The 288,358-nt window shown below is 40.1% G+C and overlaps 1 protein-coding gene across 4 annotated transcripts; it reads right to left on the bottom strand.

The window, feature by feature from the left end:
* Positions 1-35,619: 35,619 nt before the first annotated feature.
* Positions 35,620-186,122, bottom strand: PDGFD (platelet derived growth factor D). 4 transcript variants are annotated; one of them, XM_040056488.2, is made up of 8 exons: positions 185,639-186,122; positions 95,519-95,705; positions 91,343-91,523; positions 90,632-90,673; positions 65,696-65,755; positions 60,218-60,419; positions 49,619-49,833; positions 35,620-39,106 (listed from the first exon to the last, which is right to left on the bottom strand). In XM_040056488.2, exons 1-8 carry the CDS (start codon positions 185,766-185,768, stop codon positions 38,972-38,974), a joined length of 1,152 nt encoding a protein of 383 aa, XP_039912422.1. In that variant the 5' UTR covers positions 185,769-186,122; the 3' UTR covers positions 35,620-38,971. The 4 variants fall into 4 exon arrangements, with proteins under 4 accessions (XP_039912422.1, XP_039912421.1, XP_039912424.1 ...); XM_040056487.2 differs by having other exon boundaries at positions 95,519-95,723; positions 185,639-185,875; XM_040056490.1 differs by lacking the exon at positions 90,632-90,673 and having other exon boundaries at positions 95,519-95,723.
* Positions 186,123-288,358: the final 102,236 nt, after the last annotated feature.

Here is a 288,358-nt window from a genome sequence, read left to right on the forward strand (position 1 = left end):
AAAGAGAAAGAAGTCCTGTGTTCCCTGATGTTGTGGTCTAACCCCTGCCAGCAACTAATCCCACAGAGCTGCTTGCTCACTGCCTCCAGAGGGATGGGGGAGAGAATCAGAAAGACAAGTGTGAGGAAACTCCTGAGTTGAGATTAAAGACAGTGTAATAGGTAAAGCAAAAGCTGTTCATGCGAACAAAGCAAAACAAGGAATTAGTTCATTCCTTCCTTTGGTGAGGCAGGTGTTCAGCCAGCCCCAGGAAAGCAGGGCTCCATCACACATAACAGTTTTTGGGAAGAAAAACTCCATCTCTCTGAATGTGTCCCCCTTGCTTCTTGTCCCCCACCTCAATATGCTGAGCATGATGCCATTAAGGTCTGGAATGTCCTTTGGATCAGTTGGAGTCAGCTGTCCTGGCTGTGTCCCCTCCCAGCTCCTTGTGCACCCTCAGCCTCCTCACTGGTTGGGTGGGATGAGGAGCAGAAAAGCCTTGGCTCTGTGCAAACCCTGCTCAGCAGTAATGAAAACATCCCTGTGTTACCAGCGCTGTTTGCAGCACAAATCCAAAACACAGCCCCAGAGCAGGCGCTAGGAAGAGCATTAACTCTGTCCCAGGTTAAACCAATACCTGATGTAATTTTTGATGGATTAATGCCTGGGAGAGGTAAAGTGGCACCTGCCTTCGTTTGATCATTCATATTCATTTGAACTGATATGCATTTTTCTTCTTTCATTTTGTCTTATATTTTACTGGTCTGGGACAAGCTTTTTGCTCTCCTATAATTGGTACGATACATCTTCATAGATAACAACTCACTTTATCATTTCAAGCCAGTTAAGCCTCCCTGCAGACTTCCACCAGAGTCCTCCAGATTCTACAGTGCTTTTTCTGCCTCTGCAGCTGCTGGCAGCCTCTGAGCTCAACTTCTGGTTCATGGGTTTCCAATGCTTCTCAGAAAGTGCAAACACTCCCTTAGCACAGGAACGGCTTCATGCAATCGTGGGTGACCATGAACTGTAAGCGTGGAGCTGGTGGGATGACTGCTTTGAGCAAAAAGGGTTGAAATATTTCCCTTATTTACTACTCCATGTCTTTTGCAAGCTGAAGTGAAAATAAACCTGAACCAAATCCCACTGCGGTTGGTGAAAAAAAATTCCTGCCTCTTTCAGGGGGTTCTGGAAACAGGCCCTGAAACCTACACCCCCTCAGGATACCTATGTTGAACAGCTTTGCACCTCAAGTTATCCTACTGACTTCAGGCAAGTATTTAGAGGCTTTGCTGCATCAATTGGGAGCTCACAGAGACCATGCTTCAGAGGTTGTGTATCAACAGAGCAATGACAGCTCAAAATGCAGCAAAGTAATGGAAAAAGCAAGAGCTCTGTTCCTTAACAGGAATGATTCCACAGAATCAAAATGAGCCAGTGTAAGTTTGCGAGTGGATTTAATGGAAGTTTTGCCAAACCTAGCACATGTTTTGCAAAGGACTGATTTCACAAAAAGCGAATGTTTTGATTTATCTTTTTTTTATTATTTTCTTTTTGTTTTTGTTTGTTTGTTTTTGTTTTTTTTTTCCTCTCTAATATAAATTAAAATATTGATGGCAGTATTTTTCACTCTGGACTGTTACCTGTATTCTCTCAAGTGTGAAAAACAGTGCTGTGGGAGTTACTGTACCCAGAGTCTGGGACACTTCTTGGGACTCAAAGGACCTGGATCATTCTACAACTTTGTCATGGACATTGTAGATGGTCTGTGTCAGCTACTGCATCTCATTTCCTCATTTATAAAATATGGATTGCACTGCCTCTCTGTTTTAGAGAATGTTGTCAGGAAAGTGCCTTCTGATGATTATGAGACACCTGATAGTGATTGAAAGCACACAGGTATATGAAATCTACTGAGAGGCACACTGACAAAAATAGATGGGGATAATCTGATTCCAGAGAATTGTTTTCTGCTGAATTACACGGTAGCAATTCTGTTACTACACACACCACCCCAGCACAAGAATACATACATTGTGCACATCTTTTATGGGAATCCTTCTGAATGTATATGAGGTCCCAACAAACAAGGGAAAGTATGTCAGGGTATTCTCCATGCAGTCTGTGTCATTACTCACTGGCAGGAAGTAAGCCAGCTAAGCATTTCCCCAGCTTGTCAGCTTTCTGGGAAGCTGAAGCCAGACCCTCTTGCTGGGCAGGACTGCCAGTTGAAGGCTTGTCTTTCTTGAACTGAGGAGCCCAGAGCTGGACACAGCTCTCCAGATGTGCCTCCCCAGGGCAGAGCAGAGGGGCAGGATCACCTCCCCTGACCTGCTGGCACTGCTCCTCCTAATGCACCCCAGGGCCCCTCTGGCCTTCTTGGCCACGAGGGCACTGCTGGCCCATGGACAGCTTCTTGTCCACCAGGACCCACAGGTCCTTCTCTGCAGAGCTGCTTTCCAGCAGGTCACCCTAGACTGTGCTGGTGCCTGGGGTTACCCTTCTCCAGGTTCAGGACCCTGCATTTGCCTTTGGGTATCAGTCCCTGCTCCCAGTTCCATATCATCAGCAGACTTGCTGGGGGTGCACTCTGTCCCCACATCCAGGTCACTGATTAATAAGTTGAACAGCTTGTTCAGTTTGGGCAAAGCTGTGCAACCCATTGACCATATATAATGTATTTCTGATTGCACATTTTATTACTATATAAGTCTGTTAAAATGCTCTAGCATGGAGGCACAGGAACTTAAATAAATATTAGAATGCTGTGAAAAAACTACTTGTATTTTAAGCAATAAGATCCTCATGCTGTAGGGCTCTTTTATGTATCATTCAACAAAAGAGATAAGGAACATTTATCCTTATCGATTTAAAATGAACTACAACTTAAAATTAAAAAAGTAAAATTTAAAATAATATTAAAATTTAAGTAGGCTGAAAAACAATGGCTGTTACCCTTCCTCGCCTAAGCCAAATATCGTCCTTTTTTGAAGTCCAGATGCCAATTATAAATTGTCTAGTGCAATGCAAGTTCCTGCTGCAGGAACATTGCCTTGCCCAAGTGTTTTATTCAGTGTATCAAACAACATGTTAATATCTTATTTAAATGCCAGTGCACCCAGTAATTTTATGATATTGTGATTTAATTTACTCCCTTATTAAACTGAGAAAACTAAGGCATGAGAAGAATATTTTTTAAAAGGGCAGAGAAGGTGAGATTTGAATGTAAATGTAACTCCCTCAATGATTTGGGGCTGGAAGAAAGTACACATCCCATAATTCATATTCTCTTTCAGAAAGATAAGCATAAAATATGGTTTACTTAAAAAAGGTAACAACTGGACATCTCATGTAGACAACATGGAGTGAGAGAAAACCTCTGGCTTGCTCTAAGGAACTTGTTCAGGAAAATTAGTTATTGAGGTCCTAAAGAGAACTGAACAAAGCTAAATAACTTGGAATTAAGAAAAAAGGATAAGAAAATTTATAAAAATGATGTAATGTGCACCCCAAGACAATCAAGATAACAATCCAACTTCTCCTGAAGAAAGGGAGGAAGACACATCTGCTCCCAGCCCTTCTCCATGCAAAGACCCCAGGATACTGACACCCCCAAAGAGTGATTGTCAGCATTAGTACCCAGAACAGCATGGACAGGGTGAGAACAACACCAAAGAAAAGGAGGACACACTAAGAAGGCTTTTCTATATAAAATATTTTAAAGATACTGCAGTTTTTCTATATTAATTTGGGTTAATGTACAGTGTGGAGAGACAGATGTGATGGGTAGATTGTGACATAAATAGGAAAGTGGCTGGACACATCCAGAGGGTGGTGATCAATGACTCAGAGTCTCAATGGACTTCAGTGACCAGTGGTGTCCGTCAGGGCTCCATACTGGGACCAGTGTTATTTAATATCGTTATTAATGACACAGATTAAGGGATTGAGTGCACCCTTAGCAGGTTTTGAGAGGACACCAGGCTGGCTGGTGCTGTTGACACACCTGAAGGACAGGATTGCCACCCAGAGGGAACAAGGCAGACTTGAGAAGTGGGTCCATGGCAATCTCATGATTCTTCTTTATTAAACAAAGTGCAAGGCGCTGCACCTGGGTCAGGGCATCCCCCAGTATCAACAGAGGCTGGGAAAAGATGGAGAGCAGCCCTGCTGAGAAGGACTTGGGGGTGCTGGTGGGTGAGAGGCTGGACAGGAGCTGTCAGTGTGCACTCACAGCCCAGAGAGCCAAACGTGTCCTGGGCTGCATCCAATGGTGGGCAGCAGGGCCAGGGAGGGGATTCTGCCCCTCTGCTCTGCTCTGCTCAGACCCCAGCTGCAGTGCTGCAGCCAGCCCTGGGCTCCCAGCACAGGAGGGACATGGACCTGTTGGAGAAAGTCAAGAAGAGGCCACAAAAATTAACAGAGGGATGGAGCAGCTCTCATATGAGGAAAACCAATAGAATTGGGATTGTTCAGCCTGGAAAAGAGAAGACTCTTGGTGACCTAATTGCAGCCTCTGAGAACCTGGAGGGAGCCTACAGGAAAGACAGAGAGATGTTGTTTGCAAGGGCATGTAGTAACAGGACAGGACAAGGGTGAATGGCTTAAAACTGAAAGAGTAAGTTTAGATTATATACGAGAAAAAGACTTTTCATAATTTTTCTTTACATTATAAATAATGTACCCAAGTTTCTTAAAATAACCTAGCTGTTCAGCAAAGCAACTAAAGTTCCTCAGACCACGGGGAGCCTATTCCTTTCTATATGACTGATTCACACATTGTAATAATTCTTCTTTGCAAGGCTATGATGTGTTTTATTTCTCACTCACAGTATTATATACTATAAGCTTTGGAGTACAGCATTTCAGTTTAAGTAAAACTTTTTTCACTGAATCACTTGCAATAAAGTTTTTTTTCAGTGACTAAATTATGATTCTGCAAGCAGCTTCCTGTTCTATTTTATTTTTATAAAAATATAACTTCCTATTAAAAGGAGCCTAAAAGGATAAAAAATTAATGGTTTACTTAGGAGTTCAGCCACATCAAAATTGATTCATTTTTGACAACTTGTTCCTGAGCTGTTAGTTTGGCTGTTTAGAGGGCTCAGGCACAGGTGAAGTTTTTCAGGTACTTCATATTTGTCCTATGTGATAAAACATGATACCACAGGAAATACATGTACTCTGTTGCGGCATTTTTACGAAGAAACCAACTTAAGCCTGAGACCACATTTTAGGAAATAAGTACTGAAGTGACTTTCTTAGATGGGTATTTTCAAACTCAGATTTTTTTTTTTTTTCTTTTTTCTTTTTTCTTTTTTCTTTTTTTCAAATCAACATTTTGGTGACTGAAAATAGGACTAAGTTTTTAAAAGAACTTAAACACCACAAAGATTTAAAGTGAAGCATTTGACTCTCTGTAATTGTGTAGCCTGTGGTAAATCATATAATCATATAAAAGTGCTAGGTTATGTAGCATGAATCTGGTCCCCACACCTAGAGAAGCCCTCAGAATCAGTGTGGGGAACCCCAGTTATGTCCCAAGTGACTGCTTTTTGGGCATCAAAGGAGGGTCATTCCCTACCATGAAGGACCCTAAGGCACAGAGACAAGTAGACTCCCCACGTCCCCATCACTGACATGATGCTCAATTCACTCCTCTGAGATGTTCTGGGGAGCCTCAGGCCCTGGGCTGGAGCACCTCATCACCATAAGCCAAAGGAAGAGCTGCCATCATCCCACTGACAAAGGGGTCACCGTCAGGGATGTGAGGATCACCAGTGAGGGGGAGGGAAAGGATATTTTAGGATTGCTGGGATTTATGGGATGTTTTGTGAAGGATGGGGGAAAGGCGGACCAAGGTGTTTTGGAGAGAGGTGAGTGGGAAAACAGTAGAACAAGGGGATGCAATGTACAAGTATGGGCTGGTCAGTGCACCTGCCTGTCTGTTCCCTGTGTGTGACCAGTATAGTCCATCCTGGACTCTGACTAAACCCCACTTCTAGGGATTTTTCCAGGCAAACAGCCCTGCCCTCTGTGCAGGGGGGTCTTAGTGACAGCCCCTGGACTGAAACTAGGGGCTGAAGGTCCCTGTCTCTCTGGTGAGAAAGAGACTCGTGTCGTGGCAGCCGCAGAGGCTCACATGTCCAAGTGCCAGCAGCTGGGGAAACTGGGAACCCAGGGCAACTCCTGAAATAGCTGAGTGTCTGAGCCCAGCTGCTGAAGGAATTCACCTTGCAGGATCACATTTCCCAGCACAGGACCTTCTGCCTGAACTGACAAACAAACAATGAGGCCATCCGTGTGTTTTGCGTCTTTTGGAGAGCTATATTCTCTGTTACCCTGTGTGCCCAGATAGGTGTATATATTCATATGAGGTATATATGTGTTGTAGATGCACATGTGCCTTCTGGGGACACCAGTGCACCACTGATGGCTGGATCTGGGGCTATGGAGATGTGGCAGCCTTGCCTCTGTCAGGATGCAAGATTTAGCAATCTCCTAACATCACGTGTAGCTTCACCTTCCTGTAAGTGCCAGTAGCAAGGCAGTCCTCTGTTCTCTAACGTGCAATCAAAGCTCAAATTAAAGAATTTATCCTTAAACAACTTCTACTTGGAACAAAAATCTGGTGTTCAAAGGACTCAAAACAATCTATATTCTGTGATTGTGTGGTCTCTGAGCTCAGGTGAGATGTGAGGCCAGGAAGTTCAGGTGAATAAGGAAATTATCTGGTTTCCAGAAATGGGAGTGCAGAGCCAATCTCAATGAAATCACTTGAAAACTGAGGTAGTGACTGAACCATGAGGAGGTTATGGCTATTGGAGTCTCGTCTTTTTTTACAAATTTAAAAACTATGTTGTGTTAATTTCCTTATCTGTGCTGAGATTTTGTTTCATGAGTCAGTGCAAATAATTGTCTCGAGAATTACAGTAATTGCTGGGAAACAATGCTGAAATCCTAGACAGTGACTCTTGGGTCAAAGCAGTTTTGACATATATCAAAGTTTTTTTTTTTTTTTTTTTTTTTCTGTCCTGTACCCAAGCTGTGCAGATGTGACAACTTCCTCTATACCGGACAATAGGGAATGATTTCTTGGGACTGAAAACACCAGAATTAGCCAATGACAAATTTTCAGTGTTTTTTTTCCTTGACATGAAAGGGTAATTTTCTGTTTAATATTCCTATCCGTGTCTTGTTGCCTGAATGGCAACAACGTTACCGACATGTGAGATGGATCGCTGTGATGGACTGCTTGAGCAGCAGGGCCAGTGTGGGGAGAATACCAACAACCTAGACAGAGAAGGAAATCAAATTAAGCAGGAGCCAGCAGGTGGCTGGGATGCACATTGATAAGAAATGTTTGTCTAACACCAAAGAGAAGCTCTAGAGGGTAATTTTATAGGCACATTTTATGCATTGTTTGGTGCTTGTTTGAAGACTTGCCACATCTCTTTCCCAGTGAAGCCAGGCTGCAGAAAAACACAGTTGAATGTGGGATTTGGCCCATGGATTCTGGTTTAATTTGCAATTGGTGTCTAATGGGCAGTGGATATTCAGTGATGTAATAATAAGTATTCAAATGAAAAGGCAAGTGATTTCTTGTTTCTCAGGGTCTCACAATGCAGTGGGGTGTATCACTGTCTTTACAATCCTCAGGTTTCTTGTAAGGCTCAAGGATAATTTTTGTCCCCCATATCAAGAAAATCCTGACCCTACAGCATCTCTTTGACATTCCATATTCGTAATTATTTCTCTGTATCTCTCATAGGCACTATTTTTCAAACTTAAAACAATATGCTTAGACATGCAATTTGATTATTCTGTTGTGGTTTGCTTATTTAATTACAGAGCTCAGAGAAATCCAAACCCATGAAACCTTTGTTCTTCCTTCTAAACTATGAACTGAAGAAAGGTGAAGGGGCTGGTTGATAGACTCTTTTGAAGACAAGGGTCATGTAAGTATATATTCTTATTGGTAAATAGGATGTTGATCATGTGAAAGGGACTTGGACTTTCCATGCAGTTCATCCCACAAGCTGTTTGGACAAGCCAAAAAATAGAAAAGCTGTGGGAGCTGTGGGTCTTTTGTGCACCTAATGAACTTACCACATAGTGGTGCAATACTGCAATGTTCAGAGACTCACAAGCATAGGCAAGGGAATGCACAGGAGCCAAGGACCCTTACACAGACATCATATATTATAATATGGACTCTGACATTTAAAACTTAAAGCAATTTATTACCACCCTGAAAGGTTTTTGATGCACTGCCTTTAAGAAAAAATGCTTTGCTGCAGAGCACAGCCGTGCTTATCCAACCTTGTCCTGACTTCCTAGAATCTGTACGTCCCATGGGAGCAGATCCACCAAAGCTTTCTCTGCTCTGGCAGTGTGGTGGTGTCAGCTACCTGAGACTAAAAACAATATACAGGTTGCAGCACCTAAGGGCCTTGGGTATTAGCATTCAGACAGAGCTGTGTTACAGGATAGGGGTTTGGGTCCAAAATGTCATTCACAGAAAAGGAAAAAGAATACATCTGTCTCAGTCTTTGTTTTTAGGGGTTTTTCTTCAAAGGGGCACATGAGCTGAATTTCAGCAATGTTTTCCCGCATGATGACTCCTCATGAATGACAGATCTTTGAGCTTAGAAGGTTAATACAGGTTATTAAAAGTGGCACACGGTTGATCTCCCCAATCCCCACCCTGCGACTGCACTAACTCTGCTGAGTATTGCTGACTGCTGCAACTTGTGTGGGTTCATGCTCATGGCTGCATTTTTTTTTGGGGGGGGTGCATATGTAGTTCACCAAGGGCACAATGGTAGGTTAATTCTGCACCTTTTTCAGTTTGGGGAGTTTCCACGATATTCTCAGTATTTCAGGTGAGGAGGGTTGCTCTTTGTGGGCACCACCAGTCCATCCAGCCCCACTGTGCTGCCTCCAGCCCCATGGTTTGGCCTCCCACAGGCAGCAGCAGGGGTAATGGGTGCTGCTGGCACCAACAAGGCCTTTGCAGTTGAGCTTGCACTGCCACAGCTGAACTCACAGCTGGTTAAGAGCGGGATGATTTGTGCAAATGCAGATTGTGCTATTCTTGGGTTTAGATCACCTTTTATAGAGAGGCAGGGACTGCTACACACCAGTGGCTGATGGGAAGAAGCTTGTGTAGTCACAAAATCTTATCTCATGGTATTGACATTGCCACGATGGGCACTCTCAGATTCATTATTAGATGATGGTAAACGACCCTCAGAGACAGAGAGACTGCACAGTGACAGTGATTTAGTGTCTGGGTGTCCAGATGCACAGAGCTTGCTGAAATCAATACCTGTTAGTTATCTGACCAGATCTGAAGATCTGGGCCGATGGACTCTAAAGCCTCATCAGCTCAGCAAGCACAGCTTTTGCTTTGAAAAACAAGGACAGAGGCTCCTGCTGAGCATCTAATAATGCCTCATTATGCCAGCTGATTTTACATAAGAGGTGCTCAGACCATCTGCAGATGGAGAGCAGCACAAATACTTCAGGAGCTGCCTAGAAAACTCAGTGTTGGTGTTCAGTCCATTGGATGCTGCTGTTTCACATCGATGCTGCTTATGCTTCTTCTTGTTGCAGCAGTGATAAACTGTCAGGCTTATCAGCAAGCTCTTGTCAAAGGTGGGACTTGCATGTGTATTCAGAAATCTCTTTTATCAGTCCTACTCTAGAGTTATCTATCAGCACAAATTTTAATCACTGCTATCTCAAGAGGAAATGCTATACTGCAATTAATGGCTCAAATAATTGTGCTCAGTATGCGATCTGGCTGACAGTCACAGCTCCTGTTAACTATATGATCGCTGCTGTGGCGTGTACTGGAAAATCATGCTATTACCGTTCCAAGATAATCAGCATTAACTCTGTGAATTCGAGGCTGAGCCGGGCAGAGTCGCACAGACCGGAGTTACTCTCTGTAACATACTGCATTGCAGCAAGACAGCTAATAACAGTGCAGCAAAGCACATTAGCTGTCAAGCAATACACTACGCTGTGGAGAACAGACTGACACCGTGTCATATTTTGTAATCATGCATACACTGGGGGATTTTTTTAGGACCTGAGGTGAATTTCTAACAGGGATGCTGGTATAATGAGTGCTCAAATGCTCATTTCTTTCACTTCTGTTATTTGCAAAATATTATCACTCTGCTCTTTGTAGATGTTGGTGAGATAATTTCCTATCTGTTAGAGTGCACTGTTTGTCTGATGGCACATCCCGCTGAGGACAGAGAATGATGTGATGAGCCTGTTGCAGGAGTTATACCCTGGTTTAAAGCAAAAATCCAACAGCAAGAGTTGTAGAGCCACAACATTTTAGTATAATTATACGTTTTCTGTGAGGATTTTTTAATTATACGAAACAGAGATGGGCCCTTGTTTTCCAGTAAATATGAGCTGTTTCTCTAGAACAAATGGAAATTTCACTGTATAGCTGTCATTGCTGTAATGATTGTCACTGTTTTGTCTCGTAACTGAGGATGCTTGTAGCAGAGAAAGTATGAGAGCTAGACCAACTCCCATGAGTAAAAAATACAGACCGCACTACATTCTCCCAGGTCTTTGTAGGAAATATGGGAAACCCCTGTTAATTCAGCTGTCCTGGACTTCCCCACTGGCCACTGCATAGTAAGGGTCATGGTGGAAAGGAAAGCCAAGTCTGATGGGTGCTCAAGTACCTGTGCAGACTCGAGCACAGTAATCACACTTTGCACAGTAATCCCACTTTGCAACACCTTTCAGACTGTGAGGTGACTTGCACATGTACTTTTTTTTGGTACCATTTCCTCACACAAAAATGTGTGCCAGTCCCAAGAACTGGAAGTTTTTTCCTCCCTAGGGCATGTCATTGCAGCCCTAGGGAGGAAAGGGGTGGTTAATAAATCTCTCTCAGAAAAATATCCCTTAGCCTGTCCTTTACAATCTGCCCTGTGAAATCATCCTTCTATTTTCTACACATCCAAGTCATCTAGAAAGGCAGTGGTTGCTAAGATTAAGTAAAAGTGAACCATTGCTTTACTGTATAGTTTTACACTAAGACATATTTAGTGTTAATTGGGAGAAAAATCTGCTAGTCTTCTATGCATACATGGAGGAAAATGTTCCAAATACCTTCAGAAACAGAAGATGCAATTTAATAAGTGGGAAGTGAATCAAGTGGAAGACTTTTGCAAGTTTGATTTCATTATGACAAATAAATAAAACAGCTTTCAGAATTTTCACTGAAATACTGAAACTGCTTTTAGAGAGCTCACATAAACCTCACAGGGATCCAAAGTAAGAATCAGAAAATTTTACCGTGAACACAGTAGCCAAGATTTAGCAAATTCACAAGGATATATTTAAAAATCCACCCTCATTTATTGTATACAAAAATAGCTATGCAGAAAACTGAAGAAAGGGAAGCATCTTGCTCCATTATATATACCAATAAATGTTTACATTATATGCATACACAAATTATATATATGAAATTTTAATGCAAACATAAAGACAACAGAGAAAAGGAAGAGAGAATAGCTGCCTGTCTGGCTTCTAAATTTCTGATGAATCTGAAGTGTGTTATTGTGGAGAGGAATTTAACTGGTCTATAGTCTACATGGGTTTTTAAACTTTGTCATTAAACAAATGAAGAATCATGCATAGAATGCTGCTGTCTTAAAAAGTGATTTATATGAATAGAATATTTTAATAATAAAACAAAACAAAAATGCAAACAACTGTTTAATGACCTTGAAGAGATAAATACAGGAAACTCCAGGTTTATAGACAGGTTTTTGAGAAAAAACATGAGGAGTGCATGATAATTGTTTGCCCAAATTTATAACCTTAATTTTTTTCAAAAATTAGGATTATTTTTTTAATTTTGAAAAGGCAGATTTCTCTTTGCATCTTTGCATTCATAACTTCTATGAACATAATAATATTTTTATTAAGGTGATTCCTGAAGCTGATTAGTCTTTATCAAACACATTTTAGGTTATGGGTAATTTTTGAGTGGCTCTCTGCACTATTTCTTCAACTGTGTGACATTTTTAAGCCATCATGATGCTTATGTTGCTACTGAAGAAGACAGAAGCTGAAATTAGTTCTGTACAAGGAATCCATGCAAATTATTTATGCCTGCCAAGAATAAATTGATCACGATTTCCCCAGCAGTGTCGCTCAAAGTATGATCAAGGAGACTTGTTTTTTTATGCTACTGCTGTTATTTGCATCTTTGCAATGGGCTTCTGTAGCATCTATGAATATTTTATCTCTAATTACTTAATTTTCTTAACAAGGCAACCTAATCAAAATGTATTCTGCTCCATGTTCAGGGAATTAATCTTTCAGGATCTCTCTTGCTGACCAGTTAAAAAATCTCCTGTAAAGTATATATGAGAGTAAATTAACTAAAAAATATGGAGATTAACAAACCACCCATTATTTAAGAGTATTGATTTCCTAAAGTGTTGAGTTGTAGAGCTCTATGCTCCTTATTTTAGCCACAGAGTTGAGACATAAACTTTAGAGAATTAAGGATTTTTAGAGGGGCTAAGATTTTAGTTAGAGATAAGCTTTGCTGAAATTAACTAAAGCAGATAGGTAGGCTTTGCTGAAATTAAAAGTTAGTAATTAACTAAGAGAAGTTGAGTTTGGGATCACTCTTCCATATTAGAATAACTGATTACTTGTCAACTTTGTTCGGTTAGCTGGGTTTATAATGAAGAATATTGAAACTGATGAATAGCTTTTAGGAACACAAGACAATTGTAGGCCTCCTCTGCCCAGAAACTCATTGAATGGTCATGAAGACATGAAGTGGGAGTCCTACCAAGGGTTCATTTATCACATTTGCATTGAAAAGGTAGAAAGGTCAGAGCGAGGAAGACTTCTTTACTTCCTCATTTTGGTGACCCCTCCTCATGAAAAGGACCACCGACCCATTTCAAGGAACAAACTACGCATGCTTAATAGCCTTTGAGCTAATTACCATACGAAGTGGGGAATGGGATGTACCAGGGTTATGAACATGCATTTGTATTTTGAGTATTCAATGCTTTTGTAAATAAAAGGACTCTGTAATCACCTGTAAATTGCGGTGTGAATTTGGGAGCTATCCCGCACACTGTCCGGTGCCGTAATAAACATACACTTTCTAACTTTAAACTGTTAGAGAGTTTTTGTCCGTCACAGTTGGGTATCGATACTAGATCAATACCCATATTTTCTTTAATAAGTCAGAGTGAGGTTTTTTTAATTATCTTTCTTTTAACAATTCTTAAGATTTAGGTTTGGAGAAGAAACAATATGGCTCAGCTAGGAAACATCACTTTCCTACCAGAAGCCTTGAATATTTTATCACCAAGTAGTTAACAAAATGAAAAGTACTGAGAAAATATTCTCTTTCCTTAAAGTCATGTGGGCAAAATAATAGCATTTAAAAGTATTTTCTGCAGAGGATAAAAGGCTTCTGGGCTAGCTAGCTGCTAGTAGAGCTTTTTGTGCTGTTTTAGGGTCAGTTTTGGCTCAGACTTAAGCTAATGTTGATCTCGACTGGGACATGAAAGACCGTGATGGTCTGAGAATAGTTTGGCTCCATCTCCTCTGTAATATCCCATCAGATAACTGTAGACAACATGACCTGTTATCCAGTGTCCCGGTTTGAAAAGACAGATGTCTGCTAGGGAGAGACAGGCCTCTCTAGGAATGAGGAATTCAAATCCTTCCCTCCGTGTTATTATAATTTGGAAGATTAAAAAAAAACTTTTCAGTCAGAGCTATGGGGAAAGGAATAACAGTCCTTTACTAGTAAATATAACAGAACAGACAAACAACAACAGCAATTATAACAATAGTAGAACAGAACCAAGAACCCCGAGGGCACACGGTGGAAGCTCCGGCGCTGATGGCTGGAAGCCGGGCACGGTGGACTGTCCTCCGCAGGCACGGGGTGTCCTCGGCAGGCAGAGGTGGCAGTGCCGGAGAAGCCGCAGTGGCGGGACCCGGGCTCACCCAAAATCCAGCAGGACAGCGAAGAAAACTCCTAATTCCTGGGCGCTCCAACAGATGATAGAATTCCCAGGACCAGACTCCTCCTTTAGCCATGGACTCCAGGCAGCTACCAGTCGCCTGACTGTTCTCCCCGGCAAACCGAGAGCAGTGATCCTTCCACCCTCTGCTCCAGGGAGCTTTTTTCCCTCCCCCAAAACTAAGTGATCAACTTCCTTTGTCCGGGGTGAGCACCCTTTAACTATCAGTATTTAGTCTCCTAGCAACTTATGGGGGGGGGGGAAATTCTACAGAAAACTTAACCCTCAACATCCAGAAAAGACCCAGTCTCTTTTCCAGGGTGAAAAATGGCAGCTCACTCAGCTTCTCCCAGTATGACAGACACCCCATAAAAAACATAAACCAGCTTTATTTCCTGTCACCACCAAGAGTTGCACTTCCCAGAGCTTAGTTAGATGCCATCCATTGGTGTGGTAGTTCTAACAATTGGCTGAAGAAGTGAAGGAATTTTGTGCTCAGCATCAATTTTTCTCCACTGTCATAGGCTTGAAAAGTAATAATTTCAGCAAATTCAAGATTCTTAGCACATCACTGTTTGAAAAAAATGCAATTTAATGCACTGATTTTGGAAATGGTCATGGCTCTCTTATGGTCATAGAGAAAGAAAGTGTGGGTTTGAGTCACTTGGCCATTCTTGTGAATTATGAATTGCTTGTGTTCTTGTTTACACAGACCACTGTTAAGGTTCACATTCCACCTGCTCTGATTTGAAAGAGGGACTGAATAGTTATCTACAACAGAGACAATGCATGCCCCCTACCTACTTCTGCAAGTTGCTTTCCTGGGCACAGGTAAAAGAAAGCATCCACAGATCACTTTGTTCCATTTTCAGTAAAAGAGTGTTAATCATTATGAACTAATGTGATTTTAATGGGAATGCCGTAAGTATCCCAATGCAAATTCTATTTTAATGTAGCCATTAATTGTGGTATAATTTCACCCAATGAGATAGATTGCAATGCAATATTCAACGCAATATGCAATATGACAGCTGGTTCACTGAAATGATGCTACCTTTGATGCAGAGCTGTGATACTGGCAGGATCTCCCTACATAAGCCCTGAAAACAGAGTGTGGGTCAGGTGGCTGGAAGGGAGCATGTACGGACCAAATTTGATTCACTACTCTGGTTTCTTACATAGTAATTAAGCCAACTGAAGGAATTAAAAGCAGGCTACTAGAGGATGACGGTCCAATATTTGTGATGGAGAAACCTAGCTTCTAAATAATTTAAGACAAGAATTCCTAATGCTCACAAGGAAAAGGACTTCTGTCTCCCCTGACCAGCATGACTTATTCCTTTGCACACATTTACCTCTACTGGCACTTTCCCATTATGTAGTATTTCCAAGAAGCATAGACAGAAGAACAGACCTTCCCATCTCACAAAGGGGAGAAATCCCCTCTGTAGTGCTGCTGAAAGAAATAGCCATCTTTCCAGTGAGCTGGGACACTAATAAGGGTACATAGCTCTCAGTACCTGCATCAACAGCTGAGAAATAGGTGTTTGGAGAGGTGTCTTGAGGCTGACATGCTCTGTCCCACACTTCTATGACCACCTTATACTGAAATGGTCTTCTCACTCCTCTCCAACTCATGTGAGGTCATAGAACAGCAGTGACCTTCAAAGAGAAGAGAGAAAGGGGTATTAACTCTTCACAGCTACTAATATAGATGCAGATGGTTGTCCTGATTTTGAGCAAGTCTTCTCTATCAATGGGGAAGGGAAAGGCTGATGTTCAGGTCACTGAACACAAGCAGGAGCCAGGCTCCTTCCCAGACACATTCTGTCCTGTCAGCTGGAATTTGACTTGCCTTCTCGCCTTCTTGTGTAATACCCCCAGTTCTGCTAGTACTGTGGTGTTGTGGGGTTTTTTTGGTTTTTTTTTGTTTTTGTTTTTTTTGTGAACTAATGGCATATTCTGGGAAGGGAAACAAGAAGAAGGAATTCAAACCCTCAAAGCCTGAGAAGGAAAAAAAAAAATCCCAAACTTCTTCTTTTTCCTATGCAGCAGTCTGATTGATAAGTAGTCTTCCAAAGTAGACTTCTGAGGAGATTTTAAGTGGTCAAAGGCGCTACCTCTATACACAAAGGTGTAGAGAAAGGGTTTAAAGGTAGGTTGTAAATAAATTGATGCTGCCTCATTGTAAAAATATGAGTAACCTTTCTCCAAGGTGAGCAAGAGTCTTTTTTACTCTAGGACTTCTCTGGCAGGAAAAATAATTGGTATAAATTGGTTATAAATAAAAATAGGTCAGAATTTACAAGAAATTTCTTGAACTTCTAAAGACTGAATGTTTGGAAGACTCGTCCAAAGCTCCTCCAACTGAGGAAAGAAAGTCAACACTCTATAAAGCAGATTTTGTTAAAGATAATGAGGAGAAACTTTTAATTTGGCTGACTGTAACATCAAGAGACTGGACTGAGTGAATCAGGAAGATTTTTTTGGTTTATATTCTTACAGCTATCATCTTAGCAAGTGCCTTTGGGGGAAGACTTGGCAGCTTACATGAGAAGATTATGAGGGAATTGTTATATTTCATCCAGACAATTTTGTCTCTTGTTTCTGCAATTTCATTTCCACTTTTCATCCAAAGTGATACCTGTGATCAGGTTTTGTTTTTCTTGTTTTCAATCAGGATGAACAGAGGCAATAAACACCTGAGATAATCCCACAGCTGTTAGCAATTGGATTTTTTTTTTTTTTTTTCTTCTTTAGGAAAGCCTTACAGCTAGTGAATTGGAAACAGAAATTAATTTGGAAGTCAACAGTTTCCTGACTGATGCACATTCCTGTTTTCTAGATGAGACTCCTGTCCCCCAGAGCAATGGGAACTACACGCAACTCATAAAAAACTTGAGCCTTCGCTTGTGGCTCTTTGCTGCAAAATGTTTTCGGAGAAAATTCACTCTGCAGCATATATCTCAATTACACGTTTATTCCAATTGTTAGATGCATTGTCAGGAGGATAATAAGGATAGTGGGGACAGGGAAGATTTATCTGACTAGGAAAAATCACATTGTGTTCAGACTCCCTGTAAAGCTTCCATTGACTCTGCTGCCGGCACAGATTAGTGAAATGCAAAAATGTTAAACACAAAACTAGCACTTCCCATTTAAATGGTTCAAATAATTAGCAGTTCTGAGCCTTTTCACTTACATCTTTTTAACAGCTGGCATACTCCTTTTTGAAAATATATATCTACATGGATTTGTCTGCCCCTTTGACACTTCTGAATTCAAAGTCTTTTACTGGGCAGTCAATAACTTTGGATAAATCTCTTACCCAGTGCAACATCTTCAGAAGAATAATAAAGGCCTTCAGTCACTGCTTCTTCACAAAATTAAAGAAGCCACATTTCATATGTAAATTAATTTATTCATTTATATCAGTCATATAACTCTACCTACAGGGTTTTACATTGTGTGGTAGCATGAATATAATAAATTACTTTCTGATTCTCTTTCAATCAGATTTCTTTCCAGTGACAATAGAGAGACCCTGAAGGCATTCAGTCCCATTTTGACTTCTGTACTTAATAGTCTATAGAAAGTTGCCAATGTTTGCTCTCAGATGTGAGGCAATGCACCCTTTCAGACAGCCTGGCATTCAGAACAGGATGGGAAGGAAGTGAAGGAAGGATGGGTCTCCAAAGTGTATTACAGTCTACTGGGTTTTCATGGACAGGTTTTGGAACTGGGAGGGACTACAGGAGCAGGTTCTGTGAGAAGCTGCCAGAAGCTTCCCCCATATCTGAGAGAGCCAATGCCAGCTGGCTCCAAGATGGACATATGGCCACTGGCCAAGGCCAAGCCAATTAGCAATGATGTAGTGCCTTTGGAATAACAGATCTAAGAAGGAAATAAAGTTATTGCACGGATGTAATTGTGTCCAGAAGAGAGAGGAGTGAGAATATGTGAGAAGAGGAGCCCAGGTCAGTGTAGAAGGAGGGACAAGAGGTGGTTCAGTCACTGGAGCTGAGATTCCCCTGCAGGCCCTGGTGTAGACCATGGTGCTGTGCCCCTGTTTCCCCGTGGAAATGCATGATGGAGCAGAGATCCACCTGCAGCCCCTAGAGGAACCCCACACTGGAGCAGGTGGATGCCCAGAAGAATGCTATATGGGAAGCCCAGACTGGAGAAGGCTCCTGGCAGGACTTGTGTTCCATAGAGAGAGAAGCACACACGGGAGCAGGTTTGCCGGCAGGATTCCTGATCCTATGGGGGGACCCAGGTTGGAGCACCCTGTTCCTGATGACTTTGCCCTGCGGAAGGGACCCACGCAGGAGTAGTTCATGGAGAACTGTAGCCTGTGAGAAGGGCTCATATTGGAGAAGATCATAGTGGGCTTTCTCCTGAGGGGGAAATCCCTCACTGGAGCAGGGTAAGGAATCCTCCCCTGAGGAGGAAGCAGTAGGGGAAACACCGTGATATGAACTGACCATAAACCCTATTCTCGTCTCCCTGTGCCACGGGGTGGGGGGAGAGGAGATAGAGAAATGTGAATTAAGTGAAGCCCAGGAAGGAGGAAAGGGTAATAGAAAGGGTTTTTTTTTAAAATAGTTTTACTTCTCATTATTTTACTCTGATTTTTATTAGTAATTTTCCTAAGTCAAGTCTGTTTAACCCGTGACAGTAACTGGTGAGTGATCTCTCCCTGTTCTTGTTTTAAGCCATGAGAATTTTATTATAATTTTTTTCTCTCCTGTCCAGTATCAGAGGTGAGTGATAGGGAAACTTTGGTGGGCACCGGGTGTCTAGTCAGGGTCAGCTCCCCATAAGCAGTAATCATGTTCTCAGCTCTATTTCAGATCCAAAGGGTTATACTTCAAGACAGGGATGGTACAGGAGTAATTTTTTTCTGTGTGTTCTTGGGTGTTTCATTATTTTGTGCATGAGCAGCACTTTCTCTGCATTGGTTTGTATAGTGCCATATAAAATTTTCCTCCTTCTGCCTTCTTGTCTATCTGTATGATACTTGAGGTTTGCAGTAGAAGAGGCTCAGAATTTCAAAGATATGTGGAGAAAATAGTGATGGAGAAGAGGTGCATGCTGTGTATAAATTGTCAGCCTAAGAGCAAGTACTGCTTCAGACAAGGTGGGACACTGACAAAACAAACAAACAAACAAACAAACAAACAAACAAACAAACAAACAAACAAACAAAAAAAGGACTCTAAAATATTCTTTAAAAAAGGGAAAACAAATGTGACCGTGCTGGAAGCCTATCCACCAAGCAGGTCAACTTCCTTTTCTTGTTTGCATAAGCCCACTTTCCCCAAAAAGTAACAGCAGCAGGATTAATGAGAACAGTATATACTTTGGCTGTACCATGCAATGACTGCAGATCCAGCACTAAGTGCAGTGGTATTTTTTTATTAGCTTTGATTTATGTCTTGCCTCCTGCCAGACTCTTTCGAGTCTGATACTTGACTTTAGAGAATTGCCCCCATGAATTTGCAGGGACCGCGTTGCTTTATCTGTTTTGAAATTGCAGGTAACTTTAGGGTGTAAAATGGAAGACATTAATTGGTAATTGTAATGACCACATGGCTGAAGTCCAACCCTGTAAAAGTTGCTGCCTTCAAATCCTCTGACCTTGGTATCACTGTGTGCTCCCAGGCAAAAGGTCTTTACACTGGTAGCTGTGGAAAATCAATTTCAATCCCCTAAAGATGTCTGTTGCTAAATGTCACTGAGAGTTAGAAGCTGTTTTTTAACTGGCTGAAGTTTTGAAGAGAAATATTAAAAAGCAAACACTGGTGTGGGGACTCTATACAGGTTCAGGTGTTTGGGTTGATGCTTCAAGTGTGATTTTTAATTTTTGATATCCCTATCTGAAGAGATTTCATTTCAGTGTACACTGTTGTCTTTACCTCTCCTAAGTCTTTAATGTTTTTCCATCCATAGAGCTGTATGTGTTGTGGGTTCTCATTCCAGGCAATGAAACTGAGTGGGACTGACATTCACATTATTTTGGTCCAATAAATTCTCTGTGAATAATTGGCAAAACAAAAGACCTGAATTCATGAGAATATCTTCTTCTATTTATTTTAACCAAATCAAACTCAGAACCAAAACATCTTAGGAAAAAGACCCCACAAGGATTAATTAGTACAAGTGAACAACTAGAATGTGCAAATGTATCTGTGTACCACTGTATCTGTGTTTGTGCTTTCTGCTGGGTATAATAGGCAGCTATTGAGTTAATTTTTTATGTCTTTGTTGGTTTCTTGATGACTGATATTTCAGAAAAATAAATAATTAAATAAATAAAACAAAGAAAACCCAAAAACAACCAAAGGAAGAAAAATAATACAGGTGATTAAACCTAGAATCAATAATGAAAGTTCCCAAAGTCTCTGGACAACTAAATCCATATATTTCCTCAGTGTCTTTGGCAACTCCTGAAACCCTCTTCTCTCTGGAGCATGGGCATAATAAGAGCTATTTTTCTAATTCATTGTGAGTTTGAGGCTTTCATAATAGATTTTTTTTAATGTCTTATCTGTTGCTACTCTGTTTTTTTAAACACTCAAAACTGCTGAACAATGTATTGAAAAAAAATAACTATGCTTTTCTTCTATTTTTCTGTGGTTATTTAATTTCTCCTTCAACTTCTGAGTTGCACACCAACAAATTATAACCCTGCCCAGATAATCCTGTATTTTCCTTTTCTTCCCAAATTTGTAGTATTACAATTATTCATTTGAATGACTGTTATTTATAATCACTGGTGTCAGTCTTGAATACACAGATTGCAGGGTTAAAGGAAAATAGTGGTTAAAATGTAGTTGTGCTCTCCAGGATTTTCATAAATCCTTTTCAGTGTATTTGATGAAAAATACTTGAAGGAAGTACCCTAAGACCCTGAAAATTGTTTTATATGAGATATTGCAATTTTATGTTTTATCAGCAGTATCAAATTATTGCTGGCATCAACTATCTGCCATAACTGACATTTAAACAAACTTCACTGAAATGATAGTCTAGCCATGCTGCCACTGTGCTTTCTCAGAAATACAATTATTTTTTTTTTTTTACTAATAGGGTGGGATGTAGTCTTCAAAATACAGGTTTCAAGCTGCCTTTCCAGAAGGGTTTGGGACTCTGTGGACCTTGTTTCACATCTGCTGGTCCCAGCTGGGTGTCTCAGATATCACAGAGCATCTGAGAAATGTGTTTCTGACTATCAGTGTTCAGGCAACTGGTCTCTGCTCACTATGTGTCTTGTCTAGCAGCTGATCTGCCCTGGGGGAAGTAAGGTAGAGAAAGAGAATACAAATTATTTGCCATTTCCATATGTGGTACAGTTCTAAAAGGCCTTGAAGTTACTTAAGTAATTCCTGAAAATTAAGTCTTCAGTCATACCTTTCCTATGCATTAGGACTATGTGGAAGTCTTGGGGAGTCGTTTAAATGGTTGGGAGGAAGTCCTGGAGTCTTCTCCTCCAGCCTCTTGCTCAAAGCAGGATTGTTGCTAACACTAGGTGATGGTGAGGTGGCTTTAGTGAGATGAGCCTTGAAAGCCTCCAAGGATGGAGGTTTGAAAGATTCTCTGGGCAGCCTGTGCCAGGGCTGCACTACTGCAAAAAAATTTTTCCTCACGTCCATGCAGAATGTCTCAGGCCAGGAACTGTGCCTGTTGGTCCTTCTTACACCATCTTATACCAAAATGAGTTTCATACTTCTGCTTCTCTAAGTCTCCTCAAGCAGCCACTGACAACTTTTAGCTTTTTCCTAATTCTCCTCTTCACCAGATCAAACAAATGCATTTTCTCAGCCTTTCCCTATGGGGCACGAGCTCAAGGTTTCCTCACTGTCTTGTATTTTCTCCAGTCTTTCAATATTTTTTTCTTGAACTAGGGGGACTAAATCTCGACCTGGGATTCCTGGTGTTGCCTCATCAGTGGTAAATGTGAGGGAACACCACCTTCTCTTCAGCTGATGAAAATCACCCTATAATGTATCTCAGGATGCAGTTTGCACTATTTGCACTGAGAGCACACAGCTGGCTGTTGTTCAGCCGTATGTCAACAGTAATTGTCCTTTGATCGCTGCTGCCACTCAGTTGGTCATCTCCCAGATTGTATTGGTGGACAGAGTTAGTCAACCTGGGCACAGAGACTTTTGTTTCTCCCTACTGAAGTCTGTGATTTCTGCTGGCAAGATCTCAGGGTCCTTTAGGACCGAGACTTTATAATGCACTGTCTTCACAGTTCCTTCCTTTTTTTTTTTTTTTTCCCTCCCATGTATTGTCATTTAAAGGTATTTAAAGGTTTTACTTTTCCATATACAGGACAATGATGAAGGCGTTAAACAAGACTTATTTTATTCTGGCCTTTGGGTATCATGTTTACAGTCTTGCAGAGAATTCACAACTGTTATCTGGTTTATGCTATTTCCCAGTCAATACTTTGTTGTTTGTTCACGTGTATCAGATTACACTGGCACTGCATATTCTTAAACTCAATAGACCTCTTAAATTAAAACAGACAGTTAAAGTCCAAGTGCTGGGAACATATGCTTCCTGCAGAAAACAAAGACAGCTGGGTGTACTCAGTAACTTTGAAAGAGCAGAGAAAAAACTAGTTTAAATATGGAATTAGGTACTAAATTTTTGTGATTAAATGTTGTATTATTCGTGAAATTTATGGCTTGTACAATGTCCAGAAAATGCACTAATTTCTAGTCAGATACTTAACAGATGTCTAAGGTAGGAGCTGTATTTCATTACTAAATTCAGTAAAGGAAGAGAAGAAGATAGGAACAGAGAAGCACAGCTTCAGCCACACACAACTTTGTCCAGCGGGTACTTCATCCCACCTCAGAGGCACCTTTGGGATTCATCTCACCTGTTGTTACAGGTATACAGTGCAGATACTTAGCATGCTGTTAAAATTTCTGGAGGGAAATTAGCATTTTCAGGGCATTATTCTTCTGACTAAATGTAGAAGTCCACCTTAGGTTATCTGTTTCTCTCTCTTGGGTGTATATGGGACATTCTTATTGTTGATTTACTTGTGAATGCTTATGTTATGGACATCTTCACCTGGTCAACTGACTATAGAAAGATCTCATGGTTTACAGAAATTCCAAACTTCCATGCCTAAATGTAATTTGAATAAAATTCAAATCCTTCTTTATGTTCTGCAATGAAATGAAAGCTGTCTCTTACTGATTTCTGTGAACTCAGATCAATTGAAGTTCATCCGCTGCTGTCAAATATCTCATCTAAATGCTTTGTAGCAACTTAGATTCATCTTTGCTGTACTAATTTCTGTTCTACATTTTGGTCACAGTAAGAATGGGAATGGCTCCAAATATATCCTTTCTCCTGTACAGCCATGATGACAGGATACCTCTGGAAATTATCAAAAGATATCCTAGAAAGACGTGGTTTATTCAAACTCCAAAACAAAGTGATCTAATAGTAGCTGAAATCGTAGGTGGCAAGAAGAAAAATATTTGATAAAATCAGAGAGGAAAGAATCAGGAGGAACATCTAGAGGAATGACAGAACTTAATAAAATTCAGCATCCAAATAGAAAATTAAATTACCCTTGTTTTTACTCAGTTAGGCAAGACTGACTCCATCACAGTGAATAAGCCACTTACATAGCTGTCATTTCAGTATTAGAACATATGCATGAGATTTTAATTCCTTGTAATTGTACACAAATGGCTAGAGACCTTGAATCACTAATATTAACAGGATTGAAAATACCTGCTGTTATTGCCATGTGGGAAGAACAGTGCTCTGTCCATAGAAATAATACAGTGCAACACCGTTAGTAATATTAGGTAACTACTAGTATCACAGGATCACAGAATCATAGAATTGGAAGGGGCCTTTGGGATCATTGAGTCCAGCTCCTGGCTCTGCACAGGACACCTCAAGAGTCACACCACGTGCCTGAGAACATTCTCCAAATGCTCCTTGAACTCTGTCAGGCTGGTGCTGTGACCACTTCCCTGAGGACCCTGGTCCAGTGCTCAGCCACCCTCTGGATGAAAAGTCTTTTCCTGTTATCCAACCTAAACCTTGCTCAGCTCATCTTCATGCTGTTTCCTTGGGTCCTTACTCTTTTCTCAGCTATTTCCTGTTACTTGGGATCTGCTACTCAGAAAAACTTGCTTCTGCTTGATGTGGAACTTCTTTGCAATCCTCAGCAATGTGTTCTAGTATAGAAGTGCCCTGATATAAGCCTGAGAGCACACAGAAGCCTTTTTGTGTTATGGAACCACAACTTTGGACTTCAGTGGGGAAGCAGGATCCTGCACAAGACAATGCCAGACACTACCTAGAAATCATTATTTGTTTGAAATAAAACTTTTTTCTACTGTTTCATATTCTGTTACATGCAATTCCTAGTCTGGGAATTGGACGGTTTCCCAGTTGATTTCAGTGGGAATTTTTCTAGTGAAAAAAGAGGTAGTTTATGTAGTGTTGCATGTGATAAAATTCCTTAATGAAATCATGCTTTTATTGGCTATAAAACACATCCCTCCTGGTGTAGTAAAGTTCTGTAGGTTCTATGGAAAGTGCTGGTATGCTCTGCTCAGATAGTATTTCTTCTCTGGCAAGGTGATGAATCTTGCTTCAAAACCCAAAGTGGTAACGTATGCTTTTGGCAGCTAATAAGGTAGCTGAAGTTTCTACCTCTTTTAAAGACTGTGTAAAACTTACAGTGTATTTGTTCTCATTGCAGAGTTTTAAGAATCATTTGCTGACTGCAGCACAGCATTACTCAAAAAAAATTTTGTTGAAAAATTGGCACTATTTACTGTGCAGTCAGCAGGGGTGGAAGGTAACATTTAATTACTTATTTAAATGCCTACATGTTCTGCTATGAACATTCAAACTAGAAAAAATAACACATTTTATTAATAACACTAATTCCCGGTCTGGTTATTGTTCCTCGTGGCAGGTGGTGTTTCTAGGATCACAAAGCTGTAATCAAAAGGGTATTAAAGTAAGATTGATCCTGTTCAGACTTACTTCATTCAGCTTTCAGGGTTTTTTACAGATTTTCAGAATTTTCTCACTTTGTGCCATTGCAACACCATGCAAAGGCATAATTTTCTGTAGTTACAGCTCTCTCCACAGGCATTGGATTTTTTTTTTTTTTAATTTTTGTGTTTCCCTCTCCTTCCTTCCTTCCTTCCTTCCTTCCTTCCTTCCTTCCTTCCTTCCTTCCTTCCTTCCTTCCTTCCTTCCTTCCTTCCTTCCTTCCTTCCTTCCTTCCTTCCTTCCTTCCTCCTTCCTTCCTTCCTTCCTTCCTTCCTTCCTTCCTTCCTTCCTTCCTTCCTTCCTTCTCCTTCCTTCCTTCCTTCCTTCCTTCCTTCCTTCCTTCCTTCCTTCCTTCCTTCCTTCCTTCCTTCCTTCCTTCCTTCCTTCCTTCCTTCCTTCCTTCCTTCCTTCCTTCCTTCCTTCCCTCTTTAAATGGTAACCAGTAAACTTGAGTTTAACTAGCTAAAATAATTAATTATTAAAATAACCTAATTTATGATAAAGAATTTATTTCCAACTGCAAAAATACAAAGCTGAATAAGCTCCACACTAGGCTGTGAGGGAACAAGGTGATACTGCAGTGGAGATCAAGAAGAAGAAGAAGCTAAAGACCACTAGAATGATATCAAAGCTACTGGAACTTATATTTTTTGGATGAAGTACAAACCATCCTAAGTCATAGTGAAAACATTAACAAACCCCATCGCCTTCAAGAAATTAACTTATGCATGCATACAAGCTTTGCTGAAATTACATTGTGAATAAACCTCTTTGAGATTCAGAGATTGAAGCTGTACCTTCTAGACAGGCTCAGATCCATAAAATCAAACCAGAATTAACAACACACAAAGTAACTTGTTTTCCAGCTTATGATGAATTTTCTTCTCAGCTTCCAGGTTTGGAACCCTTATACTCCTCTGGCACTTCTCTTTTTCTTAAAGGCTTACCATAAACCCAAACTGTTTATAACTGTAGGAAACTGATGTTTCATATATTCTGTATATAAATACTTCTACCTCATTGCAGAACAATTCTTGTAAGCAGTCTTTCTTGATAATTCTGTTTTTTGTCTCAAAAACTGCACAGGTAATTATTTTTAAACTCACTTATGTTATTTACTATCTATAATTTAAAAAATAAAGTTTTGAGAAATAAACTGCAGCACAAATTTGTTTTAGTGTTTAGAATCTGTCTCTGTTTACTAGATCAAAACAAAATTAATCCAGTCTTTCCCTACAGTATGAAAGCAGCACTAAATTAAATGGTATCTTCTCTATCATTCTGCCAGTGCTGCTAAGAAATACAGCACTACAAATAAGATGCCACAGTACCTATCTTGCACTTTAATTCCTGCAAGGCTTCTGTCATTTGTTTCTCTGCAATCTAGGATTTCTTTAGCAGAGTAAGAAACACAGAGAAGATTTTTGGGAGAGCAAAAGCAATAATTTATAGCATGCTCCTTGACCCATTCCTCAACTAATAAGACCAGTTATACCCTCTGTGATACCTGAATGTCATGGGGAGATAATCATCAGAACTTTGGGTTGTTGCACAGTTCCCACCAGGCTTACTGCACCACAGTTTCTCAGTCTAATATCTCTTCTCAAATTCATTTTGTTTATCCTGTCCATATTATTCTGCTGAATTATTTCTTTGGGCTTTTTACTAATGCATCACACACTTCAGTGGGCCCAACACAGAGTAAATGAACACATTAGGTATCTACAAAAATTCTGAATTTTGGAGGTGATTTTCAATATCCAGTTTGTCTTTAATGTGACTGGGAATTTATAATCAGCTATGCTAAACAGCTAGTAGATAAATATTTTTATTTTTCTGGAACCAGAATCAGCATATCTATGTCCCTTAAAAAATAGTCCTGTGAAAACTAGCTTTCTGTCATTACATCTGCAATATCTATAGTTTCCTTGAGTATTTAGGAGTTCAGCTTCTTCTGGCAGGTTTTATTGGCGCCCACTGCTCAGGAATGAGTGCTGGCCGATGTTGATGAGGTTTGACTGAGCAATGCTGCTGCAGGGACAGTAGGTGCAATCAGAGCTTGCAAATCCCCAGCTGTGCACAGGTTGGAAAGGAACCTGTTTTAAAAATTGGCTGTTTTTCTCAGAAAAAATGGTTTTAGGTGGGATTTTATCTTCAACGACTCAGGAAAGCCTCTACAGAAAATAAGTATTTGTGAAGAAGGTATCTACATATTCTAAGTTTCACTATTTTTTCAAATAATATCACACATCAAGAAATCTGGGGAAACTGAAACCCTGAGTTGTGTTTATTTTTGGATGTGTGCTCCTCAAATGTTTTTCTAGCTTGTGGTGGTGCCACTTTGTTGCATGTAAATGAATACTCAGCACAAGCTGGAACCTATGGCTCAAGTGAAGCATGGCTGTTCTGATTTGCACAGACAGGTTTGCCTTGTAATTTCACCAAAATAACTTTCTTGCAGCTAAGATCTAATGTAAAATAATTAGCAGGACTTCCACAGAAAGTATAACTGTTTCTTTGTGAAACAGAATCAGTTAACTTTCAAATCCAGGGGGAGAAAAACTGACATGGACATGGGGTTAAAATGAAATCTTCCTTCTGCACATTACCTGATATGGAGGTACCTGAAATACCTGGAGCAAACTGGTTGTGTAGGAGTAGAAATAATAGAAATACCAAGCTGTGAGTTGTAAGCATGTACCCCAGCTATGCTTGGGAGATTAGGGACTGGCATTTCACTGTAGAACTACCTCTTGTTGTAATGATCCACACCACGAATGGCATGATATATGACATTGTAAGCCTGAATAGAATTAGTACTCCACAAGCGTGATAAATCCATCTGCTATCCTTCCCAAAGGAAAGAGGAATTTCTATAGCTTCCTCTGCCTCACACAATCCATATCAGCTGAATTCCAAACAACGGTTGGGCAGGGTAGGTTTCCCAGCCACTTGTACATTCTCTCGTAATAATTCTTCTCGGGGAACTCAGTCTTCCTGTTATTAGTCCGAATGTACTTTATAATTGCCCATTGATTCACTCTGTCCTAACTGTTCAGAATTAAGAGACAGTTCAGACTTAATAGACAGGAAGTTTCTGTTTTCTGCAGGTTTTATGGCTATTTTGTTACATTGCATCCTGCCATTCAGTCACCACTGGAAAGAACAGAGAGCATTGTTTGCCGATAGATACGGGAGAGGACTTTGCAGTGATCTATCATTTATTTTTAGTTTCAACAGATTTTAGTGTGAAATAATGGATGATGTAATCATCACAGACAGTTTAGCTGGCAAACACCACCTTGGACTAGGCAGTGTGAATAAACAGCATTGTATTAGTAATTTTCTTCAACAAGGAAAATTACTTATTTGCAATGCAATAGTGTGCTTCTGCTTGAATTTACCTCACTCTCTACAGAGCATGCCAACATATCTGCATCTAGTCTTATAAATGCCACCTCAAGACCATATTTAACAAATGTAACTATTTAACATCATATTCCAGTTCAGGCCTGTGTAGCAATATTAGAAGGAAGAGGTGGGGAATGGTTACACAGTCAAGTAGGAACATTTAATCTAGATGACCTTTATTCAAAGCACAGGGAGAGGTGTGTTTTGTTACCAGTGAAAACTTAGTCCAATTACTCAGCTTTCCATCTACAAATGTATCTACTGGGACCAGCCTTCAACCTTCACAAAGGACTCCTTAACCCTCTATATTACCTTGCATGAGCTGCTCTTCCCATGCCCCACCAGTCCCTATTTCTTATGCTAATAAGAAATATTAGTACCACCTGCTAATTAGCCACATGCATTAGGAACTGAAGCTGTAGAAGTTGTACTGAAGTGAGCTCTTGGGTGACCTTGACAAGGGAGCGCTTCTTCCTTTCTCTTCTCCTTCCTTGACCTGGTTTAGATATTTGTGCTATGGTCAGGGAAGCTGCCCTGCATGGATCTGATTCTCTCATGTGACTGCCAGAGGATAAAAGGCTAGGCCAGCGATGTATTACCAGACATTTTAACAATGCTAGGTTTCTGGGCCAAAGATTTAGTTAATTATCCTGTGCAAACAACTGATGAGCAGTGTACAATCATGATATCAAATTGAAGCAGAGTCTCGAAGGCCAGACCAATCTTGTTGCTTTTAGATGAAAGAAGGCTCATATTCATCATCCATCCTCAGTGTGCCCTTTCCCACTCCGTCAAGTAGTACATATTGGATAACTTCTTCAAGGTCTCCTCTCTCCGTAGGTTGTGGCCCTATGAACCCTGAGACTAATTACCATCTTAGATGAAAATGATAGTGCTAGAGGGTTTTCTAGGAGTTACAGCTCAAGGTTGCTGCTTGCAAGTGAAATAAGGTAAGGAAGATGTTCATGCTGTCATGCAGCTCACCATTTCCCTAGGATCTTCAGGCTTTGCTGTATCTTGAGACAGTAAGACCTCTCAGGGTTCTTCTAACAGATATCTGAGGTCAACATCAATGCCTGATTCAAAGACCTTGGCTGAGGTATATGTAGCATTTCCTCTTTTGTCGTGCATTGACTTTCTCTGTCAAAGGCACATTTCTTTGATGCTTTGTAGGTTTAAACACCCAAAAGACAAAGCATAGCTGCTGGCAATCTTTCAAGTCTTGTGCAGAAAAGCCAGACTGCGAAATTCACTGAAAGAAATACAGCTTAAGTGTTACAATGAACTAACCAACAACCTTCAGTAGCTGTGCTGAGCAGTCATCTCAGGATTTCCTGTGTGAACAATGGATGCCTGGAAGAGAAGACTGGGAGAAAAATGAGACTGTTTTGCAGAGCACTTGTATCAAAAGCCTTCAGTGATTTTTAAAGAAAGGAAATTTAACTTCAGTATAAGAATATTTCTCTTTGCCTGCTGATGAATTTTTTCTTGGCAGAGGATTTGAAATTTTTCTGCCTATTTTTAAATGTAGAGTTATGTAATAGTCTGTACATTTTATATGAAAAAATATATGCATGGCTATATTTATACATGCGCAGATAAGTTCCCAAGATGCATTTGATCAGAGAATTGTTGCTTTTTTTTTAATTAAACTGAGCAGAAGCAGCTGCTTGGAACAAAATGCAGTTAAAGAAATAACTGTGGAAACTTCCCAAGACCAGAAAAATCACTACAACTTAGGAGTAATTTATCATACACTGTTGTACAGCAAGTTTCTCCATTATTTGATACCTTATCAGGTGCTCTACATGCAGAAAAGTTCGTAAGGTCCTTTGCACCTTTCAAGGCCCACCTAGATAATTTTTTTTCTGGAGCATGCAGCCTCCATAAGTTTTCTCTGAGTTAAAGGCTTTAGAAAGTATTTTAAAATTTCCAGCAATCATCTACAGGCAACCTTTTACCTGTTTTATGCTACATGTAATTGTGTGGCTTACACACATTTTATCACAGAATCACAGAATTTTTAGGTTCGAAGAGACCTTCAAGATCATCGAGTCCAACCCATCTCTAATACCTCAACTAGATCATGACACCAAGTGCCACATCCAGACTTTTTTTTAAACACATCCAGGGATGATGACTCCATTACCTCCCCCGGCAAGCCATTCCAGTGCTTTATCACTCTTTTAGTGAAAAACTTTTTCCTAACATCCAGCCTATATCTCCCTTGTCGCAGCTTGAGACTGTGTCCTCTTGTTCTGTCCATTGTTGCCTGAAGAAAGAGACCAACCCCCAGCTGACCACAGCCACCCTTCAGGAAGTTGTAGAGTGTGATAAAGTCACCTCTGAGTCTCCTTTTCTCCAGGGTAAACAACCTCAGCTCCCTCAGTCATTCTTCATATGGTTTGTGCTCCAAGCCCCTCACCAGCCTCGTTGCCTCCTCTGGACACGCTCAAGCATCTCAACGTCCTTTCTAAACTGAGGGGCCCAGAACTGGACACAATACTCAAGGTGTAGCCTCACACCTTATAAAGAGTAAATATTGTTTGTCAGCCTCCACTTTGATAAGCTAAAAAAATGTCAGGTTGATTCTTTGGTCAAACCAGTTGTCGAATGTTTACTTGCATGTTCCTGAAGGTCAGTGTCACAGGGGATCAGACATTGCAGTTTGTGTAATGTAAATCTGGTTTGGTGTCAGGATGCAGTGGAAAAGGAAGGAGGTGTCAGTGGGAGGAACAGTTCACTTAGCAGATGCCTCAAATACGGTTTATAGGTGGGTTATCACTTTCAGGTCATAGGTGGGTTATTACTTTGCCAACTTGCAGCCACTGTTGATTATTCAGTAAGGTCCTAGATGAATATTCAACATGGTGTTTTGGAAACTAAAAGCAAACTGCTGCCTTTAAACACATCAGCCACAAGAAAACTTTCTCAGCACATACCCACAAATCATTCTAAACATGCTGTGGGTTTTTTAATGTACAGATTTTCTTGTCCATGGGAGCTCTGGTCTATTCAAGGAGTACCCTTTGGTCTCTGTATTTCAATAAACACTTTTGTGAGGGGTAAAGAACAGCAGTTTGATATTTGATGAAAGTTGCATAGCTTCTTAAAATGCTTGTTGGAATTCAGAAAAAATAAAAAGCTCTTGATGCTGGCGACAGCTCATTGCAATCAGCTATGACATTAAAATTAAAGGACTAGTTTTGATTTTCTCCTTGAATTAGCTTTATGTAGAAGGACTTTTCAAGGGATACTTCTATTTTGATTATTAAAATTGCTGACTCATTTGCTCTTGAACATTTCAGGTACGTGGTACCTGCATTTCCCAGTGAAACTCACCCTGCTAGTCAGGGTCTTAATTTGGACCCAAGTGTCTTTATTTTAATTGAAAAAAACAATTAGTCTTCTTCATGCTAGCCTACATGGCTTATCTTCATTTAATAATCAGTTGTGTAATTGGTGCTTAGATACAGTTTAATGGAGAAAATTGCAGCATTTTTCTTACGTGGGGTTATTTGAATACTGAAAGTGCAGCTTCCTATAAATACGATCAGTTCCTTGAGGGCACACAAATCCTTGCCTGACCTTTTGAAATAAATTAGCAACAGAATCCAAGGGTTGGTATTTTGATGTAAAGGTTGCAATGAATGCCATCTGTCGGGTATCTGAACATTTTAATGAAGGCTTCTTACATCAGGTGCTCTACAAGTTCAGGAAGATGCTCTGGGGGCTCTGCTCTGTGCTGCATCTGACCTGTATATTCTGGGAAAGCAGGACAATTTGCTTTTCTGTGCCTTAATGAGAGAATCTATCTGGAAGCTGCAAAATAACTGTCGCCTCCAGTCTTTCCACAATGCATAAAGCATCCCTGTGATGGCTTGCTGAACAGTGTTAGTGGCTCTGGAGTCTGGCAGCCAGATGGAGGCTGGTGCAATCACGCTCCCATGATGGTCCCCCAGCAGTGAACACCCCTCCCTCTGCGGGGTGATGGGGACCTTGTCCTCCTGGCTTGTGGCGATGAGTATCCCACATCCCAGCCTGGAGTGAGGGTGTTGGGTTCTCCATTGTTGTGGTGAGGTGACTGGGGCTCCTTCCCATGCCATGTGTCCTTCTGCTCCTTCTTGTGCACTGGCAGAAGTCTTTAGTCATTTAAGCTAAAAAGTTATTTCCATACCTTGGGGGAAAGAAACTCTCAGGCATGGATGTTTTGCCCTTATCCCCAAACCACCTAAGATACTCTCTCTGGTCCTGGAATTTACCATCCTGGTGGTAATATGGAAATTAACATCCTGTTGGATATATATGGCAGGGAGAAAGGCCTGTTCATCACAGATTGGAGAATCTTCCATGAGCCACAGACCTCAGTGGAGGTCCAAGGGTTTGTCAGTCATTTTTCTCTGTCTCCACACAGTTTGCCAAATTAATGCTTTAATTGTCTTTTACATAAAGTCTGGTAAAAAGAGCTGAATCTCCATCCTTGAAGAAATTCAAAACCCAACTGGACAGGACTAAGCACTGCTGTAGTGTTGTAGATGACCCTGCTTTGAACAGAGGGGATGGACAAGACCACCTCCAGAGGTCCCTTCTCACCTCAGCCATCCCGGGATTCTTCAATAAAATGGTCCCCCATTTGGGGGGAGGGAATCCTCTTTCTTCCCATAATACATGCAAGTGGAAGTAGAGCACTGGCAAACCAAATAATTTTTTTATTCTTTGACAAAAAGTGATGAGAATGGGAGCACATAGAAAGATTTGACAGAATTGCATTGATACGAAGGGTGGTTCTCCAGACCACCTTCATCTCAGAAAGGGTAAACTGACTGCAGACTGAAATGAGAGAGCTCATTTCAGTGTACCCCCTACTTGAGATGATACTCTCCAAACTCAGAACAAAAAGGTTAAGATGTCTGCTCTTATTATTTTTCTAAGGAAATGCAATGAATAAAAGTTAAGGGTTTTTTTCTTAGGTCCCTTTTTGACCCTTTATGTCAAAATATTTGAAAGTACCCAGTCATTTTTATCCTGTTTGCTTTGTACTAGTTCTGAAACTGAAATTCTTTCAAGTGAAGCAGAAATCTTTGTCAGCTTGAAATTGGAGCATCAAATACACTAACTGTTATGACATAACAATTTCCATTTTTATTAAAGCATGTCTGTGCCACAGCAGGTTTCTATAAGCAGTACATAAATGAGGTTTTGAAACTTAGTTTCAAATATCAGGTTATATAAACTCAGTTTTGAAATATAATTTTTTGCTACAAGAATTTCAGACCATCTTAAATCAATTTTAGAAGACAGACTGGACCTAGAATATTTCCCTCTTATTATTCATGGCAGAACATTTTCTGGTTTGTAAATTCCATTTCTAGGAGAAATATTTGGAACTAGATGATCTTGAAGGTCCCTTCCAACCCAAGCCATTCTATGATTATTTGAAAAAAAAATGGAAAGTCAAATTTGGACTTTGAACACTTAAAGCAGATTTTCACAGCCTGTCAATGAATGACCAAATAAACTATGAATGTTATGTATTTCAACATATTTGACCAAGATTATCAAAAAACAAAGTTAAAATTCCTAGAATGAGAGACAGGAACACTGATTTCTATATTTTTATTATGTGCTGCACTGGAGTCCCTGGGAGAATAAGTAAAAATTGGACCTCTGCTGAATTACAGCAGTGTGTATGGGCAATGCACTCCAGACAAGAGCAAGAGAAATCTTAATTGAATTTACAGGCAAGTATTTTTACAGCTGTTAAACATCTTCAAATTAGCTAGAGGAAGATTCTGTGTACTTCAAAAAGCAGAAGATGAATGTTTAAAAACCCCACTACTTTTAGAAAAAGGTGATGATAAATTCCTGAATAACATTGTGAACCATATGTTTTTACACATGAAGGGATGCAGAGCTGCTTTCCAAGTTTCAGATTTATTAAAGCTTTCACTCATACACTTGTTGTAAAGGACAAACTGGTGTTAGCTAGCCATTAGTTAGGGAGGTAGCAATGGTAGCAACTGGTGTAGAAATGCCAGGTGGGAGGAGCTTTATGCCATCCTTGAACATTTTGCAGTTGCTGAATTGCTTGTCTATGAAGTGTATTCGGTGCATTTCCAAAAGGCAAAGAATATCTCCTCTACCCATTAACTATGTCGCTGTTCACTGTATGCAAGAGAAATTATTCCTTTGTTAGAAAATGTCTCTTCTGGTTGCCTTAAAAAAAAAAAAAAAAAAAAAAAAAAAAAAAAAAAAAAAGGAATTAATTTTTTTTTTTTCTCTGAGTAACAAGGACCAAACCAAAGGGGATGAATGTGCTCATCTGAATGTCTGTTTCAGATCAGTAGCATTATTGTCCAGAAAAAATGCTCATACACGAGGACAGACTAAAAATCTGGGTTCCCAGACTACTGTATACTATCTGTATTTCCCTTATCAGACAGGGGATCTAGCTCGTGAATAATCAATTGGGCAAAAATTTCATGTTCTTATTCTGTCCAAGATCCAACGAAGGCCTAAGGCAGCTTGAGCTTAACACCAGAACCTTAAATTAGGAGTAGTTACCAAAGCTTTGAACGTTATTATTTGCCACAACAAGGCACAAGTTGCTTCTGGTAAAGCTGAAGGAAATGCCCAAACTCAGAAGCGCAGCTCAGATTTGCTCAGCTCGAGAGACCTTGGGCTCTTTCAGCTGCCCTGCACACATTGAATGCTTAGCTCTGCCCTTGCTCAGCTGAGATGCTGAGCTTCTGCAGCAGCTTTCTTCCACAGTAAGGAGCAGCTACGGCAAGATAAGTGCAACATCTCTGCTGGAGCCAAGCCAAGCCTGCAGGGGCTGAGATCAGCACCAAATATAGGGGGTTGCCCTGATCCAGCTGTAAGAAATGCTGTGCTGCTGTCACATTGCTGCTGCTCCAAAAGGAAGCTGTCAACTCTGCCAGCTCGGGGGTTCAAACTCAATTATCCCAAAATTGCACTTTGGTCCTTCCCTAATGCTCCTGGGAACTGCTAAAATTCAAAAGGAGACCTTGTGAGTATGGATGGTGTCATGTTGTGGAAATGCCTTTCAGTAAATAACAGGTTTTTCTTCATCCAAATACGAATAATCACTCAGACTGTCTTCTTTCAAAAGCAGTATTTATTTTTTCATCAAGGTAAGACACATTACACACTGCATAAAATAAAAAGTACTGCTAGGAAAGCGGCATTTAACTGAGATTAAAAAAAAATAAAAATACATAGATTGCACTTGAGAAAGTAGGCTCTATCCCAGAAGAATGTAGTAAATAAAAGGCTGATGAGTGATTTGAAATTAGGACTCTTTCTGAATTGCCTCTGAAAATGTATTTATTTGGGGGGATTCAAATTCCACCAATAAAACTGAAACAGATAATTTTTTTAACAGCTTTGCTCTGTAAGTAAAAATAATATGTAAACAATATAATTATACAAAAACAGAAGAGGAAAAAAAAGGATAGAGATACATCTTTGCAATTTCTGCTAATAAATAAATGGAAAAATTTTGCTGATATTTGGGTTCACCAGGGTCACTGCATCTTGGGGCTTGCATTTTGGGGAGTTTTTCTTAGTTCATATGTATGTTATCATCCCCACACTGCCACACGAAGCCCATCCTTGACTCTCCTGCACTGGCTGGGAGCATGGTGTCTGTATGGCAGCAGGAAGCAGTGAATGGTTTCATTAACTAGTAAATGTCCCACTAGTAATACTTTAAACCTTATGACAAGCTTAGCTTATATTTAAGAAGGTAAACCCATCATTAAGCAAGAGGATTTTTTTTTTTTTTTTTTACTTTGCATCTGACTTTTTCTGTTGGATCCTGGCATCCACAGCTGCCTTTATCTAACTCAGCTAAATCCTCAGCTGTTCAGTCTTTAAAAGGAGTATTTGTACTATCTACCTCTGTGTATCCCACTTAGATGTCCAAATGAAATTTCTAATCTTTCTATATAGTCAAAGCAGAGAAAGGACTGGACTAAGGCACACTGTGGGAGGACCTCTCCCAGTTGCCTCTAGGGGTAACTCGGGCTCCCAGACAAGGCTGAATCCCCCCGATCAGGAGGCACAAGCACCCCTCACGACTCGTGGCTCTTGGGGTGGGACTGGGCGAGCAGGCAGCGCTGCGTGGCGCACAGCGGTGCAGCACCGCCTGCTGCCCTGTTTCACTCGGAATTAAAGGACCACTCAGGGCACAAAGCCTTGCAAAACTTGTGTATCCTGCAACCAGTGGTAACTATGAAATCAGAGTGCTTAGGCAGGATTCAGTCAGAGGTACAAAGAGGAGTGCGGTGCCTCAAAAACAACCCGTACTGCCAAGGTCTTGCATGCAGATTTGTTCCAAATTTAGGTAAAACGCATGGAAGGGCTGGGTCAATCTTGCTATTAAGCTAGCGACAGAAAAAGAATGAAATGTTCTTTAAATAGTCCTGAACTACAAAATGAAGGTGGTAATCTCTGGTTACAGGGCTGTTCTTTAAATGTGAATTGCTTTGAAAAATGATGAATCACTTCCCAAGTAAGCATTCAGGAGCATTTTTAAACAGACATCTGGGAGCCAGAGAGGAAAAATTAATATAAATAATAAAAGCCCCACACTTTCTGAATCTCCAAGGTTAAAGTACAGGAAAGAAAGTAATACAACATTTCTAAGGGATCTTTCAGCAAAATTTTGCTAAAATTATAAAAAAGCACTTACAAAACACTTGAGCTGATGAAGAGGGAAAATTATAACATTAGGGTGCTTTTGTAACAAACCTGTGGAGTACTAAAACATACTGAAGGCCTTGTATTTTATAGCACATGCCATTTTCCACTAATTATAATGCATTATTTTCAACCTACTTCACTCTTTCAGAGAGACAGAAAGACAAGAGCCAACACAGACAAAATGATTTGATGCAGCCTATATCTACTACAAAACATAAAACCTCAGCCATTAAATGTGCCACCCTATTCCCTCTGTTACATTCATGATCAAAACTCCAATTCTTTGCAAAACTTAAATCTGCCTGTTTTTTTTTAATTTTTGGAGCAGCACTTGAAAATCCTTAAAGCTAGTTTGGAAGGATTGTTTTCTTTTTTCAGCTAGAGCACTTTTGTAATTGTTTAAAAGGCATACGAAGCTATGCTGTAGCTTTTAAAGTGCTAATTTTATTATGAGGTGGTATTTAGTAATATCCTTCTGGAAGTTAATAAATGATGCACATTTTCCATGACTGACAGACATTACTTAATGAGTTAATATACTTCAGGAAATGCAATAAAAAAAATGAAATTTGCTGTCAACACTTTAACCATGGTGATGCACAGAGCTGGAATGAGACAACTAACCTCAGATAACTAAGATTAATGCATATATGACAAAGTTAAAAAACAAATAAGAAACCCCAAACCAAATAATGATAATTAAATCTCAAACACAGCTTTGTTTCCCAGTAACACAACTGCAAAACAAATCAATATTTTCAACAAACAAGTGCCCTATCTTCATCTCCTCCACAGGAAAGCACGGCCCTCCTCGAACTGCAGCGAGGAGGATCCAAGGGGAGGGCTGTCTCTCCCTTCTTGTGTAGAGGGGGCTCCTCTTGGGCAACTGTGGGGCCACTTGGGGCAAGGGGCAGGAATCCAGACCAGATAGGTAGTGACCAGAATCAGTTCCAGCCCACAGGTATCTGTTTGGGGAGCTGGCAGGAGCCCCCTCTTGCAGAAGCACTTGGGCAATAGCTGCCATGGAGCCACACAGCAAAAGCACCAGCCTCTGCACCTCCTGCCACCCTCAGTGTCCTGGCTTATGCAAAGCATCTACTAAATTCAGCACATGACTTGCTCGAGTACAAACCGCGAGATTTGACTTTCCTGATGTGTAATTTCATGTAATGATGGATTTTACGCATTCTATCTCACTCTGTTGGGCCAGAATGCTGGGAAGCTCCCTCTGAGAGTGGGGAAAACCCTTCTGCACCCCTACAGGCTCAAATTCTCTCTTCATTTATATCCACCATAAAACCCTACCTTACCATGTGGCGAGCTGAGGAGGTAGAAATGGGAGCAGAATTTGAGTGTAGGAACAAGTAAGCGAAAACCAAACACACTGCTATTTCATTGCCAGCTACCACAAATACCTACATACCTGGTATTTAAATTCAGTGGGCACTGTGTGCCTAAGGACTGCAACTGAGCTTTGAAAATCTCAACCCTCAGAATCTAACTACAGATAACCACAATCCTAAATTCTTGGATGCTGATATATAAATGTATGATATATCTGTTTAGTTGCCATGACACTAATCTGCACAGCAATGATTTTTGCTAATTGCAAAGGCAGGCTAGTAGCAAATTTCAAATGATTAGTGAGTAAAGGTCCTCAGAGCAATCCTGCTTGAAAGGAAATGTCCAGTAAGATGCAATTAGTGTGTCTGTTTTCTTCCTTTTCTTTCTTTGTTTTTCCCTCTTTATCGGGGTGGTCTTGAACTGCAGACACAATCACAACGCTCATGGTGATCCAGCTGTATATCCACCAAGGACATGTTGTTCCTGATTCTGCCTCTTCTTCTGGTATGCCCAGCCTCAGGGATGAACTTCAGCACCTGAGAGGATCAACAAAAATGCACTGAATTAGAAAACACTGTTGGAGATCTGAGGATGGGAGTGTTGAGGCCCCAAGGGCACCAAGAGCCCTTAATGGCCCTGACCAGCATTAACTTGGACACATTTTTGTTTTATTTCAGCTTTTTCTTTGCATCCTCCGACATCCTGCTGTATTGTTTGTCACGGAGCTTGGACAGACTGTATTTTTTCCTACATCAGGTATCTTTATATCATGCAGTTTCCTAACCATGACCGAAGTTACTCCTTTGCATGCAAACTATCAAGCATATTTCCTTTAGTTCATTTTTGCAGTCCCATACCTCTTTCAGTTGTCCTTTCCCTCCCCTCCCTGGTATAATATTTCTGCTCTTAAGAACAAGGAACATTTTTTTTGTGCAATTTGAAATTTCTGAAGCACATATCATTAGAATTAGTCCAGAACTTCAATACTTGTGAAAGGCAGAAGGAAATGAAGGAGTTTGCACAAAAGTGTCAGATACCACTCAGTTTTTTGGCTTACCTTAAAAATCTCTGCCTCAACCTAAATGATTTCTGAAGAATTTACTGTGAATAATGTAAAGCAATCAAGAAAACAAAATTACTTCCTAGGGAAGTATACATCGTAATAGATAATTCTGAAAAAATTCTATCTAGGCAAGATGATCTTGAGATCCCTAGGAAGTTGGTTGTAGGTTGTAAAAAACAGCTAGCTTGGCCAAGGGGCTGCTAGATCAGCTGGATTTCTCTTACCTGTTCAAAGACAGAGAGATGTCTGTTAAGTGCATGACCTCCCAAAGCCAGGGGCCAACTGGGAAGTGGGACCTAAAGGTCTGCAACACCTCAACCACTGAAGCACCCACATTTCTGCCCTAATAGATCATACTGATTTATAACTAACAGATCACTCTGTTACTCAACTCTCTCTCACTCTCTCTCTCTCTCTCTTTTTTTTTTTTACAAAGTAGTTTCTGTATTGTGATGTCGTAACAGCATACAAGAGTTTTGGAAATGACAGGGAATAAGAGGCTGTGTGCCAGATCAAGAGAGTACTAGAATTTTCAACAGAATTAGAAAGTCCCAGAAAGTAAATGTGAAACATTTGCCAAAGGACAACCAGAGATGCTGCGCAGGGCAGGTGGGGAAGGGCAGGCAGGTTATCACCTCTCGAGACGAGACCATTTGTTCTGTGACATTAACGTCTTGGGGCTAGAAAAGTCATGAGATATAACACAAGTGATAAGCACTGAACACAGTCTATTATTTTGTTCTTAATTTTCTGATGACATTAATATTTAGTGTATATAATACTCACAGGAAGGACCGTGCCTAAGCAAGGTACAGAAATTCTGCTTTACTGTTTTTGGAAAACAGACTAACTTTGCCCTGTTAAAAATGCAGAAACATGTAATTTTACCTTTTTTTTTTTTTTTTAAAGCAACAAAAGTATAGTATCTTTGAACCGATTTCAAACATTGGCTGCATCCATATATGTAATAAATCCTGATGGACACTAGGACTTGCTGTATCACACTGCCATCCCAAGCACAAAGGAACTAAACCCCATCAAGTTGCTACAATTATTACAGAGCTAAAAATAGACCATGTCTTCAAAGATTTCTTTTTAAGAAAAAGTACTTTTAAAATGAACTACAGATGCTGTCAGTGAACCCACGATAAATTCCTTATTTAAAGATGTCTTCCAGCAAAATATGACAAATCCAGATGACTGGCAGTTTGCAAGATCATGGGTAGGTAGAACTGATTTCTCCAGCTGAGAGAAAATCAAAGTATGCAATGGGATGAGAGCAAAGATGTGGACTGTATTTAAGTTAACAGACCTGACAGTTATCTGACAGCTTGGGGACTTTCCCTGTGTTTTTTATCAAGAAGCATGAGCACAGTACATAGCTTTGTTGATAAGAAAATGAACTGTCAGGCACTTCCTCAGACAAAATAGGAAACCAGTGATTGAACACAGCTGAAATTATCAAATCATAGAATCCTTCAGGTGGGAAAAGACCTCTGAGATCATTGGGTCCAACTGCCATGCCAGCACCACCAAGTCAACCGCTAACTTCTGTCCCCTAATGCCACATCCCACATGCTTTTTTAATATTTCCAGGAAAGGCAACTCTCCCACTTCCCTGGGCAGCCTGTTTCACTGTTAAGACCACCCTTGCAGTGAAGAAAATTTCCCTTATATCCAGTCTAAACCTCCCCGGGTTCAATGTCCTCTTGTTCTGCCACTTATTTGGGAGAAGAGGCCCACCCCACATGGCTACACTCTCCTTTCAGGCACTCAGAGGGAGTGAGGAGGTGCCTCCTGAGCCTCTTTTTCTCCAGTCTGAATACCCTCAGCTGCCTCAGGTGTAAGACTTGTGCTCCTTCCCCAGCTCCGCTGCCCTTCTCTGGACATGCTCCAGCCCCTCAATGTCTTTCTTGCAGGGAGGGGCCCAGAACTGAACACAGGATTTGAGAGGTGGCCTCAGCAGTGCCCAGGACAGGGGGACGGTCACTGCCCTGCTCCTGCTGGCCACACCACGGCTGATCCAGGCCAGGATGCCATCGGCCTTCTTGGCCACCTGGGCGCAGCTGGATCATGTTCAGCTGCTGCTCACCAGCACCCCCAGGTCTTTTTCTGCCAGACATCTTTCCAAGCACTCTGCCACATCTTGTGCCATGCCTGAGGTTGTTGTGACCCAAGTGCAGGGTGCAGCACTTGGCATTTTGAACCTCATACAACTGGTCTCAGATTCAGCCTGTCCAGATCCCTCTCCAGAGCTACTTCAAGAGCTGATCATAGAACTGATATTCAAAGCTCTCTGTCTCACTCCCACTTAATAGTTTTATTTTCATCTAAGTACAAGAGAATTGAAAATAATCTGGAAGTAGGGACATTTCTGGTGACCACAGTAGATGGAAGAAACCCTTTATTCTGCTGTTTGCTGCTGTTTATTTATCATGCCCTTAAAGCTGGGGATCTATTAAATTAATGAGAACAATTCAAATAAATTCTGTTCAGGACAATTTATCACTCATTTTTTCATAGGACCAGTAGCTATAAGAAAATATGGATATGACAGGTCTAGAATGCTCTAAAGGTTGATTTTTTTTTTTTTTTTTTTTTTTTTTTTGGTGGGGATGAAAAAGAACAACCTTGTCATTTTCAAATTAAAGGATCAATGTCTGTCGCTTCTCATCAAATTGCAGTGCCTCAGCTACTCAGATCGTTGCCTCACAAAGAGCATGTAACTACAGTCATGTCCCTCTTATCAAACACTGAATAAATTACAGTCATAAAACTATTAAAATAACTAAAATAAAATCAAGACAGATTATTCTGCTTCTGAGGTGGATTTGGTGCTTAGAGGTAATATGAAAAAAAGTGCAGCAGGGCATTTTCTGTGTAGAGCCCCATAGGAGCACACCAATACACTAGACAGAATTTTACTTTGTAGGTGTGCCTGAGCATCTGAGGAGTTTCAAGGCAAGATGACTGTAGACACTGCGTAACTTTCCTTGCAGGCAGTGATGTAGGAAATATAAAGAAAGTGTGCTTACACATGTTTCCTTGCCAGCTATCTTGCTCATTGATCATGTATTGAATTTGGATGCCAGCTTCTAAAAGCCTCCTTAAATGAGATCAAAATCATGACAAAAACCAGGATCTGGAAGCCGAAGCCAGCACGTGGAATTAGAGCACACTTGTTTAAGGTTGTGCTCTGGAGGCAGCAGGTTTTTTCCCCTATCAGGTCCGTAGCAACAAGATCAGAGGTTGAGGACAGCGGCAGCAATGACTGCCAGGAAGAGGACCCAGCTGGAGATAACCTGTTCATCCTGATCCATATGTGGCATGTCTCCAGTAGAAGCCACAATAAAGCAGCAGCACCAGAGCATGATTCACTTGGAACACCCACCTCTGGTGGGGCTTGCTCTGGGGACTAGGAAAGGAGCCCAAAGCTTGGACTCACAGCGTTAGATGGGTAGAGCCAGATGAGGTGAACCATCCCTTCAGCATTTGCTGATGGTCCAGGCCGGGTATCACTGACCCTCCAAGTCAGGCAACATTTAGCCTGACAGTCCATGATGGCTGATACATGTTTTATTAAAATGCAAAAAGGGATAGTAAGCCCAGTCAAAACCTTAAAAAAAGCTCCCCATAGGCATTTTTGACTTATTATTTACTTATTAGTAATAACAGTAACAATAACAGTAACACTGTTTTTCTAAATTCTTGACAGTATTTTAAGCACCAATAGAAAAATGAAGTCTCACTCAAAAATGGGCTTTTTATTTTTTTCTGATTAGCTGAAGAAAGTTACAGAAAATCAATAGTATGATTATGGCCAATATCTGATTAGCTTCATATTCTTGTGACAGAGGATGGTGAGCAACTCTGAATGCTATTTTAGATAGTGAAATTTGTACTTTGCAAAACTTATTTTAAAATTCTGCTATGCAGCGTTATCTAATCTCCTTCTGCACATCTAAAAATAACACCATTCTAGCATGCAAACCAAATTATATTTGTCTGAGATTCATGAAAGAGGAAGCATCGAGAGTGCAAAACATTCAACACAGATCCAAGTTCTGATAGACATAAAAAAAATCTTACCCCGCAATTTTTGAAAGTTATCTAATCCAAAGGTCATGCACGGTTTAGCTGTGGTCTGAGTATAAGGAGCCAACTATTATGGGAATGTGGTTCATAATTTAGCACAAGGACCTTTACTCTAGTAGGAACATAGCCTAAACCAATGACATAGACCCATTCTCACCAGAGGTAATTACAGGGTATCAGAGACAAGAAAAATGAGCTGGCTTGCTGATCAGGATAGCAGACAAACTGAGGGATTATCACATATAGAGGGGATTATTGTTTATATATTTTTATTTGTATGCATAAGAAACACCTGGTTTTAATACAACAAACATGGGAAAAATTAATTGGCTAAAAACTCAAGTACCTGAAGCATTCAATAAAGCTATGATGTTTTTGACATATGTGACATCAACGAGACCCTCACTTTTGCTGATCTTGTCAGGAATTATGTGTGCATTATGCTACAGCTGTTGTTTTATCACTGACTTGATACAGGTGTTCCTCCTTCACAAACTGCCTCTCTCTCCTGACATGCATTACAGGATGTCTCACTTGCTTAACTTCCAGATGTCAACTCAAGAACTTAATTTTTCCTCTAGTTAAAAACGAACCTTTTTTCTCTCACTTCACTTCTGTACTCTCTCTGCTCATCCTGTGACCTAGCAGTCATTTCTGACTCATTTTGTTTCCTTGTACTTGCATTCCAAATAAATCCCATTGCTGCTTCTTGTACAATATTCCATGAATTAACTCTTTTGTCAGGCTAATTCTATGCCTTTATTACCATAACAACCTTTTATCTCCTTTATACATGTGCTATCAACTCCAGGACATATAACAATCAGACCACGTTCCTTGCACACTGCTTTGATGATTCTAGCTCTTTTTAATCCCTTAGCAAATTCCCTTTGTTGTGTCAGCAGCATTTGGCTCATTATTTGACCAGTTATCTTATGTTTCCCTGTGTAAATACAGGGTGAGAATTATTTTCTTCTCTCTCAAGTGCCTCCTTAAGGGTTGTTTCTCATTTCCCTGAAAAAGAAAAGAGAAAAGCCCCGACAGCACCAAATTGTATTAGTTACATTTCTTAACTCCATTGCAGTAACTTTGTCTTACTGAAGTTCCACTTCTTAATTCTTTATTGTGCTCCCGTGCTCTCTCCTTTGCAATGCTGGGTTCAGTTGAAACTGTTTTTATGCCCCAGCAGCTTGTGCCAAGATACAGAATTGTGTACTCTTGGCTACTCACTGCCTCTTTCAAGGCCACCAAAGGTTATGAAATTGCCACCCTAACACTAATCAAAACCTTCTGTCTGAGAATTAACTGAATGTATGTCCTGCAAAGCCACCAGACAAGCTCCAGTCAACATCAAACTTGAATGGAGGCATAATGCTTCAAAAAGGGGTAGGATGGGGGTAGGGGAAGAAGCACCTTATAGACCTAGGACAATGCATCAGTCTTTACAGGAGAGACAAATAAGTAGATAAAAGTTTGCAATCAGCTGTCATCACTTTTCTTTTTTCCTTATATGCCCCTTAGCTGTGCAGCTCAGCACTGTGTTTGCAGAGGTTTATGCATTCTGACAAATTCTGGTTGCTACCTTAAGAGCACTTATTCCCCACGGAAACTCATTTCACATCTCATCAGTTACAGCTTGGTTTCTTGTTTCTCTGAGGTAAGTGCATGCTGCCCAGACCTGAACTGAGTCCTGGCCTGACTTCCCACACACCTCTGGGCTGAGTAATCTCCAGGTTTAGAGTTGGTGTCTCTTTAAAGATCATCTCCAGGCATTTTTAAGGGAATGAAAGTTAGACAGCAATAAGGCTGAGCTTTGATTAAGGTAAGCTGCATCCATTTCCATGTATTGCTTTGTCTTTCCCTTGCACAGAGCGTTGCAACATAACTCAGTAACACTTAGGGCAGTTTATGCCTGAGAGATGTTTTCAGACACTGCCAGGACTTGGCCTGTTTGGTTTGAAAGGTTTGTGACACTGTGTGGTAAGTCATGAGTATTTGTCCAGAGTATTTGCTCTGCTCCAAAGCAAACCCAGAAGCCATGGAAAACCACAGAACATCACAAGATGCCTGCAAGGAAAAAAAAATAATAACCCACCAGTAAAACTATCTGCTTACCCAAGTTATGACCCCATTAATTTCTGAAAACTGCTGAGTATTTTGGTAAAGTCATGGCAAACTTCCAGGCTATAAAGACGGAAGATCTCATGATAACATCGCCCAGGGCAATAAAGAAAAGCTACTCCTTATTGTGGCCATCTCATGTTCTCATTTTCCCTGCTGTTGCATCACTTCTTACAGTCAGAAATTCTAGAAAAGAGCTGTACATCCCATTCAGGGAACTGGAGCAGCACTCTCAGCTTGGGAAAATTAAAGGCTCCATGTGATAGCTATTAGTCCTGAGAGGCTAGGCTAGGAGAGAGTGCTCAGTGATTACAGTGGGAGGCTTTGAACAGGAACCGAGAGGGAACTAAAAAGCATAAGGTGAAGATAACCTTGAAACCTCTCTGGACTAGAAGCCTCTCTTTCAAGAAACACCCAGGATTTTTAAAGTCCCCACAACTGCCAAAATGCAGCTAGTCCAGAAATCACCACAAAGCCAAAAAGGAGCCTACTGCTTCTGGAAAAAATTGCCTGCCTTTCTCATATGGAAATACTGGGTAGCTCAGAAATGCAAGGGAACTTTTAAGCTCTCCAGAGACATTTTTACTTTTGAGGACAAGCATATCCATGTGCAGGGCACAAAACTCTTGCAGGTTCAGGAGGTCAGTAGATGAAGCTCCAGGATACAAGTTAGGGAAAATCAGCCTGGCAAGAGGAGGAGTGTGGAGTCTGCAGGGCTCAGTTCCAGCTACTTCTAACACCTTCTTTGCTCCACCACCTAATATTTCCTTCTGGTGTCTTCTGTAAATCAAATTAACTGAGACTTGTGTTTGAATCTGGCCTATGTCCTCCTGCAGTAGAAGGCCAAGATTTTAAACTAAATTAATGGTGCTGGACATTTCATAAAGAGTAAAGCTCCATCCTTCGTTTTGTAACTAAAGGCTCTTTGGATAAGGTTAGTGGGTTTCAAATCGGCTTTTAAGAGAGTAAACTGTCTCTATGGCTCTAAAACTGGCACGTAGAGAGGCCTCTCCTCAGTGCCTTTTCCACCTGGTATTTAAGTTAATTAAAGTGTCAAAGGAGAATAAGAATAAAACTGATTAACTGTATGTGGCTAATAATAATAATAAAGTAGAAAACATTTTGGACTAAAATTAATGGACACATCTTTAGTATGTCATACATGACTTTATCTACATGACTTCCGCTCATGTTAATGGGAGACACTTGGCTAAATATCTGCTCAGTGGCCTGTTAATTCATCCCTAAGGGATAAAATGTAAATTTAAACTTACAAAGGCCATTTAATGTTAAAATGAAACACTGTCTTCAATTCATACGGTTTTCAGAGTAGAAATGAGTAGGAAAAAAAATTAGCAGTGATATATTGGTGTGAACGTTGAAGTTCCTGAATTTAGTGATTCATTTGGGGTAGCCATAAGTCATGACATCCTGATGCTGAGCAATACCTGGCTAGTGTGATATTCTGGTGTTCCAGCACTAGCTGTTTCCTAACACCTGAAAAAAGTAAGTGCTTGAAAACATATTTATAATCAGCAATTTTCATTCTATCTACTCTCAGCAGTTGACCTAATTTCTGAAACAGGTGTAACCCAGGATTCCTTAGCTTATATTTGACATCTAGGTCTTTCAGAAGTCTTCTGAATCACGTACAACTCATATTTGTGTTGAAATTCCATACAGATTTAGTGTGAAAAAAACCCCAATTGCTTTTTATAATTTAAAATTAGTTCCCTTCCAGTCTCTCCCTTGTTCTTTTCTTAAGGAAAAGATTATTTAGGAATAATTTTAGTTCTAATTTTCCTTTAGCTAGTATTCATTATTTCCTATCTTACACTGTGTCCTCTCTTTAGAACTTTTTTCCTAAATGAAATGATCCAAAACTTTTGAGACATCTTCCTTACAAATATTTTTGATCTGAATCTTCCCATACATCTCTCATGTTCTATTTATTTTTTCTAGTCCTGCCTTTGTCTTTTTAAGCATCAATCGCCAAAATCTTGTATGTTTCCCACCAGTCTATCCAGACCACACCATTCACTGTATTATTACCCCTCCATCTCCATTCCTGCAGAAGAGTGTCACTTGTCTTTTTCTTATCACTGCACTAAACAAGTGTTTTCCTGAAGCTCTTCACTGTGATTCACTGCTTGACTTTTAGCCCAATTTCCACTCCTCATTTCTTCCTCCTGCCCTCACACCCCCAGTGTAATATGAATAAATAGTTGAGATCACTCATCCTAATGCTTGCTGCTTTTCTAACCTGCATTTATAAGCAGTTACAAAGACATTCTGAAATTCCTCACAATCTTCTCTGCTGTTCAAGTGTGTTATCTCCTGTGCCACCTGTCATTTTTGCCACCTCTCTGTTCACTTCCCTACAGAATGAACACACATGAAATAACAATCTTTGTACTGGGGGTGCTCTCAGATAGCCCCTTCCCATGTACAAAATTGCTTGTCTCTTCCACCTCGTTGCTCTTTGTCTCTTAACCAGCTTCTAATCCATGTCTGATCTTGTCTGGCTGACTGTTTGCTCTCTGCAGGAGGTGCCAGTCCTTTCAGCAGTCTTGTACAATGTTGTGGTGCTGTATAAATATTTATTCATATATAAGGCATTCTGAGTTAATTTTATCAGTTCATAGTCATCTAGGTGCTTTATACCTATTAATTTTTTTTTCCAATTAACTTTTCTACCACTGAGATAAGGTTTTCTGCTCTGTAATTACTGGGGTCATCCCTTGCATCGTGTTTAAAATTAGAGAAAATATTAACTATTCTCCAGTCCTAGCATTTGGAGTATGCTATATTCTGCAGTTATGTGTGAGAAAATACCTCTTACCTTTGGAAAGAGTAACCACACTGCTCATAGTGTGGGCAAGTTCTGACCTTTAACAACCCTCTGCTATTGCAGCCCCAGGGTCTCTGAAAAAAATGCCTTAATGTTAGGAGCCTACATCCCATCCAGCTTTAAAGTCCATAATGTTCATTTTCACTTGGGCCTTAAGCCAAGTGGTAAATCAGGCTCTTACAAGAGTTATGTGTCAGAAGTACTTCAGCATGGCATGTGGCTACCCTACCTTCCAACAACTGAAAGGAAACTAGCAAGTAACTTTCCCAGATATGATCACTTTTGGGAACATTGCTCATATCTTGATCTGAAAATACTGCATTAGAAGCAAGAACACAAAATGCCCTTTCCTTGTTTTTTTCCTCTCTAGATGTGCTCTGAATAGATTAAAATAATGGGCATTAATCCTATGCAAAATTTTTGCCTTCCTTAAAAATTGCTGAGTGAAAAAAAAGCTAAGACTGAATGATATAGCTGCCTCCTGTAAGTAATAAATCTGGAAGGGAAGAGAGTCTACAAGTGACTTTATTTTAATTTCCAAGTGTGAGCATAAATTTAAAGGAAGAGGAAATGAAGTCAAATATCTCAAGCAACCGATGTCTCTGTGTTACTAAAGAGAGTATTTCCAGTGGTATATACATTTACTTTGTATTAGTCCTTGACCGGGAAAAATCGGTACAACATAAGGCTCATTCTTGAAACAAAGTTCACTAGGATGCTGTGGTGACATCCACTCAGAGGTGGCAAAAGTTCTCTACAACCTCTTCTGAGTTAACTTGCTCATAAATACTGCCAACACCCCTTTCTCACACATACATGGTCTATTAACAACCAGCACACACAGTTCTGAGAAAAGACTTGAGAATCCATGGAAGCAGCAAATACCCAAAAGAAGTAACAAAGAAAGAATGAAAATACCTCATGATATTTTTTCACTGTTTTCCCTGACACGCAGGTGCAGGATTTCCAGTTTGGAGTCCCACAGCCACAGTTTCCACCACAGCGCTGGACAAGGAGGCAGCGGGGGAAGAAAACTACATTTGTCAGCTTCAGCTCCTCCCTTAAATTGACAGAGTAGTTCCTTGGAGTGCAGCTGTAACGCTTCACATCATCATTCAACCTGTCCAGGTCAACTGCAATGCAAAAGAAGTTTCATTAGTGAGGTTAGAGTGGGACATTCCTCTGCTTTATGCTGCTCCCCGGGCAGTCAGTAACACAGAGCGATGGGGCGCTTGTTGAAAAATATGTGAACTATAGGAGTGATTTCTGAAGAGATAAACATCAACCTACCAATTTTAAATCATTACAGCTGGCCATCCAGACTGTCATCCTTCTCCCACTGACTGCCGCAGCAGAGATCACACTGACTATAAAGGTGAAGGGAAGGTCTGCAGTAAAATACTGGCCTAAAGGCTGAAGGCTGGTCATTTTATTTTCTTTGTCATGCATCATTAGATCCTTGGGCAAGAGATTCCACCTCTGTTCTTATCTCCTCTGTTTATACCTGGCTTACTTAGATGCTAAGATCTATTTTTTTATTATGGGTAAAACCAAGACCCCTGCTGTGGTCAGCAGAGAAACATTTTTGGAGTGTGATTCATCCCTTCCTTGGCAAAAACATTTAAGACAGCCTGCCTGACTTTCTCCCTCAAGTTGCCTGCCTGTACTGTTTATGAATAGAATTTAGATAATTCATTTTTATATGGAGAAACAAATCAAAGCAGTATTAATTTCATCTGGTAAATGTTACTATAATAGGCATACAAATAAATACAATTAAAATTAATAGACTCATTGAATGCCACTAGATGGTTGATGTTTAAATGCCTAGTATCTGAGATCTGTCATGTAAACAAGTAGTAAAGCCAGCCATAAAAATAACCTATAGACTATCAAATGTGAGTTTAAATGCAGTATCTAGCTTTAGCTTGTGATGCTAAAACAAAACACAAACCTGCTTTTATATTTTCCACAAACGTGACACAGACAAAAGGAACAAATTTTATGAGTTCTATTTCTGTACAAATAGATTTATGTTTTCTTCCTTTTATGTCATCTTCTTTCCTTTGGATTCTGTCCACCAACTAAGTGTTCAAAGCTCAGGAGTCATTCATTCAGGAGTGGAGGACATGTGAACTTGTGTTGAGTTCATCTTCAAACAGTATTTGCTAACAGGAAAGTAGGCATGGCTCGCATGAGAACTGAAGTAACAGCCCAGTGTTTGTGAATATATCAGATTTTCAGGGCATGTTTTACAGGTCAACATAACCTCTGGTTCCGAGAACTCTTATGCTTGTGCTTTAGTACAAATATGTGAAAACTTACAACAAAGACACTTCATACTATCTGTGACTCAGGCCTTGTCAACACCACGAAGATAATTGTGGAAAAAGCTGTTGATTTGTAAATACCATGCACCTTTAAATTTTGACCTGGAGATATTCACAAGGCTGATATGAAAGAGGGAAGGGTACATAAATGTCAGAAGTGCTATTATAGAAAATCATAGCAGATTCACTTTCCTGACAAGGTGTTATCTCAGTCAATGGGAATTTAGCAGATAAATTGCTATTTTATAGAAATTATGATACATTCCCCCATGAAATTTCTGTGGTTCTCTCCAGAGAGCTAGCGTCTCTCCAGAAGAGGTATAGATCATCCTCCTGCTATAAGCACAAAATCAATGGGACTGGTGGTATATTCATGCACTGAGAGAAAAATACACTGTGAGTGTCTTTAGCCAGGACTGGCAAGTCCACGGCATATTGATTTCTTTGTTTTAACAGATGATATTTTCTTCCCCACCGTCATTCTTCAAAGCCACCTCTTCTCACTGCAGGCTTTCAGGCTAATTCTTTCCCCAGGGAAGTGTTTCCCACACCTCTAAACATTCTCATCAGGACCTTTACCATCAGCTTTGCTAAGTGGCAAAGCAAAGCATTATTTGGCTAGTATTCATTTCAGCCAACTGATATGAAAGAAAAGTCTGCTAAAGGAAGAGGAGGGCTAAAAATTTTCTGCCTTCATCACTAATGAGATTGCTTGAGGGGAAAGCCTGGATCATCCACACTGACACTGCAGCAATCCAGTGGAATATCTATGAGACACTAGGATAAACAGAGAGGTCCTATTTTAGTGATGTTGAAAACGTGAAAATAAGTAACCTTAAGCAGAGAAGAAAAGCCTAAATAAACAATTTAAGAGATACACAAGTCATCTTCCATTAAAATTTATTTGGAGGTTAACACCTACACTTTTTTTTATTCTGCTCTACAGAACTGCAGTGCTTGATGGGAATAAGGTGAGGCATGCAGTGTATTCTGTGAACAATGTATACTGTACTCTGGTAGCACCACACTGACACACAAGAAGAGTTCCCATTGCCTAATTAAATCCTAAACTCTAGATCATCGTTTATTGCCCCCTAACAAAAGAACACCTTTTATTCTGAAAAACTTTCTACTGAAAGCTTCAATGTGCATTTTTTTTCCTGTATTTAGATTGTTTTACTGTCTGGAGCTAGTCCATTTCCTCATCCATATAACAATGAGATTTTACAGTACAGTCAGTTTCATGCATCACTTCACTGCTGTGACTAAAATGTAAACGAGCCTTGGTGAGATTGGTGTGAAATCCAGCTGCTTTACTTATCAAGGACTGAAACCACTGGAGTTCTTAATTTAAAACTAAAACTAAAAGATTCTTTAGACTGGATGCAAATAATTCCCAAGTATTATTACAGAATGTCTGCATCAGAGAGCTTAAAAGTAAGGCAAACATAACAGAGGTGCACTGGAGCACTAAACTGGATACTTGGGGCCCAATATTTACCACTTCTTTCCCTCAAATCCTCTGCTTAAAACCACCCTCATTTCACATCGCTCTATGGCATGTGTTTACCCTGAAGCATTCATCAAAATATTCTGTGATTCTGCAATCTTAATCAGAGGTAGGCACTGAAATCAGAGACTGCAGCTAATGCCATGTTTTATTCTGAAAAATGGAGGCCTTAAAGACTGAGGAGAAAACCTCTGCTGCTGGCCACTGATTAATTTTAAAAAGACAGGCAGTCTGCTAGGGTTGCTTTTAACACTTTATCTGTTCCAGATTCACCCATGGTCTTAACATCATCGTAACTGAACATTCCACACTTTTTTCATGCCATCAGTCACAGAGCAGAGCTCAGGTGTAAGGGATGGTAGCCACCTTGCCATGGTATTCCTATACTGCATGTCAAAGCCATCTACAAGCAAGGCAAGCAGGATTCGGGCAGTTGCAGACTGGTCAGCCCATGATAAAATTAAAGGGCAAATCCTTCTTGGAAGCAATGCCCAGGCACATGACAGACAAGTGGATTACTGGGAACATCCAGAATAGATTTAACAAGAACAACCTCAGATCTGTCTTGCTGGATGAGATGACAGCAGCAGAAGCATCTGCTGATTTTTGAGTGATCCGTAGCATCCTTGCAGCTAGATTTCCAAGATATAATGGAATAGGTGGGCTAAAAATTCAGTAGATAACTGGAATATCTGAGAGACTTGAGGAAAATGGTCAGCAGTTCCAAGTACAACTGGTAGCTGGCTAATATTTGTGTTCCCCACAGGGTAACACTGAAGTCAATACTGCTAAAGATCTGTGGGTAAACTAGAGGCACTGTAAAAGCCATCAAAGACATTCAGAGCAGTGCTGTATCTGACTCAAGCTATGGTGTGGCTGAACTTGAGTTGGAAAATTCAAAAAGAAACTGGAGAGGGACTTTTTACAAGGGCAGGTAGTGATAGGACAAGGGGATACTGCTTCACACTGAAAAAAAGTAGATTTAGATTAGATATTAGGAAGAAATTCTTTACTGTGAGGCTGGTGAGACACTGGAAAAGGTTGCCCAGAGAGGCTGTGGATGCCCCAGCCCTGGAAGTGTTCTAGGTTGGATGGGTTTTGAGCAACCTGGTCTGGTGCAAGAAGCCTCTGTCCATGGCAAGGGCATTGTAACCAGATGATCTCTAAGGTACCCTCCAATCCAAATCATTCCGTGATTCTATGATCTCAACAATGTAACAATGAACATTGGGATTAACAACATAATGATACCCTCACAATTATATGGCAATAACAGATGAAATTTAATTTCCTAGTCACATGTTCTATGGTTAAATCATCTAAATGCTCTGACATTGATGAAATAATTCTTCTCCATACCAAATTTTGACTGAACCCTTTGGCTTTTAGACTTCAACACATATGGCTGATGGTTTTGACTGTTCCACTACACACGCTTAATGATATTACAATCAGCAATTCATTAAATATACCTGGAAACTTGGAAGCTATCTAAATCTTCTCAGGGGAGCTAAGAAGATCTTGCAATTTGAATTTACTGCAGATTCACAGCACCAAGACAAACTTGCTCAATACAGCAAATACTATTTTAGAGGAACGAAAGATCAAGATTTCAGGAGGATTATAGCTGTTTTCATGAAACAAAGGGCAAAATATATAGGCCTATTATGGACTGGCAAACCAATTATCAGCTGTGGTACAGGTCAAGTAGCAAAAGCAGGCCAGACTATTGGACACAGCTTGATTGAAATGAATGGAAAAGAACAGCTTATTCCAGTGATAAATAACACGCTATTAGCTTCAGTAGCATTTTAAAAAAGGGTTTAATAAGAAAATCTTTCACTGCAGTGACCAACAATTACATCACGTAACACGTGAGGGAAAATCTCATCTGTCACTGAGAGGGAGAAGGTAGGAGTGTAGATCTGAATTAGACTGTGAAATGAATGAATGTGTGCAGTTTGCATGCAGCAGACAACTTGGTTCCTGACTGAAAAAGGGAATACTTTAAATTATCAGCTATTTAAGAAGGTATTCCATGTACTTGGGATGTTCAACTTTGCCATGAATGAGCAAGCATTCAGCATTTGTGATGTCTGCACTCCCTGCCTGGTGCACTGAAACTTGCTGGCAGCCCTCCCAGAATCTTTCAAGGAAGAGTGCTTGGATGTTTGCAGTAATTTATTGGCCACTGCTTGCAAGCCTCTGAGAAATAACATTAAAATTTGAACTTCTTGCTAGACCATTTTAAGTAATGACAATTAGAAACTATTGTTAAGGGCATGATGAAACTTGCCTGATCTTGGGAACAGATTTGGCAATGAACAGCAGAAACATTCTGTGAAGACCCATGGTCTGACCTCACTACTCCCCTTTCAGAGAGCATTGTGTTATGCCAGCAAGTGTTTATTTATTTAACTTGTAAAGCTGTCACTGCAGACAGATGCTATTGCAAGAATGTCCCACCTGATTAATTTCCTCTGATAGCCAAAGGCTTCTTGTGTACTATTTCCAAAAAAGAAAATGAGCTTAGAGGCAGGGGTAGTCTTGTTAATTACCAGAATGTATGTATCTACCTGTGTTCTTGCTTCCCAGGTTTATCTATGGGAAAACAAAACAAAACAAAACAAAACAAAACAAAACAAAACAAAACAAAACACTCTGTTCCTTTCTAAAGGCAACCCCTTTCTTGGGGTACCAGTCCCATGATATTTGGATTTACTTCTATGATGAGAAACAGTGAACTTGTTCTTTTTCCTTTGTCTTCATTTGTACATGAAGCATTTTGTAGGCGGAGGTCTTTTTTTAATTAAAAGTCCTTATTCAATGGGAGCTAAAAAAATCAGAGACAACAGCAAAACATAAATGCAAACAAGTATGTGGGAAAAGTTAAATAATATTTAACTGACGGTTGGAACTCTTTACAATGGTATCTCTTAGAAGCTCTTCTAATACTATTAATGAGATAAATTCATGCTTTCAGAAATTTAAGCTAGGATAAAGATGCTTCCTTGAAACCATGTCTGATCTCTCCTTGTGACTCTAGAAAAATAAAAACCTGTTTGTGAAGAAGTTGAACACAGTTGTGAAGCATGGATGTTTACTTCTTTACCTATGTTCTTGATATGAACTATATTAAACTACCCAATAGGTAGTGATATTTTTTGGAGATGCTTAATATTTGTAACAACCAAATTACTATGACACTTAGGTCAGCAATATATTACAGCAATGTAAAAAAAATTTTAAAGTATATAGTTTAGCATGACCTGCTTTTTTTTTTTTTTTTTTTTTAAGAGCCTAGGTTGAACATAAAGTTGAAAATGGGTATTTTCAGAGTTTCTAAAATGCAGCAATTGGTAGCAAACCTTTATGAGTATATTTACAACTTCAGAGGTTATTTGAAATATCTATCATATTTTCATGTAGGTGTACACTATAGTTTATAGCTTATACAATGCCTCTCATTTCAGAATTCTGAAAATCTGTATGTGTCTTCCCCTCTTCTGTCCTGTTCTGCCAGTCTGGATTGCACTGCGATTTTACAGTCAGCTCTCACTGGAGTGGTTAACAGCAAACCCTGCTGAACATATATAGAATTAAATTTCAAACTTCATGTGGTTATTAGTGAGACATATTTCATAGCAATATCTCACTTCAATAGTGAGAAATGCAATATAAATTTCAATAACAATGAAATTTTGATTTCAATAGAAAGAAATGCACTTAACTCAATAGAATTGCATCAATATTGTAGAGGTGTGAGACCAGATTTTGTAGACTGAATGGAGTTACCATAAATACAGATTTAATCCACACACTCCTCAACTTTTGGGTACTTGCAAGAGATATCCAGGCAGCAACTGATCTGTATATGCATATATTAATGTGTACAAATACAAAAAAATCATAGAATCCTTAGGCCTGGAAAAAACCTTCAAACATCAAAAATACAACCATAAATCCAGCACTGCCATAATCATCCCTAAACCATATCCCCACATGCCACATCCACACACTTTTTGAACATTTCCTGGGATGGTGACTCCACCACTTTCCCTGGTCAGTCCGTTCCAATGCCTGACAACCTTTTCTGTGAAAATCTTTTCCCTAATATCCAACCTAAACCTCCCCTCTTGCAACTTGAGGCCATTTCATCTTGTCCTGTCACTTGCAGACTTGGGAGAAGAGACCAATGCTAATCTGGCTACATCCTCTTTTCCGGCACCTGTAGAGTGATGAGGTTCCCCCTGAGCCTCCTTTTCTCCAGGCTGAACACCCCCAGCTCCCTCAGCTGCTCCTCACAGCACTTGTGCTCCAGACCTTTCCCAGCTCCGCTGCCCTTCTCTGGACACGCTCCAGCCCCTCAATGTCTTTCTTGCAGTGAGGGGCCCAGAACTGAACACAGGATTTGAGGTGTGGCCTCAGCAGTGCCCAGGGCAGGGGGACGGTCACTGCCCTGCTCCTGCTGGCCACACCACGGCTGATCCAGGCCAGGATGCCATCGGCCTTCTTGGCCACCTGGGCGCAGCCGGATCATGTTCAGCTGCTGCTCACCAGCACCCCCAGGTCCTTTTCCACCAGGCAGTTTTCCAGCCATTGCCTCCAGCCTGTGGCACTGCCTGGGGTTGCTGTGATCCAGGTGCAGGACCCAGCACCGGGCCTTGCTGAACCTCTTACAATTTGCTTTGGTCCACCAATGCAGCAATGATGGGCCGAAGCAAAGATGGAGCTAGAGTCTACTTTGAAAGAATAAAAGGTTCTGGACTCAAATTTTAACATAGGAAAACATATTTAAATGTTGAAAACTACTTTCTGTTTCTTTGTTTGTTTTTGTTCAGAGAGTGGTTCCAGAGAGACTGAGCAGCCTCCATTCTTGGAGGTATTAAAAACCTGACTAGGCATGATCATGAGCAACCTTGAACTGACGACCCTGCCTTGAGGAAGGGCATTTAAGTTCTTGAGGTGTCTTCCCACTTCATCTATTCCCTGATTCTGTGAGTTTCAGCTATGATAAAATACTGTCTTCTTATTTGCCTGACCTTGATATTTGTAGATTATTAATTGACAAATTAAGAAAGCATACCATTTAAATATAATTTATCACCTATCCCTGCTACCAGAATTAATATTCAGCAACGTTGCCTCTTTTAGCTCAATTTTGTGCCAGAGTTTGGTATGGGCAGAAGGCTGGATAGGAGTGAAATTATTAGTGATTAATTTATACCATTTTTATAGTGTGATCTGAAAATGCTGTGAAAGATAGGCAGAGATTACATCAAATTATTCTTACCTGCCTCAGGGGCTGTTCTAACTCAGGATAAAGAAAAAAGCCCCAAGTTGTAAGCTGAAACAGATAGGTATCTGAAATAAATTATGATATAATCTACTGCCCTCTTTGCTGCAAGGTTACCCTAGTGCCTATAAACATTCTTCAGAGATCCACATGGTCTGTGTTTAAAAGACACCAACCATTTCTAATTTTAGAATTTGATGAAGACATTCTTTACTCCTCACATCCTCCAAGAACAAGCCTTCAATCTTGTTAGAAGTTTATGACTAAATAAAAAATCTTAACTGAAATTTTAAAAATATTTCATTGTGGTGAGGTACTTTAGCCCAGAGAGCTGCTATCAGGAAATTTGGCCTTAGTTTGAAAAGAAAAGCAAAACAGTTCTAAAAGTATTTTTCTTTTTCCTGTAACCAAACCACCACCACCAAAAATCCTATTAAAATAAATCAAGTATTAAAACCGTAACTGGAAAAATGTTTAGTTTCTTGCTACACAAGAAACTGAATTTCAATTATAATAAATGGAGAAAATGTTATGCATCTGAATTTTCTGAGCACTACCACATCAGATTGATACCTATAGCCTGCATAATTAGAATCAATAAAGCATCAAATGCTATTTTATATTTATGTACTTATTCAAATATATGGTATACTGGGCCAAATATGATCTGAGAATGAAATTATATCAGGAGAACATGACCAGTACAGGATCCAGGATTCTAATCAGCTTCTTTTAAAAACAGAACATACCCTTCATTTCTTTTTCATACATATTTACTGGTGCCAAATCCAACCTGGATGAATAAAGGACACACAGATCATGTTCCACACACCCCCACAGAGATCAAACTACTTTTTAAAGTGACGCAGTGACACTTACGTGAAGTTTTTCCCCAGCAATTGTCTGTGGTGGTTGTCTGAAATTTCTGAGGTGCCAAAAGGGAGTAAAGGGGTTGAGTTATTGCTAAATGGGTGCTCAGGGCTTTATCACAGATTCCTTTGAAGTGCTGAGCCGAGAAACAAAGAAAGCCAAACTGTCCTGGAAATTGTACACCAGTACTGTGTCTACTAATACACTGTATGTGCCTGAGGTTATTCTCCTTGTCCTCCAAGAACAACAGCCACAGGACAGCCCACAGTCCTACCATTCACCTCTTACTCTCCAGTCAAGGTGGACACATGAATGGCAGATGGCCTCTGCCAGACCCTGGTTCATGCCCAGAAATGACCAGGCTGACCATTTAGCAATATGGTGATTGTATTTCAGGGCCTGGGAACACTTAAAAAAGTTTTCCCTAATACAGATGCAGTCTATAAATCCCTTTTAAGAGCAAAGCCTCATAATTTAGTAACAAGTAAGTTACAAACATGAAATTACAATTCTCTCTCCCTCCTTGGAACATGCTTAAAGTATGGGGGGATGGGATCTGAGATGTGAATAAAAGGTAGATTGCACAAAATTTGAACTGTGATTTGGGAATTATAATTTAAAGTTATAAAGAAGAATGCATGTGAATACACAACTTGAAAACAGATGACAACAAGAGAAATCAAATAAAATTCTTCACTCCAGATCTTCTGTGAAAACTACAGTGATTGTCATCCTGGATAATCCTAAAAGACCTCCTACATCTACACTGCACGTGAAGGGCAATTTCATCAGACCCTTCAATGCATGGTTACCCCAGAGCACAACTGTGTCTTCTCAATAGTGTTTCTTTATCATTATGGCTTTCTACTGCCAGCTAAATGCCCCTTTGCTTTACTATTTGGTAGATGATTTGAACTAAGAGAAGGAAACAAGAAACATAACCCAGAAATGTGTGCTTTGCTCAATTACAGACAAAGATGCTTAACCATCATAATGTTCCCTGCCAACATAATGAAAAACAGTGAGATGTTCACAGCCTAAAAAAAACCCAGCTGCACATACAGGTGTCTGCACCAGATGCTTCCCTAAGCACAATGTGATAAAAGTGATTATTCCTCACTCAACAGAGAACAATCCCTAAGCAGGGTATTTAAAAAAGGATGATAACACGAGTAATTAGGAGCCCCACGCTTTACACACAAAGCAATGCTTAAGAGGGTAAAGCTGAGTACCATCTGTCTTTACATGTGGACCTGTGTTTTCATTTGTAAATTTATCATAAAAAAGGGCAGTTTTCAGTCTGATTTCTCAAGTGAGATTCTACCTGGAAATCGATTAATGATTAAACAACACATCCTGGTTTTAATAGGTGGTACCTTGCCCTCTGACTTCAACAAGAACATGAGCACCAGAATGTAATGCCTGACTCATGGACTTTCCTGTGAGGAGTGAAGGAATATCCTGTCCTTGTCCCAAAACATGCATAAGTATGTCCTAAAGTCTATTCCTACCTTTGGATTTCCTGTCATGGTAGCTCCTGCCTCGATAATGCTGCCCACTGTCTGTGTACAGATTTTCAAGATCTTCTTGCCAGGAGTCCGGATTAAAGTGTTTGAGCAGATCCTCCACCGTGTCAAATGCGGCAATGGTCTGATCCAGTGCTTCCGCCGTGAGCGTAGGGTCAGTCACTGATGGAGAGGGATAGGATACCCCCTAAGAGTGACATACATCTCAGTGTACTTGGCATAAATTACAGCACCACTTTAAACAACTGAAAACAGTTATTGACAAACTTGTTACGTTATTGAGTGAAACAGTTACTTTGGGCCATCTTTTCAAGTCCTTTTCAAGGGCTTACTTATACCTGTGTTTTCGTAAGGAGAAGAGATACCAAGAAAGTCCCAGGCAAATCCCAGAGGAGGTGCAGGGAGCAAAAGCGCTGCCACTGGTGCACGGTCAGTATTTACATGCACTCCTCAAAGGGGATGCTGGTTTGCACATATATGAAGATGTAATAATAATGTTTTTTGAAAGCACTGTGATGGCCATGGCCACAGAAATGGAGATGCCAGTTCTATTGGTTATTTCACATGAGGCAGATCAGAAACCACAGCAGAGAAAGACAAATGCAAAAAGACCACTAGACTATCTTTCTCTGGTCAATTTGGACAACAAATTTGGCACGGTTAGATACTTGGAAAAATGGCCTTTTATTACTCAAAATTAAATGTAGTACAAAACTAATGAATTGACATCGAACTGACCTTTCACCTAAAATACAGCTTACTAAACAAACAGAAAAAATTCAATATTTGGATCTTGGGGGTGCTGGTGGGGAAAGGCTGGACATGACCTGGCAATATGCCTGCAGCCAGGAAAGCTGATCACGTCCTGGGCTGCATCCAAAGCAGCGTGGGCGAGGGAGGGAAATCTGCCCCTGTGCTCTGTAGTGAGACCCCAACTGCAGTGCTGCGTCCATCTCTGGGGTCCCAGCGAGGACATGGACCTGTTGGAGTGAGTCCAGAGGAGGAACATCAAGATGATTAGAGGCATGGAGGAAAGACTAAGAGAATTGGAATCATTCAGCCTAGGGAAGAAAAGGCATCAGGGTGACCTAAGTGTGGCCTTCCAATGCCTGAAGGGAGCCTACAAGAAAGATGAAGAGAAACTTTTTACAAGAGCAGGTATTGATAAGACAAGATGGAATGACTTTAAAATGAAGGAGGGTAGGTCTGGAATAGATTTGAGGAATAATTTCTTCACTGTGAGGGTGGTGAGACAATGGAACAGGTTGCTGAAAGAGTCTGGGGATGCCCCATCCCTGATAGTGTTTGCAGTCAGACTGGAGAGGGCTGTGAGCAGCATGCATGGCATTCCTGCATGAGCAGAATGAAAGGCATTCCTGCCCACTACAAGGGGATTGGAACTAGGTGATCTCTAAGGAACCTTCCAACCCAAGCCATTCTATAATTCTGTGATCTCAGAAATGTAATGAATATCTGGATGACCAACATAGTAGTAACCTCACAATTATATTATAACACCAAATGGAATATTTATTTTTCACCGGTAAGGACCAAGTACCATTCTCTGAGTGTTCCCACTGAACTTCTGGCACAATTTGACTTCAACAGAATGATTGCAGCATTTTCAGTTTTATTGGAGACGACTTGAAACATTTTTAAAGTTCTTAATTTAGAATCACAATATTCTCTATCCTGATGTCACTTTTTCCCTTTTCCAAGCACAAGGCCAAATAGCATGTAAAATACATACAAAAAAACCGGTTAATGCAGATCTCTTACTTTCCAAAGGACTACAATCAATTTTGTCCAACAACAGGCATAGTATAGCACACAAATTGTTTGGTCTTGTAAGTTAAAACATGGAAGAAACCCCTAGAAACCTAAATTCTTTCATGAAAACTCCGCTCGGAAGTAATGCAGTACAAATATGCCAGTTAAAACTAATGGCTTCCCAAAATATTTGTTTTGCCTCATGTCCCACGTAAATGCATATGTTAAACTATTAATCTTTGTGATTAACTTCACTTGCTTGGGTTGTAATGGGAGGGGCAACTCATTTTAGTAAATTCACTTGTTTGCAGGATTGTGTCCTTCAACTCCTCCTATAATGATCTTAAAGTATATATATATCTTTTAAAATAAAACACTTGTCTTTAATGGTAACCTATATCACAAAACTAACAATTCTTGACATTTTTCTGTGTAACGTTTGAAAATATGGAGAGTCTAAATTATTAAAAATCAGGAAGAGAAGAAACAGCAAACATAACAATAGTGCAGTCAAGCAAGCATAGCTGCACTTTATGGCTTACCACACAGCCCAAGAAGTTTCAGTGGGCCCACTTGTGACTGCAATGCCTCTCTAGTGGAGTGCCACGACACAGTGCAGAGGCCTGTAAAAATTCATGCCCCCTTAAAAAGGAAGGCACACTTCAAAGCCTCCCTCCTGCCTTTTACATGGCTTGGAATAGACCATCAGAGAGATGGAAGTCCCAGCAGTTGAAAAGCTCACACCAGCAAAGTGAACACAGCATTGTTATCTAAAGCAATGTTGCAGAAGAGACCATGCTGCAGCCAGTGCCATGTAGTGTGCTAACACAACTGCTGAGGTTACAAAAGGAAAAGACACCTAAATGCTACTTTCTTACTGAGGAGAGCTTGGTGGAGCTCATGGCAGTCCAGCAGGGAAAGATCAGACCCTGACTGCCTTTCAAAAGTGAGAGAGATGATCCAAGGATGCTGAAGAAACAAGAGCATAAAAATCAGGGCACAGGTGTGCAGCTTACTCAGTGCAGGAGTATGTGTTCACATGTTCAACTATACATTTCATTACAGAAGTGGAGGTCAAGCTGTGAATTTTCAGGGCATTTCAAACTCATACAGGCAGCTTAGATTCCCCATTTGCTTTTCATATAAAAGCTCCTACTCAAGAGATTTGTGCAGCCTCATTCAAAAACAGAAGAAAGCTTAACTTTTTCTCAGTGACAGCCAAATCAAGAGGAATTATTTCAACAGCTGAGATAGCCTCCTGGCAGCAGCATCATGTGACAGGCCCAAAAGCAACTTCAAAGCTGCCAACCCAACTGCCTCTCTTTTGTCCTGCCAAGAATGAAGGCGCAGGCTTTAGGGGAGTTTGTGCTCATTGTAATCTGACTTCTGAGATCACATCCAAAGAGGAGGCAAGAGGAAATGTAAGAAGCAATGAGGAGCCAAGATCTTCCACATTATGCACCTCCTTTGCATTTCTTAAAAACACTCAATACATTTTTAATTTACTGGAACACAAAGGTATCTCTTTTTGGTATGTGCTCTTGCCCTTGATTTCTGTTCACTCATTCTTTTCACTTTCCTATCTCTATTGTGAGCGTGACAGGCAATTCAATGTTCATCACAGTTTTTTCTTGGTCATAAAATTGCTTTAAATATAATGGAAACTAACTGTATTAGGAGTTGGATTTTTTTTTTTTTCCCTGAGTTTGCCATGATGGGTTAAAGGCACAAGCATGTTTTTTTTTTCTTAACTTTCTGAGAAAAAACCCAAACAAAAAACTAAACCAAAATATAACTCTGTAATATGACCTCAGGCACGGAAGAAAGAATTTGCTCACTCTAATATTTTCACTCTGAGAGTAGTAATGTGTCTATATCGTAAAATGAGTCTTTGGGTTCCTTGTGGATTTGAGAAAAGAAACTCAGACCTGTCATGCTCCCTGAGCATCAGTAGAATTTTATGCCATCTTGTCCAAGACAGACAGGTCTGAGTTTGTCCTTCTGCCTCTCAAGACCATAACAGAATCTCTGAATCTTTCTCTCCTGAAGAACTTGGATGTCCTCAGACATTTTCCTTGGTTCCTTTGTGAAAAATTGCTCAATCTCCCTACCTTATTTTCTCTGAGGATAAAAAGGACTTGTGGATGCAATGTGCTGGAGAAGCTATATTTTATTAGATAGGGAATGAGATGGGAAAACCAATGAAACCGAGGTTCTGCTTCTGGTTTAGCTGTAGGTTTCCATGTGACCTTGGGCATCAGCTTACTACCTGTAATATTTGTACTGAACTTCCTTAGCTGCAACACATTAAAAACAATTTCTCAGGAAAAAAAAGATGCAAAAACACAAACTTGATTTTTCATTTTTCAATATGGAAAAGATACTGGGTTATTGTTTGGTATGTTGCGCATTTTATGATGTTAAGGATGCTAACTAACATGGCATTTACCATAGGTTTAGTCTCATTTACATATTTACCTGATGAGGGAGCCCTAGGCTTACTTTTTCAAACATCAGCCTACCATATTTTTAAACAAAATATTCCATCACATTGATTTTTTTTTTTTTTTTCCCCAAGCCCACATTAGAATAAAAAAAGAATTTGTGTCTTTCAGTAAAACTGTTGTAGCATCTCCTGCTTGGCACATCCAGTAGATCTCAGCCCTTCTAACATCACTCCTCAAGACTTTCAGCACAGTTGGTCCCAGGCAATCAGTGAATCGTATCATGAAGGGCAAGTGTCATTTGCAAATTCAAGAGTAAACACAAGCGAGATTGGCTTAATATCTTCTAATTTTGGCAGCACAGAGTTTTCTCTCTACTTGCTGCCTTGATTGGACCCTGATCAGTAGAATTTACCCATATTTTATTCACAGCTCCTTCACCAGCTGCTCCTGGCAGCTACTGTAACAAAGGTCCTATCACTGAGCTCTCCTGCATGAATGCTTCAGACACTGGTCTCAAGTCTGCTTTAAGCCCTTACCCCCATCTCATGTGTTCTAAGAGGAGTTAACAAGAACTGTGATGTGGTGCTGAGCAGGCTGCAAAGCACAAAGAAGAGGATTGCCCATGTTATGAATTTTCATGCTACTATGACATTCCCTAGCACTGGGAAATGGCAGAGTGGACAGATTTTTTTGCCAATGACACAAGTCAAATGTAATGAAAAGAAAATTAAATTCTTTTTATTAGATAACTTGGGTTTTTTTTCTTTCTTAATTTTTCTTCCAAGTTGCAATTCACTGCTGAATATGGAGTAACTGTATCTGTATCTGACTTCAGATACAATATTTTATTGGAAACACTTAAAAAATATTCTCAGTATTGACAGTGAAAGGCCAGATCCATTTTCCGGCCAACCTGCTTTACGTATAGTCTTCTATGTAAGTCGAGACATTCCATGATTAAAAATTTTAAGTTTATATCTTGTATTTTCATACTGGCAGGATGAGTTTAAAAGCAAGAAATGTTTCCCAATGGCTGTGTCATGCGTTTACAACAGCTAAGGGCATGTCCTGAATCTTTTATCCCTAAAAACATACTGTTTGGATCCGGTGTCAGCTGGATAAAAACTTTACTCATCCTCTTTCAAAGGTGAATACATGGTTTCTCTGTGCAGATGCCATTTTATTGTGTTGGATTCAAGCCAACCTATCAATCCATCCATGGGCAAAACAGTGAGAAATTACTTACTGAGACAGAGCTTGTGACTGACTCCCAGTTGGTTTCTGAGGCTACATGCTGGAAATCATCCTAAGGGGAGAAACACACAGGAAAAATCACCGTTAAGGCATTATCCTAAATTAACTACAGAATCTAAAAAAATGTTTCAGCATTCAACATCTGTCACTTTTTCTAACCCTTTTTAGTGCAAAAGTCCATTGCCATGTGTCACTCCTCAATAAAGCTACTGCCATTCAGGTTCCTGCCTTTTCAATGTTTATAAACTCCTTGCTAACTTGCTTGGACAAAAATGAGTGAATATTATTGTTATTATTGTTATTATTATTAATATTATTGTTATCATCATAATCAACAATAACAGTAATAATAATACCAATCTGACATATGCTGCTTTGCACAGCAGGACCTAATCTGGTCAAGGACATTAAATTCATCTGCCAACATAAATATTAAACACCATCTCTGTATGTCTACAGTCAGGGCATTAATGCAGTTGCCAAACTGATCTGTTGGAAAGAATGTGAACATCCTACTTCTGGGGTACTACTTGGTCAAGGTGAAAAGCAGGATAACCTAATCCATTGAAAAGTAGTCCTAACATGACTGAACTGTTCTTGGTACTTGTGCTGAACAGCACATGATCATCACTGCACTGTTACGTTACATTAAAAAATCCAGCCGCAGAACATTCCCATTAACTGTGTCATTGGACAGAATGTCTGGGCATTTATGATTAATTTGAGCACATTAATTTGATGGGATTATATAATCTATTTTTGGACATCCATGAAGCCAACATGTAAACTAGTTAGTCATATTTCCATTTACAATCAACTAAACCTGGCATTTCTAGGGTGCAAATCATCTGATCAGTTTTAGAAACTTTACTTGGGATGACAATGCACCCTGAAAATGAATTTTTTTGTCTCCATTGTTACTATAAAGGGAACCTGGGAGGCTGATCTTAGATTCCAATGTCAAAACTGTAGATATTGACACGTGGTCACCTAAATCCCAATTCACCTGCCTGACCAGTGATGAGCAATCACTATGTAAATAATGAAGAGGCCATTTCTTTAATCTTTTGGCAGCTTTACTAATTTCCAGTTGGAATAACTAAACCATGAAAAATGGGGAAAAAAAAGGGAGCATCACAGAATGGTTATTAAACACACACATGCAGTGAATAGCTAATGATCAGAATGAATATGTAGGTAAGAAAAGTGGACTGAAGAGACAGCATAGCAAGATTTTAATTTCTAATAATAGAATTTATAATGAAAAGGTTTAAGGAAGAGGGATCAATGCCTTGGCTCTCATTTTCATACTGACTCAGTATCTGATAAGCTTTTTTTAAGCTGGCAACTTAAAGGGGAAATGGAAAGGAAACCACACACCTGATGTTCACTAGACTTGATCCGGAATTGGATCATACATATATATGCATATATTAAATTATTTCTTAGGAATGGAAAACAGAAAATTGATCTCATAATTTGCTAATTCAACAATAAAATGCTTCTTTAATCAAGAAGGAACAGAGCTGCTTTCAGGTCCAGAATCAATATACTTGTTTTTTTAATGTTTTTCATTTGCTGTAGAAAAATATTTAAATGCCTCAAAAGTCACAAGATTGTTTATTCAATACTGTTACTGTTTCTTCTTCTTCAGTACTTAAGATTAATAGAAATTAAAAAATCCCATCACTAAGTGACCACTGAAGCTGCAGAGCAATTAAAATGTTAATAATTACATGGTCATTTTCTGCTAAGAATACAGAAGAAACACACGGGTGACATTTTCAATGCAGAAATTTTTCTTAAAAACAGTAAAGATATCTGCAAGCTACAATCAGGTCATACACCATTCTGAATATGCCTACCTTGGCTGCATTCTCTACACATTTGGTTGCCCAGTTCTTGACAAGCCACTATTTAAATTAAATAAAAATGTATTTGAAAAGCTCATGAATCCTCTGGTGAAGGCTGCCAGTTGCAAAACTTGGAAATAATTTCCTCTCTGTCATTAGCTTCCATTTAGCACTTCCAGGAAAAAAAGTGGCATTAAGTTCTAAAGCATTATTTTAAAACAGAAACAATTTGCTTCACTGAATGTTTTGAGAAGAGTGTAGTCTTGTGTTCAAAGGCACGGACCACTTGTTTTATCTAAATGCGGATATCAAATCCTTTTCTTTAGTCTGTGATTCTTGGTTCATGCCAGGAGACCCCTCCAAAATCCTGACATAGACACGTGTACCACCTGGCTCTCAAACCTGATGACTGCACATTTCAACTCTGATTATATTCAATCTGCATAAACTATTCACAACTCCATGGCTTTGTTCCACCTCCACCCAAGGCAGCTGCAGTCATTCTTGGCTTCTCAGCGCTTTCAACCTCCACAGTTTGGAGATTATTATTATCTGTGGCTTCTGCTTGCAACTATTTCAAATAATAATATCAAAGTGGTTCTCATCATTACAAAACCCTCTCTTCCTTCTCACTATTGCCCCTAGCAGGAGCTGAAGGACAGATCTATTTTCAGTGCTATCTGTTCAATTTATTCTATCCCGTTCATGTGAATTTGCCTGTGATTGCTTTGGCTGTTGTTGTGCTGTTGTTTCTTCATTACTTAAAACAATATTAAAACTTTTACTTGTAACATTTCAAATACCACCAAAATTCTCGTATGTTTTCTTGCCGAATCTGGAACAACAAAGCGGTAACAATTTGACCTCATCACCCTGACAACAGTGCTTCTATTTTTGTATTTGTGTCATGGTAACATAAAAACTTTACTAAAGACCAGCAAAGCATTGAATTAACTGTTCTACAAGCAGCAAAAATACAGGAGAAACAACAGGACTACCAATCACATTCTGATAGCAACTACACTCAGTGAAGAAAAATGACTTCCAAACATCAACTTCCAAAATTACACCTCAGCAAGATAAATTCTGAGTCAGTCCCCAGAGTTAAATATGTATGGACATTGATATATTGTTCCTGGCTCTGCTTCAGACAAAGAAAAGCTACTCTCTCCTTCGCAGATGGACTTTATAGCCTGTCTCCCACCACTGATTGCCAATAAGTGACAAGGAGTCACAGAGAGTAATTTGTGTTTTACCCAGCACTTTACCAAGTGGAGATCAGGATGCAAAATCACAGCTATTGATATATTGAGACTGCAGAGCCAGACAGCACTGGTTCCTGAGGAAGATGATGTGCAGCCTGAGGGTCCATGACCTGCAGCAGCACAGGCTCTGCTGTGTTGAAGCCATGGGGCTTGGCAGGAACAGAGAGGCATCAGGAAAACACCCGGGATGTAGCTGGGAAGCTCGCCAGCTGGAGAAAAATGTTGTCATGACTCACTTTGTTGTACCACCCATGTGGCAAAACATGCGAGTTCTCTCAGCTATGCTGAATTACTGCCTGGTCCTCAAATTAAAAGCAAGAAGCACTGTGATTCTTCACTTTTTTACTTTGTTTTTCACTGTAGATTAGTCTTTTGTCATCTTGGTGCATGACTACTATGAGGAAGGATGCCTGGGATAGTCAATAACCACCAGAGGATGGGCATAGCCCACTGACAACTCTCTCCAGTGCAAAGAAGCAACCTCATATCTCTGTGTCAGCTTTTCTGTCAATTCTTTTCCTTAATCTGCAGGTTTCTGGGGTGATTGGATTAGATTTGGTAAAAAATTGTTCATCTGACAAAACAACTACAAAGTATTGCTCTTGAAAGTTGAGGCAATGCTCTCCACTTCAGTGACTGGGAAAGGTTCTCAAAGGAGGTGTGATTAAGAACAGTCCAGGCAGCACCCTTGACTGATGATTAGGGCCCACTGGTTCAGTAAGGTCCTCTCCTAAAGGAGCCACCTTCTCTGCTGTGCCCTTCTACTCAGAAGACAAGTGAGGGAGAAATGGTCAAGATGCAGGCATGTTCTTGGGGCAAGTAAGCATGAGAAAGGGGAAGAATGAAGTAAATTGAGAAAAAAATTAAGACAGAGAAGCTGAAGTGTCAAGCTCTGCCTGTAGTCTCCCCATCTGTGGTATTTAGACACCACAACTATAAATGATCCAAAAGAAAAGCAGTTTCTAGAAATTTACAGAAGAATGGACTAAGGGATGCACTGAGACACACAGAAGATCCTGCAGAACCAATCATGGGTGAAATGGACCATGTTCAAAGAGGTCCAGTACAGAAACAAAAAGAAGTTGTGAGCTCTCCCTGCAATGTAAGAATAAGGGATGAAGGACAATGGAAGGTCTGTAAGGAAAAATTAGAGTAAATTGCAACTTGAAGAAAAAAGAGACAAAATTATCCTAACGTTTAGATTAATAAACAGAAACTCAGTGATACCCATTGTTGAACAACAGTCAACGTGTTCAACTGGATTCAGAGATATGTGCAGACAGGTAGCTGATAAGCAGATCAACTTGTATTTGTATATAATATTAAGAAAATAAAATAACCTGTAAATATTTCTCTTTTTTTTCCCTGCCACAAGCAATAGTACCTATATTCTCACTAACGATTGAATTTACAGGTATTACATTTCCTATACAAAGTGACACATAATTCAAGCAAATAAACTCCAAACTCAAAGCATGCTGTATAACAGAAACGGTGTTATATAAGTTAGGGGCAAAAGAAAAATCACAGTTCCATTCAAAAAAAATGCTGTGATACATATTCAAGGTTGTGCACCTCAACTGATTGAATTTCATTTCTTATGTAGTATTTTAGTATACTCTGATTTCTATAGTTATAAGCATATTGATCTACACTTAACAGTATCTTTTTCTTGTACCGTACTTTCATTTTGTCACATTGCTGGGTTTTAATTTAGTATCAGAATGGTATTTATTAACACCTCCTAAGGATGCTGAAAGATACCCACAGCAGGTTACTAGGAAGCCAGAGGCTGGATTTTTCTTACAGTAATGGTCAAACCGCTGCTCTGTTCAGCTCTGGTGAGCAGACATTAAAATAAAAGTTACTGAATTTGGAGAGCGTGCAACAATGATGGTTTGTAATCTGGCAATCATGCCTTGCAATGAAACATTAAGTGCAGGCCAGTGTCTTTTAAGAAGGTTAGATGTGAATTGACCTTGTCTCTCCAGATAATAACTCACACTCTGCTAAAAGAGACTATTACCAACGTCAACAACCTCTCTCATTTGGCAGTGCAAGCATTAACAAATCCAGGTAGCTGCAATGTGAAGGCAGCAATATCCTAACTGGAAGTATGAGCAAATTTGACCACTGATGCCAGCTATTACTGGAACAGCTAAGAAATTAACAAAAGGCTTTAATCATATCAAATTTTCTTTTCGATTTTTGACACAGTCCCATAAAGGCAGGCCATCCATGACAACAGTATTTTAAAGTCAGTAACAAAAGGTCATATAGGCACCAAACTGTCGGATCTCAAATGTAATAGTGTGATTCCTGCCCCTCAAAAAAGACATAAATTGAGTTTCTGAAGCCCAGTTGCCACTACATATCAGTACTTACAACCTTATCAGCTAAGTTAATACTAGTGCAAGGCAACATATAAAATCCCTCTTGATTTTTTTCTGACACACTTACTAGCTATAAATGAACAGGAAACAAGATACTTAAAATTTCAAAAGTTTAAGGTTGACTTAGGTTAACTGCAGTTTGTTACATTTATTTATGAAAAGCTCGTAAAACTGAAGCAGAAGAATATATTTAATAAGTTATGTTTCCTCAATACTCCTCTTCATCCCTCACCCAGTTCTGCAAATAGGCATTGCTGGGTGCATATTGGAAGAATGTTCGAGGCATTGTTTTTTAAATGATCTGTCTAAAAGGTCACATAATACTTGTTCAAATGAGACAGTAGTTATGTCTTTGAAAAATCAGATGTCATCTGACACTATTATGCCTATGAGCATCCTGTTTGCTACTCATATCCACAAGAAAGCGTGCAAGACTTCATCACCATACTGTGCAAATTGTGCATTACCTTCGTTTCTTCCATTTATCACAGAGGCCTGTCCTCGTATCTCCATGTACAAGGGATTTGCTAATAGCTAACCTGCTGCATACTGCAGTCAAGCAGTAGTAAACAAAACACAAATCAACTAACATTCATTGTAAATATTCAGCAATTCCTCCTTTGCTATTTTTAGCTGAATGGTAAATTTTGATTCTGCAATTAAACACCGGGACACAAAACTTGAAAGGCTCTCCCTGGCTGTCTCTTCCAAACCACTCAGACTGGTTGGCTGTTTCCAAGCTAAATTTATCTTTATTGCACTTATGTAAGTACCAGCTTTATCCCTTTCTTCCCCTCCAAAGTTTGCTTCCTGCAGCAATTCTTAGGAGATGTTATATCTCCTCTCAGCATCCATTTTATTACACTAAGCAAGCCAAGCTGTCTTGGCCCTTAGTAAGAAATGTCCTCTTCTCCCCCATTGTCCCTGAACTCAATCCAAGAAAAATGTGGTTGCTCTGTACCATGGAGACCAGAACTGTACAAAGTATTCCAGAAAAGATGCAACCACAGCCTCATTGGTCACATGCCTAGTACACGGAGACATTTTCTTTGCCCCTCTTCAATAACCAGTGATATGCCATATAAGAGCAAATATTTTTGCTATTAATCTCTACATGAGTGACCTCTTTGCTAATTTTTGGGCTGTTCCATTTCACTGCAAATCAATTCTGTGCTGTTCAAGGTCATCCAGTTTGCCTCTCCGATACTCTGATTTTCCCATTCATGAGCAATGCACTTCAGCACTGTGTGTGCTGCAAAAAACTATTAAAATGCTGCTCTGCAGGTTGTACTCTGGTCTGTAAAACATCCTGAAAATAAAACTGACCATAAGATCAACCTTTTAGAAACTCCTATTAGCAAGCTGTCCCCGCCTGGATACTCCATTCTGTCTTACAGAACTCCCTTCTGTCTGTCCTCTGAATGCCACGTGCCACCTTCTCCAGCATGAGGGACTGCTTCCCGCATGACACTGGGTGACATGCTCTTCTGAAGTCCAACTACATTTGCTAGACAGCATTTTCTTCCATTCCAGGCTATCCTGCAGTCTGGAATGATTTATTTAATAAAGAGATGTGGAGTTTATTTTCTGGTTTCCTGCATCCTTAGCCACCTACTTTGCTGACAAGTGCCCTGTAAGCATTCTAGGTCAGACTTACGAGTGTGAAGGTGCTGTGACCACTCTGCTGCCATTGATGCTATAGGCTGCCACTGCATTCACCGTCTCCACATGAGCCCTGGCTCACCTTTCTGCAATCCAAGGATGCAATTCATGTGCATTAAGCTTACACTGCATCTGCTCCTCACTCCCTTTCAATTTCTGTTGTATATAAAGGAGACCTGCTTTTAGAAGTGACTCTTGGTGCCTTATGGTCTGCACTGCCCATCCTTCAGCAGTGACAGTGGAGCGGTCTGAAGGCAATTAGGCTCCTTGCTCACCTTGGGTCTGTGTCTAAGCACACTTGGGCCATGGTGGCATCCCATTTTGCAGGACTTCTTGTTCCCCCTGTGATGCCCCATGCTGGCTCTGCCAGGGCAGTGGGAAGCAAACATCGAGAGGGGTCCTGATCAAGGCGATGCTGCACATCCAAGTGGGAAATTAACTTGAGAGGAGTGATCCCATGAGCCAAAATCTTGCTGTCAGGTCAGCATCTAGTGCCCTTGTGAGGACTTTAGTGAACTTCTGCCATGCTGACTGGCAGGGTTTTGGAAGCAGTCTCCCTGGTAATAGGTGACTCTGCCCTGAGCAAAACTGAAAAGCTGATACTTCACTTGTCTGGTAGTGTCCAGGTGGGCAAAAAATTCTTTCAGAGTTAACAGAAGGCAGTGACAGCTGGTTATTTCAGGTCCTCCTTCTTGGTGTGACTCATACCAAATGGGAATGTACTGAAAGGCCCCAGTACTAGGGATAGAAGGAAAAATATTAATGAGAGAAAACCTCTTAGGAGCAGGCTATTAATTTTCTGACTTCTTTCCACTTGGGTTTCTACACATTTTTAATAGATTTAAATGGTCCATAATCAGATAAAAATAATCATTAACAAATACAGTTTAATTTCATTTAATATTCCAAGTATTCCATTGTTCTACCAAGAGGACCTGCTAAGTGCTCGGACATGCACACTTACATTTTCAGATGTAATTTGAGAGAAACATGGAAGTAATAATAATAATAATAATGAAGACCTCTAATGGAGCTAAGCAAATTTAATTCTAAATCTGAGTTCACAATGTACAAGGGTGCTGGTAAGGGACATTAGCTATCCTAGCAGCAATCCCAGCCTATTGATTTTTTTGTGAAAAAAAATCACCTCTGTCAGAGGATGATGTTTAATTCTGCAGTAAGCATGCAGAAGGAGCATGTGTTATGTTTCACAGATAATGCAAAACAAAGCATTTGTTCACCCTCCTGCTTTGACTGGAAGGCATTGCATTTTCTAGGACAACAAAGAAAGGACTGCTATCCAAGCTTTCTAAGATGTTCAATAATCATAAAAATAGTGAGAAAACCTAATCTTTGAAGAAAAAAAAGAACCATTTTCTCTTAGCTTTCCCACGTTTTTGATGCGATCAAAAGCAGTCAATTTGCTGCACACAGCACAGGATACTGCTTACTGGGGATTTTGTTTAACTTGAGTTTTATCAAACAGCTAAATTAAGGAAAAAAACCAAATTATTCCAACTGAACTTCCAGATCCAGATCTATCAAAACCACCACTGCTGCTAAAGCTAAATACTAATACTTTAGGAGATGTTATGCTTTTCATTTTTCTTATGCATAATTTGACGAATATCAATTTTAAGTGACACTATGTGTAAAGACGAGGCAAAAAACCACCTTACATTTGCTGTCTCTTGCAAACAATCTAACTAAACAGTGTTAGCAGTTTTGGGATCGGCTTACCAAAAAACAGCCTTGAAAATCCTCCTAAACACCAAACTGAGACCATAATCTCAGGACCAGGAGGGTGTTTACTGGGCCACAATTAGTGTGTGACATATTTTATTTGAATTCTGACTAAATATAAGCATAACCAAGTAGACTAAGGATGGCTGGATGGCTGTAAAATTATAACAGGCTAAATTTTTGAAGCGATGAAAATCAAGACAAACAGTTCAATGCAGTTTCATACTAATGACCTGGAAAATGTCACAGAAAATTGAAACTGGCAAAAAAAACACCCCCCAAAACCAAACCAACAACAACAACAAAAACAAACAAAAACAAAAACAAAACAAAAAACAAACAAAACAAACAAACAAACAAAAAAACACAAACAAAAAAACAAAACCAAAACCAACAAAACCCCACCAAACTTGTAAACATCATTTAATGCAAAGAAATATGGTAGGATTACCAGAGGTCAGAAGCAGTGGCAGGTAAGGAAAACAAGCTTTCAATTTAAAGAATGTAAGTAGAGAAAAAGGTACAAGCCATCAACTCGATTTGACGGCACACACAAACTCAGAAAGGAACTAGTGCCAAAAGCCTGGATGGAACAAAGATAAAAAACCATGACAATAATCTGAAATGTGACAGAGCGGCACATCATGGAGGGTGACTTATGCCTGCACACACGGAGGTCTTCCTCAGGGCACAAGGAGATACCTCCCCATACCAAGGGGACACCCACTACCACAAATCACCACCAAGGGGATGCCACATCACCACAAACCACCTCCTCCCAGGGGACCATGGGCACAGGTAGGGCCTCTCCTCACTGGCAGGGATGTGTGAGCATTTGCACATCTTCGCCTTCCCACGGGTGCGGAACAGGGTTATGCTCAGAAAAAAAAGTGATGTTTGTGGGTGCAAGCAGCTCTTCTGGAAACTGAAGATGGGTATTCTCAAGACAAGAGACACAGGTATAACCTACATGGGTGTGATACCAGTATTGATAAAAATTGCAGGAAGTAGCTACATAGCCCATCTATGGAGATGACAAGGTGACACCAAACCCCTGCCATCCTGGCCTTGCAGTGCTGGTCTGTGCAGGCCAAGCTTTTCAGCTGCCCACCTCCATCAGCAATGCAGGCTTATGAGGAGAAAACACTGGGGAGGGCTCTCACATGCTCCAGCAGAAAGACTTTGCTCTGTAGCATAAAAACTCTGAGTCTTTCCTGCACACCAGACAGCATTTTTACAGTACCACACCCACGGACTGTTTAGTTTCTACTGCTGGATTTTAGCACAGCGCTCCTAGCCACCCTATCCATCTCTGTCCTCTTTGTTCAGGAAGACTAGACCTGGACTGCACCAGCAGTAGGTCTGCACCCATGCAACAGTCCGAGTTTCCGCTGCTGGTATTACAAGCGTTGTCTCTGCTTTTAATCTATTCCTTAATGTACCTGCAAAATGTACCTGAACCAGCAGTGAGCCAGCACTGTCAGCACACTAAGTTACTGCTAAGGTGGGAAAACCGAGTGTTTATTTTCACATATTCCTGATGGAGATAGATTATGCGTATAGGGAGCAGAGTGTCCTATTTTCTGCTGCCTTACATTATCTCCTCTGAGTTAGTTTTTTTGCTCTCTCTTCAGAGCTTAATAATGCCATTTTTTCTGTATAGACTCATGCATATGCAAAAAGAGGTGGAAGGCCTGAATCAGAACACGAATGATACATTCAGGTTCTTTCCTAATCATCGGCATAAGATAAGCACATAAGACCTTGTGCACACCATGCCTGCTTAGAGGAGAGGCAGCTCAGAGATAATACACACATGTAAGTACAGTGCACATTTTGAAATAGGATCTCATTTCCAGTCAGGCACAAAAGTTCCGCCTCATCCGTAATAAACAGCAATTGTTTTGTGCTTGGTTTAGGTTCCCACACTAACACAGCATTCCCAATTCCTTCTAGAGAAAGTGAAGTTTTCAGCAGCCTGCTCCTATCACTGCTGGCCTCTTCAGCATGCAACACAAATCACACAGAGCAGTCAGATTACTTGCCCTCATGATGCCCAGGTTCTTTCAAGAATTTTTTTTGTTTGTTTCAAGTTTATTGGCCAGACCTTGGTGTGAGATCAATTTTTGCAGTCCCAAGGTGGGTTTTTTTACCCTGCCCTACAGCAGTGGAAAAATTAGCCTTATACTTTCTAAGCTGTCTTCTCAAGTTTCAGGGGTTTTTTGTTATTTTAATTTTTCTTTCCTCAAAGATAAAATTATTTTTCAAACTTACCCATAAGTCTGCAAACACTGAATCCCAGGGCTCACAAATGCCATTAACTGTGTCACTCATAGTGTTGTCAGGAGTGACAAGAAAATGAAAGAAAAGATGATCTCCATGTCAGAACTTCTGGGCTACATCTACAGTAAGTGGTAAAATGAGGTAGAGATTGATCAGATATGGTGTGAGTTACATCTTCAGACACAACTATTACCCTGTAAAACAGAGTGGCCACAACAAACTGCACAGTGGAAACAGCCTGGGGCCTGTGCTAGCTCCACACTAGCCATGCTAAAAATGTCATGTGTGCAAACAACCTTGTGCCTTTGATTCGACTCACATATATCCCATTGGAAAGTCTCTGCTGATAATTCTAGATACACAGACTTCCTTATTAGAGGGTCTAATCCTGCAGGAACTTGCATTTAGGCTTCATTTATATGGTTGATGGCTGGACAACAACGGGGCCAAGAATCAGGAGCACACAATGAGACAACACAGTGCCTGATTCATTTAATCTGAGGATAAGTTTATTACTGTTTTTCACAAAATATGACCTAAGGAATACATCAGGACACAAACATTGATTGAAAGGAAGCATTTTTATAGCTGCCAAGATAAGAAGTATTTAAAAAAAAAAAAAAAAAAAAAGGAGAGAGAGAGAGAGAGAGAGAGAGAGAGAAGAAAAGGCCTCTTCAGGTTAGGAAAGGGAGACCTGGAAAATAAGTTTTATCTGCCACAAACCACCATTTTTGTACAACTAAGCTATATTCCTGAACAAAAACTATTAAAATGAAAAAAACCCCTGTTGTTACAAGTCACAGAAAAATTGGATGCTATTTGATTCTGCTGAAAATTATCTAAAAATAAGATACACTAATTCCACGAACCTAAAAGCTTCTGTAGCTTTCAGGCTACAGTTGAGTTGCAAAATCTGACCCTGTGTTGTTACAGGATCAGGCCTTCTCTAATTAAGCTCTGACTAGTTATCCAACTAAAAATTGAGGAAAAGAGAACTGTGTTTTTCTTGGTATTACAAGAGATAGAAAATATGATTTTTTTTTTTTTTTTTTTGGCTTGCTATGTATACCCAAAATCAGTTCAACAGGGAAAGAAATCTGTGGGTTGGAGATGTTCGGTTCAGTAGCACAAGGCTCAGCAACATGCAGGGGGTTATTTTATGTAACAGCACCATTTAGCCAAAATTTTTTCAACTAAGATTTAACCTATCAAGTCTAAAAATGACAGGAACCCTGCAACTAATAAAAGATGTGCATGTAAATATACATATGTAGGGGCAAACCAAAAACACTCTGCCATGTCTGTCACTTATTTTATTATGAAGACATGCATGGACTTTATTGAGTGCTCAGGGCAAACCCAAAGGTTGTAAATTTAATAAAGATGTATGCATACGAAACACAAGTCAGATTTACACAGCACCATGATTGTCTTTGGAAATGTGGTGTAGAGTGCGAAGGTTATTGAAGACAGAACCACTGTGCTGAGCAAACAACAACAGCAGCCGGCCAGCAACACAGCTTCCCCAGCAGGGAGGAAGGACCTTCTCTGATGACCTGTGCCTGGGGCTACAGAGTCAGAACTGTTAAAGAACTGTTAAGAATTGTTAAAAGGAAGTGTGGAGATCCCAAGAGCTCCAGCCATCATGCCACCCAGGAAGGAAGGGGGTGGGATGAGAATAGCAACAAGCTTTCTCACACCCATCAGACCAGTGGCTCAGTGGGGTCTGAAGCTGATTTTTGTTCTTTCAACTTCCTGGTTTGGAATCTGGGATTGTTGTTCTCTATTTTGTAGGCATGCAATTCCTTACACTAGGGAGGACCCAGGTAAATCTGGCAGGCACAGGAAAAGTGAGCACCTGAATAAAACAGCATGGCAGACAAACCCCTTTGTTCAGCACTCTTGGTCTGGCCATGCAGCCCACCCTGCTGCCCCAGGGTCCCAGACTAGAACCTGGAACACCACAACCTGCTTCTGTACTGTCTTTTAGAAGTTAATTTTGTGGCATTTTACAATTGATATGCCTATCTTTGAGGTGGGAAGGTCTCAGGCTGTGAGAAGGTGTTAGGGCAGTGGTGGAGCCTGGCCTGGAAGCCAGCACCCTCCTGAGGTCGTGATGCTACATCCAAACCCATGGAAAATGCAACTGCAGGCACAACCATCTTCAATGAGGACATGCAAAAATCACTAATGGTATCATAACCCAACACAAGGAAAATCTGCTGTGGAAAGATGCAACCTCATGTGTTTTTAGATTACAAGCTGGATGGAAGGAGGAGCCTGGGAGCCCAAAGACAGACTGAGCTGACAAAAGAAAACCCATTAAGGGACACATTCCCAGTGTTAGGGCACACAGGCTGGCAACTGTCATGCAGACCTGCCTAAGCAGGGTAACCTGGCAGGTGGCAATGATGCCAAAATTATTTTTGACAACACCACCACCCTGGTGTTAACACAGGTGGTGGTGCCACCTGATGATGGTGAATAACACAGCCATGGTGATGCCTGAACCACCAGATTCAGTTCCATTCACTACCACAGAGACACTGTAAAAAGTTAGGAAAATCTGGGGCAGTTCTGATAAGAACATCAAAAACTCTGAGGGGATTAAATAGCCTGATTTTTTTTTATATAAGATTAAAAGCTAAATATGGACAGCATTGCTTGACTAAGCAAAAAGCAAAGAAGTGTGAAAGCACACTGCAAATATCTGAGGGAGATATACACCCACAACAAAAAGAACAGATTTCTTTATCATAAATCAAGAAGGAATATAATTGCAGGCAACAGTATGGCATTAAAAAGAAAAGAAATTAAAACTTACTATGAAAGAAAAAATGTCTTTGTAACAGTGATTTATTAGTCCATGGTTAAATGCTTTGTATGCACTTGTTATATTTAAAAATTATACTAGATGATCGAGCAATGAATTTACAATATAGAAAATTCTTGCCCTGAAGGAAAGTTGATTGAACGACCTCACATCAAAATTCTAGGTTTATCTACATCAGGCACTACTGGGGAAAAAAAAAAAAAAAAAAAAAAAAAAAAAAGGTGCCTAAATTTAGATTCCGTTATCTTCAAACAATCAGTATCATCTGATCCAGAGATGCAAGTCATTTACAGCAGTTACAGCTGTTGCAACAAACAAGGCAAAGATTTATTATGTAAGCAATTAAACACCCATTATACACAATGCATTGTGTTCCCTGGCTTGCCAAGAACGACAAAAACACATTGAACAGTGCTAAGGTTGAAACAGACCCTGCAACCCGAACTTGGCTAGAACCGTACAAGAGTAGGATTGTGCTGCCAGGCTTTGCAAGGTGCTGACACAGTCAGATAAATAGTATTGGAGGAGTACAGAACATGAAGTTGTGCCTTGGAGCCCCTCTCTACACAAGGCTGTGAAGACACGCAACCCTTGTTTTGATTTAAAAGACAACTTGCAACCAACACCTGCTGTGATGGATTTTCACAAGTTCCTCAGTGAAGCTGGAGGTCTAGCATGTTTCAATGCACCATACCACTCCTGGTATTTGCTTCTGACAGACTTCCAGAGGAAGCAGACTGACTTCCTACTCTTCTCCAACAGAGATGGTACACATAAATTAAACTGTGCACCTTCATCTTTTGTAGAAAATCTAGAGCAGAGGCTACTCAACAGGAACAGGGCCTGGGAAGAACAGGCCATTTCCTCTTCCCTTGTGGCCACAGTAGCAGGTCAGACTAGTGCTGCTGCGTTGAAGAACCAGGAGGAGTTAATTAGCCCCTCTTTGTAGCATTGCAACAGAATGCACCCAATTAAGCTTTTTACAGAATCAAGCATGGCACCTCTTTTCTCCCAACAAATCTGCCATTTCAACTAAATTTTTAGAAAACACCCTCCAGATTTACCAAACCAAAATAAGTTCTTCATATGTTATGATCATTTCACATGCCAACATTCTTCAACTGTTGCTGAAGTGGAAGTAAAGGACAGGATATGGATTTGCAGAGAGAGCATTACATCCTCAAGTCAACAGTCTAAAATAGTCCTGCTTTTCAAACAAATAGCTAATGTGATCGACAGGTTAATGAGTGCTGTTAAAAACGCCTGACAGTGTAAATACACCTCATGTTCATGCATCTTGATGTGCTGCTTAGGGTTAACAGGGGAAAATGCTTGGATTTAACCCTCCTCTTAAGTGCACATACAAAAGAGGATCAGAAGTCTACGAGCAGCACTGATTGGGTGCTTATGGCAGGCTCAGTTCTTTACTGCATTTCCCATCTCTCCTTCTGGTGTCTTCTTAATGGTCATTTCCAATCAGACAAATTAGCTATGGGGCCTTTCTAACAGAAAAATGTCTTCTAACAGAAAGAGCATTAAAGCTGTGACTGGTCTGTCTCCTATACAGTGTCAAAACACTAGGTCCAAGCTACTTGTATTTTCTTGTATTGTACTTGTATTGTACTTGTATTGTACTTGTATTACGGGAAGCAAAGTCAGGGAACAGGGTGGTCTTTGCCCTCCTAGGTTATGCTCATTATGGCACATAAAATGTACCCCTCCATTTCATGCACTATGATTTTTTGTGCTGGATCCATCCTAACTTTCTGCTACCTACACATATTTAACGTTAATTCAAAATATTGCTTTATAGATACCGTGAGAAAGCTGTCCAAAACACCTGGTAAGAATAACATGGATTTTAACACTGGCAAGCTCTAAAATAAGTCTTAAGTATTAAATATTTTTTAAAACTGAGCAATTTACCCAGAGTAGTTTTAATAAAAAATACGTTGAATATCTTCCATCCATTTTCTAATCAAAATTCATTCTAAAGATTTCTAGACTACTAGGAATCATTGATTTGTTTCCCCAAATTAAAACAACTGCATACGATTTTCCCAAGTTTGGGAATGGGTTTAATTTCTTACTTGTCCAATAAAACAATTTTGCTACAGCCAGTATCATGAACTCTGGCTCACTGAAAGTCTACTTTTCATGTACTCTGTACTCCCTGTACTTTTTTTTTTTTTTTTTTTTTTTTTAAACAGAGATTACTTGACTGTAACTGATATTTAAAGAACAAGGAAAAGATTAGCTTTCATATTGAATTTTTTAATGTACCTAGATATAATATGACTAAAATGTGACTATGAACCAGGAAGCAATATGGGCATGTGTCCTAGTTTCAGCTAGGGTAGAATTAATTTCTTCTCAGTAGCTGTTACAGTGCTAATTCAGAAAGAGAATTGTGTTGATAACACACTGATTTAGGTTTTTGCTAAGTGACATTTATCCTGAGTCAAGAACTCTTTTTTTCTCTCCTAGTCTCATGCTGTGCCAGTGAGGAGGCATGCAAAAGAAACTGGGAGGGAGCTGGGACAGTTGACCCAAACTGATCAAAGGGGATATTACACAGCACAGAACATCACTTTTTGTTTACTGTTTGTTATCACCATCATTCAATAATAATGACATTTTACTTTATTTTCAATTATTAAACTGTTCCTATCTCAACAAGTTTTACTTCAAACCTCCTTCCCATTCCACCAGGGTGGCAGGGTGGAGAGAGGAGAGGGCTGAGTGAGTGGCTGTGTGGCGCTTGATTTCCACCTGGGCTCAAACCACAACAGCATAAAAGATAACAGGACAGACAATTTACTGTGAATCTTCACACATTCCCTCACTTTGTCAAATACAGTGGCAAGACAATGGCCAGTTGCTATGATACTGTGGCTCCCTTCATTCAATTAAAATACTGAAGTCGCCATTCTGCCAGTATTACACACTTTCCAACAACAGCAACACTCCTGCGCCCCTCATCTGCTATTCTTACATGCTATGATCTCATTGCTAACATGAATGTGTGTTCCTTGGAATTTGCATTTTCCAATTTGCTTCTGCTGTATTTTGCAAGAAAACATCTTCATACTGAATGAGGCTTTTGGAACTGATTATTTTTGTATAACATAGGTAAGTAACCCTCTTGTACTGCACATGATGATCTTTTCCTGCTGGTATCTTTCGTACCTCTAACTTATCTTGGAAAAGAGGATATTTCCTCTGGGTCACTAATTTCCTCAGGAATTCTTTAAACAGGTCTGCAGGAAATGCACTCCTTCAAAATCTAAAGCTGTCCTAAATTAACAATGCCTCTAAGTCTTGTTAGAATCAATAATTTGAGACAGGATTTGAAAATAACACACGTGTTTATATGGTCCTTTGAAGGTGCAAAGTGCTGCATTTCGTCGTCCTTGGCCATCACCACAAGTTTGGTGAATTTTCACCCAGTGTATAGCACATGTCTGGGGTTAAGATGTAGCATTTTCAGCAGGAATTGGACATTAATAGGACTACTGCTATGTTAAGACAGATCAATGACAACATCCTGCAAAGAAATCACATTTATCTGAGCTGCCAACAAATCAAGGACAGAGAAGAGCAAATGGCCAGTTCTCCCTCATGCTGTTCAAACAACAAAGCTGCCAGGCACACATGCTTGCAGCTGAGAAAACACTGGCATAAAGGTCTATTTTCCTTTCTGATTAAAATAATTGCTTTATCAGTTGAAGTCTGACAGCTTCCAGGAGCTTCTGTGTGTTTATATGGTCCCACTGCTTCTGGTTCTGCTATCTCCCTTGCAAGAAGGTCTGTATTTTTCTGGCCATAACTCAATTCCCCATTCATGTTCCCAGTCGACTCTTTTCACTTCTGAAATATATTCAAACCCAGTCCTCAAGTTCACAGTCAGGTTTTGCCAAAAGAGGCTGATCTAGCAAAATGGTCTTACTTTTGTCTTGCTCTCTACCTAATCCATACCTGCCCTCCCTCCTTTCCTGGACACAGTATTTCTTATTTCAATACGTCCACTTCCTCTTTAAAATCTCCCGTTCATTTTCCTTTTTCCTTCCTAACCATGTCACCATGACTCTTCTGGCTTATGCAAATGCCTCCTTCCCTTCATTACCTTGTTAAAAATGTTCCCTTACTGCCATTGACCCTCTTGAGTCCAATTGAAACTCTGTTCGTGTGACTGAAATGAACAAGTGACATGTGGACAGCTTCCTAGTAAAGACAGAAAGCTCCTTCTTTCATGGTGTGCTCACCAAGGTTTATACTGTTAGTCACAGCCTCTCTGTCCTTTGGTTTTGTCATTTTTCCTTCAAATTTCAAGAATATTTGCTTGTCTGGGGCTTCACCTACCTCTCCTACCATGGCATTTTGGTGTTTCTGCTGCCTTCTCTCTCTCTATGGACTTGACTCTTCTACTATGTGTGTTTGCCTTACCCACAAAAACATTTCTTTCTGAATCTGGACTGTATTTCACAGTCCTGCTTTGTCTTTACTGCTGCCACTGTTCCATTGCCATTGCTGGGTGATCCTGTATCAGTCCTTCCCTCTAGTACTTGTAGCATCCTCTAAAGCCAAGCTGGTAGGTGATTTCCTCTTTTCCCTGAAATCTCTGAATTTCAAATGGCTTTAAAAATTAAGACCCAAAACAGAGAGACTCCTAATGAAGTTTAAGATTTAGAGTTGCATAGAAGAAGGACTGGGACCAATCTTAGTGTCTGAGACAAGAATAAACATGCAAGGGGCATCAGACCTTCAGAAGACTTGCCAAGAGAAGAATTAGGTTAGGACCACAGCCTAGGGAACACTGGGGGACAACGTAGTCTGGGACAACGGACTGGGAAGCACTGGGTCATGTCAGGTTTGACTGCAGCCCTAGCCTCCCTGTGACTCACATGCTGCATTCAGCTGGTGCACCTCAGACTTGAAAACCTCCAAGTTTTCCCACCCTGGAGGAAAAGAGATTGGATGGACAAGACTCCGGATTTAGTCAGTAAAGGCTTGGGGCTTTGGAAGGTGTGACAGGATGCTGAAGGCAGAAAAAGCCCTTGATTTGATGCAAATGTCAGAATGAATCTTTTAATTAGAAATTTTGTCTGTCCCTGTAGCAGTCAGTGCTGCCTGAGAAACTGACCATCCAGCCAAGCCTTCTGAATCCAAGAATATTGCCAAGCTGACTCCTGGTTTTCTGTTCTTTTGGGGATTTTTTTGGTTTGGTTTGTTTTGTGTTTTTTTTTTTTTTTTTTTTTTTTTTTTTTTTTTGGTTTGTTTGTTTGTTTTTTTTTTGTGTGTGTGTGTGTGTGTGTGTGTATCCTTCACTATCTTTTGTTCTGCTTTGAGTGCTGGGAGAACCAGAATGTCTCTGCTTACCACACTGCTTTGCTTTTTCACCATGACATCTTCCTTTCTTCATCAAATCTTGCAGAAGGACAGGTTAGGTCATGTGAATTAAGCAGCACGTTGAGGACTGCTGGATTCTCAGGAACCCTTATTAAACGGAAAGCTTTCCTTCTCCCCATATAAAATTACTCTGAGATATTCCATGCCTCAAGATGCACCACGAAGTAATATCTTTTTAATGTGCTGTCATCTTGTGTTGTTGTTTAAAAATTTTACCATCTTCCAAAGTAAAAAAAAAAAAAAAAAAAAAAGAAAAAAAAAGAAAAAAAAAAGAATAAAGCGCCTAGATAATCTTTTAAATTACCTGTTTATGTGAAGTTGGAGAAGTAGTGTTAAAGATTTTAAGCAAGTCTTATCTAATTAGAACCTAGGACTTAATTACTTCTCTCTTGAAAGATGAACCTCTGGCAGATAATTTTATGAGGAGTATGCCTTGAGCAAAACACAGAAAATAGTTTTCTGTCAGAACTTAAGAAAAGAGAAGTTTTATCATGTAGATTTTTACATGTGTTGCACATGTGTTGTATTATAAAAAGACTTCGCTGTCCAGCATAGACAGGCAATAAAACTGTATTTAGAGAAAGTAGCAGAAGAACTGATAAGAGGTCATGATCAAGTTCTTCTTTCTTCTCTTGTGAATTCTATTTCATGTTCAACTACTTTATTAACCAAGACATGCCACTCTACCCCATTCCTTTCCTTTTGCACTCCCAGCAATTACTGGGATTCCTTCAGTGGATTATCTAATAGCAGGGAAGGTATAGATGCACCATTATCGCTCCTGTTGTCACATGAGATATATTACATGGAGTTGCAGGCAGAATATTTTGTCCTAGATACAGAAATGAATTATCTATCCATTCTGTGAAAGAAGTGACAAGTTAAACCAGAAGTACAGCAGCAGACTCATGCAGCTTCCAGACTGGCTTCAGCTTAGAATTAATCATTCCTTATGATCTTTTTGAATCTGTATTCCCACTGGTGAGTCTTTCTGTGGTCATGTTAACGCTTAAGGGCATTTATTTTCTGACTTGTTTAAAAAAACCCTGAAGCCTGCTGCTGCACTACTTCTGAAGAAAAGTATAGTAAAATACAAGGAAATAGTCACTTAGTTCAGTGATGGCAGTCAGTGCAAGTATCAGGATCAGGTTCTTATTTTTTCCATTTTCATTTTCTGATTGCTCTTCCAATTTTGTTTTTCTTCTGAGCTTAACAGGCAAATATTAAACAGTTTAAGCCTAGAATTTGAGCAAAATTTGACTGGTCAATATTCTTTGCATGGGAAAGTAATTGAATTTTATTGTGGTGTCTTACCCCTGTTTCTGACTAACGCTCTCTTTGATCATAGGAGTGGTGACCTATATACATGCTGTTTAGCAGAAAGCTACTCCCTGTAAAATTCCAAATATGGATCCAAACTCAAAGTTCCTCCCTCCTCCATTCAATTAATTTCTTTATGGCTCCCTCATCCATAAAACTTTATTTTTAAAGAAGCCAAAATTACTTAGGATTTAACACACAGATACATATTTTGATGCATAAGCTTTTCTTGGGACAAATGCTCTTATGTTCTCCTGTTTAATACCGCATGTCCACATGTATATGTGTAGGTATGTAAACAGACGTATGTGTAACCCTACATCTTTATATGTACATATACATATGTTCCTAGGTTTTTGGTAGCCTGTCGCAGTGTCCCTCACGCCCAGCAGGTGCTGACCACAGGCTAGCTCAGTTCTGCACTGCGGCAGCGTGGATCGGTCGGGGTTACGGGCAGGGCGAGTAACCTCCTCCCGGTGGGTTCTTGGTTCCCCACACCAGCGAGTGGACCTGACGGAGTCACGACTGCGGCAACGGAAAAAGGGTCAACTCTCTTTAGGCAGGGTAAAAGGTAGTTTATTAAGGGGAGTCTGGCAAGGAGCTCCGCCTCAGACCACTGCTGCCCAGAGAGAGCCCAGATCAAAGCCTTGCGGCCACTTATTAATGGGGGCGGATCCAGGGGTGGCAACAATGGGTCAGCCAACCAGGGAACATGGGGGTGTAACAGGGGGTGTCAACTTCTGAACCATTAACAAATCACAAGAGGGGAGGAGGGGATTCCCCGGGCACCAGCCTATCACTTGACACCTCTCCTGGATCTTTCCAGAATCCAGGGAAGGGTCCTGAAGTGACAGACAGGGCGACCAAGAGGAGAGAGAGGGGATTGATAGGGACAGGTGCAGGGAGGGAATGATTGGCATAAAACATCTGGTTATATAACTAACTCATGAGGGGGAAACTATTACAGAACACAAGGGTATACAGTGGACTGAACCATTACAAAAATAACTTATAAAACTTACAAAAATAACTTAATAACTCAATAAAACAACTCTTGCACCACTAGAGTAGCCCTTGTTTCCAACAATTATTTTTGTCGAAGTTGCAAAGTATGTATTTCATTTAGAATTAACCAAACAATTAGTAAGGAGACAGGAATTTACTGTTACAAATGTATAACAAATACGTGCCTTTTACAAGAAACTTAAAATAATGTTTGTAATTAGCAAACGGAATCCAACATTTTGTAGCTGTCTCATTAAAATGAAATTAGATGCAGAGTTGGGAATTTAATTCCAAACATTCACCTTTATTGTTGAAACATGATCCTGAATCAGTTTCTAGACTATTTCACTAAGTGTGCATGCAAATGAAGTTATAAAACATGGGATCCAATCTTGTTAACATTCCTTTCCAGGAATGAAAGAATTTCAGCAGGAAACATTGAAAGAACTTCTGAAGGAAAAAGAGAATTATACAAATTTATCTTTCTCTGCTTTCATGGATTTCTACACTTCTTGTTGTGAATGATTATGGATTTAGAGTAAAAAATAATGCAACAAAAAAACCCCAAAATACCAAACAAACAAACACCACCCAAAAATACAAACAAACAAAACCAAACACCATACCAAAACACAAACAAACAAAAACAAACAACCCCACCACCCTAGAATACCTCAGTGCCTTCTATAATACAATTCAGTATTTCTAATGCAACTTAGTCAAGTAAAGCATTAAAAAAAATGGAGAAATAATGGCTTTAAGTGATAATGGTAGGGAAGAATTTCAAACAAATTTGCAATCAGATGAGGCTCATGCCTAATAGCTGTCCAGGTCTTGCTCCAGACCATTTTTGCTCTTGATCTGTGAAGCTTAAAGAAAAAGGCAATTTTTAAAGAGGTTCAAGGGAAGCAATTCTCTATGTGGATACCCAGCGTAAGCCAACAAACTGCACAGCTACAGCTGAGGGCTTTGAATGTGAAGTGTCAAGCGTAGAGGTCAGCCTCCAGCTGTGCACACCTCCTCCTGCCACCAGCACAGGAGGAAGGACTTTTTCCAGAGAGGTTAGGACACTTTTGCTCTTAGGCAACTTGAGGTCAGCAGTGGGACGTGGGACACGCTCAACTCACTGACAAACTCCTGGAGTCAGGTCCACCTTGGAGCTCCCACTCCAGGGATTGCTATAACTTTGTGAGGGAAGATCTGGGACAGGCAGCAGCATGTTGGACCTGTCCTGTGCCTTCAAGACCACCATCACTGCTCCCCATGCAGCCTTCGAAAGACCCTCAGACCCACAGAGGGGAGAGCAGAGGCAGAGATGCCAAGATGCAGAGGATGAGGGAAGAGGAGGAGGAAGAAGGTGGAGGGAGACAGCCTTGGCAAGCAAAAGTTTCTAAATGCTGTAATTAGATGGTCAGACTTTATTTCAAAGATTTTTCTCCCCTGTCCCTTGTCCCTTATCTTATATTGGGACAACTAAATATTCACACGTATCCGTATAGTTTTCAACCTTACACTGTTAAAGACCATCCTTGTATCTTTTTGGTCTAATTTTCCAGAATCCATCTGAGTTCTAATCCCACTGTGCCCTTTCATCCTACATGGGATGTTTACTTTCTATACCTTGTTTCACAAGGGAAAATGTGATACAAGTGATACAAGTCTAATTTATGCCTTCTCTAGAAAAATAATCCCCTTTTGTTCCTCCAAGTGGTACTGAAATGTGAAGTTAATAGAAAAACACAAGTATACAAAGATAGTGAAGGATGTTTCTGCTAAGCTCTGTGGTGTACTTAGTGCTGATCTAAGTAAAAGCTTGATCTTCATCAAATGTAGTGAACTTCACCGATTTCCTTGAAGATTTATAAATGAGAGGCCAAAAAGTCAGGTTGCAAGGCTGCTTGGCTGCATGAGCAACTGTGAGAAATTCATCCAGTCATTCTGGCATGATGCACAGAGGATGGAGCTGATCAATAAATTCCAAATCACTCACTTTATTTTCTTTGGAAAATTGATTATCAGAGTCTGGTATACAAATAAACAACTACCACACAGATCCAAACTCCAAACATAAGAAAAAGCAAGGGAATTAAAAGATTTGGACATATCTTCTGCACCATGTTCCAAGAAAGGCCCCAGGACAAGCCATTTGTTGGAGGTTACGAAGGGAAGGACAAAAGGCAATGTAAAGGTCCTTAATTTCATCTCATGCAAAATACCATATGTTTTTGCATGCTTCATTAATGGTCCCTGGTTTGCTGACTAGAAAACACACATCCAGTCCAGCCTTCAGGGGTCAGCAGTGCTCAGCGTATCTATAAACTTGCACTCTAGGCGACTGTGGGGACTATGGAATAAAGGCTGACTCTACTCAGTATTAATCCTGCAGTTTTAGGTTGGACGGGTTGGAATCTGAAGATCAGCTAAGTACAAATCACCCCTCAGCTCACAAATACCACCAATCACCTGTACAGGGCTCTTCTCTGAAATAAAGTAGCATTTCATTTAGAGGGTGCACTCGGAGATTTTTCTTGTAAATGGATTTGCTAGATTGCAAATTCTCTGTTTACTCTTAGTTTTAAAACAAGATAAATACAGTAGCCTTTTTGGAGCTTTCCAGTGCAGAGAGTCCTGTGTCTTATGACATTCATTTTTGGAAAGCCTAATACTATCTGTATATTCTCCGGAATAAAACTTGCTACATGCAGGAGTTTCTGTGGCTGGGCTGAAATACAAGCAGCATAAAGAAAGGCGGCTGCTTCACTCTCATTTTTATGCCCAGTGGTCTTTCATAAACTATTCTGCCTGAATTTGAGTTTTAGTAGACTATCTTCAAATTAGAGTTCAGGATGTACTTACAATTTAATGCCTTACTCCACTATAAGCCTAACAATTTAAATGCAAGGGAGCAAAATCTTTATAGCTTTGCTCTGTCTTGACAATGTGCTGTTTATGGACTCTTTTTAGCATACACAGGCATACATGCATGCAAAGCCAAGAGGTGGAAGTGAAATTACTCAAACAATGAATCTTTCCTGTTACAACATTATTGCTATACCAGGCTTTCTTATTCTTGTTAAAGGACAGTGGATTGAATAAAAAGGGAACAAGAAGTGTGATGGATAGGAAAATATAATTATGACAGTATAATAAATTATTGCTTACCATTTCCTGAGTGTTTGCAAAATCTGCCTCTTTCGAGCTACACTGCACCAAAAGCATTATAATATTAATCAGGGCAATACAAAGGAATACATATTTGTATCAAAATCTACTTAAGAGTAGAGCATTCCTGCTCCCGAAAAACAAAGCAAAATAAAAACAGAAAAAAGGAGGTTTTTCATCTCATGGAAACAGTACATGACACACTACCAACAATTCTGCATATACAGAGGAATGCTGGTATCTGATTAAAAATACAGTCTGAGGCTTAGTACACTGTCTTGCATGCAGACTTTTATTGCATACAGAATAAACTACTCTTATATCTGAGAATCACAGCCATAACCCCGCAAGGTATTTTTATTTGACCTCAAATGAACAGGACAAAGGGGTTCACAGAGCAGCCATTTCTTTGCTATTTCTACAGCATCTCTCAAGGCAGTGGCAGTGCAGCTTTAGTGTAGTGCAGAAAGTGTTATTGCTTCTGAATCATGTTATTAGAGTAAATATTGAACTGAACTTGACTTTATTTTATATTTAATGACATGATGTCAAAAATACCTTGATCTGCATTAATGCAGTTGCTGGAATAAAATTACTTTCAGTCATGTAGTGTTTTGATCCCATGGTTAGCTACACCACCCAGTCTTCAAGAACTGACGCTCTTTTACACTGCAAGCTGTCTCTTACCCCTATTACCCCTAGGAAACTTACCACAAGAGAGTAACATATCTTGAATCCTGGTTTAGCCACAAAGTAGTCATCAGATTTGAAGGTTATCTTTATGTGATTTGTTCTTGATGTTATTCTTGGAGGTACTTCCTTGTGTCCACACCACCGTCCTCGAATAACTGTGCTGGTCTCTGATACATCTTCCACTTCCACAAAGTCGTACCTGAAAAAGAGTATGAAGAATCAGTTTTGCTGACTTTAGTTACAGAGGGTGCCTGCAAATTGACAGGAGCACAGCTGGAGACATAAAGTGGCAACTGTGCCCCACTCTCTACTCCAAAACATCAGACTAAATATTACAAATGGTGGATAAGTTAGTGTGCCACAAAATACACTAGCTACTGCTTGAGTGCTCAAATGACTGATTTCTGCACTCCTGGAACATGACAGTATTTGCTACTACATTAAAATAGCAATAAGAGGCACTTGCATGTGCTTAGTATACAGTAAGCATACGCATTGCGTTTCATGTGGTGGGTAAATAATTTAGAGACCTGATAAAATATTATTTAAGGCAGGCGGCCCAACCTGAGCAGCTGCAAGCACTTGTGTGCACTTTCTGGTGGTCGCCCAACTCCCTGCAGCAGCAGCAGCCACAGGCGCCCGACTGCTGTGTCAGTCAGAGGGCTAGAGAGGGGCAGCCACTGTGCCAGGAGCAAAGGGAGATGCTGGAGGGACACAGGGCAGTGCATGCTACTGAAAGATGCTTTTTAGGACCTTCCTTGAAGGTGGCACATTGCTCCTGTAGCTGGTTTGGAAAGATTTATGTCTAGTTTTCAATCAGGAAAGCACGATGCCGCTCTGAGTGCTGCAGTGAGGAGTTCATGTGCGTGTGGTCACCAGGCAAAACGCAACAGCACATCTTGTTCTGTGAAAAGTCACATCTTGGCCAGGCACCCATGCCACAGCAGTGGTCCCTGAGCCCAAAGAGGGAGGAGCAGAAGGTACTAAGTCCCAGGGATGAAGGGACACAGTGGCAGCAATCATGGTTCCAGCCTGCGCATTTGCCTGCTTAGGTATAAATGACCATATAAATAAATAAAAAAAAATAAAGTACAGTTATTGAGATGGAGAAAAAAAGGGACAGAGAATAAAGTTCTGCTTTTACTAAATCTCTGACAAAACATGTGTCGATATCTTTGAAGCCAGAATTAGGCCCCACACATTGCTGCCTGTGAGGCAGAGGTGATGACAAGAGGGTGCCATCCTCACAGTACAGTTAAGCCTTAAAACTCTGGAGATCTTTACCAGGAATGTTTCCTATTATCCAAGCATCTGCCCCCTCCAAAGAGGGAGTACAGAACCTTTAAGAGTTTCTTGCTAGCAATGCACTGCTCCCCACCCCCAGGTCTGTGAGCCAAGCATCCTCCTCCTTGCCCAGCTGTGGGAGCTGAGTAGCTCTGTAAATAACAGACCTGCTCTTCTTTTTCTGCTGAGAGCCCACAAGAAGAAAAACCCACAAGTACTATGTGGTTTGACAATATCAGCTCTGCTGCTTTTATATTCACCAACCCCAAATTGCACAGAACAGAAAATAACAGACCCACCATGACCACTTAAATCTGCCCAAACTCTGCTTAAATATTCTTTTTTTTGTAACACACCAAAATTTAGTTCCAGGAAGAGGTAAACTTGTCTCAATATCTCTCCACCATCCCCAGCTCACATTCCCTGGTGGTGATGGTTGTGGTACCCAGCAGAGCTCCCAACTGTCCACCCCTGCCCCCCGGGCAGCAGGAACTGTGATTGCCTATTGCAACACAAGGGGTTGTGGTGTTCAGCAGGAGATAACCTTGTAAGCTTTGGTGAAAGCTGTCCTGACTGGCCTCTCCCCTTTTGGAAGCCAGAAGCCAGACTAAGCAGCAAAACCAGGGAAAATCCATGGACTTTCAAGGATTATATCTGTTTTCAACAGCAGATGCTTTGCTGCAACAATCATGGAAGTAGGAGTATTCTCAGCTGCTTTTCTGCATTCAAGGAGCCTCAGAGGCTGGGTAATTTAATTGCTTTTCAGAATCATCTCTTATCAAGTGCCTGTGGAAATGCTAACTGCACTTCTTTAACATTCTGTAAGACCTTGAATATTTCCTCTCCTTCTTCAGAAGCTCTGAAGAAATATAGCTGTGTTAAAATACACCTTTTCATTCCTCAGCCTGAATGAATTTCAATCAGTTCAGTCTTAATAGTATGCAAATGACAATAATTAGCATTAATGAAAAATTGAAAGAAAACACTAGGAAGTTTCTGGAGCAAAAAGCTTAAGGTCAAAAGCAAATACAAAAGCAAGGTAAAGGTGCAGAGGTCCTGAATTACTTGTCCAGTATGCCCAGCCTCCAAGCATAAGCTCAGCTCTCAGCATTCATTTCAATTAAAACAGTCCTGACTGTCTCTAAAGCAGCACTGCAGGGATTGTCAGGGACTGAAACTGCAGAAAGGATCTAGTTTTGAAAAATATATTGAGCATTAGCAAAAAATCCAACTGCACACAGTATTTAACAGACTTAAAGCCATCATAAGTTGTCTGACCAAAAAAATTCCCCACTCTGGAAGTAATACTACCCAAATAAAGGTCTTCCAGAAACTCTAGGGAAAGCTTTACTGCAGAAAAGGATGTGATATTTCTCCAGATTCTGTAGACACTATGGATGATGGAAGGTCTTTGCTTTTCTCTGAATTCTAAATCAGCTGCTTTGGAAAAAGCAGGCAGACTGTCTTCCAAGATGCTCTCCAAGCACATAATGCCAGTAACAGCTTGACTTTCCCTCAGTGTGCCACCACCTTTAATGGCTTTTGACAGAGAATACTTCATCTTTTTTTCCACAGTAAATTAGCCGTCTGTTTCAAAGTTGCAATGCTTTAAGGTCAGCCACAGTTTATCCACTATGTAAATATTAACAGGCTACTTCTGTGTGTATTAGGCTCTGAATCTGGGAAAGCGTTTGGGGTACTGGGAGGTTACTGTTGTTACTGACTCTGCTGCTGATCTTGGACCAACATCACCAGAGCAGACCTGCCAAGGAGCAGGGAAGGAGAGCCAGATTTAGGCTGCATTCTTTTATTACTACATGGAAAACAAACCTGTAGGAACGGTTCCCTCTATCAGTAATGCAGAAAATGTAACAAAGAAAGATGAAGGAAAAAAAATCCACCCTGTAAAATGCCTGCAGAGATGCCAAACCCTACAAACACAAATTAATTGACAAAGATAAGATGAGCCTGGGTGTGCAGAAACTCTAACAACCAAGTTCTCTGCATAGATAAGGTGTAAGTAGCAACATGATCAGGCAGAGTTGGAGGCTGAGACTTGAGCATTTTCAGTAAGTAGCATCACAGCAATCTGCCTTTTGGAGGGCATGGGAATTCTGAGCCTGCTTTCTCCCACAGAAAAGAGAGCTGAATAAAAGAAATATAAACACATGGATTTATACTGTATTAGGGAATGTTGGCAAGATGCACCTCTGTACTCTGCTAATGCAAAACAAATTTATTCATCTAGGTTAATCAGCCAGATCATCTGAGCTGAAAATCACTTAATCTGCTTAAAAGGGGAACCAAAGCAACTGGGATATAGTAGGGTAGGCATTAATAGATTTATAGATATATCAACATGCATCAACACACTGATGACTGTGGACCTACAGTTAAAAGTTTTAAAAGGAATTGTACCAGTGAAGAGTAAAAATAAAGATAAGCCAGTAACTTGAACATAATTATATTATTCAATGCATTTTTATCTGCCCCTCACACCCCAACATAAACACTTAACTACTCACTCAAACCTCCTAGAGCCCTTCACCTACTGAAAAAGAGGTTTCTTGCCTGGCTGAAATGCAACAGAGGCGATAGAGGACAAAATCCTATTAAAGTAGCACCTACACTGTTAGATAGCTGGATTTGCGCATACAAGTACCTTGGGCTTTAAACACTAAAGAAGGTCTAAAGCCTGACAAAACTGCTTTAGGTCCAGGACAGCTCGGTTTATTTATGAACTCAAACACCAATTTCAGCTGGGAAGGCCCCTTAAAGGTCTGTCCTCCTTGCAAGAACATCCTAGACCCAACCAGAGATACCCTGGTTTTGCTTTGCTTTGCAGCCTCATGCCAGCGAGCTCAAAGTTTGTCTTAAGGAGCCCTTTGCAAACTTTCACTTGTCACCCACCTGCAGATCTCATTTTCAGGTTCCTCCAGCCCAAACTGATTATCAAAAGCCAGCTGGATCCTGGTGCTCTCTGGGGAGTGGAGCCGCCACGTCAGCAGGAGGTTCCTGGGGTAGCTGCTGGGGAAGCGAGGACTGTGGATGCAGCCGTTCCCTGCCACGCTGATGGTCTCTTCTTTTCGGTACAAGTCTGTGAGGTGATTGCTCTCTGTTAGTAGTCACAACTTGTAGAAATTAGTATGTTGTTCCAGTTACAGGAAGGCAAAAAACACAACAGTTTATAACACAGCACAATTATTTGCATTTAAAGTCTATACAAAGTTGGGTCTAGGAGCAGTTATTATTAAATAGGAAGTACAACGTATTTTTTTCTTAATCCAATCCCCTATAAAACAGTAAGAATAACAGAACTCAAGTATATAGACTCTTTATTTTACATGAAATGTATCATTATTTTTACATTTATATTGATTATATAATTTCATTCTCACCACTTTGGTTTTAAAACAGAATTAAACTTTAATAAAAGCTATAAGCTTAAGAACAATGAAGTAAGACAGGCAAAAATAAAAAAGGTAAACAGTCCTGCTTCCCAAATTTTGTGCTCTGGGGAGCAATGTCCTCTAAACAAAAGCAGCAATGAAGGGCTGCAGGAAAGTGAGTATGGGTGAATTTAACTTTCTTTACTGTGCTTAAGTATTCCCTCCCAGAAACACGTGTAAGGTCACATTTTGATTTTATTTATATGGTGTGAACCATTTTCTGCCTATGGTACATTTACTCAAATAGCTACTTCATACTTATACCGATGTAACTGAGGCCAGATCCTGCCCCATCAACCATCTTAGTAACTTCAAGAGAAATAGGCAAGTCTTCACTTAATTAAAATTCCACAACTTTTGCCTGAGCAAATATTCAATTGTTCCTAAAGTTTACTTATCCTGAGGTAAAACCTCTGCTCTGTAAATCCGTGGCTCCAAGAATTACAGACCCTGCGTCAAAACCCAGCTCTCTAAAAGTCAAACTGTCTTCTCAGTTGCACCGCTCACTTGGCACTGCCCAGCTGTTTCTGATACTGGAATTTGGGTCAGTTTGCATCAAAAAATTGCAAACAACCATTCTTCCATGCATTGACAACTTCAGCACGCCAACATTTTGAGGATCAGAAGATTCCAAGGTAACGTGCAGATCATGTCAGGTTCCAGTTCCCAGTCAAGACATGTACCTCTGAGCCCCCACCTGTGGGAGAGCTACCAGTGCTCCTTCCCCACCTGATGTGTGGGGATCTACACGAATTTGGACACTTGTTTTCATGTAAACATCCGAACTCTGTGTCTTTATCTTAAACTGAACATCACTCCATTCTTCTGAACGCCACATCAATCTCCAGTTCCACTGCAAGCAATAGAAATAGAAACCTGGTGCCTTCTCCTGAATCTGGCTACTAAGGAAGAACAAACGGGGGAAAAATATCTCCACCGAGTCACTCTGTGAACACTGGAAATACAGAACCAAAGCAACTAGCCACAGCCATCTGTCACACACACTAATCTAAGTCTTCACCCTCAAAAAAAAAATTTAATGTGTGACTAAAGTTTTCTAAGCTCTTTATATGAAATAAATATACTTATTTTATAAATGCGCATTGAAAAGAGGAATCCAGACAAATGGTACAAACTTCGTGATTAGTACATCTAATTTTCAGGTTGCTTTTCACTGGTTCATGGCAGTAAATACCTCCCTGCATGAAGCTATAAGCAAAGCACGGCTAACAACAGTTCATTGTACTCTCCTGACAGCACAGTAATCCTAGCTTCCAAACAACCTGAAACTCGGAACACAAAAGTCTGTGTTTCTTATGAAACTATCTCCACAGATCTAATTGTGACATCTTTCTAAGATGCTTTCACACTCTGAGCCACCCTTTCTAAGCAAACACAGCTCCACCTCACAAGGTGCAAAACTAGCCAGTTTTGCTTTGTTCTGCTTTGACCAAATAATTTGCATTGGAAAGGTGCCAATTTGGTGAAAATAAAGACCACCCACCTATTAGTCTTGTTGCAATTTTCATCAGGGATATCTCTGCTGAAATCTGTTTTGTATTTGCTTTTATTCTAAAAAAAGGGGAAAAAGGACATCTGTGGGGTTTTTTTTCTCCTGATCTGGAATGAAACAAAATGTCCAGCCAACACTACCGAGTTCTTACTGAAATCCTGAGGACCTTTGGCCTCTGAAAACATCCAGTACACCAAGAGGACAAGATATTTCACAGGACTTTATCCAAAATATCCAAGAAAAGGGATAAAAATAAAACAGATTTGATGATAAATTCTAGTAAAAAACAACCATTCCCTAGGTCAGAACAAAAGTTACTGCAGTAAAACATGGCAAAACTCATCCTGTGCCTGAGAGTCCTTTACTCTTCTTTAGTGTACAGCAAACCATTGCCATTTTCCCTCTGTCACCATGCATTTCACTGTGTGGCTCCATCTGGTTCACAATCCTGAGGGAAAGGTTCCCTTTTCCCAGGCAGTCCTAGCACAGGCTTTACCCTCATGTCATCAGACACTGAAATGAGAGATCTGGGGACAGTATCTCTGAAATATGCTCATACGTATACCCCCAAACAAAACATCTGTGCACACAGCACACCAACTGAGAATGAACACTATCTGCTCTCTTGCACATCAAGATGAGGGTCTGTCATAGCTTCTCATTTAAGTTAAACTCTGAATCTCACAGACTAGAGTGCTCTGCCTGCAAGGCAGTCAGACCTGACCAAGACTAGTGCTGAAATGTCATGGTTGGAACAGCTCTGCAGTATCCAAGTTGTACAGGTACATGGAGCATTAGAGCTGCATGTGTTGTGTAGCTTAAAAATCAAAACACAGTGTTATTTCCATCATGGTAAATGTGGCAATTATAGAGTCATTGTAGAGGAAAGACTAGAAACATGAGGATAAAAGTCTCACTATAGTAAAATAAGGGATATTCAAATATTCCACTCTGAGGAAAAGTGCTCTCCACAAAGGAAGAAAGTACATTTGATGAGAATGGCCATCAATAGTGTTTCTATAGCCCACACGGGATGAAATATAAAGCTATTTAGAGCCTTCACCTGATGCCGGAGCACACTCTTCAGGAGCTCTGAAACAGCCTGATTCCCTCTCACCCTTCTCACCATGCACTAAATTACAGCCTGAAGTGGTGTAGCCAGCACTGTAATCAAACACACTAGAACTTTCTAAGGGCGGATTTTCACTGGGATTTCACAGTGCTAACAGGCTTAGGCGGAACACAGTCAACCCAGACTAGCTCTCAGGAGGCTGGCTCCCCATGCATCATCAAGCATCTGGGAAACAGCTTGAGGAAATGTGAGCAACTTTTGTATCAACAAAGCTATGAGACTAAAATGAGACCCTTCCAAGCAGACAAGCATTGTCCTCATCAGATACACTGGGGGAACTCATGGAAATCACACATTTACCAAGGGGAAAGCCAGGATAAAAAACACTTAATAAAAGATATAGGCAAAGGAAAAGACAGTACATCTTTCAAGGCACTGAACTGTCCCATGTTGCAACACAACATAGTGCAGCATTTCACAGTGTCCTGGATGTCACATTCTAACTGTATTCCATAATGCTTTATGGGAGTAAATAAAACACGACAGTGCATAATGCACTGCCTGTCACATTTACTAAAAAGCATATAAAATCATCTCACAGTGAATAAAAGCAGGTGCTAAGTCATAAGGCAAAAGGACCATTTAGGCCATACACAGAACGAGGATATTCTAGATGGCAGGAGCCACAAACACATCCTTGCACTGGGGGAGAAAAACTGTCTCATAAGGAAGATGAGTGGAAGGAATCTGGAAGACATCCTTTTTGGTGAGGCAATTCCCTGTAGAGAGTCTGAGCTGATTGCAAAGCAGCTTGGTCTGAATTTTATTTATTTGAACTAATCTCTCTTTTTTTTTTTTTTTTTTCTTTTTTTTTTTTTTTTTTTTTTTTTCTTTTTTTTTTTTTTTTTTCCCTCTTAATTCTTTTGCAACCACTAATTTTAAACATAATGTCATACATGGTAGTCCAGCTGTCCAAATTAGAGGAACTCCCATTTAGATGCTCAAGGCAGCTGCATTTTCCAAAGTGCTTCCCTTCCTCCCCCTGCAAGGAGTGCAGCTGGGTGTCAGAGTGGGAAGAGGGAGGTACAGTTCAATACTCAGGAAGATGTGCTTGTCTCAAGACAGTACCCACCATGGGTGTCCAGTACATCCAATGTTTCCTTTTCCCAGCTGGGCCATGCTGCAGGAGCAGCAAGAATCAGAAAGACAAATTTCATCTATGTTTTCTCTGGATGCCTGCACTTCCTTGTGAGCTTTAGCAATGTATCAACACTTCCCTCTTAAAGCTACTCCTCCTAGCCATGACATGCCTATTACTACAGACAAAAGTCTGCTTGTATCATGATCATTCAACAGACAATGAATTCCTTCACTAAAGCAATAGTAACAATAATTAAAAAAAAAAACCCAACCAACCTAAAAGGCAATTTCTAACTGATAATAGCTAATCTGACATCTGTTCTATGATATATCCAGCAAGGAAGAGTCTGTAAGTATCAATTCCTTTAGAAACAAGAAAGAAGAAAATTACTTTGTCTAAGGACCTAACGAACAATATGGACTACTTAGTTCAACTTTCTAAGGTCTCTGGAATTTCAGCTTCACTTCCTAAGGTGTTGTCTTGTGTGCAAGTTTCTGTCTTTCTTCCCCTTGGAGAAGTAGGCCAAACAACTTCGATACAGTGGTAAAAGCTGAAAAAATACCATACTCTGAATGTACTGTGACAAGAAATACACCCTCTGAAATGCCATGGGGTGTAATCTGATGAGCTCATCCTCTGGTACAGCTGAGGACAGAGCTTCTGAGAACCATGGTGAAGTTCACTTTATTACTTGTGAAAGTATTTGTTATTTCAGGAAAGGACCTTGGGATTTTGCACATGGGAGTTTTCCAGATATAACTCTCCTCCCCCATTGCTGTTGTCTTAAAAAAAAAAAAAAAAAAAAAAAAAAGAAAACCAACAGCAGTCAGTGGTTTGCCACCAGCTTTTAAACAAATGAGATAACCTTCAGGGAGAATAATAGCTCTTCAGTTCCTCCAGTTGAAAATTAGCCTGATCTAAATAGCTGAATCCACAGAGAAGCAAAGAGCAGTAAAACACTTTTGAATCCAGACCACAAATCAGTTCATCTCGGGGACAAGGCATGCCAAGCAAGTTGTATTTATGGCAGCCTGTTCAGGCAGCCAGTGGCTTTTTTTTTTCTTCCCCACCCTCCTGCAATAAGCAGAAACTTTGTTATCCATAAGGTTTAAATCAGATGAAAAGATGACAGAGTTCATCGTCAAAATAGTGTATTCCATAGCTAGTCACAGTTTGTTGGGAAGATGTAAAACTGTAAGGTTATTTTCCTTGTTAAAAACGGAATGGGGTTTGATTTTTTTTTTTTTTTTGGTGGGTTTATTTGTTTCAGTGGATATAAACAATAAAATAAATCCTAGACAGTGAACACAACATCACACTTCTGCTCTCTAATGCAGAATATAATACTACATGGTAGTACCAGTCCTAGACATCTCTGTCTTTATAATAACGGAGGCCTAACTCACCTAAGTCAGCTCTGCTCCCATCACGATTCACCAACAGTTCTCCACGAAGGCAAATCAAAGGAGGGAAAGGATTGGGATGGTCAGTGATAAAACAGGTATAGCATAATTCCAGCCAGGCTAAAAGTTGCAAATTGTCTCTTGTAGAGGCACTAAACTGAGAAACAGCTAATCTGGTAGAAAGATATATATGTAGGAGTATATTAAGGCAGTAGATCCATCAGAAAGATCACTTCAAGCTGCTTTCAGCTTTATACAACTTCAATAATCCCATTTATTTCAAGGACACAACAAATTCAGAGTTAAGCGCATACTTAGAGAGTTTGCTGGATCAAGACCCAAAAAAGAGAACAGCATTTTAACACCACTTAACACGTTACTCACCACCCAGCAAATGAGCAATTAAAAAAGTGAACCTATATTCCACAGGAGCTGATGAAAGACTATGAGCTTGGTTGGTTTTCCACTGGACTTCAAAGAAGAAGCTCCAGGTACCTGCTCCTTCTCTAATCAACAGGCCTCTTCTTTTTATCAGGAGCATAAGAAATACCCCAAGCAACATCAGAGTTCAATGTATGACCTGTTCTGTCATGGAGGCAATACCAAAAGATGCTCTGTGTATGTTCAGCTAAATTCAGACCTCACATGCAATTAGCACACTCTAAGTCCCTTTGCTAGAAGAATACATCCATAGAAGATTTACAAAACAAACAAAAAATTGAGCTTTAGTTGAAAGAAACAAAATTAGCCAGTGCACAACACCAGTACAGAAAGTATCAAATAATGAAAACAGTCCCGACATCTAAAATTCAATTCAGAGCCATCATCCATTTGGTAACAGAAGGGTTGCTAGTCTGCCTGAGGTTCTGTGCAGAGCAACACCACTAGTCTTGGTGGTACACAGCCAATCTGTGGTTGAACATGACCTCAGCAAAGACCACTTTTGAGAATATTAATATTAACTGAGCAATTGATAAGGAAGTCCAGGCACATAATTCAAAGAGACAGGCTGTCTCTACGCTCCTCACTATAATAAGCATAATTTTATTTGCATTTGATAATACTATTTTCCCCAGGAAATGGTCACCATCATAACTGCATTTTGCATACAGGACTAAAGAACCAGTCCTGAAATGAAGAACAGGAAGGACTGCATTTTGGGGTTGTGAAGGCTCTACTTTTCTCCACTTTGGTGGAGGCCTTTCTCAGACTTCCACAGATGAATACTGAGAAAACAATTCCTTAATTATTTTTGCAAAGATACCAAACTTGGACGTGTTTGCTTTTAGCAGTGACTTGTATTACTGCTTTTATTTGACTTCTTGATAAGAGATTTTCTTCTACACATGGAAGAAACATCCTGAATGTCTTCTAGTAAAGCAAAAGTGTCTTTAGAAAAATAACATATGTTATGCCAACATATAAAACACTCTGTTAACTGCTAGTTCTTTAATGATGGGCAGTAGTGTTGCAATGCATCTCTGCTGGACTCTTAAATGAACAGCAACCTGAACGCTGTATATTTATGTTTTTGGTTTTTTTTTTCTTGGAATTTCATAATTAAGCATGAAAGAAGGAATTATCAAGAATGTGTAGCTCTAATGATGTGCAGTAAGACTAATGCATATATTCCCATGATCATGAGCATAAAAACACATAAAACCTTGAGAAACCATGAGAAAAAAAAACACAGTGGGAAATGGTTCTCCTGGTGTTGCAGAGCTTAAGGGAAACATAACTGAAGCAGATGTTTGCAGTGAGTGCCAACATCTTTGTAAGAAGGCTGGTACATAAAATTTGTGCAATGCCTTGGACAAGATGGTGCCAGTTAGAGATACAATTGCTTTTAAGCACAAGTATCAACACTGAACATTGGCTCAATGTTTTGCAAAGAAATAGCACATTGTGAACTTAGGCACTCTAAATTTTCCTGCTTAGGCAGAGGCTTCAAGAAAGTAGACCTTTACGGGAAGTTTCCTTCAAATTCTCCTGGTGCAATGAAAACATATTCCTTTTCCATTTTCCCTTCATTATTATTCAGTTTTTTACAACCAAACAAAGACTTTTTGCCTCGTTAGTCTGGCATAGCTCAAATCTTTAAAGAGAATTTGTTTTAAGATACTGTTTTAGAAACTTTCACTCAAGCACTTCTAAGTCTGAACAAGACATGGAATTTTCTTAGAAAAAGAAAAATGTTGATAGGAAGAAAAACAAAATCCAATCAAAAGGGGAAAGTCTTCTCATGTTGAACATATTGTAGCAGATAGACAGGCAGTTACAGAGTGGAGGTCACATGCTGGAACATTAGGCAGTAAAAGGAGATCTGTTCCATAAGACAAATGAAGGCAATTTTCCCTTGTGATATGGTGTTTCCTTACCCTCTATGTCAGTACTGAAGATCCAAAATCCCTGAAAGGGAGTGAAAGGTCCCTTGGAAAGTATGGCAATAGTATTCTAACAGACATCCTTTCCTTGGACTGCAATTGCCATGGGCACGTTTTTTGTCTCTTAGAGTCCATAAATCAACCAACTGCACAAAGATAAAATCTTGTGGGGATATTTCCGTCCCTTTAAGGCAGGTGCACTAAATATCTAATACCATAAAGCTACCTAAATCTTTTTTTAAAAGGGCAGATCTCATTGTATTAAAATATGATTGTTGGTATTCTGTTTCTTTTTTTATATAGTAGCCTAACAGCTAAAAAATGAACTCTATTCTCAAAATCAGGACACAGCTTAATCTCCTCCAAGGAAACAGAAGCCTGTGTTGTGATTCTTCTATTTGTTCAAGAGAATTCAGACTACTTCTGTCTCCTCTCAAGGGACAGATAGGTTCCAGATGCTGCTTCAAAGATGGCTTGTCCATTTTCAAGCAAATGGATGGAGGCAAAATGTAAAAGAAAATCTTGGCACAAGGACCAGGACTCGAAATTTACTCAAAAAAGTAAAGACCCAGAAGCTTTTCTGCTTTCTACTCCAAGGAACTCTGTCATCAGTCTCTGACAGTTCAGACCAGAGCAGAGCATGCCAGAGCCTACTTTTTGTCCTCAGTTTCCCTCAGTTTTCCTCCACTGAAAACCACAGCACTGGTGCAAGGAGAGCAGAAGACATTGAGATTTTTTCCTGGCATGAGGGCAGAACACGAGTAGGACCACAGGGGTGGCTTTACATCATTTAGATAAAACCCATGTTGAGAAATAAAATTCCAAGTCTGGAAAGTAATTTAAGTCATGCATACTGAAAGTACTGAGAACTTTAAGTGCGGGGGATCTTTCCTGTAAGAGCTTAGGATTTTCTCTGGAGGTTTGGCATCAGAATGCTGCAGAGCTGTCATGTGGATAGATACTGCAATTCAACAAAGTTTCCAGGCACATAAAATCCTTGGCTGTGGCCTTCTTTTATTGTTATGAACTTGCACCAAAGGATCATCTAGAGATTTCCTTAGTCCTTCACCTAGGAACCAAACTACACATGGTTGGAGTGCAAGAGAGCTCATTCGCTGCCAACATATAAGGACCACAAGGCTGGGAAGATGATACTGGTGTGTATTAGCACAGCTCACAAGCTCAGGAGCTGCTGTACCACAGGCAGCAACCATCTCTCATACCAATATAGACACATCCTGACCATCGTAAGCCAAAACTGGAAAAGGTGCTTGCTCCAAAGGTTTGATTTACACACCACAGCTTCCCAAGTCCTTTCTGGAAAAACAGCTGTTTGGCTCGATACTAAGAAGTTTTTGGAAACATTCCTTCTAGCCTGTATGAAGGGATGCTGATGAAAAAAAGGAAGAGTCTAACTTATTCTTAGGTTTGTTAATTTAGAAGCACAAGGGATCCTACGTGAGAAGATGAAAATGCACAGAAACCTGTGTGGAGCCAGTGATAACCAGGACTTAGTGCTAAGGCTCCACGGGGAGGAGACATTATGTATCTTTACATTCCGAGCAGGACTGAGGATAGTGTTAGCAAATCAGGATGTAATTAAATAATTCTTCACTTTCATGGACCTTCAATGAACTCCCGCTTTTAAATGGAAAGCTGGAGTTCCCCCTGCAATTGTGCTGGAGACAAAGCCAAACTTCAAAGTCGCCCTTTGACTGCAGATTCAGTGAAATGTTTGACTAAAAAAAGAATTGAGTGGTTACAATAAAAAAATCAGCCAGCTTTGGCTACAGATCTCACCAGCAGGAACACCAAAGGACATATTTCAGTCCTCCAACTTTCAGAAGACACATGAGATGACTTAAAGTTAACCAGCAGACACCATCAACACCCCCTCACATTAAAGCTTCCAGAGAAACATGGTGAACCAACCAAACCCAGTTTGCCCCCACCTAGATAAAATCCTAATTGTGAGGAGAAATGCCTGTAGTTATCATGGCAGAGGAGTTAAGGGAGCAATCTCAGGTTCTGCTTTACACTTACTGACACAGATTGCACAGCAAAAAAGGAGAAATGCACACAGTGGTGGTGTGCATATGCCTGGCAGCTGGTAGGACCAGGATGCATGGCTGAGGCATGAACCAAATAGGTCCCTAAGAGCATGTGGAACACGAGAGACCAACACCAGGCCACCAAGGCTTGCAGACTGCAGGTGAGACCATCTAACACCCATCTGTTTTAGACAGGGAGGTCAAAGGGGACTATTTTACTCCTGTGTCACCCCAGTTCTGTGCTGGTACTGATGTTGCGCATCTGGAAGAACACCATGTGCTGAGGTCCTGTCTGCTGAGGGCACAGCTGTGTGCTGACTGTTAAACACAGCTCTGAGCAGCTGTTCGGCCAAAGAGGAGCCAGATAAGAGGCTTATGCAACTGAGATAAAAAGGGTGAGAAAGACCAATAAATACAGTGCTCTCACATAATTTTGTGAACATCCTGTATCAGAGCAATTGAAGGGAGACAAGGACATACTGCACCATTTCCTGTAAAAACTATTTTGATGCTTGAAATGCATAAGGATTCCTTGGCACCCTTTGGACTACCCAAACAAGTGACTTTTACTCATCTGGCTTTGCATAATTTTTTGGCATCTAGGATTGCAGTCCAGTTAGACAAAAACATCTCTATTTATAAGCAGCAATGGAATATACAATGTTAGAAAAATGGTTTCGTTCATGTGTTTGACACAAGAAAGAAAAAGAAAATCTTGGAAGAACACATATGAAAATTAGATTAATGACAAATTTGATGTCAAATTTGTATTTTTCTGATTTCTATTCATTAGCAAGAATTCCAGAGACCACCTTTTTTGTTGTTCGAACTTCCAACATGTTTCATTTATTCCTGATTTGCTTATCTCAGTTTTTTTTCTATGGAAGCCATGGAAGAACAGCCTGTCAAAGGACAAAATGTTACACCTTTCTTGATTTAGAAACTCCAGAAATCCTGCTTTACAGCAAACACTAGATTACTCAAGAAGAAGGAAAAGCAGCAACCATTTTTGGATTCCCTAGGGTGAAATTTTCTGGGTCTTTTTATAGTTTAGACTGTAAATAAGAAAATACCACAACTATGACCTTAAATATCACCTGGTATAAATTACAATTAAGCAACTGACAGCTCTGGTAATTGACAGCTTCATTGCACGCTACTAAAATCAATTGTGAGCAGTTTAAGTACTCTACATTGCACTACTGTCCTATTATTTGCTGCCCTATGTATGGATTTACTCTATTTAAAGTGGTCAGATTTTGCATTTTCATGGCGCTCATCTCACAACATCTCCATCTTTCTCAGACCTTCACTTCTCATTTGCTACTAAAACAAAGTTCCCACATGGTAAACCTCATGAGCTGTTATGGACACTGACACACTCCTCTCTGCTCACAGCTGCACTGGGCAGATTCAAGGACCAGGGAGGTGCTGGACTTGGCTACAGCAGTAGGGAATGGAGCAGACACCAGCTAAGAGAGGCTGCAGGAGCACTGGTGGAATCACAGCGAGACATTTCACACCATCTCCTTCCTACACAGCAGATTTGCCAACCCAACCCTTGCCCTTTCACTGCATAAAATGAGGGGCAGCGTTTCAGAGCCATGATTCTCACTGCACTCCCCAAGGGCATCACAGGCTATGACCAGGATGGAATATGCAATGGCACAGGCTGCCCATATCAATGTTTTTTTTTTCTCAGTTATCAGTCTGTATGAATTTTTTAAGCTCACACTGACACATGCAAACACTACCAAGATTTGTACAGCAAATATTTGCCAGGGAGAAGGCAATCCTCCCTCTCTCTCCCTCCTTCCCTCCCTCCCACCCTGCCCAGGAGCAGCAGGGTCAGTCCTAGCATGCATTAGCAGAAGGTGGTGGCATTCCCCAAAAAGCAACAGGAAACCCTAAAAACCCATCACAACCCCAGGTTCTCACCAGTTGAGGGTTTGTCTGCTATACAGCTACAAAGCAGAGGCTCAGAATCTTCCCTGAGTCTTTCACCTTCATTAAGGGACTGGAGGTCCCCACCTGCCAGTTCAAGTCTAGCCACATACACATTTACTTGGTTATTTCATTTAAAGCTTTAAATAAAATGCCTTTCTTTTTTGTTCCTACTTTTTAATGGATGCAGAGAACCATTCTGTCAAGAACAAAACAAATGTTCCACTAAACCCATCTCAATGGACAATTTGTTTCTTCTATGCAGCCTTTAAGTAATAAAGAAAGAATAAACATAACATTCTCCTAAGAAATAAAATGAAAACACTCTTAAAATAACCCACTTGTCTAAGGCATACTAAGACATTAATAAACTCAATTCAGACATTTACATAAAAAGCTCACTCACAAAATCCATTTTCATGGAGCAGTAAAACAGCCTGGAACAGACCACCTGCTTGTGTAAATCAGCAGCATGCCTACAGTGATCACAGATATTTACACGAGCTGAGGATCTGACCAGACCCGCAAATGAAAAGAGGAGGAGAAAACTTTAATCTGAGCAGGAGCAGCAGCAGTAAGTGCTCAGTGCAGGGATACACTGAACTCATGAGAAACAGAATTAAATCAGCTCATAGGGAAAATTCAAGGTGTGCCTCTCTGACCTATTAAATAGAGTTGAACAACTTATATATGGGGTTTTTAAATTTATTTGCAGGTTGAATTGGGGAATATTCCTAATTATATCAACATGGACTGATTTGTTTGTTTCAAAGGAAAACATTTTCATTTATTTCAACACGAATATTAATATATAGTTAAATTTTTTGCCATTTCCAAACTATCTTCTGTACATAAACAAAATAGTTGAATTCAGCAAAAATTGTGATTTTTATTCACTCTTTTGACACTTTTAGTGCTGTTAGAATTTGCTGGGATCAGCAAGTCAGGCACCCTTGAAAGTCTCACCCACATGCACTGGGGACTCCCTTGTGATTCAAGAGAAGGTCAGCCCATCAACCAGTGCAAACCAGTATAGTTCACGTGACCCAAATGGAGCTTTCACCCAGGCAACACTGCTCCTGTCATGGTTTTTTCCTTTCCTGGTCACGCCTTTTGAACAAAATTGCCACTACTGCACAGAGCTAAAACACAGATTTTGAAGTAAGAATTTGACAGTGAAATACATGGTTTACCATTTATAAAATCACTCAGATGCTATACCATTTGTGGATTTTTAAAATCTAATGTAATGTCTGCTACTGATATAAACACATAGATACTCTCAGGGCCTTACTTCAAAATTCACCTAAAATCTTGTCAATGCCAGATTCCTGTATATGATACTTGACTTTAGTGTTTTTTTTCTCCCTTTCTTTAATCATCTGAAATATTTCCATATGGCTATAAAAAGACTGCTTTTGAGAAGCAAGTCCTGAAAGAAATGCTAACTAGTTATTAAAAACATAGGGATCCATTACATATGTGCTGAGTTCTTCACATTCTCCAAATACACAATGCTGTTTTGTCAAGATGCCGAATTATCGGTCTTTATGTACTATAACAATTAATGAAGAAATCCAAGACCAGGAGACAGCTCAAAAAAAATAATTTGGAGAAGGTGGTTTCAAAAAAGTCCACTGGCAACACCACTTGGTTAAAAGAAGTATTAAAGGAAAAAACCTCAAGCTAACTACAGGTTTGAAAAGAATAAACTGTGAAAAGAGAAATTTTAAAAACCAGGGATTTATTTTCTTAAATGAGAATGAATAGAATGGATTAACTTCTTTCTCCCCCAAAAAGACAAGACGCATAAACTGCACCAACTGGTGGGAGAGAAAAAAGTTTGGAGAGAATGGCTTTCTACTAGAAAATAACACATGGCTGATTAGGGGGAAGCTAGAATCTTATGTATCTCCTCTCAGAAATTAAGGAGCAAAGACTGTCAAATCACTTGATGTTACCATAAATATCTAAGGCTAGTGGAATGACATGAAAGAAAGTATTAATCTCCAAATTCAACAGTGGCAGATAAGAGAAAGGAGTTTTCTTGGCTGCTGGAAAAGATATGAGACATGTTAGAGCTATAAATTATTAGCATCATGGTAGTAGCAGAAATACTGTTAATACATAGTTACTTCCTGCAGACTAAGGCCAAGGCTCTGTTATGGCAGGTGTTGAAAAATAGAATAGGAAAAAGACTGTAGTCCTAGGAGGGCATGTATTGAATATATATCACCAAAGCAATCTAAATTACCTTGGGATTCAGGCAAAATTTGGAATTCAAGGAGACTGGACACTGGGTTGCTTTATACAGAGAATCAATACATTTGTCATTACTCATATATACTCTAAATTGTAGTTAGATCCAAAAATACCACCTGGGCATCACATTTGTACTACCATCCTGGCAGAATTGTATTTCTTAACTTCACTGTAAAGCTTTCTGTATCTACTCTCTGTATAGATACCTGTGAGAACCACACCTTCTTTACTTTCTGCCTTCTGCCCCAGCCCACCTCCAGGAGATCCCAAAGACAGACTGACTGGATATGAAATACCCCTGATTCTGTGTTTGTAAGAGACACTAGTTATCTTCTGGTAGATCACAAAAGCTTTTCATCAGGCATGCCCTGGAGCACGCATATTGTGACAGAAGTCAAAATGTTGATAGTTTGAATTTCTGTGCATGCAGACTTATACATTCACAGCCCTTTTTTTGAGAATCTGCATACACAGCTAAGACATTTCTGCATGCATGCCTCTGGCGATTTTTTTTGCCCCTAGATGAGTACATCTATGATTAAATTATAATAGTTTCCTACATAGCATTCTTAATGTTTAGACAGATTGATAGAAGAATATATTTTACTCCCATTACTTTAAAAAGCTCTTACTGAAAGTAAACAGTGATTAAAGAAACGATAAACATTGCTTCATTCACAATTAAAGCCACTTCAGCTACTTCTTTCACAAAAACTACAGAAAGAAGTGAGGCAAACATGGCGCTGTTACTCCACAGAATCTGCTCACAGCACAAGTAATTTTTAAGTGCCATCGTATTTTACCAGGAAGGAATGCAATTATCAGAATAGGTCTGGATCTCAGTATGTTTTACTCTCAGACTCACTTCCATTGCCAACAGGAATAAGAGAAACGAAGCAGACAGAAACTGAAAAACTTCAACCACAATTAAGTAGCAATTAGTTATGAAAGGCTCCCTTGTTAAAATATCCTTTATTCTAGATTCTGCTTGATTTTTGCAGAGGACACCCAATGGCTTAACCACATTTTGAACAAAAAAATAGAAGACTGGAGAGAAAAAGCCCCATTTTCCTGCCAAGCAGAATTAAGGGATGATAGTGTTAGTAGATGTTCATGCAGACTCTTTCTGAAGACATGATCTGATTTTTCTTGAAACTGTGCTAGTTTCATCAGTAACAGGACTGGGCTCCAACTTTTCATTCATAATGGATTTTTTTCCTGTGTTTCTTTTCTTCTCATCCCAGCTTCATAGCTGGGAAAGCTGTAAAACATATAAACAGATGGGATTTTGCTACACTAGTTAACATGTTGATCAATCACATCATCTGCTATGTGAGCCATCCTTCTCCTCCCTCCCCTCCTTTTGCAACCACACAGAAAACCCCAGCAGACTGCTTGTATATCATTGGTCATGATGACAGGCAACACATTTCTTCATCTGCTTCCCCCTTTGAATGTAATAAGGTCTAAAGAAGGTTTTCACACCTAACTTAACCACGGATATACAATGCTCAGGAAAAAACGTGGCGCTGGTTTCTGCTGTGCAATGTACATTGCAGGACAGACATGCCACAGCTTCCTGGCTTGGCAGAGGAGCATGCCACAGCTGCCTGGGGACACCTTCAGTGACAAGATGTCTCTCCACCACATGGCTGTTGCTCTTAAAATGCACTCATGGCAGCAACCTGTGGTCCTCAGGATTCAAGGTGTGCCCTGAGCTAGGCACAACATGGTTACACAAATCTCTTCTGCAAAAGCTGCCATGATGGCAATTGTTAGGACAGGAAAAGAACTGGAGATGGAGCACAAAAACCAGGTAAGTGTAACAATGACAAGTGATAGAAGAACATATAAAAAGCAAGTCATATTCACATCCATTACTAATTATATGCCTATCATTATATGCCCAGTAGAAAAATGCTATGTGGTTTGAGGGTAGAAAGTTTGCAAGAAAAATTATTATTTTTAATTAGACTAACTGAATTGGGTTAAAAAAAAAAATCAAAATGCCTTTGGGCACACAGGATTTTCATTGATCCTCTCTTTTTTTGGGTCCTAGTCCCACTGGTGAGGTTTAGAAGTGGATTTTTTGAGGGCTCCCTCCTCATGCCAGACTGGGGAGTGCAGGAAGGGCAGATGGAGTACTGTCTCCAGACCACTGGGACCAGAGCTTTTCTCCTGGAAGTGCACACCTTAAGGATAATGGAGAAGGGCTAAACCACTCCTTAACTTAAACAACAGGCATCCTTAATGCATGCCAATGAGATGTCAGGGCTGGACTTCAGTTTTAATGAAATCCATGAGTAGAATCATACTTATTTTATTACAAGAACTTTTAGCAGTAATTAACACACATAGATTGCAAAGCTCTTCTAGCAGCTGTGATGCTGCTCTCTAAAGATGCTCAAGAAGACATCACACTGCTCCCTGCCTTAGAAACTGCTAATAAAAGCAGGCTTTAATTCTGAAGAGCATTCAGAGCACATGGGGGAGCAAAATCAATTCCTGGTCAAAGAGATCAAGGAAAACAACTCCTTAGCAGAGTAACTGTGTTTTTCAGACTCCTATATGCCCTGTTCAAATACTACTGAAGTCAATACAAAAACTCCCTTGGGAATTTGACAGATTAAAAAAAAACCAAAAAACAAACAAACAAACAAAAAAAAAAAAAAAAAAAAAAAAAAAAAAAACCACACCACCCTGGACCAAAGAACATTTAAAATCCAACCACTATACACCTCATATTCTCTGGACTCAAGCGTTTTAACATGAGAGTCAGATGAAGGTGTACAAGGTCTCTTCAGCTGGTTCACGTCCTAGTGAGAGAATTCTACCAACCATCAAGATTTGACCAGAAATATAGAAATATCACTTCTGTTCAACATTATCTAAAAGAGCTATAGCTTCTAATATTTAAACATCAAATAAACTGAATATATCCCAGCAAAACTATTAATCTTTAAAGGCAGAATAGAGCCAATAATTTCAACACAATGAGAGACCAAAGATTTCTCTGTATCATCTTACTATTGTTCAATAATCTGTGTCCATTCAGGGGTAACAGCACATGCTTAAAATACTGAAGAAAAAGAAATTGCATTCCAGCCATGGCAACAGTATGGATGCAATCAACTCCCGACTATTATTCTTTTGAAGGGAAATGGCTGAAAAATGGGTCTGTATTTATAGTAAAAGCAGTGCAAAAGTAGTTAGAGAAAGATAGGAGGAAAAGCTTCTAATGTTTCCCTTTTAAAGGGACATCTGATCTTGAATATAAAGATTCAATTATTATTTAGAAGGCTGTGTTTTCAACAGACCTTCCATAAACTCATAAAGGAACAATTACATGAATAACTTTTATTTCACAATTTTTTTCATGTTTGTGAATAGTTTACCACTAGAAAGTGGTTGCTAAAAACATATCTAAATCTCAGAATTTCTTTTAAAAAACTCCAAAGTTTTCTCTAAAATATATATATATATATATATATATATATATATATATATATATAGGCAAAGAAATTAAAAAGAAGAGAAGCAGTAGAGAGAATTCATAATATCAAGAATTACCTATTTTGCATAATCATTGTGCACTATGTAAGAAGAAGGACTTGCTCCTCTTCAGAACACATTTTTTTAATGCATACTCATTCATTTCTGCTAGAGAGAAACCACGGGCAATACTATTTTGGTCTTCTTAACTTCATCATCAAAATGTGAAAATCTTCTGCCTACTGAAGTCTTACATATATTTGCATTTTGTGATTGGATTAAAATCATTCAGAGCAGTGTTCTTGTAACAATCAGGCTCTTCTGCAACATATTTTGATTACATTTTCCATGTCTGGATATTGCAATTGCATTAGAGAAAGAGTCTCAGAACTGACTAGGGACCCAAGATCTGAACCTGACGCACTCTCTCCTGCACAGTTTGCTTCATCAAAGTCTTTGCACAATACCAAATTTCCTTTACAATGGGATTAAAATATTTTTGTGACAATCAATTAGCTTTATGGAGCACTAGGATAAATAATTTCCAAAGAGGAAGAATTTCTGCAGAGAAAATCTGGTTGCAACCAAAGCACAGAACAAAATCGTTCCTCTGTGTTTTATATGAGTCACTGATACAAGAACTCCTGAATACTACTGTGAAAAAAAAACTTGATAATGTATGAAGAGAATTATTGTTCATGCCTCTAAGTTGTTCCTAAAGGTGCTAACACATACTACAGTAATACCTAGGTGGGTCTTGGGAGACACACAAGACCACCCTCATTCAGAAAGTCCACAGCTGAAGATAAAGTAAAGTACATGAACAAAGGGAGTAAAATTTGGGATCCCCTTCTTTCAAACCTCACTGAAGAGGTGATTTCAGAGCAGCTGTGAGATAACAGGCAGCAGTTAGCTATCTAATTAATAAATAAATAAACAAACCAATAACCCAACAACACCAAACCCAAATCATTATTTAAATCCATGACCTACAGGTTAAAATCATAGTGTCAGTAAAAAAAGGAAAGAGAAAAATGGGGACAGGGCAAGTATTGATATGTATCCATGAAATAACAAATACATTATTGTCAGAAAAAGAGTACACTGATGACAAAATCTAAGCAGAACATTATGAACACCCATTTTAACTTTGGCAGGATACAGGCTATAGCCCACAGTCAAAATGCATTAGATTAGAAACAATGGTTCTGCAACCAGCAGAATGAATGAAGATTGGTTTCCCACTGTCTCTCTCTTGCTTGCTCAACTTCTGAGTTGAATTATACTAAGACATTCTGTTATGTTTGCCTTTCTCGTTATTAATTTTACCTCATAGCATTTGGCAGCATTCTAAAGGCTACTCTGGCAAAGAGGTCCCAAAGATGCTACGGTTGCAGCACTTCACTGATCTCTTCAAGGTCATGCAGTAAAACACTGGCAGAATGGGTAGAATAAGCTGACATGAACAGCAAGCACCGGACCTTTAATGGCTCATGGTGAGCATTTTCCAAGGCCCGTCCCACTCCCAGTTTCAGACTGACTGTCTCAGTAAGAGGGATCAGAGAGATCTGTGGGAACCAGATGATGCCAAAGTTGCCCTTTATTAACCTCAAATGAGAAGATGAGAGATCAAGAGTTAATTGACAAAATGCTGCATTGGATTTTGCGTGGCCAGGTTTCGGTAGCAGGGGCTACAGGGTGAGAGGCTTCCAGTTGCTTCCCCCATGTCCAGAACCAATCTCTGGCAGCCACAAGACAGATGTGCTGCTGGACAAGGCTGGGGCAATTAGAAATGGTGGTAACACATCCACAAGAAGGTTTTGAAGAAGAAGAAAATATAAATTATGGTTCAGATGTAATTGTGGCCGGAGAAAAGCAGAGTGAACACATGTGAGAGGAACAACCTGGCAGACACATATACCTGTGGTAACTGATACCTGCACATGGGAAAGTGAAATGACACTTGGCTGCTTACAGGGCAGTATTAACAGCTCAACACACAGGAGTCTCCCAGCTCGATTCCAGCAGTAGGATGTTCATGAATCTGATTTCTCCTAGATGCCTCCAGGGATAATGAGCAAAACTAATTAAAACTATGCCAAAAAAGTAATGGCATTCTTTCTCCACTAAATTCAGGTATGAATTTAGTTCTCCAAATGCTGTGTCAATGATGGACTCTTAGAAGGACATAACCGCATACCAGGGACTGTATATGGTATCTAAAGGGTCTTTCAAATGGGCAAAATAAAAGATGGAAAAGGAATGCAGAGAAAGTAGTTCCAAGCTGCATTAATTTCTAACCCTGTCCTTTCCCAGAAATTATTATCTAGCAAAGCAGACAACATCTTTACTTCAGTTTCATCCAGTGTGACAGCCTATTTATGTGTTTGACAGGTATGAGGATCATTACTTGTCACCATTCATTATGGATCCCAACCACTTCTCCTACTTGCTGCTTTGAAAGTACACACATATCAAAAAAAGCAGAAAAATGTGAAATCATTTTGTAAAATTGTAAAAATTTATTCTGCTTTGGATCCTAAGCATTGGAAGGAGCGTGCTTGTCAGTGGTTGTTCTGTTGATGGAAAAAGTCAATTTGTACAGAAGGAACAGTTGCTAACACAGTATTCCCTGATCTTTCTGTCATAGGTACTTTTAATGTATAATTCACTGGGAACCCACGTTTAGAAAAATGGAAGGGTCAACTTAACAAAAGAAGCCAACTACAATAGTGAGTAAAAAAAAGAGGGTTAGAACAAATAATCAAACTCACAGTTATGGTGGCAACATTGTGAAGTTTTGTGCAATCTAGACAATGTCTTAAAAGAGCAGTAGTAGAAGCAGACAAGTAATAAAAATGTCCATTACTATGAGGGGAGAAGGGTTTTGTTTGTAGTCTTTTTTGTAAGCTTTTTTTTTTTTTTTTTTTTTTTCTCAAAGCCCCCATTTTATACAAATGAAGCAAAAATTTCCAATTTACAAGACAGATATGTACAGTTCAATTACAGGGGAGATAGTTTTCTGTGACCCTATAAAAAATTCCAGGAACCCTGCAGAATTTTTCCTCTGCAGCAGCGCCTTGGCTTTATAATGTGAGTCAGATAAAATTGCTATGGGACCCAGCAGCTGCTCCTCAACATTCTGAGGACATTCGGATCACACTTAGTCAGGCATGTAACATGGAAAATACTTTTATTTTAAATAGCTGTTTTCATAAGTCCATATTCAATAATCAGCATTTTTGACCTTGAGAGCCAGCTAGCTATTCATAGAGCTCCACCCATGCTCAGGGAGAGACTGAGGTGAAAGGAGCTCCTGTCCTTTGCCAAAGGGCTCTGAAGTCTGTCAACAGCACTTGGTGCAATTTCTCATGTCTCTGAAGTTACATATGGACCTAAATGACTGGAACAAGACAAAGTGTCACTGCACTGTCTTTGTTTTCTAGCAAGCATGAATAATATATGCAGAATTCACTCCCTACCCTCTCAGGATTCTCTGTCCTAGCAGAGATAAGGTTGTGTGGATTTGGTTGTCAAAAATTAAATAATGGGCCATACTTTATTAGTAACCCACGCTTGCTGGAAGAACTGTGTGTAGCTCAGCCAGCCCTGAGATGAACCATGGGATGACGGCATTCTGCCAGTCAAAATTTGTTTCATTTACTCTGCATCCTGAGGTCCAGAGACAGGTCAGGATGCCAATTTGACAAAGTTTTCTTGGTGGAAGCATGTGGTCCTGCACACCAATGTCCACATGCACTCAAAGCAAGCAAGGCTCTATAACGGAACTAAACAGCATGTTGGATTTCAGGTCAGGGAGCTCTGATATGCTATAGTTAGCAAAAAAAGGGAGCAGCAGTAGCTTAGGTTATTTAGAGCTACAATGCAAGAAAATCTTTTTCAAGGTAAGAAATAGCTCAAGGAAATGGATTTGGTTTTGTGATTTCAGGAACAAATACAACCTTTATGGAAGACTTGCTTTGTTCCAAAGGTAAAACTCTAATAAAAACTACTTCAGGTTTTATTAGTCATGTAAGTTCTTTTGAAGTGCTTTAAAACCAAACATATGACAAAAAATTATTTTTTAAAGGCTAAGCTCATGGTCTTCATGGGCCGGAGTCTGAAACTCCGTGTTTGGCTGCATTCCCTCATTCAAGAGTAAGTTTCAGAGTCAACAGTGTGGCAATCTTACGGAGTGCCAAGCTCCTTACCAATGTGACAGTCACAAATCTTGCACAAGTGTCACATTTCTGAGGACTGAAAACATCAATATTCAGCAATATTAAACAAGAAAAAAATTGAGTAAATCACCAAACCTGACACTGCAATGCTCACAATACTTCTCTGCGTACTTTTTCACATAATACAACAGCAGCCATTAAGAAAACATCACTGTCAGGCAGTGAGACATCAAAGCCTTGCTGCACACTCTAAACCTTGGATAATTCCTTTCAATTAATAGCTGACATGCTGAGCTTTGCTGTGTCCAATAAAGCAGATATCTATGACAAAAATGTACTGATAAGGAGAAAAAAAAAAACAGGTAGTCCCTTACATCTCATTTACTGGGGTTCTTTCATCATATTTGGCCTGTAGCGTTGGCAGCACTTTCTCACTCCAAGTACTGTATTTATTATGTTTGCCATGCATAAGCTATATCTGCTGTCTCACAGCAAGCTGTATAGCTGAAATGTGGTGTAAGCTGTCGTCTCTACCTTCATCACGTGGACTTGTGCACTGCTCTTACCTATCCTGAAAACCCCTGCAGACATCATTTTCTCAGGCCTATGCCTTTGATCGTATCACGTCACCTAAACATCACTTACTGACCCACTCTACTCTGCTCTATCAAATGTACAGTACTTGTCCTGACTTCCAAAGACTCTATAACTTATTATGGCTTACTCGTAACTTCCTATGCGCTATCAAACTCTTGATTATGAACTATGTCCTATGACCTGCAGCCCTTGACTACCATAAGTAGTCCGCTGTGTAACTTGGAAAGATGTGTGTCCCCATCAGCCACTGAGGAACTCATTTATTCTCCCTTACACTGTCCTGAATATAATACTCCATGGAAACCTTACAGGTCAGACCAGATGTTGGCTATCATGCGAACTTGTTTCAGAATGGTTTATGCTGAAGGATACTTCCAAAGACCATCTAGTTCAATCCCCCTGCCACTGGCAGGGCTATCTGTTGTTAGATCAGGTTGCTTAAGGCTCCATGCCACCTGGCCTTGAAAACTACCAGTGATGGGATATCCACAAATTCTCTCACTAGTGTGTTCCAGCATCTCACCATCTTCACTGCAGAAATAACTTCCTCACATCCAATACAAACTTACCTTCTCTTCAGTTTAAAACCATTGTCCCTTGAACTGCCACTACATACTCTGGTAAAAATTTCTTTCTTATAAGCCCACTTCATGTGTTGAAGGCTGCAATAATATCTCCCCTGAACCTTCTGTTCCCCAGATGGAACATTTCCAACCCTTTCAGCCTATCTTCATGGGAGTTGTGTTCCACCCCTCTGATCATTTCCAGCGCCCTTCTCTGGACTTGCTGTAACAGACCCGTGCTTATTTTTATGTGCTTAGGGCCTCAGCACTTCAGGTGGGGTATTATCTCAGCCTGCTGGCCACACTGCTTTGGATGCAGCCCAGAACTTGATTGGTGTTTTGGGTTGTGAGTGCACATTGCCAGGTAATTGTTAATTTTTTAGCTACCACTACCTCCAAGTCTTTCTCCACAGGACTGCTCTTAACAGTTTGTAAATGTAATCTGACACTGCTTGTGCTGGACTCCATCTGGTCAGAGTAACCTCCTCCTCTTTTTCATTCATGCCAGACTCAGGACAAAAAAAGATGCCCAACAGTACAGATGGCAGAAGACTGGTTTTTCTCTGGGAAATGTGACTTAATCAGAACCAGGTGTGAACATGCTGAAAAAGATCCTATCTTTGCTGCGCAAAATCCCACTAAACCTGTCACATAGGCTCCACTTACATTCAGTGGATTCAGAATTAATTAAGATATTTATCTGCTGGCAGGAGCAAGTGAGTCACCTCGCTTTAGGATGTCCATTGTTTGGTGTGGCAATGCCCATCTTGAAGTAGGAGGCTGCAGGCAAGGGCATGGGGCTGCTGGTTTCTCCAACTCCTCTCTGGGGACTTTGGGGAACACACACTCCCATCCAACGAGGACCTGCTCACACCTGGACAAGGACCAACAACCTTCTTTTCTTCAGTCCCCTTCATCCCAGCTGGGTACCTTGACCAGGACCATCACAGCATCTGGTGTTGTCAAGAGGGCTGAGGACTCTGGGAACCACTGCCACATGTTTTAACCAGCTACTAGAATTCAACATAGCTTCTATAACAATAGCAAGTGGGGTTTCAGGAAAGATTAACTGGCTTTCTGGTCTGCCTGCCCTGCTGTCAGTACACTGCAGTCACTGGAGTAACAGGGGGCTTCTAACACACAGCTTGAAGAGAATGGTTTGTATTAAGTTTTAGTGAGAGGCAGAGAGCTAAACTACCACAGGGGTAGTTTGATCATGCCTAACTGGGGACTCCAGAAACTTTAAAAAGATTCACTATTCTTTTTCTTCTGGACAAGACCACATATTTCAAGGTTTTTTCTCCCCCTCCACTAACTCAAAACCAGAGAGACAGCACTCATGCCTGTAACAGACTTGATACAATCTGATGCACACTACAATTCTTGACAACACTGACAACTTAATCTGATTTTGTCGAAATACATTGTTTCTGACTCCTCGGAAACCAGGTTTGATTCTGTGTTCTCACTGAGTGGGCACAAGCTTAGACACTGCAGGCATTTCTTCCTCCTTTTTACTTGTCCATAAGGCTCCCCAAACCAGTACAGCTTAGGAGGAACAAAGAGGCTTTTAAAAAGAGTAGGGCTTGATTTATTTTTTCCCCCCTTCCACCATTTGGTGCTGCTGTGGCATCACAAACCTTGGTTCTTTTTTTTTTTTTTTTTTTTTTAACTAACATAAATGTGATGACCAGCCCCCAAACCATGTGATCATCCTTTACATCTGAAAAAAAAACCCTCATCTGCACACATGATTTAAAATCACTCCTGGGGTGTATATCACCCTCAAACACCCAGCTACAAATAAAACCACTAAACACTTACACAGGTGAGAAACAAACTTAAACAGGGAACACACCAAAATAAGGACTCCCAACATTAGTGACCACTGCTGGCTGGGTGCAGTGGTAGGAATGTGATTTCCAACTTCATGCTGCCAGTTTTGGGTGTTCTTAGTACCATGACCTGAGAGTCAGGAGTCTGTGAGGAGCGAACCAGAGACCCCAAATGCTGTAGAAGCCAATGATGCACGGGTGCAAGCTCCAATTCCTGTGCTGGAGACAACACACCTGACACGAGGCAGCACATCACCCACTGATTGGAGATGGAGGAGCAGAGTATGGGGCTCCCTCCTGAGCAGTCCCTTCCTCCTGGTGATCATTGGTAAATACAGTGCTTCCCTTGCACAAGACAGCAATATTCTACACTACTCAGCCGGCTGGGATGTCACAGGAAGCACAGGTAGCCCTGTGTTCTTCACAGAAGCCCTGCTATGACCACAGGGAAATTCATCTTCAGCCTCGACCAGGAGATGCTCCACATGGCTCCACTCACAGGAGCTCCATGGAATATGCACTCAGCACCGACAAGCACACAGCTTTTCTCTTGGATATGTGTAGGAGTGGCACAACAAAACCTACTTTTTTTATAGGAGATTCAGCCCCTCATCCACACCACCAACCAACCCCCCAAAAAGTTTCAGCCTTCGTCAAAATATAGAGAAGTTATAGCTACTCAAAGTCAACACATTTATTAAGATCGGAAAACAAACATTTTTTTCCCCTACTTTATTCCCAAAAAATTCTGACATTTTCTAGTCATTATTTTTTTAAAGAAAATAATTAAAATAATATGGCTTAGGGCAGATATTAATCTTGGAAAAACTCATCCCAAGCTGTCAAACTGTAGCACAGTCATCAATCTTGAGGGGGAAAAAAAAAAAAAAAAAAAAAAAAAAAAAAAAAAAAAAAAGACAAAGAAAAAGAACAAGGAGGAAGTGAATGAAGTCTTTATAGGAGATGTCATTCCTAAGAATGCTCAGTGGGGCTGTGAGTAGACCTGAGCTGAGCCAATCCTTCCTTCCAAAACACATGGGGTGGTATTTGGTGGGTGGCACAAACCGCAGGGTGGTGGTTTGCCAGCCGGCTCCGAAGTGTGCTGAGTGGTGCCTGCCCTCAGGGGCATGGTGGTCAGCATTTGAGTGAGCTCTCCAAGCACAGAATTAAAAAGGATAAACTCCAGGCTCTATAAGTGAATCAAGTGTAGCTTTAAAAGCAAATGGATATGAGCAATAATCCCACAGATACTTTTTAAGAGCACTGTAACTATTTGTCCAGGAGATTCCCTGATCCACCTCCACCACAGACCCCACCCCTCTGCTTTGGTGTGACACAAGGGTTTATGAGCACTCCTCCAAGAAAAGTGCATAACTGTGCCATGGTTCATCTCCAGTAATACAGACAGACCCTGTAAGACTCAACAAAATCCTTATCTCATATCCCACAGAACACTGTTTTTTCCCTTTGTTCCCTCCTACCCTTCTCTATTTATAAACACATACAACTCATGACTGTAATGTATAAAATTTAAAAAGTAAGACCACCATGAAGTGATGATCACATCACAGCATTCAAATTTTGTAGACTAAGACTGCATAAAATATGCACACATCCACACTAACTGAGAAGCTGAACATGTACTCCTAGAGAAGACACCTTTAACTGAAATTGCCTTCATATCTTGCCTCCTGCCAGGATATAGTTCTAAATACTGTAAAACTAAGTAGAAAAACCTGCACTACTAACTAATATACATCAGCCTCAACTTATTCTCCTCTTCAGGCATTGATGCTTTTGCCCTTTAAAGTTAATCATTTAGGAAGACAATATTTTGACTTTTCAGAGCACTGATTATTACAAGTGTTGAAGAAAGTACTTCACTGAAAGCCCTTGATGAAACATTCCTCTGAAAAAAAAAAAACCCAAAATCAATAAAACCTTTGAAGTGCTGTTTTGAAGTACAGCTGGTCTCATTTTCTGATGTGCCAGCATAAAACTGACTTCTGAGCAAATTCTAATGAAAGAAATAAGTAGGAATTGTCTTATATGAAATGAAAGTCATGATAAAATCAGTAGAAAATGTATGCAATATTTTAGATAAATGCAGTTAATGATTTCAAAAATTAATGGCAGGGACAAAATATTGAACTCAATGAGGCATGGGCTCAGCATCTACCTGAAATTTTAGATTGGGGGAAATTTTGAGCTTCCTGTTCCAAGGATCCTGACAACTGTCTTGGAAAGATAGTTGAAGTGGTTTGTTGGTGGTGCCTGCAGCCTCCCTCGCTTTCCCACCACTGCTGCTGAGGCTCAGGAAGATGACATGCATCCCATGGGAAAGGGCACACCCAAGCCCACAGCTGCAGCAGACTTGGAAATCTGTCTGTACTTAACAAATGTCGGGTTTTAAAAGCACGCATCATTATTGTTAATTGTGTTCCAACCCAGCAGGGCCCATGCCCATATTGCATTCATCAGTTTGTACAAAAGCTAACAAGCTTTAACTTCCACATGGGCAGAAGCAGCCTGCATACCTGGCACAAAACCAAGGAATTTGCAGCAAGGTAGAAGTCAGCCTCTTCCCGCAGGCAACCAGTGACAGGACACAAGCAAATGGGAGTCACACTGCACCAGCAGAGGCTCTGGTCAGACATCTGGAAGAATTTCTTCACTGAAAGGGTTGATAAGCATTGCAAAGGACTGCCCAGGGAGGTGGTGGAGTCTTGAACACCCTGGAGGTATTCAAGAAAGGACAGGATTTGGCACTTAGTGTGATGGCAGTACGTGGTCACAGGTTAAACTCGCTCTTCGAGGTCTTTCCCAGCTCTTAATGTCTCTGTGACTCCATGATTTACAACAATGATCTCCTTACCTATTATTTCAACCCTTGTCTAGAATGCTATGATATCTATGGAATTGTGTAATCTCAGTTAATCCTGAACAATAATTAGTAATTGCAAAGCCCACAAAGGCTACTGGGGTAATTTGGAACCACTAGATGACAATACTACCTTATTGGGCTGCAAAAGATTTTGTCATCCTCCCTTATATAAAATCTATCAAGTTACAATGAGCAATTGAAGGTGTCCAGCTCACTATTTTTCTTCAGAATTTCAGAAACATCTCCCTATATTTCCAGGACCATCATAGCACTTATGGAATACTCGGAAGTATCAAAGTAATGCTGTAGCTGATTAAAGCATCATCACATTTTCATGTTGCATTGGTAAGAAACCTTACTGATATAACATGATGTTTTTCAGGCATGTCACTCCCTTAATGCATTTTCACACAGTTGTCCCTTTTTTTCTTTTTAATATAATTTTTTTTACATGCTAAAGTACCTTTGTGAGATTGCTATTCAAAAGGCACTCCTGGAACAAAGGTTAAAATCAGTTAGGAGAGGAGACTTCTTCCATTTCCTCCCAAGCATCCATCAAGAGGTGAAAAAACCACTCTGACCACTTCCAAGGGGCCGTGGGCAATGCTCAAAATGCCCCTAAGCGTGGATCACTGCCATGTCTCACAGCTCCCACCTCTGAAGCCCCTGTTGAAGAGGTGCTTCCACTCTCCTTTTGATGATCCAAACCTTTTTCCCTTTGTAACATAATTCAGCATCACTCCCACAGTGCAGTGGTCTGTGCAACCTCAGAATTAAGTAATTTTCAGCACACTAATGGGCTGGCAGCATCGCCAGGTCCACACCACCCCAGGCTTATGACAACAACACAGTGTCCCTCTGTCCAACCAGACTTGTGTCACTCTGACCTTCAGGCAAACACTAATGTCAGCAACTATTAACTTTGTGAAGCTCATTATGCATTGAGTGTTTTTCTTGAAATAATTCTTGTTTGTAATCTTGCACTGTATAACGTCATAGTCAGATTTCTATGATTTTCAGAATGGCATGGAATCAGACTTTAAAAACCATTATTACAAAACCAGAATAGCCATCTTTATATTTCCTCAATTTGGAAATAAATAATTGCAAATAATAGAGAACAAACAGATGGGCGATCACAGCAAGGAGAAGCAGATATGGTCTCTGTTTAAACTGTCGCTGACTCATGTCACCAGAATACCACTTGTGCCAAAACGAGACAACGTCCCACTCCTCCATGAGCTACAGGATTTCATGCAACCAGGAAAAATGATAGGGATTATGCTAGTATTGTCATGAAGTCTCAATGTTTCTAATTAAATATAATTTCATGACTATTGAAATATTACAGGGTTAATTTTTAAAAGAGAGTAAGTGGCCATGCAGGCAGTCATGAACTTATTAAGATCTCCAGGTTCAGGCAGATGAGTCTGTGCCTTCAAAATGCCTAATCTTTTAATAATCTCTAAATACTTTTAACACCTCCTGCAATATTAGAGGGTCCTGGTAGGGTTAAAGGGAAACAACTATTCTGAAATAATGTGAAAGCCCTCTCAATATCTCAGTTCTAGCTTGTCCATAATAATAGGTCCTGACTTCACTAACAGTTTTTGTGTCTTGGAATAATTCCTAAGATATTTCAAATACTCAGTCTGATATGAGTGGGTGATATAAGGGATCTCATTGTCTTTCACCCTTTTTCATGCTTCTGCAAGGAAAAAAAACCAAAAAAATCTGGCTTCATGCTTTCATTAATATTTTGCAGTTCACTGATAAATGCTATGAAATACAGCCTCAAGTGAGAGGGAAATTAATGAACTTTCTGAGCCACTGGCAATTTGTTTTGAAAGACTGCATAGATCTGGTGAGCTCCCCAAAAAAAGAGAAAAAGGAAAATGTGGCCTCTGTTTTTCAAAAATACAGTTAACAAGTACCTGGAGAGCAACGCAAGGTGCCTCTGACCCTTCCAAAGGCAGGCAGATGAATCCCCAGCCCTTTACTTAACCCACAGGGTGAACATACTACTTGGGTGTCATATTGAAGCAGCATCAAAAGAACAGAAAATTGACAAACTATATATGGGACAGTAACCAAACTGTGACATGGAAGAACATCACTTTTCTGTACCACGACTGCTTTCGCAAAAGCAATAAAGAACATGGAAATTCATTGGCAGTGTAGTAGAAAATCACATCCAAGGGGATAATACTATGTCCCCAAAAGAAGGGCTCCATGTGAAGCCTTTGGCTCTATTTTTAAACCATTTAATAATTGACAAAGAAAGACTATCAATGAACACCTAATCAAGAATTTTACCTTATTGAGTTACAAAACCCATCAAGTCTGTCATTGCAAACCATCTGCTAAAACACAGCTGGCAATGCCTCTGGTTATAAATCTGACCCTGCCTTTTAGGAGCTCTTGCTGAAGTCATGGTGATGAGGTTGTTACTTCATAACTGAAAAATGCAGTTTCATAGCTTGCAAACTCCCTGCTGAATGGCTTGAGGTAAATTTGTGGAAAACAGAGGGAGACAGAATGGCTGAAGACAACTGCTACAAAAATCTGCCATCCCACTACCCAGAGGCAACTTCATGTTCTCTCTCACCAAAGGCTGAGTCTGCAGCTTGAGAAGGCACTAGAGATTTGAAAAATATTTAGGATGCAAAGCAAAAATGGTGCAATGTGTTTTGTCCCTGTTCTCTGAATTGGTTTGAGACTAGGAAGAGAGCATTCAGAAGCTGTGCTGACTGTGTTTGGCACATCAAATAACATTTGCTCTCCAACTTTATTTCTGTTATCTTTCTGAATTACAAACCTGAAATTTTTGCAGGTCAGGTCTGGGCTTCTAGAACTTCTTGGATTGTAAAACCACCCTACATCATACAATTTCTGTTCAGAATAGAAAATAAGGATCCTGGAAAAAATACTAGCAGTAAAACTCAAATTATTTATAAAGAAAAGTAAGTGCTTTATTGCAAAAGATAAAGAAGTGAAACTGCAATACAGCATTGCAGCAGAGAAATGCATGAAATTGAATGAAACACCACAGCATAAGAGGGAGAAGAATTCACATAGAAACACAGTAAAGAAAAATATTACAAAGTATAAAAGATTAAACTGTATTTCTATACCACATGTTAACCCCTAAGGTACTTGAGTGTATCTATTTACAGTGTGCCTAAACAAGAGTCTGGAGAAAGTTATTTCTGTCAATGAAAGGCAGATTTTTCTGTCACCAGTGTTGAAGTAGCCATTTTATTCCCTGCCAAACTACAGATTGCTTTGAAAGAAAAGAGGTTTCCTTTTTGTTATGAGGACTCTAAACCAGTTACAGCTGTGCAACAAAACAGATGTGGGGCGGCAGAAGTGGAGGAAAGTTCACTGGATCGAGTGTAAAGGAAATAATTATGAGAAAATACACTACTCTGGAACCCGAAGTCAGTGCAGAAATGCTGACATGTTTACTGCGGGTTCCCCCCTCCCAACTGCATGATGACAAATGCAAGCACTGTTGAATTGCATTTCCTCACTCCTGAAAGGCACTGATGCCATGACTGCTGCTGGGATGGTCTGAATTTTAATGCTGCCCTTTCATGAGAAGAAATGGACACAGTAACTCTTATCATGATGGTGTCCTGCACTTCCCTCACATAATCTTCTTCACCTTTTTCATTTCCTACAGTCAAACTGAATACCTGCAAATGAAGAAAAGCATTCTTCTTTTTCCATTTTCCATTATCTTGTTGGGTATACCCCATATATTATACAGAATACTCGTTCACTGTGTAATCAGAGTACTTATTCACAGTCAACACTCCAGGAGTCACCAGAGCTTGAGGGAACATATTTGAGCTATCTTTAAATTAGCTATCTCAGTACTGATAGCAGGGTAGTTATCATAACACACAGCACATCACAGCATGCCGAATATTGCAAGCTTCTTGAAAATTACCACAGGTACTTCTAAGACAGCTACAACCTCAGCAGCATTTGTAATGAGGGGTACTTCTTTTTTTTTTCCTTCCTTTTTTTTTTTTTTTTTTTCCCATATTTACTATAACTATTGCAAGAAGAAGGGAGGATAATGACATAAAGTAAAGAAACTATGAAAACCAACATGAATTAGCTGAAGGAAGAAAACAAAAAAAACCCAGGCTTCTTCCTCCCTTAAGTCATTCAGGTTATTAAGGAGTATTTTTACTATATTACCAGGTAAAATAATCTTTTGGCCTAGATCTGATTGAATTGAAGTCAACAGCCAAAAATTTGAAAAAAAAAACCCCACAAACAAAATGAATGGGATGACAATATCATGTTGAGTGACTTCCCAGGACTGGAAACTATATAGAAATGTGATGACAAATTATAGGAACTTCAGAAAGCCTAATTACTTTTACTGAAACTTAGGACTCTGAAAGAAGCTAAATTTGCACTTATGTAATGGACTCTTACATATTTGCTTAAATTCTCCGAGGAAATCAAGAAAGCATATGCTTAGCTTCAGGTGAGAGAGGGACGTAGTCCTGGTCAGTAACATGAATAGGTATCAGGGAGGCGCTCAGGTATGATGCAAGAAACATCTAAGACTATTTGTTTATTCAAGATAAGCACATTTCCAAGCTATTAGTGTTGGGAAATTGCCCACATCTGGAAATTCGTATCAGGCATCATGTATACAATAGAGAGAGTATCAGTGAAATGACAATACAACTTACAAAACAGACTTAGAAATTTCTTACTGGTCAGCCTTGTTTGACTCAAACCACTATCTCAGTGGTTTGGATCAGAGATCTTCACCCAAGGGAGTATACACAGATGAGCTGTCAGTCAGTTCCCTCTCCTCCTGTTTTGAGACCTTTGATCTATCTACTTTTATTAAAGAAATATCCCTACTGATGCATTTTCAGTATCTCATGCACCTCATCTCACCCAGCTTCTTTCCTTAGCTAGATAACTTAAATGATCAATATGTTACGAAGCCAAGAATTATCAGAACATATTATGAAATATCTGGAAGACTTCAACGATGATACTGAAAAAAGTTGTTTGAATTATATTTCAAAACTTGCACAAAGCTTCAAAACCTGTGTAAACCTATATTAAACTGAAAACTTTTCTCATTCCACTTAATTACCACATGCCACAGGTCTTGTGCAACTGAAGTAGAGATATGGAATAAAAATGAGCCCAAAAGCCAGAGTCTATCATAAAAGATTTACTTTTAAAAAAAATACTGCTATAAATACCCATGAAAGGCATTCCTGGCAAGTACTCACCAGCGGGAGTGCCACAGATCTAGGAAGAGATACTAAAGATGAATGTTGAAGCTTAATTTTCTAAGAGATATCAGTTTTTTAATCTCTGTAGCCTCTAGACACAGAAAGTGAATTTGATTATGTAAAAGACTGCGACCAAAAGCTTGGATAGTCATAAAAATGCTCTGGGGGAAAGGGATAATACTGAATAACACAGTATTCCATGTTGTCCTATGATCTGTACAGCTTCTTATCAATAACAAATGTACTTGCCTGAACATATCCAGGGCAAATATTGTCCCCAGCTTCACCAAAGCCACTCAACTGAGGTCCATGAGGTGAGACAAATGCAGAAAATGGCAGGATTATGTTATTCACTGCAATTCATCATTTATGAACTATGCTAACAACATCCAATAGAAAAATACATGGATATATCTACATAGACTGTTAGTGGTTAGCTTTTTATATAAAATTATCTTTCTCTTATGGAGAAATTAGTCTTTTTTAAACTAATGCAGCATATTCATGGGTGACTATGTCCTTGAGAACTGTAACATTAGAAATAATTATGAACCATATTAATTAATTAAAGCTGGTTTTCCACCCACTTAAGCTTTTAATCTATTGCTGTGCTAGCCAACTGAAAAGTGACACACTAACAGTAAGGAACTGGTTATATCACCACCACCACTTTCTGAAAAAGCCAAGAGCCAAACACTGGCTTGTCCTTGAACAAGAATTCAAATCTACGAAAAAGAGTCAAACTGAATCTGGTAAAAGCAGTACCATATTCAAGACTTGAGGTATTTGTGTACTAATGTCTCTTCCCAAAGCCCAGTTTCAGGGAAACATGTCCATACTGGCACAGGTAACGGGCCAGGAAGAGATCAATGCGACAAGCACATACAAAAGACAACAGAACCAACGTAACCTCTCTGCAATGTGAGGGAAACAAAGACACGATTTTCCTTATGTCTTTAACTTTGGCTTGTCTTTAAAAAGGCTTTTCAGAAAGAATTGTCCTCACACGCTTCACATTCAAGGCCGCATTGTCGCCAAAGAATGTTAAACATTTTGGCCAGGAATAACATTACTGTGGCTGTGCTTCTGTAAGTGCCACTGCACAGAAATACAGGATAATACCTAGTGGATGAGAGAAGTCATGTTCATGCAATGGCACCTACAAAAACAGAGCAGGCCACAGCACAACTTCTCCAGACCAAGACTTGTGGGGAATGGTGCTGTGAATTTTCATTCATTCAAAAAAAATAAAAAGTAACAAAAGATACCAATGGCTCAAGAAAATGTAACTAATTTCACAGACAAGCTTTAAAACTTCTGCGTCTGAGGATTATTCAGTTAAGTCTAGCTCTGCTGGACCTGATCTTCATCAAAAAGGACTGATCAGAAATGTGAAGGCTGGGGGTAGCCTTGGCTGCAGAACTATGAAATTGTAAAAATCAGGCTCCTGAGAAGATGGAACATGGCAAACAGTAGGATCACATCCCTGGCCTTTGGGAGAATCAACTTTGGCCTGTTAGGAGATCTGCTTGGAAGAACTTTATGGTATATCATGCTAGAGCACAGAGGTGTCCAAGAGCTGCTTGACTTTCAAGGATTACCTCCTCCAAGCTCAAAATTAGTCAATTTCAAAAAGACAGGAAGCCAAGTGCGGATGGCAGGTAGCCTCCATGGATGATTAAGGTCATGCTCAAACATGAAAAGGAAGAGTAAAAGAGGTGGAAACAGGGACAGAAGAAATGCTGCAACAGCTTAAACATGCAGAAATGGGGTGGTGAAAAACTAAAGCAAATCTGGAGTTTAATCTCATTATAGGCAACAGCAAAAGCTTCCACAAGTATATCCACAACAGAAAAGCTAGGGAAAATTCAAGCCTGCTGCTGAATAGGAATTAAGACCTGCTGAAAAAGGACAAGGAAGCAACTGCATTATCTAGCTATAAACTGATGAAGCATCGTCTAGGTAAGTGGACAGCGAGTCAGACTGAAAACTGTCAAGCTCACAGAGTTGTGGTCAATGACATGAAATCCAGACCAGCTTGAAAGCCAGTCACTATTGGTGCACCCCATAGTTCATACTGACATCTATTAAATACTGCCTAGTATCCTCATGAATCACCTGGATGATGGAAGAATGTGCAGATGTGGATGACGGAAGAGAGTGCAGCAAGTTTGCAGATGATACAAAATTGGGAGGAGCAGCTGATGCATCACATGGATATGCTGCCACCAGAGGGACCTCAAGAAAACAGAGGAATTGCCTGACAAGGACCCTCACAAAGAACCTGTGACGGAATAATGCCAAAGACCAGCAAAGACTGCAATCAAATGGCTAAAAAGCAGCTCTTCAGAGAAGGACCTGGGTGTCCTGGTAAGCAGCTAGCTCAACTTAAGCCAGCAATGTGTCCCTGTGACAAAGGCAAAGAGCCTCCTGGGCTCCATCAGGCAGAGCACTGCCAGCAGGTGGCCCTGCCCCTCTGCACTGCGCTGCTAAGACACACCTGGCATGCTGTGTCCAGTTCTGGGGTCCTTAGTTTAAGGGAGACATGGACATACTGAGAGAGTATGGAAAGGTACACAAAGGTGATAAAGGTCTTGAAGCACCTGTCATATGATGAGAGGCTGTTAAGAGCTGGTTCTGCTCAGCCTAGAGAAGGCTCTGGGGATCTTATCAGTTAGGGCAAATACTTGATGGGGGTGTAAAAAAGATGGAGCTAGAATCTTCTTACTGGTGAACAATCAAAGAAAAAGAGATAATGGGCACAAACTGAAATGCATGGAAATTCATTTAGACATCATAAAAAAAACCCCTTGTCTCAAGAACTGTCAAATTCTGTAAAGGGCTGCCCACAGAAAGTGTGGAGTTTTATCTTCATAGATATTCAAAATGCAACTGGTCACAGCCCTAGGTCACCTGCTCCAGTTGACCTTGCTTTCAGCGGCCTTGATTTTCAGAGGTGCCTTCTGACCTCAACTATCCCATGACTGCAGTTCTGTTTCTCCTAGTATCCTGATAGTTGCCTTCCTTCCTGATAGTTGCCTTCCTACAGTGTGAAAATACATTTTAACAACACAACAGCACAAAGTGCATACATGTTTGCAGGCAGTCTACACAGGCAGAATAGCAGATGCCTTTACAGGCCTGCAATGTTGAGAGGAAGATGTACCACAACCTCTGTTCTTCTGCCAAGAGAGAGAACTGACCCAAGTCCCTACACAGCAGAAAAGCAGTGTAATCATCATTTTTCAATCATATGAAAAGAGAGAAAGTGTGATGCGCATGCTGCACAGATCAGGAATGCTGGGAAGCAAGCTCCAGCCATCAAACCACATCTGTACTCCTGGTGTATCATTTTACACTGCTCATGGCTGGAATGTGCTGCAGCAGCATGGCCCAATTGGCAGCTGGAGTGTCAAACCCAGTGCCTGCATTCAGCTGGCTGCCTTTTCCCTGGACAGCATAAAAGAATGGATGGCTGAGCAGCCAAATGCCTCCTCCCACGCCGGCTCACAGGCCATGGGGCTTTCCTGCCTGGCTTTGAGGGAGCAGACAGGAAGAGTTTGCTATTTTGGGGGGTGAGAGAAAGAGGGAATAATCTTTGGCTGTCCATGGGGTGGGCAGCACACCTTAGGAGGGAAGTAGTGTGAGTGGATTGCTGCTGCCTGCTACTGCCTTGGGGGGGTGGTGAAGGCAGGTTCCTGTGCAGGAAGTGTGCATATGGGAAGTTGCTGTTAGATTTGGTGGTGTTTCAGGTGGAGAAACAGGGAGTAGATCTCTCTGGGATAACAAAGAACAGCTTCAGCTGTACAGATCACTCTGCACAAGTGCATCTCCATAAATTCCTTCTAACAGCGCTAGTGATGAAATGCCTTGTTTCTAATATCACAGTCCTATGCTATTTAATTCCTCACCTTCCCACTTCAGGTGGGAGCACATCACCTCCCTGCCCTGGCTGATGCCCAGCTTCACTGCTACATTCGCACCTGCAGCCACTCTGCCATGTAACCACGCATGCAAGATCACAAGGACGAAGCTGCCAGTCTGGAAAGCCTCTTCCAGAGGCACATTCCTTCTTTATGTACTTGCTTCTTTGACATATGATATTGCTTAAGCACCTTCAGTGCTTTGCCTGCATCCTGTAAACAGGAAGATTCCTATAAATATGAAGAAGAGGTATTAGCTTCTTCTCTACCAACAGACCATTAATAACTCTTACAGGCAGTTTCCTGTTCCTCTCAAGTCAATTTTTCAGGTTAATTTTGCTTTACTATAGCTACACAAAATTACGAGGTAATTTTCCGCCAATGCATGTGAACTTATTTAGATACGTGGACATATGAAGTATTAGACATAAAGGACAAAGCATCAGAATTTATATCCAAATATAGTTAGTAACTTAATAGATCCAAGAAAGAATGTGTTGGACCCTGACAACCAAGAGGAAAATATACTTGAAGCTCAGATTCTACACAGTCACTGTGCCATAACTACACACACACACAAATTCCCATTCTAACCTCACCACTCCTAGGCAGGGTACTACTCTGGCCAAATGCATAACTCTGCTTTCAAAATAAAGGCAAATTCTGAAGCCAACTTGCTTATAAGTTAGATTCTGAAAGCTAGTTTCCCAGAGAGTCTGAAATGAAGTGCCCATCTGCTCTTCTCCACTGGAGATACACTTCTACAATGATAAACAGCTGCTAGAAAAATTTTGAAAGACAGTAACTGAGAACAATATAAATTAAGACAAGCTGTATCGGAAAAGTCACTAGAAAACCCCATGCATTTCCGTTAACAAACCAAAGGGCCTGCCCAAGATGTAAAGACCCTCTCCAGCTAGTGGCCCTATAATGGCACCCGTAATCCCCTATGATCCACAGCTCCAGGGAATATTTTCTACCCCACAGGAAAATCATCCATCTCTAATAGCAGCAGCACGCTAGACAGATGGGGAATTAAGGCCACACACTAAAGACACTGAGTTTTGTGTGGCTATCTTTCTTGTTTGGCAGTAAAACTGTTATGCCAGACAGGGTGATGTGGCCTCAGCTGCCAGGAAGGGGAGAGTCCCCACAGGAGGTGTCTGGAAGCAGCTGGGAAACCTCCCCACACTTTCCACCCCATGATAAATCAGCAATAAAACAACACTTTGTAAACGAAGCAAATACCTGGATTTAGTGTGGGCTTTCTTTCCAGTGACCCTTGCAGTACTGTACAATGATGGGAAAGTGCCACAGTGTCCGTTTTACATCAGGGGAACACACAGTACTTCTAATGGCAGTAATTGAAACTAAATCCAAAGCTGCAACACTGGCTCCATGGTTATCTAAGAAGTTTTACCATTAACATAATTGAAGCCAAATTTCACTTAATTCCTCTGAATCCTCCACATTCCTTTCCACCTTTTTTTTTTTTTTTTTTTTTTTTTTTTTTTTTTTTTTTTGTACGAATTTGCTTTAGAGCTGTTCCCTTGGATTCCTCACAGCAGTACCTCTTTCTTACAAACACGTTCACTATAAACCAGGGAAACAAAGACAGTTTTGCATTTCTTAATTCAGGAGTCCTAAGGTGGATATTGAGAAAGATGAAGATTTTGAGAAGCTGAGAAAAGAAAAAAAGCCTGAAATTCAAAACAATAACCTGCAAAAATTGATTAACTGCTTTTGCTTGTATTTAAACTGGAAATATGTATGGAACACAATGCAAACCTTCTCCATTATATCCCCAGAACACACTATCTCCTGGATCCACTGGAGTCAATTCTAGGAGCACAAAGATTACTGTTTGATTATGCAAAACCTGTAATCATTCAGGTTGAGGCCTCTGAAGTGAGGCACATAGCAATTTCAGCATCACTATGCCTTGACTATGATGTAGTATCGCTCCTGTTATTTTCTGTCTTATAAAATATTCATTACTTTTTTTCTTCCTATCACTAACTTCTGCTGGATGTTCTCTCCCATGCTTGACTCTCTCACCTTATCTTTGATCCCCTTCAAAATCTGCCCATGACTTTCTGTTCTCTGATGTCACCATGTTAACAATTCTGCCTTCATGTTTCCAAACAGTGCAGTCCCAGTGTCAAGCCCTCCTTCATCTCCATGAACCCCCATTCCTGCCCCCTGGCACTTTGATCCTTTCTGAAGTGATTCTGCTGGTTTAACACCATTAACATTGACAGAAAAGCCATGGGACTATTTCTTGAATATGAGCTTTGCCAGAAGCTCTGGATTTGGTTCACCGAGCTCATACACCTCCGGCAGAAACCAACTCACGGATTTAGTCACAGTGCCAGAACACTAAACCTGCTACTTGGATAAAAGGTATTTCTTGAAACAGTGTCACAGAAGGACACCAACTTCTCTTGTCACCACCGACAACCAGAACATTCTGTTTCCTTACTCCAAACTCAAAACCCAAACAAGCAAAAAAACTCAACCCAACCAAAATCAAACCAAATCAAAGCAGATCTTTGACAAGTCAAGAACTGTTCTCAAAGACACCCAAGCCACTAAAGATAATACCATACCTTTGAGCAACATCGAGCCACATCATATCAGCAGGAGCTAATTAATTTCCAGCCACCACAGTGCTCCAAAGAAGGTTGCAGGGAACAATCCTTAGAGAAGGAAGGCCCATTCTGTATCTGGCCACCCCTAAAGGCAGGGCCATCATTACCATCACTTGGAAAAGCCGTAGTGTTCACCACCACCTCTCATCACGGGCAGAGGAGTAAAGCAAATCAATTTGGCTGATGCCAGGATGCACATGTGATGATGGCTTGATCTGCCTGCATCCAGCATCATGTCATCAAATACAGTCAGCATGCTACTGACTTCTTAAAAGCCACAGTGAGGAGACAGTATGTTCCTCAATGATAGATGGTTCTAAACTAGCTCAAAGATAAAATTAGAAGCAATCTGTAGAACTGCAGTTTCCATTCTCCCATGGAATTGAAAGAAGGATGATTATTATAGCAGCAATTGTTAGGGCTGCTGTATCAAAAGGTCAGTGTGCAATTACCTACACCCCTCAATACGTACACACAGAACAAAGAGCAAACCATTCCCATTTCAAGAGCCTGTAACTCCTCCAGACATGTCATGTAGTATACAAATCTGAGCCCAAGAGCACTCACTCACCAGAGTAAAACTAGAAGGTCTGTTTGTAGGTATATTTGAAGTTGAGAAGGGCTTATAAAAACCTGGGTACATTTTCATGTCAGCTTGTTTCACACACTTCAGCAAAACTGCTTTTATTTTTTCTTACTGCAAAATTTTGCACCCTATTAACCTTTTTCCAAATGTATCAGGAACATAAGCACAGCAACATTATTCTCTTGTGCAGGAACCAGAGGCCAGACTTTGAACAGGGACTGATCCTTCTCACTGATCCTTTCACCCTCAGTACATTTGCAGAATGTAATCGACTTACAAACCACATTCCCACAGGATTGAAATGTCTACCCACAGTAAAAAGTGAACTACTTTACTATAACAAAAACTTTAAGCCTGCACTGTCCCTTTAACATTGCAAAAGCTTTTTCTGAAATCAAAGCCATAATATCTATTGGTTTCAAGACATTTTTAAGTTTGCTAAATGTTTTGATTGTGATTGGAGAAAACGAAATTATTTTACTTCACATAAGAGCTTCAACTTCTAAAATATTATCTATGATGAAATGATATACTAGTTCAATAAGATGTTCCACTACAATGCCCCACAAGAATATCACTGAAATTTTGGGTGATGAACACTGTAATACTGAGCACCACATAAGACTGAAGGAAAAAATATGAGGGAATCTTCAGTGCATTAAAAGCAATTACCAACTAAACTAAGATCAATGACGTGACAAAGCATAACACAGGAATGATTTTGCTTGCTTGCCCTGCTTCATCTACTTTCAAGTTTCAAACAGAAATCTAACTTGGAGCTTCTGAATTTCATGACCTTCTAGTATAATTAGCTTAGTTCAGAACAAAACCTTGCAGATAAATTTATCAGTATAGTTGCTTTGAAGGCATAAAACTAGTATGATCTGTTGCAATTCATTCTGCTTCAAAGCAACAATACACCACAGACCAGACACTGACATTATCGCAACCTAAAATGTACATTTACTCTTGACACCAAACATGGTATTTATTTTTAAAGGGCAGTTGTAGCAAGGTCATTATACAAAACTACAAGAAAATAAATCTCCAGGGCTTCAACAGCATCACACAGCTTGGTGTCAATGGCAAACTTTCCAAGAGTGCGCTAAATCCCACTGTCTCCCCCTGGACACTGAGCCACTGACCATAACTCTCTGAATGCACCCATGTAGATAATCCCTTTTACAAGCAGCTATACTCCTCTTCCACTCGACTTATGCAGACCTAGTATTTACTACCTTCAAGCCTCCTCTGAGCTACCTATATTTGCCATCTGCATAGGACTTCACAGCAAACTATTATTACAGAATTACTGCTCCTCCACTATTATCAGTTTCAGAACAGAAAGGCAAACTCATATCAGAAACGTAAGCCTCTTTAAGCTTTTAATGACGAAGGAGAAAGAACCTAGGAAATTAATATAGAACTTTATTTTGATTTCCAGTTTATTCCTGGTATCTTTTGCCTTATAAAACTGTTTCTGCACTAAAAGAGAAAATACAAAGGCCTTACCTCAGTTACAGTCTACTGCCTAAATGCATTAGGGACAATTTTTGTGAAGTGTCAAAAACTATGGCAAAAGCTATGACATTAAAAAAAAAAAGTACATATCTAAATAGCATGGTCATGTTAAGGATAAAAGAAAAATGTATTGTGGTTGAAGTCTGGCATGTGTTTGGGAATGTAAAACAGAACACTCTTGCAGAGGAGACATTGGCAGAGTCTCAGTTATAACACACAGTTATTTCCACTATAATATAATTCAGATATTTCAAATATTTCAAATATTTATACTTTTGTACACTTACAATAGTTTTGAATATTCACTGTGTTTGAGCAGTGCATTTACGGGGCTGAAGGACAGGACGTGGCAGGCACAGACGACATTCATCCGTCATGAAGCAGGGGGATGCCCCTGCCTGAGGCAATGACACAGCTCTAACACATTTTTACACACAGCTGTAGAATTTCAGACTCTAATAACAGAGTCAGATTTTACCGCCCTATGTCTAAAACAGCTTTGTCAAAGGGTGTTTGATACCTTTGACACCAGTTTGACTACTTTGTCAAAGTACCCTGGTCTTTTGCTTCAGAGTAATGATTCTTGCACAGTAGGTGCAATTTCTTCTTCAACACAGCTAACCATTAAAGTAGTATTAAATTTTAGTACAAAAATGGTAAGGAACTTATGAGTATTTCCTATTTAAAAATGGGACCAAAAAATCCTGAAGCAAACCAATCTTACTGATAACATCTCTACCTATTCCTATTCAAAGACTAAATTAAAAACAAAGGCATTTAAGCATTTAATTCCTTAAACAATTAAAAACTTTTTCAAAAAGAGGAAAGAAAACTGAATATATTTAAAATTTATTCACTTTGGACTTGATGAAATGCAGAGGAAACCTGTATCCTCCACCTCTGAAACCAGCAGGTTTTAAATACGACTGTGCTTTGTTTTCTTTCCATGCAAGGCCGTATCTAAATCATTACGCCACTCACACTGCCATACTCTTGCTCCCTTGCCAGAACCCAGCTTTATTCTTGCAATCTCAGAGAGAATGAAGGCTAAACCTTAGTCCTATGAAATCAAGCTGACGCTTCCCTTGCTGTCACCAGAGCGCTACCCACCAGAGCGACTGATGCTAGGACTGGATGGGCCCCCTTACAGAGGTGGATAGCTCTTTCCATTGACTATGGAGAAAGACTGATGAAACCTTCCCTAGGTTTGATGTATAATTTTAAAATCTCTCAAACCAGATGGATACCAGTCTGACCAGCAAAGAGATCTGTCACAAAGGAATGTCAGAGCACAGCAGTCACCTGGAGCTGGCCGGTGGAAAGCCCAGGACAGTCACTGGGCTACACTTCCTGGGGGAAGGACCAGCCCTACTGGGGCACTTACAGCTCTGACTTCTCAGAAACAGTGACTGTTCACCACAACTCCACAACGACTTACGGGGAGCCATAGAAGGAGGTGGGCTACAACAGACAATAAAAAGGTGTGTGTGATCCTTAAAAAAACAACACTTACACCTCAAGTAAGTTTCATCACTCTCTGATAATCCAAAATCGTTTTACCATCTGTCCTCTTTGCAATCTGTTTTCCTCTTCCACATGCTTATATATTGCCTCACTGACATGATGTGAATTCAGGTTATTTGGAGGGAACAACACAAGAACCTGCAGGATTGTGTTGGTGTCATTGACATCCATTACCAAAAAAACCTGGTGTCAGTAGCAGAGTGGATCAGGGGGGTCATGGTGCATATGTTAGCATGTGGAAGAGGAAAACAGGTTGGAAAGAGGACAGATGGTAAACTGTGGCCACTATGAGACCACAGTGACGCCACTCCTTCCAGTAAGAGCTGTTCCTACAAATAAAGGTCACTTCCTTGACCCCAAATGCAAAAGATGTCTACAAGTGTAGCACAGCCATTCCAGCTGTCTGAGGCTGTGAGAGCCCAATGATTTGTTTATTAGAGGACTGGAAAATGCCTTGCATCAGTGCCAAATTTCTCATATCTGACAATATACTGTAGAGAGTGTTTACCTCTATATATTTAGGCAAGAAGAGAAACTCAAGACACACTATTCACTCCAATTACTCGATAAGATGTGAAGAATCTCTCATCTCATGAACATAAAAACAAACAACAGTCGTAACACATATTCCTTTGAGAACAAGCCATGGCTGTTCATAAAGCTTTTGAATTGTCTGGCAAGTCCTTTCTGCTTATTGACAGGCTATAATTGCTGCCTCTTAGCTAAAGTGAACCTCCAGCCTGATGCCTGACCTTGCCGCCGACCTCCACTTTCATCCTTTATAATGACTTAGATACAATCTGGGCCTAACACATTTTGGCAAAGTACCACAACTTGATACTTTTTTGCTTTTGACAGGCTTCTCATAACTCTGGCCACTTCTGTGGTTTCGCTCACTACAGCTATCTGGTATCATCGGGGGATTGAAATGTGCAAATGGCATGCTGCTTGTAAAAAAAAAAAAAAAAAAAAATCCCCAAAAGACTCCTTCAGGCTAAAGGAAATTCACTGCCTGCCCTTGAGCTGAGCTCTCTTCATTCTTGATCTCGCTGGGCTCGAGTCTGGAGGCAGAGATTGGCTCCAGGTCAGAGCAGAGGCTGCCAGCCCCCAGCAAGTCTCAGGTCTGGCACAGACCCCAGCAGAGACCTTGGCAGAAAGCATGACAGCTGGGACCTATGACAGAGGTGGAAAGGCTGGAGCTTTCAGAGCAACCCCAATGAGAAAGCTGGCAGTCCTGCTATTAAACAGCATTTGAAACAGATATTTTGGCCACTCTGCTCATACGTTTGGAAACAGAAAGATCATCAATAAAGCTTCTCAACAAGAAAAGCCACAATGAAATTAACATTGCTTTAGAGAGAGATGCAGGCCTTTGCAAAGATCCAGGATTTCTAAGTAACAAATTCCAGAAAAAGAAGGCAAAGCTGACACTTACTTGGTTACTGATGCTTTCTGAACAGAAGGATTGAACTGGCTCCTTTATGTCATGCAACTATCCCTGGGCCAAAAGTCTCCTAGAAGGGAATGCACCACTCCTGTCCACTTCTTGCTTTGAGTCCAAGATACTTACCAGCTTGATCCCACACAGGTGATTTTTCTCTCCTCTCTCCTCTCTCAGCAAAAGAAAATAAATGCATGTTATGTTACCCAAGGCAGGGTTCATACAAGTACAGTCACCTAAAGCCAAGGTATCTCTGTCACCTCAAGGCTTTTACTGTAGCTGGCCAAGAGAGGCTGCTCCTGGCCAGCTACAGAAAAAAAGGAGTTCAACCTCCACACACCTTAGAACAGGAGGCACTCACTTTTAAATGGACAAAACTGGATAACAAATTTCCACTCGACTAGGTGTGCCATTTTTCAGGTACATTCTTTCCTACACAAGAATGAGAGAATTGCGAGGAGTGAAAGAGTTGCCAAAATAATGCTAAAATAGAAGTGGTCTGCATCAGTTCAGGGTAATCCCAGCTTCAGATGAGATCAGGAATTTCTGTGGCAGCAAACAGGAGCTCTCTGGATTTCACAGTGGGGACTATGGTTCATGTGACAAAGCTACCAAGCTGTTTCTGCATCATAGGATTGCTCTTCTAGCCCTACTGCAGTGTGTTTGTGGCACTTCTCTGCTGGCAGGAGAGCATACACAGACTGTCCGGGACGAGAATCATCTGCTCTAATTTGCTGTGTTCAAATGTTAGAAGGCAGCTGGCTTCAGCCCTTTCATGCCAAGTAAAGTGACGGAGAAGAGAGACAGAGGAGAATTGCGCTACTTTAGATGTTCCTTGCAACCTCACTCCTCTGCTCCCTTGGTCCTCATTAAACGTTTCTCAATCCATCAAATTTATTCAACTATTGTTTCCTGCTTGGCTGTTTTGCAGGGACTCTGACAACACAACCATTCCTGATGAACATCCGGGATCCCCAGTATTATGAATAAGGTGTAGTGACTGGCTCATGCAAATGAGGAGTTATTAAGTTTGGTGGGGAGAAGTTCTGCTAAGGTTCACAGTTCCTTTGACACGTACTTTAGCTGTTCCAGCATGGTTTTGAACCCTTTTCTGTTCTCCCTTCACTCCCCCTCCCCTTTTGCGGCGGGTGCCTGGCAGCTCAGGCTGACACCTGTAAAACCCGTGCGGAGGGCGCACACTCACCCCGAGAGAGGCGGCACAGACTGGGGACACTCGCTGCGCGAGGCGGGCAGGGTAACACGGCACCGCCAATCAGGATGCCAGAAGGGCTCCACCAATGAAAGGCACGGAAGGACTGATTGACAGGCCTTGGGAGGAGCCAGGTGTACATGTGTGGGCAAGGGCACGGTCTGTGGGAGGGGCCAGAAGGACGTATAAGGGCTGCTCATGAATATTAATGAGGCTGAGGCAACCTTGAGTGAATGAAAGGCAGAGACGCCATTTTGAGAGCTGGGCCCATCAGGGTCCCAATGCTGTTCCCCTCTTTGCTTTGTGATTTTAATGGGTTCTAATTAAATTTTATTTACTCATTCCCACACAGGGTTTGAGTAGTTTATAACACCAGCAAAGTATTGCAGAAAAAAGAATGACACACAGTACAAAAAAAAAAAAAAAAACAAACAAAACTGGCAAAAGATCATGCAAACTGTAGACCACAAGATTCAGAACCTCTTTTTTTCCATGAATGGAAATGAAGAAGGAAGGCTAAAATGGTACCTTGAATGAACACTACCATGCAGACTGCTTTGTAGAATACATACACTCTGAGAGCAGTTTTTATGTATCATAATAAAAAGTGAGCTGGAGTTGATACATGATCCCTGAAGCAGCACAATTTAAAAGCCTCATGAAGGATAGGAAAGGCAACAATGAAGAGGAGATCTAAATAAAAAACATTAACTGATAAAACAAAAATTACTAGAAAGTGAACTGGGAAGCTCTCCAGCAGAAAAGGACCTGATAGCGTTAGTCAACAGCAGCTGAACATGATCCAGCTGCGCCCAGGTGGCCAAGAAGGCCGATGGCATCCTGGCCTGGATCAGCCGTGGTGTGGCCAGCAGGAGCAGGGCAGTGACCGTCCCCCTGCCCTGGGCACTGCTGAGGCCACACCTCAAATCCTGTGCTCAGTTCTGGGCCCCTCACTGCAAGAAAGACATTGAGGGGCTGGAGCGTGTCCAGAGAAGGGCAATGGAGCTTGAAGAAGAAGAAGTGGAGTCACTACCCATGGAAGTATTTGAAAGACTTCTACATGTGGCACTCAGGAACATGGTTTAGTGGTGGACTTAGTAGTGCTGTGTAAACAGTTGGACTTGACATCAGAGATATTTTCCAACCTAAAGGATTCTGTGATTCCATGAATGGGCGCTTAGGCTTCTCAAGCCTCTGCACAAGCTTCAGCTGTCTGTGACCTAAGAACTAGATAGAACTTGACTCTCCAGGGTGCCTCTTGTCCAACTACAGGTGAGTAAGGGTCAGTTAAGAAAGGACCAAGGAGAATGTAAACACTATATTTTTAAGTTATGCTATTGCATTTGAATTAATCTGTCTCTTAACAAAGCTATTTAAGCTCAAAATGAAAACAATTATGTCTATTAAAACATATAATATTAATACTGTTTTACTTACACTGGATAATTGAAATATGTGCTTGTTCTTAAAGTTTCAAAATAAGTCAAATAACTAAAGTGGTTTATTAGTAACAAGGTAAATGGAAGACAATGGTTAAGCACCTAGAATACAAAACTGCTGAAACTGATTCTGACAGCACTAGTCTCTTCTGCAAGTACAGATAATATATCTTTCTTGACAGTTTATTTAAGTATTTTTGGTTCACTGAATAATTCATTCCAAGCTGAAACCAACCAAGAGTTGAAGAAATAAGAACCAAAATAATAAGCTTCAGAGACAGAGTGCTTCCTAATTTAATCTTGTGAATAAAAGCACAGAATGAGAGGACGAGCACTGCAGTTCTGAAGCCTTGAACATAGTTATTAGAAATAAACACATCAAGTCAATAATTAAAATGTTCTTTTGTTTAATGAATTACTTTGTTATAAATCAAAAAACTTGCAGAAAAAAATAGTGAAAGGCAAAATATATTTCACATGTATAAGGTAGTTCTGGCTTTTAAACGCTTTAGGAATGCTGCTTTTGAAGATGATTCAGTAAATCCGATGTTTTGCTCTTATGCAAGTTGGGACAATAATTATTATCCCAGAGAACTGTATTATTCCTCTTGGCTTGTTTGTTTTACTAAAGCATATAAATCCAGGATCTGAGTGACCCTGGAGTTTCTGTGTTGCAAAAGAGATGCTAACAAGTTGCCACTTGACAGCTGGCAGAATGGGAAGGCTTTGTTCATGGAGCAAAACTAACTGCAGCGCAACCTTACAGCCTTTCTCCTTAGCCCCTGAGCAGGGAGAGCCAGTGCAGAGACCGCAGATCAAGCTGCACTCGAACAAGAGAGTCCTGGCGAGCATCAGAGGCCACAGCTCTGCACAGCAAATACGTGAGGAGCAGGATTAGCTCTTGCCAAGAGTGTAAGCCAAGTCTGTAGACCTCAAGCTCAACACACAACTGTACTACACCCAACATCACAGCCCTGCTCTGCCATGTTTCTCTACCATCCTCACAGCCCTGAAAGGAAAGTGACTGAGTTGAGGCTTGGGGGACACAGCTGACTACAGAAAACATCATATACTTTAACTGACTGTAGAAACAGTAATTAAATGAACCAGAAAAAGCAGCAGAAGGAGGTGTTTAATAATGCTTCTTGCTCCTGCAGAAGCAGATTCAAACCTGTAAATGATCACTATAACTAAGTGCAAAAAAGAACAAAAAGAGGAAAGTCAATGTGAATAATTCCTCTTTCAGAGATCATGTTGCTGAAGTATTTGCTTTCTGGTAAAATTCTTCAAGCTGTGAGTTTAAAATATCACAGGTCCTTTCTCACTCTGAGAAGATAAATTAACACTGCTTAATTTGTATCCAGAAGAAATGAAGGCAAAAAAGCTTCATCTGACATTCAGTTGTGCAGTCTTTTCTTAGCTCTGCTGTATTACTGTATAAAAGAGATAAAATGCCATCACTGGTGAAGCTTTGAATGCTTCACTGTAGTGAACAGCCTCCTGGGCGCTTGTACTTGAACAGCTCTGCAACAGCTTCCCCTAAACTTTGTGCTGGAAATGAAGGGCTGGCAGACCCTAGGAGTGCCTGGCCACGATCTGCAGAGATTCAATAGCTGGAAAGACTCTTAACAGTTTTCTTCAAAGAGGCCACTTTATTAAAACTTCAATATATAACTGAAGTTTGGTCATGTCAAACACTGTTTGGGCAGAGGAAAAAGACTGCTGTTGTGACAGACAGAAAGTCTGCCTGAATTGCATGGTTTGGCACTAGAAAAACCCCAACCCCTTTCTGCACTGCAAGGAGAGAAACAGCAGCAAGAATTAGTCAGCGGCGGGTCACAAAAGCTAAAACAATGCTGGCCTGCTTTATTTCCACTAGCAGAAACCAGAGATTATTCAGCGCCATACCTGTATAAACATCCTATTTCAATGCTTCATGCCAAAAAAGTGAAACAAGAGGGTTTACTTCACAGCATATGACTACAACATGACTTTGCTACTCCTGAGATGCTGGAGAGGAAAGGAACAGTGCCCACACACCCTACCACTCTCCACACACTGAGCTGCCCAGCTCCATTTTGGGCATCAGAAGGAGGACAAGCAGTTCATTGATTGAGTCCAGCTCCCAGTGCAGAGTCACAACCCCAAAACTGGGGATCTTGGACAATCCTAACTTGGCCTGACTCCCCATGCTGCCACCACAGGTGACCAGTACCTGGCAGTTCCAGATACCTGATACAGACCCCTCACTGCTCTCATGACCTCCAGTATCGCTGTTGCTGCAATGTTAGCCTTGCCACACAGGAGTTCTGAACTCAATTATTAATACTTAATTATTCTCAGGTCGTGAGGAAACAGAAGCTGCTGAAGCATCTTGGCTTCCCAAGGCAAAGCAGGAGTTAGCTGGTCTGTTTATATTCCTGGCGCCTGCCAGGGTGGCCCCACATGTTGTCTCGAGCACAAACACAGACAACATTCCTGGGCCTTTGAGGGTATTTCTGGTGGGTGTGGAGCCATTCCTCACCAACACCTGAGCTGCCCCGCCCAGCTGAACTTGAGAAAGCAGTATCACCGAGGCCAAGCTCTCTTACAAGATCATTAGTTATCTCATTGAGAATCATCGACTTAATGCAGGATTTAGTTTCTGAGGTGCGGAAAAAGTTACTGGGGGAGATGCCAGGAGATAGCACCATGGACACTCAGTGCACCATAAAAAAAAAACCAAAAAACCAAAACCAAAAAACACTAAAAGCAAGCCAGGCTGTAGCAGAACAGTCTTATGGAATAGGTATTCTACATCCCGGACCTACAGAAATGTTAAGAGTTCAAGAGAAATTACTGTCAAAAGCCACTGGATTTATTAGAAGATGTTAAAACTTCCTGTTAGCATTTTGAACTATCACATATAAAATATTATAGGTATGCAGCTTTTGAGAGCATGTTCCCAATATAACAAGGTTTTTTTCTTATTTTCTATTAAAGGTTTCATGAGCTTTCAGCAAGCCTTTTATTCCTATAGAATTTATTTGAGATCCTTGTCTGTTAGTCCAGTGGTGGTCCAAAAGCACTTGAAAGGTCTCTGGATGACATTTTCCCCTGCACTGTTAGATCTCTGCAGAAGGTGACACATTGTCCACAAACTGCTGGCTAGCTGCCCAGCACAGGAAAGAGATAAAGCACCTGCCACCTCTCCTCCTGTTTCTGAAAGGAGGAGAGAAAGGGAAATCTATGCTGAAGAACATGAGCTTAGCTGCATAGAATGCTATTGTGGGTGGCTGCTGTGGGAATACATGCAGGAAGGTCTCCAATATCAGGAAAAGTGTCATCCTCAGACAAAAGGTAATTACACCTAAAAAGTGAACAACACGAAAAGACCTTGAAAATTTGCATTTAGGGCTTTTCAGCATTTCTGAGCAATGCAGGCAGACCTGGGGAGATGTTGTACTGCAAAGTTGATGTTGCTGCACTTGTAGTGTCCCTCTCCTGCCAGAGGGACCCATTACTGCACAAAGATCTGCACTAGCTCTGCAAGAAGCACCACAGTCACTGTGGGTTTAAGAGAGAATGCAGCCTCCTCCCTGCTCCTTTCTCTTGTGAAAGCTAAGAAACCAATCCAGCATTCAAACACAATATCAAACAAACAGCCCTCCCCCTCAACTTGGTATTAAAAAGAAACAATAGAAACCACTCAGATCTCAGTGGATATTCTCACCTTATCGACCATTTAAAATACATTTGGTTGTGTATTAAAAAATACATGTGACTTTAAGTTTCTCTTTTTTAATTAGGAGGAGTAAGTGTATTTAGGAGGGCTAACTGAAACTAACTGAAATAATTGGCTGGTGGTTTTAAGAATTAAATGCTTTTCAATTCCTAGGCTGGAAATCGAACAGCATGTTAGCAACATAGAGGGTATGGGGAAGGTCAGACATTTCACTGAATATAACTTCACTTCAGCCTCTTTCCAGGAAGTCGGCAAAAGTGCCACTGACACCTTTTTCTGCCAAGAGAAAGCAAGCCAAGAAATTGCTGGGTTGAACTTAAAATGAAAACTATATTCCTTTGTTTTCCTACAGCCAAGGAATGCCATGTAAAGAGGCCAATCACTCCAGTCATGCACAGTTTGGCACAGAAGAGACAAAAGGATGGTCACCATGGGCCCATGCTCAGCCAGGTACTCTGAGCCACACTTTCCAAAATGTGTTACCCTCTGCACAGGGACAGGATGAAAGATGCATCACAGTGAGGAAAATGGATATTGTGGAATACAGGCAGAATATCTACAGACAGCAAAATCAAATAGCTTCCATACAGCATATAATTACCTTGTAGAGCTCACTGTAACAGGAAATATAAAAAATTTACATGAGTTTAAAAAATATTAGACATTTGTAGAGGATGGATTCATCATAAGCTGTAAAATATGATAGTTTGGATGCAAACTATGGCTCAGCAAGCCTCCATAGTGCTATTGATTACTGAAAGTTGGGAGAGTGTAGCAGAAAAAATGTCTCCAGCTTTCCTCTGATTTTATATTCCTTGGCTCAACCTTGTGTTATTGCAGTCTTTACACAACTGAAAATAGCCTCTCTGCGTGCAAGACGCTGCACCAAGAAAGCCAGAAACTACTTTGTATTAGGTACTGAATGTCTTTATGGTCCTGAGGAAGGCATGTGACCTCAGTTCTTGTTCTGCCGTCACCATCTTGCAAGCAGTTTGTTGACAACTAATTAGCTAATGTTTATATGTCTTATACATGAAATAGAATTACAGAATCATTTAGATTTGAAAAACGCTTTAATCTTTAACCCAGCACTCCCAAGTTTGCCACAATAAACCATGTCCCTAAACACTGTGTCTTTCAAATATGTCCTGGGGTGGTGACTCCACCACTTCCCTGGAGAGCTTGTATTTCCCCCTGTATTCAGTAAATGACAGAGATTCTCCTTGACCATTTCTTCTGCTGCTAATGTATTTGAAAACTTTTTTTTGTTATCTTTTATGGCACTAGCCTGTCTAAGTTCTAGTTGGGCATTGGTTCTTTTAATTTTCTCCCTGCATAACCTCATGGCACTCATTTGTAGTCTTCTTGAGTTGCCTTCCTCTTCTCCCAAAGGTCACAAACTCTCCTTCCCAAGTTCCGAAGAGATTTATCCGTTCAGCCATCCAATAATCTCTGCTCCCCATTGGCTCTTTTTTGACATATGAGACAGCCTGCTCCTGCACCTTTAAGATTTCCTTCTCAAAGCACATTCAGCCTTCCTAGACTCCTCTGCCCTTTACGACTCACTCCCAAGGACTCTGTCATCTGGGTTTCTAAAATGGATCAAAGTCTGCCCTCTGAAGTCCAAGTTCTCCTGGGACCAAACACTGTTACTGCAGGACTGCAGTGCCCAGGGCAGCCTCCAACCACCACACTGCCCACCAGTCCTTCTCTGCTCACAAACAGCTGGTCCAGGGGGATGCTTTTCCTAGTTGACTGCCTCATCAGCTGTATCAGAAAAATCTTTTCCACAGGAATATTCTAGACTGCTTCCCCTCTCCTGTGTTGTACTTCCAGCAGACATCTGGTAAGTTGAAATCCCCCACAAGAACAAGGGCTAGCGATTGTGAAACTTTTCCCAGCTTCTTATAGAATACTTCATGTGCCTCTTCATCCAGGTTGTGTGGTCTATAACACATTCCCACCAGGACAGCTACCCTGTTGGCCTTCCCCCTGGTTCTTACCCATAAATGCTTTACCCTATGGTCACCATTGTTAGGCTCCAGATAACTGGGACACTCCCCAACATACAGGGCTACCCCACCATCTCTCACTCCTTGCCTATCCCTTCTCAAGAACTTGTAGCTGTCCATTGCAGCACGCCAGTTGTGTGAGTCACCTCGAATTTCTGTGATGGCAGTATCATAGTTTTCCTGCTAGGCCATGGTTTCCATTTGCTCTTGCTTGTTGCCCATGGTGTGTACACTGGTATAGATGCAGTTCATGGGCTACTGACCCCAGTGAATTTTTTAGGGGAAAGTCTTAATTCCAATGTGACCATTCTCAGGCACATCATCAACTTTACCATCTTTGCTGCTGATTGGATCTTCATCCCCAACTTCCACTGAGATGGCAGACAGAAGGACCTTGCTAGCACACCATCTCTCAAACATCAGTGTGATGTCCCCAGGCTTATCTTATAACTCTGGTTTTAATCCTTTCGCCTTTCAAATCTAGCTTAAAGGTTACTCAATGAACCTTGATAATGCGTGTGCAAAGATCCAACATATCATATTTTACATACCATCAGTTAATCTCATTTAACAAACCCCAAAGAAAAATATTTATTAAAAATATATTTTCTTTAGGAACTTGTATTAAGAAGTAGCTGTTACAGCTCCTAGTACAGCAACTTGACATTAAAAAAAAAAAACAAAAACATCAGTATATTAAAATATCATATTAAAGTTGTGCAGCTTTGATGGTGAGATGTAGATGACATAGCCACTTCTCAATTGTTACACAGTACTAGCTTCAAAGTCACAATACTAAGTTTACATGGATACACAGCAAAAACTTGTGGAGATGAGATACTACATAAGCAGAATATTCCAGATTGATCTCATCTCAAGAGACTGCAGGACACAGACATGACTATGCCATGATCTGCTGCAATGGCAATTCATGGAAACCACTGCATTATCTTTCAAATTATCTAAATCTGGATACCTATAACAGTACAAGTGCAGCACCATAAAGCTTAAGGTGAAATGACTACCAAGGCACTTGCTCAGTTCCTTGGGAAAGCTTCCCCAGCTATCCAGAGCTCTATAGGTAGGTGGATGACAAAACCTAATTAAGGTAGTCCAACATTACACTGGGCATATGGAAATGTAGTCCCTACAGTCAAAGAGCTCACTAGGAGGGGTATGCCACCTGAAGCTTCCTAGCCTGTCTAGTTCAATGTTTGGATTTCCTCCATAGTCAAAAGAGCTGGAATGTGCAAGCACGGACCTAAAGCTGACATTTTGCGTGTAATAATAAATATCCAGTTCTGGACATGAAGTTTTCTGGGTACCAGATGTGAACTACATTTGTATCTCCATACTTCATTCAGGTCATCTGCTGTTTTAATTGAATAAAGTAATAAAACTATCACTGTGCTATGTAAAAAGCCTTAATGTGGCTGCCAGAGCAAATTAAGAGACAAAAGGACCAGTAGTTTATCACATCATTTATTGCTGAGAAAAACACTGCATTCAAGCAATTACCACTATTATGCTACAGGTTATAACAGGAAATCAATATGGGTAAGAAAGAGAGATGTCCACATTCATCCCCAGGGCACAGCAATCTCCTCTCCTTTATGCAAAAGGCAAGGAGAGAACTGAATGACTGCAGTGTTACTGAATGATGTCAAAAGGCACAGCTTTTACTCACTAAAAAATGTTGCCACCGCAGCCATTTAATGAACTTTGAATATTTTAAATTCAGTGAATTTCTTAGCAGACAAGCATCACACTGTAGTAAATGGGGTGCAGAAGCAAATCCTCTGCCCAGCAGAGCTCTACCCAGCCCTGACACTGACTGCAGCTGGCACCTCAAGATGCAGAGAGCCACGTCTAACACCCACCTCCTGTGCAAGTGCCTGGAAAAGAGCTTCCCTCTCCTCCTGCTCTGCTCCTGCTTTTCTTTCACTAAGTCCAGCTATGGCACAGGCTGTTCTTCCCTCCCCAGCTCATTGCTTCCTGATCTTCAGGACATTTTGCTGAATGTTGCTACTTGCTATTATCATTGGTATACTCAGAAAGAAATACATATGTACTACAGAAGAGTAGTAGACCAGCAAGTAATAGACTGTGGTGGTGCAGAACTGTTTTATTAGATTTTTGTAAGAAGTTTATGTTATGGTTCGTTTCACTGTATCCCCAATTCTGTATCCCTTTTGTGTTGTCTGTATATTAAGGTATTTTGTGTCAATCATCCCATACCTCACATGACATGTAACATCCCCTCTGCCCCAACCCCCCTCTCTGGGGCAGTTTGCCTATCACTCCCGGGGTCCCTCCCAGATTGTGAAATCTCCGGCAGAGGGCTTCAGGTGATAGGTAGCCTGGGGGAATTCCTTTGGCTCTGGATTTTAGTGGTCTGAAGCTTGGGGGTGGGCACACCTTGTTACCCCCTGAAACCCCTGATTTGTGGTCTTTTTTGTATCCTCCCTGGGACCCTCCCCCGCTTATAGGGGGTGGGAGGGAGGAGCAAACTCTCTCAGCCGCGGGGTTCTCAGCCTGGAAGCCCCGAGCCGCTCGCCTCGGAGCTTGGAGATCTCTGCTAATAAACATCCTTTAACCTGCTAAGCTGAGAGCCAGCCTTTTCTCTTCTGCTGCTGTTGACTGTCACCTTTGGGTCCAGCTGCCAAGCCGAGAAGCCAAAACGAACTGGAAACTTTGTGTCTGTGTTGACCCGAGCTAGCTGGAGGTCAGCTCCCACCCGGAGCGGGGACGCAACCGGACATAATTGGCGCGCCAACCTGGGGCACACCACGCCGGCAGAAGCAGCTTGGACCACGTGGAGCACGGCTCCACGGTGACAGAGCGTCCAGCGCCCACGCAGGGCCACCCGGAGACGAGGCGGACCCTGCGAACGGACTGGGGCTGATTTAGCCCGAAGAACAGTCTCAGGGCGTCACGCACCCCTGTGAAATTGACTTTTAAACAAGGCAATTCCAGGGGAAAGAAGGGGAGCTTCGAGCCCCGACCGGAGTCCTTCTTGCAGCAGAACATCCAGACCACGCACCCCCCAGGCACAGGAACAGGTAAGTATACCCACAAAGGGACATACTTACTGGTTTTAGGGTTCCCCCGAGGGAGGGGGATCTATTGGGGAGGAAAAAATCCTCCAAAAATAGCTGCGCAGCTAAAGGGTTAAACCTCCTGTGATTTTGAGCGAACGGGGTCCGCGGGGGGAGTGCTTTTCATCTGGGTTTGGGTTCAAAAGCAACTTAGTATCGAAAACATGGGCGGAAAGCTCACGACTGCTCAGAAAAGGTTGTATTATAATTATGCGTCAGTAGTTAACGAGGCCAAATTGAAAATCTCAAAAGGCGAGTTAAGAAGTTTTGTTCGCTGGGTTCATGTGCATTTTCCCCAAGTCTCTCCGGACAGTCTCTGCAGCCCACATTTCTGTGGCACTGTAGAAAAGGAATTAATTAGGTTGATTCAAACTGGGGACAAAAAGGCTACAAAGTATTTTACCGTAGCAATGAAGTTAAATTCGGCAATTCAATTTCAAAAGGGAATGCCGAAAGAGCCCAACGGAGAAACGTGTTCTCCCCCTCCTCCCCCCACCTCTTTTCCCCGGTCCCCATGTCCCCGGGAAAGCGTTCTCGATGGAGCGGCAGGGGTCCCGCCCGCCCGCTCTGCCTTCGGGGCACCCCAGCCTCCACGCCGGTGCTGGCCCGGTGGAGCCAGGAGGGAGATCTCGGGCAGCACTGGCCATGCTGCATGGGAAAACCCTCCCTCCCCGCTTTTAATCGGGTCCAGGTCCGCGTGGTCCTCTCGGGGTTCCCAAGATGGCGGAGACCGCATGGCGGGGGACTGCCCCGCCCCCTCAGCGCCGCCCACCCCTCCCTACCCCGGTGACGTGGTGCCCGCAGCGCGCGGCCCCGCCCCCTTCCCCGCCCCGCCTTACCCCTGTGACGTCGGGTGCCTGCCGCGTGACCCCGCCCACCCCAGCCCCGCGCCGCGCGGCCCCGCCCCCACCCCACGTGGTGCTGGCCCCGACACGCGCGGCCCCGCCCCCACCCCACGTGGCGCCGGCCCCGCGCCGCGCGGCCCCGCCCCCGCCCCACGTGGTGCCGGCCCCGGCCCGCGCGGCCCCGCCCCCGCCCCGCGTGCCGCGGCCGCGCTGCCCCCCCCAACCCCCTGTGGCTGCGCGTGCGCACTGCGGCACCCCTTCCCCCCCGCAGCCGCCGCGCCGCCGCCCGCCCCGGAGCAGCCCGGTCCCGGTCCCGGGCCGCCGGGGCTCGACCCCGCTCCCCCGGGATCCCCCCCGCCCCCCCACTCCTCAATGATGTCACCCCCCGGGCAAGCCGCGGCCCTTGCAGGGACTCGGTTGCCAGGCAACCAAGTGCCTCAGGGCACAGGCGTCCCAGCGCCCTCAAACCCGGAAGTGCCCGAGCAGGGAGCAGAGACAGCTGCCAGCTCCTGCTCCATTCCCACCCTTGCCCCTGTTACCTTTCGCAATGCCCGCGGTGGTAACAACAGGGCAGAGTATCACCCATTTCCCCGAGCCACCATCAAAGAGATCTGCAAAGCTCACAGGATATATGGCCGTGATGGACCATATTTCAGAGGGCTTCTCAGAGCAGATCTCTCTGCAGAAGAGGTAGTGCCTGCTGATTTAAAGTACCTGTTTTCTTGCTTGCTGAACTCAACAGAGTACATCCTATGGGTCACAGCTTGGAAAAGGCTGCTCCAGGACGCCTTACCAGGGCTCCTCAACCATGTTAACACCAGAATTGATGCTCAGGGAAACCCTCTCACTCTCGACCACCTGGCAGGGGAGGGGCAGTGGGCAGAAGCCACTGACCAAGTGGTCATTCCTGTCCAGTGCCTCCACGTAGTGAGAGAGACGGCCCTGACTGCATTCTTCAGCATGCAAACACAAGGTCCTGCGATTTCTTATTCGAAAATCAGGCAGGACCAAAGTGAGTCTTTCACAGATTTTGTGGAAAGGCTGTCCCGAGCTATTGAAGCTCAGGTCAAAAATGAAATGGCTCGGGAACACATTTTATCGGAGATTGCGTTTTCAAATGCAAATGATTTATGTCGTGCTGCAATTTTAAGTTTACCCCTACACCCCAAACCAACCTTACCAGACATGCTTCAGGTATGTCACGTAAAGCTGCCTTTTATAAGCTCCTCTACAGGTCTATGGCCCAAACCTCGTCAAGTTGCAGCCATGGAAACTGAAGATTCCCGAAAAAACACCGAACACCGGGAAGAAGCATTCTGCGCAAAGCTCCCAGAAGTGTTTTTTGTGCGGGAATTTGGGGCATTGGGTTTCCAAATGCCCCCTCAAGAAAGAAGTAGAGGACCTCAAAAACAAAAAAGGGGGAGGGGAAGGGGAAAAAGGGAGAGGGTTTAAACCCTCACAAAAAAACTGGTGAAAGAGCGCAGGTCCGCCCTGCGTGAGGAAAAAAATGGGGTGGACCGGGCAGGAGGGGAGGGGAAAGGGAGCCAAGGGAAAAAGAAGGAGAAGCTGCAATGCCCCATTCAGGGTGGCAGCAAACATAACACACTGGAAATGACTTACATGGACCATGACATGGCACAACCAATTTTGACAACCAATTCTAAATATACCCCCTACAGGTTGCAGCTCACGGAGGGTTTGCACCTGAAAGACGACAACTGGAATTTTGTGTCAGTTGACAACAGTGAGCAGGGTACCTGGCCAAGGGTCAAAGGTAAGCTCATCGTTGTGGGAGACTGCAAACACACCCCAAAAGAGATCGAAATTCTTCCAGGAACACTTGATAACAATCCTGGAAAATTCGTTCTCTGGCTACGCTGCACTCACCCACCAACATTCCTACCTAAAGGGCAGACAGTTGCCCAGATCATACCCACCTGGGAACACCTGGAAGAAGACAACATACCAACAGCTTGTCCCGTGCACAACATCACAGAAGTGAAACCCCAGGTGGGATGTGAGTTACAGGTGGGTGATGAGGCCATTAACATCACAGGCCTGCTCGACACAGGCGCAGACGTGACTGTAATCCCAGCTAAGCACTGGCCGTCACGTTGGGCCTTGGAAAACGTGGCAGGACACGTGCAAGGAATAGGGGGAATGCAATTGGCCAGACAATCAAAGAGTGTGGTGCAAATTAAGGGGCCAAAAGGGCAGTTGGCCAGTTTACGCCCTTTTGTTTTGGATTATAGGGAACCCTTGTTGGGGAGAGACCTGATGGCCCAGTGGGGAGTCACGATTGACATCCCAGACCCCCCACAGGATTTTTGGGCGGCGGTCGCTGAGGAGCGCCCTACCCACAAGCTGAATTGGAAAACAGATGCACCAGTGTGGGTTGAACAGTGGCCGCTTTCAAAACAGAAATTGAAGGCGCTCGAAGAGCTCGTGGAGGAGCAGTTAGCTAAGGGTCACATTGTAGAGACCACCAGCCCTTGGAATTCGCCGGTTTTTGTTATCCGGAAGCCGGGGAAGGACAAGTGGAGACTCCTCCAAGATCTCAGACAAATTAATAATGTGATAGAAGACATGGGCTCTCTTCAACCTGGGATGCCTACCCCGACCATGCTCCCACAAAATTGGAAATTGGCTGTTATAGATATAAAAGATTGTTTCTTCCATATTCCCCTACACCCTGACGATGCACCACGTTTTGCTTTCTCGGTTCCCACTGTTAACCGAGAGGCCCCGAGGAAACGCTACCATTGGAGGGTTCTTCCCCAAGGGATGAAGGTGTCACCTATCATCTGCCAGTGGTATGTGGCTTCCTTGCTATCCCCGGTCCGCGTAGCCGCAGAGAAAGCAATCATCCATCATTATATGGATGATGTGCTTGTGTGTGCTCCCACCGATGATGTCTTGTCCCACGCACTTGACCTGACAATTAATGCATTGGTTGTTGCAGGGTTCGAGCTGCAGGAAGACAAGGTTCAAAGGATGCCACCTTGGAGGTACCTGGGGCTGGAAATTGGCAAGCGGACCATTGTGCCGCAAAAATTGGAAATCAAGGCCAAAATTCAGACCCTTGCAGATGTCCATCAGCTGTGTGGGGCATTGAATTGGGTGAGACCCTGGCTAGGCCTCACAACTGAGGACCTAGCCCCTCTTTTCAATTTATTGAAAGGGGGAGAGGAGCTGAGTTCTCCCAGGGAACTAACCCCGGAAGCAAAGGAGGCGCTGGAAAAGGTACAGCATCTCATGTCCACTCGGCAGGCTCACAGGTGTGATCCAGACCTGCCTTTCAAATTTATAATAATGGGGAAATTGCCACACCTCCATGGAGTCATTTTCCAATGGAGAAATAACATCAAAAAGGACCAGGGCAGAGAGGACCCACTTCTAATCATAGAATGAGTCTTTCTCAGCCATCAAAGGTCCAAGAGAATGACACGTCCACAGGAACTGGTGGCTGAACTGATCCGAAAAGCCAGAGTTCGGATCAGGGAATTGGCAGGGTGTGATTTTGAATGCATTCACATTCCAATTGGATTAAGATCGGGCCAGATTACAAAGGCAATGTTAGAACATCTGCTTCAGGAGAATGAAGCACTGCAGTTTGCTCTAGATTCCTTCACTGGGCAAATCTCAATTCATCGGCCAGCCCACAAAATTTTTAATCAGGATGCCAAATTCACACTGATTTTGAAAGATGTTCGGAGCAGGAAGCCTTTAGAGGCCCTGACAGTTTTCACGGACGCGTCCGGAAAGTCCCACAAGTCAGTTATGACTTGGAAGGACCCTCAGACTCAGCAGTGGGAGGCAGATGTTGCCGAGGTGGAGGGATCACCTCAAGTTGCTGAGTTGGCCGCTGTTGTCAGGGCTTTCGAAAGGTTCCCCGAACCCTTCAATTTAGTAACGGACTCCGCTTATGTAGCGGGGGTGGTATCGAGGGCAGATCAGGCAATACTGCAGGAAGTGTCTAACACCGCACTGTTTGAGCTGCTTTCTAAGCTTGTCAAGCTTGTCTCCCACAGGGAGCAGCCATTTTTTGTGATGCATACAAGATCACACACCGATTTGCCGGGGTTTGTAGCTGAGGGGAACAGAAGGGCTGATGCTCTTGCTGCTCCTGCAGCGATGGCCCCATTGCCAAGCATTTTTGAGCAGGCAAAGCTCAGCCATCAGCTTCATCATCAGAACGCGCCTGGCCTTGTTCGCCGGTTTCACATCACCCGGGAACAGGCCAAGGCAATTGTGGCTACGTGTCCCTCATGTAATCAGCATGCACTCCCCACCTTGAGTGCAGGGGTAAACCCCAGAGGTCTGAACAGCTGTGAGCTGTGGCAGACTGACGTGACACATATCCCCCAATTCGGCCGATCTAAATATGTGCACGTGTCTGTGGACACTTTTTCCGGTGCAGTTTTTGCTTCTGCCCACGCAGGGGAGAAGACCTTGGATGCGATTAAACACCTCATCCAGGCTTTCTCCTTCATGGGCATCCCAAAAGAATTAAAAACTGATAATGGCCCAGAGTACCGTTCCAAGGAATTCTGCAGCTTCCTGCAACAATGGGGAGTGGGTCATAAAACCGGCATCCCTCATTCCCCAACAGGCCAAGCTGTAGTGGAGAGGACCCACAGAGAAATCAAAAGGGTCCTTAACCAACAACAACCGGTGTTGAAAACAGAAACACCACAGACCCGATTGGCCAGGGCTCTATTCACTTTGAATTTTTTAAACAGCACATTTGAGTTTTTAAACCCTCCCATTGTTCGTCATTTCGGGGCAAACCCTCAGCTAAACATCAAAGAGAGGCCGCCAGTCATGGTCCGAGACCCTGAGACTGGAAGGACAGAGGGACCTCATGATTTAGTCACGTGGGGCCGTGGGTACGCTTGCGTGTCCACCCCCACGGGGCCGAGATGGTTACCATCAAAATGGGTGAGGCCCTATGTCCCGAAGGTCTCGGGGGAGAAAAAGAAACTGCCACAGGTTACTCAGGCAGCTTTTAGGAGGAAAAGGAGGGAAGATTTTTCCCCGAATGGTTTCGCTTTCCTGAATGACCCCTGCTCGAATGCTGATTGTTTGTTTTAGTTCTTCTAGTCCCGATGGAACCTGTCCAGCGCCAATCCCCTGTGCTGAGGAAGTTTCACCTGCTCCTTGGTTGGGGACTGGGGAATTTTGGGCTGGGTGGGTTCAATTTTGAAATCAGTTTTGTTATTTTTGTTTGTTATTCTGTTAATTTTAATTGGATTTGGTATCATCAAAAAAATGTTAAGTAGATTAATTTCTAGCACCACACATGCCCCCTCTGTGAACCGTGTTGCTGTATCATCCGTGCCTGGATGGGAGGAAGACGTGGAACTGGAGGAAGACCCAGAAGACAGAAGACACCCAGAGGATGAACCTCAGATGGAGTGGCCCACTCAGCCAGAGTGGCTCACCGAGAGTTACCCGGACTTCGAATATCATCCTCCTCCGTTCCAGCCCTCCTCCTGTCATTAAAACAAAAAAGGGGGAGATGTGGTGGTGCAGAACTGTTTTATTAGATTTTTGTAAGAAGTTTATGTTATGGTTCGTTTCACTGTATCCCCAATTCTGTATCCCTTTTGTGTTGTCTGTATATTAAGGTATTTTGTGTCAATCATCCCATACCTCACATGACATGTAACATCCCCTCTGCCCCAACCCCCCTCTCTGGGGCAGCTTGCCTATCACTCCCGGGGTCCCTCCCAGATTGTGAAATCTCCGGCAGAGGGCTTCAGGTGATAGGTAGCCTGGGGGAATTCCTTTGGCTCTGGATTTTAGTGGTCTGAAGCTTGGGGGTGGGCACACCTTGTTACCCCCTGAAACCCCTGATTTGTGGTCTTTTTTGTATCCTCCCTGGGACCCTCCCCCGCTTATAGGGGGTGGGAGGGAGGAGCAAACTCTCTCAGCCGCGGGGTTCTCAGCCTGGAAGCCCCGAGCCGCTCGCCTCGGAGCTTGGAGATCTCTGCTAATAAACATCCTTTAACCTGCTAAGCTGAGAGCCAGCCTTTTCTCTTCTGCTGCTGTTGACTGTCACCTTTGGGTCCAGCTGCCAAGCCGAGAAGCCAAAACGAACTGGAAACTTTGTGTCTGTGTTGACCCGAGCTAGCTGGAGGTCAGCTCCCACCCGGAGCGGGGACGCAACCGGACATAATAGACCTCTGAAAGAAAGGTCAGTACACTCTCCTTGGGAGGGAAAGAAAAAGAAAACCCACATTAAGAATTACTGTTATGCGACTATCTTGCATCCATTCTGGTTATAGTGTGGCTCACCTGAGGATGTGAAGGAAAGAGAAATACAGGCAGTGAGGTCACTCATGATCACACCTACTGGAGTCTCTTCATTCCACTCTGCAACTTCTGCTACCACTCACATTAACCCATTTTTGCTGTGTGATTTTCTCCAGCCTGTGCGGTGCAACAGTTAAGCCACCAGTGTTACTTCTGCTAAATTACATGGAAAGTCAAACTTAACCTAAGATGTTAAAATTATGAGGGACTGACTCTCAAGAAACATTCTACATCCCCAGTGAATTTTCATTTATCCTCTACTCTGTGTCTTTTAATTTTTTTTTTTACCATATATTAATTGTATTACCTTCTCTCTAGCAACAAGATACAAACACAGCAATTGGCAGTTTATCATAGCTTTCAGCTTTTACAGCCATTTTTGGTCCCAGATGTGCAACATCTTTCATGTGCTACAAGCTCTTCAGAGCAACACATGGCCCAGCCTATTTATTTACAAAGAGAAAGAAAGGAAGTTGAAAAAATAATGTAAACTGATATATTTTCCTTGGGGACTAGGGTAAATAAAATGAGGAAAAGAAGGAAGAAGACAGGTCATAGATCAAAGAAATGCCCTAACCAAAGTTTTTAATTGAATGGAAATTCAGAAACAGCTAGCGTGTTTTGAAATGCTAACAGTGGGATGCAGACTTCTGTTGCGTAAAACCAGTCCTGCAGGACAGTCAGAAGGTTAGGGAAAGAAAAGAAAAAAGAAAAAGGAAAGAAGCGGGGATGAGTAACACCTTGTCTTAACATCAGTCTGAGGTGTGGTAAAGACTTCTCAGGATGAGCCCGTCACTGTTCACTGCCTGCAGACAGAACCCAGATGTAGAGCTTCACGTACACACTGCTTAAATCATTGAGTGAGATGAATTGAGGTATCACCAACTCTGCCCCATTTCAGTGGGACCTTCTTTAGTGAGGAGAAAACTATATCTGTAAGGCAGCCTCAGGGAACATCTGTGCAAGTGTGTGATGGAACCCACTGCAAGCCTGTGTTCTACTGCATTTCCCTGTAAACAAGATGATATCACTTTCTATTTTCATCTTCACTGGCAAAGTATTTCATCAGCATTTCTCCTGTAATCACCAACTGACAACACATGTTAGCATTTTTTAGCACAATATTTAATACTGTATGCAGAAAGATCTCTGCTGAAGTTTCACTGTCTTATTGGCATGCTAGGTAATGCTAGAAATAGACGCCAACCAGAAATCCTACCACTCCCACAATCTATTTTTTTTTTCCCCTTTTTTTTTTCTTTTTTTTTTTTCTTTTTTTCTTTTTTTTCTGGAAAACTACTTGATATTCACTCTTTCCTGACCCTGCAAGACTCTCAAACTTTCTGGAATATTATCTTGTCTAATAAAGCTTTCAAGATTCATTACAACAATTAATAGATTAATACACTTTCCAGTTAACTTCACAATGTCCTTTTTTCTTTTAAGCAAGAGGTAACAGCTCAGACTAGTTATGTTTGTGGCTAATAAAGCATCATGAAGCTACACCAAATCTGAAGGATCACCACACTGGAGACAGTGGTTGCATTCAGGTATTTCCCAAACAAAGCTTAAACATCTCTCTTCATGATAGGGAAGAATTAAAAAAAGGCTTTACACATGAAACCAAGTGCTCCAGACCCCATGTCTTAAATAACTTTATATATGTTACTGTCTCACAGCAATACAGGTTTCTGGGAACTGATAAGCATGAATCATGAGGGGCCACACTTTGAAAGTTCTGTGTGAGACCTTCTTCAGCAGTAGGGAGGGCAGAGGGCAGCAGACGTCAGAGGGAACACAACGTGCCCTAACAGGTAGAAGACAGGAGATAGAGGTCCCCTTTTATCAGCTGGGAAATAGCTAATTCCAGAGTTCTCCCATATGGAAAGGAACAGATCCATTCTCGTAGCGGAAAAAATTCTTCTCAAAACAACAACCTTCATGGAGGATCCAGGATATAAAGCAAGGTATGTATTTTTGGCAAAGCAGCTGCGTTACAACCATGATTTTCACTGGTAGATCGTAAGTTGCTCTAAGTCTGGAAATCATCCTGACAACACCTCACATAAGTATAGCAGAATTATTTGACATCATGTCACATCTTATTTTAAAGTTTAGTAATAAAGTGTAACATTATCTTGAAAAATCTGAATTCCAGTCAGTCTCTAAGTGACAAAACTCTATAAAACTGACATAAAGAAAAGTTGTTTTATTGCTTTAAAATGATGGGAATAGTCTCTCAGACTAGAGCAAATCCACAGACTGAAAATTTTCTTAGCCAGTACACATCTTCTATTCTCATTACCATTATCACGAATATTTATATTTGAGGCACAGCAAGCTGCTACAGCAGTTCAGACAAGCCTAGAAAAATTCAGACTGAAAATTAGATTAAATTAACTCCAAACCAGTGGAATAACTTAACAATGGATTCTAGCAAGTTTAAATGTTTTTAAAAAGGATTTTTAAGTAATGAAACAAAAATTTCCTCCAACTCTATTCAGAAATATGTCATTGCAATGAAGAAACCTTTTGGTGAAATACTGCAATCTGTTTAATGAAGAATGCCAGAATCAATCTAGTGTTTTTTTCTGCTCTATAACTTGCTTACCAGTTCTGCAAGAACTCTTCTTGTAGAATAACTACCCTGGGATAAAACCCTCTGTATTTATAACCATCATATGAGCCCACCACAATGGAATTATTTGAAAGGTCACTGTCAGCATTACAGCTGAAATGCATCAGGCCTCTCCTTCGTGGTACCCTACTTCTGCTGAAATCATTTGAGCTACAGTGGCGTGAAACAAGAAAAAGGCCTCCAAGACTCCAAAAAACATAGCCTTTGTTTAGAAATGAGAGAGATGGTGAGATCAGTCTTTCAATTCAGCGTCCACATGGTGATCAGCAACCACAATGGAAATAACAGTAATACAGATGGCGTGGAAGGAGATTTCAGTGTAAGAGAAAGATTCCTCAGTCTTTCCACCCTAAAAAAAAGTATTCAGGTTTATTTTACTATATGTTAACCTCATTCATTCTTAAAACACATTATCCTTCTCAACAGAAAAAAACCCAAACCAAACCAACCAACAAACAAAAACCCCACCAACTAATAATATCAAATATCTTAGGTAATTCTGAAAAAACTGCATGTATTGATCACATTTCTCCCTTCAGTAACATGCAGCTTTTGCTGAGAGCCCCTCTAGTTCTAGCTGCTGGCACACAGCAGTACTGTAATCTCCTAAGTATGAAGATGTGACAGTGCATCTCAAAAGGAGATTTTCACCTTTAGACCACTGGTTCATATAACTTCTACAATCAGCCCTTTGTTTATGATGTACACACATGGACACAAAGAAGCTTAATGCTACTGAAGTCAATGGGATGGAAGTATGGGCTTGAGTGTTATCTTGATTCAGGTCCGAAAAATAAGTCTCTTAAAAACAAGAGGTTCAAAAAATGGGTGTCGAAAGTTGAGATTCACTCTGATGGAGAATTCTTCTAAGTATTTAACACCCAGTAAATCATGAGCATTAAAGGCTCTTGGTCACCTTCTTTCACTTAAGCCAACAGAAATTCCCAGAGGTGCAAAGCTTTAGAGGTCTAACACTTAACCACCTCAACGGGTTGTGTGTGTCTGGTATTTCAAGAGTATCAACATTATCTCCACTTTCCACAAAGAACTGTGAGAAACAGACACAGCTAGTCCAGGTAGGATACCAGCTTTCAAACTGTTTTCACAAAAACTCTTTGGTCATATATATTTTATGTCAAACTATCTTACTATTTTTAAGTATGTGACACGTGCACTTGGTGAGCTGTAATTCAATAATTACACTTTAATTGAAGTATACACAATAGCATTCAATAGCCAAAGGGATCCTGTACAAGGCACATATTTACACGCAGAATTTTAGAGCTGGTTACCCATGGAAGCACACCAAGTCACCATGCCTCCTTGGCAATACCCACTACTGGATTTTTAACCTTCAAGCCAATTGGAACCAATGCGAGCTAGGAAAAGAGGCTGCAAGGTACAATATTTCCGTAAGCTAAGAGAAAACAGGATCCCAGCTAGAAAAAGGGACTCTGCTAATGACACTGACTCGGGAAAAGGTTGCACAATCAGAGGACCCTTACCAAGTAGCAGGGAATCCACATGGCTCCTATCATAAAGGCTGAAAACCCTAAAGAAACCAATCTTTACTGGTTCACTGCTCATGAAACTACTTATTGTTATTCAGGAAAGCATTTGAATCACTTAGTACCCAAAACCTAATTCATCTGTCATCTCTGTAACTCTTCAACCACTCTTAGTATGCTGTCTGCTGCTTGAACAGCAGTATAGCCCTATAGTGCTAAAACTGGAGATCAGCTTGCTAGTTCTGCATTCCAGAAGGGATTAAGAACATCTTCCTGCTAGCAAGGGTCAATTTATAGGCACACAACGTGATCATTTTCTATAAATACACCACAGTGTTAATTTCAAAGAAAGAGGAACACCCAACATGGAGGGAAGAGTTCATCCGGGAGTAAACAGATGAAAACTTGGCACATACAAGTCATGGCCAGAATGGTAGGAAGGCTGCTAAGAAGCTTCGTTACATCCCCCAAGTAGTACCAGCAGTAGCAAAGAATATACTGTTTATAAGATGGAGTTCACTTGACCTGTATACAGAGACTTGGACTGAGGCAACCCTTTCAACTGCAGCGTCAGCAAAAAAAACGACAAAGGTGAAGTACTGGCACAAATGAAACATGTGAATTTTAGCAAAGGATTCCATAGAAAGTGTGAAGAGCAGGAAATTACTTTAGGAATACTGCCTAGCAGGAAGACAGACACAGCTTTGTTAATGGGCAAAACCTCATACCCCAGAAAAATTAGTTTAATACAGCATAATAAAAAAGGCAGGAGAAGAGAAAGACAACCTGTGGGCAGCATGAAGTGGTACTTACTCCTACGGAAGGACACAAAGTGGAACAAGCTGCACAGGAAAATGAAGGACAGAAATAGTTCAGTCAAAGAATGAGAGTGGGCAATCAAGATGAGGAAACTCCAGACACAAGGCAAAACAAGTCTCTGAAAGTGGGCTATTGCTTAGATTAGAGAGACCACAGGCTTGGAAAACATGAAGGACACTGAGTAATTGGCTCCCAGGATTAAATACATTTAAATTTGTTGCTATATCTGAGCCACAACTCTCAGCATTTTTAAGATCAAGCCAGAAAGGAGGAGGAAAAAGCCACCTAACAACTGTGAACCTCATGAAGATGCCAAGTGAGAAGATGGAGAGATGCAGGAAGAGAAAGGACTACCTTAATACACTTTGAAAGCCTTCAATTTGCAGACTAAAATTTAGATATGAAATGCTATTATTCTCTTCAGTGGACACCTATTCAGTCCAAGAGAGGACTGATGCTGAGATCTTTTGGTTCTAATCACTTCCAACTGGACTTTTTTCAGTGTGTCAACAGACAATAAACAGAGGAGAGGAAAACCAACCACAGCTTGTCCAAACCATTATCTCCAACATATTACACACATCTGCCTTTGCTTTTCTAATACACATGCAATAATTGGAGCCAAGAAGAAACTCTGATGAAACAGGTCAAATCAGACATTCAGTCTGATAACTCTCTACAGATAGTCCTTGTGCCAAGTTCCTCAAAGGGCAACTTATAGCAACAACAGGCATAAGCAATTCTGTAATATTAGATAATAAAAGAAAACATCTTTTGGTTCATAGCTTTAGGTTTAATTTTTTTTTTTTTTTTAAATTATATTTGCATTCCTAGCCCTATAAACATTTGGGTAATTTAATGACAGTTTCTATCCAATTTCATTCAGGGTCCAGTACTGAACGTTGGAAACAAAGATGGAAATGTCATTATCTTAGGGTCAAGTCCTGAAGTGTCTTAGCATTGCTCAAAAGATATTAAACCATTTGTCTCACATTAGATGCAATCAAATACCCTTTAGAAATATTCTGAATCCAGCCTTCTACCACATGAGCTTTCACAAGTGAATTTATTCAGTAAATAAATCCTTATGAGACCTCCACAGAATTACTGTTTTTCTTTTAAATTAGGTTCCATCATATTCCCAAAGAGGGTCAAAGAAAAAATCCCATCTTAGCTTTTCCTGTATTGAGTCATTTATACATCCTCTCACTTCTGCATTGTACCTTATTAGCTCTTTTATTACTATTTTATATATATATGTACTTTTTTTTTTTTTCCTTTTTGGTGCAGTTCATTTAACCAAATAAAAGACAAAAAGAGCAACACTCAAAGTCCCCACTGAATGTTTCTGTCGATCAGCTTTTCAAGCTTAAATTTAAGAAGGTAACTAGTTAATAGTTATACCATTTAAACTACAAATTATTTGTGGAGACAAACATCCAAGTTGCAAATAGTTTTTTTTAATATGAGTAGTTGAAAGAAAATAATGTAAAGGGCTGGGTCTTTTCTTGAAAAGAAAGAAATGGGGCATGCTGAGTTATGAAGTTTTAGTTGCGTTGTAAATTCAGTATGTGTGAACCAGAAAAAGTATTTGGATGGTCAGAAAATACCCACTTTCTAGCTGCAATTATTTTGGTTTCAGAGCCACGACACAATGCTAAACAAACCTCATAGACTCAAGGCGTTCCTAATACAATATAAATCTCAGTTTAATATCCAAAATGTGATTTTTCTCTCTACTACTTTTCCCATGCAAACTGTCAGTTATAATATTATGCGTATGTTCTACTTTTAGATAGGAATTACACATTAACTACCTTTAATGGCAAGTTTAGATGTACAACCTTACGTTCATTCTTAATGGAGCAGAATCTCTCCAAACTCTGGCTTCCATTAATTTCTTTTGACTATTACCTTTTTAAAGAGACATTAATTTTCTCTTCTTGAAAAATAAGAGAAATTCCCTACCTTCTAGGACCTGGCTTTGTTCCTTTATGTGTTTAAATTCTAGTATCTGAAATACTCATAGCTCTCTGTGAAATAAAAATATGACTGGATAGGGATTTTTGAAAACTCCCAATGCTCTATTCCCATTGAAGTCACTGCTAGTTTATTCCACAGTCCTGTGAGATGAGAGCTTAGGCAGCACTGAGGCCTGATTTCATGTTGTAATGTTCCCATAAATGGACTTCTAGGTATACACAAAATCTATTTTTAATCCATAAGCACTCAATAACATCACCAGTGTGGATTTGCTCTATGCTTATATTCCCACTTGTGAGTTTCCCTAATAACTGTTGAACCTGTTGGCTAAATTCAGGATAAAACCTCAAAGGTATTTCAGTTCTGTAAGCTTTCTGAAGACTGGCACGAAAACAGAGAGAAGAAAGACTGTATTAATATCTCCAAGGGAGCTGGGAAGAGCCTCATTCTCACTGTTCAGCAGTGAATCCAGGGGGAGAACATTATGGTATGCCTTAACACAGGGAAAAGTTTAGAATGCAGACCACATACACAGAATCACAAAATAAACTGAGCTGGAAGGGTCCTACCAGGATCAAGGAGTCCAATGCCCAGCCCTGCACAGGACCATCCCCAAGAGTCACAGCATGTGCCTGACACACATGCCAAACATTTGGACTCTGTGAGGCAGCCTACCAGTGAGGTACAAAGCCTTAAGGCTGCAATACTTCTGCTGTAGGAAGAATTACATTTGATTTGAACGAAACATATTAAGTAATATTTAAGCCTTAACACAGTACGATTTAGACATTTTATATCTGCATTTAGATATTTTATATCTAAAATGCTAAAAGAATTTCTAAATATATTTGGGATTACTTATTTTTCTTTGCTTTTGTATCTTCTGATCAACAAGGGAAAACAACATCTTACAACATTTGAGTGGCAGATAGGTACCAAGTGTCTCCCACTACACAGTCTGAGGTACAGGAACACATGTAGGAGTCAATGACTACATGCACTAGAGCTGCTCCAGGGAGGAGATCCACAGGTACTGATCTTTCAGTCAGCATTGTGCCTGATTGGGTTTGGTCAGGATGAGTGAAGAGAGGGAAAGGGAAAAGAGCCGGCTGAGCAGTGAGACAAACACAGCTGAAAAGACTCAGAAGGTAGAGAGGTACTGGGCTCAAAAAATGTAAATACATGTTTGCACTTGTTCATGCAACCGGCTCACACCCAAAGTATATTCCTACAGATGTTAACACAAGATTTATGATGTTCTTTGCAGTATTCAATCAATCCCCCTTCCCTCCAGTACTTGCAGCTCCGCAACAACCCCTGGCTCAATTTTTGTGACTATGTATCTTCAACCAGATGTTGCCAAGCACTGTTTTTCCTTACAAGCAGTGATCTCAGACCCCGCCAGAAACCTGTGATAAGTTTGTTCTCCATGAGTCAGACACTAATGCCATTATGAGGTCTAAACCAGCTGGCAGAGGTGAGACGTATTAATCTCAGTTGACCTCTGTACACATAAAAAATTGCTAACATAAGATCTTGTCAAGTATATGCTGGCCTAAGTCTATTTAATAACTGCCTGAAATCCTGGGGGAAGAAAAAAAAAGGAAGCTGAATCTAATCCTAAATCTCCTCTTACTCCAACAGCAGTGTGAACCCTCCACATTTTATCCCAGAAGCAGTGGTAGTAAATGTCTATTCTTGAAGCTCATATTTCGCAGAGTAATGGACTGTTACAACTTGCTAGTCAGAAATAACTGCTATAATGCCATTGCTCATCACTCTAAAGAAATCTTTAATCTTATCCTAAAGATGCAGCATTTTGAAGAGATCAAGAAGATCCAAACCACATTGCTCAGACAGTAATAAAAACTGAAATATTTTTAGGTGTTTTTGTGAGCTTGCTGTGCTAGTGACCTACTTGTCCTAGACTTGCTCTGAGTGCAAAAAGAAGACACATGCAGAAGGTAACTCATCCCAGCTGAAGGCAGACATCTAAAACAAATGGGATGAGCAGTTTTCTGCAGGTTTCTTTCTCTCCTCCTCAATTATAAGGGAAATTTTAGCAAGATGCCCCATTTCTCGAACCACCGAAATTTTTAAAAATTAACTTCTTTTCCCTACCAGTTGCATTTCAGCCTCATTTAAAAGGTAAGGCAGACTGAATATAAATGTAAAATGTGCATGAATCCCTTAAGTGCAAGGCAAACCAACACAAAGGTACAGATGGCTGTACATACATACACACACACACACTTTTCAAAGGCCTGCAGCCAGGACCTGAGATAAAGTGACTGACTTCATGACATATTTGCTGATCTATAGTGGAGCTAGGCAGATGGATTGAATCAGATCTGAGATTTCAGCTCAGTTCTAAAGGTAATGGGAGGAAACCTAGCTTTATATCTTCATTTTATTCTGAGTTCTCATTTTTACTTTTTGAGATTGCTTGTTTTAAAAGAATATTTAAAGACACCACCATGAAGAACACTGTCTGCAATTAAATATAATTTGGCACAAGATAAGTAGTTCTGCTCCCCAGGAAGATGAGCTATGTTTAATAACATTTAAAGCTATTTTGCAACATCATACATATTTTGTGCAACCTGAACTTTATGATTTTTAAGATGTCAGAGAACATATTCATAATAAAGTTGTTTTGACTATGGTTTGCATTATGCTCCATTTAGACAGAAATCAGAATTCAATTAAAATGTGTATATCCCAGCATTTTAAATAGTTCTTTGTTAAGAAAAAACACCTATTGTTGTTGAAATATCAGAAAATATCAGGAAAATAAGTAGAAAATACCAGAAAAAGAAGTACCGTAACTGGTTTGACTTAGCAAACAAAGAAGATTTGCCTATTAATCAACTCTCACTGCTCCTATTCACCCAACAGCAGCCATATTTCTGAAATGATTCATGGGCCCCAAAATAGAATTAAAATTTATATCTTTTTGAAAGCACCTGTGCAGGTGTGTTCCTATTTTTATTTTGGATGTTTTTCTCTGCAGTGCTGACTTCACACATTTGGTTTTTTTACTTATGGACTGTAAGAGAAAACCAGTTGTTCTGTTTGTGATCGGTTTAGTTTGGGGACCTTTGTAAGCCCAAACTGACTTCTCAATTTTAAGTGAACTGAATGAAATGAAAAATGAATATTCACTCTACAACTGTCAGGTAAATTGAAAACAGGAACAGTGAAAGCAAAATTTCTGTATCCTAGCAACTGAAGACTGCAGATTTGGAAAAAAAAAAAAAAAAAAAGAAAAAAAAAGAAATGCCAACACCGTTATTCAATCTACTGTAAATGTGGTCCATACTGATATTTAATGAACTGCATCCCACTGTGCTAGGGTTGCAAAACTTGAGCTGACCTCAAGAGATAAAAGTAGTTCTTCAATTCCATACATAATTATGAAAACAGCAATATTTCAAGTAGAATTTGACAGATTTCAATGAAAGCATTTTGCCCTTATCCAATAACGTGTCTTACATACTGCAAAGTATTACATTTTACTCACATCTTCAAATAAGCTGCCATGATTTCAAATGGGTTTAGTTTTCAAACTAGACAGTATGCATTTTTTCTTAAGAAAGTTTTTATTACACAGTTGAGCCCTAGGTTAAAGAAAAATATTATTAGATACAATATCAAAGAAAAGTTTGCAGATTTTATGGGGCTCTGTGCAGAATAGTCTCCAGAGTGTAGCAGCACCATCAGCATTCAGTTTGCAATGCAACAAGTTTAAACAATACAGAAAAAGTAAACAGACCTTCAAAAAACTACTAATTTCATCAAGACCATATATCAGTTCTTCAAAACAACATAGGATTAGAAAGATTTTCACTGAAATATAAACCAGTATTATATCTAAGAACAAGACATTTAGGACTGTAGTATTAAAGTTTTATGTCCAGATAACTCCAAAACTGTAGAAGTAAAAAAAGCATCACCTGCTTTTCAGCCTATTAGAACAATAAAAAGTCCTGCAACAATTTTAAATAGGAGGTTGGAGGTCCTGTTAACAAAAAATATACCATTTTGACACCTGAATTCAGAGTTAGGTCCCAGCTACTGAGAGATCAGCATCAGCTTAAGACCATGCATATTACCAGGGATTGTGAAACGAAATGAATCTAAATCTTCGCACTTATTCAAGAGGAATCCTAACTATATGTGACATATGAACTTTGTCACTGGCTGACAATGTTGCTCGGTCTATAGCAGGAGTTCTTTACAAAACAGAGGCAAACAGAAAAGGATTATTCTGATATTGTTCCGGCAGGAAGAGCCAAAGGAAAAATCGCAAATGTTACAGCAGAGACTGCATATTATCTTTGTAATGCTCTATGGAAACAGATATTTGCACTAGAATCAAGCAAGACTGCACACTATTTGACTATCTTTCCACAGATAGACTAGCTGCTATGCACATGGGCACAGCCTCTCTTAGACAAACAGGATGCAGGAGAAGGCGGCAGAATATGGTTAAGGTCTTAAAACTAAATCCTTGAGAGCACTAGAAACAAGAGAACTCCAGAGAATTGCTACAACTTCCACTTAACACCCTCAGCACTGGCACGATGAATGCAAGCCTGAAATGTTGCAGAAGAGCATTTCTTTATGAGGAGCTGTCTGAGGTATTAATTTTTCAGTTTAGAAGTTACCAGAATAATCATAAGGACAGAGACAGTAATCACTAAAGGAAAACACAGATCATAAAAGAGTAACTCATAATTTACATACTTAAAATTAGACAGAATCGGCTGCTGACCCAGTATTGACTGAGTGATCCTGATGGACGTATGTGACACAATGCTAGATACTGTATTCCTCAGTCAAATGTTTCTTTGCATACAGGACAGCATGCACACACCAGATCTAGAGGGGAGCACACATGAAGGCATTACCTCTCATGTTCTCTGTAATATTCCTCTCTTCTCTGTCAACCACAAGGGAGAAAACCTATGGCTCTTCTATACACTCTTCCTTCTCTTCTCTACTAAAAGTCAAATATGGATTCATACAGTATGAAAGTAAAGATACCAGTTAATACTGAAAAGACAGACCTCAAGCCACAGTGGCAATATCAGCTTCATTACAGTTTGACTATTTTCAGCAAAGACATCTAAAAATTGACAAATTTGAGAAACTAATCAGTGTGCTGGGGAAATTGGTGCTAATTAAGTTATCCAAGTACCTGAACTTTCGCAACACAAAAACTGTAAAACAGATTAGCATTTTATTTACCATTCATTATTAAGTGGTGAGTAGCAGCTGAAATCACACTACATTAATAAGGTCACAATTACTTTTTTACAAATTGAACAGTGTTTAAAATTGCATTATTGCCAGTCTTGGGAAGAAGGTGAAGATAGGATCTACACCTAGCGTCCATTTTCCACAGGAAGTAAAAATGGCATGCACTGAACAAACAAATGCACAGAACATACATATACCTCACATGAGGCCCACATGGACCGTCTCTCCTGCACCGCTCAGTGAGGAATACAGAGACTGAACACATAATTTTTTTTTTCATAGAATCATATAACCATAAATTGGGAAGTGACTTCTGAAGGCCATCTAGACCAACCACCCTGCAATGATCAGGGATATCTTTTTCTTAGCAAGAGCTGCAGTACCCCATGGAGGAACTGTTAAGAAAGTTAAATCTGGCAATATATCAGATTGCTTGCTGACACAGGGCTAAGCTGTGGCTTCCATTATACAGACACAGGGGGAGGCAGGAGGAAGCCCCATCCAGTGCACACTGAAACAAGAGGATGCCCTTCCACATTCACCAGCAAGACATGGAGCAGTTACTTCAGCAGGGAGTGAGGAGGAGCCTTAGCACACTACCCAACTCTGTCCAGCCTTTCTTCCTCACCAATTATTTACAATAACCCTCCCTCCCCTTCTATTGCACTGTGTTGGTACACCCTAGGGGAAAATTATTTGGGAAAGTGAGGCAAGGCTGCAGCTCCTTCATCTTCCCTATGACACTCAGTACATGATTGGTGATGCACCCGGCTGACCAAGCACAATTTCACCCTTTATTCCTGCTGTGTCTGGCCCTACAGTGCATCTAACACAAAAACCCAAAACACAAAGACCACCACCACGACAACAAAAAAATTTCAACATTTTTAGTTCATCTGTTTTCTTTATTTTGAACATTTAACAAGGCTGCATAGTCAATTCAACTTTGTACCTAATGTGATTTTGAAATTCTTTTTTAAAAAAGTATGTTTCAGGTTAAACCCACATGTTCAGTGATCTAACAGTCTTTTTGGTTTTTTTTTTTTTTTTTTCCTTCTTTTTAATGTCCTGGCAAAAACCAAAATGAAAATGTGTCAGATGCTTTGTCTTTGGCTGCTTTCCTTTGTTTTATTTTAAAAGCATATATTTAGCGAAAACTTTTTGAGAGCAGTGCTTTCTTTTAAACACAGTAAGTGTAGGGATTTGACAAGTTCTAGAAATCTTCAGCTTTGAGTATTCCCAGTGTATTCTCAATTTTTTTTTTCTGAGCCTCAGATGTCAGCATCAGACAGTGAAAACTGACCAGCTTTTTAAGTGGTGGGCATATATGCAGGAAAAATTGGAAAAATTGGAAACTCCATGTGAAATTATTCAGCAATCATTATGGTTAAGAACTCTTTGTTAGTGTTCATCATAAGCAAGCACAGTGTATCTTGCATGTCTTACGTAGCCCTCTGACAGAGGTTCAGCCAAGCCCCCAGTGGGAGCTCCCTGGGTTTCTTCGAGTCAGCTCTTTCCCCAGACCCACTCATGCTCTGTGAAAATCTCTGCCAGCTGCTCCTGCATGCACAGGAAGCCCTGTCAAAACCAATTTAGAGAACTGCCTGGTTTCATGTGTTGGCATCGGATCCTCTATCTTATCTGGCGATTTTTAACTGGCAAGAACATCAGGTCAGCAAGACAATGATAAAAATGTGGAGTTCATAGTGGGTAGTCTCTTAAGAATAGGCTTTGCTTTAGCCATAGTAAATGTAAAATAAAAAAATCTACAATACTGACTTAGAATAAATAATTGAAGGAAATGCTTCTCTCCCACCTTCGGAAACAGAAGGGAAGCAGCAGTTGCATGAGGTGACTAGGCTGGGCACCTCCCTAGAAAGAAACAAGGCAGCTCACGGTATTTTTGTTCTGGTTTGGCCAAATACCATTGAAGATACCTTCAAATACCTTTTTGAAACTGACGAGCTAGCAATTCATTGTCAAAACTGCAATGACATGTACTTAAATTTGCAATCACTTCACTGTAAAAGCATATAAAGAAATACATTCTGTCTCACTTCTGATTAAAAAAAAAAAAAAAAAAAAAAAAAAAAAACAACACCACACCAGGTTGACACTTTTTTTTCCCTTGCCTAAAGTAAGATTTAAAAGCGATCTGCTTGACAAGGTTTGACTTTAGGTCCTGCAGGGGTTGGTGATGGCACAAAAGATAGCAGGACAATCAGGAAATGGCACAATCATTGGAGACAAATCCTGAGACAAGATCCCTGTACAAAAATAAAAAGGAGCTCCTGCGAGCCTTGAAAAATATCTTGCACACATTGATAAAAAAGCCTTTAAAGTCATTCTTCAAAAAAATAAACTGAACTGACAGATCAAGTCATTATGATTTCTTCTTCATGACCTTCCTCTATATCCTCATGCACTAGATGAAACCAAACCCAGGGAACAAAAGTGCAAAGTAACAAAACCAGAATAATAGCTTTCCCTGTTTTGTTCCATGGTTTCTTTGGAGAAGAGACTGCTATTTAACTCCTATACCACTGAAGTCATATCCAAGCAAGCATGTGAAAACCAAGATATTTGCTTTTCATACAGGGTATCACACTGTCACCTTGTGAAATTCCTTGTTCCCCAAAACTGGCTATCCATGTGTCTTGTTATTTTACCTCAGTATGTCACATAGCTCTCAGTCTGCAAATCCAGTGGCAGCTCTGAGCAGAAAAGCAGACAGGAGGCAAGACAGCACAGACAGCAAGGCCACAGCATTTTAAGGGTGCTGCACCCTGGAAGGATCTCCAGTCTTTGCACACATGCAACAGCGGCTGCGGGTGGCACTTCTGCCTCTCCAAGCTGCCAGGGCTCAACCCTTACAGTGAAACTAAACGTATTTACATACAGTGATATTGCCTGCAGGAAAATATTGTCAAATGCATGAACACTGCCCAGGAAAGGTTTACCGTGTGTGCTGTGACCAGTTAGGAGGCTGGGGAAAAAGTAGGCTGAACAGCCATACTGATCCACTTCTCATCCTCCTTTGCTTGTCAGTGTGGGAACAACAAAGGAACAGGATCAGTCCTCCGATGCATGCTAGAGTATAGCATGACGTTGTTCTGCAGTGCACACAAGTTTACTTCTGGAGTGGTGCTTGTTTCTATGTTGTCATGTGGCCAAGAGAATTACTCATTTCTTGAAGTCTGTGTGGAGGCAGGCTGTATGTATGGAGATGGAGCTTTGCCATGCCGGTCCCAGAACAGACTCAAGACACCTTAACATTACTCAAGGGTTCAGCAAAGATGGGGTTGTCACTGCAGCCATTTCTCAGAGGCATCACTCAAGACACCCTGAGTATACAGTAAACAGGGTGTGCACCATAAGAGAACTGACTCTGGAGGTTCAAATGTTTGCTCATACTAATTATATAATAGCAGACCACACACATACTAGGAACAGTCAGATCACTACTATATATGATGCAAGAATTTTATATTTTGCTTAAGAGTTTAATTTTCCAGGATCTTATAAATGACAGGACCTGGTGAGAAACGCGTATCACGTCAATAAGCTCACCTGGGTGACAAGTATTAATTTCAAACAAAAATAAAACCAAGCCTATTCAGGTAAAGAACAGTTTTCTTCCATTAGAAGGATAAAAAACCCAAGAATCCCTTTCCCCTTCTCACAATTTTGAAGACATCTTACTAGAATAGCAGCGGTACACACATACTTGGGTGTTCGGGGACCCCCCAGGTCACACCATATGGACAGTGAGGAAGCAAACCAGCATCCCCCTGTGCGGACTGCCAAACATTCAGAAACCTAACAAAGCAATATGAATGGGGCTGATGGAGCAAGAGAAGAGGCTTACAGCCTGATCCTCAAAGGGGAACAGTGCCATAACTTTGGGGCTTTCTATCAATTTCAAAACAGCAAATTCTTTGTAGGCTTCTGCAAGGAGGTCTTAAACCCTTTTACTGACATCTGGCTGTGTGAGTAAAATCACTCCTATCAGTGATTATCCCTGCTCTGGTATCACAATTAAGAAGCTGTTGGTCCATCTCCACAAAGAATCCCAAGGCGTTATCACCACCTACTTGCTATTCTCACTCAGCATTACTACTGCCACTGGTTTGTTAAGGTGAAGAATTTATCTTTCAAGAAAATTGGCTGAAAAATTAAGGGCAAAACAGTACATAAAGTGTTTCCAGATCCCACAGTATTCCAGTAATCAACATTCTAGGTATCTATTTTTAATCCTTCTCTAACCAGTCTGGATCTCTGCTTTATCCTCAGTCCACATTTTTTGTGAGTCACATCAGATTAGAAATACATTCAACTCCGAGAAAAATCTTTTGCAACTGATCCAAAAAGAAACAATAACAGAAACCCCCGCAAATTACATTTGGAGCCTCTTTAAAAAACAGAAACAATGCAGGACACCGAAAAATACTGACAGGTTTCCTTATGTTCTTGTTTAGAAATGTACTGCAGCTGAAGTCAGTTGTAGGATATCCTGTGGGTGACACATAAGGTAGTCAGTACAGGAGAAAAATGAACTGGATATTTGAATACAAGGCTTTGTTCTGTATTTTTGCTACACAATCTGTAACTACATCAGTTACCCCTCCATCTTTACCAGCGCAAAGGATTTGTTCTGTTTGTCCCAGTGCATGGACACTAAACATCCTAACTTTGAGTACTGTACACAAGCTCCTCACTACAAGGAAGAAAATGAGGTGCTGAGGCACATCCAAAGAGAATCAAAGCTCAGGAAGGGTTTGGAGCAGAAGTCTGATGAGGAGTGGCCAAGGGAACTGAGGATGTTCAGCCTGGAGAAGAGGAAGATCAGGGGGACCTTATCACTTTCTACAACTCCTTGAAAGGGGGGGGTAACCAGGTGGGGCTTGATCTCCCAAGCAACAAGAAACAGGACAAGAGAAAGTGTCATTAAGCAATACCAACTGAGACTTTGATTTGATATTAGGAAAGATTTCTTCAATGTAGGGGTTGTCAAACACTGGAACGGACTATCCAGGGAAGTGTTTGAGTCACTACACCTAGAAGTTTTAACAGATGCGTAGATGTGACACTAAGTGATATGGTTTAGTGGTGGGCTTGGAGGTGGTATGTAGAGTCAGTCTTAAGGTCTTTATCAAACTAAACATTTCTACGAGTCTTTGAATCTATTACAAACTCATCACTGAGTTCCTGAGCATCTACCCTGTATAAATTCATATGAACGGTGTGCCAGTCTTTGCCACAAGAAGTGCTGATGGAAGTTTTGCCATTGATTTTAGTGCAGCAAAAGTTAGGATGCCTATTTTTCAAGTTTTTCATGGACCTATTGCTTAATAAATAGTTTTGCAGCATCTCAACATCATGAAGTCCCAAGGCACAACAGGGCCTTGGCAGGAAGTTTGAACAGAAGGTAAAAGTGTGTCCTCCTGCACCATCTCCAAATACGGAGAGCTCTAATTAACAAAGCAGAAACATGGGATGCTGGCCTTCACTGCGTGGGATACAGATCAGAGAGGAAACATGAAACTGAACATTACTCAAGTACAATAGGAAGCTTGAGATCATGTAGGATTTATTCACTACCAAAAATATTAGAGCCAAACCCAAACTCCCAAAAGAAAGTATCTCCAGTTTCACAATGTAAACAGGACACTTCCTTAGCGTTGTAAACAGGAGACCGATTTGAAACAAACTGCCAAACAACTCTATGCAATCCAGTATTTCAGCCAAGAGAACCTCACCAGAAGCAGTGAAGTAAGTGCTCTCTTTTATCCAAAATGTGGTATAATGTAATCAACCTCATAAATACAATAGCAGGAATTTTGGAGGCAATTCTTGAATACAGCTTGAACCCACTGACTAAAAGATTACTACTAAATTTCCCTGCATTAGTGGGCAAATTGTTAATACAGAGAATGACAACAGAGAGACTTCATGATATTCCTTAGGACTCCTTTAGTATCCTGATATCTGCAGGTGCACAAAAATCCCTTCAGGTGCTCAAAAGCCAGTGCAAGCCAAGGCAGCCCTTTTTTAGGATTGGGATCATGCTGAAAACCTTGAGAGTCAACCCAAGGTTTCTCAGCTGGGTAAGCAAAACTAAGTGCAGTCACACAAAGAATGGAGGAGGATGACAAGGAAAAGGGACAAGCTGGGCCCACAGATGTAGAGAAGCAGACTCCATGTTCCTGCTACTGCTGCACATGGAGAAAGGGGGAGACCGGGAAGGAGGAAGAGCAGGATGGAAGAGATCGGAAAGGCAAGCACTGCTTCTTAGGACCAGTGTGTTCCACCCATCACCACTCCTCTCCCAGATGTAGTAAATGCCACTGCAGAATGACTGAGGTTGGAAGTGACCACAAGAAACCACAATTACTGCTCTGGAGACAACAAGGAGATGGTATTTTGAGGCCTTTGGGACTCTGGTATCACATGCAGATGCCTACCCTGTGTTCAGTGCCAGTCCTGTAAGATAATTTAATTGTTTTTAAAGAGATCGGTCTGTAATTTGCTGCAGATATATTTTAATGTTAGCCAAACTATCCATAGGAAAAGACTAGACTATAAAACACATAAACTCCTACTGTATCTTTCATACATACAGTATATTAGAGGTATGTCCTTCTAATTTACAGCTCCCCCAAAGGAGTTTCTTGCTGTATAAATAATATACATTTTGTAGCTATGTTCATTTTATGTAATTGTTACAGACAGTCTAAAGGAGTGACAGAAATATATTGTAGTGAATTTGTATATTACTTTGTTCAAGAAATTTCTGCCTTGATAGACTTACTTTTTCTAGTAAGTTCCTTTTCAATTAATAAAAATTCTAATAATGTGAAAATTACTTTCAGAACATCAAATAGCAACCTGAAAATCTGTCAGACATTATTAAACATAATTGCTTTCAACCCAAGTTCCATAAATTACGTAGCTCCCAACATCATGTAAAGACCTTAACTACCTTGAATAGTTAGGCTCAAATATTAGTCTAATAGTTCCCTATTCAACTAGGACTTCAAATAATTATGTTAAACCTGGGGTGTGAAGGTTATATTTGTACTTTAAAACAAACTCACAGATACAATATTTTTATGATTTTAATGCTGATTTGGACTCAACTATATCAAGTGTACTTGATCTCACTTCCTTGGGCTTCCATCCTTAATTTATGTATTCTGTACAATTGTCTGGACAACGCTCTCAGGCACACAGTTTGACTTTTGAGGATGTCCTCTGCAGGGCTAAGAGCTGGACTTAATGATTATTCTTGGTTCCTTGGTCCCCAAACTAAACATACTTTGTGATTCCGTGACAGGGGAACATCTATTTTGCTATATTAGATTATATTCTAAAGATAAAAAATAATATTTATTTTGCAAATGCATGTACAAAAGACTCATGCCTACTATATATATATATATACTTTTTTTTTTGAAAGACTAAATACAACTGACAAACATATGCCTTCTTTGCCTCAGTCTCTGAAAGTAAGACCAGTTTGCTTTGGGTATTCAGCCTCCTGTGCTGGAGGAGAGGAACAGGGGGGCAGAATGAAGACCCCACAATCCAAAAGGAAATGGTCAGTGACTTGCTACACTCCTTAGATACAAGTCTATGGGGACAGATGGGATCCACCCAAGGGTCCTGAGACCCGGCAGAAGTGCTCACCAAGCCGCATTCCACCATCTACCACAAGTGCTAGCAAATCTGGAAGGTCCAGTTAACTTTGCATTTGCTGCTGGAGGTCAGCAAATGTGACACGCACCTACAAGCACGGCCAGAAGGAGGATACAGGGAAGCACAGGCCTGTCAGCCTGACCTCAGTGCAGGGGAAAGTCATGGCACAGCTCGTCAACAGAGCATCATCATGCAGAACATGCATGACATCCAGGGAACCAGGCCCAGTCAGCATGGCTTTAGGGAAGGCAGGTCCTCATTGACCAACCCGATCCCCTTCTGTGACCAAGTGGATGAGGGAAAGGCTGTGGATGTTGTCTGCCTGGATTTTATGTAGTGGGTTAACCTTGGCTGCACACCAACTGCTCATCAAGCCTCTCTATCAGTCCCCTTCTCAGTGGGACAAAGGAGAGAAAACAAGATGGAAAACAACTTAGCTACAACAACCTGTAGCCTGAGGTAAGGCACTTTACTAAAACAAAAAAGCATGAAAATTTGGTGTGTATAAACAAAGAGAAAAAGTTTATTCTCTTCTTTCCATCACGGCATGATATCCAGCCACTTCCCAGGAAGAAAAGTTGCAGCACACGTAGTGATTGCTCCGGAAGGCAAACATTGTAAAATAACAAATCCTACATATTCCTCCTCCCTCCCTCAGCTTTTACATCTGAGCTGATGTCACGTGGTATGGAATACCCCTTTGGTTAATTTGGGCCTGGTTGTGTCCCCTCCAAGGACCTTTCCCACTCCCAGCCACTTGATAGGGGCAGAATGTTAGAGAGACAGGCCTGATGCTGTGCCAGTACTGCTCAGCAGGAGCCACAACATTGCTGTGTCATCAACACTTTTCTAACCACCAGTGCAAACCTCAGCACTTTGAGGGCTGATGTGGGGAACATTAACTCCATCTCAGCCAGTCCCAAGACACTTCAGTAAAGCTTCTGACACCATATCCACAGAATTACCCAGCAGAAACCAGATGCTCACGGCTTGGACAGGAGCACTATTTCCTGTATAAAGGACTGCCCAATTGTCCAAGTCCAGAGAGTGGTGCTGAATGGAGTTACATCCCGCTGGAGGCTGCTCACAAGTCAGTTCAACAGAGCTCAGCATTGGGGCCAGTCCCATTCAGTATCCTTATCCATGCCCTGGATGAGAGGAGTGAGCGCACCCTCAGCAAGCCCAAGCTGGGCAGGAATGTTGGTTTGCTGCGGGGTAGGAAGGCACTACCAGAGGGATCGGGACAGGCCAGATTGATGGCCCAAGGCCAACTGTATGAGTGCTGAGTAAACAGCTGAGCTTGATGATTCTGGAGGTCTTTTCTGACCGAAACAATTCTACGATTCCTAATTTTGCAAGTACTTGGTACATTTCGCTCATAAAAAAATATAGTTATTTTTACTCCCTCATTTACATATAAGCTATTTGAGCTTTCTTATTACACTGCCCTGTATGACTTGAACCCCTTGACTTTAACAGAATTATGAAGATGGTCAAAGGTAATAATCACATTATGAATATGACTGCACTAATGATCCCCTGTGAATTTTCTATTTATGCTTATTCCTAGATGTTTTATGAAAAACAACATCTCTGTGGCACAACAGTGGAAAAAAAAACCTCCCAACATTATTTTAGATTTTCAGCACTGTTCAGTTTCTACAAATCAAAGCAATACAACTATCAAGTTTTCTCTTCCAGCCCTTTAAGAATTAGCTGGCCTTATTCAGTACCATAGAAATACTTTAAAAAGCCCCAAATGAAAGCGAAAAAGTTTCAAGAGACTGTCTGAAGAAATTATAGTGACTTCCACCATAATATACATTTGCCTGATAAAATGTATTTCAAGTTCCTTTAGAGAATTCCTCTATGCAGCTTGCTGCTGAGTCAGGGTTGGAATTCTCACGTAATATCCTTTGATATTTCAGTCCAAACTGTTAATTATACAGATAGGAGACATCATCAAAGTAAGATAATTGTAGATCAAAATGCATTATTGCAGGGAAATTAGTAATGCTTTTTTATTTTAATTTTTTTTTAACTGATGAAGCCCGAAATACACATTTCTACACAAAATCTAGAAAACAAGAAAATAAAGCCTATAAAAACCAATTTATTTTGGCCATTTTTCAGTTGACACAATTTTATGTTACCAGGGCCCGCTAAAAAAATGTATACAAGCCTATTATAAAGTAACTCAATAAGTGCATTCCAAAAGTGATGGTCTATACCACTAGTGATACCAGAGACATTTCATAGAATCATGGAAACATGAAGTCATAGAATTATGTAATGGTTCGTGTTGAAAGGAACCTGGAAGGTCATCTAGTTCCAATCCCCCTGCCATATAGGTAGGGACACTTTGTACTAGATCAGTTTGGTGAAACCCCTCGAACAGACCTCTCTGGGCAAACTGTGCCAGTGCCTCACCACATCCACTGTAAAGAACTTCTCCCAATACCATAAAATCATAGAATCATAGAATCATAGAATCATACAATGGCTTGGGTTGGAAGGGACCTCAAAGCATTTAATCTAAACCTACCCTCTTCAAAAAAAAACAATCAATCAAACTAACAAAAACCAGAAATCAACACCATCTTCTCCTAAGAGCAGACACTTAACATTTATTTGGTGAGAGAATACCACCTAAACCACCATATACTTTTCCCTGTGATTAGGCATCAGCCAATACAGGCAAGAAGAAGGTAGAGTTAATGCCACACATCCATTTGGACTGGCCCTTAAAGAGCCAAAAGCTGTTGGCAGTTCCCCAGAATTATAAAGCAGAGTTTTTTCATTGCATTTTGGTGGTGCACAAGCAAAGTAAAGTTTGAAAATTCCTTTTTTTTTTTTTTTTTTTTTTTTTTTTTTTTTTTTGATTCATAATGAAAACCACAAGAGTGCCGAATTTTATCTCAAGCCATCTGATGTTATGGTTTCAAACCCACATCAGAAGATACTGATTCCATGGATTTTAGTTGTTTACATACTGAAATGACCTGCCATGATGCTGTCTGTTCTGTTCTGTCTTTTTTTTAAACTCTGAAGTTTGAAGTTTAAAATATGTATGGTGATGCTTAGTCTGAAAATACAGGCATACTTTCCTAGACTAAGCAGATGTTTGTTCAAAAACTGATAAGAAAAAGCATGTGATGTTTCAGTCAGACATTATATAGTAAATAATATTATTTAGCACTTTTTATCTTTTAGTTTTCATCTCCAAGTACACATAAACAACCTAAATAGGATAAACAAAATATCAGACTTCTTGTAACTAGGCAGTATTACCTGCATACTGCAAACTGGGAAACTGAGTCAAAACAGAAAAATGGAAGCATTGGGAAGACCTCTGTGTTATTGTGATGAACTTCAAAGTACTTAACTTAACAGCATTAATAAACACTCTAAGTGAGTACCAGTACTTGAGCTATAAATGTTGCTGGCACCTCCAGGACACTTTAAAAAATTGATTAGTGCTACACTGGACTGCTGAGTCATCAATGACCCTCCTTCAACTAGGACAAGAGGATGTCTTGTAAGCAAGTTATTTATATTCTTAATATCTTCAGCAGAAAGTACAGTCTGGTTAGGTTTGGTAGTCATTAAATGGCAATTTTTTGTATGTGCTGCCCTCATCTATAGATTTCTTATCAGATCAACTTCAGTCTTAAGTAAGAGCAATTACAAATGGCCAACTTCTTTTAGTCTGAAAGAAGAAAGGCAATGTTGAATCATGCACACTGCAAAGGTTTGTTCTGGCCAGAAGCAAGACCAAGCCTCCACATTAAACTCTGTGTATGCAGTATCACTAGTTTATCCTGCTTGGAATCAACAGAAAACTGGAACTCTTTTTTTTTTTTTTTAAATAAAATGTGCAGGTGGTCTTGGACTTCCCGAGATATTTTTTGAAGCTGAATGGGCCTTGTTTCCTCTTCAGTATCTCTTTTATTTTCACAACCTAATAATCATGATCACCAACCCAGAACACAATAATAAACTACTTTTTATCTTTGCTGTGTGTTTTGAGAGACTGCTGCAACACATTTACCCTAATGTATCGCGTGTTCTCAGATCTCATTCTGTATTGTCACGTCTGCAAATATTTACAAAGCAAAAAATACTGTCTGACTCAGCAACGCAACTCACATGTCTTTCATGCTGTTCCATATCATTGCTTCAGACCAAAACAACACACAAACACCACTGCGAACTATAAAAGACAGAAATACCATTAGTGGCCTACAGCCAACTGTGGTCTAAGCATTTGCCTGTGAGCTCGTCACATGCACGCAACATTTGGAATACCGCTCAGAACCTTCGGCTGCAGAAATACAGACCCTCAGTCAAGGAACTCAAGCAACAGTTTCATTTGAGTAAAATCAGGGGGATCAGCAGCTGATCTGCTTTAAATGTTGCAACCCCACATCCAGCTCCGCTGGCCACACCAGAACACATGGCCCTTTGCAGACAAAAAACAACAGGATTCCCAAGCACAGGGAGAGAGCAAGGCTGCAGAATGCTAAGGGTCTGGATGTGGTCTCCATCAAAGTCTGTGATTTCTTCAGTACATCCATAACATCCACTCAAGAATGCAGAATTATCTGACTTCAGAATGGGCACGTTCACTGTAGGCTGCAAGGCTCACTAGCACATGTCCCAGCAAAGATGAAAGGTAGGATGTAATTACATATAGATCTGCCACCTTCCACAACCCCAGTATTAGTCCACCTGGTACCCACAAAGATCAACCACTACAAGTTGCCTCGAATAATTTTAAAGGTACAAGGCTTAATCAAATTGTCAAATTATCACAACTTGGAAGACAGCAATTAACTAATCATTTCAGAGGCCTGTTCTCTTCATCACTCCAAGAAGCAATTTCACCACAGGAAGTCTTCTAAGGAGTAAAACACCCATCATACTGCCATTAATATGAAAACTTTATTTATATTAGGGGTTAATAATTTCTTCATTGACTGCACAGAGAAGATCACAGTAATACACATTTTGATGTTCTATGTATGTAGAAGTTTTCAATGAAAATGCTTGTCTGAAGACTGAGCTGGATGGAAGCTTGCTTAGCTTAGTTCAGAGATGGTCTCAGTTCTACGAAGATAGCAGGCTAACAAGTCACGAAGCTTGACAAAACACAGAATAATTTTAAAGAATGAAACAGAAATAACAAATAGGTACTTTTATTACAAACACATACTTTTTTTCTTTAATGAGATTAAATTTGACTTCTGTATCAGAAAGAATGGCAATTCTGTCCCGCTTCCTGACTCAGCATTTCCGTTCTAAGAAAAAATCCTCCACCTTCTCTAAGTCTTCTTTCAGTGACTAGGAAAGGCATAAAAAATACTAAGTTCAATATGGCTCCAAACTTCAAACAAAAAAATCTTCTTAAATCAACTGTAAACCCATTACATGCATTGTATACATACTGGAAAATAAACACTGGCAAATGCAGTCTTGGAAATGGCTCAAGTGACTGGGTTTTTGAAAAGGGTTTATAAAATATGTAAATGCTGTCAACTGGAAGATGTTAACTTGAAGACTGATGTTAACTCTGCTCCTTTGCAAGGAGAACATCCTGCGTTTCGTCGTGTAAGAAGGTACACGGCGACGTGCAAGATCAAGTTCTCCCACGTGAGGCTGGAACACACGAGGCTGGAACACACCAGGCTGCACCCCTGGCCAGAGGCCCTTCACTCTTCCCAAACTGAAAGTCGTGGATCCTAGAGGTGAATTTCAGCGGCGCTGTTTTTATGCAGTCTCCCCATTCATTCCCCGTGGGGCCAGAGCACACGACCACGTCCACTCGAGGCACCTGCGTCCCGCACTGCTGCGCTGCGGACCCTGGGCAGCGCCTCGGCCGCCCAGGACATCCTCTGCCGGCAGGCTCCGGAGAGAACCGCACCGGAGTTTAGGCTGAAAACACCCTTCCCACGGGGCGGGCGGTGTCCGGGAGCCCGCTGCCGCCCTCACGGGCGCTCACCATCCCCGGCCATCACAAGGGACGAGGTGGGGCAATGCCCAGCAGATCCAGGGCAACACCAAGCCCTGGGCTCAGACCCTCCGGTCGAGGAAGTCGCCCAACCCGGCAAGCAGCATGTCGACAGCCCTTCCAGGAGTCGAAGGCGGCGAGGCTGTGGCAGGGCCGGGAGAAGATCCCGCTGCCTCCAAGGAGCCCTGGGGCTCCTGGCGCCGCCGACACACGGCCCCTGAGAGCCCCCGCAGCGGCGCCGGTGCGGCCGCAGACGCCACAAAGCCGCGGCTCGCCCGCTCTGCCCCGCCGCCGGCACATCACCGGCACAGGGGGACACGGCCCAGGGGTGCCGAGGAACGCCCGGAGGGGCCCGCCTGGGCAGCCGGGACCGGGCACTCCGCCTTGTCCCCAGCGAGGTGCCCCCGCAGCCCGGAGGGGACGCTGGCGGTACCGCCGACTCCCAGGAGACCTCCCAGAAGTTGCCCCGAGAAGTTTGGGACCGCCCGGAGGTGCAGCCGCCGGGCAGAGTGGCCCCCTCAGCCCGCGCCTCCCTCCTGCCACCTGGCCGCACGATCCCGGATCGGCCTCCGGGACCCGACCCCGGAGACCGACCCCACGACCTGGCTGAGCCCCCGGGACGGGACCCACCCGGACCGACCGCAGTCGCCCTCTGGGCACGCGGCACTGGCTCCCGGACGGGGGAGCGGCAGCCCCGAGGCGCGCTTGGAGGGCTTCTCCCAAAAAACAGCTCTTGGGAATAAATAAAGCAGCAGGACGCTTACCATCTCGCCTGATGTTGGAAGCCCGCAGGGCTTTTATAGATCCGCTCTGGGCAGGGGCGGTGGTGCCCTGACGGCTGCAGAAGTTCGCACAGACGACGGCGTAGAGCAGGAGGAGGATGAGCAGTTGCATCGGGACCAGCTGCGAGCGGGACCGTGTCTCTGCGAAGAAACGGGCTCTCCTCTCCCGGCGAGGGTGCTTCCCTCGCTCGTGTTTTCTTCCCCCTAACCGGACTTTTTGATTGTCGCGGGTTGCTTGTGGTTTTGGGGGGGGGGGGGTGGGGTCGTATGCAGGAGGGAGTGGGGAAAGTACAATCCCCGCAAAAAAAAAAAAAAAAAAAAAAAAAAAAAAAAAAAAAAAAAAAAAAAAAGAAAAAGCGCAAAACCCCAGAGCACGCGAAGCGGCGGTCACCGCCGCCGCGTTACTCTCCGAGCTGCCTCAAAACTTCCTGCATTCTGAACTCTCGGCTGCCCTTCTGGGCCGGCCAAACTCGGCAGAGGTGCGGAGCGCCCGGGCCGGGGCCGCCGCCCACTCCCCTCGTCCAGCACGGCCGTGCCCCAGCAGCAGGCTGGGGCTGCCGCACCGCGCCCCGCACCGCCCCGCACCGCTCCGCCCGCCGCGGGAGCCGCCGCCGGGGGCCGCAGCGCCGGGAGCGCCCCGCTCTCCGTGCCGGGGCCGCGGGAGGAAAGGGGGCCCGGGGGAAGGGGGCGGGAGCGCTGCCCGGGCCCTCCCTGAGCTACCGGCCGCGCCGTCTGCACTCCGGACAAAAAGTGGCAGGAGGGATGGTGCGAGGCGGGGGCCGTCCTCGGTGCGGAGTGAACGCCGCGCTCCCGGCCAGCGGGTAGGACGGGTGCCGTGTGCCAAGGGCTCTCTGCCAGGACGGGCCACGCACCCGCGGGTCCCGTCACCCTCGGGCTCGCGGTGGCCGCGTAAAAACCATCGCTGGACCAAATGACTCAAATTCGACCTCGCCAGAGCGGGTGAGGAGATTTACTGGGACAACTGGTGAATAATCCGCAGCTGTCCCTGGGAGAAATATATGGGCTTCTTCTGTCACGCCATGCACTGTCCAAAACCTTTCATAAAAAGTTAGTTCTTGCTAATTTAGATCCTCATTAAATTTGGTCTGGTATTAAAAGATTGTATTACTGCTTGGAAGAGTTTAGATCTAAACCAAAAGGTATGCGAGGGTTGTGATCAGATTGCTAGTTTAATACTGTTTTTCTTTCCCTTAGCCACAATGAAAATAATCAAAAGGAAGATGCAGGGAAAAAAAAAACCAAACACCACCACAACAACAAAAAACACACACACAAAAACCCCACTCAGGTTTTAACAGCTCTCTAATAAATTTTTCCCTACTCAGTTTATTTCTTACAACATTTTATGCAGTCTTAGCCAGTCTAACAAACTGTTACACGCTGCCAGATCTTTAGCAACACAAAACATACGTCACTAGCAGAAGAATGTCAATATGGTGCTCTATCAAGAGTCTTGGATGAGTCCTGCTACACTGTGAGGACTGCCTCTGGCTGTGTGAAGCATTTTCTCCAAGAGGATGCTAGGATGACAATGGGACTGAAACATCTTGTATGTCTTAAGAAACCAGTGGGGTGCAATTCTGTTATGCATAATTCATGCTTCTTTATCCCTTTCATGTTCCCCAAAACTGACAGCGAACCTAATCCTGCTCCCATGTGGTAGATAATGGAAAGGCTCCAACAGTTCTTCATTTGTGAGCAGATGTGCCTATATTTTAGGTGCCCATTTTGGGGGGGTGGGGGGCGGTGGGGGGTGGTGGAACGGGGTGAACAGAGGGAAGGTGGCCAGTTCAATCATCCTAATAGAAACCGAAAGTCAAATAGAGGACACAGAGTGAATGAATTATTGGGGAGCTTGGGAGATGTTCTCTGTTCATCCAGTCAATGTGTCTGCCTCTCTCCAGTTGCCTTTACAAGGAACTGCCAGAAAACGGCAATAGAATCCCAGCTCCTCAGTTCTCTTCTGACCTTTACAACTCATGATGAAGTCTTGACTTTGTTGGTGCCTTCAGGTCCTCCCTCTCTTTTAGATTCAGGATGCTGGAACTTGTAATTGCTTCTCTTTGGGGAAGTGGCCATTTTGAGGCGAAAGAGAAAGAAGGGCATTACCTTCCAGCCAAAAGTCTGATGAAAGATGTTTTGACAGTATCTGAGCAGTTCCACAATTCAGTCAAGAAATGGCACAATTTCCAAGGCTCTGTCTGTTTCTGTGTCCAAATTCAACCATATAAATTTGCTTATATAAAATTCATGTGTCTTCCCAAGACCTGGATCTAGAGACAGTGTCTCTGGCCCCATGCCTCCCTGGCTGCAAAGTTCCAACTTTAACAGAAGAGTAAAAGAGGCTTTTGGCTTAAACATTCCATGGCTGTTTGGCTGACATGCTCCCTGGCTTGATAGAGACTATAAGTTTAAACTTCCTCAAGTTGACCAGGGCACAGAACTGAGGTTTCCTCAGCATTTTTTTTTTTTTTTAAGGGTACATACTGTTGTGGTACATAAGATGAAATTCCTGTTTATGTAGCAGAGATACCTGGTTGCTTAGAGAATTGTCAAGCAAAACAACATGAGGCCTCCTAAACCAGCTTGTGATGGAGACAGGCGAGTGGATTCCACCACCAGTGGCTTTGGCTTTGGTACACACTAAGAGGAACCCTGTATAACTTCTATCATGTGCTCATGGTACATTTCTGTTTCTCCCTGTACAAAGCACGTGATGGTGCCACTCTTTGTTCTTAAAGCAAAAAAAACCAAAACAAAACAAAAAAAAAAATCTGTAGTGGAACAGAGAAGTCTCTTCCTCAGGTCAGAAAACAGGGAATAACAGAGTGGGGTCCAAAAGAGAGGCCTAGCTCTATGAATTATCAGATATTTATTTTAGCACTAGATTTTCCAATTTGATGTGCAGGTGTACAGAAAGATTTGGGGACAAAGAAGCAAAACTAGCATGCATTGGTAGACTGTTAGAGGAAAGGCCTGCATTCCAATGACTGTTGCTGCAGCTTCTTAGTTCACTTTAAAAACCACTAGACCCACTAAACCCCAGAAAAGTGTTTATAATAAGGTGTCATAGGACTCCCATAAAAGAGAAAGAAGTTTGGATTATGCTCAGACAGTTTTATAAGCATATCACTGGGTCTTTACTTCCTGGCAAATATTCTAGCACATTGGCTAATCTGCATTCTAAGTGTCTGGGATAATTTAAAGTATCAGGTGGTTTCTACAGGAAGACCTATAGCAAGTGATGGTTGCTGCACAAAAGGACACACTGATGTATAAGTGTGGTAGCATAGGTAATTATAGATTTGTCGGTTCAACTAGGATGCTAATAAAAGTCTTCATAGTTGATACAAAACTCAATTAATAGAAATTAAAAAGAAAATAATAGAAATATTTTCAATCAACCTGGAAAATCTTGTCATGCTAACTTGGAAATCTGGTTGACAAGCAGGATAGCATCCAATTATGGCTTTCATAACATATCAATTGGTACTGCATGATTTGAATCATATGAAATGAAAGCCATGCATACTAAGTGTTTTCAAAACTTCTTAAATGACAGGCTTGAAAATGCTTATGAAAAGGGAAACATTAATAAATTGCTTCACTTTGAGAGAGTGCCACTTAGGCTAATTTTTTACTTCTGCACTGGTTTACATTTCCAACAATGACCTGTGAAAAATTGCAGCTATAACTGATGATTTTGAAGGTGACAAAAACTTTGGGTAGCAATAGGGTGATTTATAGCATTGGTGATATATTGAGACAGATGTGCAGATACTGGATGTAAGTGTAAAGCTGATCCCTGGTATAGCTTATGTTTTAAAATAGCCATTGGCAGCACTGCCCAGTGCCTGTGGCATCCACCTCACCTCATTTTCATCCTCTGGAAGTGCCTGGTGTTAGCCAGTCACAAGGTTCTCACTGTTCATGGAGAGAATTGGATCCCCATCAGAAGGCCCTCTAGCCCAGAGGTTTTAGGCAGTCATGCTGGGGTGGTTTGGAAAGTCCAGTTTCTCTCCACTGACTGTAGAGGGAGAACAGGGAACAAATACATTCAGAGTTATAGGATAGAGTATTTGATCCTAAAAAGCACTGATGCAGAAAAAAATGATAGGGGTGGATTATCAAGGAAGTCAATGGGCTGTAGCCATCTCTGTTATCATTTGTTGACTGGGAGATGCTCCAGAGTCATACAGTTTGTCTATGGAGCACAAATGCACTGTTTGTCCAGAACATCTGAACTATGTAGATTAAATAGCAAAACCTGAGAAAACTCTGTGAGTTTTCTCTGGGATCCTTGAATATTTATTTAAAGAAGGAAATAATATCAGTTTGAGTAGGGGCATTCTGCCTTCTTCTGTTATTATTAGGCTGCTGCCTCAGTTCCTATGAATAAAGTCTTAAAAAGGATCATAATAAAGTGAGAAACACTGAGAGGAAAACCACAGGGTTAGCTGGAGGTTGAGAAACATGCCACTCAGGGAAAAGCTTAAAAAATCACAAGCCATTTAGCTTGTCAAGGAGAAAATCAGAGGGGTCACAGCTACCTCCCGGAGGTAGGATATTGATTCTAGAAGGCTATTCTGCCTAGTGGACAATGACATATCAAGGTGAAAGCTGGAGATTGACAAATTAAGGTTAGAAGTAAAAGGCACATTTTTCTCTGTGGAAAACTATGGAAGTATCAAAGTTCTTCACCACTGAAAATCTGAAAGGCAAGATCTGATGTTTCCCTAAAACCAGTCAAGTGGTTTCAAGCTGTGCTTAGGAACTCTTGGGGTCTATTGATCACTTCAAAAGAGTCTTTAAAGGCAACAGAGGAAAGCATGTTCATATGTTCTATATGACAAGCCACAGATATAATTTTAAGTGTTTCTGCAGTTCCTTGGAAAACAACAACTAAAAAAAATGTACCCCCAAGGATTCATTCCAGGCACTGTGATTTCTGTGATATAGGAGAGCAGCCAAGTGAGGGCAATGACCTCATCCCCCAGTTTATAATCTATGAATAAGATATAAGAATGAGCAGAGTTGCATAGAGTAGGATGGAGAAATATCTCAAAATTGCTAAAATATGTCTTAAGTAAACAACTGTAACCATGATGGAAGACCAAAAGAATGTAAGGAAAATTAGACCAAAGCCATTATATGTCTGGAATTAGAAAACGCAGGCAGAGTCATGTGTTACTAAGAAAAATCACCCCAGGCACCATGACATCAAGAAAAACAGTTTAGCACAGGAATCCATGGTCAGATTTACTACCTGAGCTAAAGGCAGTGATTCAACAACACTCAAAGAAAATCACCAGTGAAACTGATCACTTTAGGTGATCAGACCTAAAAAAACACAAGCCCAAGCATTGCTGCCTGGTATCACTACAAACAGAGCATTGATTTGTGGAACCTCACGTTAAAACAGAACATAAGATGTGGGCCACAGACCTCCAAGTGGTGCTGCTGTTTGTCCTCCTCCAGCAACCAGCTGTGCAAGGTCACTTGTCTGGCCCATTCTTGAGAACAGCTACATGCAGCTTTCATTTATCTACTCTTCTGATTTTCCTCCTTGTGCCTGCTCCGCGACAGGGTGCTGTGCCCTTCTCCCCTTCTGTGTATACCTGCTTCTGGTCCCAGCTCTTAAATGGCTTTTGGTGGCTTTTTGTAACTTTTGGGTAGTTCTGCACCGCAAATGTTGAGACAGATATTGCACCAACATACACAAAGGAAGGGAGAGAAAAACAATATCCCAAGCTGAACACGCGGATATATTAAATTTTGAGGAATTGCTGTATGACTCAGGTGATGATACCCCCTCTCCCAGGTACGTAGTGACAGTGCCAATTGATATATAGTGTGCATGCGCTATTCTGAGTCATGCTTTCAAAAACTGAATATAATCCACAATGAAATTAGAAATGTTGTCCTTCTGAGATTAAGTAGGATTTTTATCCCCCCTTTATATCAGTGGAACCAGCATTTAGACATAAATTCAGGTTTAAAAATATTTGGCTATGTTTTCTCTTAAGTTTTTCATAAAAAGAAAGTAATAGCTTCAAAAAGACTGCATTTCTTCAGTAGCCCTGTTCCCACGTTTGTCGATTTAAAGATAAAGAGACCTTTCTGATATGATATCGTTTGACTTCTTGCATTAATAAGCCAAACCATTTTGCGGTCTGACCTCCTGCTTTGTTTGCTTAAAAGCATGGTGTCTTTTAGAAAAAGAAAAGATAAAAACTTGATTTTAAAATAGTAGGAAGTTAATTTTACAGTATCTTGATACAGAAAATCACTCACCATTATAGTTAGGTAATTCAGGTGGTTAATGACTGTTTATATATATATTTTTTTTTCTCTGGATCTTGTGCTGTGAATGAACAGTGATGGTTAATCAGGATCCTGTACCTGGTCTAAAGTAATTGGATGCAAGTAATCTGAAACTATTGGTTTGGATTTTGTAAAAGAGCTGTCCTCAAACCCTTGTATCTTCTACCTAATCACTTGTGTTTTTTCTGTGATCAGTTTCTTTGTACCTGTCAAAATAATGTCAGGTTTTGTTTTTCTTCTTTGTCATTTGAGTTAGAAAACTGACATCTAAAATTTTAGAGAAATTCTAGGAATGTTTTACTACTGGTAGTATGAGATGGCTAGGATCTGAGGTTTCAGACTCAGAATTTTTCATGATAATTCATGCTTTCTGTCTGCATATTGCATATAGTACTTTACAAATAAAGCAATGAGTTTTAGTAAGACAAAGAACAGCATGGTGTAAGTTCTCTGTGTGTAATACTGCCCAGACATTCCTTCTGGACCGCTCTGTGTTCTCTCCTCTGGGGCAAGATGTACTTGCCTTCTCTTGACTTCAGCATCTGTGTCCTTCAGCATGTTTTCAGCATGGGAACATTTTACAAATTCTGTAAATTACTATCTTGTAAACAGCTCAGGAGATATCACCCAAGCATTGTTGTAAAAACTGAAATGCATCTTGATGCTGAAACCTGATAACAGTAACTCATGTCTTGGCACCCCAAAGATGGTGAATGAACTTCTTGTCATCCACTGTGGTGCAGTTTGGGCTCAATTCAGAACACATGTAAGAGATCAAATATCTTCCTTTGGTGATTGAAGATTTCCCCTCAGTTTCCCAAGGCTGAAGTTCTGAACAGCCATCATACATATGGGTCCTATGTAAATTCCCCTACTCAGCCAAGGATTTTATAAGGACTGAATCTTTTAGTTATGTAAAATTCTTTCTTGTCTTCCCGAGTTACAGCTTGCCTTTAATCCTTTGTTAAGTTCAACAGAACACTACTGATTCATATTGTCGACAGTGTTTCAAAACTGCCAGCCTGTGATCCCACGATCCTGGTCTTTTTTTTTTTTTTTTTTTTCATTCCTTCATGGGTAGTTTCATCCCTTTTTGAGGTCTGGGCACAGATGTGCAGTGGACATACTTGCTAAGTCTGATCATCCAAAAACCTCAGCCTTTATTTTTTCTGTTTTTCTTTCCCACTCAAGAATTTTCCAACACCACTTCGTAAGTAGGGAAGATTCTGGCCTACAGTGAGAAATGTGCAATGCAGAATGGAGAACCCTTTATCCATTGCTGATCCTCTTGGTACTGAGTTTAGTTATGTTGTTGGAAAGCAAACTTGTAATATTTCCACTTGATTTGCCTGTATTTTCACAAATAGCAAATATTTCACAAATAGCAAAATGAAGCCTTTTTAGTCACTTCACAATCAATAACTTGACATCATTAAATGGAAAAATCCGGAACATGAAAGTGAAAAATGCAAAACTCTGAGGCTCAAAATTTAGAGTTTTTATCACAGAATTACAGAATGATTTGAGTTGGAAAGAACAATAATGATCACTTAGGTAAACCCCCCTGCCACCAGCAGGGATGTCTTTCACTAGATCAGGTCACTCAAAGCCCTGTCCAACCTGACTTTCAACATTTACAGCAGTAGGATCACCAGAACTTCTATCAGTGACCTTTTCCAGTACCTCACCACCCTCACAATGGAAAATAACAAAACAATTATTCCTTACATCCAATGTGAACCTCCCCTTTTTTGCTTAAAAACCATTGCCACTTGTCGTATCATTTCAAACACAGGTAAAAAGTCTCCCTCATCTTTCCTATAAGTGCTGTTTGGATATTGAAGGAAGTCAATAAGGTCCTTCTTGAGACTTTTTCAGGCTGAATATTGCCAGCTCTGTCAGCCTTTGTCCATAGGAGAGATATACCAGCCTTTGGACCATTTTCAGGGTCCACCTCTGGACCTGCTCAGGCAGGAATCTTTTTTGCACTGGGGCCTCCAGAGCTGGATGCAGCACTTCAGGTGGGGTCTCACAAAGAGGGGGGAAAAACCTCCCTTGGCTTGCTGGCTACACTTCTTTTGATGCAGCTAAGGATATGGTTGGCTTTTTGGGCCATGAGGGCACTTTGACAGTTTATGCCCATTTTTTCATCCACTGATATCCCCAAGTCCTTCTTCCCAGGGTTGCTCTCAACCCATTCATTCCTCCAGACCATATTGATACTGAGCATTGCCCTGACCCACTTTTAGAGCCTTCCAGTCACCCTTGTTGTAAAATGTACTCTGCACTTACAGTTTGTGCTTGTTGGGTTTTTTTGTTTGTTTGTTTCTTTGCTTTTGTTTTTTTTTAACAAAGATTGTTTTAGATCATATGAAAAACAGAACCCATATACAACTGATTAAAAAATATACAAGCAACCAGATATTCAAATGATTTATAAATGCCGGAGAAAGCATATGAAGCATACTTAAGATTTTCCTTTAAATATGCAGGGGTTTTTTAATCAGCATGCTAAGAAAAATATTTTGAATCTGCTTTGGATGGCAGTGAAAGTCTTCAACTTATCTTTGGGTCACTGGTGAGAATGACCTCTGGTCCCAAATTAGTGGGAATACATTCAGGCTGGCCAAATCTTTCTTGAGATCACATTGTCATACAGAGGAATTGAGTTCACAGTTTTATGCACACAACCCACTAACACAAACTAGTCGACCACCTGGCATTGGTTAAACAGAATTTATGCTGATACTGTGCTAATGACCTTGCACTATCATTCGACTAAATCAATCTCCTGGGGGAGAACTCAACAAGGCATGCTAATTCAATGCATTCCTAGGAAGTAGCATGTACAGTAAAATATATTTTGTCATTTATTGAGCTCGATTTTAATTCAGAAGTATTAAATTAAATACCAAGGCCTCCCCAGAGACCTCTGGAATGGCAGAACAAGATAAAAATATGCAATAGAAAAAGACGAGGAAAAGAAAGGTTTGGGCACACCTACAGCAATTGTGGACATTTTAAAGTACTGATGTACTCAATAAACAAATGTCAGAATAATCTGCTCTAAACTTAGATTTTAAAAAAACTTAGAAGGGTGAACAAAACTTTGAGGGCTAAATCTGATGTAGACATGGTATATTCCATTTACAGTCTGAGAGAAAAGCAGCTGCCACCAGAGGGTGCTTGATCTAACATGCCATTTTCATAATTAACTTATGAAGAGTAAAGTTCTGCTTGCCCTTCGCCCACCTTCAATGGCTTTCTTTTTGCCCAGAAAGACATATGCGTGACTAGCACAGACTTAGATGTCTAACTTAAGAAAAACTAAGTTACCAATCAGGAGTTATAACTTTTCTGAAATAAAACACTTTATTCAGCCTCCTTTTTGTATATGTAGGGCATATGTTGTAATTACTACGTGTGGAAACTACTTTTTTCAGAGGATTAAATATATGTAATGGAGAAAAATCATGACTTTTCAGTACAAAGAGAGATAGTCTGTAGAACCTTTACTTCATTTGTTGCAGTGCTTAAAATTATGAAGTGAGTGGGGCAGGAGGTGGATGGAAAAGAAAGCTGAATCCTTGAGGCAGTTGAGTGACATGGAAGGGTTTCTACACCCACCTGTGTGTTGTTACACAGATGACACAAACCAGATTTCTCACAGCTGGTCTTCGGCTCTGTTTCTCATTTTCTGGATGCCCAGCTGGAGACAGTAGAGTCTCATTAGAAGAAGTTCAGAGCATATATTTGAAGTTAACAGTTGTTGTTAGCTTTTTACTGAATATGTGTAGTGCTATATAATACCAAGCATTATAAATCTTTGTATCTAGAACTAATGGAAATTTAATCTTTCTGCACCCCAATCCCATTTGAGAAAAGGGATGACGTACTTCACTATACACTGTAGCACCCCAATTAAATGACTGGTATATGACCTGCCAAATAAAATCCTGCATCTGACCATAGATATGTCTGTAGCATAGACAAAAATTGACAGTTTTTGAACAGGGTTAATGTAATGTGTCTGTGTGTCTATCTAAGAAAAAGCTGAGTTGCACCCTGAAAGTAGGTGTTTTGTGGTGGTTTTTGTGTGTGTGTGGTTTTTTTGTTTGTTTGTTTTTGTTGTTTTGGTTTTGTTTTCAGTGAAACTAAGGGGAACACAAACTGTCCACCAGCTGAATACATCAGGGCTGCAGATATCTGGAGGCAGTGCAGGTGAACCCTGCCTTCTGTGCTGACCTCCATTCGGGGCACTGAATGAGACAGACACGATAAGAAAAAATAGTCTCTGCTCATGTTATTTGTTAGTTGTATTTGTAATAGCTATGCACAAGGGACCAAACTAAGTTTGCACAGAATGTTTTTTGAAGGTTTGATGTGGCAATCTTAATAGCATTATAATAGTTATTCAGTGAGAATGAAAAGACTTCAGCCTTAGGCAGACACTTGGAATGTTGCATTTCAGTTCAAACAGTTAAGTGTAAAAAGAGAGTTGAACAGTAGGAAAGGAGAACAAATTGATAAAAGGCAATTTTACCAGCTCTCCCTGAGACACTTTCATCCTTTCTCAGTCCTATGAGAGGAGGCATGCAACAGAGCTTGCAGGGTTGCCCTGTAAGCCTGTGCATGTCAGCTCTTAGTACCATGTTCAGCATTCCTCTGGAGTTAGTAAGGATATTTCATTTTCAAGAGTTTTCGCAAAAATGGCCTAATCCTCAGAGCTTTTCACTGGAAGCTGTCTAGGTGTTTGTTAATGTTCACACTGTAGAAGTAGGGAAAACATCGACTGAAATTATTTGTCCTGTGTCACATTGCACAAAATTATCAGGTAACAAATGGAAGTACAAGTTAGTGTTTAACTCATTAGGCTAACATTCCTTACAAAGTTTTCTCTCTTTGTCTTCCTGGCAAGGCTGCACTGTCCCCATTGCATGTGGGCAATGACTTTGCACGCTGACGTTACAGCTTGTCTAAAAGGAGAAGGACCTTGACTAAGCCCCGAAAACTGTGTGATATGATCACTTAAAACAGCTCAGGGATTACAGTGTCTGGCAGGAGGCGATTGTACTGCTTGATTCACAATTCCTCAGACACAGTTTATGTTAAGCTTACAAGGCATCTTTCATGGTATCTTCCTGCTCTAAGTCTTGCGCATATTTTATAAGTAACAAAAAGTCATTTGACCTCACCAAACATTAGATACCATTGCATTTCCTTCCTAAGTTTCTTTCATCTGCACTTGGCTTCCTTAGAAGCTGCCCTGGATGGGGCAAGTCAGTAAGATCAGGCATTAGAGGCTCTGCTGTAGGGTGGCTCTGACTGCATTGCAATGAAAACTTAATTTAAGCAGGGGTAGGCCATATGAGCCCCTTATTAGCCATTATGAGCCCACTGAACAGTGTATGAGAATGACCTTCCTAGGCAGGGCATGAACGTCTAACATTGTAAAAGGGCGTTGGAGGCATCAGTTCTGAGCCTGACTTGATTTAGTTTACCACAGGACACCAGAAAACTAGTTTTCACCTTTAAATAAAGGTCAAACCCAAAACTGCCTACTAATTTTGGAAATTTGATTTTCAGAAGAGTGCATCATCTTCAGTCACAGTAGATATTCAGCTATTACAATTGTATGTCTATTGCTGTTGCAGATTTACTTGGGAAGGAAGAAGAAAAAGGGACCATGAACTTTTTAGTCACTCTGTTGACACTGACCAATTCAGCACATCATTAGATATATTTGCATTACTACCATTCTCCGCTCATGTTTAAATAAGGACTGTGGGACTACTCATTGAGTAACCAAGGTTTTTTGGAGAACTGCTGTTTTGTGGGGCTATACTGGCACCTACCTTATAATCAAAAGTCACTGGAGGTGGGAAGGAATTGTATTTATCAATCTGATATCTGAATTTACCCTTTGCACGTCTGCATGACAAAAAGTCACCTATTGATGCTCTACACAGACAGCTATTTTTAGACTGAGCACATCATGGTCCTTGTGCAGATCTAAGACACCAAGCAAAAACTTCAACAAAGGCATCTACGGATTTTTTTCTGATGAAAGAAACATCCCTGCTTAAAACTTCAGGACTACAGGATCTGCAACTCCGTTTTCAGTTGGGTGTCAAAGTAAACTAATTGGAGCAAAATCAGGTGAGTCACAGATCTGAAAAGAGCAATTTGTAAAAGGAAAAACGATCAGTCTCTTTCTTGGATTAAAAGAGATAAAAGAGACTTACTGCAGATTTTATGAAAGCATTCAAACAGTGTTTTCTGATCAAATCTCACAGTTTTAACAGAGAAGGAATTTATTCAGGCAATTGAAATGGAAGTTGCATGCCCATTTTTACTGTATTCTTAGAGATGACACCTCTACCTCTTCACACCTGCACAAACACACACAGAGTTATATATTTGCAAGAGAAATATCCTATTTTAAGTCTCTCATTGGATCTAGTCATAATGAAAAGGACCTCAGTCCTAGTAATGTAGCTTTGTGACAGTGAGGCAGGTAACCAGTTTATGATTTACAGTCTGATTATTTTTCAATCACATTTTCATTGCATTTTCATAACAAAATAAGGATAATACTTCTCTACAGAAGCAATAATAATCCATTCTTCTAAATTTCGTTGCTGAACACACAGAAGAAAAAGCAAATGAAGTGGAAGGAGCAATTTTCTGTTTGTCTGAAAATGCTCTTCAAAGTCTGTTATACTTTAAATAGTGTAAACAGAGATTTAGATGAAAAATTAGAAGGCTTGCTCTTATATTAAGTGTTTGAGAAGCCTGAAGAAAAAAAATGAATCCAAGGAAGATGAGCATTCTTTGCTTGGAATTCAGTACCAAATTGCAGAGGAAGGAGTTATAGTTTAAAGAAATAAATCAGCAATGGTAGTTAGCTATTCATAAAAGTTAAACAGTAGGTGATTTTAATGCTTGACTTCCTGTTGGCATTTTCAGAGACAGTCTCAATGTGATTGACAGCTGAGCTGTGGTCCAAGTAAGTAATCATTAGCTGTAGCCCCAGTAGCCAATTATTAATGTATGTTGAACTACCCTGCACAGCATTAATGTGTTACTTTACTTTTACCCCGAGTTTTTAGACACCTAAGGTGATAATTTTTCCCTTTCTGAGGGAGTGATGGAAATGGCCTTGGGCTTATTTACAAGCAGTTACTTGTTTATGAGCAGTAGTTTATTAGAAGTTTTTTCTTAGTCTTCATAAAACATTATTAATTTTAAAAATGGAAATCCATCATGTTAGACATGCTTGGAATATCTCTCATTTTGAGTAAATTAAGCTTTTGGGAGCTTAAAACTATTTGTATATTTACAGAAGTACCGAATATCAAGTGACAATCTACCGCTGGTAACAGGAGGGGTGTCTCCCCTATGTTCTCATACCCACTGTCTTAGGTGGAGTCTGTAATCAGTAAATTCAGACCCTGTGTAGTTCATACAGAGGTGACAAACAGGTGTAGTAAAATAACAATACATTTGTGTCTTCCTTTTATTTATAATTAATATTGCGTTCATTTTCCTACTATCTCCCAGTATTCACATTTTCTTCTCTTTTTTGTAACTATTCTTGAACTTTGTTATGCACATCTTAGGCTTTCTGAAGGCAAGTATATTGGCCTATGCTGCACTAATCTTCCATAATTGATTTGGGATGTGTGCCAGTCTCTTCTATTATTCTGTGCTGATACCTTTATATGACTGGCTTTTATCCAAATACTGTCATCTTTTGCGTTCTCTTTATCCTTTTGCTCTTTTTGTGCTGAGAGACCATATTTTTAGCCTTTGAGTGTTTCCTCTTCTTCCCTCTAATTTGCAGTGTAAAAGGTACAACGGGCAAACTTTCCAAATATTGAGATCCCCATGCTTGGCCTTTCTAATATTTTCTCTACTCTTTTTGGTTAAGGCCATTGTTGCAGGTAGTTACTAAAATGACATTTAAGGGTTTCATTCATTTTATTCTGATTTAGTGCTTTGGTGAATTTATTTTCATTGGGGGGTTTTTTTGTGGGTTTTTTGTTGTTTTGTTTTTTTGTGGTTTTTTTTTTTTTTTTTTTACCGTCAGCATTTTACTTTGCATTTTCCCCACTGTACTTGATCCATTAAAGGATGTGATACATAATCAGAACACTGTACTCTCATCATGTTCCCATGTAGGCTTCTCATGAGGCAGCTCCTCTGTGACTGCTCTACCCCTCATGTGCCCTGGTATGATAGGGCACAGACTTTTTAGGAGTTCTGTTGATAGAGTCCCTTGGGAGGCAGACCTGGAGGGCAAAGTACTGCAGGAAGTCTGGACATTCTTCAAGAAGATCTAAAAGCCACAGGGGAAGGCTGTCCCCATGTGCCAAAGATAAGCTGAAGGGGCTGGCTAAACAGAGAACTTTATCTGGAACTCGGGAAGAAAAGGAGAGTTTATGAAACACTTTGGAAAAAGGGGCAGGCAACTCACAAGGACTGTGAGGATGTTGTGAGGTTATGAAGGGGAGAATTAGAAGAGCAAAAGCCCAAATAGAACTTTCTCTACTGCCATAAAAGACAACAAGGATGCTTTTTCAAATACATTGGCAAAAAAGAAGGGCCAAGGAGAATCTTCATCCTTTACTGGATGCAGGGAAACACTTAACAGCAAAGGCTGAGAAAAAGGCTGAAGTACTTAGTGCCTTCTTTGCCTCAGTCCATAATAGTAAGATCAGTTGTTTCCCAGGTACCCAGTCCTCTGAGCTGGGAGACAGGGATGAGGAGCAAAGTGAAGTCCCTATAACCCAGGGGGAAATGGTTCAGCAACTGCTACACCCCTTAAACAAACAAAAGTCTATGGTGCTAGATGGAGTTTTGAGTGGAGTGTAGATCAGTCCATTCTCCTAGGTAACAGGTGACAGGACAAGAGAAAATGGCCTCAAATTGTGCCAGGGGAGGTTTAAAATGGATATTGGGAAAAAAAGTTCTCACCAAATGGGTTGCCAAGCACCGGAACAGGATCCCCACAGCAGTGGTGGAGTCACCATCCCTGCAGGTATTTAAAAGATATGCAGGTGTGCCACACAGGGAGGTGGCTTATTGGAGCAGTATGCAGTGCTGGGTTAAACTTGATGATTTTAGAGATCTTTTCCAACTTAAACAATTCTATGAACATGTTTTAAAAGAGATAACTTTATAATGAGCTTTAATGTAATGGAAAATCATCTTGGTTTTGTACTGGGGATCATTGTGTTTTCATCTTCATTATAACGCTTATAATATATATGACTTCAAAGCTCATAATATATATGACTTATTTTTGATTAAGGGAAAGAAGCTATTCCTAGACAAAAGAAAATTCCTGCCTTGCTTATATTTGATTTTTTTTACATGGTCCACCTCTTTTTTCACGTGCCATTTGTTAGAAAATGAGCTCTGCTCTGGATAATATAGGAGAAAACTAGTTCCTCGGTATCTTGCTAAGAATTTTCAGCAGCAATTGACAGAGGAAAAAAAAAGTAAAATTAGGTTTAATTGTGGGCCAAGAGAAAATCACACATAACCAATATCCTCAATACATATTTTTTAGTTTTTAATCCAAATTCCAACCAAACCATTTCTCATTTCAGGCCATTAAACCTTGGATAATAGAGCAACCTTATTCAGCACAATACATTTTCATTCCCTTAGCCAAAAATGTGTGGCTAATTCAGTCAGTTGAACTAATATGATTAGTAGGCTGTATATCAGGTTGACATCGATAAACTAAGTATTGGCTGGAGAAGAGGGCTTCACAAACCTTCCCTTTTTTTGATTTAATATCAGTCAGAGTCCTATCGCCAACTCAATGAAGACCTTATAGCCATCCTCTCCTATATTCAGTTCATGGTATCATCAGTGATTCATTTTTTACTACTCTAAGACCCAATATTTTTGTATATGGAAAAGTTATCATGGATGAACCCAGCCAGACCCTAGGTGAGTGAGTGAGTGAGTGAGTGAGTGAGTGAGTGAGTGAGTGAGTGAGTGAGTGAGTGAAAAAGACTTTTTGTTACATTCTTTTTGTAGCAAAATTATGATTCTCAAGTCTGTGGTTTTAAGGTTGTTAATAACAGAGAACATATGTACGGAAGTTGGAGATCTGAGTCCAGCAAATAAAAGGACTGTTACCTGGATGCTTTAGAGATTACACTATTTGGGTGCATTTCTGGAGTATTAGATTTCCTTTCACACCATTATGCAAATACAGACAACATCTAGTAACTGTGTATGGGCTTTTTAATAATACTAAAAATAGTAATGAATGACCATGTCTTTAATACAATTTATGTAATATACTATGTGGAACTGATGCAATTACAATTATTCCCCATCTAAAACAGGATCTGAGCCATTTTCAAAATATGTTCATCTCCATAATACCTCTCTATGCATTATTAATTACATTTTGCCATTGTTTTACAGAACAACTGGAAAACAGAGATTCTGTGTACACTGTTGTTTGAAAGTAGATTCTCTATTTGCCGATGTAATTCATGAGGAGTGATTCAAAGGCCAGGTTTAGGGTAAGTGAGATGCTGTACACAGTAGGAAAGTTCCTAGTACCTCCTGCATTGTAAAGGGCATCCAAAGGCACTCTTATCTGCCATGACAGCAGATCCACCCCAGCAGAATGTGTCTGGCTCTTTTCATTTTTCTTGCAACCCTTTGCAGTGGCATCAGAGGACTAATACCATGCATGCAAGAGAGAACAAAATTCTTAGAAGGTACTGATTTACCATATACAAGGGAGAGTGGAATTTTTAGCCAGTCCTCATTCTAACTGCTTACAAGGACAGGGTGGATGCTGTATCCCATAGTAATATTGTAGACATTTGTCTTTCTGTCCTATAACTGAAGCAACTTATACTTGCCAGCTAGCGTTCAAAAATTTTGAGGAGGCAGGAGATTATTATCCTGTGTACACAGGTATTAGCCCTGAACCCAAAGGCTGCGGTGTTTATCTGATTTAGATAATGGATTTGAATTTTCCGAGCAATTTGAAATTCAAGACGTAGCACCACAGACGATCAAATCCTTCTGCAGTCTATCCAAATGATTCAGTAGGCTATTTTGCCATCTTGTCCTATGATTAACTATAGCGAGTAGTAATTAGCAAGGGTGCTTTAAGCTCTTGATTTAATGTGCTTTTAAAAAAGATACAAGGTAAATGGAACCCTCGACAATCTTTCTGGCTTTCTCTTCTTTAGCATTTCAAAGGCACCTAGAAACTTGGCTTCTAAGTACTACTAAGCAGATTTTAGACCCAAAGGGCATGAGATACATAAAAATTAGTCTGGCTGTAACAGAAAATGGAAAGGGCAGATTGGCAGCGTTACATCAGAGAACTCCATTTCTTCAGCATAAAACAGGAATAGAATGTGATACCAGGTTGGACTATCTCTTAAAACTCTTAGAGTTCATATGACATTAATAAGCTAATTTTTGTCTCATGCTAGCATTATTATGTACAGGAGAAGGATATAATGCTTTTGTGCATAATTTATTCTTTCCTCGAGCTAATCTTATATTCTGGGAAGAATTTTCAGAGTTCAGCTCCAAATTTACAGGACTTGAAGAGATGTTGAAGAGTACCTGCAGACAGATGAACATGAAAGCTGAAATTAAAAAAAAAAAAAAAAAAACAAAAAAAAAAAAAAACAAAAAAAAAAAAAACAAACCACAAAAAAACAAAACAACCCAGATAAGAAAGAGAACCACCAGTATAACTCATTGCTAAAAAATGTCCTGAATCTAAGAATTCAAGATGAAATAGAAAACACTGGATGATTTGTGAGTATGCATACAGCAGCCTTGCAGTACCTAAAGATGACCTTGATGGAGGCTGGAGAGGGATTTTTAAAAGGATGTGTCAAAAATGATTGATTCAGTTCATTAATCAATCAATCTGTTATTAGTACGCAAAACTGAAGCAAAAATTCTATGGAGATAGGATAAGTGTCCAAAATATTGTCATAGGAGACTGCAAAATATCTGTTAGACTGAATTATTATATAAAATTAGTTCCTGCTGTGAAATGGGAAGAAAAGCTAGTGGTTGGAACTGGTCTTTCAGAAAATATTCCTAATTAGAAGTAGCTCAGATTTAGCATCAGATTCATTGTATAATTTAAATTAGAAAAATGTAAGAAAATAAAAATTAGTCGCTGTTCATGAAGTAGAGGTTCCTTACTCTCTCCTTAGGTGCAGTTCAGCATGACTGATTTTTCTGGGAAATTACACTGTCACACTTGGCATAACAATCACTGTGCCAGTCTCAGTCACTATATAAACATCTACCTTTAAATACACATACAGTGCAGGAGACTGATTCTAGAAAGTATTTGGGTGCCTAATTCCTACCCTTGTGTCCTCCAGTATCTTTCCTAATCAAGTCACATTAATCTATCAAACACTTCCAATACTAAGATAGGAACCTACTTTGCAAATATTATTTATTAAATTCTCAGGGCCCTGTGAGTTTGGCAGACTTCAAGCAGCTATTTTAAAGACCAGTACATGCAAGTTCAAAGGTGCTAAACTGATGACAGGGCACATCAGTGGAAGAGCTGTGTGAAGTACCTATCAGACTTTAATTCTAGTCCTCTGCATTCAACATTTCTTTATGGAGTTGCCTGTATATCATATAAAGCCTCAAAATGTGCTCTTTAATAAAATTTCCTGTACTTGCTAATCTCTAGCATATTTCTCTGTAGTATTCTCTTGTCCTTGAGATTCAATACATGGTTTCCTAGAAATCAAAGCAAATGAAATATAAATGTGAGTTTCAGTATGAGTTCCTAAGGCATAAATAAATGTTTCCAAAGTTCATCTTGCAGCCAAAGTTTATTGTGATTTTTTAGTTATTAGAGGTATTTTTCAGTCTTTTGTGCAATGATTTGTTAATCCTTATTGACAGAGAATATGAAGCTGTCTTATGCAGCTTTCTTTGCTTTATGGATGACATCAGGAAGACACTAATAAAAGTTAGACATGGGAAAATTTACTTTATTTGATTAAAAAAAAAAAAAAAGGAAAGATAAAAAATTCTGGTTTTTCACTCTATAAGAGATACTACTAATTAGCTACATTGCACAGTACCTTGTCATTGAATGCTAATTGGCATTCTGAGCTGTATAAATTATGCAAGATGCATGAGACAGTTTCACATATAAAGCATTTTTATTCAAACTTTCTGTATAGGCAAAGAAAAGCCATAGGTAGTTTGTGGAAGAAGTTCATACATACTGCTCAGCTGTAGTAGCTTGCATTCCAGTGAGTGATACCTAACTCACCTTAGTGCTCTCACTACATATCCACCCAAGGGAGGCAGAAATCCTGCAGCACTGGCAAGCCATAAAATTGTAAAAAAACTTTATGTAAAGGCTTTTCCAGCTGTACTATTCCAACTAAAGAAAGCCTTGGCCATTATTTACAGACTTTTCCATGCCTGTCTTCTCAGGCAGCTATGATTACATTACTGTTGGACAATTTTCTGTGGCCCTTTGATACAGCATGCCTCAGATATAAGGAAAATAATGAGGCCCTGAGTTGGAAAAATGTCTTGAGCTTTATTTTAAACCTTGCAGCATCCATCTCCAAATTGAACCACTTTATAAGCCTAAGTATAAGCACCCACTTAATTATTTTGTGGAATAGGAATGCTGATGAGCCACAGAAGTAGTAGAGAGGGAAATATTACTGAAAGCTTTTAATTGAGCTTTGCTCTGTGCCCCAGCTTCTAAGCGTATTGTAACACTAAGAGTGTAGACCAACAAACCCACCCCCACCGCCCCCAAAAAAAAAAAACCAAAAAAACTAAAACCAAAACCAAAACAAACAAACAAAAAGAACCCAAAACAAACAAACAAAAAAACCCCAAAAACAAACAAACAAACAAACAAAACCACCACAGTTGCTACTAAGGAAAAGATTAATATGTATAAATATTTTTTTTTTTCAGATATATGTTATGTGAAACATAATTATTTTAAGGAATACAAAGGTATTGAAAATGTATTTCAAGTGCTATTAAAAAAAAAAAAAAAAAAGGTGTAGTGACTAAAAATGGATTATTTTCAAAGAGCTAAGCCAATTTCAAATTCCTCTGAAAATCTACCAGGTGCTCTTTTAGATGTGCCAAGTGTATCTCTCTGCTATTTTTCATTTTAGTCTTCCTATAGATTTTTTACAAAATTTGCTGTGTGATAAAAAGTGATAACTTCCTTTTTTTTTTTTTTTTTTTTTTTTTTTTTTTTTTTTTTTTTTTGTGGTTGATTTATATCACTGTCAAGATTCAAGTTTTTGGGCTGCCTCACTGCTATGAGAGGGAAAAATCCATCCCTGTTATCTGTTTTTATGAATTTCATCAGGTCAGTACTGTGCCTTGTGTACAGCTTTGGAACATGGGGGTTTTAAGTGAAGAACCTGAGTATTTTTCAGGTGGAACTGATGTATGGAAATATTAATGATCATATTATGGAAGTCTTGGACACCTTCCCAGGGCTGCATGAAATTTAAACCTTCCAGTGCAGAAATGCAGGTACTAATCCAGTCCCTCTAACAGTAAGGTTCAGCAGGTGCTTTGTCTGGGCAAGACCAGACACATGTCAGTCTCTGATGGGGTCCAAAATGTTTGGCTCCTGACTCAGAGAGCAGGAATTCCCACAGCCCATACTCATAGGCAACCTAGCTCACTAGGAAAGCCTTTGACTTCTCTTAGGATCTACAGAATCAGCACAGCATCAGAACAAATGGTCTCTGTGTTCACACAACAAGACTTGAGAATATTTAATCCACAGACTTAGCTGTATTTAAAAAGGTACACTATACCCTCTAAAATTTAAAGATAAGACTTAAAAAACAAAGTTTGGGGATTTAATTACTTGACCAATTCTGGATTATCATCCTTTACAAGATAAAGAACAAGATTTCTTAGTAAAGGGGGAGCTGTCATGTAAAAGGCAAAAGAGAAGTTTTTTAAGTCGTGGAAAATGTTTTACAGAACAACCCCTTCATTGATGTTACTGTAGAAAAGAATGAACAGAATATGTACGGAATTTTAACGTTCATCTCCCTTCTCATGAGACACCACCTGAAGTAATGTGTCCAGAGATTATTCAGCCTGGAGAAGGCTTCAGGGGGAATTTTGTTGTGGACCTTCGATATGTATATGGGTCTTATAAGAAAAACTGAGAGTTTTTAGCAGGGCCTGTAGTGACAGGAAAAGGGGAAATGGTTTTAAAACAAAAGAAGAGTGGTTCAGAATGGATGTAAGGAAGATTTTATTTCTTTTTTTTTTTTTTTTTACCATGAGGGTGGTGAGACACTGGAACAGTTTGCTGAGGGACTTGTGGATGCCTCACACCTGGAAATGCTAAAAAATCAGGTTGTATGAAGCTTTGAGCAGCATGATCCAGTGAAACCTGTCCCTGCCTACAGCAGGTGTGTTGGGCTAGGTGCTCATTAAGGTTATTTCCAACCCAAATCACACTATGTTATGGAGTATTTTTGTTCAGTTCTACAGCTCTCAAATCTGCAACTTGGTCCACTGACAAACTAATCGTTGAAGCATCTCTTCTATGTGCCTGGAATATGCAGAGATACAGAGGCTGAAGAAGTTTGTTGAAGTGGTCTGAGGCTCTTAGCACTCAGCTGACCTCATGCTCTTGATAGCATGGCAGCACAGAAATGGTAATGATGCAGAAGCTGTTCTGGATGTCACACCAATTCTTTTTAATTATTTGGAGCATATGTAGTATGATTCAGTTATCTAAAATGTATGAAAGGTTAGAAATGTTCTAGAGAATTCATTGCAGCTTATGGGTACCACTCAGGGCTTGTAGAAGTCTGTTTCCTCATGCAGTAGCATCTGAAGGCCCAACAGGATACAGAAGGCATTTCAAATGGCACCAAATATCTCTAGAAAACAAGCCCCATTGGCTTGAAAATGTGTGTGGGAAAAAAAGGCACCAAGTTCACAGGTTCAATAAAACACCACTCCCAGAGGACAGATTTTGGGAAAAAACATCCAGTCCTTTCAAGCAGTTTTAAATCACAAAGTGACTTTGTTTAATCAGATTTATTCTCATAATAAAAACAAAAACCCTCTAACAATTCTAAGTTGTTACAATATCGGTGTAAATTACTTACTGGCAAATCACACAGGAGTTTCATTCTGATCACTGTTGCATGCTGAGCTTGAATGCTTTCTTTTTTAGATACCGATATATTCTCATGAAATCACATTGTATTATATATTTTGGATTTAATTTTTATTATTTGTGGCATAACTTGTTGCAGTTTACTGTTAGAGGATATCAGTATTTAAAAGACACTTTTTTAGGGTACTTAAGGGTACCTAGCCCTGAAAAAACAATAGATAAATAGAAAAATTCCCTTGTAGCCTCTGAACTGCTTCTTTTTTATTAGTGTGATTTATGTATTTCATTGGAAGCATTTACTTTCTTATACTTCAAACCAAAATTACATTTGCTTAGAGGAGCAAGGCATGGGTATAGCTGTCCTTAAGAATGTTTGTTTAGGATTCACTGGAAAATGGACACACATTTCAGGAGAGGAGTTCATATCCAAAAAAAGAAGGAAAAAGGCAACACTTACTGAATCATATCCTAGGTAGCCTGGCTTCTACAGAATGGGTGGAAAAGAAGACTAATTGAAACAATATTTGAATTTGATCTCTGCCTGTGACAGTTGGCAGTCTTTCCCAAAGCATAAGTAACAGTGCCATGATCTTTGTGCCATTGGTTTTGTGATCCAGGGCAGAAAAGAAGTAGGGAAAATGTGTGGGTGGGAAAAAAAGGCACAAAGTTCACAGGTATCAGTTTAGAACTAGAAAGTGGAAAAGTAGGACATCAGAAAAATTGTAAACTATGAGGAATGGTACAATTTTCCCAGGAAAGCAACGTCATCTAAAATGCAGTGTGGAATTTGTTCAAGGGCACTTTCTGTTGGATTATTACAGACATTATAAAATAACATGAGGCTCATAAATGTCACCTGGGAAGAACACATAATCAAAGTATAACAAATGATTTTCTTAACAGCTGGAGTCTACCAGTGTTCTTTTATGTGGCTGGGGTTTTATTTCCCTAGTTTTTGATAACTGTGCTGGAGAATCGATTCCTATATGGGATCTTCTTCACTAGATGACCTTACTAAGCTTTAACAGTAAGAAAGAATGGATTAGGCAATAAAAAGGAATTTTCCACTGAAATAAGTGCTGTGGTAATTTACCTAGACTGGTTCTAGCTCTGGAAAGACAATAATGCACATAGGAAAAAAGGCTGTGGTTTGGCAATGACTAGACCTGCAAGTAAAATGGAGTCACTGAAAAGTAGTGCAGTGATAAGTGTGACAGAGAAAGCCCTTGGATGCCCTGAAGCATTAAGCACACAGCTTTAATCCTGTGCACTATTACAATTACTTTGTGAGATTAAAAAAAAAAAAAAAAAAAAAAAAAAAAGGCACCATCATGATTACCCAGCACAGTAGATATTACATACATTAAAACTCACAAGCAAAAGTAAGAACTGAAAAGTTGCTGCAGGTACAAATAAGAGCAATGAAAAATGTGGTCAGTTGTCTTTGTGTGAAAAAAACATACTTTTGGCACCACAAATATTTATTTAGTGACAAATTATTCATTGTTCATGACCAGCATAAAATAGCAAGGAGCAAAATAATTGTTTATGCTGGATATCTAATATTTAGTAATCCAAGTCTGTGATTAAACCTAATCAATTCATTCCCAAATGGCACTTCTCAGTGGAGTTCCGAAGACAAGGACAGAATTGTGCATACTTCCATTATATTAATACAAATACCAACATCCCTTAGGATTAAAGTTCTTGTAGGAGAAATACATCATATAACATGAGAGTTAACGGACTAATTATGAAATTATGAAACTTTATCAAAGCATTTAAAGCTGCAATGATTACATAGTTTGGTGGAACAAGTCTTTCAAATAAGATCATCTGAGAAAGATACTGCAGTGTTGGTTCTGGGACTGTTTGGTACTAACTGACCCATCAGGAAAGGGTTATTTAGGTCTACAAAGTAGTGAAAAATTAAGAAATAATGAGATATGAAACTCTTAGTTATTGTTTAGCTAAGTCATCGCAGTAAGACCATCAACTGTATCTTGCCTCCTGCTCGGAAGATGAAAATACCAGATCCTGAGTTGAAAGCAGAAAAAAACCCACTAATGATTGCTCTGCTATATTCAAGATGTTTCTGACTTGGGGTGTACCAGAGAGTTAACACTGTGTGTAAAATTATTCTTAGATATTAAAATTCTGGTATGAAAGATCATTCTATCTAAATGGAACAATTTACCAAATAGGTGATTGAAATGGATAGAGAACTTCAGGCAGTTGTGATGACTTTGCAGTTTGGCCACAGGGATGTAGAAATAAGGGTCTATGAACACTCTGACACTTTATAAAGCATGTGTATCCAGCATAATTTTATAAATATATGAATTTTGTATGTATAAAATTATATGCATATACATGTTTTCTGAACTCCTTTCTAAAAAAAATAGTTCAGACACAGTTACTCCATGTCTGGAGCTGAGTCTATATCTTTGTCTGTTTAAAAGCTCTAAGCATGACAAAGGCAATATCAGCTAGAAACCAGCTTGCATAACAGGACTGTAACTTGTTTCAGCGAGATCATCATTGTATAAAAATACCAACTCACAACTAAAATGTATGAAGAATGCAGTCCATTTGACCCAAGTCTATTACTTCATTTCAAGCACCAATATTAGTTTTCATTGGATTTTGTCGTGTTTGAGCTTCCAGTCACTGAGTTTCTCTCTTTTTTTCCCCCCCTAGATTCCGCTTATTGTAATTTTCAGATTTTTTCCAGAAATACTGAGTTTCTTCTTTTAGTAGAATGCAGGATTGTTTAAAGTTCTAGTGATCTCTGATACCTTTCACTTTTCAGCATATGTTTTTAAATTCAATTAATTATTAACCAGACAAAGATGGAAAATCACCTTCTTCTTTGTTACTGTCTTACTTAGAGAGACAAAGTTTATATTTGCCAAGTTAGATGCTGCAGCTTTGTTTTGGGATTGTACATTCAGTTCATGATTGATGTTTTTACAAAGACATTTCATCTCCCTCCATCTTTCTTATAAGTCCGTTTTACATTTTGAAGGCCACCCTGGAGTCTTCTCCAGGCTGAACAACCCCATCTCTCTCAGCTTGCATTTTAGGGCACTATTTCTATTAAAGCAAGGAGAAAAACTTCCAGAAGTATTCTAGGGAGGAGCACAGGCTAATTGTTAAAGATAAAATTATTTTTGGATGACACTAATGCAATGAAATAGCATTGAGTTTTTCCTGGTTTTCCCCTTAATAAGTCCAAGGAAAGTCTGTCATCAGGAAAGAGCAAGAAACAGAATAAAAGAGAATACAAGTATGCCTAAAGAATTTAAATAGAGAAAGAACACAGTCTTTCTGATTGCCTATATATTTCTATCCTGCAGTGATGTGCAAACTCACTAGGGAATCAGGAGGAATGGCGAATAAGAGTAAATTATGAAGGAAATTATTATTTCTACTATGAAGTAGAAATTATAAATTATTTCTGTTGCTAGAAGTTTTTCATGGACTGTCTTATATTGGTTTACAATAGGAAGGAAATGCATCTGAGGGGCAGGGGTATGAAAAAAGGATGATTTCCTGTAATAGTTGAGCAGCTGGAACACAGGTCAGGCACAAAGGGTTACAGTAAATAGGGGGACATCAGGGTGGCATCCAGTCACTAGTGGCATTCCACAGGGCTCCATCCTCAGCCCAGTTCTCCTCAACATCTTCATAAACAACTTCGATGCAGGGCTTGAAGGAATACTAAGTTTGTCAGTGACCCTAAATAAGGAAGAGCTGTCGACTGCCTCAAAGGAAAGAAGACCCAGCAGAGAGACCTCGACAAATTAGAAAGATGGGCAATCACCAACTCCATGAAGTTCAGCAAGGGAAAATGCTGGATTCTGCACCTGGGACAGAGCAGACCTGGATGTGTGTATAGACTGGGGAGGGAGAAGCTGAGAAAAACACTGTGGAAAGAGACCTGGGGCAAGTTGGACATGAGGCAGCAGTGCCCTGGCAGCCAGGAGAGCCAACCCTGTCCTGGGGACATCAGGCACAGCATGGCCAGCCGGGCAAGGGAGGGGATTGTCCTGCTCTGCTCTGAGCTGGGGCAGCCTCACCTCCAGTGCTGGGGGCAGTTCTGGGTGCCACAAGGTAAGAAAGACATGGAACTCTTGGAGAGTGTCCAAAGGAGAACAACAAAGATGGAGAAGGGCCTTGAGCAGAAATGGTATGAGGAACAGCTGAGGTCACTTGCTCTGTTCAGCCTAGAGAAGACTGAGGGGAGACCTCACTGCAGTTACAGCTTCCTGGTGAGGGGAAGAGAAGGGGCAGGCACTGATCTCTTCACTCTCATGACCAGTGGCAGGACTTGAGGAAATTGCACAAAGCTGAGTCAGAGGAGGTATAAGCTGGATATTGGGAAAAGGTTTTTCACCCAGAGGGCAGCTGAGCACTGGAACAGGCTCCCCAGGGAAATGGTCATAGCAGCCAGCCTGTCTGAGTGTTTGAACAATGCTCTCAGGCACATGGTGTGATTCTTGGGGTATTTTGCGCAGGTCAGGTCCTTCATATTGAGGACTACTACCAAAATATATTTGCCAACATCCTCTCATAAGCTGGCCTGAAGTAAGTTGCAAGTAACAGCTCACAACATTTGTAATTATGGTGAAGAAGACTGTTTTGTTCTAGTGTTGTTGTATACTAATTAAATAGCAATATCTGAATTAGAGGTGCTGGGAAAGGGTTGACTCCAGGTCGGAAGGCTATGACACCTACTGGGTTTCACATACTTTTTCTGTTTCCTACCACATGGTGTTTTTCCTGAAGGGATGGAAAAACTACAGGGAGTGAGTGGACAATACATTTGTGTGATCCATGTAGAACTGCAGTCAAACAGGGTACGGTAGAAAACTGGACTTCTGTAAAGTGAGAGTGATATCATTTCCCACACACCATCTCTTAATGTTCTTTGTATTTAGCTTCAAAGCTGTTTGGGATCAGACATCCTTTTGACAAGGGTTACAGACAATGACTGCTAGGCTGATGTTCTTGTGCAAGGGGATGGATGCCAGCAGCAGAGAAGCAGAATCTGCAGGGACCTCTCTGCCAAGATCTGCAAAGGTGGGAACAGGTAAGACACATACCACGCTCCGTAACACACTTCCTGCCGTGCAAAGGGTAGAAGGGATGCTGAATTTCTTGGTGCATGGGGAATGACACACTATACGTACTTGGGAGAAAAAAACCCCACTTTTTATTGACATGTCTAGGACAATCTAAGAAACTTGGATTTGGATAGTCTAAATGGTGGCGTTTGAAAAGAGATCACAGGAAAATAAAAGCCAAATTTTCTGGAACCAAAGCTACTAGAAAGAAAAAAAACAAACAAAAAACCCCCACTAACACTCATCTCTTCTATTAAATCTCTTTGTGTGAAATTTGACTTCAAATACCTGGAATAGGTTCTCTTGCTTTTAAGGTGAGGGCGTGGCAAGAGAACAGTAGATTTGGCAAGTTTGAGAAGCAATCTCAACCTTGCTGCTGAAAGAATATTTATTCAGAATTATGCAGAGAGGAAATCTGTTCATAATAAAGTCCTGACTTTTTCCCTTCCTGCTCAGATTTTATCCCTAATAAAGGATGTTGCTACATGTTAGAATTACACATGGGAGCTATAAACATAGTACTGAAGTATTTTTTACTGTTTGGGACCCTGAATCATGTTTGGGTAGAATAAGAAATAATAAATTAGAAGAAAAAAGGCTTTCAATGCTACTGTTTATAGGTATTATTCAATAAATGTCCCATGCAAGCTGCATAAATAGCCCTGGTGACACCCAGAACTCCCCCATCTTGTGTGAGTGTTTAAAACATTAGTGTACAGAATCAAAGCTTTAGGAAGCAGAAAAGTTCATGCAGTTAGAGGACTTGCTCCACAACCACCAGTCTGTGATGCTGAAGAGGCATCCTTTGTCCTTAGCACGGATTGTGTGAGACTCTTGTTACAGTCAGTGGAGAGAAACAGGAACATTTAATGTTGCTATTCATCTTAATCAAAGGGGTCATCTGCTTCAGAAGGACTCATCACTCTCCATTGACTCAATCAACTACATACCTATAGAGACAGACATCTCTATATACGTCGGTAGTGTATTTTCCTGTGGTCAAAGGAGACAAATACCAATCCCCAGGGATTTTGGTGGTACGCAGATGTTACAAAAACAAACTATGAGATGAATGAGATGAATGCAAAACCAGGCATCAAGATTTTGAGGCTGGGCATCCCAAATTTGCAGACACTTTCAACTTTCTCTTCCTAAAGATCTTCTCTATCCCTGTGAATAAAAATAGTGCTGATTTACCTTGGAAGATGGTTATAAAATCTGTCAATCTGTGTGATTTTGACAATCATCACAGGTAGACCAGAGAAAAAATAATGTGCTTTGGATCAGGACAAAAGTACCTTGCCAGGAAACAACTTATAAGGCTGTGAACCAAATAGCACTTTGTCATCATTCTTCAACTGAGTATAATTCATCCTGTGCAGTAATGGCCAACACTGCATTTCCAGGATTTACTAAAAGACCGGAATTCTGTAATAAATGATTGAACACCCATTCATATAACTATGACTTGTGAGATGAAATGCTCTATTTAGAGAATAAAAGGTCACTGCTAGTGCTGAACTGCTGTGAGGTGACCACAGCACTGGCTCAAGAGGCTGTCCACAGAGACAGGACTGACCGCAGCTCACCATGTTGGCCATTTCCCTCGGGCCTGTGGGGTTTATCCATCCCACAGCATTTAACAAGGCTGAAGAGGGACTGCCCTTTTTCTCCAGGCAGCCAAGGCCTGGACATTCCGTCTAACTGCAGCTCCCTCCATTGATATGGTGTTCTGCCTTTTACAGCTCCAGGTGCAAAAAAGGACAGGACCAGACGTGGCATGTACTGATCCTAAGCCACACAGACAGAAAATCTCAGGGACACGAGATGAGAACAAACACCTTACTTGTAATGTGTCAACATCTCCGTAATGTACCTTAATGTGGAAACAAGTGATGTGATAGAATAAAATCATTCCTTTCAGGAAAGGAAATGAAATCTTGAAATCAGAGAATCAAGTGGAAAAAACTCTCTTGAAAGGAGATACGATCAAAGAAGAATGCAATTGAAAAACAACCCAGAAAATCTGAAATGCAGTGACGACAACCAAATGTATTGAGATGAAATGAGGTGCAATGAAAAGGACCAACACTTGCCAAAATTTTTCCCACTGAAATCCCAAAATCACAGAAGAAAGGTAAATAAAGAGACAGAGAATAAGCTGAAAAAATGAAAAAAACAAACAAATAAACAAAAGAAACAAATAACAACAACACCAACAAAAACAATCAAAAAACCCCAAACACAAAAACACCCTGAAAGGAAGTGAAAACAAGAAAAGCAAATGGGATGACATGAAGTGCAGGGAAAGGGACTGAAGCTTGCCCAAATGATCCTCATTGAAATTGCAAGATTCTATTCCATTTACTGAAAGGAAATTCTTCAAATGCATTTTTAATTTTTGTGGCTATTGGATTTTCCTACAAGTTATTGATAAGACAGACATGACGTATTTCATGCTAATTAATCCAATAAAACATATAAGGTAATTATTGTCAGGAGCCTGAGTTAGTTTATCTAAGAAAAAAATAAGAAACCACCATTATGTGTATTCCTTTAGTTAAGGGTAGTTACATGAGGCAGGAAATGTGGTACTCTTAAACATGGCACATATTGAAGCAAATACTTGGAAATAGATGGTCTCAGAAGAAAATGAATGGGCAGAAATAGGAACATCAGAGGTTGAGTTTAGGAGAAAGAAAATTATAATTGTGCAGGAGCCTGAACACTGAAATAGATTGTTTGGGAATACTGTGAAATCTGCATAACTAGAATATTTAAGATTAGGATAAATAAACATAGGTCAGGAGTGATTTAGGCAGAAATAATTATGCCCAGGGACTGGATGTACTACATGAATTCCCTTTGTGAATTATGTCATTATATGTCTCTTTATTGACAACCTTTAAGGAGTCCAGGAATCGTGGGAATATGGAGACTGACTGCTCCTACTGACAGTCTTGCCAGTATAGTTGCAGTTTATTTTAATGGTGCCTTTCTTTGGAACATGTCTACAGAAGACTCTGACAGAATTTTTGGTTTTTTATAAGCACTTTGGAAAGGGAACACTAATTTTTACAAGAGAGTAATCAGAAATTTTGTCAAAAACCTTGAAAAGCTTATGGTTTTTTATATAAGTTTTTAAAAATTAAAATAGTTCTCTTTATGTAGGAATTTCAGAGATGAGTCTCATCAAGGACTTCAAAAGCACTTGAGGTGAGATCTGAAACTTGTCTGTGACAGCAGAAATTTTCGTATTACCTGCTAATGGGCTTCATGTCAGGCTTTTTTTGTGCTGTTCTTGTAGGGACTGCTATTTTCATACCAGGAATGAACACACAGTATGACAAATATTCTTTTTTACCTTGGTTAAAGGAAGTTTTTCCATGTCCACAGTCAGATGCATGTGTCCAACACCATGTTCCTGGGCTGTGTTAAAGGGAGTTGTGATATATCTCTTGAATCAAGAGATATATATCTTGCCTGCCTCAGTGACTGCAAGAGACTTTGACTATTTTTGGCTGTTAAGAGATTGTGATACATCTTATGAAAAGACAAGCTTTGTTATCAAAATACTGCTGGCCACACAGAAAAGCATCCAACCCCCTTACCTTGTTTCTTTAAATGTGTCTCAGACTGAATTTAATGGTGCTGCTCTTTTTCTCTGACGTATTTCAGACCATACCCACTCTGCCTGACATAGACAACCCCCTTAAAAACACAAAAGGAATTTTAAAAATTGTCTGCAATTGAACCCATTAACATTTGTTATCTTAACATGTCAAGACCAGAAGGCTGAAAACATATAAGTGCTGTTTAAGATTGCTACACAAATGAGCATTTTTCTCTCTTCCCTATGCCTTTAGGTGGGTCTTTCCCCAGCTTCCCTCTCCCTACCAAATGCAGTTACTTGCTGAATTTTTCAAACTAGAAATATCTCTTCTCAATGCATTTTAAGACTATAGTTAGGTTTTGGTTTTGTTTTTTTTTTTTTTTTTTTTTTGGGGGGGGGGGGTTTGGGTTTTTTTTTTTTTTTTTTTTTTTTTTTTGTTTTTTTTTTTTTTTTTAAGCATAGACATAAGAATTACAGTAAGATGAAGTACCTGGAGGGTCCAGACTTAAAACCAGTGTAACTTAAAGGTGCTTTAGAAGGAATATTAGAGAACTATGGGAATATTTATTATTGAAGAAGGCATAAGCATCATGAATTTGAAAGTAGATGGGTACAGACTCTGTATAGCATTTTCAAAGTTTCTCTGCAGTCTAGTAGAGTTGCTGTTCTCTCTTCAGATGCCTTGTTGGTATCTTTTCCACGAAAGGAAGAAAAATTGACAAAATACATACTTCTGAGTAGCAGCACTGCCCAAAGCCACATTTATCTTGTACCATTTGCAATAGTGAGCCAGTGAATAATCATGCCTTGAACTTGGATGGTTGTTCTTCAACAAAATCCAGAGGTCTACGGGAAAGAACCCCAGGGTGAGCACAGACTATTGGTTGCTGAAGGCACAGCTTGTGACACTGAGGATCACAGCTTGAGGATTTCAGAGTTCCTTTCCTCAGAGAGGCCTGATGGTTTGTGTGGCCAGAGCTTTGAATGTCTGTCTGCCTCCCTGTGGCTTGTTCTTGAGTAACACCCAACACCTGTGCCTACTGTTAAATTACGATTTCAGTCAGGTTGCAGGAGTTAAGCAGGTGACGACAGAATGTTACTTATCTTTTTGAAGCAGTGACAGGGAGACACCTTTCATGCGTATCAGTGATGCAGGGAAGACGTAAAAGGGTTTTTTTCTGACAAAAAGACTGGGGAGTGGCTGCCATGAAGAGTGGTGGGTCCTTCATCTTCTTGGATATTGAGAGTCTTTATATTTCAGGTAAATAACGGGAAGCAAAATTATAGGAAGTGCTACAGAAAAGGTTGGAATAGGGCATCATATATCTTGTTCTGGCTTTACTTAATTCACATGTAACAGCTGCTCACTTACTGCATGCCTCTCAAGTCTGCTTGTCACATGCTTCTGATACACAGTCAGTGACTTTTTCTAAACTGGAGTATTTGCTGCCAATATGTCAAATACAGATTCAGCCTCTTCTGCAATAGTCCCAATAAGTCAGGTGTGTTAGTAAATTGAGGTGTATGGGCTTGAAGCAGCCATAAGTCTTCTTAAGTACATTTGCTGGAATCACAGAAAAACTACTACAGGCATTCTAAACCGTATAAAATGTAATATAAGTATCAGGATTTTTTTCTTCATGGGGAGAAAGAAGGTTTTGATGCTTATATTTCAGTAAAAGCTATTCTTGTTCCATTGTAGTCTTGATAGTTAAAGTTTCTTAGCTGCAGCATGAACATAGTGCATATAGATTTACACTTGACTAGTGGTGCTGTTGTGCCATCGTCATGCCAACTGTTTATGGAGCTGCACTATAAACTGCTACCAGCTCACTGCATTTGTCTGAATTGTAGATATTCTATAGATTCCATATAGATTATACTTAGGTTGCCTTTCGCTGCCTCCCCCCCATACTCCACTTTTAAAGGTTTTTTGGCTTACTTTTCCTAGAATAATGTTTGAACATTTATGTAATAAGGAGCAAATAGTTCAATAATTTATCATTGTTTCAGTCATACTGAAGTTCACAGTCTTTCAACAATAATGCCAGTTAGAGTGAACTTAAATAATCATTTGATTCTTATCAATAAACACTGAGAAATCTTGAATTCAATAACTAGTAGAGTGTGTGTCAAACAAAATGGGCAGTTGGTTTGACAAAATTAGCTACAGTATTAAACCACAGCCAGTTATCACTCTTTGTATGCTTCTCCTTAGATTTATAATCTCTTAGACATCCAGTTGCAAGTGATTTTTAAAATATTTTTTCCTCTGAAGTCTACCATATGATGTAGGGTATTTTTAAAACAGACGTTCTTCGAACGATTTAGTCAGCTCCAGTTACTGGTGGAAATGATTGAAACTCCTCCTTGCTTTGTGGAAAATATTTCTGAAGAAACAGAAACAGGTGTTTTTGCCTACAAAGTAGTCTTGTTTACCTCTTATAAAATAAATATATAAAAATATATCCTTGTCACCCGCTCAGTGTTGAGGGTTTAGTTTATTTTATTGGTGTTTTTTAAAAATTCTTTTCATCATTTTGGACAACTCTCAAAGATTCACCAGAGCTGTTTAAGAGCATAATAATGCCACCAGAGCAACTGGGCAACTATTGGACAGGGCCTAGTCTGAACATTAATGTATATTCATTCCATAGCCCTTTGCTAGGATATCTGCAGAAACAATGATGTGGTTCTGCTTGGAGGCAAAGGCAAGAGCAGGGTGCTGTTGCTATGTCCTGCACGTGGACTAAAAAAGGGCTCCTGAAGCCCTGGTTTGTTCTCTCAGGTGACACTGAGCATGACAAGGAAAGACTTGGTCTTCACAGATTTGTTTGCAAATGAGAAAGTGTAATCCACCCTATCTTAACTCACTTTGATTGTATGGTGTTATTATAACACATCTTGTTTCTTTTTTCCTCTGAGATAAGTCTACTCACCCTTCTTCATGAGTTTCTGGGACTTTTGATCTATTTGCTGTTCTTGTGTTTTGCCTCTCCTTACTTTCAGAAACCAAGAGACTGCAGAACTGAGATTTCTTTTTACCACACTGTTCACTGCCATATCCATATGGGAAGAGCATAGAGCAGCTTTTGAACTGACACTTTCTCCTCTCTATTCTGCAACATAAAGAGATTCGGTTTTCGTCTGCGTAAATTAGGCTGTGTGTCTTGGGGATGGTTTATTATCCCATTTTTGTGGTCTTTGATGTGTTTTGTTTTGTTGTGTGCTCAGGGGTGGTGGCTGTCCCTATCTCACCCCCCATCCTCCCTGGCTCTGGGACAGTTGTGATGAATGGAAGCTGAGATGAGGTTTGTGGGGAGAATTGGGGGCGAGGTGAGAAGCAGTCTCCTCTCTCCCAGCGGGTGGTTTGACTGGACACGTGTGGATGGTATCTGTGACCAGGGATTCTACTGTTTCTCTGGGTTTTGCTTGCTTTTTTTTTTTTTAATTTGCTTTGGCACTCTGACTGAGCTTGTCAGCTGGGCTTCTTTTGCTGCTCAGCTCTCAGGGAGCCCAGAGCCAGTGGGTGCCCCACCAGGACCTGGGACTGTGGAGCGCTTCCATTCTGAGGAGGTGGGAACCTGATGTAACCCCTCTTTGTGTTACCCCTCCCTTGACCTAAACTCTAAAACTCCACCCCTGGTATGTCCCATAAAACCCCATGACCCTGCCTTTGCCTCATCTTTCGTCTGCGTCCTCATCTTCGTTCTCCTCCTCTCTGGGGGTAAAGAAATGGATTATCGAGTTTACATAAAGGAAGATCTGTCTTGTTTACTTCCCCTGCTGGCACAAGCAGCTGCACCCTCCCTTGGGCATGATGAACTCAGTAGCTACGCGATGCTGCACAGGACCACCTGCGTTTCCCACTGGGGGCTGCCCCCACCCCCCATAGAGATAGAGCCTGGATCCAAAGGACCAGCCAGCGCTGGTGAGAAAAGCCCAAGGAGCCTTTTACTGCGTTCGGGAGACGGACTGCTACTGCCCAATCCCCACCGTACCTCCGCCATTGCTCCAGGTTTGTGTTACACTGTAGCTTTTCACCCTCTGCCTGCCATATGTCCTGCCAGTCCAGCTTGCTTCTCTGGAGGTTTCCTGCTACAGCTCCTTTTGCTATTCAGAGGGGTGCCGGGATCGGTCGCCACTGGAGGTTTGTAAGAGAAAATTCGCCACTTCTCTGATCCCTTCTTGCCGGCTGCTTCCACCATCGCTGCGTGCTCCCTGAGCCTGCGTCACAGCGCCCCCTGCAGCCGTGGGGGAATCACTGCACCCGCCCTGCCCGCCGGGAGCCAGCAGCGCCCCCGCTGGCTGTGACCGGAACTGCACCAACGGGGAAAGTGCCTGAGGTCAGGGAAGCTGTCGCTGGGCTCCTGGTGCTGTTTGTTGTTAATGCCGGCGTTGTTATTGTTTGCTTGCCTTGTTATACATACTCGTAAAGAACTGTTATTCCTATTCCCGTATCTTTGCCTGAGAGCTCCTTAATTTCAAAATTATAATAATTTTATAATTATAAATCGAAGGAAGGGGGGCTATTTTCCATTCCAAGGGGGGGCTCCTCCCTTCCTTGGCAGACACCTGTCTTTCAAACCTAGACATTGTGCCATAAAAGTTTTGAGAAGTTAAAGACCCATGTTTTTTTTCCGATGAGTGCCTGCAATGAGTTGAATTCAGGTTGTTTAGGAACTGATACAGTGTGCTCAGCACCCAGCTAAAACCATTCGTATTTTGAACACTCCTAATTTACATTCAGAGTAGATTACTAGAAATGATCTAACAAAGAACTTTGAGTAATGATTGGACCACTGAAAAAACTCCATGATCTGTTAAGGGATACTTTGTGAGGATATGGTATAAAATAAAGCAATCTCCATAACAGCCACAGTCAGTTTTCCTATTTGGTATGTATTTTTTACACTGCTACAGTGAAACAGCCAAGCTAGAATAGCAGTAGCAGGAAATGTATAGATGCTTCTGTTTAGCATAGTTCTGCAGAGCTCACCAAGTTTTGCATCAGCTACAGGCAGCAGGAGATCACTCAATTATTTTTTCAGTGTTTTTCCAAATGTCTTAGAAAGAGGCTGCTAATATTTTGCAGGTTCCTTAGAGAGTTCATCTCTGAGGTCTAGGTAGCTCCTCTGGTACCACAAAGGAAATACTATATTATTGGGTCCCAGCAGTACAGAGAGCAGCCAGCATCTCATCATTTCCTGTTGCTGTCACTTGCTGCAGAGAAGTGGCGCTGACAGGTTACTGTAGAGAGCAGAGAGCTGTTGGTAAGCCTATTTGATTTTCAATTTTCTTATACTACATGCAGCATAACTGGGTACCCTGCAGTCTCTTCTGTGAATAATTCCAGAGTTTCATAGATTAATTGGAATGTAAAGATCCATCCCAAAGGATGAGATGCAACTGAAGAGGGAATGATTGCATTTGAGAAAGGAGGTTTTAGTGCATGTGACTGTGGGATGCTGTGACTTGGAGGCTGTTTTTTCCCTGGCTGTTGATAAATATGTCTGCTGGGGCCCCCAAGGGCACAAAAAAGTATTAACACAAGGAGAGGGCAGGAGACCAAACGACCCCTCTTTCTCCTGCTGAAAAGAAGGGCACATTCCACCTTTATCTCTGCAGAGGATTTGGTTTCTGAACTGCATACTGTTATAATTGCTGACAGCATATGCATTCTGCTTGCTGCATTGTATGAGCCCTCTGAACTTCATGTTTGCACTAGAGATATTTTTCTTCCTGGTGGCTAAAACTCAGGTTACAGAGTCAGAGCATATGCTTCACCTCCTGTGTCTACCATGCATCACTTGGTGACCTGGGCTTCTGGTGAACCCCCATTCTTGGGGGCCTCTTGGTGACCTCCACTGTGCTAAAGGGGGCCTCTCTCTGTTCATGCTTATTGTCTTGAAGATGCACAGCAGATGCCTCTTATGAGGTGCTGTTATGATGGGCCACTGTTATTAATGTTTGCTTCTCTGCCCCATCTTTGACCTTAAACTACTGTGCATTTTTAAGACTATAAACATGTCAGAAGGCTGATGTCATTGCAGGGCAAAATAGTGGAAAAAAGGGGCTCAGAGTGAAAGCTTTTATTCCAGTATAAATATCTGAAATAACATAGGCACTCCTAAGTCTTGACAATGCATTTCTCTTTCCATGTGTTTCCTTTTCTTTTTAATAAAACATGCTTTGTTCCCAAATTCCTGCTTCTGTGATCGAAGTGTTAGAATTGGATGAGCTACATGTTAACCTCCTGAAAGATTAATGATCCTCTAACACAGATTTTAATGGCTCATTAGTGTAAAAGGAAAGGTTGCTGGACTGGTGGGACATAAACATTATTCATACTCAAAAATAATATCTTGCTCTGAGTTGACTTGCTAACTCCCTCTTGGCAAAAAGGGCAAAGTGCAGCCATTAAAAGGTAGAAACCAAGAAAACACAGACAAGTGCTTCTGACCTGAGTGATATACAGTCAAACTCATCACTGAAGGAGGTTAGATCGTTTCACAGGTCTGAGTGGGTGCAGCTCTCTGGGTTTAAGCAGAACTACTTGTCTTTGCGGCAGCAGAGAATGTAGCATCGAATGTTTAATAGTTTGGTACACAGTTTGGTACACAGTTCAGAGAAAACAATTCTACATCCATCCCTTAATTTTATTGAACATTTCAACCATCCCCATGTTTTCTGATATTTCCAGCTCACATTGCAACAACAAAGGAAAACACCTGGAACAGAAGCAATGAGATCTAGTCTAAAAATGAAGTGTTGGCGATGGTTTGAATTTGAACTGTTTGCTTTGTCTGTTTCTTCTTTGGGCATCCCCTGTGTACATCTGACTCAACTTCCTTTTGCAGAGATATGGGTGTAGCTGTTTTAAAGCCTACATTGCCTATAAACACGGATGAGCTAATCACCACTGGCTATACACCAGGAGCTGATATAAAAGAGTTCGTTTGGCATTGCACACTGCTGAGAGCTGCCTGAGTTAACCTGGTTATTTCTCTGATATCACTGTTCGATTCTAGAGACACCCTTGTAGCATTTCCTCTGGCACTTTGGAGGAGGTACTTATGTGTTTGACACCTCCTTTGACATTTTGAGGCAACTGGGGGAAAAGAGATGTCCTGCAGAGCTGAGCTGTAAGTGCCTCTGAAGAGGGAATAGGGTCATGAGATCACTGTGCTAGCAAGATGTACTTAAGAGTGCTAATGTCTTGCAGGTACTCAGTAGCATTACTTTAAGTTGTAATTCATTCAGGAGTAAATTTTTTGTTTGTTTGTTTGGGGTTTTTTTTGTTTTTTTTTTTGTTTACCAATATAATTCAGTTTAGAAAGTACTAATTTGTGTTTTACCTGCATTTGGACCAGTGATCTTGATTAAATACTTCTTCCCTGAGTTTTAGTGCAGTGATTCATTCAGAAAGAGTTTTGCTAATAACAGTAAGTATCTTAAAATGCTGTAATTCTTTTTTAACACAGTTAATAATGGCAGATCATGATGAAGGTTCAACAATTCTTTTTCTCTACCTCCCCCAGTGACTCTACATTTATGTACATATTATCTTTAACGGCTGAGGCAGTATGCCTTTGTTGTGTGAATATTTACACTGAAAGGGTTTTTCATTGAAAAATTATCTCTAATTGACAGTACTGCCCCTTTTACGTACTTACATTTTCTGCTGTGTTTTCTTCCTTTCTGCTGGTCTTCTACTACAAATTTCAAGTATTTGTAGTTCTGGTTCATGCTTCTTCCTCAAGGTAAATAATAGATGCAGACAATAATTTGCTGTGGGTTAAGAACATTTCTTTAATCCCTAATGACTGATATAATTGATGTGTCTGAGGCAGTTTCAAAACAAATACATTTAACTCATGCAAAAAGTCTTCCTGGAATATTTTTCTTTTTTTCTATCCTGTTCATTTCAAGGATCAGTAATAGCAGAGGTTGCAGGTAAATAACTGGTTCTTTAAAAAAAAAATAAATGAGTGCATGATAGGGAAGAATGCTTTTTGAGAAGTTGCAGTAGGATACAGGATGACACATGGAGAGCCAGTGAAAGGAGAAGGCAATGCATTTTTCTGACCCAATTAATATTTCTTGTAGTTTCTTACACCTAAGTTGGCTGTTGAACCTTGTTTTGTAGTCAATGGAGAGAAACAGGAGCTTCTGAGATTTAGCTTGTAGCCAGCTAAAATAGATCAGATGACCAAACCTTAAGAAACCATTTTCCCTGTGTTTACAGGGAGATTCTTGAGTGACTAGATTCAGAGCAGACATTTCCTGAGGTGTCCCACCACATGAGTCTTGATGTTACCTGGCTTTGTTTTAGAGCAGTGGCTGTGATAAAGGGAAGGTGCTCTATTCCAAATTCACCCAGGTGGATGTGGCTCTAGCACAGGTCTCTCTTGCACTGAGCTGATGCCATGAGGGTTGATTTATGGCTGTGCAGGAAGGCAATGCTGTGTCCCATGGTGGTACTGTGTGGCGGTGCAAGAATTGTTTTATCAAGTTCTGAAGTAATTTTGTAAGTTTTATAAGAAGTTTTATGTTATGGTTCATTCCACTGTGTCCCCATTTTCTGTAACGGTTCCTCCCCTAAGAGTTTGCTGTATAGCAAGTTGTTTTATGTCAATCATCCCACCCCCCGACCTGTCCTTGTCAATCCCCTCTCCCCCCGGCTCTGGGGCGTCCTGTCTGTCACTTTGGGGCCCCTCCCTGGACTCGGGAAAGTCCCAGGAGAGGCGTCGAGTGATAGGCTGGTGCCTGGGAAATCCCCTTTTCCCCCCTTGTGAGTGGTCTGATGTTTACAAGTGGACACCCCCTGTTATCCCCCCAAGTTCCCTGATTCGCTGACCTCTTGTTGCCACCCCTGAATCCTCCCCCGTTTATAAGTTTGGGGAGGGAAATTCAAAGGGGTGCTCTCTCTGGGCAGTTTGAAGAGTGGCAGAGCTCCTGCCACTCTGACTTTAATAAACCATCATTAAACCTGCCTAGCAGAGAGTCGACCTTTTGTCCGCCGTCGCAGTCACGACGCAATCAAGGCCAGTCACCGGTGGGGAGCTGAGACCCACAGGAAGAGGTTGCTCGCCTGCTTGCAACCCCGACCGAAATGCTTTGGCCGCTGTGCAGATCTGAGCCAGCCAGTGGTCAGCACCTGCCAGGCGCGGAAGGACACAGCCATAAAACTGGAACCTCAGAGATACTTCTTGATCACGTATCTCAGGTGGCTGGCTGAAATTAAGTGGATATATCTCAGTCCAACATGGTGACTATGTCTGTTTGGCTACTCCTGTTTCATGAGGAAGACTAAGAAGCCATGGTTCTGATGAGGAAGAAGAAAAAAATGTTTGAACTATTCATGTGAGCAACTCGTGGTAAAACTGCAAAGCATCAGGAGAGAACTGAAAAGGTCTGGCTTTTTTTAAAACGAGGGATAAGTTTTCAACTACTTGAGGGGATGCCCAAAAGTAAGAAAGGCAGTCTTTGGAATATTCCTGTAATTTAAACTGTTATTCTTTTATTAATTTAATATGCACACTCTGTCTGTAACTGTTCCTTAAAAATATATCCTGTTCTTGGAAGAGCTTAATTATCTGTTTCCTCTCCTTTTCTCTTTTTTACTATTGTCCCCTGTGCTACCAATCCCTGAATGCTTTTTAGTAGTGTGGGTTCTTTTCCTTTTCCTTTTCCTTTTCCTTTTCCTTTTCCTTTTCCTTTTCCTTTTCCTTTTCCTTTTCCTTTTCCTTTTCCTTTTCCTTTTCCTTTTCCTTTTCCTTTTCCTTTTCCTTTTCCTTTTCCTTTTCCTTTTCCTTTTCCTTTCACTGGATCTGTTTGTGTCTCTTAAAGTCTACTGATTTTTGTCTGGAGACCTGACAAATAAAGCTAGGGTCCATATGGAATTTCCATGTATATTAAAACAATGATGGTATTGTGTCTAAATTTATTTTCCAAATATTTGTGTTCCCTCCAAAATGCGAGCGGTGTAGTAGATAAAGAGAGTTTATGGCAGTTACCTGAACTAACCAGGGTTTCTCTAAGAAGTTCAGAATCAGCTAAGGAAATGTGGTTCTTAACAGAATGGTGGAGACACTGCTGGAATTGATTGCCATGATGTTAGCCTAGGAGATCAAGCTGACTGCACTTTGTAATTAATACATTGCGATAAATGCACTGGATGATATCACTTAATAGGAGGAACTTGTGCTAACCATCATTTTCAATACTGCTTTTTCAATTTCAGATTGTGGTTAACTGATTTGACATTAAAGTCCCCTTTACTTTTGTCCTGCACTGCAGAGATTAATTGTTTTGTGGCCAGAGATCAACCGAATATTGATCCAGAAGTCAAATCTGTCTAGCCACCTTTTACACGCTTTTTGCTTACTACATGGTGGAGTAAATTAAACTGATCTGCTGCTGTAAGCTGCTATTTAAATATAAATCTCTCCTTTTATCTCAAGCTCTCTATCACAGCTTTAATAGTGAATTCTGCTCACTCAGTTACACCTGTCTGTCCAGATTCACCAGTCTTAGGATCCTTCATGCCAGACAGTATCTGCTTCAGTAGGATTGGAATAATTTAACAGCTTTGAAAATGCTACTGTCATTTATTCTAGGAGTCAGCTGTCTTGGAAGGACCCAGGAAAGGCCAAAGTAGTTTGCATTTATTGGCAAACTATTGCTTGTGTTAGTACTGACTTTTAATGTAACTGCAAAGCTGAGAAAGTAAATATTATTTTGGAAACTTCAGTCAATAGAGGTGGTTGAGGAATTTTTTTTTTTTTTCCTTATTTAAAAAAAGAATAAACCAAATGTTAATACTGGAATTCTAAACTATTGAAAAAAGAAAGGCTAATTCTCTAAAAGGCTGGAATATCCTCAAAATGCTTTGAAGACAAAGTTGGTCACTGTATGCACATATTTATCAAATTGAAATGGATTGTTTCAGGACCAGAGGACTGAGATGCATTTAAAAAATGGCAGAAAAAAAGCTGCCCAACATTATCTATCTCGGGAAAAATAAAAGATCCATCTTAAAGTCAGAACAGTGACAATTCAAGAAAATTCAAACGTGAATCTAGAACGAACTAGTTTGTCTTATGTTTTGCCAAGGAGGTTTGTGAAACCAGGCCTGCCCCTACTTAGAGAAGAACTTGTGAATAAATCCAAAACACACTTTTACCAATTACAAATGTCACCAGAAAGAATCAACATAATTCTGTGAGTTGTGCACCCATTTTCCTTTGCAATTACTGTAATAAAGGCTTGGAAATAAAAATTACTATTTTGTTGAGAACTCTGAAGTCTTTTTGCTTAAATTATGGGAAAGTCCAAATTCGGTCACTAAATAAACACCACCCCCCAGTTAGAAAGACGCAGGCAAAATGGAGACAGTTTCTGCTTTAGACTAGATACAGTGTACAGTGGAGGGGAACAAAACAGCAGTGCCTACTGGTTTTGGTAGAAATGTGCCTGACTTGCCCTTCCAGAAAAATGAGTGGCAGCCCCGCCTGCTCATATAATAAGATCAATGATATAAAGGGGGACTTGGTTCTTTGGAAGTGTATCAATTAAAGCTAACATAAAATTTAGAAGTTTCTAAACTCTGAAGCACAAGGTGTATTTTAAGAGCTTGACCTTTCATGATATATCAACATGACCTGAAATATGACAGATAACCCTCACTATTTATTCAGCTTCTGTTAAACATTGATTCTTTTATATAAAAGTGTGGTGGAGGGATAGTGGTGTTGCTTATCAGTGCTCAGTGTTAGCAAGACTTTGCAGATGTTACACCAATTAATTTGTATTGGAATTGTAAAAATGGGTTTGCTGCTGATTTTGACTGCAGACATTATTAATAAAGCCTTTAAAAATATTTAGCAAGACAGATTAGAGATGAAAATCCTGGGTTTATAATAATTTCTGGGTTGCATAATTCTGCATTAAGTGTTTTGCACATATACTTTCAGCCAGGTAGGTCAAAATATTCCACCGACACTGAAGTACTCTGGAGTTAATATAAAAAAAACAGCTAGTAAGCAAAAAATATTTGACCAATGTTTGGATACAGAAACATTTTGAAATTTGTTAATAGTTTTAGAAATCTTGAACAATTATCATTTTGATATCCTTTCTAGCAGTGCCTGTGTCTTTATTAGTAGGAACAATGAGTAATCACTCTGCCTCATTTAGATTGCAAGCATCAGTAGCTGTCTCTCCCTTCACTCTGGATCAAAGTTTTCTTGCAGGTAGAAGAGAAAGAGTTTATTCCCCTGCAAAAATAAGAAACCCCTTTTCAGCTCTCTAGTGCATTTCTGTAATGGACAAAAGAATTTTCCAGTATTGTCAAGTCGTGTGATTTTTGTAAATTATTGGGGGGGCGTTAATCATCACAAGCTTTAACATTCTCTTTGGATTTTGAGATCTGGGACTTTGGGACTTATATGAAAATCCTGGCTCGTACCAAAGGAATTTATTTTTTTTTCCTGGGGGTTTAAAATGTGATCCCTAGCAGCTCCATGTTGCTCAAAAAGAAATTAAAGACATTCTCTTCACTTTTATTTCAAACTGTTTGGTCACAAGAGAGGAAGAATAGAAAGCAGAGCCAAGCTTGATCATTTAAGAATAAATGTTAACTTTCAACATGTTCAGTCAGAAAACAACTCTCACTCACTCTGACTTCTCTGTGTCATCTCTCTGACGGACAACACAGGGATCTCTAGAAGGGGTAAAAATAACACCATAGGAAAAGTCTAGTTTGAGGTCTGAGTTTCTCACCTGCATCAGGGAAGCTCACCAGGGAAGGATGTAGGGAATGTGAAACCACTGAATACCAGAAAGGCCATCTCATACTTTCTAGAGGATGAGTAAAGAGGGTACTGACCAGAGCAGACAGATCTGTGCTGAGTATTAGTAATGCCTTAAGTTTCAGCTTTCATGTTTTCAGATTCTGTGCTGCCTAGGGATGTAGTTCTGAGCCTCATATTAAGTGTTAGTAAGCTCTCTTCACAGAGTAGGTAGACAAAACAAATCCTTTTTCTGCTGATGACCAAGGACAATTTTCAGGCCCAAAAGCACAGACAACGGTGAACTGAAGGGAGGAAGAAGAAGGATGGGACCTCACAATCTGAAGCTGTAATTGGACATTTAAACCCCAATATGCAAATGGACCTAAACTTATAAAAATGTGAGGCCTCATGACTGGTCAGCCATTTTGTGACCATTCTCAGTCCACCCTGGGTGTAGCCCCAGTCAGGTTCTTGTCCTGCCCAAGGTGTATCCTAAACACCTTTCAATAAATATCTACTTTCTCTTCTAGCTCTGCCCAGTCTGTTTCCGGTCAGCCTTTCCAAGGCATCATTAGCAGTAGTACTTTAGGATAGTGTCTTTTCTAAAATGTCAGTTTGCACGTGTGAGAGGGTTGCTGTAGTGTTGTACTTCCCCAGCATGAACAAGTGCTACTTCCAGTAACTTTGTTTTTCTACAAAACTGTAGGCATCATAAAGGGGCACTATGTCATCTCAGCGATATTTTTATAATCATTAACATTTCAACTTGAAATTCTCAGTAGCGGAAGAGAGGCTCAGTTGTTGAACTAAAAGTGCCCACAACACTGATTAGAAGCTGAAAGGATTAGTTTGATGTCTCTGATGTTAATGCTTGCTGAAATGAAAAGGAAAAAAAATGTTCAAAGGCTCAAATGTAATGTACCTGACTTCCTCAGACCTATCAAAGGGTTAGCATCAACAACCAAGTAATGGCTGCTTTATAGTTTGAATTTTCTGACCCAATGTTTTCAAAAGGCTAATAAGAAACCACACTGCTGAGACAAAATTTTAGGTTGGAATGACTGTAAAAATAAAATAGTAATGATAGAGCAGTTTGTCACAGTCTAAGAGTGGAAGTTAAACCTGTAACTGTGTCAGTCTTGAAGAGCAAACTGGAAAAAAATAAATTGGATGTTTTTATGTGCATAGGTAAGCATGCTAAAAAGCAAGGATTGCATAGAAATGAAATTTTTGAAAATTATTTTGTTAAATCTCTGCCTCTCATGGAAAATGCCCTTTTTGCTCTACAAAAAGGTCTTAAACACTATCAAAGTCTAGGTTGTTGAAAACAGGCATTTTAAAGATGTTGACAATGTCCTTTTGAGTGCAATGTCAAACTTCACTTAGGCTACATTTGAGGCTTTAGTCATGCAAATAATTGTTCAACTATTTAATTTTTATGTATGCACCAGTCTTCATGGAACTGGAAGTAGAATTCAGAAAATTTAAAATCTGTTTAAAACGAGGAGAGTTTAGGCCTATAAGAATGTGATAACTCATTGAGTCCTAGAATCATTGTAAAAATTAACTTCACTTCTGTACCTGCTTCAAGTTTCTGTAGTATTCACAATAACACTTAAGGAAGGGAAACAAATTATATTGGCTATACTGCAGCTTAAATAATTTGTATTTTCCCACTTTAAGTTTTGGGCAATACATGCATAAAAGTATAAAGGTCATCTGTTAGAAAAGGGTTTTTCTCTCTCAGATGTAACAAGCACTTTTGTTGTCTTTCTCTCTGAAGCTTGAAAAATCTTCCATCTAGAAAACATAGTGCAGGAAAATGGTTAAATTATGCACAGTTTTTGGAAAACAAACTTCTGCAGATCATATGTCAGATAATGCCATCAGCACCTCTGGAGATTGCACCTACCTTTCAGGTTATAAAATATCCCAGTGAGACTCCTTTGGATCTCCCTGGACACAGAGAAGATGTACCAAAATTTGAATGATCAGAAATCATATCTTCAGCTATAACAATGTGGGTTTTGAAGACTGTGGTTTCTCTGAGTTATTATCTCCCATTCTACACTCAGAAGCTAGGTCACATGCTGCCAGCTGGGCCTTCATTTTTCCTTCTCTATTTGGGGTTACATCCAAAAGATTTATTTTCCCTTCATAAATGTAATCCAAGGAACACTCAAGTGCACTTCTCCACACAGGACAAGTAATGTGAAGTAATGGGGAAGAGAAATCCTTTAACTCTTCCTTTCACAAAGCAGATTATTCCCCTTTTGTTGAATAATTTTTTGTGTGTATAAACCACATTTATCTAGTTGTGTAGTGTGGCATTTATTATGGTGGAACTGAGAAGTGACATCTGTCTTTGCAAGGCCAGAATTTGTGGTGCAGCCAAGTTTCTTCTGCTAGTCCATATTCCACACCATTTCTAGGTAACTGTCTCAAACACTGGCAAGAGTTACATTCTTCATTTTCTTAGCTTGTCTAGCTTTCAAATTTCCATTATGTTAGTTGGCTATTTTGTCCATTTTTTTTCCCTAGCTTGTAATCTCAGTGTGTAAAGGTAACTTCATCTAGATTTATACACTTCATCTAGACCGAGGCTTTGCAGGCCGTTTTTTTGTGACACTGTAGGAGAAATAAACTCCCCCAGTTATAATGAAAGATTGCAGAAAAGAAATGTTCTTTCTTAGAATTGTGCCATGTGGGATTTAGTCATAGTTAGCAGGTATTATGTATATTCCACTGTCTTTTATGTGCCTTTTGTCAGCTCTATTAAGTAGACAAGGTCCGTTGTTATCTGGTAGCCAGGGTCATCCTGTGTTGAATGACAACATAAACTTGAATGTCAAATAGTTTGGAAACATTGGAAAATTTCCTTTGAGGCTGAAAAGATCTGTTACAATAGGCTAAATTTCAGGATTGATTTTATTTCAATGAAGTTATATATAATCAGTGGCACAGCACATAAAATGAAAACTGTCTAAGATACTAATTGTAACATATTTAGAAATATTTAGAAATAATTTAGCCCAAACATTTATTCCTAAAACTCCGAATAAAACTTCCCTTCCATTTTTTTGTTTTGCTTTCCCCTCCCAGTGATTAACTCACGTTTTCAATGTCATTTCTTCACCCCATGCAGAAAATCTGAAAATACCTGTTGGGTGAGTTATGAGCTTCTAGAATGAAAAAAAATTGGTCTCTGATATTAGTATGCACAGGGAGGAAGACGTGCTGAGAAGCTGTATTTGAGCTATAAGAGCAGTGGTACTTTTCAGTCATTCTGTGATACCGATAAGGGGATTGCTTGTCCACAAATTCAGCTGAGTTCACCTGAGTCTAGGCTCTAATAAGTCATCATCAGCTCTAATGCTTTTTCTCCCCTGCCCCCAACCCCCCTTCACAAAAAACAAACAAACAAACAAACAAACAAAAACACACACACCAAAAAAAACATGTTAGAGCAGTAAGAAAATATTTTAAACTGAAAGTTCAAATTCTATATATTCAGCTGTCAAAAAATGTGGTTTTCAGTGAGGTCACTGCTCGCATGATTTGTTTCACAGTGAAATTGTACTAGAGAATGGACTCAGTTAATTTTTACATGGGTTAAAATTTTTACCAAGTTTGAGCTTGTCTAGCTGTAGCATTGGAAAGACTTTTTTTTTTACTATATTTTCCTAAGAATTTGGAAAAAGCCTTATGCTTGCTCAAAAAAAAAAAAAAAGAAAACAACCAACAAACTCTCAAAAAAACCCCAAAACAACAACAAAAGCAAAAACAAACAACAACCAAAAACTCCCAAATCCAAAAACAAAGAAAGAAAACTTTAGTGTTCTAGTTTTCAACTTTCAAAAGACTTCTATTTTTTTTGACAATAAAATCCAAAATTTATTCTCCTTCTTTCTCTGTATGATCACATAGGATCTGGATGCTTCAGAGTGCCTGTTCTTTCTGCTGCCCTTATGTGTTACCATAGTACTATTATTTGTATGTTATTTTAGATGGAGGGCTTAAATGACCTTGTGTAGTGTCGTACAGATGATTTGAAGAAGGAGCTTGACTTTCCCAGCAATATTGAGTGAGGGCTCTTCCCTTGGCCAAGTTTTACTTTGGGGCCCCTAAACCAGAGCATAAATGCAATGAGGTTGAAAATTTTCACATTAAATTCATGAGTATGAAATCCTCCTGTTGCACTTTCCTTTCATTTTGTGTTTACTGATTTTAGCTTTGGAACAATTTATGGGTGAAGGATGCCTGGTACAGAAAACAGGCATCTTTTTATTCTGCAGCTGAGGCTGAAAATTGGTATTTATGGTGTCTGTACATTGATAAAAGAGATATGGAAACCAAGTTCCTATTATTTCCATCCTCTCAGTAGGTCACTTAGTTATAGAAGGCTGGTAGACTGCAGTCTTTTCTTCCAGGAAATATGGTAGATCTAACTCTTTTAGAAGAAGCCTTGGAGAAAACAGATAAGCATTTTTTTTTCACTAGTAACTCAACATTAAGGAGTAGTATGTATATAGTATAGTAGTATATAGTATGTATATAGTAGTAGTATAGTAACTATATCATACATCTGCTCTTTCAGGTTTGCAAGAGCTGGTGGTTCTCAGCATGCATGTTGAAAAAAGTGTGTGTTTCCAGCCTCTGCTCATAATCAATGTGCTGTATGATCTCTCAGTTTTGCTTTCGTTGTAGGAGGTTACAGGGACGGACAGAGCAAAGTGTTGTGGCAGTGTCTGCCAAAGTAACTCAAGGAGCAAACTAGCAAGCCAGAAAATTATGTGAAGCACTGGGACATTGGTCATCTGTAGTGCTCAGTTGTTTGTTCTTTCCATGGCCCAATTTGGTGGAATTTCAGCTACTTTTGTCCTAGGTAAATAGAGAGGGCTGGTGCTAAGCAGTGTTCTGTTGAGCTGCTTGGACTGGCTGGGTTCACAGTCTGAGCCAACGCCCAGAACTTTTCAGATGGGCACTAGACCTCCGGCTGGCCTCTGACCTCTGTGAGTAGCACACCAATAAGCAAGCTTTCCTCACCCCCCTGCATGAGCATTCTGAATGAGCATTGCATTATGCGCTAATGAGTCTGCCTGGTCCTTCATAGTAAGAGTAATATCTATACCACAGCAATGTAACTCAGCATCAGAGGAATCTTGTCTTGTTGACTTTTGTAGATTTCTTAAAGGGAGAACCCTGTTTTCCTCTGACTTTGGAACAAAACATAGCACTGCAGATCCTACTGAAATTGAAATAATTGCAAAAGGAGTTGTATTTTGAATGTCTGGAAGCATTAAAGTTGCATCTTTAAACAAAACACTACAGGCAACTGCTGCACTGCATGGACAGTACCTCAGCGGGATGAGTAATTCCTTAATTTTTTACCCTACTTCACTTTAATGAAAAATCAGCCTGCCACACTTATGTCTTTCAGAAAATTCAGTTAGTGAGTTTTAAGGCCTTGTTTCCTGTCTTAGCTGGGGTACAGTGATGAGTTTCTACACGGTATCAATTACTGCATAGGGGTGAAAAAACCCTAAGTACTGAAAAGAAACATTTTATTGCTTTTCAATATTTATTTTCATGGCTGGAAAATAAAATGTAGATATTCCATGTGAATATGAGGCAAAGCATGTAATTCCTACACTCACTCATGAGAAAAGCAAGGCAATGACGAAGCATCATTTTTTACTAAATTTTTGCTTTCCACAACTCAAAGCTGAAAGCAAATTTTCAGTTTATTTGTAAGCAAGATTGTTAGGGTATGTATTGAGTATATCTGCTGCTGCAGTTTTGGTTTTCATTAGTTTATCCATCTGGCCAACCTAAAAAAGAAGAGGTCTAGTCAAGCCCCTGGACATTTAGTGCATATAGTCATAGCTGCATAACTTTTAGACAGCTCCTTTTTTCATAGTGTCCTCTCTGTTCATCTTCTACTACACATCTGTAGTAAAAAAAAAAAAAAAAAAAAAAAAAAAAAAAAAAAAAAAAAAAAAAAAAAGATTTTGTGAACTTTCCATCCCTGGCAGTATTCAAGGCTGGATGAGTCTCTGAGTAACCTTGTTTTGTGGAAGGTCCCCTGCCCACGGCAAGAGGGTTGGAACAAGATGATATTTGGGGTCCCTTCCAAGCCAAACCATTCTATGATACTATGATTCCATGCCTGCAACAAACTGAAATGCTGCCTCTTTTTTTCTCTGGTATTTCATATGATAGCTTCTTATATCTTCTTTCTCTTTTTTTTTTTTTTTTTTCTTTCTGCAGTTTTTTCCTTTTTTTTTTTTTTTTTTTTTTTGTTGTTTTTGTTTTTGTTTTTGTTTTTGTTTTTGCTGTGGGAACTAGGTAACATTCTTTCCACTTTTTGCTGTCAAAAATCACATTCTGATCTTGTTCTTAAATTCAGTAATGGGTCTACTTCTTTTTCTTCCAGATGGAAAACCGAAGCTGTTGTTATATAAGCTTAAACTTTTCTTTACATTTGTTGCTTTCTGATAGCCCTGATAATCTCTGGGTCTATAAAGTGAATTTGTCTTTTTAGAGCACCTGTTTTTAGGGGCCAAGATACAAAAATACAAGTGTTGGCCATCATCCTTCCAGCCGTATGCCAGAACATCTTTCTTGACTAGCCCTAAGACGGAAGAAATAAAAATACTCATTGAGGCATTTTCAAGTTATTAACTACAGGTTTGGAAACTTTTTATGCCTCCTGTGGAAACATGTGGGATTGATTGATTTTGTTCTGTCCAAAGGAACCGCTACAACTCTGTTAACTATGGGATAACAGAGTGGGATAACCATTTACTCTCTTCTAGTGTGAATGTGGGAATATCCTATACACCCTTAAAGAGTGAAAAATACCTGGTGAATTACTTCATTAGTAGGAATCTGGCTGTGAATTGAAAATGTGTGAGCAGAACAAATTAAAACCTTTTCCATAAATTATTTGTTGACAATTAGTCCTTATGCCTACATTATGACTATTTCTGATATTCTCATGTGAAAGTATTATCAGGAACAGAGTGATCCAAGTTGTATTTTGAGCACAAGAAACTAAAAGATCTTGGCTTCATGCAGATTTGTATTCCATGACTGTTTGATTTTGGTGTGTCTCTCTGTGATATCTGAGTGAAGCTTTCTCCTGGTTAGTATGTCGGGAAAATGAGAGGAAAAAGGAGGAACTTTATCCCCCTAATGTTTTCTGGCACCAATGACATCCTTAGTTCCTGCATCACCATACTGTTAGGTGGGATGCAGCCAGGGTGATAGCACAAAGATGTAATGGCCTGGCTTCAAAAATACAATTGAAACAAAGCTGAAGCACAATGAATGGGGAAAGGTGGATGCCGAAAAATGAGATATTCAGCAGTGTTTAGTAGACTAAACAGGGAATGGCTAAAACAGCAAAGACGGAGTGCCAAAGGGGCTGCATCCAGTAAACCACTTTTCTCCTTGATTTCCATGCCACTACAGCCAGGAACAGTGAGTGAAAAAGTGGGTAAAAAGTGTGTAAAAAGCACACTTTATGGGAGAACAAGCCACTGCCTGCTTTTTGCAGCAGAGCTCTTCAATTAGAGCATTCTCTGACAATATGTATGTAGGCTTGATTCCTGAATTTCCTGGGTGGAATTAAACGTCCTACTTCACAGTAGAGGGTCAAACCGAAGCATTTTGCTGAGGTGGAGGGTTCTGGGTTAATCTTGGAACCAGATTCTTCCATCTTCAGCTGAAAAATCTGTCTCTCACCCTCTAAGCAAAGAATCTGTCAGCTTGCTCACTGTCAGCTGTTTCCTGTCTTCAATGACACAACTTCAAGCACCTTCAGAAAGCTTAGTTCCCTGATAAGCCATAAACAAATAAACTGTATGTAGGAGACATGGGAAAAGTTGTCAAGTTCTTTTGCACATAAGCCCTTAATGCCTGCACTTTGGGCAGCTTAGTGGTTCTTTAGATTTCATGCAAGTTTTCTGCAGAACGATAAATCTAGTGAGTGAGACTAAAAAAAGGAAAAGGTAACTATTCTTAGTTTTTTGAAGAACGAAAAGTATATCAAACAATTTTTCATATATAAAACTGAAAAGTTTCCAGAAGAAATATAAATAATTTTTAAGAAGCTAAAGATAATAGAAAGTGCACTAAAATTATTAAATTAGATTAAATAATATATCTTTTAAGGATGCAATTACTGATAAAAAAATAAACATTTTAAGTGTCCTGCCTCTATGTTTACCGGTCCCCTTTGCTTATGCTATTTCTCCTTGGAGCTTTAGGCCATTTAATTTTTCTTACGTACTACTTTAACTCTAATGGGATACAGTGAATTTTCAGGGCAACACGATTCCACCTCAGGGAGCATCTGTGACAGGAACTTGCAACCAGCTGAAACCTTCACGCTGGCCCTTAAAGTTAAGGCCAATGTAGGCAGTTATAAATCTGTAATAATGTCACTCAGGAAGACTAAACATTAAGAAACATTGTCCAGAACCACAGAGTCAAGAGCAGTCAGGAGCAAAACCAATGTTTCCTAGATCTAAGTGCTGTTTGCTAATTGTATTGCAAGTTGATATACAGCATGCTGCATATCAGGTTTAATTAACCTGGTTGGTATTTATAGTTAACATAAATTATTTTTGACACAACTCAGTGAAGGACTGCAGAAGCACTGAATACTGCACAACAAATATTTTTCAAGTGAAACCACAATGCCACCTGTAACAATACATGAAATTCTGTAGATATTAAGCACATACAGTCTACATATTCAGTGTTTTACATACCTTGTTAGTCAAGGAAATGATATCTGATTAATGATATCAGCATTAAAAACATTAACATTTGCTTTAGCATATTATTTTTGAAAATTATGTCTCCTGAAAAAAAACTGTTTGAAAGAGCAGGTAACACTTCATAACATTTCTGTGAAGCCTGAATTATTTATTCTGTCAAATCTATAGAACTGGTGTGGTGTGTCTGTGACTTGGAATCAAAAGAAGACTAAGGAACATAATTTTGCTAGGCCAGTCCAATCTTTGAGTTATTAGTGTCTTTTGTAATGGGTCTTGCTGAGAACAGTGGTCTACTGAAACCATCAACTCATTTTTATGGAGCTTTGTATCCCAGAAAAGTGGTCATAACTTAGTGATATTTCTATCTTGACTGAGTTCTCACTGTCATTGAAAAAAAGTTATTATTAACACAGCTATAAATTACTGAGAAAGATATTATGTTTCAAACTCTACTGTATGATAAACTGAGCCTGAAAAATCCCTGGATTCCATTTTATGAAAAGACTTACAGGGACTCACAGAGACAACTGAATAAATGAAAGACTTAATGGTGAGGATGAGGATGGATTGACAGGGCAATAAAAGAATACTACGCTGCTTATCATATGATCTTGCAGCTCCCAGCAGTATTTCAGAAGTTTGGTAGAGTATTCACTTAAGGGAGTTAAGATATCTTTAATACATTATAATACAGTTTATATTGTTTCCATATGGCTATTATGAATTTGCATTTCAGAGTTACTGCCATCATCTTTGGACTTCATCTTGCAAAGAATGAAGCCAAAAAGTTGCTGATACTATATCAAGGCCTATTTTCAAACATGGTGGTAAAAAGACACATAAAGCTAGTCAGAAGTGCATCTGCTCTACGAGACTGTTTCATGCCATATGAAATTGACATTGTGCATTGAATTATTGGTGATGGTATCTGTTGTATTTTTAGAGCCTTATACATTCTTAATGAAAGCTTCTTTCCTTGAATATATCTATACTTAGGTAATTGTGGGATTTCTGCAAATATGATCGTGAGCCACTTTGATTCATGGTCTTTCTGAAGAAGAGGGAGCTAGGCTTGCAGCAACGTCACGGACAGGAAGAACATAAATGGATATTGTCAGGTTATCAGTTTCTCCTGAATATTTTTAATGATCTGAATGAACATTCAGAAAGCTAAAAGATGAATTGACAGTGTGGCAATATTTTCTAGGAAATAAGTCAGCCCCAACATATAAACTGCTACCTAATAAAAATTGTACAGACAGATTTTTCAATTCTTATTGACAGCAATTCCAAGGCATCTTGTAACAGCATATGCTAACTGGAGGCAATAAATAAGTAAATAAAATAAAATTAGATTTTTTTTCTCTGTAATCCTTCAGAAGCCAAGTTAATTGAGATTAAGAGATTATTTCTACTGTATATTACATTCATTTTTCATACTGAAGTAGTTTTACTTTGTGCATACCCATGGGTACTGCAGTCTTAAAGGATTGCATAGTATGCTTTAATATCACCTATAGATGAGTGTTGACTAAAGGAGAGGCATACAAAGAAAGGCCAGGTTTAAAATATTTTTTTTCATTTTGAAAACAGAGCGATGGCAGGCAATTCTTTGTGGATTATTAGTAGTTGGGTGATGAAACGTGGTATTCATCAATATGTAAAGTAAGATTGGAATGACAAGTGTGAGGTTTGCAGCACTGAAGCAATCCTATGAAGTGCTCAGAAAGGGCTCTTCGTTTCCCAAGTGCTGATGATTATCAGGAAAACTTCAATGACATTGGTTGGGAATGGTCACAGTACTTTGGGGAGAAACTGGAACTATGGCATTAATGCAGGAGTTTCACACTGATTCACAACAGATTGTACTTCTGTTGCTTGTATTGCAAACAGGGAAGGACATCCAGGGAAAATTTATTCAGTTTTCTCAGGCATCCTCTGTTCAGGTTGGATCATAGAATCATAGAATAGTTTGGATTGGAGGGGACCTTAAAGTTAATTTAGTTCCAATCCCCCCGCCATGGGTAAGGACTCCTTCTACTAGATAATTTTTCTCCGAGTCCCATCCAACCTGGCCTTGAATACTTTCAGGAACTGGATACCCACAGTTTCTCTGGTCAACCTGTTCCAGTGTCACACCACCCTTACAGGAAAGAACTCATAACTCTAGAGTAATCCTGAAAGCAAATTCTCCTCTGCTGGTTCAGAACTATGGAAAAACTATTCTCCTATAATTTGTCTAAGGCAAGACCTAAAGTGTTTTCTCAAGCGCCTCCAACTTGGGCACTGCATTGCAAGATTATATGGAGTATCTGTAAAATAATTCTAACCTTCTTTTGCAGCCAGTGGTGAACACCAGAGGTTTTCAGAGGGGCCCCATATGTATTTTGGGGCTTTCTTCAGGTAAATAAAAGTAAGTGGTGGTGATATAGTGGTGACTGGACTCTCTTGTTCTGGAGTATGCATGATCGCAAATTGCTGTAAATAACGCGTCTCTGTCCAATTCCTGTTTTTCAGGGAATGCCTCAGTTAAACTAGATTCAGTTTGGAGATCAGAAATGAGACGCTAGGTCTAATCCTGACTGATGCCACAGGAGATGGGGTAAAGACTGCACAGGCAAGTTACCAGTGCCAGTCACAGGGCACCGTTCCAAGTCTGTCAGCCGGGACTCCATTACAGCCCGGGCCTAGGCCTAGCAGAAATCCTCCCAACAGAGGGCAGGAATGGTTTTGGAGTTTGCAGGGGCTGGGGCTCACCCTCAAAAACCACTGGCTTAATTGGCTCTGGCCACCCCATTTTGGGGAGCAAAGAGTGAAGATTAATTCTACACATGAACAATTTTTCCTTGAGAGAAGAGAGCCCTCAGAAGGGAGTTTAATGTTGTATGTGATAAATGATGCAACCACCAACAAGTAGACTTTTGGGTTATCTAAGAGCCGCTCATGCCTACATTTTACTTGTTGGACTGCAGATTCTACAGCTTTCCTTAGAGACCAGTACTTAGCTATTTTTAATGTTATTTCAGCAATGTTTTTATAGGCATAAATAACTGACAACATCATTGCCTTTCTGAATTGCTTTGTGATTGTAACAATAAAATAGACAACTGATATTGAAGGTAGTGATCTGCACAAGAAGCAATACTGCATCTCTTACTATTCTAAATCACAAACTCTTGCTCAAATGGGAGGTTTTAAAATTCGTCTTTGAGGTAGATATTTTTCCAGCTTGGCATTTCCATTGCACAATATGAACTATATTTAGTAGTTTGCTGTTTGCTTTTGGTAATAAAATACTGAAACTTTGCTATAGCTACCACTATAAATGATAACACAGAATATATTTTGTAAATTATTAGGAATCTTGGAACTGATGATAATAATTTATTCTTTTTATATCAATAATGTGGCCTACTAGGAAGTATTGTTTCATCCATGCAGCAGTGTAAGGCATTGATATTTTAATACTCGTCTGTAGTATTATTTATTTAGTTAAATAGATAATGTTGATATGCTGAAAGAATAAATCTGCATCTATCAAATAAGAACTGTCAAATCCCAATACAGCGGTGAACAACTCAGCAGTGCTCAAATACAGGATAGTTAACTGCAAACTGCAAAGCTGAAATGACATATCTCAAAGAAATGGACATTTTATTAACTTTCTAGAAGCTGATATTATTATCGATAACTCATCCCAAGGGATGATTTAATGGGATTCCACTAATATCATAAAACACTTATATAGCAAATGAAAAAATAGTCTAATCCATATCCAGACAAAGGAAATGTAATAGAATGAGGGAAAAGTAAAACAGAAAAATAGGACTAGAACATTTTTGGTGGTGGGAGGGGGAGAGGTAGTCGACTGTATCCTCTAAGATATACCCTGACACATGCTCAGTTAGCTTATTCTTAAATGACTTCTCCCTTTCCTCTTTGCAGTTTATTTTAGCAGTTCACTATCTTTATCAAAGAAAAATGTCTTTGAAGTCCTCCTTGATTTTTCTTAGTACGATTTCAACCTCCTATCTGTTGTACTAGCTGTCATTAGCATGGAAGACAGATTATTCTCTCTCTGTTTGGCAGCCATACTGTGTTATCATCTACCTCTTTAATCTTCTCCTCTTTAGACAAAACAATTTATTTTTTTTTCAGTCTTCTTGATTTTAGCTCATACCATAAACTAAGTAAATGACAGGTGAATTTCCTGTCCTCTCATCAGTCTGCTAATTCTCTCTTGGACTTTCTTAATTGGAAAATTTTCATCAAAACTGAACCAAATGCTACAGCTACTTCAGTATGAATTTTTTTCAACAATTGCAGATTCTTGTCCTTTCAATATGCCTGAAGATGATACTACTTTTTTCACAAGTGTGGCACTGTTGACTCATATTCAGCTGTCATCTGCTGTAATCTCAGACCCTACTCTCATGTGTGTTTCCTAAACAGTTGTTCTGTATTCTCTTTAAATGGATTATTCCTGCACAACTGTACAATTGCCCCCTTAGCGCACTTTGAATTTCATTTATTATTTCTACTCCCCATGCCCAATTTTTCAAGATTACTTTGAATCCTGTCCTCCACTTCCGCTTTCACATTTCTTGCAGATTTCATAAGCATAAACTCAATTTAATAATCTGTGTCATGAAGAGAAGAGAAAGATAAACCCAAACCCAGGGGAAATGTTAGACATTTCTCCATTTGATTGATGGTAAAAGATATTATTCAAAAAAAACCCAACAAACATGATATTTAAATCAAGATCATGTGTTCATACCTTGAATGTGAAAGCATCATTTGAGCTAGCTGGAGTCAAAGTTTCTAAACATCAGATAGCTCATGTCCAGACTTGAGTATTGCTATCTGTGTATTCTTGCTCGTAGAAGACAATTAGACTGATTTAATACAAGGTGTTCTTGAAAACACCTACACGATAGCCATTGTGCATGTCCTTTGCAAGCTCTTTGCCAGTGTCTAGATTATTTATTACAAAATCTGCTGGGAGTTTAAGTTGAAATGGTTAGTGTACAGTTCATCGGCTCATTTTTTTCCTTATTTTAAAAACAACAAAATATTCAGTCTTTTTTCCACATTCCAAGTATTTTGCTGCTTTTTCATTTTGTTGTTTCTCAGAGAGAAACATTAATAACTCTGATATTTCTTCCGCTATTTCTTTAGGTACTGTTTAATTAATTTTATTAGATCTAATGTATGTGCATTTGATACAAAACTTTAGTAGCAGCTGGGTGGTGTTGGAGTTCGCAGATTTCAGAAGTGAAGACACTACAAAAGTGAAGTGGAGACACTACAAAAATGCAACTGTGCATTTAAAACGTAGTGAACAGGTTTGGTTCTGCTGTTTTTGTAAAGACTAGGTAGAGTTAAAGCCATGGCTTCCCTCATAACTTCTGTGCAATTCTCTTTATTCATAGTGCAATATACTGGGAAAAGTTACTGGTATGATCAGGGGAATGGAACAAATTTCTAACAGGAGTTTATGGCTGAAGCTTCTTTTTCTTGAAAATGTAAATGGAAAGGAAGACAAGTTGCTGTTGATATTACAGATAACTAATACCTCAGTTATAAGACAGCGCAGAGGTTTTGTGTTTGTAGGTCACCATGGTTATAGCTAATACTCCTCTTAGGATAGCTGCTTTTGATTATCCAGAGGTGGAAATTTATACATTTTACTATCTTGATTGATTGATACTATAGTTTAGACTGATCATCTTGGTTGAACCTGCAAGCTGTGTTAAGTCCATCCACACTCTATGAAAGAAAACTGACTAAAACAAGAAAAAAAGAAAGAGAATGAGGTAAAGAGTGGATGATCATTTGAAATCAGTTCTCCTTATAAGCACCCAGGTTAATTGCTGCAAGGAGTGTTTACATTTATTATAAGTTGCGGATGGCCAAAGAGAAGGGCTCATGTATTTTCTGTATTATATAAACTGCAAAGCAGATTAATGATTCTTAGAAAAATAATGATCAGAAAAATTATAAAGATTTTCTTTCTCATAAGATAGATACAGACAGTTTAACCTACTGCAACAGCACTGCCAAACTGACAGGAACATCTGTTTTTGCTCGTTTGACAGGCAATGGTTTTAAAGACACCAGGTGCCAGGATTATGTACCACTAAAACATTCACTTTTTAAGCCCTCCAGTTCTATGCTGGCAAACATCCAGAAGGATCAAACCGAAAGGCAGATTTCCTATGACATAAGTGGCACACATTTGTTTAAACTAAAGATGTGAGATATTCCAATGCAGATATGACAGCAAAGAATTCTATTTCCCTAATTATGGACTAAAGTTTTCTCTCCTGAGTAACCCAACTCTGCTGTTAAAGGCAACTTACCCTCTCTATGATAAGACTTGTCATATTGCACTACTAAATCTCTGAGTAAAGAATAGCCTGCCAAAGTTTAGAAAAAATGACTGGATATTTTAAATATCATTTGATTTCATTCAGTCTATCTTGACAAATTATTCTCCAAGAATAGGATTATATGCCTTCTAACCAGTAGAAGAACGTTTATATACAGTCAGAGCTCATTCGACTAATTTGGGATCAGGAACTGAAATTTGCAGTGCATATGGCTAGTGAGGAATTCTTTGGATAAATTGTCTGTGTTACTGGTGAGCACTGGAAGACCACAATTCCTAGTTTTACAGTGTTCTGGTTCTCCTCAATTTCATTTGCTGGGATATAGCTATGAGCTACTTAACCAAATTCTCTAGAAAGCAGCGCAGAACAACTCTCTTACGTGGGGGAAAGACCTTTTTTTTCAATCTGCCATTCCTAAAATAATGTCTAGAGGACACTTTGAAGTACTGAAAGTCTCTGTACCAGCAGATTTTTCTCGTATTGGCAGGCCTTTAGTGGAGTTCTACCTAATTGATTGAATGGCTAAGATAAGTGATTTATGAGAAAAGATTAAAATAACTTTATGCATATTGCTTGGTTAAATCACAATTACTCTGCCTTTAATAACGATCTACGGGTATTATTTGAGAAGCATATGTTCCTTGGATGGAGATGAATTGCTCACTGTTATCCAGGGACCTATAACTAGAAATATAGCTGCAAGAATGATACAAAACCAATCACCAAGATAATATTTGTGATCCCTTTAGTCACTTAAAATTAAGATTCATGCAAAACCAATTTCCTTGGCAAGCAAGTTGATAGAATATTCATATCAGAGTATTCCTACAAATGGAGCATACCATTTGTGTGCCTAGATGCCCTCCTAGTATTGGCAGCAGCTAAAAATTTGCATAAAAACCCCTAAGGATTGAAATTCATCTGTTGCACAGACAGAAGCAATAGCACGTGGCTAGGCAGACACAGCAAGTAGCTAACTATGAGTGGATGATATTCAAAGTAGTAATCAATAATCACTTAGGGAAGGATCATCTGCAAATGTTAATTTTAGCCAAAGGAACTATAGCTAAGGATGGGGAGAAATACAGCAAGGCTAGTCTAGGATGTGGAAAATAATTTCCTGAATTTTCTCAGTTGAGTAACTTGTTTGTTTGTCCCTAGACCCTATTGGCTGGTGGCATTCTCCCCAAGCTGCTGTTGAACTTTATGAACACCCTACTCCACTGTCTGAAACAGGATTGTTAAAACCCATTAAAACCATTCATCATGCAAAAGTACAAAGGCAACTCTCTCTCTCAAACACGCTAATGGTGTCAGGGTTCAAATATGACTGCTGCTCAAATTTACGTTTGGTTTCTTTCAGTTCTATTTTGTGGTGATTGGATTTTCTTCTTGTTGTTGGGAATTCTTGTGGGGTTTTTTGTTTCTTTGGTTTTTTTTTAAATGAATGGGTGGATTCTTTGTTTTTCATAAATGACACTAGGAAATTCAAGCTGTTTGGTGTGGGTGGGACTTGCCACGTGGTTTATTGGTACAGTGTTAGGCTGCTGCATTGCAGATTTTTTTCCAAACCAATCTTACTGCTGAAGTACAGGACAAATGAAAATAAACCACTTTTCCCTCGAATATTTTCATGTTTTGGTGGTGTCTCAGGCATGAATGACAGGGGGTAGAGGGTTGCAGTACAACTAGAAAACCTTGCTCTGGATGGTAATGGGCCTTTGGAAGCGGCACTGAGCTTTGTGACCTGTAGACTTTACAGGATGATTAGAGAACATAGGCCAAGGAAAAGTCATGAGGGTAGATGACAGAGGAGTCAGAGCATACTCAGTCCTGTGACTCTTGCAAGAGCATTTATTTGTGCATGTACACTCAGACTGTTTCCAGTGACATCAGTTTTTATTCACCTGTATGCCCAACATCATTTAGAAGTGTTTTGATATATATGAGTGTGTGTCTCATATCTACAGATATATCCACACAGGCACCTCACCAACAATGTCTGTTACAGAAAAAGAATCCCTCTACTAATATTTCTGATTTGAGACTGCTTCATAAAGATTTACTTGTATGGTCCTCCTTAAAGCATATACCTGCTTTTCTGAAATGGGACAGGAAGATTAAAAATGAGGTTGAAATAACAAAAAACACTTTCCTATTAAAAAGCCTTCCTTTGTTTAGTGAAGTGGTCATTACTGCCAGACCCAGGGATTATAACTTGGTACCCTATTCAAATCTATTAGAATCTAATAAGATGCAGGATTTTATATCCTTATCTGAAAACTCTATTATCACTGATTTTATAGACAGACTGCTCAGTGTAAAGCGCTAGAGGAGACAAGTTGCAGTTACTTTGATGCAGTTTTCTTGAGCTTCAAGTTCCCTGAATTTTACACTGCAACAAACAGCTAATATGAATTTGAGTGTGCTTTACAATGAGATGGGAAATTTTTAGAGACATGACTATTGTCTTTTTTTAGATGTTTCTGACAGATGAAAGGAACCTTAAGAAGAATGCAGAACAAAAATTTGTACCCACTTCAAAGCTCCTTTATGCTGCCAAAGTGGCGATTAGTGGCTTTTGTGCAAACAGCAATCAGACCCATGTGATTTTTAACTGTTTTTTTGATGTGTGGAGAACAACTTAGTAGCATTATGCTGTTTGGAATGGCTTCTTGTAGCTACAACTTCATTAATTTTTTATGGGTAAATATGGAAAGGAGAGAGGGGTTAATTGTAATTTTATTTAGTTTTTCCTACTGGTTGCCAAGTGCAAAATGGTTTTTGGAAAGAAAGAAAAATTCTTTCCTTTGGTTAATGTGCTGGTTAGGACTGAAATAGTTATTTTTCTTCATAGCGCCTACTACAGGACTGCATTTTTGTTTTGTGCTGAAAACAGAGCTGATAATGCAGGGATGTTCTCACTACTGCTGAGCAGGCCTTACACAGGGCTAAGGACTCTTCACCCTCTCACCCCACCCTACCAGTGAGGAGGCTGGGGGTGCACAAGGAGTTTGTAGGGCACACAGCTAGGACAGCAGACCCCAATTGACCCAAGGAATACTCAGTACCATGTGAGTTATGCTTGGCAATAAAAAAGCTGGGTGAAGAAAGAATGGAAGGATGTTTGGGGTGATGGCATTTGTCTTCCTACGCAACTTTTATGTGTGATGGAGTCCTGCTTTCCTGGAGATGGCTGTACACCATGCTTTGCCTATTAAACTGTCTATCAATCCACCAGTAGCCTCACTTTTAAAATTCTGTGCCCCATCCCACTGTGGGAGAATAGAGTCCATGGCTGATTGGTGCTTAGTTGCCAGCTGGGGTTGAACCATGACAGTTCAAAAACTAAAGAAAAGGTTGGGTGTGAAATATCCAACAGTGTTTTATTTAGTTTCTGACCTGATTTCTCTCTGTGAAGCTTTGTCAGCCTTTAAAGTGCGTTGTTCAAAACAGTGGGTGAGGGGGCTTCTCCTAGCATATTCTTCTTCAATTTGTTCTGCTGCAGCTGGTGTCCTCTTTCTGACAATTGCCTTGAAAGTTTAGGGCAGGGAGGTGATCTCATTAATTTTAGTGTAGTAAGGACTCAGTCTCAATGAAATTTTAAGGTGATGTAGTAAGTAAATAATTATGACTACAGTATTCTGATTGCTAAAAGAATACCCATTTTTTGTAATGATCCAGGTACAATACAAAGGAACAAATTAGTAATTGTAATGGAAAGAAAGTCATATTTTGTCTCATAAGGAGTCAAAGGCTTGTTAGGCCACATGAGAATGAGGAATCACTTGTTATTCTAAGGGAAATGAGATATGAAGTTGTAATTACTGATGATTTATCTGTTGCGTTTCAACCTCCTGTAGTTTATTCTGACTAAACCAGGCTTCTTTTCCTAATGCATTAAGTACACAGAGTAAGTCATATATTCAGACCAAGGTAAACTCAGTGAGATACAGGGAGCAAAATGCATGTTAGCCCTGAGTAGGATTGGCAGTTAATTTAAATTTTTAGGGACATTTCTGTGTCTGTGAAGGCTTAGTGGATGATATGCTAATTTCTGGGAGTCTTAGAAACTCTACCACAATGGTTTAGTACAGTGATACTATTTTTGCTTTTGGTATTATCTAAAAACCTGCTGGTGGTTCTAAATCCAACCTGCCGTGCCACCACAGCAGAAGGCTAGCTGCTGCTCCAAAGAGCTCTATCTCATAATATTGTAATACACCATCAAAGTGTAAGGGTGCAAGAAAGCAGGGACATTTTACAATGATAGAGCCAGAAGATACCTCAGCATGATTTTGAAACTTTGAAGGATAAGGAAGTAGCTTTGACAATCACAGGAAACCCTTTCTAAAGGAACAGCAGTCATGGAGAAGGCATGAAAATGCTCCCCTGAAAATAAGGTGAGAAATTTTCTTGGACCGTCAGGAAAAGTAAACACAACGTTTGATGCAATACAAAGAGAAAAGGCTGGGACATTTCATCGGACCAGGTTGCTTAGACCCCCATCCGACCTCACCCTGAGCACTTCCAGGGATGGGGCATCCACAACTTTTTCCAGTGCCTCACCACCCTCACACTAAAATATTTCTTCCTGCTATCTTATCTAATCTACTCTCCTTTTCAGTTTGAATCCATTCCCCCTTGTCCTGTCACTACATTCCCCTGTATATAGTCTCTCACCGTCTGTCTTATAGTTCCCTTCAGGTACTAGGAGGCTGCAACTAGGTCACCCCAGAGCCTTCTCTTTTCCAGACTGAACAATGCCAACTATCTCAGCTTTCCTCATATGAGAGGTGCTCCATCCCTCTAATCAACTTGCTGTCCCTCCTCTGGACTCACTCCAGCAGGTGCCTGTCCTCCCTGTGCTGGGAGCCCAGGGCTGGCTGCAGCACTGCAGCTGGGGTCTCAGCAGAGCAGAGCAGAGGGGCAGAATCCCCTCCCTGGCCCTGCTGCCCACCATTGGATGCAGCCCAGGACACATTTGGCTCTCTGGGCTGTGAGTGCACACTGACAGCTCGTGTCCAGCCTCTCACCCACCAGCACCCCCAAGTCCTTCCCGCAGGGCTGCTCTGATCTGTTCATCCCCAGCCTGTGTTGACACTGGGGGACACCCCAAGCCAGGTGCAGCACCTTGTAGTTGGCCTTGTTTAAATTGCAAGAGATTCCCATAAGCCCAGTTTTTAAGCTTGTCTGGGTGAAGTCCTAGGTGGGATTAGGCGTGTACAAGATTCATCATGTAAGTTATTTTAACTGGTCTTTCTTCCACCATGCTGCACTGGCAATATTGTCAGAAACCATATGTCAAACCAGCCTGGAGGGAATTTTTCTGAGTTCTCATCCTTTTAAGACTGGGATTTAAAGTAGGAGCTAAGATACGGATTTAACTATTGCAATCATTTTGAGCACTGCTGTAAGCTAAAGTGTTGGAATAGACAGATAGGTGGATGGATAGATAAAAAAAGGCTTCTGAATAGCTTCTAGACTTCTGCTTTTTCCCATGACAGACTCCTGAAAGTGATTGTATGGATTTACATTGCATACAAATTACGCAGGGCTTTGGCAGTACATACTTCAATTATTTGCTATCACTTGCAGAATCAATGCTTCACATGTACAAGCTTGCATGCAGAATGTTATTTTAAACTATTTAGTAGCAATTAAAAATTATATTAAAAGTTAGAGGAGGAAAAAGAAGGTAGAAAATACTGATTAATATACATAAAGGCAAATCTTAAGTGGAAACTTATTAGCTATGATCCTATTCTATGAAGGTAATTTTCCCGTGCATAGAAATTATTTTTTTTCCTACCTTTGCAAATAAAACTTTGAGATTTATTTCAGACTTTAAGGAAAGTTATCCTGACAGAAGGATTATATAAAAATGTGAAGGAGGGAGAGAAAATGTATAGGTTTTACTTTGGAGTCATCTAAATGACAAAATTATTATTATAGGATGTAGTCTCTTTACTAATGATAATATTTATCTTTTTTTAAAATAATAGATTCATAATTTCAGCACAGAAATAATTGCAGGTATCTCTAAATGTAAATTACATTTTTCTTCAGAACTTTAAAGAAGAAAACTTCTGTTGCATAGCTGCATTTCATTTATATGCTGAAGAAATTTATACAGTAATTTAATTGTGGTGAGCTTTTAAAAATCAGTGAAATAAATTCTTCTCATGACTCTTCTTGATTTTCATTTTTTTCTGACTCCTCTAAAGATAGACTGTACCACACATTGCTGCACAGGCAAGAGATGTGTGAGCATCAGACCAAACTACTCTGGCTAGCTGGAGGCAGTCTGGCTAAGCAGCATAAGGGTCTATCCAGGTTGATTAATATCAGTGGAAAGCACAGAGATCTGTGCTGCAATGAGTTGTTTGCTAACAGGATTTAGAATTGCAGTCCTGAATTCAGGATTGCTTTGGTATCTGTGCCCACTCTCTGACCTAAAAGACAATGGCTTGACAAAACTTCCTATTCTCTCCCTATGGCTTTGCAATAGTTTAATAATACATTTGTTGTGACAATCTCTGCTGCTTTCTCATCTGAAAAAAACAGTTTAATTAAGTTGTGCTAGTTTTATTTTTAAGTGTGTTTTCCTGGAGATGTTGCAAGGCAGATAGGTAATATATTGTCTAATGTTATTTTGATTGTATCAAATAATAAAGAAAAAGAGCATTGAAAACAGAAGATGCAAATTGACAGAATGTTAATAATGTCAGCTACCTGCTGGGATTGCAAAATACTGAGACAAATTTCACACAAAATTATGATCCTGGTTCTGTGATCCATATGTAACTAATAAGTTTAACAGATAAACTATAGCTTTGGAGTAATTAATTTCTTCCTTTTCACACACAGTTGCATACATATCGACAATATGCACAAAAACTATAAATTAGTGTGCATATTACTTACATTTTAAAAAATGCAATAGAAGATTCACAGAAATGCTTAGTGAAAATGAAGAGCAAGATGTTAAAACTAAATTTATTTTTTAATGAGATCCTTGGAAATATAATGAAAATTATCTTTCCATAATAGTTTGAAATTACTGAGCAACCTTGGGAGTTCAAGTAGAAAATCAATTTACAGCTCTTGTAGATGGATGCATAAAATTCTACTGGCCACACCAAATAGCTCTGCATACTAAAATGTGTCTTAACTATAAACTCTATAAATTTCTATTAATTATATATATATATGTGTGTGTGTATATATATGAGTGAGTGTGTGTGTGTGTGTACATATATATATATATATGAGTGTGTGTGTGTGTGTGTGTGTGTGTGTGTATATATATAAATAAAATGACCCCATGATTTAAACATTGACCTTATGTCTTGGAAATATGACATAATTTGAGCACCTGCTGGAGAACATTATAAAAGGTAAACACATTATAACATGTTACCAGATGGCATATATGTTTCTCTGCAGTCTTGCATGTGAGAAATCAGGCAGACAGAGAATGACCATTGTAAGAAGTGAATCAAAGTCTAATGCTTTTTTGAAATTTCCACTCAAGAACTTTATTAAAGAAGTTCAAGGCTCCTCAAAGTCCTTTATTCAGTCAAGGGATGAAGATCTATCCCTGGGTCAAGACTGACCCAAGGTTTTATCTTCTGGTGCAGCAGTTCTTAAGAGAATATGAAGGCAGAAGCTATAATTCCCTTTTCAAGTGGCAAGTGGAAAACAAATCCTATATTACTGGGCTGACAGGATTGAGCTATGTGCAGTTCCATTCATTTGCAGCTGTGCCTATGAGACTTTGTTTTGAACAGGGAAAGGACTTACTACAGTGACTTTTAAAGAGACTTCTTTTTTTTTTTTTTTTTTTTTTTTAGGGTTAAATGCACATTTCTAGTACTGGTACAGTTTTGATTTTTTTGCTTCTGCAATTATTTATTTTTCTCAATCAAAATACAGCCCCTGGCTTGGAAAGTTTTCTCAAGATTTATTTTTTTTTTTTACAAAATGTCCCTATGGGCTGTTGTATCCGTAAATTTCAGACTATGGTGGGTATAGAAAGACAGTTCGGCAGACTGCTGCATCATAGGAACCCAATCCTGTATTATTATATTGCTTTAGCTGAGTATCCAAGATATCTCATGACTAAGCTGAACACCATTTCATATTGTGTAAAGCAGCCAGTTCTCATACAACAAATGCGTTTTAGAGGTCCTTTAGTATTTTCATTCCGTAAAAGAGAAAAAATAAGTAAAAATCAAGCCCTTGTTGGGGGGACTGTCTCCTTAAAAAGGCACTGATTTTTTCGTGTAATGGTTATTCTTGGGAGGACATTCTGTGATTTTAAAATATTTTTTAACAAATCACATATTTTTGCTAAACCAGTTTTAGAAAAAATTACCCCAGGCATAGAAGTTGCAGACAATATGAAGGAAAAACTAATTAAAAATGTTATTAAAAAGAAGTAAAGGCTATGTAAGAGAAGGACTCTCCTACGGTTGCCTCTCTGAATTCTGTATTTAGCATCCATGGCAAGTTATTACTTTGCCCTAAAGAAGGTTCAACTGAAATGTATTGCAAGAAGTACCAGGTGCCATACACATTTATTCTGTCATTTCACTTCCTTCTCACTTCATTTTGTATGTCTAACACCTACCTCAGGATTTTCCTGCATAGCCTGTTCTAAGTCAAATATGGTGTCATTTTTTTCTCTTCAATTCCTGCTAGACAAAGAAATCCTATTTTTAACAAAACCAGTGTTAATTAGGATAATTACTGCCTTCTCTTTTTACCTCATCTCTTTTTCATATTTTTACACTTACTCTCATTGTCCAAAGATCCTCCATAACATGTATGGTGTTATATATAATATTATTTTATTAATGTTTTGCTTAATTCATTGTTTAGTTTCCACAGCCTTGCCATATGCCACAGACTTGTTACTGTATAAAATGCTGTGTTATATATTGTAACTAATTAGAAATTACTAGGATATCAACAGGTGTCATTCAGCCAACAGATCTCTGATAGACCTGTTTGTATTTGTGCTACCAAGTTTCAACCATTGTTTATATAAATGCCCATTGTGCAGTTATCTAAACCAAAAACTGCACTGATTTAATGGGGAATATAATGAAATTTATACAGGAATCCTAGGCATGTGGATAAGTTCATTTCTTTTCTCAAGTGACAGTGGCCCAAGTAACAGCTGGATGATGTGGTAAATTCTGTGGTGTACTTTGCAATGCCAGTGGTGTTACTTCCAGCCCCTTCTCCCATTAAATCAGTATATTATATGAGCTAAGGAGGAATAACTCAACACCTGGACAGATTAAAGGTTAAAAATTCCATCTGTTTGCACAAAAAATCTGTTCTTATATGTCTTTTATCCCATTTCTTAGCTTTTTGTAGAAGAAAAAGTCAAGACCATGAGTTCATCTGATTTAAATTTAGGGAAGTTGGTTTGATTTAGTGGAGTTGCATGGGCTTAGAAGGAGCAAGGAACCCCCTTATTTAGCATGCAATTTTACTTCATCTCTAGGAAATTTGATTCAAATTAAGTTGGAATTGTAAAGCTTCCAAGAGCCCTAGGTGATGCAAATTGAAAAATTTCAGTGCCAGTTGTCCTCTTACCATCTGTAAATGACAATTGAGGTGACTTCCTTGCCAAAATACAGTTTCATTGAAAAGTGAGATGCAGGGGTGCATGCATGGTGAAAGGCAAGGCAGAACACTACAGAGGAAAAAATCGGGATCAAGACGGGCAAACCATTCCCTCATTTCACATGGAAGATAAATAGAAAGATATATTGCACACAGATGCCTGAAAACTCTGTCTCATGCAGCAGAATTAGACACACATGAATACTTAAATCAACAGAACTTTTATGTGTGACTAAACCAAGCCCATAATAGATATACTATATCAGCTATGTTGCAGCTGTCTCTGGCTATGAAAACTTCTTTTTCTGACCTAAGGGAATGGTAACTCACTCATAAAATGCAAGATTCAGGAAAAAGGAGCATTCTTTAAAATTTTGGAAATAAAAAAACCCCAAGCAGCCCCATTCTGGTCATAAAGTGAAATGCGAATGTCAGGTAATACACAGATCATCTGTTTGTAGAAGGCTGTCTATTTTCTTCCACTTACTTTATGTGGGAGGAAACAGAAGGACCTAAATCTTGTTAAGTACCTTAAGTCTAGCTGATGCTTCCTTCTAAGAGCTGTTTTGATTGAAGCAATTAAGGCAGATATAAGATGGGAGAAAGGAGGATGATGAAAATTGTAGCTATTTCAAGATAATGTAATTTCTGATGTGTACACAATACATTTGCGCTTAGGAACAATAATGAACTGTGGGAGGAGTCTGGGTGCAAAGAACTGTGGCTTTGCATGAGCAAACAACACATTTGTATCTAGAACTGAAGGAAGAAGAGCAGAGATGCTTGAAACCTTCCATCTCTTATTGTGTGGACTTAGACATTGTACTTCTTCCCCTTCTTCATAGCTGCTTCACCACTAGGCATGGACATACAACAAAACTTAGGGGCTTTCTGCTTCTAGTTTGCATCCTGCTGCAGTAGCTGCCAGGGTTGAGCAAGACAGTATTACCTCATTTCTGCCTCCTCAGGTTGCACTGCATCCTGACTTGTAGCTGGCTGGCTTCAGAAAGATGATGCCTTGGGTAGGTAGGGCTACCAGCTACCTCATTTAACTGACAGCTCTGTGAAAGAGACTTCTGTGCCACAGTGTTTTAATGGTTCTTTTTGCCAATGAGTAATATTCATTCTCTTCTGAGCAGAACAGAAGTAAATAAAATGGATTGCAAAAGCTCCCAGGCTTAGATGTCAATTAAATTTTCTCAGAACAATTGTCTGGCCCATGAATAATCATATCTAGTCTGTTTGACCTGATAACACAATTTAGTTACATCCAATTTGTCTCACTAAGCTCAGGGAGGCATAAGGGAAAAATAGAAGCTTCTGAATAAGAAAATCAAGGCCAGCTGACTAAAACCAGTGTTTTCTACAAATAGGAACCCTTCTCATTTTTCCTGTCTAAATCAATGTAAATGATGCAGAATACTAGTAGGGCTCAGATTTTACCATCCAGTACCTAGAAAACAACGTGTGAGTCTTTTGGAACAGCCAAAACAGGCCAGACAGAAACAAAGGCTACTTAAAGAACACAATGGAAGAATGCTCACTAGATTCTGAGATTACTTCGGAGGCAGGAGATGCCTTTGATTGTGCAAGAGTATATGTTAGTGAGTTCATAGAAACCTGTCACCTTCATAACGCTTTTCAGTAGTCTTTTCCTCCCTACTTATACGGCAGTTTCCTACAGTTTTGGCACAGACTGGAGCTATGCACGTGTAACATTGCTCTGTCTTCTTCAGATCTGGTTCGATGATATATAAATGTGCTTTTGTTTTGTGCTGATATTTTGCTTTAGTAACTAGAAATGCTTACCTGATCCAGACTGTTACAATCATTTGCTTGGGAAACCTTCTCTTATTTCAGTAACATTTATTGTTGAATTGCACTGAGGGGAAGGACTCTTTATGAGTATATTTGGGAGTAGAAGATCTTGTGCTATGAGATGATAATGAAAGAGATGGTGGTAATAACATGTTATGGAGACGGATGTTTACAAAACAGTGGCATTCCAACAGTGAGCAAGCCAGTAAGAAAAAAAATATGAGCCCTTTATAGATAAGCAAATTAAAGTTCAATCTTTTGCACAGCTTTTCAAAATGTAATTTTAGCAGTTTGTGGGAAATTAGCATACTAATTGTAAAGCACATTGTTGGGCTAATTAATATTAATTAATAAAGATGAAATTTTACATCTCAATGTTTTTGGTTTTTTTTAAAATTTTCAGTATGCTCATATAAATGAAAATATGGAGAAAGTGGTTTTAGCATCCAATCTCAAATTCACAAATTATTGCCTGGTTTCTAGATAACACTCTATAACTTATGAAATATGATATTTCAGGTATCGTACATGAAATATGAAGTTGTGTCTGAGAGTGATAAGGCTGCAAACATTGTTGGTCAGTTCAGAAAACTTCCTTTAATCTTATGCTTGAAAAACACATTTTTATGGAGTAAGAACTTTGTTTTTTCCATATTTGAATACTCCTTTAAAGAGTATAGAAGACTCTTACCAGTGACTTTTTATGGGAGTGGCCATAATCACTTCTCGCCTTCCTGTTATTTGCTGAGCAGGTATCAGTTTGTATTCCCCTCAGATGTTCTACCTGATTGATTGCCGTACTTCCTTTGAATTAGAGCAGTTGTTCCACTCCACACACTCCACAGCTGTGAAGTCGCATGCTGCCTTTTTTTTTTTTTTTTTTTTTTTTTTTTTTTGTGAGAACATCTCAGGTGCCCAAAATCAAATACTTTTACCTTTTTAAGATTATACGAGTTAGTTTAATGAAAAATACTATCTCTGCAGACCTTACTTGATTTCAGATAGCAAATAGCACTCTAGATTTTCTTTTTGACACTTTTGTTAGGTTGCTCCAGATAAACACTGCTAATACTCTTGACCAGGTTTTCCTTATGTCTATATAATCTCCAAGTCGACTTGGACATTAGGAAAGAATTAATGACAACTGCCTTTTTCTTATAGGGAAGTTTTTCTTAGCAACCTACTCTACGTGTTTTTATAGGTCTCAGGTAGGGCCTTGAATATCTCACACTGCAATATTGTTTTTCTCTGGAGAGAGTGATTGCTATCCTTTTTATTGACAGAAGACCATGGCAGAGACTGGTTATCTGCCAAAATCAACCAAGCATAACTCAGGCTACCTTCTGATTCTTTGATCATGACACCAGGTTGTGGAATATCTTTCTTTACTAATATAGTCAGGTCAAGTTTTGCTGAAAGTACCAAATTCCAGTTAAAGAGCCTCATTCAAAGAGTTGTAAGCATTTCAACTTAGTCATTCTTCACAGCACTATATTGGAAAAGTTTGAAATGAGCTGAGGAACAGCTTCTGCAGAGAATAATGCTATATTAGAAGTGTCATAACAAGTGGAAATGCAAGTGTTGACCAGATACAGATAAGAATGAAAACAGCATCTACTCATCTATGAAACTGATGATAATGAGGATGAACCTCACAGGTTACAAGGCCACTGTGAATCACAATTGTCATCCAGCCTTCGTCACTCACAAAAGCATGGTGCAGAATTTGGAGATTTGAAGAAAATATCCTGGAAAACAACTCCCAATAGTCCAAAGAATAATTTCAGTTTCTTGGAAAAGATAAGTGCTTTCTCTAGTACCTCTGTGACAACCTTGGTCACAATTCCTTGGAAATTTTTGCAGCCTTTTCTTTATTGAGAAAACTAGTTTCCATCCCTGTAAATGTGCAAAACCACTCCCCATTTTGTGTTTCCTTTGCACCACTTCCAGCTTTATCTGCTTCATCACGGTAATCAAGGTAGATATGGTTGCCTTCCCTGTGGAAAAACATTACAAACCATGTCCCTCAATTCATCTCCTTTCCTGCGACTCCCTGTGTTTTTCCCTAGCATCTGACATGGCAATGGGTGACATTACAAGTCTCCTTGTAGAAAAAATGTTGAAGCTGCTGTTTGAGGACAAGAGACTGCAGCATTTCTTAGACTAATGGGATTAAAACTTCACATTTTAAAGTACTACAGGAGTAGAGAGAGTTCCTTTGTAGGAAGGTGGTTTCATCCTTGCAAAGTTACAAAATCAGGCTTCTTGTTTTCTGGTCTCTGGCTCCACTTCTTAATGGAGAATAGGTGGGTTAGTCTTTGCCTTAGCTCTTCTACAAGAGTTTTGATGAGGAGCTATAGGCCTGATCTGTGGCAGCAAATTGCTTGCTCCTGCTACCTTTTTGGTTAGTAGGCTTTTGAAGAGATGAAGGGGAAGGGATGTGGAAATTCAGGAAGGGTCTTCAGGCTATAATTTTTTCTCATAGACATTGAAAGAAGTAGAGAAAGAAAATAACTTCTCTCATTTCTTGTTTCTACACATGAAGCTGACGTTGGAAGTCCTTTTGATGTCTCACTTTCCCCAATGACTGTTTATGAAAATCTGGTTCTTCCCTTGGATTTTTGTGTCCAGTATACCTTGGAAATTTAGATCCACAGATATTTATGAAACAACTAAAGGTGCAGGATAATCTGCATGGTCATTTAGAAGATCCAAAGTGTTGAATAAATCTTCTTTCAAGAATGCCAGTCAGAAGGATGCTTGGTCTTTTAAAGTGTAGGAATGTCTAAAAAAAAAGTGAACTTACTCCTGGGAAAACATGTAGTCATTATTAGTAATATTACTAGTCTGTAAAGCAAGAGATTAATTGTAACCAGCTAAAATTCTTTTTTTTTTTTTTTTTAATTGCCTAAGAAACTGATGATGATTCAATAAGCTTTGCTGCATATCTTTCCAGTTTTCTCTGCAAAAGCTGCGTTCAGTCTAAATTAGAAGACTGTTTTCCAGTGCAGAACTAAAAAATTTATAGATCACATTATTCTGTCTCTAATTAGCCACACTTCTAACACGTTGTCAAAAGCACTGAACAAAAAGGCATTATGTTATTCTAATCCCTTAGAGTATTTTCTTATGTTGACATGATTTTTTTTGTGTGTTTTTTCAAGTCACAAAACAGCGGATATATAAAGGACTGCTTTTGCATGACATCTGTACTGTAATCTGTATTGAATGAAACATCCATGATGAGTTGCTAGGTAGTTCAGCCTTGCCTGTATGGTATCACAGTGATTCTATGGGCACTGTGAATAGCAGTAGCTGTTATTGAAAAGTACCAGGTCATTTGCACTCAATTTGTGTTATGTTAGCTAACAGTCATTTTTTTCCCCTCACATCATCTCTGAACATCTTATTTCACTTTATTAACGTTTGACTTTAATGTACCTGATTCAAAATATAACAGGACCAGGGACCTGAAACTACCTCATTTTGGTTATTTGGGCCTCACCATTTAATTTCACAGACTGAAAAGGAATTATATTTGTTCTCTGAGTGGATAAGCATGTCAGCAGTTATCAAATAAACAGTTACAGAAGCAAATTTAGATGCATGAAATTGAAATTTGTTTTGCTATGAACATATACAGAAATTAACTTAAGGTGTGTGAAGAAAAGTGTAACTGGAAAAGATTAAAAAAATAACCTAAAAATAACCTTCAAAACAAAAAGATATGTAATTGAAATTTTTACAAGACTGAGATGCTGGTGTTGATGTTCTCAGTTTGTCTAATAGATTTTGGAGTGCAGAGATCCTAGCGTATCCCTGTTCAGAGGCTGTGGAGCCTTTAGCGCTAACAGGGATGCTTCTTGATCAATATGTAATACTTCAGTAGGAAGAGAGTGAAAGCCTCATATGACACTAAGCAATGTGGTCAGAGCAGACACCATATTATGATTGTGAATGTGCCTAATGTCACATTGTATCAGAGTTATTATTACTGTGATATCCAGTATATATATATTTTTTTTTTTAGCGACAGGCCTACATAGCACATACAGAAAGAAATACTGAAGTAGAGAAGCCCATGCCAATTGTGCCAGCCTTTGGTAATTTTGGCTATGGCCTTCTGCCCTGCACTGATCTGACAGCTAGGCATGACCAAACACAGTGCTGCAAAATACAGGGGGAGAGAGGGTGGAATGAAACTCTGGAATGCTTGGATTACTATATCTCAAGGTCACACAACTTCTTTTAAACAACTGACATATTGATGGAAGTTATCCAAGGCATCAAGAGAAGGGTAAGTGGATTGATTTATTTGATGTATGTTATAAAAATATCAGCATATTCCTGACACTTTCTTTATCTGGCCATCTTTTTATTGTCATTGTTCCATGCATGAAGTGTAAATCAGCTCTATTAAGGATAACTCAAGAGAGGATTATTTAGCAGGAGAATCTTAAAAAACTGTCAGTCAGGTGACCTTTTGACATGATTCTGCAACACAGAACACAACTTGGACTGCCTGTGTATTCTGTTGTGACAAACTAAGGTCTCCCCTGTGCCCTCTTCTCCAGGCTGAACAGACCAAGTGACCTCAGCCAGTCCTCATATGGCTTCCCCTCATGGCCTTTTGCCATCTTCCTGGCCCTCCTCTAATAGTTTTATATCTTTCTTACACTGTGGCATCCAAAACTGCCCCCAGCGTTGCTCCAGCTCAGAGCAGAGCAGGACAATCCCCTCCTTTGCCTGGCTGGCCATGCTGTGCCTGATGTCCCCAGGACAGGGTTGGCTCTCCTGGCTGCCAGGGCACTGCTGCATCATGTTCAATTGGCCGCAGACCAGGACCCCCAGGACCCTTTGTGCAGTGCGGCTCTCCAGCACCTCATTCTCCAGTCTATACATACAACCAGCCAGCAACATTTGCCCTCTCCCAGGTGCAGAATCTGGCTCTTATCTTTGCGAGACTTTGTAGGGTTTGTGATTGTCCAGCTCCCTTATTCGTCATGGTGTCTCTTCAGGGCCTCTTAACCTTCAAGAGAGTCAACAGCTCCTCTCAATTTAGTATCTAAATGCTTCAGCTTCCTTTCCGCGACTGGAAATTCTTCAGAGCCACCCTACCCTAACATTCATTCCTTTTTATTTTCCATTAACATCCTGTATATCAGAGTGGCTGTGCAGATTAGGGTGCACAGGTAAATCTAGGAATATGAAATAAAATTAAGATATTTTTATGTTGGTCCTTCAATGTTTTCCATATTCTACCACCATAATTCCAACATTATCCTCATTGTGCAGATAACTGTAGCAATGAGCTCAGTTATGACAGAGAGTGACATCTAAACTGGGAGTGAGGGAGGTGTGTAGTTCCCCTCTGTGTGCTCCTGGCAACTTCCAATTAATGTCTTCAATTCCAGGGTGAACTTGTCAATTTCGTTCAAGAAACTATGTTTCTTTTCATGTGAAATGTAGCAGAGCCTGTTGCCCGTAGCTAGGGTGCCCGGGAGTGATCTAGAACCTGCACTCAGCAAGAGAAGCCTGGATTGCAGAAGAGCAGGGATGACTGGAGAAAAGCCTGGAATTCATCCTATGGGATCATGGATAGAAGTCCAACTTTACCTTCAGCACCCCAGGAAAATGAGAATTTTTACAGACAGGTAATTTTAGTTGTGGAGTCCTTCCATATAATTATCCAATAGAGAGAATTTGAAAATCTCTGCCAGCAGTTAGCCTGCTGAGAGTCAGCACGGAAGAGTGTGTTTTACAGGCAAACACAGCAGCAGGCAGCCCAGAAGGGCTCAGTGGTGAGGGAGAGCTGGATGATTTCACAAAAAGTGTGTCCCAGCCTGAAAACAAGAAATGTGCTCACCAGGGTCAGGAAAGAAAATCAGAAAAAATAGAAGAATGGGTCTAATTCTCTGTTGCTGTTTCACCGCTGTGGTGTTCAGGAAAAGAGCAAGAATAGGAAACAGGTGGGAAGAAGTAGGAAGAGAATCCATGTGGCCCAGAGGCTGGGATTTGGATTAGATTTTAGAAAACCAGATTCTGCCCTTGTGCTTTCTGCTGATCTAATACTTGGCTTCTGGATTCATGATGTCGTAGTACCTCTATTTCTTCCCTATTACCTGCCTTGTTTGGTTAGACTGTATCAAAATACAGCAACAGCAACAACAACAACAGCACCCAATAGAAACGTTCAAAAAAGTTTTTTGTTACATTTTGTAGGAAAATTCCCAAAGGCCAGTAGTACTACAGGGGCTCAGGTCTGACTGCCATTGTATGACACATGAAAACTCTGTTACAAGGCTTGGAGCTAAGCTGAAGATGCCCTGTGTATTTTCACTTGCTCTCCTGTCCTGACAGCTGGGATTCATCTCACTTTACTTTAGGGTCCAGATGCAGTTGCATGACCAGCAGCATCTAGGTCTGTTTGAAGCTGTGGTACACTTTCATGAAATTCTAAATGATGGTATGTATGAGCCAAGAGCTCCAATAGATCTGCTCCTCTCTGAAATGGCTGTTTGAGGCACCATGAGGAGATATACCACAGCACCTAACATGGCATGAGACATCTGCATTTAGATAACTGAAGTTGTTCACTGGGGATCTGTATCTGAAGTAATCAGCCTGTTCTGCTTCATAGTGAAGGTCTAATCAAACAAACTTGTATTGACTCCCTTGGCAGACAATGAATTGCATTGATACTCCACTCACTGCATTAACTCAGTTCCTACTGACAGTAAAAAATCCGTGATTTCCGTTCAGGTGTGCACACCTGCACCATGGACATCATAGTGAGTCAGGAAAATCACGGCTGCTCTTAGTGCACTTGCTAGAGGATGGGGAGCCAGACACATAACTGCTGTTCACATGAGAAATGAAGATGTGTACCACAAAAAAGTTGGGAAAACTGATGGAAAACAATGGGGTGTGCCAACATTTTGAACAGTAGGTTTTTGTATTATTTTTTCTCCTCCTTTGATTTGCATATTTGCTCTGGCAGCCTACATTGTAGGATGAAACTGTTCAGCAGTTGTCTCTTTAAGGCTTTCCATTCAAAGTATGTATAGGATGAAATAGAAACAAAGGCAAAAAAGAAATCAATTTTTATGAGATCATATTTAACTTTTGTTACAAACACCAAGGCTCAAAAAATAAGTCTAGAATTCTTGTATTATGGTATGCCAGCAGTCACATGGAAACAAAGAAGAAATCTAATCTCACTAATAGGCAAACTACTAATTTTCAGAAGATATATTCAAACTTTTCCCTCCCTTTGAAACACACATATAGTTATACATCTTACCTATAAAAAATTTTGAGTGTAAGCTCTCTTGAAAAAAACATACCCTTGATCTCAAAGGCGAAGTTCGACAAACTTTGATCAGTGATTACAGCATACATATGTCTCAGAGTATTATAATTTAAAGGAAGTAATGCTGAAAATTCTTTGGGCCTCATTCTGTAGTCACTTTTATTTCACAAGATGCTGAGCTTTGATTTTGATGGTCATCAAGGTGAAATCTAGTAGTCATCCATGACAGAGGGCTAGTACATATTTATGATTGTTGGTCTGAATCTCTGGTACAGTCTGAAAGTGTTAGGGAAAAAATATACAAGAATACAGTAATGGAGACTTTTCTTTGCTAGAAAACCAAGGGCTATTCATCACACCTACTTTTTAGTCTCTTACTTGCTAAATAGTGTTATGTAGGTAATTTGTGCTTCTCTTTCATAACCAAGCACATTCAGAAGCACAAATTATGCCTGCAAGAGATTTCCACTGCAATTCTGCCCTCTTTTCTCAGTCATGTGTACCTGAAGTGATAATTGAAATCTGAAGTTCTAATATGCAGAGCTGTAAAATGTATGTCAGCCTACTGAGTCCTCTCCTCACCAGTACAGAACAGAAGGCAGCTTCCTGGCTATTTGGAAGCATTATGCTACCAACCAGATTTCCAGTCTTACAGGGTAGACTGTCATCTGTTCTCACCAAATACAGAATTAAAGTGTATATTTCAGGGTAGGGAGTAGGATGTCTAAGCTTGAGGCATGAGAAGAAATATCTGTTGGTATTTAGTTCCCATACTTTTTGCCTTCTTAATCAGATAAGTTGTTTGTTACAGATTTCTCCAGACATATACCGCATTAAGCAGAATGAGAACTTCCATTGAGAAAGGGGAAGATCCGAGGTTAAAATTAGTTTAATGTGGTTTCTCATATATACTGGTGGTATCTGCAGTTATTTGAGGTCCTTGCCAATGCCACTTTTATTTATCCATCTGACAAACACAAAGGCCTCCACCCAGCAAGATGCTGGGTGAGATGTGCAAAGGTCAAATGACCAAAAAAACACCTGAGGAAATTTTTTATTGTCTATCTTTTATTCCCTTAAATAATTTTTTACATCTTCCTCCCTTTTTTGTTTTGCTGTGCAGCAGGATTACTCCCTTACATCCTTTTCTCAGCAACACAAAGAGGTTTTTCTCAAGTCTGCACGTGTGTGGGAGGCCAGTGGTGTGTGGGTGCCTGAAGAGCTCCAGACTTGCTAGTGCCCTCACCCACAGTACTGCCTCTCCAGTAAGGGAGACAGCCTGCTGGGGTCAGGGACAGGAATACACTGGGACCAGAGCTGCCTGGATTGGTGGGAAGGGCTGGGGGCACAGGGCTTCTGTTTGCCTTACACCAGTTTTAGTGCGAGGAGAGCAGTACTAGGATGTCTCTGAAAAGGAAAGCTTGGCATAGCTGCAGAGAGACACAGAAAATACTGAGGCAGAGGAGGATCAGACTCCAAAATCCATAATGAATTGTGAAGAGTGGTCAGTCCTAATCAGAAACTGTTATGGAGAAGGATGGTAGAGAAAATTTAATTTGAAAAACATTTTTCCACCTGTGTTTGTTTGCATTTTGTTTTGAACCAGATTGTACTTGCAGAACAGAGGATAGGTTTAAACACTGCTGAAAGCCTGCAGCCAGCAAAGGAGATAAAGGCCTTCTGTTCCTCACATTACACAATAATAGGGAAGGAATTAATAATGCTGCACTGAAAAAAAAAGCAAACCTATTTAGATAGCTTTATGCAACAATAACAGGAGCCTGCCCATGAGCTCAGTGTACTCTCTATTTAGTATGTATAGTATTTGCAAATTACAGAAACATGCTGGAGCCTCTGGAATTGCAAAATTCACAAGCTAATTAATCAGAGCTTGACAACAAAGCAGAGTCCACTTCACCTCAGATAAAGTGTCAGAGGAAAGATAACTTTGTCATTCCAGAACAAACCTGTGCTAGAAGACAGATGATTTTGACTTCTAACTTTGTTCACTCAGTTCTGCTTCAGTTCTTCTGGGAATAATATTTCAGACTGACCAAACTGTCAATGTTAATAATTAAAATTTGAAATTAGGGTGTTGGGGGTGGGGGGGGGGGGCTGGGGGGTGGGGGCTGTGGAAGGAGAATCATGAGTACCTTTTGAATAGGTGAATGCTTAGCTCAGTCCGGAATTACTTTTTGGACTTTATCTTTCTGTAATATAAATAATTACACATCATGTACAACACCAGAAATGGATAACTTACTGCTAGTGTAGAGGCAACATCCTCTATTAAAAATAAAGTGTCAGCTTGTCTTCAGAATTTCTTCTGTAAGATTTCGATTTTTTTTTTTTTTTTTTTCATTTCTTGGAGTTCAAATTAATTGTAAGATCTGTGAGATATAGTCCCTGTGCATGATATTGTGAATTTCTTAGTTGTTCCTGTGTAAGCTTTTTTCTTTATATGCTAAGGGGAACAGCAGGAGCATTCTCAGTAAGGAGTTCTCAGCCAGTAGCTACACTAAAAAACAAATAGTTGGTTAGTACTGTGTGTGACAATCAAAGATTGGCAGGCTGAAACGCAAAACTGTGCATAAAGCTAAAGCTAGGAAATCAATCACTCAAACTCCATGAAGCGTATTTATTAAGTTGTGGAAATTCTGAAAAAAACTGAAATTTTCTTTGAGAGCAATAGTTTGGAGTATCTTATCTTCCATAAAATTTTGCCATGTTGGCCTTTCCAGAGATCTCACAATAGCATTATCCTTATCTTTAGTTCTAGGCTGCTTTGTTCAGTCACTGTGGTCCAAATTAACCACAGAAATGTGAAGCATGAGCATTGCTGCATGTTGTGAGCACTGTAACAATAATCAGTATTTGTGTGTATCAGAGATTTGAGAGTAGCTGTTTTCTGTTTAATGAAGCATCCCCAAAGCTTCCCAATGCTACAATTATCCCATGAAAGCTTGTAATAAAGTTAAATGCATATATTACTTGGATAACCCAAGTTTTTGATGGATCTTCACAATTTTTAAAGCATATAACTTATATTTTGGTTTTCTCTCTCTGTCTCCCAGAAGTGTACATAGGCAGACCTAGGGTACCAGGTACATCTGTAAATGAATAAGGATATTAAAAGGCTTGATAAATGTTTTGAGAGATGACACATTTTGAAAGTTGGGTTGAGGTTTTTTTGTAAATTATATGACCTACATAGAATAAGTGATAGAGAAAGGCAGAAAGAAAGCTTTACTGGCACAGCCTTTATATAATTCTCTAGTGTTATTCATTTCTATATATCTTTAATGAAAAATGGAATATGAATTGGATTTTATTGCTGCTTTTAAAATGCAGCATATGGAATTTTTTCAGCCTTATATTCTCTGAATTGCATGATCAAACTCTCTTTTAGATTTCCTTTCTAAAGATAATTTTAAAAAAGGCTCATTGGTGGAAAACATCTTTCAAAAAATGTTTTTGTAAAGAGAAAATTTTAAAGGGGTTGGAGTCTTCATGCATGTTAACATATCCTGTTGTTAATACTGTCATATTTTCATGTAAAATAATAAGAAAATATTGTCCGTTTCTCAGCATTTTTTTTTCTGTAAGAACAGATTGCTATTCTCTTGTCTGCACAGAACTTACACCAGCTGTATCAGAAATTTAGCACAGGAAAAGGAAAAAAGGTCATTTACATTGCAGATCCAACAGCAGAGAACATTCCTCAAGTCTTTGGCTAGAGATGATCAATATAAAAAAGAGATAGTTTCAGGTTATGTAACATTAGAAGATGGGGTCAAGCATTAGGAACTATTCTAAAAATAAAAAGGTTTATGAAGAAGAAAGAAAAGAATGAGATGTACTATCCTGGCCCTAAGTTTTGCAAGCTAAGGGTACCATTTTTCTTAATCTAACCTGACAGAATTTTCTAAAATATCAAATTCTGATGCTTTAGCTTAAAGCTTCATGGTTCATAAATCTGATTTTCTAGAGGATGTTCTTTCAGACAATGATTATTTTGCAAATTTCTCTACAAGAATGTAAAATACTATGTTTAACTTATATGTGGACATATAGTTTCCTTGAGGTCTAATATATTTCTAAAAGACCCTCAGCTGGAAGTAATAGCAGTTGCTAAAGAAAACTCAAATTTTCTTTCACAAAGGAAAAGAGAATATGATCAGGGAGTCTTTCTCATCTTTTCCATTTTCAAGGCTCTTTTCCCTGAGGAATTTGAGAAAGGGGAAAAGGAATAAGGTAGGGAGAAAAAAATTTGATTAAACTGTTTATACAATAAAAAGTTTTAGATAGATCTTCCACAGAAAATAACGCTATTTTTCATTGGGGGGAGGGGGTGGTGGAAATCCTTGATAGAATAGCATAGATAATTTGAAATATTTCATGGCCAGAGAACCTCAGGATAGAGGTTTGGTTATCCCTGTCCACATTCCTTGACAGCCTTGGCAGCTCTGAGGCTCTGAGGCTGTGAGGAACTGTCTTTCTCACAATGCTTCATGGAAGATGTGGTCCTATTTGGAGGTCCAGACTGTAGAAGAAAATGGGACTGTGACTCATTTTCCTGTAATGGCTTTGAGTAGCCATAAAAAACCTCCTTATAAGTTAATGTGTATCATTTGGTTTTCTTACCAACATAATATTTTTTACTTTTGGCTAAAAGAAAAGTTGCCTGGAAAAAGTTCTATTTTGTCACTCATAGTCATGTCTCAGTTTCTTATTATTCAGGAGCACCTGGGCTGTTTTGGGGTTTGAACATCCTGGGTTTTTAGGACTTTAGTTTACTGTGACCCCTAACATGGATCCTGCTCACCTCACCCAGAAGCTCTCAACTGTATTACAAATTAGTCCTTACACTAGTGTTCATGGAGAAGAGAAAAACCCCAGTTGGACAATGATTTGAAAAGCTGACAAAACACTGAAGCACACACCCCCCAGATCACAGAAAGGAATGGAATTTCTGGAGGGACTAGTAGCTATCTAACTAATCACTTTAAGTAAAAAAGCTCACTGTCAAGGTCAGACTAGAAACACAGTGAGACAGGGTATATTTTATTACAAGGAACCTCTCAGTGTTTTGATTACGTTATTAGTTCTGTGTAAGTGTATTAGCTGAAAAGGCACGATTAGCTGAATAAATTTCAGAAGGGATGTGAAAGCTGGTGGTGTCAGCAGTTAGAATACAGACACCAGTTTTTGCCTGCCAAGGCAAGAAAGCAAAATTTAAGGTGGAACCTCCCAGGGAAGGGAAGGAAAAAAAAAAAAAAAAAAAAAAAAAAAGGATTTCTGCTTGTCCAGATAAAGCCTAAGCCTCTTTGACAAGAAAAAGGACAAATAATGTAGTCTTTTGAAGGTCAAGTCAACCTTTGAAAATTAATCTGGAGAACACAGAACACAAAAAAAATGTCACTAGCACAGTTGTGAGGCCCTGTCTGAAAAATTTTTGTACACACTGACAACTAACATTCACTTAAGAAAAAAAAAAAAAAAAAAAAAAAAACCAGCAAATGACAACAACAAAAAACCCTAACAAAACCACACAACATTTATTTTGATACTTTAACAATAAAGAAGTTGATTCTGCTTCAGGGTACATTTGAGTACTTGAAAGGTAAGACTGAAATTTCATTAAATCACCATTTTATCCTTTTGAGCAGTTTAAAGACAAACACTTCAACCATGCTGCCTTGAACCCAGATATTTGTCCTTTCTTTTCCTTCTACCTCTCCTTGTACCTCTGGGTATTCTTCTGCTCTTTATGCTACTCTTAGTATTTAAGGTAATCTTCTGATCTTTAATGTTGTCACTGCAGGAAGAAGAATTTGAGAACGTTAAGAATTAGAGAGACTACATCTGTCTGGACACCAAATGGCAATTACTGTCTGGGTATGATATCAGAAACAAAGTAGATTTTTCAGCGATGAAAAGGAAGAAAAGCTGAACTCATGCAGGAATTCCATATCTGTATAATGTGTTTGTGCTCTTCGAGGGTGAGAAAGGTCTCCTGCTGTGAACAAGGCTTCGATGTTGTCTTTGATTTCCTTTTTGCAAGGAGTCAGGACTGCTCATCCTTGGTGCTGCTGGCAGAGGCCTTGTTCCCATCCAAGCCTGTGCTGCAGAGCTTGCAGAAGAGAAAGCAAGGCAGAATGAGGGGGGGCATGTTAAGACAATACTGAAAATACTTCCCCTGAATACAGGAGAGTTCTCCAAGTGCTCAAGACAATAAGCCTGGGGAAAAAACTGGTGTCCCAGGGCCATCAGAGGTGACAGCAGTTCCGTCCCTTCAGTGCAGTGGGCTGTTTCCAGCTGAGATGTGAGCAAAGGTAGCCCCAGATTCTTTCTGTGGCCTAGGACTTGGTGAAACATTTTCTGCAAAAGGTTTGGTTCCTGCTTTCTCAAGAGATGAGATAACATGTCAGGAGGCATCCTTTGTCTCCTTTAAGTTTAATGTGAAGTGCTATAGGTGGATAAGACACTTCAGAGTCTCTTTTATGATGGCACAGATACAAGAGTCTGCCCCTCCAATCCTCTCTTCTCTTCCCGTTTCTTCTGGATGAGTTGGCTTTTTCTTTTCAATGCAAAAAGGATGAAATCTGGGCTACCTGTTTCAGTACTCTGTTTTTGTCCCATTTTGACTTGGATTTTCATTTCAGTTGTGTTGTTTTCAGGAAAAAAAATACAAGTAAATAACTTTTCTTTTACCAATTTTGTGGATGTATACTTATAAGAAAGCACTGATTTGAATTTTGTTAATTCAATAGGTGGACAAACACCTAGAAAGGAAGAAATGTTTTCGTTTCCTTTGAACTTGATTGATTTTGTCCACAAAAAGGTGTTTTGAGAGCTGAGTTGGTTTTGCATCCATCGGATATATAGCTTAGCCATTGAAATTTACCTGTTGGAAGCCTATGAAAGACTGTGACTACAGCACAGACAGACATGAATGAAAAGCAAAGCTTTAGAAATGGAAAAACATGCACCAATCATTCTATTGAGTTAATGCCCAAATGAAGAGCGTGTGCATATCCTGTATTCTAGAAAAGTTTTTAAAACAGCTCACATTACCATACTTCTGCCTCTGGGGAGAAAAGAATTATCTTCCTATCAGCCTACGAATTTTTGAGTGGGAAGGCATCAATTGTAGCCAAAAAGGAGTCATGGGTTTACCAATAAGAGATGGTTCTGAAAGCTCTCCCTGTTTGATGAAATCCTATTAAAGTAATTGTCATCACTACTACAAGTCCTTATTTACAGAACTAACTAGACACTTCGCTACAGCACAGGAAATTCTTTATAGTTTGTGCATTTATTGAGACTTCTATGGTGTATATAGATTGAAATAAAAGCACACCCATCACTCTTATGAGTAGAACGCATCAAACTCAGTATGAATTACATTTATTATAAACTTTGCTTTTGTGTGGAAAAACGAACTACCAAAATCCCCCAAGTGAAATTATTTGATACCCCTTCCTCAGTCAGTGATCTTTTCTACAAATTAAGGTTAGTTATTAAACTCTAAGAAAACACTTGACTGATATTTTTGGGTCATGGGAGAGCAGGCTGTAAGGACTTACGGCTGTGAGCAAAGGCTCCCTGACCTGGCCTCTAACTGTGTTTCAAGCTTTCCAGCACAATCAGCAGTCAGCACATCTGATGTCCTCTCCAGCTATGTTGGAAGTGAGAATGAGACTTTGACAGGTTCAAAACAGCCCATCATTTCATAAAGGGGGGAGGGTAAGGTGCTGTTCCAGGGCACTATTCCAGGATCAAGACAGGAGATAGAGATAGCCACCTCTAGAGTGAAATACTTTAGGTCCATACTAATAGCCTAAATTCTGCCAGTTGCTCCTTAAAATTAATTGTTGCTTTCACTGATTATAAGGGAAGGCCAGATGCCTAGAAACAGACTGCCTTGGTAAGATTCTTCCTCCACATGCCTCAGAAATGTTCTCTTTGCTGTTGATCGGAGTAATCTAGCATACAAATGCATAGATGAGTGTGCTCACAGCACCATTGCCTCTTGGCATTTTATAGATACCATGAGATCCTAGTCCTTTTGGAAGGTACTTAGTAGTAGTAGCAGTATTAATATTGGTATAATTTGTTTTAAGCTTACTGGGGAAGCTCCGATTATAGGAATATTGATTGGTTTATCATTTTGTAAGCTCACTAAGTTAGGAGTGGTCTGGGACCTTGTTGACATCTAAGGCAATCTGAATCTCCAAATATGGAAAGTAGCAGGCTAGGAGATGTGATGAGGTGGATGCTAGTGGGATCTCTGCTCAGGGTTCAGCCTGTTCTTATTCTGCAACAGAGAGTAAGGAAATCTGTTGTCATTGTCACTTACCAAGTGCTACTCTTGATGTCTCCTCCTCTCAGGCCTTGGAGAGGTGTGTATCCTGGGCACCTCATGTTTTGAAATGAGGTTTGTAAGTAATGGTAGTCACTCCTGCACTACAGAGTACACAAACAAATTCAAAAAAGCTATGCTGGTTTACATAAGCTTGACCATAGAAACAACATCAGTAGCATGCTATTAAACCATGAAACAAAGATTGTTTCGTCTGCCTAATCAAATTCTGACAAGTTCAGGAAACTTTTCCTTTTCAGACCTGATACTGTGTCCAGGACATTTAGGGTGGGTTTCTTTTAGCAGGTAACATGGTAGGGACATCTCAGAAAATACATGGAAAAAGTGAGCGTATTAGTGAAGTAAACGGCATGATCAAGTAATTTTCCTATTGTTTTCTTGCTCATGGCTTTTCTGGCTCAGCTGCCAATGCAAAAGTTATTGATATTGTTTGTGCATTACCATTCCTACACAGACCATTTGCTCTAATTTTTCAATATTTTTTAGCAGTTAATCTAACAGTTTATACTTTGGCAGAATTCCCATTAAGAAGCATGTGTATGGTAAATGATTAAAGGATTGGGCATGCATATTGAGAAAGCTGATGACTTGCTACTTGTGTTAATGACTCTTGCTGTTCTTTTATCCTCAGACACATGGTATTATATGCTGCCTTTACAAAACAGTCAAGCAGGAGATAATCAGGAACCTCTTTTTAAACAATCTGTTCTTTGCTGAAGCCTTGTGAGGTGCCTTGGTGTCCTTGTTCTGACTCTCCTTACGACACTCTGAAATCCTCTGGCCTCTTTAGATTTCAAAGAGAAGCATGTGGGACTACATGGTGTACTTTTGTCTGCTAGATACCAACCCCTTTTTTTAAGCTTTTAAGTTCTTTCTGCTTATGTCTCTGATGTTTCTGTTTGCTCTTCTGCCATGTAAGAAGAGAGATACCTACAGGGTTATGAACTGCAAAGATATTTAGTCCATTCACATACTTACTACACCTCAGATTTACAGGACCGTTCTTCTGGGAATAATTAGATCCTCTGTACATTGGAAAAGCTGCTTGCAGATTGTGGTAATCAGAACTAGATCAATTCAATTAATGCTCAGAGACAATTGCTAATATTTCTTCTGTATTGTCATTTGTAAGGCTAAAAAGAACTTCCCACTGCTATAATACCTTGCTGTGTTAATGTGGGTGAGAGAACCTGTTTTTTCCTATTGCCTATTTTCCCATCTAATGCCAGCACTTTTAAGAACTGATAGCAGCAGCTGCCAGAAGCAGCCATTTGTAGTACACAATACTGAGTTTTATCAAGCCTGAATAATCAGAAGTTATGCTGTGTAACAAGACTATTTTTCTCTTGAAAAAACATAACAACGATACAAAGCCCATAGCAGCATTATGGCAGGTAGGAGGCCGATCAGATGGACACTGATTATAGGAAATGGCATAGCATTGGTCCAATTGTGAAATGTAAACTTTATGACATAGCCCTTGGACTGCATAGCTGCATCCAAGGTTTGAACTGCTGGAACAGCCTGGGTGTTAGCAGTATGGAAAATCTGACTCATGAATGTGTGAAATCCCAGAGTAAGGTTTGGAATGAAACCTATGTTTGTTTAAGGATATATATCTTGGCAGCATTAGCAGGACATTACCACAAATTCATTAATTTCAAGTTCATTTCTACAATGTAACAATAAAAAGTTTTAGGTCAGAGATCACATGGAATGTTTTTCAGGAAAATACCTTTTTGTTTTTAATTAATAGCCATTAAATATTCACAGAGATATCTTCTAAAAGATGATATAAAAACCTTTGCTAGGAAACTTTTATTAGTTTTGAAAACTTGTAACAGTTGAGCGCTAGATAACACATCTGTAAGCAGCACAGACTGTACTGGCAGTGTGGGAGACTGTGCTGTGGAAAACTGAAGCTTGGAAAGAGTCAGCTGAGCAGTCAGCTATGGCTAAGGGAGTTAACATGCATAGAGAAAATATGACTGAGGAGGAGTATAGATCTGCTACTGCTACTCTGTAGAGAAGAAATGAGGAATGGGAGCCCAGGGTCCATTTTGTCTCCAAGAACTGCAAGGAGATGCACCAAGTCAAGGGCTCTCTGAATGACTGACAGTGTGATTCCAGTGAGGCTTTTTACTGTCAGTCATAATAAACTCACCCAATTTAGCCATCCTGAGAGAAATTTTAAGAGCAACTTGATAACAGAATTTAAGTGTTTCCATTGGAGTGAAGTCAGATCAGTTCAGAGATTATTTAATCCATTCTTAGTAGTAAGGATAAGAGAATATTGGGAGTCAAAGGTACAACATGAAAGTACCTTTGGAAAGTCCTGAGGTACCTATTACTGCAGGACTGTGTGAAAAAAGCCTTTTCTGGCCTTACAACATGTGACAACACTCTTCTCTCCACCTCCTCTCATCATTTCAATTAGCAGATGTATCATTGATCTTTATGGAGAAAAATTATTTGGATTCTTTTTTTCAGACCCAGTACCACTGAGTTGAAATGGAGTCATCATTAAACTTAGACACTGCTATTTTCTGACTTTCAGATACTTCCATCTCTCAGAGGCTTACATCCAGTTTTCATGAAATTCTTGCCTGCATGAAGGTACTTGGGAATAAAATCTTCATGTGGTGTATTCCCTGCCGAATAAGAATATTTGCACATTGAGTAACTTATGAATAATAAACTCTATTTGCAGATATATCTGGAAAATGCTTTACTTCATTTTAATATTGTTATGTTATCTCTAAATATTGATATATTTTAGCCACATACTCGTATGTTCTGAAGGATTCTCCTTTCAATTAAGAATAGCCATTATTTAAAATTATAGTGCAGCCCATCTCTTCCCCTCCCTGGCATTTTCAGTCTATGCCAGGTTCCACAGTGCCAATGAGAATATTAGGGTCAAACTGAAAGTGTGCCCCATGGATCTAGTTCTGATCTGCCACTTGAGATAGTGCCCTGCTTACCCTCCTAAATCTGGTGAGATGTGGCTGAGCATTGAGCTACGTCAGAGCTTTGATTTATAGAAATCCAAAGATAAATCAGAAGGTAAGTTAATTCAAATGCTTTCCTTATACTCATCTGAATATAAAGTGTTTTTCACAAGCAGTTTGGTCCAAAATATCTTTGGGTCATCATCACAAAGTTTTAAAGGAATTTTTTTTTTTTTTTTTTTTTTTTTTTTTTAATTTTTTTTAAACACAGTTTGATTTATATATGCTAGTAAATTTTAAGTATTTTGAAATAATTGTTTGCAAACAGAATATTATATTTTTTTCTTAATAAAGTAGAACATAAAGAAATAGTAAATTTAAGAAAAATTTCAAAATTTCAAAAATTTCAAAGCTTCAGTGATAATCATAAGAGTCATCAATACCAAAATAAAGTCAAGTCAAGGCTCTCCTCTTTATTTTCCAGCGAATCAGTACTTCCTGTTCTGTTTGTCTTGTGGAGTACTATGCCATCCATCTACCTCAGCATCTTGTTGTAAACTGCTTAATCACTTAAAGATGAACAGGGGAGGTGCTTTGGTTCTGATGGCATTACACAAACAAATTATCAGGAGCTTGTGATGTTCACAAAAACAGGATTTCCCTACAAGGTTTTGTAGGAAAAGCTAATACAGCCCCTTTCATTTTGGAGCAGAATGCCTTCCTCATTAATCTGCCTTCTCATCATCTTAATAATACTTAGCAGACACATCATGCTTTGCATCCCCCAAGCACTGTACCTAAATTGAGGATCCTTTTTGGTAGTTAGACATGTGTACCTGCTAAAGGAGTGCTATAGAAATCATAAGTGGAGGTGTCTGTAAGTTAAAAAAACTTTTAAAAAATGGAGATGGGGGGAAAAGGCACGGGGGGGGAGAAATTAAAAAAAAAACCCAAAAACTAGTCTTAAAATAGTGCTCAAAACTTTTTTTTTTTTTTTTTTTGCAGTGCTTAGATATCATGTTGATAAATGCCTTGGTACCTCTGAGGAAATGCAGACCATCCATATATGGTAATTTTGCCTGAATATTGAATCTGAAAGAGAAACAGGACAATAGTTTTTATGTAGTCATTACTCTCATATTTGTCTGGGTCATTTTATGGCTTTTGCTAATTCTATATTGTAACGTGGACAAGTAAGAACTGTAGAAGTAGCAGCTGATGTTTAGGGCCTGACATCAGTGATATGCACATTTTCAGCAGGTTTATATTAGGTCTAAACTGGTCCCATGACCTGAGTGTCCTTTACAGCTAGAGCGCATTAAGTACACTCCCAGGAGCACGTCTTCCAATTTAGTTCCATCCAGAAGGAATCCAGGTCATGCGCTCCGAGACCATTTTGTGGTGCAAATCAAAGCACAACAAAAAGAGACAATAGGCAATTTGTTTCAAAATATCACTCTTCCTTTAAATTGAAACACCAAAATAGGCACCCCTCTGGGACTTGGGTAGAATGTACTGTTTCTAACTCATCAGAAGATCCTGCACTGGCACACACTGAGGATCTCATATATCATTTTGAAGCACTGAATGGCTAGTTTTTCGCAGCAAGGAATATTCTTATTTCATTATGGTTTGCAAGTAGCAGCTAGAAATAGAGGTGGGAGAGCTGGAATGAAAGACATCGATTTAATAAAGTACATAAGGATATACAGCTCCTAGAGCTCACATTATTTAATTCTTTGCTGAATGAAAGTTCAGACTTTTAAAGGCTGGGGCTTCTACAATAACGCTTTTCTGTGCTAGTCCTCACCTATCTACCCCTACTGTGAATTTGGCCATATGTTGAGATATGGATACCAACGGGGAGCCTGCTAGGCCCATGGGCTGCCAGCAGCGGTGTTAAGCTTTCCCCAGAGTAAGAGGCACCCCCTGCAGTAGATGTCTGTGTAACAGTCTGCCCCCAGCATGAGATCACCAGTCCCAATTTAGGTGAGAGAGATCAGATTGGCGACTAATGCATGACTAACACCTATTCCAGAGGGCTAACAGTAACAGTTCTACCTTTGGGTACAAGCCAGATTCAAATTGCGTGTTAAAGGTCTTCCCTAGCAAGAGTGACCAGGGAACAGTAGACTCTGTAAACACACATATAGACAAGAGTTATCAGACAGTGACTGGCACATCATGGGGATTGTCCAAACATAGCCAGAAATGTGCACGAGCATGACAGGCAGCTAATTACTTACAATAGATATAGAGAATCACCAAAATCAGAAAAGAGTAATTTAATGTTATTATATGATAAAGTTGTCTTGAGTTATATGAGACTGGAAATCTCAAACACTTCCCCTAAGGAAGAAACATCTTTCTTGTTGTTTTGTCAAAAGCTGGGAAACAGCCTGAGGCAGGAGACTTCTATCCTTTCCAAATGTTTTTGATTTGTTTACAGTTTATAAGCTTGTAGCTTTGCATGGCCTCATCCATGCAAATATTCAATCCCTTTTTAAGTCATGCTGAGCTTCTGGCTGTGTTTTACTACCTCATGAGCAGGTGTTCTAGAGCCCAAGCAGGAGAAACACACTTCCTTTTACTGGTTTTACATCTTCTGCATTTCTCCAGATGTCCCCCTGTTACAGTGAAGTAATGGAGAAAGTACAGATCAGTGTTCAATTTTCCACCTGAATGCTCCTCATTAGTTTGCATGTCTCTATTTTGCGCCTTCTTATTTATATTCTATTTATCTTTCAGCAAAATAAAGAGTCACATTTATTTTTTCCTGGGGTTTTTTTGGTTCCTGAAAGCAATTTTCTCTGGAACCACCTTTTTGCTCTTGTACTGTTTTTGCTGAAGGAAAACCGGAACTCAGCATGCAACTTCAGATGAAGGACTTGCCTTCTATCTATCACCCTTACAAAGCCATCATCATACAACCCCACAGAAGTTCCTAATCTTTGTATAGGTCTCCTGTCTCAAGGAACCTTCATGTTCCTCTCAGACTGCTCTTGTCAGTGTTTTTACTGACCTTATTATCTTCTTCCCTGCACACAGCCCAAGCTCTATATTTGTCTTACTCCATCACACTCACTTCATCTTTTCCTTTGTTTCTTTGTGGCTTTATTGACCTTCTTGGCACTCTCTGACCGTTTGCCCCTGTGTTTGAACAGAGGGCATGAACTGCCAGAGATTTTAGCTTGATCTCTCCCTGCCACATATGTATCCTGTTACCTTCATCAGTTGCTCGTCGTAGAATCACTCCAATGTTTTTAGTCCCAGTTTGCATATCCAATATTTATTCTTCCTCCCTCTGACTAATTTCCTCTCCTGTAACTTCTAAAAGTAATTTCTTTTCTGCCCAAGTCTCTGTTTCTCTTCACACATGAATATCCTCCTGCTTTCTACATTCTTCCCCATCTTGATTTTGCTTCTCTGTATTCTCAAAACCTCCTTCTCCTTCTGAAGAATTCTGGTGCCTGAGAGACATTCATAGAAAGGACAAAATCCCTCTCAAACTCAGTGCCAATTTCTTTCTGGTACTGCATGTGCTCAGCTGATCTCTGGTCATAGCACTGACATCCTTGTGACCTGTGCTGGTGAGAGGAATGAACAGCTGGGTGGGGAAGTGATGTATGGCTCAGACAACATCAGGAGCTGAAACAGATTATAGAATGTATCTTTTAGTGTGTGTGAAAAACAATTTTGAAAAAGTTCTTTTTGATTAAATTTTCCCTGAGATGCAATGTCTTGCCCCAAAGAACGGCTTTACTGTGGCTCAAAGAAAATACTACCATGTATTTTAGCATCATGTATTATTTCTCCCAGCTTAAGCCTCAATGCAGGCTGAACTATTTATCAAAAACAGAAAAGGTCAGGATCCATTATTAATAATGAAAATATGTCAACCGGGCTGGATAGAGGAAAATATAAAGCACAGCCACAATACGAAAGCTGTAAATTAGAATTTGAACTGAAAAAAAAAAAAACAAAAAAACCCCCAAGTTAAATACTCCCACATTCTCAGAGAAACATTTATTGAATGCAATTACTCAAATTCAATGAAATTACTCAGCTAGTCTCCGTGAAGGACTTTAACATCACTTAAATTAAACTGAGAGATTTAAAGACTAACTTTTGATACTTGTTTGTTAAAATCAATATATTCCTGAGGCAAGTTTAGGTTCTGAAGGAACTGACTCTTCCAGTGGGAAAAAAAAAAAAAAAATATCTATTAAAATCAGAACAAAATGACAACCAGCTCATCTAGTCTTCATTTTTTTTCTCATGATAAAATCTGGCAATAAACCAAGCTCCTTGTTCCTAACTTTGTGCTACTGTCCAAGTTGATAATAAATGTTTGTGCAAGGATAGGTTGTTTAAAAATCTTCAGTTTTTACACAGCGACCAATGTAGATAGTTCCCCTGTGGTTATATTAATATATCTGAGGAACAGAAAACTTATGTATGCAGAAATGGATTATGAGTAGCAAAAATCTGTCTTCAGTGTAGTACTGTTCCTAAGAGACAGTGTACTTCTGCTGTGACATAAAGAGTTTGGGGTTTTTTTACATAAAAAAATTAATAATAAAATTGTATGTTGTAATAAGCAGCTTGACTTGCAGGATTGCTTGGTGCAATCCATATGCACCGGTATGTTTTATATTCAGGACTCACATTGCTCTGCAGAGTGGTTCAGTAAATATCCACTGGGTGTTTTTAAGGAGGAGGTTGGAAAGGAGGCTGCCCAAGTTCCATTTTGATACCAATTTCACCTTATTTCAGTTATCGATACTTTAGAGGTTTGTATGTGAGGTAATTCTCCTAGGACACCTTTATAATGAATGCTTGTACCATTTTAGTAGTCTGTTGTAGACGTGCCTGTTTCTTTCTCTAGTACTTTGAATGCTTAGTGACTGCAAGCTCAGATAAAGACATTCATATATAGTCAGATGAATGTTTCCTTGCCACTCGTCATTTTCAGGTGCTCTGGTGTCCCATAACTTCATATACAAACTTGAACATTTTATTGGAGGTGTCTAGCCTCTAAACCAGATGCACCATTTTAATTTTCAATAACCTGCCCAGTTACAAACCTTTTGGGAAAAAATATAATTTACACATGCTGGGACTTGCTATAGCTTCCAATTAAGTCTTCTAAAAAGTCATATCTGTGTGCAGTCATATACTGAGTGTTATTTGGGACTTTAATTTTTTTCCCTCAGTTTTTGTTATCATTCCAGTCCTTCTTGAGTCCCTATGCCAAGAGTCTCTTGAAGTTCTCTAAACCAATCCCTGGACAAAAAAACCCCCAAAAAACAACAAAACAAAACCAAAAACAAAGGAGAAGTTATATTACTGAAATTAGAAGAGACAGAGGTGTGATTAGGAAGAACATACCAGTGCAAGCAACCTGTAGTTTGACTGAGGGATGAAGAAAGGGAATTCTGGACTGGCAAAGCAAAGCCATCAAGTGGAAGCTGGTAGGATGGCAAAAGAAGATTTCTGAAGAGCCATCATATTAGATTAGGAAAATTAGAGACAACAAAGCAGGATGGGTTATCAGAGCAAGAAGTCTGAGAATGGGAGAAGGATGAAAGGGGGCATCAATTCTGCTTCCTCCAGGGCAAGGACAAAAGGCAGGGGTAGGCTGGAGCAAAGCTGCAGGCTGGTTACTTCCTGGCAGGGAGAAAAGTAACCCCCAGGAACAGCACCGATCCCCCCAGCCTTCTCTGTTGTCATCAAGTATCTGTGAGGCTCCTCAGTGATGTGTCTACCTTGTTCCCCTCCAGCTGGCAGCTGGCTGGAGTCACCTCCTCTTGCTGCCCTCAGTTATCCCAGGTTCCCAGGTGGGCAAGGCTGCAGCAGCAGCACTGCAGTCCTGCTGGCCCCTGACAGCACAGGTGTGACACATCTCCTGCCTTCCTTTGCTTCCCATTAGGTTTTCCATAGAGAGAAGTCTTTTATTTCCCCATTCCTTTGAGAAATTAAGATCAATTACACAGAAATGAGAACGTGACATCATTAACTTGAATCAATAAACGTATTTGCCTTAAACTTATGATCACAGTCTAGTTTTCCTGTTTCATTAATTCTCTCATGTGTATATATAGTATTATTATTATTATTATCTGGATTATTGCAGCTTAATACATTATTTCTTTAAAGCACAGCATTAATATATAATGTCATTTTTTACTGACAAAAAAAGTCATAAAAAGTTGAGCAAAGATGGTGTTTGTCCCACAGAGATGTATGGAGATAGATTGTTGCCCTTGGATCTTCTATAACTTATTGGAAATATTCTTTCTTTCTTTTTTTCATAATCTTAAGAAGTCACCTTTTTGAAGATGGAGATGTACAAATGGGGAGAGAACCACAAAAGGTGCTACATCTGACAGGCTTGTAACTTGCACCTAGATTGTTGTGAGAAGTGCCGCTGAATCTGTCAAAATGCTTAGTGCCTAAAGGCTGGGCTGCAGTCCTGGCCACTTCTCTGTATAATGGTGGGCTCCTTGGAGAACTTGGGCATGTGTGGACCTCTGAAAGCACCTCTGCACCCTTTTCTGCTAACATGGAACAAGAGGTTTTATGGAACTGCTATGGTTGCATTTCCCTTGTCTTTCTGCCTGAATAAGGTTTAGGCTTTGTTTATTTTTTTCTTTTTTACTGCAAACTCTTTGTTCATGTGGGGAGAAACAACCAAATAACCCAAGGTGCAAAAAGGAATGGAACAATGAAGAAGCCCCTGAGGTAACCAGAGCCTGACAAAGGCAGCAGTCTGATGAAAGGCTCAAGGAGTCTGCTTTGCATTCTGCCCCCACGCCGAGCATCCTAAGGAGACTAGCTGTGGAGGATCCTGGGAAGATGCACCCTGTTTGTGAATGAAGAGCAGCTCTTTCCATTTACAGCCGCTTCGGTTCATTTCTCTACATAAGCACAAAAATAACCATTTTGGGGCTTTGGTGAAGGGAGGGGGAGCAAAAAAAAAAAAAAAAAAGCTCCCAGAATTATCTCAAGGAAAGAAAGCCAGGTGCCCATCTTTGCATTATATCCAAATGAGATGCAGCTGTTTAAATGTAAATGTTAAACAAGAGAGAAGAATGCCTTAATTAGCCCTCAAAAGGAGACAGGAAAGCTGTAAGAATGCACCTGACACTAAGCAGTTTGAGATAAACTCATTCCAGCTGTCACTGAACTGACTGTTTGAAGGCAGAGCAATGCTATTTTGTGCAAACAATGTAAAATGCTTAGGGAACTGCAATTAGCATCAACATGCATAGTGTAAGTGAATGCAGCCTGCTGGTGTTTACTTGGCTTTGAATTGCTAGGATTTGGAGTAAAAAAATAAAATTAGTTATGCATTACACACTGGAGATTTTATTCCAGGCTTTTATGCATTACTGAGAAAAAGGCACAGGAGAGTGAAAAGAAGGAAAGCCATCAATCTGACTTTAAAAGTAGATATGCTACTCAAAGGTCATCCTGAGTTTTTTGCTTCCAACTTGAGCAATGAAATGTTCAGATTCTATGAGAGAAATTTTCATACAAACTGTCCATCACATAAATAAAGCTGAAATGTCCCATGCGCCATGTCAATGTTACATATCTTGCCAGGTGGAAAAAGTAAAGATATGATTTTTTTTTTTCTCTTTTAAAAAATTCACAAATAGCAGAATCAAGGTTATTTAATATAACTAAAATCCCTAGTTTACTTTATGTCTTTTTATGTAAATTAATACATATAATTTACCAGCATATATCAGTTACTGATTGTATGCCAGTGCATACAAGACACTGAGATGTATTGAAATACAGCTCTATTAAATATATTCTTGTATAGGACATAGTCTCCTCTCAATAACTATAAAGCCTATTTTTGTATGTTTTCCATACTCATGGGAGTTCACCTCAATACTCAAGGTTTTCTTATCTAATCTCGCACCAGGCTTGCCTTATTAAAACAACGGGGTGAAGCTATGCATAAAATACCCTCATTAATTTTTGTCAAATTGTCTGTAAATAAATACCAGTTATAGAAAAGTAAAACCCCTGAGGGACTGAGTCTTCAAATTAGAGATTTACCTAGTGACTAAAATAAAAAAATCCAAATCTAAAGACCTTTGAAAGGAGTAAAAGGCAAAAATGCAAATGGCCTTTTAAAAGTATGCTTGAAATCACTCATATTGTTTATTTTGATGCAAAGCAGAAGTTTTGACCCTTTAGGCAAGACTGAGAACTTTTGAAGTTGCAGAAGAACCATCTAAGGAAATTCAAGGTGCATGGGTCTATTGGACATGATGAAATGTATCTGTGGGTCCTGTAGGAACTGGCATATTAAATACCTAAACTACTATTCATCCTGTTTGAGAAATCGTGACAGTGAAGTTCCCACAAACTGGAAATATGGAAACGTAATGCCCATTTTTAAAGAAGGAAAATATCATGGAACACATACTTCTGCGAAATGTTCAAAGGCACATGGAAAAGTAGGAAGTTATTGACATGACTTTACTAAGGGAAAATTGTACCCAAAAAATTTTATGTTCTATCATGGTGCTACAGCACTGGTAGATGAAGGAAGAGCTGGAGAGGGTCTTTTTACAAAGGCATATAGTATTAGGAAATTTGTGAATGGCTTTAAACTTAAAAAGGGTACATTTAAATTAGATATAATTGAAAAATTCTCTGCTGTGAGGGTGGTGAAGCACTGGCACAGGTTGTCCAGAGAAATTATAGATGCTCTTTTCCTGGACATGTTCAAAAATAGGTTGACAGGGCTTTGAGCAGGCTGGTTAAGTGGGTGGCATCACTGCCCATGGCAGGGGAGCCGGAGTGAGATGATCTTTAAGATCCCTTCCAACCTGGAACATTCTATGATTCTATGACTCTATGATTCTATGATATGTTAAACCTTCTGAGACATCAGCATTGTCAGAATTAGCCAGTTTTTACATGCTTAGGATGCAGGGGTACGATGCAGGGTGGATCAGTGCTAGCAATCAGAGATGCCTCTAGGAGGAGTTGATGTGGTGGGTCCATGGCAACACTGGTCAGAAATAATGACTAAATTACACTCATCCCTGGCCTGTCATATCATTTGTTTTATCCTAGTGGCTCACAAGTTATGCTGTTGTAGTTTTGAGCAATTTTTACCGTCATGGCATTTTTTTCCTTTGAAATTTGACAATCTCTCTCATATATACTGCCATAACAAACCTGGAATACAAAATTTTATACCAGTTATTGTTCATTATCAAATATGTGCATGGGATGGAATGATGAGACCAGAAACTTTTATTGTAGCACCCACAAATTGGTGCCACATTTATAGGAAACAACCATTTGTAAACACAGCAGGAGTAGCTGTGATCCCAAATACAGCGACAGTAACACTCTGATTACTTCTTGGTCTGAAAACTTCCCAGTCCTATCAGTATTGCAAAGCATCTCTTCTGCGGTGGAACAGGGTGGGAATAAGCCATAATATTTGCAAAACCCTGTTACTCACATATTTGCATTTAAAATGGATCCTCAGCTTGTAAACTCTTGATTTTGCATGGTATGTAAAAAAAAGTTTGTATGAACTATACATAATATTAACAGATCCCCACATGAGGGAGCAACTGATAAGAGACAGGTAATTTCAATAGACATATTCTACTAAAATGCCCACAAAAGAAATAATACACAGAAAACTGGGGGATTTGAAAATATATTATGTCTCTTGATTGGCATGGAAAAAATGTGGATGCTGAGGGAAGGCAACCTTTAACCCCATCCCAAATTGTATTATATTAATAGTATGCAAAACTCTTGCAAATACTAGAGAGGGAAATCCACTACATGTAATGTAAACGTTCCCTTATAGGCTGAATATGTGAGGGAATTTGGGAGCTCGTGTTTTGGGTCATAAAGTTGTTATTTGCAGAAGTAGGAATGGAAATGAGGTCTCTTAACTTCCTGCTAATACACCAAACCCCGCCGCCTTGGACAGCATGGACTTCAGCACAGATATTTCAGTGAGGTAAAAACGGGTTAGAACTGGAACAAGAGGCACCTTTAACAAGGAACAACTGAAGGTACCAAAAACACTTAGGTGGAACAGCTAATGAGATCTTGGCAAAACAGTCACAATGAAAGATGTTTCATTGTCTAATTAGGCTGATAGATCACCAACAAATCCAGAATTTTCCTAATGATGTATCAGAAAGCGAGTAGCTTCCTTCTTTCCCAAATAAGCCCTATGAAAGTTTATTTCTGTTTGAGCATAACAGCAGTAACGCGGGTTTGTCTGAAAGGTATGTTATTCTTTTCCTTATTGCCATGAATGAGTCCCATTGCAAAGATTGTAGTGTCTTTCTGTATATTATATCTCCATAAACTAAGAGATCTATGCTTACCTATTTTTAGTCATTAAAAATGGCATAGTAGTCCCTCATTAGTTGTTTGTAATATCACCTTCAAAAGGAAAACCTTCACATTGCTTTGTAGAAACAACCTCAAGCTTGCCAACTGCTCATGCTGGTCAGCCACAGGAGTACCTTCCAAACATCTGTCCCCATGCTCGGCTGTCATGTTTACCCTGAATGTCCCTGGCCTGGCTTTCTGATAAGGAGCTCCCAGACAGATGCACATGGATTTTGCAATCCACCTAACCAGGAAATAATGCCAAATTACATTTTGTGGCTCCTCAGAAGCTGTTTTGTATCACTCATATACTGCCTCCCAGAAGCTAGGAAAGATGCCAGCTGTGCTGCTGAAGACCTGACCACTCTGGATATAGTGGTTGTGGCCTGCCCATCCATGACTGTAAAAATGATGAAATTATTTGCACTGTGATGAGCTTACAAGATTGTAATCATACTGTTAAAAAATGTCCAAATGCCCCTTATGGCCAGCCAGTCCTATTTGGACACCCATCTTCTGGAGACTCCGTACGGGGGAGGCCACCATTGAGCCAATTACTGTACATGACTTCTTCGTACCAGGAGGCCAAGCCACAGGCTGTTAGGACACTACTTGCTGGTAAAGACAGTTCAGACAGAAGAATGGATGGCCTAGGCCATGCCACAGACTGCTGTTTGAGGAGACTGAAGTGGTTCTTCTGTCCTGAAGCTGGTGGGAGACTGCTGCCACCAAAATGACCTCTTCCAGCTGAAACTCAGCTCTCAGAGCTTGTTCTTTGCCACAGAAAAGGTCCACAGGACAGCATGTCTCCATATGCCTATGCCATGCACAGTATGGTTTGCTCTATCCTCTGCTGGCCTCCAGCAGCTGTAGATGGATGCTCAGACTGTGCTGGGCAGGAAGGATCTTTCTGGGTAGACACAGAGACACAGACCTGCCATTTTCTTGGCAAACTTTTAGCCTCTCTCCACAGGAAGCACATTCTGACCTAAAAGTGGGTTAAAGAAAGTGAAGAAAATGTGGGTGATCATGCTTGTGCCCTGAGTGGACTGCCCTGCCAGGGACAGAATGACACTCCAGATGGGAGAATCTCCAGTCTGTTTAAAGGGAGTTGGAGAAGGTGAAAAACAGAGACTGATCAAAAAGAAGAGCTGCTGCCTGTGACAGCAGTCAGGAATACTCAGGGACGGCCAGCTGGCCAAAGAACCCAAATTATCACCTAGCTCAGAGGAGACTAAAGCTTCATACTATGGTCCACAAATGGAGTTGTGGCGAAAGGAGGGGTTGGAAGGAAGGATGGAAGATAAAACAGTGATAGGGATGGGTAAAGGCAGAGAGGGAGCATCCAATGTTAATACCACGTCATCTAAGGGTGTAGCACAGCTAATTTTTAAAAATTACACTAGTCACTCTCTTCTGGACTTTGAATGATAGTCTTGCTCTAAATAAAGGATTTCCTACTGTCATAGACCAAGAACAGTGTGGCATTTCTACTGTGCCTTTAGGATTCAAAGTTTTGAGCAACCTGGACCATTCTAGTGCAAGTGTTACAGCACCGTGTTAGACAGGATGCCAAAAGTTGCCCTTTTTCAGTACGTAGGTCTGGAACAAAGGCAGTGATATTTACCAGAGAGGCTGTGGAAGATACAGATCTCATGCAGCAAAAAGGTAGCTGCAGAAGAGCTGACGGCCCCAAGGACATTTCATTTGGAGTGCATAGGTGAAGCAGAAATTAAGAGCATCAGCCAGGGTTGGGAGCAGCTCTTGAGAGCAATATAAAGAGTAGTATAGATGTCACTACTGATAACAGCGAGCTCTCTTCCAAAATATTCAGTGGGGTCATATCCCAAATTACTACAGTCTTCTACAGCATGACATCTCCGCTATTAGATTGAAGCCTGCTGTCTGGGTTTATAAATCAGTTTTTCTCAGTTGCTGTATAATAAATACACTTAGTGGTGATTGGTCCTAGCTTCGTGGAGTAGATTTGCTATTATTAACATTAAGAACAGAATAATTGTTATTCTTTACTTCCTTCTTTGATGAACTTGAGCTCTTCACTGGCTGATGAATGATGCAGGGATTTTTTACAAATGTAACATGAAATGAAAACCATTATATTCATAATTTCTAATATTTTAAAGAAAAAAAACCCACTAATCAGTACTTAATAACAAGATAAACAGTGGAAGGTTCCTGCTTATTCACTGTCTTTGAGAAAAAGGGATGGTTGTTTTAAAGAGAAGCCCCAAACATGCCTCTATTCTTTGCACTTGTGAAGCAAGACATTGTGCTTCCAAAATTTTGTATGCCAAAATGGAAGAGAAGAAGGGGCCAAAATTAGTCATATTTCATGAAGAATGAAAGAATTCTTATCCCTTGGCTGTCACAGAGCAGGCATCATTTGCCTCTTTCTCTAAAGAAGGTCTCCCAAAACCAGAATAACTTAATAAAAAGGGAGGAGTCAGAAAATGCCCCTGGGGTGACTGTTGCTGTTGCCTTTGGATAAAAAGTGTGTTTGCAAGTGTTACCTAGGGCCATGGACAGCAGGATACAGCTGTGAGTACAGTTCCATGCTGTAGAGATATTGTGGGCTTTTGGCTTTCCTAACTAATCTGTTCTTAAGGAGTAAAATTTCTATTTTTGTCATGTTTATGCAGGAGAATGGCTTTGTGGGGATAATGAGGACGCTTGCATTGTGAAGAAGACAATGTTAGTGTGGAGTGCGTGGCAGGTAATATGGGAATAGGCTCTGAAGGTCCTATAGCTGTTATTGCAAGGTTTTGTACAGATGTAATGAAAATTATGAGTTAGCTTGGAGATTGATAGTGCTACTTTTTATGATCCTCTGCATGGTATCTGAAATGGTTTTTTTGCTTTTTCTTTTTATTTTTTTAATTCAATAAACAATAAAAACACAATTCAGTTGTCTTTT

Source organism: Hirundo rustica, chromosome 2, assembly GCF_015227805.2.
Source record: "Hirundo rustica isolate bHirRus1 chromosome 2, bHirRus1.pri.v3, whole genome shotgun sequence".
In the NCBI taxonomy this organism is placed as follows: Eukaryota; Metazoa; Chordata; class Aves; order Passeriformes; family Hirundinidae; genus Hirundo; species Hirundo rustica.

Excerpts from the sequence above, each read along its gene's own strand:
- PDGFD (XM_040056487.2), bottom strand. The coding sequence starts at position 185,768 with ATGCAACTGCTCATCCTCCTCCTGCTCTACGCCGTCGTCTGTGCGAAC. Across the intron at positions 65,756-90,631 it reads TTGCAAACACTCAGGAAATG|GATGATTTCCAGCATGTAGC; the intron begins GTAAGCAATAAT and ends TTCTCCCCTTAG. Across the intron at positions 39,107-49,618 it reads CAGTGAAAAAATATCATGAG|GTGCTGAAGTTCATCCCTGA; the intron begins GTATTTTCATTC and ends TGATCCTCTCAG.